This window comes from Asterias rubens, chromosome 12, assembly GCF_902459465.1.
Source record: "Asterias rubens chromosome 12, eAstRub1.3, whole genome shotgun sequence".
Classification (NCBI taxonomy): domain Eukaryota; kingdom Metazoa; phylum Echinodermata; class Asteroidea; order Forcipulatida; family Asteriidae; genus Asterias; species Asterias rubens.
In genome coordinates, this window is record NC_047073.1 from 4,157 (window position 1) to 292,514 (window position 288,358).

A 288,358-nucleotide genomic window follows, 5' to 3' on the forward strand; every position below is an offset into this window, starting at 1 on the left:
ATCAGGTACATTAGATACTACATTATTTTATTGCGAATGAAAAAGTGGTGGCGCCATACGGAAACTTTTCAGGTAGTGCTTTATTAAAAACTAATGACAAAAAAGGAAAGCAGCAGAGATGGCCTATTTAAGGTTCCCATTGTTTTAGCTCATTCAACTGGAGAAAAAATTATAACACTCTTTAAGCTTTAAATTAAAGTGTTATCGTTTTGTTTGAAGCTACATGTAAGAAGCAATATTTGATTGAAGTTTCATGAGAACATCTTTGCAATAAGGAGGGCCCTTTCGGTAAACAGTGTTGTCCAAGGCCCACACTTTGTGTACCACAACTTCTATATCAAATAACAAACCTGTGAAAATTTAGGCTCAATCGGTCATCGGAGTCGGGAGAAAACAACGGAAAAACCCACCCTTGTTTCCGCGCGTTTCGCCGTGTCATGACATGTGGTCAGCAACGCACATTCCAACTACTCACCGCCAACTCGCCGTCAACTCGCTTGGGGCCTTGGTGCTGTCAACTCGCCGCAACTCCTCCAAAATACATTTAAAATCCATATACTATAAAGTATTAGCGTATAGAGAATTTTAAATAGTTTGTATTAAATTGCGGTTCAAATTTAAAGTTTTTTCTTGTGAACAAACTATCTCTAGTAAAACTACAAAGCCGTCAGCCGCCATCTTGCATTTTCAACAGGGCTTTTGTCTTTAAGTTTACCGCAAGGATAAAGACAGGTCACTGCTACTCAGATCCAGTGATTCCATTGGATAAAATTTATCATTGGGTAAGTGCAGTGACTGAAAGTTACCGTAGATGGGTTTGTTTGGATTGGTCTGAGATCACCTCGGTTGACCAATCAAAACACAGATACGGAAAGCTAACTTTTGGTCGTCTGCAGCTGCATGTACATTATGTGTCCATGTGGTATTATGTATACAGTACATGTACATGCAGGGGCATAATGTAAACAGTACATGCAGGGGCATAATGTAAACAGTACATGCAGGTGGATTGAACTTGTAGGTAATGTTGGTGTAGAATTTGTGCGTCCAGTTTATTTCCACAGTATCAAAATCACAACAATATCAAATCAAAGGCAATGTAAGTTGGAAATTAAGAAATAAATAGTGAAATGAATGTAGGTCAAAGGCGAATACACACGCCGGTTTGGGGGCAAGTATGTGGGGAGTTGACGGCTCAAGCGAGTAGACGACGATTTGACGTAGTAGGACAGTACACTATGCGTTGATCACACGCATCGCGGCCACATTTACATATAGCGCAAATCAAGCCTTGTCAAACCATTTTATGAACTTTAAAACATGGATTTTACCAGCGTATCCTTCATAAGTTTATTGCGACAAGGAACCATTTTTTAAAACTCTTAAACCAATTAGTGTTGTGCTAAATGGACACACTAGTATCACAAAACTTAGAGCAAGGAACATTTTATTGATACAATGCATAGTGAATACAAATATAATAGCTCTAAACTGGATTGTAAGTCAAGAGTGCATAAAGATTTCACCAACAAGCTTTCAGGACCAGATGTCCCAAATTTTATGCAATTGCTTTTGTATCTCTAAACATCTTGTTGAATGATAGAACTGAAGGCATATTGTGGCTCTGGTGAAAATGGTATAATAAAATTAAGTAAACTTACATGTTTGTCTTGCCTTGGATCACTGGTAAAAAGTCACATTAGGTATCCTTAATGCTCCAAGGTTTCTCTTAATATTCCATGGTTAGTTTAGGATTGACAAATCCACTTGGTCTGCCTTGCAGTGAAAACCAATGGGTCCATAGCAACTCATGAAGGCAAGAAGTGGTCAAGATGCATCCACTCTCCTTCAACTTCACTTCACATCCACACAAAAGGCCACACCTCATTCCAGACATTCTTACTCTTTGTGTTAAATAATGTATTCACAAATTGTGCTGATGCAGATTTCATGATGCAACAAACTAATCAATATGCAAACTCCTACATGAATATTCACACAAACCAAAACTTGTGAGGATACTTTCTATGTACCTACTTGAATATTCATATATTATATCCTTTTCTCTTATGTAACTCTACATGACATGGTTTGGACTTTTATACAAGATTGGTATAGCTCCTTTTAAATTCTCTACTTTGGTATTGGATATAAAGGAATGGGGACTGTTAGGGAAAATGTTTTTTCAATCTCTCCATTTAATTAAATCTTTATACAATAAACCATTTACTTGACAGTGATCCTATTTATATTGCTTTTATTTGTCAAATAAGTTTATTGAATATAATATGAGTTTAATATTGATAGGTATTTTTAACTGTGTTTTCTGTTTTTGTTTTTCAGAGGTGTGGATGGACCAAGAGGTAAAAGCAGAACACAACTGTCATTTGTTCCAAGAGCACTGAATCGGAAATCTTCAAAATAGGAAAAAGAAAATTTGTTAATTTGTTAACAAAATGTACTAAAATAACCATCTTTTGTATGGTTCCATAGTAGTATCTGTTTTTTAAAGCCATTATACACTTTCGGTACAGAACAAAAATTAAAAGCTCACAGATTTACTAATAATTTACAGGGTTTACAGAAGGTAATTGTGAAATCTTGAATACTATTCCATGAAATGCTTTACTTTTTGAAAAAACATTTAAACAATATCAATTCTCGATAGCGAGAATTACGGATTTATTTTAAACACATGTCATGACATGGCGAAACAGGGGGAAACAAGGGTGGGTTTTCCCGTTATTTTCTCCCGACTCCGATGACCGATTGAGCCTAAATTTTCACAGGTTTGTTATTTTATATATAACTTGAGGTACACGAAGTGTGGGCCTTGGACAATACTGTTTACCGAAAGTGCCCAATGGCTTTAATGCTTACTGTGTTTATTACCTACAACTTGTGGAAACTAGTACTTAACAAACCAAAGCACAGGAACCTGCCACATTTTGTTATGGTAACTTCATTTTCATTGCCCAACTTCATAGAGCTGCTTAAGCCAAAGAAAATTTTGCTTATGCTAAGCAGCAGTAAACAGCAGTAAGCAGGATACCAGTCACAGATCTTACATAAAATAGTATTTTAGTTGGTAACCCTTTTTCTTGTTAGCATAATTTGATTGTGCTTAAGCATCTCTATGATAGATCCCAGATGAGTTTAAGATTCGACAAACCAATAATGATAACTTCATTGCACAACTTCATAGAGCTGCTTAAGCTTAAGACAATATTGCTTCAAACATTTATGCTAAGCAGCAGTTAACCGCAGTAAGCAGGATACAAGTATTTTAGTTTGTTATAAATTGCATATGGTTGGAAAGATGTTTTAAAAGTAGAATACAATGATCCACACAAATTTGCCTCGAAATTGCGTGGTTTTCATTTTACTTTGCGAAGTAACACGGTCAGCTATTTATTTTTTTATTATGGGAGTCAAAATTTGACTCCCACAAATGGCCGACCTTGTTCGTCGACGAGGTAAAGGGAAACCGTGCAATTTCGAGGTGTGTTTGTGTGGATCATTGTATTCTACTTTTAAAACATCTTTCCAACCATATGCATTTTATAACAGTTACAAACGCTTTTCAAAGACCAACTCGACCGATCCAAGGCAACGTGTTCCTTTAAGATTTTTGTTTGACAGAATAAATAACCGTCTGTCCCTTTAATTGTTTTGCATATGTGAAGATTACTATTCAATGAATTGCAAACTTGTGCTAAGCAGTACTACTTTGTCTGCAAAACAATTGCCAAACTTGATTGACTACATTACATCAGAGATCATGTTGTAGCAGAATAAGCACAGTTTCTGAGATATTTTATTACAAAGTTTATTTTCCCTTAAAAGAGTTGCAAGATGGCACTTTGTGAAATGTTTCCCTTTCAAACATACTTTCAGGAGATAAAATGTAATTGAAGATTAATTACAACACCTGGTATAATTTACAAGTTTATTTTGTTATTCTAAAATAATTGCATCATTGTGCATTTCAATACACCCTATCATTGTTACATGACATATACTTTGTGGTTTATATGACGGCTAACTTGATGGATGCCACAGATAAAAGTTTGAAATAAATCATTAAACAACTGAGAGACAGGGTAATACTTGTTTGAAATAGTGTTTCAATTGACTTATCACACTAGAAGTGTGTTCCAATATCTTTATGTATAATTTTGAACTGTAATGGACAGTTGCAACATTGAGATGGCATACTTTTGAGATACGATCTTCATGGATGTACATGTTAAACAAAAAGTTGTACTTTAATCCTCAGATAGCCTAGACTTCATGGATTGATTAACATCAAAACTTTCAATACACTGAGAACAAAACTTGTTTATTGTTAAAAGTGTTGTAACAATTTTCATTCTTAGTTTGCGTGTCAGTATTGAGTGACTTGCATGTGTATACCTCGGTTTGTGTGTACATCGTTGCATTTTCTGGAACACCTCATAACAAAATGATGTTTGTTACTGAAATGGTTGCAAGACAGCACTTTGTATACAAAGATCTTGACTCTTTTTGATACAACTTTTCCTAGTGTATTTTAATCAAAACCTCATTGCCAAGAGACATAGTGTGGTTTTATGTTTAGCCGAGTATTTATTTACCAGTATAACTTTTTACCATGCAATTACCATGCAAAGTGTTGAAATTAAACGCAGTGCAAAACATTGCAACTTATTATTTCAACCCTGTTTAGATGTGAACATTTACTGGTGTATTGTTTCAACCCTGCAATTTATGATTAAAGTTGACCAAGTCTTCCACAAATCAATTTACAATGTACTTTAAGGTTTTGCCAACTAATTCAATTTGTCAAAGTCCTCCATGATGACAATTGTGAAACATATATTGTACCCAGTAGAGTACTGATTCCAAACTAGAGTTTACCAAGTCCTTCATTGGTGTAAATACACACTTTATCCATCCGACATTTGACTGGGTTCTCCTTGGTAGTCATTATAGGTACAACAATGAGTCAAGTCTATAATGGTTTATAACCGAACTGAATCCATGTTGGCTGCACCATGTGCTTGTATATTATTCAATATGCTCATGTGTGTGTGAATGTTGTCTAACTTTGTACACCACCCCGCTGAAAAAGATGTAGAGCACAGTCAAGAACACTAGCGTGAGTAATATTCCAGTAGGTCCAAAGCCAATAAATAACCAAAGAATCAGCGAGAGCAGTACCAGCTTAGCTAGAGTGTAGTAATTAGCTAGAAAACGAAGACTCAATCTTGGATTGCATGTTTGTTGTTGAGGGGAGGCACGGTATGGGGGCGTTGGAATGGCCGTCTGTCTATGGGTTGGGATTGATGTACGTGCAGTGAAGATCTGCTTAGCTAAAGCTCCACTGAAATCTGCTCGATGATACACCTCAAAGACTTTATCACCAAACTAAATACATGAGAAAACACACAAGCACATGGGTTTAGTTTGGTTCTCAAATTGAAGTAGACTGTACAATGAAGAAAGTTTGTTCCATAGCAGTTTGAACAACTAACCAAACGGTACAATCTGATTAGATAGATTCATTCCCTCTTTACTTTTCACTTTAAAGACAGTGGACACTTTTGGTAATTGTCAAAGACTAGTCTTCACAGTTGGTGTATCTCAACATAAGCATAAAATAACAAACCTGTGAAAATTTGAGCTCAATCGGTCGTCGAATTTGTGAGATAATAATGAAAGAAAAAAATACCATTGTCACACGAAGTTGTGTGCTTTCTGATGCTTGATTTCGGGACCTCAAATTCTAAACTTGAGGTCTCGAAATCAAATTCGTGGAAAATTACTTCTTTCTCGAAAACTACGTCACTTCAGAGGGAGCTGTTTCTCACAATATTTTATACCATCAACCTCTCCCCATTACTCATAATCAAGAAAGGTTTTATGATGATAATCATTTTGAGTAATTACCAATAGTGTCCACTGCCTTTAAATCTCTCCGTCACACCCTCCAGAACATTTAAATGAGGATAATAGTTACTGGCACAACATGGCCAATAGGCCTAACCCTAGAACAATAGGTTGGGTGTTGGTTCTAAATCCCCTAGAAAAATAGGTTGGGTGTTGGTTCTAAATCCCCTAGAACAATAGGTTGGGTGTTGGTTCTAAATCCCCTAGAACAATAGGTTGGGTGTTGGTTCTAAATCCCCTAGAACAATAGGTTGGGTGTTGGTTCTAAATCCCCTAGAACAATAGGTTGGGTGTTGGTTCTAAATCCCCTAGAACAATAGGTTGGGTGTTGGTTCTAAATCCCCTAGAACAATAGGTTGGGTGTTGGTTCTAAATCCCCTAGAACAATAGGTTGGGTGTTGGTTCTAAATCACCTAGAACAATAGGTTGGGTGTTGGTTCTAAATTCCAATATATGACCCTTGACTTTAATTGATCCCAGACACCAAGTTAAATGGGTTTCTGCGCGGTCAGGCAGGGTTCTTATATTTAAATTAAGTTTAATTGAACAACATACTTTGACAGTACACATTGCTAGCTCATTAGTAGCTCCCGAGATAGTTTAAGGAATGAAATAGATGACCTGATGACTCTGGTATGTCAACGCACCATGCATTGATGGTCAAATTTGCCAACGCTATCCTGTGTAACTGTCTGTTATTATTATTTCGACATTGTTATTTGTTGGTTTCAGTGAATAATAATTTAAATTACAAGTTTTGAAAATCGACCTGTCAGATCAGTCAAATAATCATCAAATCAATCTTACCGTAGTGTTGAAGTTTGACGAGAGTGCATACAGCTTGCGAACAATCAAAGCTTCTGATTGGCTGAAGTTCTGGGTCACCTCGGTATGCGATCTCAAACTTTCGTAGTTTATTCATCATCTATGGATATTAAACAAGTAGGATTTGAAACTTTGCATGGTGGATATAAGATATAGAAGAGTTTGCGGTAACACCATGTAATAACAATTTCTAAATGAATTGGGGTGGTTCTGAAAAGAACCGTGGATTAACTTGACGTTTCGATCAGTATGCTCTGATCGTCTTCTGGACAATGGATCTTCTATATCCACGGTCACCCCCTAGGCCTCCAACCATTAGACTGCTTTGGGTCATCTATACCCTCAGTCACCTAGGCCCCACACCCTCACTATCCCTTGTGCTTGTTCCTACTGACACGGTTCAGTGAGCACACACCCCCACATACCACCCAAGGCTCCACAGCAGGTTTCACCAAGCATCATCGAGTTCACTTCCCGCCTCTATTTCCCGCCTTCATGCATCACCGCTGATCCGCCGCCCAGTACTAAAGCAGCATGCAGCATCAGAGTCCAGCATTCTCCAGTAGACGATCAGAGCATACTGATCGAAACGTCAAGTTAATCCACGGTTCTTTTCAGAACCACCCCAACTCATTTAGAGATTGTTATTACATGGTGTTACCGGAACTCTTCTATAAGATATTAAACAAATTACATTCGATGTAAGACTTCACCGAAGTTCAAACCAGAGAAAAAATTGGTCTTAAATACTGTCAAAGTTCAATATGGCATTGAAAGGCTGTTGTGTCCTTGGTTAAATACAAGTACGCCCTCTATTGTTAAGGTTGTTTGGGGTTACGCTATCTTGGATGGTGGAGATGTTTACACGACATGAGGTGAACATTTACCTGCAAAACCACAAATCATTGATTCTCATTACACTGCTTGAAAACTGCACTTTAGTAATGTGTTTAAAAGTTACGGCAAGGAGGCCTTATACTCTGTGTTGTATGAGATTAAAGACACAAATATTTTATTGTTTTTTGTTATGCAATTCGCCAGACACACAAGGCCTGAAGGCCACTTCAAGGTGTGGGCTACAATTATTTGTTCTTCCAGCAGGTGTTGCCACCTATTCTTAGGGCTGAAACAGGGTTACCCCCTTTACAGTCCATACGGATGTTACATAGGCTTAGGTATCCTCAATCAGAAGCCTGGCTGGTAGAGCAAAAAGCACTCCCTCCCCAACTTTATGTACATGTAGCAAGTGTCTTGACCGAGATTCGAACCCACACTCTGCTGATCAATCACCAGAGCCCGAATCCGGCGCTCCCAACCGCCAGGCCATAACACGCCACAATGTTAAAGTTACCTGTTTGCAACAAAGCTTCTGTAATTCAGTTTGACATGATGGAACGGCATACAGTATCTAAAACAATTGAATACATTTAATTACCTGAAACACTTTGGAGAGATAATCCTTTGTATATTCCAAGTATCTGCACAACTTGTTGGCGTCTACTGGACCAATATCATCCTGCAGCTGAAGATGACCCTGTGACCTTTGACCTCTAGATGTTGGGTCACTGAAGGTACTTTGTGAAAACCAAGACAAGAAGCCCTCTCCATCATTGGTGACTGGTGTGCAACTTAAGTTGGATACTATGATCTGAGCTTGGTGAACATTCTGTACCAATCTTTCAATCTAGCAAAGTTTTAGAAAAATATTCAATTGAATTGTTGGCATGATTATTTGTGCAAGGTAAACAGGAGAAAACTTAATTGTGAAGGTGTCCTTATTTGAACAAATTAAGAACATATGATTCCACAGCAAGTATGATAACAAGCTTGGTTTTCATCAAGGAATAACCCTGAAAGATACAACGATGTGTGTTTATTGGGTCTCATTGTCGTTTTGGTAGATACAGTACAGCCCTTAAATTTCAAATCGAGGCTCGCAGGGGGAAACGAGGGCTGTAACGAGCATGTTATTACCCCCCATCGAGTGCACACGCCTCGTTGCGAGCAAGTGAAAAGGGCTCGAAAGGATTGTCTTTTTGAGACGGGTGTCTTCGTGTTGACTGGTGCAGATCACTGACCTTCGTTACACAAGAAACAACGATTAAGCCATGCAAGGCACCCAGGGACAAACCATGTTAAGATCAACTTTTTGTAAAACTTTTGGTGAACATGAGCATACATGGTTTCTTAATTGAACAAAGAAAGAGCCTGAATACTTTCCTGAAAAGAAAACCCTTGTTTTGGTTCAACAAATCTGAATAAAAGAAACACAGCATTTCTATATTCAGCCTATTATACATGATGAGCCACAAGGAAAACTGACTAGGTAAAAATGTAGTTATAAATCAATTTTTGTTTGAGTATAAGAAACATGAACTCAATGAACCCTAAAACTTACCAGAGCTTTGACATCATTGCTGAACAGTAGTGTATACATGAATCCAGGGGTCTCAAGCTCAGCTACTTGGGAGCCCAAGTCAGGTACAGATGGATTAGGCTTAGGGGTCAGGAAACTACTTCCATATGAAGCAGAGTGGCCATGATGTGGTGAACCATAATTCTTATAAAGACTTCTCTCGGCTAGTAAGAGGAATATAATAGGATATGAAATATATGAATGAGATGGCCAGGATGATGATAATACATATCAATAAACAAATTGCACTGGAATCACGAGGGCTTGATTAACAGTTAAAGGCACTGGATATTTATGGTAATTTGCTCAAAATAATTGTTAGCTAACTTACTTGTTAGCGCTCAATGGAAGGATGTTGATAGTTTAAAACATTGTTGGAAACGGCTACCTCTGAAGTAACGACGTTTTGAGAAAGAAGTTATTTCTCACACACAAATTGAATTTGATTTTGTACACCTCAGCTAAGGTCTCGAAATTAAGAATCTGAAAGCACAAAGTTTGTGCGACAAGGGTGTTTTTTCCTTATCCTTAGCACTATGTATTGGTTTTAATGGTGCTACGGCGCATTCAGCAGCCACAGCCAGGAACACTAGGGCAAACCCCTTCTCTTTTCAATAAGTGCACTGGGTTCTTTTTCAACTGTATCACTAACTATGTAGGTCTCTCACAAAGTACTTCAATGTCCAATCAATGCCTTAGTCTCTTACCATCTTTCTTCTTGTATTGGTTTGTCCTTCTGAGTTTCTCTCATGTTACCTCTTGGAGATCTTTCTGTTTCTACAGATTGATCTACATAGCGCCATGGCTGGATATAACTCAACTGTAAATGTTGAACATTTGCTCGTCTGCTCCAATGGTGTTTTAAGCCAAAACTTAATCAAGTGAATAAGCTATAATTCTGAAATATTTCACACCATAATTATGATGTTCCCAGACTGCTCTACCTCTACATGTACATACCTGACTAAAGGTTGAATCTAGAGGCCAGTTGTCAAATCCATGTCGTAGAAATATGTACAATTTTTTCTTGATGAACTGTGGAATCGCATATCTATCAGATGAAATCAAAAAGCTTAGGCATTGTAACAAAAATAAAAAGTAATTTTATAAATAATTGTATTTTAGATATTGACAAAAAAATAGGGAGACTGTCAACGTAGGGCTAGATAGCTCAGTTGGTAGAGCGCCGGTACGTTAATCTAGAGGTCGTTGGTTTGAATCTCATTCTAGGCAATTTTAGTTATTCAACCCCAAATCGATCAACAAATATTTCAGTACCTCATTAAAAAAAAAAATATGGTTTGTTTTATTTATAACATGTTTTCTTATTTTTACAAACCTGTGTTAAACATAATGGCAGGAAAGATTTCTTATTTGAATTTTATAGACTGATTTCTGCATTTCTTTGAGAAAATCACTGACATGACATGAACCTGTGACAAACATGAACCTGTGACAAATTAATTTCAATCCGCTTCAGGACCCGCAATGTGATTGCAAAAATCATCCACTGGTGTATAGCTCACTTAATAAGTAGTTGGGTTTCAAAACACTACAAAATCATTTACATTTTTGAATCTTGTTAAAACTTGACGTTTATCTAAGGCAAAACATAATTTGCAAGTGGACAGTAACTAATTAACAATGTTGGTTTTACACAAAAGTATAATTTGATTCACTTTATGACCAGTTTGATATCTTTATCATACCACAGCAGTCTCCACTCACAAACAGGGCCATTCCAATAAGGAGTTCAAATCAATCTAACAGTAACTATGTTTCTATCAGAACTTCCTATTTGTACATGTATGTTTTCTTTTTGAAGAGATCAGTCCTTGTACAAGCTTAGGCTTCTTGTCTGCGACCTCCCACTATATGATTAACTTCTGTTAAGTAGTTTTTCATTATATTGCACTACCTAATGGTATACCTGAACCACCATAACTAAAGTGTGCCACAAACTAGAAAAAGAAGAGTGGACTCAAAAGCTATTAAACTCCCACCAGTAAACAAACACTAAATTAAAAGCAAATCAAAAACATGACAATAAGTGTCATACATTAGTCTTTTACCTTTACTAAATTGTAAATGGACTTCAATTTTCATCCTATTGGCTAATTGAAGGAGGTTTACAGTCAGCAAGTACTGTGGTTCTATTCTATTTGATTTTATTCTATTCTACTATCCTATATTTAACAATTCTTTTTGGGAGATTTCTTCAACATAGTTAATTGATGGGCTATCTTTGCCTGAGTCTAAAGATGGAGTTTGACCGTAAAGAAGCAGCACGCACCTCCGCACAAGGCAGAAGTGCCACACACCTCCGCATCAATGCAGAAGTGGCACGCACCTTTGCATGATGAGTGCAATCTCACAATGTCACCATTATAGGAGCTGATCACCCATGATGAGAGACAGACCGTACTGGGATACAATGCAAGACATCATACTGGGGTGACGAGCCTTCTAAACGCTGTCGCCTCCATCTTTTGAGTTTAATTAGGTTTAAAAACTTCAAATCTAGACTAACCCCCCTCCCAACTGCACAATCCCACTCCCCCCATCCCCACCCCCCTCCCCCCAAAAAGATAAAAATAAAAAATAAAAGTATGTTCCCGAGGCTTTGCACTCATGAAATGTTAGCTTGGTAGCAGAATAATTCCATTCCAATATTGTGCATGTGGCGTGATTGTGTCCAGGAAAGGTTTTTCATACTCACAGTCCTCACTTGTTACAATGTAGTCACATAGGAAGTTGGGTCCAAAGTGTCCTCTTGTCCAATTAGTACAAATTATTAAAATGATTATTGATGATACTTGCTCCTTCAGTGATGTCAAACATTTCACATAGACAAATCCTAAGAAACAGGAAAAAAAGACACATGCAATTAAAATGTTTATAAGACTATTTATGAACAATGACACACAGCATTACAAAATCTGAACTTGTAGGTGACATTAACATAAAGAGACCCAGTTAAGAAAAGGACATAAAAACCAAATGAATCACAGTTGTGGGTACTCTTTGTTCATGAGGCTTGGTGCACAATTTCAATAATCATGAAAACAGATTACTTTGTTTTCAATACTTCATGTTCATGGATTCACAGTCTGGTGTTGCTATTAATTCACACGTTTTTCCCTTCATCTCAAACTAGGGTTTCTTTTTAGCTCTTTATGCATTCGATTTTGTTTTGTGCGCACATGATTGCGTTTTTCTCGTTCAGTCATTCAATTTTGCTTCGCTTTAGGCATTCTATTTCATTTATAGGTAATCAAGACTTCACTTTGACCATTCTTAAGTTGAATTTCTATATACGACATTACACAGCTTATCACAAAGAAGTTTGCTTGCTTCCATCAATGGCTTTCTTAAAAAAAAAAAAAAAGAGTTGAAGGCTCTTTGTCTGGAATACAGATTCCCTAAATGAATCAGAGAGGCAATGAAAAAGTCAACAGTGATCACCTTCATACTTGGTGGTATGGATAGCAAAGGGTGGGAGGGGGGGGGGGTAGGGTTAAGCTCTTTGTCTGTAATATGGATTCCTAAATGACTCAGAGAGGCCATGAAGCAGCACACAGTGATCACCTTCATACTTGGTGGTGTGGATAGCAAAGGGTGTTGGGGGGGGGGGGGGGTTAGGGTTAGGCTCTTTGTCTGGAATATGGATTCCCTAAATGAATTAGAGAGGCAATAACGAAGTTTACAGTGATCAACTTATACTTGTGGTGTGAATTGCAAAGGGTGGAGGGGGTGGGGGAGGTAGGGTTAGGCTCTTTGTCTGGGTGGATTCCATAAATGAGTCAACAAGGCAATAAAGAAGTCCACAGTTTGTCCAATATTGGTAAACCAGGGTGTTTCAACCATAAGGATCGTAGCTAGACTCTTTCATTAATTTGTTTATTGAATTGTTGTTGATGCAGAAAGGGGTAAAAGGGTTCTCAATAAAATGTCCAAACACTAGAGGGAAACAATACAAGAAGATCCAGTTATCTGAAAGATTGTGATGTTTTTACTCATCACCCATACTGTGGTTTGGATTGGATGTTTATACATTGAAAGATTTATTTAATCACAGAATATATATACACAATTTTGAAGGCAAAATATAGTTATTTCAGAGCTGTTTGCTGAAATCTGTAAATGATCTACAAACTTTGAGCAAAAACAAATAATGTTTTAATGGATAATTAGCAGGGATTCTGGCATGTGTGTGTGTACTCCAGCTTACCACAACTAGGCATTCTTCACTATACACAGCTAGTGAAGAAATTAAAGGCTGGTGTTCATAAGCGCAGAATAATTTTGCGGTAAGCAGAGCCAATATTTTGAGCCATAGAGTGATGTTTTCAGTCTTAAGTTCATCCACTTCTTTGATCAGCCTCTTCACGATCAGCTTACAATTGTTCCTTTCTGCATCCTCAATATCTTCGTTTGTGCCAATTATTTATAAGAGATTTAAAATGAAGACAATTATTTGTCTCCTTTTTCTTTTGGTTTCTAAAAACAGCTACAGGACAACTTACTGGCATCTGGCCAATGAAAATGAAACCCAAAAATGAAACCAGCTCCCTCAAGAGTTTGGCATGCACGATCCAACTCCTTTTTGAATTTGTCATCCATAGGTGTTTATGCGCATGTGCACGTCTCATTTGCATATTTCATGGGAAGGGCCTATTCGTCATCAAAGTTGAAAAACCAAATAACGATAAAAAAAACACCCTTGTTGCAAAACTTTTTTCGAAAACTACCTTTAAACCTATGTTACTTCAGAAGGAGATGTTTCTCACAATTTGCTTATACTATCAACAGCTCTCCACTGCTCGTGACCAAAAATATAAAGTTTTTGGGCTAACAATTATTTGGTGTAATTACTACTAGTGTTCAGTGCCTCTATAAAGACACATTTTAGAATACATGTATGTACTTACCACAGAACAACAGCAAGATGATTTACAAATCATTGTCAGAAACATTTGTATCACAGTTTCTGTCAAAGCATGGTCTAAAAGAGAACAAAATATACACATAATCAGTTAAAACAAGTGGTCATGATCAAACACACTTGAACCACATCAGGGCCTAAATTAGAATAAATAAATAGTACTAACAATACTTGGTTCTTATACAGCGCTTTATCACACCCCTAGGGGTGTATTAAAGTATGAGATGTATTCCTTTATAGCATCATGTAATGGTTTCAATGTGCTGTGGTGCAATATGCTGCTGATCAGACCAGGAACATATGGGCAAAACCATTCGCTATATATGATAAGTGTGCTGATTTTCATACATTACACAACACACATGAACTACAGCTTTACGTCCCATCTGAAGGATGGAGCAATAATGGTTAGGACACTTAACCATCGCTTTGACTTTCTGATTGAACGCAAAGCTGTTGGTCCCGTGTGTTGTGAACAGCATGTAAAAAATAGTGCAGTTTACATCGAAAAGCGAACAGGTTACTGCGCCCCAGTATTCCTGGTTTAATTGGCTGCATAATGCGCCATAGCACCTTGTAAAACAATTTTAAAAAATAGGTCTCATAAATGTTAGCTCCACTGTACCTGGCAGGTAAAATAATGTGCACTTTGATATGCCCCTTAGGGGTGTGATAAAGCGCACTATAAATGTACATGTAACAACCAAGTATTATTAAAAATGCTTAATCACACAAAATGTCAACACTGGGAGTCGAACCCACACTCTGCTGATCAGAAACACCAGAGCTTGAATTTGGTGTTCTCATCAGCTTGGCCATGACTGCCGCATCAAATGGCTGCATCAAAATATTGCATTAACAGCCCACCAAGGTGGGCTACCTTAGAAAGATATAAAGATTAATTAAACTGTATAAAATGTAAGGTGTCTTTCTTCTTCATCCGTTTTTTCCCCCTCAAAATGTATGTTTATGAGTGTATGTCGAATGCTGAACTTGCATTTCTAGCCACAGATGTGAAGGGATTAATGAATATGAAAGAATGTATAAAATATAAATCACTTAAGTAACCCCAGTGCCATTTTTCAGAAAGTCAATGTTGACCCTGATAAGATGTTTCTTGAAGAATTGATCTGTGTTTTGAGGCCCAACGTAAGGAAATCCCAGTTGCAAGAAGTGCAGGGCAAAATGTTTGTCACTCTAAGGCTTGAGATTTAAAGAGACGGTAGCTAGCAACAAGAACCTACTTTGGTAGTCATGGTAGGAAGCAACCGAGACCCTGTCAGTCTATAAACTGCCATTCATAAATAAGACAGTTTTGCTATTACTATTGGCGGCGAGTGGTCACTTGGGGGTGTTTAATGTTGATAATGACCAGCTGGAACTCTGTTTATAACCAGTTATTATTTTTGGTTACTATACACTAGTCTTGATGCAAGACAGTTCTTGTTGCAGGCAATGCAGGCACTGTTGGTGAGTTGGCCGTGCTGTGTGTTGTGTTAACGAGGAACGTCTTGCACCAAGAATGCATCCAAAAACTGTCCGAGTCATAGAAATGAAACACACATACGGAGCTCAAGGTCGTCGGAAAACGGCATTTATGAATGGGAATAAAAGAGCATTGACTCGTTCTTAAATTTCTGTTTAAAACTAAGCAGGGTCGTGGCCATGATTAAAGGCCCTCGCCTTCCGCTTGAGCCTTTATCAAATGGCCAAGACCCTTCCGGTTTTACACGGCTGTTCATGACTACCATTTTGTTCCATTCATTAGACCCATGTCTATTGGCTTCAAAAAAATTAAACTTACCTTTATAGCTACATATGTCCAGATTGAGTAATGCCGGGAGTGCGTTAAGTTACTTCATTGTATGGTGAAGATCCTATTGAATCTAAAACAGATCAATGGTCAAAGAATAGAAATTAAGGATAAATTATAAATTATTATGTCAATTGCATCAAATAATCTTCAAGCAACTACCAACTTTGGGGCAATAAATCCAGCTTTTCTACCTTCTGCCCTAGTAGTAGTTCAAAAGTCTTCCAGATTCTGAAAACCTACATGTACTCCAAGGATAGTAGAATCTTGGAGGAAGGAAACAACAATGTCTAAGAAGAAGGGATAAAGAATACATGTCACACAAGGGGATCACACATTCACCAGATGCCAAAGAGCAAAGAGCAAATTGATAGAGTTTTCTTGGACTTCTCAAAGACCGTTGAAAGAGTCCCACATGAGCGTCTTCTCCTGAATCAACACCTTACTGGCGTGAGTGGTCACCTCTTGTCCTGGATACAGGATTTTCTGACAGGTCGCACCCAACAAGTCATTCTTGAAGAAGAGCAGCAACCTATCCAATGAAGCTTCAGGAGTTTTGCAGGGTACTATGCTTGATCCCCTCTTACTTCTGGTGTTTATAAACGACCTGACGGACTATGTTTCAATTGGAATTCGCCTTTTCGCAGATGAATATTTTTTATACCGTCCCATCAGATTTAAGGACGATGTCACTACCCTCCAGCAGTCCCTCACCAACCTCCAGAAATTGTTATTATTAATATTATTATTATTATTATTATGTTGGACAATCTGTCGTTTTGTGTGCACACAGTCTAGGTGGGTCATTCCGTGTCAAATCAACCAGTTTTCAGAAAAGTTCCCAGGTGACCCCCTCAGATTTTGATGAAACTTCATCAGAATGATTGAATGTGGCTCAAATGAACACATACAAAAAAGCTAAGTCATACTCCATGTCGTTTGCGAGATATGACCCATTGAAATTTGGTCGAGGCGGCCATTTTGTGCTCGCGCGGGACGCGAAAAGTGATTTTTTTGATAATTTCCGACTTTGAAAGCTCATAATTTAATTATTGTACCAGGTAGAGAGCTCAAATTTGGTATTCCATCTTACTTCTTGCCAAATTTCATGAATCTGCACTCAATTTAGATGTATCTCCTTTAATTTTCTAGTTATGGTCACCTAAAACAGGCACTTTAATCAGCCAAAAATGTTTTTTGTGATTTTTGGGGTCACCCTGTGCCCACATGAGGGGTCAAATAAATCCTATATTCCCTAGGTATTATCTATGGGTGCATGTTTATACCCATAAGCAATTATAAGCTCACCAATGCAATAATTTAGAAATAGCATGGGCCCAAAGTTGGTTCCAGCCAGAAAAAGGTCAAAAAGACCCCGCCCGTCTTGACCCCGGTTGACCCCGCGATCAATTGAAATGTTTTTTGAAATTGATACCAGTTAAACATATATATTATATCTACTTATACACCAATTTTCAGCTTTGGCACTCAACTCCTTCATGGTGTGGTGGCAATTTGAATGTTATATGTTTTTGGCACATTTTAATGTAATATCATACAGTGTACATGTACATGTACATTCATGTACACATACAATACATGGTAATATATGTTTGAAGCTTGTGTAACTTATTTTTTCTGGCTAGCAAAAAGTAACATCAACGCATTGGCATCTGTGGTGTCTGCGTGATACACAAGTACATATTTGTTTGAGAAATGAGTGTTTGCATGTGATACACATTAGAGAAGTATTGTTCTAAAAAGTAGTGTATGGAAAGTAATACCAGCGTTTAATATGCAAATGAGGTGACCATGTGATTGGAAAGTTTAACCAGCATAAACATAGCATGGAGGAAACAAAGGGGACTGGGGTTGGGTTAAAACCAGAGAAGAATATGACAGATAGTTAGTGTTAAGTACTGGCAGATTTAATTTGTATTGTGTGGTTTGATCCATGTTTCAAGTGAAACTACACACGGTACACTGGGGTATGGTTCCATACTGGGGTATGGTTCCAATATTTTGTGTGTGTTATGGGAGAATTTTGCAGCACTTTGTGGTACCTGCCTTAAATTATTTATTGCAGTTAAAAACATGCATCATCAACCCATTTCTAAAAACAATAACACAAATAAACTTACTTTTTTGCTAGCCAGAAAAAAATAAGTTACACAAGCTTCAAACATATTTTACCATGTATTGTACATGTGTACATGAATGTACATGTACATACTGTATGATATTACATTAAAATGTGCCAAAAACATATAATATTCAAATTGCCACCACACCATGAAGGAGTTGAGTGCCAAAGCTGAAAATTGGTGTATAAGTAGATATAATATATATGTTTAACTGGTATCAATTTCAAAAAACATTTCAATTGATCGCGGGGTCAACCGGGGTCAAGACGGGCGGGGTCATTTTGACCTTTTTCTAGCTGGAACCAACTTTGGGCCCATGCTATTTCTAAATTAATGCATTGGTGAGCTTATAATTGCTTATGGGTATAAACATGCACCCATAGATTATACCTAGGGAATATAGGATTTATTTGACCCCTCATGTGGGCACAGGGTGACCCCAAAAATCACAAAAAACATTTTCGGCTGAATAAAGTGCCTACTTTGGGTGACCATAACTAGAAAATTAAAGGAAATACATTTAAATTGAGTGCAGATTCATGAAATTTGGCAAAAAGTAAGATGGAATACTGAATTTGAGCTCTCTACCTGGTACAAAAACTAAATTATGAGCTTTCAAAGTCGGAAATTATCAAAAAAATCACTTTTCGCGTCTCGCGCGAGCACAAAATGGCCGCCTCGGCCAAATTTCAAACGGTCATATCTCGAAAACGACATGGAATATGACTTAACTTTTTTGTATGTGTTCATTTTTGCAACATCCAATCATTCTGATGAAGTTTCATCAAAATCTGAGAGGGTCACCTGGGGACCACTGGTTGATTTGACACGGAATGACCCAGGTAACTTCCGGGAGGAAGGTTTACGATATCGCAACTCACCATTCACACTAGTTTGTTTGCTCAAAGATGATCTTTCCATCAAGGAAACTCGGCAAACTCCCACAAGGGGATATAAACACCAAGCTGGCAACAACCAATCTCTCTCATAGTACAAACATTGGGGTAACATCTATGATTATCAATTACAATCAAGAAATTGTGATTCAGTAACTAGACGACAATATTTATTCTAGTCATTGTGAAATCAGCGGTTAGCTGGGGGATTCGAACCCACAATCTTGTGATTGTAAGTCCTGCAGTCTAACCACCTGACCACAGTGATACTACATTAATATATTATGTACTTTAACTATACTAGCTAGTCTGGATTTATACCGGTAGCCCTATTAAAAGGAATTGTACACGTTTGGTTATTACTCAAAATAAATATTAACTTAAAAACTGACTTGGTAACGATCATTGGACTTGGAGAGCTGATGGAAGGTTAAAACAATGTAGGAAACGACTCCCTCTATGGTTTTTATGGGATACACAAAGTGAGAAGACTGGTCGTTGACAATTACCAAACGTGAACAATGCCTTTCAATACACTACGTACATACACATGTACATTAGCTGACACAGTGACAGTCGATAACATTACAAACTAGATGCGTAGACCAGCTAACCGAAGAAAACGATTTAAAAGTAGCTTCTCTCGAGCGGACGGCGGAATGAACCAGATAAATGTAATCTAACAGCCCTTAGCTTGACTTGTGTGCTTTAGTTGCCTCATAAATAATACTTTACACAGCTATTAACAGTCAAAATTGTCCACTTACTCATACTTCCCGCGATGATGTTCACCATCTTGAATTGATCACGGAATGCAACACTAAACATAACTAGTCTACAGAGGGCGCTAGGGTTGTTCTTAGATGAAATTAATTTTCTTTGGCCCTGTTATAACAAAATATACTACCAGACTAAGGTTACCAGCATAATACCATGTCATGTGTACAGTTTTTGTGAGTGGTATCCAGCTCATTTCTGCTAAGCATACAATTCTTTGAAATAATGGGCCCTGGATGCCATGTCACCTAGGCCCTGGGGGGGGGGGGGGGGGGGGGGGGGGGGGGATGGGGGATGATTGGGGGGGGGGGATGGGGGATGATGGGGGGGGGGGGTGGGGGATGATGGGAGGGGCAAACCCGGGATTGCTCCAGGTCCTGGGGAGAATGGTGGAAATTGCACTCTGTGTCCTACTATACTAATTTTGACCATTTAAAATATTGCCTTGACAGGAACAGCCCTTGACTAATAATATTATAGTTGGCAATATCTTAAAAGAAGTATTAAAAGTGTACAGAGGTAACACTTCTCAGACTGTGTATTACTATGGGGACTCTCTTCTCTTAGGAATTTTTGCAATAATATCTCAAAAAAGAAGTATAAGAAGCATTACCACGATAACACTTCTCCGACTGTGTTTTATCTAGGGATAATTATTCTTATAGTTTTGGCAATAAAGTAGTGCAGCCAAGCTTGAGTGCAGCAGCTTTGGGTTACAGTACAATGTGTTTTAAGACATTTTTCACTAGTGGCAAAACAATGCAATTTCTTTTACAGGGGTATTTTATTATTTTAAAATGTTAATTATATATCACAATATTGTTTCTTGTTTCACATGACCAAGGTATTTATTTCACACTAAAGCCATAAACATAAATATGGCAAAATAAAATGAACATTTTGAACTTACTATACACATAACGGGCAAAAAAACACTTCAAAGTTAAAGACAGTGGACACTATTGGTAACTGTTAAAGACTAGTCTTCACAGTTGGTGTATCTCAACATATGCATAAAATAAAAAAACCTGTAAACATTCGAGCTCAATCGGTCGTCGAAGTAGAGAGATAATAATGAAAGAAAAAACACACTTGTCATACGAAGTTGTGTGCTTTCAGATGCTTAATTTGAGACTTCAAATTCTAAATCTGATGTTTCGAAATCAAATTTGTGGAAAATGACTTCTTTCTCAAAAACTATGGCACTTCAGAAGGAGCATTTCTCACAATGTTTTATACAATCAACTTCTCCCAATTACTCGTTACCAAGTAAGGTTTTATGCTAATAATTATTCTGAGTAATTACCAGTAGTGTCCACTGCCTTTAAGTGATTGATAGTTATGGTAATAGGCATTAATAGGGCCTACTAAAAATAATTAGGCTAGAAGACAACACCAGTATGAAAACAAGGAGTTGCTACATAGATTGGTTTTGACCTCATCGCAAATACTTGGTACGCATGCATAGCGATCAAGTTTGACTGCGAGCTGGATCAGCATGCACCTCGTTCAACAGTAAGCACTTTGCAAAAGAATTTGCGAAAAGGTCTTTGATGACATTAGTTAACAACAGGGTGGACCACGTGAAGGTTGTCATCTTCCACCCCACAACAGTTAAAGGGATCATAATACATCCAAGTTTGTAACCATTACAACAATTGCTTCTTTGAAATGTTACCCCCCTTTGATACCTAGCCTACGGAGTGAAAAACCAGAGATAACAAATACTCTGGAAAACCCCACTTAAACTTATCTATAATAACTATGACTTAAGAAATGCTTTCAATTGTTCAATTAAAGTTGTTGACCATGATTATGCGGTTAAAGAAAATTTTATATACAGTACCGTTTTCTTGCAGTAAAACCAATTAATTACTTTCCTTTGTTTAAGATAAGATACATTATATAATTTCAATCAATATCCTATATCGGAAGTCATTACTATAGTGGCTAGCTCCCTTTGTCTGCAGAGTGAAGAAACACTCTTGTGAGAAAGTACTCTTGAAAACCCTGATATTAGCATCAAATAGCTATCTACATAGGCGAATATCAAACTTGTCAACAATTTTGTAATTAAAAAAAACCATGTTAACAAGTACTCTCAACTATAAAACTGTTGTGAATGGTATATCACAATATACCAATCTTAGTGTGGCATTTTTGGCACAAAATTAACACCAGATAATAAAACTAATGTCATGTCCTTTGTATAAAATTTATAAAAAACATAATTAACGAGCAATCTCAACTATTGCAAGGTATAAAGAATATCAATACCGAGTGTGACATTAATGCAACACAATTAACAGTAGATAATATAAATGTTGTGACCTTTGTTATAACCATTGTAATTAATTAATATAACAACTAGTACTCGGTGCCCGGCGAACAGCGCCCTCTATTGAGCAAAAACTCAACATCGTGCACAAATTAATGCCTACCTAGCTCGTAACAATGAACATTGTAATTAATTAGCATAACAATGAGGACTCAAACACCCTCAAGTAACACAGTACAATGTCATGACCATTGTAATTTAAAACCTCAATAACAGTTATTGAACCCAATGTGAGTCACAATATTTACATGTCCTTTAATAATAACTAATACAAAAAAAACATGGTGGCCACCATGTGGGGGTACCCCCAGAACACTTATAATATTGTTTGGATGAATAACGGAACGACACAATAAAAGGTACCATTCATTTTTAATACAATATTCAAATTCAGTAAAAGTAAAACTAAATTTTATTAGTTTGTAATGTTAAACCACTCATATACACTTCTTGACAAGCTTGTTGTCTTTATATTTGTAATGAGTTTGCCCTATTGTTTCATAATTGTAATGAGCAATTGCATTACAAATTTACATAACTTGTTTCATGCTTGTAATGCAGTACTTCATTACGCACTTGAAACTTTGACATACTTGCAATGAGGTATTTCATTGCAAGAATGTTTTGCATGAGTGTAATGAAATACCTCATTACAAACATGCAACATTAAAAATGTGAATACATTAACTTGTAAGGAATTATCTCATTACAAGTTATTACGTATTCTGTCTACAAAATAAGTTGAACAAGGCAGCTTGAAGCAGGAACTTCATCACATCAAGACATCACTACAACTCAACGACTAAAAGACCTTCAATTCCTGCAGCCAGCCCAAGCCATTCCTCATCACACAAGTAGACAAAAGTCCGCAGTTCAAGGCTACCATCACCCTTCCATACATCGGCCATGCATCTCACAAGCTCCAACAAATCATCAGCCAAGCTCAACCCAGAAACGTACAAGATTCAAACATCACTTCACACAGAAGACCAGCATTCCCTCCGAATGCGATGACACATAGAGGAGACCTGCTGCATTCATATCCATGAGAATCAAGAAACATCAAGCACACGGCAGTCTGGGACACCATGACAAATCAGCCTTGATCAAACACTCACACAGAGTTTTTTCAGAGCCAACACTCATACAAAAGAGTGTACCCACAAGTTAAATACACATATTTATAGTTTCTTCCTATTTCTCTTCACCATGCAAAGCTTCAAACAATACTAATATTCAAGTCATTGTTCCACAATAAGAAAAATTTGTTGTGTACGTGAGTTCAATCTGCAGATGAATCCGGATGATCATGCTGTCATATCAAGATCCATTTGAAGATTTGTTCAATGTTGTTCATGCTCTTGGAACGACTACTCAATGGTCGAAGTACATCCTTAGTAACAGTCGAAGCTGGTACCACCAATTTGGATACAACCTTAGATGAGGGCAGTCATCATGAAGAAACAGTCCTCCTTTACAAAGACTGTGTTGAAGCAACAGTTTTATTGGTGCTGCATAATGTGGCTCAGCATCTTGACGTAATCAACTCTTAGTTGTTCCACTCTGTTCATCCTGTAATATGATATAAAACAAAATTGAAACAAAAAGATTTGTAAGATCAATTTTTGTGTTTAAGCAAAGTTTATTTTCCGCACGCTAATGGATTTCTCAGATTTATTAGCTAAAAGAGATCTTACCTTCAAGGATCCTGGTAAGTAGTTGTAGATAATACTTGATGTATATCTCCTCAAGCCATGACGTATCTATCTTTGTGATGTCACATCTTCATGGTCCATGTTGACAGGATGGGAGAAAAGTAGTCATCACAATAACCTGTATGTAAGTAGTAGTTGAGCGACAGGTTGTCTTTAACTGACGCCATCTTGGGAACCTCTGATGGCCGCCTTCAACGCCCCGTCCAGCATCAGCATCTTAAGCTCAGTTGTTTCTGGTTGTGTGCTGTGTCCTTCAGCCAATCTTAGAATGTTACATCAATGGCCATTGGTAGCATTCTTGTATAGACGCCATCTAGCGGATGACCTCTAAGGGAGCGCCATCTGAAAGAAAGTTGTTATCACATCAGTACAAACCATATAGAGACTAATATAATGTAATCATCTGATGATCATTACGGAACTACTGCTTCAAAATCAAATCACAAAATTAGCTCAAAAATTGAGTTCAAACACTACTTTTCATGAAAAAGTTTGAAGTTTCTGTCATCTCAAAGACGCAGACTGTTAAAAAGATTGATGCAACAAACTCTCTGCACAATTCTTTCGAGTTATGTTATTCCATGTGTAAAAACTGTTTTAGTTTCTTGTGAAACAAGTATGGTTACCATTATTACATCTGTTGTTGATCCATTGGACTGCAATGCATTCTCTCATCCACACAGGAACACTCCTCTATGAAGCCAGGCAACCAGCGGTTGTCTTCTTGGTCATCGGCGGATGGACATCACCAGCACGAACGCAGACGCCATTGATGTGCAGTTTTCATTGGACTCCGTACTTCACAGGCAGTTGGTTTCGCATTTCACCATTGCAGTAAATAAAAGACAAAAAATAGATACATTCAGAAAATGCACTTCCAAATAGAATTATTCCATTTAGTTTGGGAATAATTTAGGTCAACATAAATGTGGGTTTGAGTTTTTCTATCATGTTATTCGTTAGGGTTTATTTCTTTGAATTTTTAGAGAGTCAAATATTTGTCATCAACTCGTTTGTCTGCATTAAGCAAATCGTAAAGAAAATTGTAAATTTGTAGTTAAACTTTGTTGAACACTTATGAACACATCAGAGGAAAGAAAGGAATGTTTAGGTTCTGTTAAGGGTTAAACTGCATGGTTTATTGAGCTAGTTTTGTTTGGGCATTCAAAATAAGCCACATTAAGTTTTCAAAAGCACTTTTTTACGACTTAATACTTATGGACAGTAATAACTTATACTGTTTTTTACTTTCTTAAGTCGTCTTACCTGGAAACTTGCATCCTCAGACCATAAGACACCCTCGTCCTCCTTCCATGATCCTTGGTAGCCATTATCCTTGTGACATCACCTGTATATGGAGAATCATTCAACAACTACATCACTAATAAGTTAGTTCAAAAATTGAGTTCAGTCGCTGCTTTTCAGCAACAAGTTTGAACTATTTATGTCATCTCAAAGTCATCGATTGTTGTAAAAAGATTGACGCAACAAACTTTCTGCGCAATCCTTTAAAGTTATGTTATTACATGTGTAAAGTCTGTTTTAGTTTCATGTCAAAACAAATAGTTGCCATTATTACATCTGTTGTTGATCCATCAGACTGCAATGCATTCTATCATCAACCAGGGAGACAGGAACACTCCTCTATGAAGCAGGCAACCAGCGGTTGTCTTCTTGGTCATCGGCAGATGGACGTCACCAGCACGAACGCAGACACCATTGATGTGCAGTTTTCATTGGACTCCGTACTTCACAGGCAGTTGGTTTCGCATTTCACCATTGCAGTAAATAAAAGACAAAAAATAGATACATTCAGAAAATGCACTTCCAAAGAGAATTATTCCATTTAGTTTGGGAATAATTTAGGTCAACATAAATGTGGGTTTGAGTTTTTCAATCATATTATTCGTTAGGGTTTATTTCTTTGAATTTTTGGAGTCAAATATTTCTCATCAACTCGTTTGTCTGCATTTAGCAAATCGTAAAATAAACTGTAAATTTTTCGTTAAACTTTGATGAACACTGATGAACACATCAGAGGAAAGAAAGGAATGTTTAGGTTTTGTTAAGGGTTAAACTGCATGGTTTTATTGAGCTAGTTTTGTTTGGGCATTCAAAATAAGCCACATTAAGTTTTCAAAAGCACTTTTTTACGACTTAATACTTATGGACAGTAATAACTTATACTGTATTTACTTTCTTAAGTCGTCTTACCTGGAAACTTGCATCCTCAGACCATAAGACACCCTCGTCCTCCTTCCATGATCCTTGGTAGCCATTATCCTTGTGACATCACCTGTATATGGAGAATCATTCAACAACTGCATCACTAATAAGTTAGTTCAAAAATTGAGTTCAGTCGCTGCTTTTCAGCAACAAGTTTGAACTATTTATGTCATCTCAAAGACATCGATTGTTGTAAAAAGATTGACGCAACAAACTTTCTGCGCAATCCTTTAAAGTTATGTTATTACATGTGTAAAATCTGTTTTAGTTTCATGTCAAAACAAATATAGTTGCCATTATTACATCTGTTGTTGATCCATCAGACTGCAATGCATTCTATCATCAACCAGGGAGACAGGAACACTCCTCTATGAAGCAGGCAACCAGCGGTTGTCTTCTTGGTCATCGGCAGATGGACGTCACCAGCACGAACGCAGACACCATTGATGTGCAGTTTTCATTGGACTCCGTACTTCACAGGCAGTTGGTTTCGCATTTCACCATTGCAGTAAATAAAAGACAAAAAATAGATACATTCAGAAAATGCACTTCCAAATAGAATTATTCCATTTAGTTTGGGAATAATTTAGGTCAACATAAATGTGGGTTTGAGTTTTTCAATCATATTATTCGTTAGGGTTTATTTATTTGAATTTTTTGAGTCAAATATTTCTCATCAACTCGTTTGTCTGCATTTAGCAAATCGTAAAATAAACTGTAAATTTTTCGTTAAACTTTGATGAACACTGATGAACACATCAGAGGAAAGAAAGGAATGTTTAGGTTTTGTTAAGGGTTAAACTGCATGGTTTTATTGAGCTAGTTTTGTTTTGGCATTCAAAATAAGCCACATTTAGTTTTCAAAAGCACTTTTTTCCGACTTAATACTTATGGACAGTAATAACTTATACTGTATTTTACTTTCTTAAGTCATCTTACCTGGAAACTTGCATCCTCAGACCATAAGACACCCTCGTCCTCCTTCCATGATCCTTGGTAGCCATTATCCTTGTGACATCACCTGTATATGGAGAATCATTCAACAACTACATCACTAAGTTAGTTCAAAAGTTGAGTTCAGTCGCTGCTTTTCAACAACAAGTTTGAACTATTTATGTCATCTCAAAGACATCGATTGATGTAAAAAGATTGACGCAACAAACTTTCTGCGCAATCCTTTAAAGGCAGTGGACACTATTGGTAATTACTCAAAATAATTATTAACATAAAACCTTTCTTGGTGACAAGTAATGGGGAGAGGTTGGTGGTATAAAACATTGTTAGAAACAGCTCCCTCTGAAGTGCCATAGTTTTGGAGAAAGAAGTAATTTTCTACGAATTTGATTTCGAGACCTCAAGTTTAGAACTTTAGGTCTCAAAATCAACCATCTAAACGCACACAACTTCGTGTGACAAGGGTGTTTTCTTCTTTCATTACTATCTCGCAACTTTGATGACCGATTGAGCTCTAATTTTCACAGGTTTGTTATTTTATGCGTATGTTGAGATACACCAACTGTGAAGGCTAGTCTTTGACAATTACCAATAGTGTCCACTGCCTTTAAAGTTATGTTATTACATGTGCAAAATCTGTTTTAGTTTCCTGTCAAAACAAATATAGTTGCCATTATTACATCTGTTGTTGATCCATCAGACTGCAATGCATTCTCTCATCCACCAGGGAGAGGAACACTCTATGAAGCCAGGCAACCAGCGGTTGTCTTCTTGGTCATCGGCGGATGGACGTCACCAGCGCGAACGCAGACGCCATTGATGTGCAGTTTTCATTGGACTCCGTACTTCACAGGCAGTTGGTTTCGCATTTCACCATTGCAGTAAATAAAAGACAAAAAATAGATACATTCAGAAAATGCACTTCCAAATAGAATTATTCCATTTAGTTTGGGAATAATTTAGGTCAACATAAATGTGGGTTTGAGTTATTCAATCATATTATTCGTTAGGGTTTATTTATTTGAATTTTTGGAGTCAAATATTTCTCATCAACTTGTTTGTCTGCATTTAGCAAATCGTAAAATAAATTGTAAATTTTTCGTTAAACTTTGATGACCACTTATGAACACATCAGAGGAAAGAAAAGAATGTTTAGGTTCTGTTAAGGGTTAAACTGCATGGTTTTATTGAGCTAGTTTTGTTTGGCCATTCAAAATAAGCCACATTAAGTTTTCAAAAGCACTTTTTTTACGACTTAATAATAATAATAAAGGAAACTTGTAATGCGCCATGTCTGTCACAGGCGACACTCCTGGCGCAGGAACCCTAACAAAGCTAACAACTGAAGGAACTAATTAATACTTATGGACAGTAATAACTTATACTGTATTTTACTTTCTTAAGTCGTCTTACCTTGAAACTTGCATCCTCAGACCATAAGACACCCTCGTCCTCCTTCCATGATCCTTGGTAGCCATTATCCTTGTGACATCACCTGTATATGGAGAATCATTCAACAACTGCATCACTAAGTTAGTTCAAAAGTTGAGTTCAGTCGCTGCTTTTCAGCAACAAGTTTGAACTATTTATGTCATCTCAAAGACATCGATTGTTGTAAAAAGATTGTCGCAACAAACTTTCTGCGCAATCCTTTAAAGTTATGTTATTACATGTGTAAAGTCTGTTTTAGTTTCATGTCAAAACAAATATAGTTGCCATTATTACATCTGTTGTTGATCCATCAGACTGCAATGCATTCTCTCATCCACCAGGGAGACAGAAACACTCCTCTATGAAGCCAGGCAACCAGCGGTTGTCTTCTTGGTCATCGGCGGATGGACGTCACCAGCACGAACGCAGACGCCATTGATGTGCAGTTTTCATTAGACTCTGTACTTCACAGGCAGTTGGTTTCGCATTTCACCATTGCAGTAAATAAAAGACAAAAAATAGATACATTCAGACAGTAATAACTTATACTGTATTTTACTTTCTTAAGTCATCTTACCTGGAAACTTGCATCCTCAGACCATAAGACACCCTCGTCCTCCTTCCATGATCCTTGGTAGCCATTATCTTTGTGACATCACCTGTATATGGAGAATCATTCAATAACTGCATTCAATTAAAACCACAAAATTAGCTCAATCACTGAGTTAATGTAACATGACATCATCGGACATTAAAAAAATGTGTCTGTACATTCCCAAGAGGAATTTCTGTGTCAGTCAAATTAACTCAGATGTAATGCCCTTTGGACTGAATGATCAGAGTTTCAAAATGAAATGAACAATTTATGTACAACAATTTATCGACCATGTATTTCAATGATATCCACTATTGTTTTATTTCTATACAAAAAATTGTTGGGCATCAGACATAATGGCATTTTACACCATTACAATATGAAGTCAGAGACCCTTCCCCCAAATAAACAATTTTATTGAAAAATAGTGAATCGCAAAGCTCAATTTGACCTTTGCAGGAGCCCCTCTTTAACATAAATTAACAAATTATCATCATTTCAGGAAAATTCTTTACAAATTATGGTCCTGAATGAAATTCCAAACTATTAACATCATGAAAACAAACTTACCCTCAGGTTGTATTCCTGAACTTTTAAATGAGTGTCGTTTCCTCACAGCATACCTCCGCTCACCACAGCTGAAGAACATGAAACATAAAAGATGTTGAAGGGCTTCAAACAAAATGGCATTTTACACAATTATAATATGAAGTCAGAGACCCTCCCCCCAAAAAACAAAACAAAAAGAACTCAACAATTTTCATATAAATTCGAAAAGTAGTGAAGCGCAAAACTCAATTTGACATTTTTCTTTGCAGGAGGCTCTCTTTTAAGCAATAGCACATCATCGATAAAACAGTATTTTCCAAAGACCCACACTTCGTGTATCACAACTTGTACACAAACCTGTGAAAATTTAGGCTCAATCAGTCATTAGAGTCGGGAAAAAATAACAGGAAAATAATGTGTTTATAATAAATCAGTTGTTCTCGATATTGAGAATTGATAATTGTATTAATGTCTTCTCAAAAAGTAAAGCATTTCATGGAATAATATTTCACAGGGAAGTCTTTAACCATTACCTTCTGTAAACCCTGTGAGTTATTTATTAATCTGTGCACTTTAATTTGTTGTTCTGTTCAGAAAGTGTTCATTGGCTATAACAAAAATTAACAAAATATCATCATTTCAGGATTTTTTTTTACAATTTTGGTCCTGCATGAACTTCCAAACTATAAACATCCTGAACATAAACTTACCTTCAGGTTCTATCCCTGAACTTTAAAATGTGTAAGTGTTGTTTTCCTCACAGCAACCTCCGCTCACCACAGCTCCAATGAAGTCTTCATGGCCCTGGAATGACTGGTGCAGTTTCCATTGGACTCCATATTGCGTATTCCAATGGCAGTTGGTTCCGCATTTCACCATTGCAGTAAATAAAGAACAGAAAACACATACATTCAGAAAATGCACCTCCTAACAGAATTATTCCATTTAGTTTGGGAATATTTCAGGTGCATATAAATGGTGTGAGTGGTTGTTACATGACAAGTGACTGATAACGGATGGTGTGGAGTTATAGATGGAGTACGTTCTCGCTGTCGTTGAACGAACCCCTGATTGTTAAGATGTAACATGCAAGCATGGAAATGAGCTTAGTAGATTTTAAAGTGATGGTGTAGATGGGAGTGAGCTTGTTATTCATGCAGTTTGGTGCAGGTTTGATGTTAGAGTGAATAAATGGTGATAATAATATACCTTTAGGGTGGACGTAATCCCTCTGTGCCGTAATACCACGGGATTACAGTGGTTGCAAGGTCTGTCATGAGAGAGCATGTAGATGAGAAGGACTCCATCCAAGGTTCTCAATCTCAGTCACTGCATGTTGGGAAACAAAGATAACATTCTATAAGTTGTGAAACATGTTTGACAACATCAGAGTAAAAGATGGTAGCTCCAGTGGTTAGAGAGTAGTTTTAGAACGAGGGGCAAGGTGCTAAATAAAGTACCTGAATGAGACTGAATGCATTGGAATACCATCTACATGTAAACTTGCTTATAATGCGTGTGACATGTAATTGTATTTTTGGTGCATTTACATTTCTTGTTTTCCTGCCGTTATCATTCACAAAAACTACTAAGCATGTAGAGCGAATTTCTCAAGAACTACAGCACCTCAGATAGTAATATTTTTAGGAAAGCTTTACACAATCATTATCTTTGGTGTAAGTTAAATGTAAATCAATATAAACCACAAGGGAAACTGACTGGGTAAATTTGTAAATGATTTTTGGGGTTGAACAAAGAATTGACTAGAGTGGGATTCGAACCAACGACCTCCGGATTAACGTGCCGGCGCTCTACCAACTGAGCTATCTAGCCCTATATTGGCGATGTCCCTATTTTGTCAATATCTTTGTTCGGGGGTGCCAGTCAGAAGCCATACAACCGTTAACTGCCATGTAGCCAGGGATCACACCCAAATTACCATACAACCTGGGAAGCGGCAGCTAGGGGATCACCTTAAGGGGATGCGACTTTTTGTTTCAGATATCAATATAAACCACAAGGGAAACTGACTGGGTAAATTTGTAAATGATTTTTGGGGTTGAACAAAGAATTGACTTTGTTCAACCCCAAAAATCACTAAGTGACCACTAACTGTTTAACTTTCTTTTATTAACCAGTCTTAAAAAGATCGGGTTTCAAAGAAGTTTGACAAAGATCGGTTTCCCGTAAGCAGCCCATTCCACATGCAGGATTGTAAATGAACGATCGCTGGGGAGTATTTGGTTTTGGCAAAGTTGTTGCTGTAAATTAAAAGATATCACACGAGACAATATCCACTGTGAAACCATCCGAAATCTCATTGAACGCAGGAATTGCCTGAAATTTAATTGTTTCTCTTTTGTGAACCATCCAATTCACGTTGGGGCATTTTTTCTTCACCTGGGCTGTGTGACTTTCACTTTAGTTTCAAGGAATGCTCCCCATCCAAGCCCAGACCTTTTAAATTGTTGACTAATTCTCTGAAATGTAATTTCACACTTCCCCAATTCCATGGCCTCATTTGCTTATGCTATGTCTTGCTCTACTCCAAATGTAAACAAGCACAGTATGTTGGACACCGCTGGACCATAGAGCTAGGACCCTAGCTCTATGGCTGGACACAGTTCTGCTGATCTTAAACAAGGCGAAGGCTTACCAATAAACCACTTATCACTCAGGTTGACTTCCCCTCATTAAACAGTAATCTATCTGGCTGTGTTCATGATAGCCTTAGGAGGATTTGGCAGCACAGCACAGCGAAAACAATTTAAAACTAAGGTTATGGCTAGTTAGCAGAGAACTCCATGAAAACAAGGTCAAAAGGGATTGTAAAAGACAATTTCAAGGAGAATGATGAACTAGAAGAAGATTTCATAGTGAGAGCATGTAAACCGCAGAGTTTCTGTACAGTGTTTTTACTTATTACATGGAGGTATGCATTAGCCCACAAAGATAACCTGGAGTTGTGGAAGAGTAGTGGCCGAGCAGTACTGTTAAGAGCACCAAATTCACACTCTGGTGTTTCTGATCAGCAGAGTGAGGGTTCGAATCCCCAGCCGTGCCACTTGTGTCCTAAAAAGCAAGACACTTAACCATTGCTTTGTCCTTCGGATGGGACGTTAAAGGCAGTGGACACTATTGGTAATTACTCAAAATAATTATTAGCATAAAACCTTTCATGGTGACGAGTAACAGGGAGAGGTTAATGGTATAAAACATTGTGAGAAACGGCTCCCTCTAAAGTGCCATAGTTTACAAGAAAGAAGTAATTTTCCACGAATTTGATCACGAGACCTAAGATTTAGAACTTGAGGTCTCGAAATCAACCATAAAACGAACATAACTTCATGTGACAAGGGTGGGTTTTTTTCTTTCATTATTATCTCGCAAGTTCGATGACCGTTTGAGCTCAAATTTTCACAAGTTTGTTATTTTATGCATTTGTTGAGATACACCAACTGTGAAGGGTAGTCTTTGACAATTACCAATAGCGTCCACTGCCTTAAAGAATCTTATTATATTTACTATAGACAAGAGACACAATTTTATAATCCAATGTTATGCTCAAAAGTAAAGTGGATGACATTTATGTATCAATGTTTGGACTATTATCAGGCAGGCTACATTAGAACTTGTAAACTTCAAATAATTAGATGTTAAATTGAAGGAAAAAAACGGAGATGAGGCAGACACTATAAGAAACTTAGTCTAAAACCTGAAACAATTCAACGAGGGGGAGGCATATATGTTAACTAACGAGGGTGAAAATTGGGTGAGCATGTTTGCTACTTCTTTTTTTGCAGGGATAATTTTCTGGACCAAAGCGGCTGAGCTCACTGTGAGAACAAACAACATAGAGACATGGTTGCAAATAGACTAATTGCCAGATGCAGTTTTAAATAAGAATTCCAGGAGTGTGAAGGGCAAAACGTTTCCTAGCCCACCTTGTTGAGCTGTAAATGGCTTGTATTTGTATTTATTTTTTCGTTATTTTGTTTCCTTAATATATATAGTAAAACATATAAATAAATAGTGTTAATTGAATCACCTAGCAAATGATATAATTTTTAATATTAATGAGGGTTAAAACAACATTCTCAAAAGAAAATGATATAGGGCACATGGCTTATTTAAGTCTCTGTATTTATTTCACAGAATGCTCAGCAGAATATTCAGTCACAAGATCTGATCCTCGTAAAATGTAAGTTAAAAAGTGTTTGAGAAAACTTTTCCAGAGGGCAATTTTTCTTTATGGCCCAACATTGTGACCAATTTTTGTACCTTGTAAAAAGTTGTAGAAACGCCTAAAGCACTAAATTTGCATTTGCAAGTGCAACTAACGAGTGGAGCCTTACATGGTTCTAAGTTTTGGTCAAGGGATAGGAGACTCTTTGCTTGGCAAGTCAAACCATGGTCAAACCACAAACAATTTATTTAGAGACTGTTTTTACATCAAGCACGAGAGGTAACAGATTTGCCGCGATTCTAGGGACACCTTGAAAACAGGACGTCCTACGATACGAGAAGAAGCATTTACATGTAGACGGCGAACACAGCATTTACTAACGTAGCACAGCATAGCACATGGTGCACAGGAAAACAAGGCAAAATACTCCCATAAATATAAAATAATATCTAACTAACTTCAGTCATCTAGCTTACTTTAAAAAGTTACCATCCGCATCCTGCCACAACCACCCTTACCGTAGCTTAGCGTTGAGTCAACTGGTCAACCACGCTGCCAGAGTTTTAACAAAAGTGAAAGAAATCTGAACGGAAATTTCCACTGAACCAAGTGCTAACAGAAAAGAAAAAGAGCTTACGTAATACTTTTACAACTGGGTAAATCATCAAAACAAAGGCTCATAGTCGAGGGGTAGAAAACTCCACATGATAACAACAAACAAAAGCTGGGCCCGGAGACTAGAAATGCATGCTGTATTTATGAATGATTTCAATAGATGGATATAGCTTGCATTTCATGGGCTTTTACTTTCCGTGTTCTGATTGGTCTGCTCTGTGACGTAGTATGTCACGTACACATCCAGGGGTCAATTTCATGAATACTGCTCAGCAGGTTTGTCTGCTTCTGATTGGATGGCCATGGATCCTCATTTTGTCACAAATTCTTAATGGGATTTCGTGTGTTAAATGCCCTCCATTAAGAACTGCGCTGGTAAAAATACCAAGATCTGATTGGTCAACCGCTCTCGAGCTTGGATCCTCATTTTGTCACAAAACTCTTAATGGGATTACGTGTAGTAAATGCTCTTCATTAAGAACTGTGCAGGTAAAAATACCAAGATCTGATTGGTCGACAGCTCTCGAGCTTGGATCCTTGTTTTGTCACAAAATTCTTAATGGGATTTCGTGTGTTAAATGCCCTCCATTAAGAACTGTGCAGGTAAAAATACCAAGATCTGATTGGTCAACCGCTCTCGAGCTTGGATCCTTATTTTTGTCACAAAACTCTTAATGGGATTACGTGTAGTAAATGCTCTTCGTTAAGAACTGTGCAGGTAAAAATACCAAGATCTGATTGGTCGACAGCTCTCGAGCTTGGATCCTTGTTTTGTCACAAAATTCTTAATGGGATTTCGTGTGTTAAATGCCCTCCACTAAGAACTGTGCAGGTAAAAATACCAAGATCTGATTGATCGACAGCTCTCGAGGTGGTTTCCTTGTTTTGTCACGAAATTGCCAATGGGATTTCATGCGTGAAGTAAGGGGTGCGTGTGTGTTGGGGGGGGGGGGGGTCAGAGAGTTGACCTTTGTCTAAAGATATAGCAAGACGACCAAGTGGGGTTAGAATAGTAAACGAGATATAATACTTCTTAATTTTGTATTAAAATTATTGTTTTATGTGGGTTAGGTTTTAACACTGTTACTAGTTACTGTTACTAGTTATAGTTGTGGGTAACAAATAAATCAATTGGTGCAAGAATGCTGGCCTAACTCTAGAGATATTTCGAAAATTAATAGTATTTTTTCAAAAAAAATTATCGAATTAATAAATTAAAAGTGAAAAAAATAAATAATCAACAAAATGCTACAACTTGAACTCTCGTCGATCTTTGACCTTTTTGTCAGTTAACATTTGCTTGTTTCTGTTGTCTTTGGTACATTTATTTATTTATTTGTCTATATTATTTATTTATTTTCATACAACATCCACAGCGCAAGCGGCAAAAATGGATGGAAAAGAAAACATCATAAGATTACAATACTCTATTTTATAAAACCTTTATACAACAAATGCGACATATCTCAGCAAAGTAGCTGTTTTATGAGGAGGGGGGGGGAGTGGGGGCAGTGGTATTTAAAGCGTTGTAAATCTTCGCACTAAACATGCTAAGAATAAGCAGGTAACTGGGCTGGGGTGCTGTTTTCTTTTTTATTTTGATATCTGTGTGGTCGCAGTTAATAAATACTTGCTGAATAGCCGCTGCAAAACTTTTGAAAAAATCCCAATTAAGAGCGGCCCTGTTCAGTGTTACTGGGTCTATTCTGTTTTTTTCTTTTTCGGGTTTTGCTGAAATGACATTAATTACACTAAAGTTTTGCATAAATGACTCATTAGATTTGTGAGGTTGCAAATGGTATGGTGCCAACAGGTGTATTGTGGTGAACCCTGCGACATGTTTATGTTAATAAGCATTAGTCATGAAATGGCAAATACCAACGTACAATTGTTTTTGCTTGCAAGCCTTATAATTTGTCTTATTTTAAAGCAAATACACCTCCTAAAACCTAAGGTGTCATCATGTTTGTACCATTCTATTTTGATTAAAAAAGAAATGTCTAAATTGCCAATCCATTAACAAATGGCATGCAGCATTCAATTCAGTGTAATGATTGGTAAATTAATTGTAATTATCTTTGATTGGCTGATTTTAGACCATCTGATTGGCTGACAAGGTAAAATCCAAGGCTGCTCCAACTTTCCCTATCCTTAGGGAAATACACAACTTCCCTAAAAACTGAACAAGCAAACCAACATACTCTGTGCACTGATGCCCAAGCACACAATATTTTCATGCAGTTTGATTGGCTACAAGTTTGATCTTCATTTGCATAGGGACTGTTCCAAAAATGGAACACAGGTGTCACCTGTATTACAGTGTAACCCCTCTTTGTATCATGAACAGCAACAAATAAATGTTGCTAGATTTAGAAGGCACAATTAATGGACTAAAAGAACAACTATTAATTATCATTGGCAAAGAAGGTCTGCGCTCCTCCTCTGATAAATCCCTTCTCTGTATGTATAGGCCTTCTCGATCTGCCGGCTCCAAGTCTTTTTCTAGGCTGGGCCGAAGGAATGGAATAAATTACCTAAACTGATCAGGGAATCATCTGCCATTTAAAAAAAAAACAGTCAGCCTCGTCATTAATCCTTTGCTGTTTTGTTCATCTTTCTGTCTTTGCTTGTTCTTGTTTTATTCATTGTTCAGCGCTTTGATCTGTGTTAAAGGCGCTATATAAATACATATATTGTTATTATTATTATTCGGCAAACTGATTGATTTTTAGTCTGGATGTTCTTCACTTCTAGTTTTTCAATAAGCTTTTTGTGAATCTGCATTTGAGTACAAGTTGAATTCTTCAGACGGCAGAGAGTTGCTATGTCACATGGCTCAGGGCAAGGTTTTGTGGAGGTTTATAACATACAGGAAATGCTGACAATACACAATCCTGGCACACTGGTACCAGGCTTTACAATACAATTCTGTGCATGTCTGATGATGTCATCGCTAGATTGTCACTGATTGGCTAAAAGTCACAAGCACATGCTTCCTCATTTGCATACCACACAATGTATGCAGTCTAGTGACTCACAAACAAGTTAAGTCCAGGGACTTAGTACTGTATTACACTGTTAGAAAAAAGACAATCCTGACACAATGGTACAAGGCTATGACAATTTGGAGGTTGCCTTTTGTCTATAAAGCTCCCTATTTGTAACAGGGCAACACCGTCTTCGTGTCAATCCAATGTGAATGTTCACTTATGAAAGACCATCAAGTTGTTGTCTTAGATATTATTCAACCCCCTAACTTACACATGGATTAGTGCCAACTTAGGCTGAAAATGCCAACTAAGGCACGTTGTAGCCACCCCCACCCCCCCCCCCCCCCCCATCATACAAAAACCTTAATATATAGTTAATCATAAATTACCCAAAGTATACTTCCACAATGTTTTATACTATACTATTAACAGCTCTCCATTGCTCTTTACCAAGTAAGTTTTTATGCTAACAATTATTTTAGGTAGCTACCAATAGTGTTCAGTGCCTTTAAAGGCAGTGGACACTAATTGGTAATTACTCAAAATAATTATTATCATAAAACCTTTTTTGGTTACGAGTAATGGGGAGAGGTTGATAGTATAAAACATTGTGAGAAACAGCTTCCTCTGAAGTGACGTAGGTTTCGAGAAAGAAGTAATTTTCCACGATTTTGATTTGGAAATCAAGCATCTGAAAGCACACAACTTTGTGTAACATGAGAGTTTTTTTCTTTCATAGTTATCTTGCAACTCCGACGACCAATCAAGCTAACATTTTCACAGGTTTGTTTTCTTATGCATATGTTGAGATACACCAAGTAAGAAGACTGGTCTTTGACAATTACCAGTAGTGTCCATTGTCTTTAATAACACAGAATATAAATGTAAAATAAAATACACTGATTAAATGTCATAAATAAGAATTACCATATCAGGACTGCCTGCTATTTCCAATTTAACTTTTTCATGTTCAAAGGCAGTGGACACTATCGGTAATTACTCAAAATAATTCTACGCATAAAACCTTACTTGGTGACAGGCAATAGAGAACTGTTAATAGCATAAAACATTGTGAGAAACGGCTCCCTCTGAAGTAATGAAGTTTTCAAGAAAGAAGTAATTTTCAACGAACTTGATTTTGAAACCTTGGAATTAGATTTTGAGGTCTCAAGCATCTGAAAGCACACAACTTTGTGTGACAAGGGTGATTTTTCTTTCCTTATTATCTCGCAACTTCGAAGACCAATTGAGCTCAAATTTGTTATTTTATGCATAGTTGAGATGCACCAAGTGAATAGACTGGTCTTTGACAATAACCAATAGTGTCCAGTATCTTTAAGATGATAATGTCTCAGCTACACAGGGCATACTTGGTGTAACTTCTGTGCCTCTTTGCAGTTATCCTCTTCAGTAAGAGTCTCTGAAATGTTAACATCACATCTTTTACTTGAATCTCTCTTATTATACCTCTCATTCTGTACAAAAGATGTAGCATACTTTTCATAGACTGGTCTGTTTTCTAGATTGGCTTCTGTAGTTACCTGATCAAGCATGGACTGTCTGGTTGTAAACTTAGAGTTACGTTTCCAAAGAGACCCAGTTGAGTTTGATGTATTTGTGAGCTGATCACACTCTGATAATGAATGTGGTACTTGATTACCTTTGATAGCTTCCATCTCAATATCACTGTCTGAAAAAGTATCATCAACAGTTGTCTTCTTCTTTGGTATCCGTGGTGATTTATTCTTAGGAGGGGGTTTGCAAGGTTTCTTGGATTGATCTAAGATAAAGATATCATCCAAGAAGGAGAGATTTTCTTCTTGATGCAGAATACGTGAGGGATTCTTGCTTGACGATGTACATTGATCAACCTCTAACGAGTCATCAGTATCTTCAATGTATTCCCCAGATGGCTTTGGTCTTGCTTTACTTGTCTCTTCATGTACAGTTGAGGGTCCTGGTGTCTTGACATGATTCTCCACAGTTACTTTAGTTTTAGTTCCTTTGGTCCGATGCACCACTTTCTCAAGTTTTTTGGTTTGCTTACACTGCTTCCTTTCCTCCTCTTCACTCAAACTCTTAGACTCGCATCCTTCGTTGTCCTCGAAACTTGATGTTACCTTTTTCTTTCTGAGAATCTTTGCAGGTTTTGGTGACGCTTTACAGCCTGTTGGTTTCCTTAGATTGGAAGGAGGTTGGACCTGATTGTCTGATGCTGATTCAGGCGGATCATAAAGCTTATTTAGGTCCAGGCATGGATGCTTTGTGCTGTAATAGTCCTTCAACAATATTGAATATTGTTCTGATGATAAAGACAAGACGAAGTTGGCAAAGTCGCTACTAGACGAGTAGTTCAGTGTCTTAGCCATTGCTTCAAAATGACATCTGTATACAGAAAATAAAATGGAATCATCTTTAAGAAGGATATAACAATGAATGATGATATAGGCAATAAGGCACACTTTCACTAATGGAATTACATAACCTACATACTTGAATATTATAGACATAATATACACAGTGTTTAGAATGTGAACTACATTTGGCTGAAAACAAAAACAAGACAGTCAGTATTGTAACGAAATGGTTATTTTCCACGTCTATGAGCTATGCATACATCATGACATTTTGTATATTTCCCACTAGCAAAAATAAGTAGATTGCCCTCATCACTAGTTTAACTCCAATGGCCAATTAAGGTAATTGTAATGTCAACATTATTTGGTGAACCTATTTCCCCAAGACAGTGATCCATTGCCCCAGGCTATTTGGGGTTTCCAGCATATCAATTTCTCAAACTGGAGTTGCCCCACCACCACACAGCCCCCCCCCCCCCCCCCCCGCCCCCCCCCCCCCCCCCCCCCCCCCCCCATTGGTGGTTTTATGGTGTATCTTTATATTGTGTGTACAGGGTTCAGTGATGTTGGAGGGTCATGGATATTTAGTTTGTACGAGTTGTGTATTGTTTATGCTTTAAGTCACTGTACTTCTAATGTATGTTGTGTAACACATTTTCTTTACACATTGTTTTAGCCCAATAGGGGAGTTTTGTTAATGTAGCAGTGATCATGGGAGGGGCTTAGTAAAGCATAAAAAGGGCATGTTTTACCCAAATCTGAGAGTTGGACTAGGGAGGGACACCGAAGAACAAGGACCAGGAACAAAATCTCACCAGGAGGAACAGTGGACAACTGGAGGAGGTAGGACTGGATTGGATCATTGGATCCTTAAGGACTATTTAAGGAAATTGTTGTAAGGCCGGAACTTGGGATCTCTGTTTGGGTTAAGAACCCAATACACAGAGACCGATATCCCAAGGGCTTGCTCCACTAGTAGGAATCCCCTAAACACTGCGCTATCCATTAAGGCCGGAACTTGGGATCTCTGTTTGGGTTAAGAACCAACCCAATACACAGAGACCGATATCCCAAGGGCTTGCTCCACTAGTAGGAATCCCCTAAACACTGCGCTATCCATTAAGGCCGGAACTTGGGATCTCTGTTTGGGTTAAGAACCAACCCAATACACAGAGACCGATATCCCAAGGGCTTGCTCCACTAGTAGGAATCCCCTAAACACTGCGCTATCCATTAAGGCCGGAACTTGGGATCTCTGTTTGGGTTAAGAACCAACCCAATATACAGAGACCGATATCCCAAGGGCTTGCTCCACTAGTAGGAATCCCCTAAACACTGCGCCATCCATTAAGGCCGGAACTTGGGATCTCTGTTTGGGTTAAGAACCAACCCAATACACAGAGACCGATATCCCAAGGGCTTGCTCCACTAGTAGGAATCCCCTAAACACTGCGCTATCCATTATCCTTGCTTCGACAGCCGTTAACTGTGAACCCTGGTGTGTCATCACCACACTTAGTCACACCTAGTATAATTTCACTAAATAAAACACAATATTGATAATTTGCCCCCTTGATAATGTATACCCTGATGGAAGTTGAATAAACATAATATCTTTGTTTCATGTAAAGAGAAGCTGTCCAAACATATAAATCTGCCTGCTGTTTCACATTTCTTAAGGAAATCCACCATTTATTAAAGTATTAATTGCTCTAAAAAAGTAAATTCTGGTGGTATATTTCGTCAAACGGATCCACATACTGTTCTGCCAGCAGCCGCTCACTGACAGGGATTTTATGGTGTCAGAAGTTAACGAACAGTAAAGGTTCGAGTAAAAATCACCAGTTGTGTATTCTTATCCCTCCTTTTTGCTCGCCGGCGGGAGGGGGGTCATGATAAAAAGTGTTCCAGTGTCACTACTTAACTTCAAAGCCACACACTAGTTAAAGACAGTGCACACTATTGGTAATTACTCAAAATAATTAATAGCACAAAAACATACTTGGCAACAAGCAATGGAGAGCTGTTGATATTATAAAACATTGTGAGAAACGGCTCCCTCTGAAGTAATATAGTTTTTGAGAAAGAAGTAATTTCTCACTAAAATATTTGAATTGAATTTGAGCATCTGAAAGCAAACAAATTGTGCGACAAGAGTGTTTTTTCTTTCGTTATTCTCTCGCAACTTGGACGACCAATTGAGTAAAAATGTTCACAGGTCTGTAATTTTGTGCATTTGTTGAAATACACCAAGTGAGAAGACTGGTCTTTGACAATTACCAATAGTGTCCAGTGTCCAGTACCTTTAAGATTTAAGGCTTAACCTTTAAGGTTTAATATCATACCTCCTGATTCCTCTGGGTGTCTGACCAAACAGAACTGCTCTTCCATTCATTTTATAAGAGGCTTGCTGTGATTGGCCAAGCAAGTATTCTTGGAGTGCTCTATTTGATTGGCTGGAACGGTTACTCTCTTGAGAAGAAGTCTGTGGTGCTGACTGTCAAAGAAAACAAAATATCAAACAGAAATTAAGAAAAAGGAATTTACTTGGTTTATTAAGGCGTATCCCCCCCCCCCCCCCCCCCCCCCGAGTTCACAAACCAACCCTTAATTAGCTCGCCTGGTATTCACTAATAATAATGATATTAATACAAACTTGTAATGTGCACATATCCACCCTGCTGGGTGTTCAAGGCGCAGTAAAAACCAATTCCTACCTTCATCTCCCCCGAGTTATTTTCACAATCAATGATTTTTCTTCCTGTGGCCCCATACCAAGAGTGGCTTTTAGACTTGTTTGGGGCCAACTTGCATACAAAAATTAAAAAGTTATATTTGTAATTTGCATTGGATATAACCTTTTTTTTCAGCTAAAGACCACTTGCATTACACCACCATGGCTGAGGTAAAATAACGAAAACGAGCATGCGTGTGCGCACCGTGCACAACTCTCAGCCAGTGATTGGTCTTCTTTTGACCCCAGAGAGGGCTATCATTGAGTTTGTGATGTCGTAGGGTATCATAGGCAAGCGGATAAGAGCACCTAACTCAAGCTCTTGTGATTCTGTTCAGCAGAGTGTGGGTTCGAGATTCATGACACTTGTGTCCCTGAGCAAGACACTTAACAACATGCTTCTCACTACCCAGAGGTAAATGGGTCCCTGTGAGGGCAGAGATGGTTCTTGTGATTGATTTAGTTGAGTAGTGTGAATTTGTTGCACATGCTGTATACTCCCCAGGGAGCTCAGATGGTTTAAGGAATGAATTAAAGCCCAGTGTCATGGAAGCGCTTGGGACGCCCTTCGGGTGTGAAAAGCGCTATATAAAAACGTAATTACCATTACGTTATTATCATTATTTCTATTGTGCAGAAAGATTTGTCCAACTCTAGTGCAATCAATAATAAAGAATCGAAACACACTAACAGTTATTTTAATGATTGTGAAACTTAATTTGCTAAATATTTGCCAGTTATTTACCATCTAAAACTTCTTACCTCTTGTAATGTTGGTACATTGTAATTAGCCGGTTGTTGTGAGTTTTGAAATAACTCATACACATCCCTGACAGCAATTTTTGATACATGATCCTCTACTCGACTACCCCCAACTATCTTGAGGTTAGAATGAATGAAATCAACTCCACATTCCTCTGTAATGATCCAATTAATGAAATACACAAAATAATTAAAGGCAGTGGACACTATTGGTAATTACTCAAAATAATTATTAGCACAAAACCTTCCTTGGTAATGAGTAATGGGGAGAGGTTGGTGGTATAAAACATTGTGAGAAACGGCTCCCTCTGAAGTGCCATAGTTTTCGAGAAAGAAGTAATTTTCCACAAATTTGATTTCAAGACTTCAAGTTTAGAACTTGAGGTCTCGAAATCAACCATCTAAACGCACACAACTTCGGGTGTTTTTTCTTTCATTATTATCTCGCAAGTTCGACGACCAATTGAGCTCAAATTTTCACAGGTTTGTTATTTTATGCATATGTTGAGATACACTAACTGTGAAGGCTAGTCTTTGACAATTGCCAATAGTGTCCATTGCCTTTAATAATCAATCAAGCTCTAAATAAACACAATCAATTATAAAGTCATTGTTACAATGGTAAACTGAACAGTCATGACACCTGTGTTCTTTAAGGGTCCGGGGGTCGATTTCACAAGAGTTAGGACCCCTAACTTAGGATTAGTCCTAGGAGATATTAAAAACCCACGGCTAGTAACTCGTCCTAACTTGAGATATGACTAGTGTTAAATCTTGGGCAAATCTAATCCAGGATGCTTTTAGTAGAACACAAAAGACAATGTCCACAGATTTACATTAAACTTACTCGGTTTGAAGATAATTATGGTAGAAAGCTTCCCTTAAAATATTACTTACTGAGGTGCAGTACTTATTGAGATACAAGTGAAACAAGTCACAAAAACCATTTTTGTCCCTTTGAGGCGAATTTTTTTTAAGCAAGTTAAACGTAGTTTTGTGCCATTGTTTTTCTCATTTTTCAAAAACAACAGCACCTCAGCAAGCAATATTTTAATAAGAGAAGCCTTCTAATACCATTATCTTCAAACTGTGTAAATTTAATGTAAATCTGTGGACATTATGTTTTGTGCTGCAAAAAGTACCCCAATCCTATAACGAGACACTTAACCATGATGCTTCTGCCCTTCAAATGGGACGTAGAGCTGTTGGTCCTGTGTGTTGTGTAAAAACACACCTAAAAGAATCCAGTGCACTTATGGAAAGAGAAGGGGATCGCCCAGTGTTCCTGGTTTGATTGGTTGCATATTGCACGTAGGTCTCATAAATGTACTCCCATGCACCATGCAGGAAAACATGGAATGTTGAAGTGCCTTGAGCGTCACCGAGTGACGGATATGAGCGCTATTTAAAGAAGCCACTATTTTTATTACTATTAATATAAACAAATATAGACTTAAATAACCTAATACATGTGCATCATATTTTTATGCACTGTATTTGAACAGGTTTTAGGAAATACAAGTACAAAAAAAACCAGTTACTATATTAAGTAAGCATTGTTGAACATACTCTTGACTAGCAACAACAACCAAAATACTCACTGAAAATATCATTAACTGCATCTTCATTTCTCAGTTTATCTGACGTGGGTGGTCTGTCAATGAATATTCATATCACACATTGACTAGCAACAACAACCAAAATACTCACTGAAAATATCATTAACTGCATCTTCATTTCTCAGTTTATCTGACGTGGGTGGTCTGTCAATGAATATTCATATCACACATTGACTAGCAACAACAACCAAAATACTCACTGAAAATATCATTAACTGCATCTTCATTTCTCAGTTTATCTGACGTGGGTGGTCTGTCATGTGACCTGGTGCCCTTTGACCTTCTGTCATGCTTCATAGCTAAGATCCTTGGCTTTGATTTCTTGATATTGTTCATTTGACCTTTGACACAATGTTTGTTGACATCATGGTTGGGTTGACCTTTAGCACGTCGTTCAACAGTCCAATCTTTATGAAGGATGGCTTTGCCTCTTATTCTCTTCTCTCTGATTACATCTTCTTCTTCTGAACTAGATTCAGACGTAATCCATTCTTGGTTTGGTTTCTCTTGAGATGTAGGTTTTCTAGCTTTACCCTCTCCATAGTGGCGTGACTCAGTGGCTAGGGTTCTCATTGAGTAAGCTGTAATAGCCCATTTCTTGACTGGTAATGATTGACGTCTATTTCTCGTATCATCATCGTCGTTATCGATACTAGAGTCACTGTCGCTCGTAATCTGAGATGCTACACCGTGATCATCATGAATATTCATATCACATGTTGTTAGGTCTTGGTTGCTATGGTTACTTTGTGCATCATCACTGTCTGATTTGTCATCCTTTCTGAAGTTTTGTGACTGCTAAAAACAGCAAAGAAAACAAATTTTAGTGGAAGAAATTAATATTAATAATAACAAAGGAACTTAGATTGTGAACATCGTATAACTCCATATATTGTATCAAATCAGTAAAAACACACTCAAATCAAACAATAATAAGGCTGGAGACAAGTTTTGACTGGTATGATTAAACAAAAATTATAGAATTTTAAATGCTACATGACAGACTGCCTCTCTACAGTTGACATTATAAGGTTTCTACACACTAAAAAGTCAAATTTAAGACTTTTTATGAACCTTTTAAGGCTACCCTGAACACAATTAAAGACAACAAATAAATGAAAAAAGCAAATCTGCTCTCTTTGAACAGATTCATCACATTACATGTACATACCATTGAAGTAGGATATTCTGTATGTGTAGGGGGAATGTACTTGACCATGGTTAGTCCCAACTCAGTCTTAGCATGGCGCTGTCAAGAAAACAAAATTGCACATTTGAAAAGTTAACATGGTTATTTTATCCCAAGTTTTGTAATTTTGCTGATCATCCGTGAATAAACACCTTCAAAAAGTTACATGGATGAATTAAAATGTCATATTTTGCAGCATAGGCTGTATACGTCTGGAGCTGAGACGATTTAAGAAATAAAAAGGCCAGTGATCAGGGTAATAATGTTGGAAGTGCTTTGAGACATGGTGTATAAAGCGCTAAATAAAAAACGATTATTTTTTTATTATTGAGTAAATTACAATGGCATCCAATCACGCAAATAATTAGCTACAAGTACATCATTCTTATGTTTAAAGCATGTGGACACTTTTGGTAAACAGTATTGTCCAAGGCCCATACTTTGTGTACCACAACTTCTATATTAAAACTTTAAAGCAAAATGGAATTGAGCTCCCTCTTACATCACAAACATGCTCCAGTAATTTCTCAACAGACACGACTTCGATCATCAACCTCCTTTTCACAACACATTGTTCCAGTAATTTCTCAACAGACACGACTTCGATCATCAACCTCCTTTTCACAACACATTGTTCCAGTAATTTCTCAACAGACACGACTTCGATCATCAACCTCCTTTTCACAACACATTGTTCCAGTAATTTCTCAACAGACACGACTTCGATCATCAACCTCCTTTTCACAACACATTGTTCCAGTAATTTCTCAACAGACACGACTTCGATCATCAACCTCCTTTTCACAACACATTGTTCCAGTAATTTCTCAATAGACACGACTTCAATCATCAACTTCCTTTTCACAACACATTGTTCCAGTAATTTCTCAACAGACACGACTTCGATCATCAACCTCCTTTTCACAACACATTGTTTCAGTAATTTCTCAACAGACACGACTTCGATCATCAACCTCCTTTTCACAACACATTGTTCTAGTAATTTCTCAACAGACACGACTTTGATCATCAACCTCCTTTTCACAACACATTGTTCCAGTAATTTCTCAACAGACACGACTTCGATCATCAACCTCCTTTTCACAACACATTGTTCCAGTAATTTCTCAACAGAGACGACTTCGATCATCAACCTCCTTTTCACAACACATTGTTCCAGTAATTTCTCAACAGACACGACTTCGATCATCAACCTCCTTTTCACAACACATTGTTCCAGTAATTTCTCAACAGACACGACTTCGATCATCAACCTCCTTTTCACAACACATTGTTCCAGTAATTTCTCAACAGAGACGACTTCGATCATCAACCTCCTTTTCACAACACATTGTTCCAGTAATTTCTCAACAGACACGACTTCGATCATCAACCTCCTTTTCACAACACATTGTTCCAGTAATTTCTCAACAGAGACGACTTCGATCATCAACCTCCTTTTCACAACACATTGTTCCAGTAATTTCTCAACAGACACGACTTCGATCATCAACCTCCTTTTCACAACACATTGTTCCAGTAATTTCTCAACAGACACGACTTCAGTCATCAACCTCCTTTTCACAACACATTGTTCCAGTAATTTCTCAACAGAGACGACTTCGATCATCAACCTCCTTTTCACAACACATTGTTCCAGTAATTTCTCAACAGACTCGACTTCGATCATCAACCTCCTTTTCACAACACATTGTTCCAGTAATTTCTCAACAGAGACGACTTCGATCATCAACCTCCTTTTCACAACACATTGTTCCAGTAATTTCTCAACAGACACGACTTCGATCATCAACCGCCTTTTCACAACACATTGTCCCAGTAATTTCTCAACAGACACGACTTCGATCATCAACCTCCTTTTCACAACACATTGTTCCAGTAATTTCTCAACACAGACGACTTCGATCATCAACCTCCTTTTCACAACACATTGTTCCAGTAATTTCTCAACAGACACGACTTCGATCATCAACCTCCTTTTCACAACACATTATTCCAGTAATTTCTAAACAGACACGACTTCTATCATCAACCTCCTTTTCACAACACATTGTTCCAGTAATTTCTCAACAGACACGACTTCGATCATCAACCTCCTTTTCACAACACATTGTTCGAGTAATTTCTCAACAGACACGACTTCGATCATCAACCTCCTTTTCACAACACATTGTTGAGCCTAGAACCCATCATGCCTCTTTTGCGATAGACAGATCACTGAAATTATTTGAGCGTGTAAAAACATATTTTCGTGACATTGTTTTACTCATTTCGCAAAAACTACAGCACCTCAGCAAGTAATATTTTAAGGTGAGCTTTCCACTATCATTATGTTCAAGCGGTGTGAAGTTCAGTGTCAATCGGTGGACATTGTGTTTTCTGTTACAAAAAGTACCCAAATAATACAGTAATGGTTTTTCTCTTACCTGTATTAGATCTTTTGTTAAGCAGGATGTATCTGCCCTGAATGCAAACATATTTTGCAGACCAAAGAGTTCTCCTTGCTGCTTCTTATCACCAGCTACAGCAGTAAAATACCTCATAGGGTTTTCTGATGTCACTGCAGCACTGGCCAATTGCTGAAAAAGAAGAAGGAAAAAAATACTTTCATTTTATTTTTATTTCAGTAATCTAAAGAAGTAACATATATCACTTTGCTTTCTTTGTGTTTTATTAATAGTATTTTGCTATAATGTTTAAAATATAATATTTCCCTGTCGATGGCTACCAAGGCTTCAGTCTGGGATTAGAACCAGGGGCTACCAAGGCTCCAGTCAGGGATTAGAACCAGGGGCTACCAAGGCTCCAGTCTGGGATTAGAACCAGGGGCTCGCAAGGCTTCAGTCAGGGATTTGAACCAGGGGCTAGCAAGGCTCCAGTCAGGGATTAGAACCAGGGGCTACCAAGGCTCCAGTCAGGGATTAGAACCAGGGGCTCGCAAGGCTCCAGTCAGGGATTTGAACCAGGGGCTACCAAGGCTCCAGTCTGGGATTAGAACCAGGGGCTCGCAAGGCTCCAGTCTGGGATTTAACCAGGGGCTACCAAGGCTCCAGTCAGGGATTTGAACCAGGGGCTACCAAGGCTCCAGTCAGGGATTAGAACCAGGGGCTAGCAAGGCTCCAGTCTGGGATTAGAACCAGGGGCTCGCAAGGCTCCAGTCAGGGATTAGAACCAGGGGCTACCAAGGCTTCAGTCTGGGATTAGAACCAGGGGCTAGCAAGGCTCCAGTCTGGGATTAGAACCAGGGGCTAGCAAGGCTCCAGTCAGGGATTAGAACCAGGGGCTACCTAGGCTCCAGTCAGGGATTAGAACCAGGGGCTATCAAGGCTCCAGTCTGGGATTAGAACCAGGGGCTACCAAGGCTCCAGTCAGGGATTAGAACCAGGGGCTACCAAGGCTCCAGTCAGGGATTAGAACCAGGGGCTACCAAGGCTTCAGTCTGGGATTAGAACCAGGGGCTACCAAGGCTTCAGTCAGGGATTAGAACCAGGGGCTACCAAGGCTCCAGTCAGGGATTAGAACCAGGGGCTACCAAGGCTTCAGTCTGGGATTTGAACCAGGGGCTACCAAGGCTCCAGTCAGGGATTAGAACCAGGGGCTACCAAGGCTCCAGTCAGGGATTAGAACCAGGGGCTACCAAGGCTTCAGTCTGGGATTTGAACCAGGGGCTAGCAAGGCTTCAGTCTGGGATTAGAACCAGGGGCTACCAAGGCTCCAGTCAGGGATTAGAACCAGGGGCTAGCAAGGCTCCAGTCAGGGATTAGAACCAGGGGCTACCAAGGCTTCAGTCAGGGATTTGAACCAGGGGCTCGCAAGGCTCCAGTCAGGGATTTGAACCAGGGGCTACCAAGGCTTCAGTCTGGGATTTGAACCAGGGGCTAGCAAGGCTTCAGTCAGGGATTTGAACCAGGGGCTACCAAGGCTCCTGTCAGGGATTAGAACCAGGGGCTACCAAGGCTCCAGTCAGGGATTTGAACCAGGGGCTACCAAGGCTCCTGTCAGGGATTTGAACCAGGGGCTAGCAAGGCTTCAGTCAGGGATTTGAACCAGGGGCTACCAAGGCTCCAGTCTGGGATTAGAACCAGGGGCTACCAAGGCTCCAGTCTGGGATTAGAACCAGGGGCTACCAAGGCTCCAGTCAGGGATTTGAACCAGGGGCTACCAAGGCTCCAGTCAGGGATTAGAACCAGGGGCTACCAAGGCTTCAGTCTGGGATTTGAACCAGGGGCTAGCAAGGCTTCAGTCTGGGATTAGAACCAGGGGCTACCAAGGCTCCAGTCAGGGATTAGAACCAGGGGCTAGCAAGGCTCCAGTCAGGGATTAGAACCAGGGGCTACCAAGGCTTCAGTCAGGGATTTGAACCAGGGGCTCGCAAGGCTCCAGTCAGGGATTTGAACCAGGGGCTACCAAGGCTTCAGTCTGGGATTTGAACCAGGGGCTAGCAAGGCTTCAGTCAGGGATTTGAACCAGGGGCTACCAAGGCTCCTGTCAGGGATTAGAACCAGGGGCTACCAAGGCTCCAGTCTGGGATTAGAACCAGGGGCTAGCAAGGCTCCAGTCAGGGATTAGAACCAGGGGCTACCAAGGCTTCAGTCAGGGATTTGAACCAGGGGCTACCAAGGCTCCTGTCAGGGATTAGAACCAGGGGCTACCAAGGCTCCTGTCAGGGATTTGAACCAGGGGCTACCAAGGCTCCAGTCAGGGATTAGAACCAGGGGCTACCAAGGCTCCAGTCAGGGATTAGAACCAGGGGCTACCAAGGCTCCAGTCAGGGATTTGAACCAGGGGCTACCAAGGCTCCTGTCAGGGATTTGAACCAGGGGCTAGCAAGGCTTCAGTCAGGGATTTGAACCAGGGGCTACCAAGGCTCCAGTCTGGGATTAGAACCAGGGGCTCGCAAGGCTCCAGTCAGGGATTAGAACCAGGGGCTACCAAGGCTTCAGTCTGGGATTTGAACCAGGGGCTACCAAGGCTTCAGTCTGGGATTTGAACCAGGGGCTACCAAGGCTCCAGTCTGGGATTTGAACCAGGGGCTACCAAGGCTCCTGTCAGGGATTAGAACCAGGGGCTACCAAGGCTCCTGTCAGGGATTTGAACCAGGGGCTACCAAGGCTCCAGTCAGGGATTAGAACCAGGGGCTACCAAGGCTCCAGTCAGGGATTAGAACCAGGGGCTACCAAGGCTCCAGTCTGGGATTTGAACCAGGGGCTACCAAGGCTTCAGTCAGGGATTTGAACCAGGGGCTACCAAGGCTCCAGTCAGGGATTAGAACCAGGGGCTACCAAGGCTCCAGTCAGGGATTTGAACCAGGGGCTACCAAGGCTTCAGTCTGGGATTTGAACCAGGGGCTACCAAGGCTCCAGTCAGGGATTTGAACCAGGGGCTACCAAGGCTCCTGTCAGGGATTTGAACCAGGGGCTACCAAGGCTCCAGTCAGGGATTAGAACCAGGGGCTATCAAGGCTTCAGTCAGGGATTAGAACCAGGGGCTACCAAGGCTCCAGTCAGGGATTAGAACCAGGGGCTACCAAGGCTCCAGTCAGGGATTAGAACCAAGGGGCTACCAAGGCTCCTGTCAGGGATTTGAACCAGGGGCTACCAAGGTTCCTGTATTTTGATAGATGTAGCAACTACTGACCTGTTTATAAATCTGTCGGAGATACATATTTTCCTCAATTGATCCTGTAGATATAAGTCTATACACTCTGACATCACGATGCTGACCAATACGATATGCTCTATCCTGAGCCTGGAGGTCATAGGTCGGATTCCAGTTTGGATCAAAGATGACGACTACATTTGCACCCGTGAGATTAAGACCAAGACCACCAGCTCTGCAATAACAAATGTCATTAGTTATTTCACATCCTAAAGTTACACTTCCCCAAAATCCACTTATTTGTCATATGTTCGTTGTCCATTTGTCTGTCTGTCTGTTTGTTTTGTTTCTTTGTCTGTCTGGCTGTTGTTTTTCCACAAGCTTCACAACTGCCCCATACTCTATTTATTACATTTATGTCTATTGTTACTTAATGACATTTTTGCTTTACTCTGTACTATATGTAATTGTCTATATTTTCTTCTGGAAACAGACATTAGTTACGACCGTGAAAACTCAGCCCCTGGTTAAAGCCATACAATTGGTTTTTAAAACCTAAAACAACAATTAATCTGGTTGCAAACTTACTTGGTTGAGATGAGGAACAGGAATATATTAGCGTCTGCATTAAACTCATGGACATATCTCTGTCTGTCATACATCGCTGTTTTGCCATCGAGTCTTCTGTATTCATAATCAGTTGTCTTCAAGTACATCTCAATGATGTTGAGTAGTTGTGTATAATAAGAGAAGAGTAGAACCTTGCTTCCTTCTCGCTTGAACACTCCAAGAAGCTTCTCTAAGATCTGTCAACAAATAAACACAAACAAAATCATTTAGTTCTTACATGGCCAGGTGTAACTGACATTCTAACATAGTAAATATCACCGTCAGGTCCCTCATTTTGTTTGCTAACAAAATTAACAAATGTATTATCGATAGTTACCTGTTGGAATTTGTTTATTTTGTTTTATTTTATTATATAATTTGTTAAGCCAATCATTACATTGTATCGAGTTTCACTCTATTGTATTGTCCTGTCTTTGTCTATTTGTTGTTGGTTTGTAGTATTGTCCGGTTTTCTAGGGAAAGGTACAAAAGCTAGCTTCACATTGTTTCCTCCATATTGACATACAAAGGGTTTTTGTTTACAGTCCATTCATTATAAGCTTACCTACTATAAATTGTTTGGTTCTGTTGCAAACTAATGTTTAAAATTGTCCTTACACAAATTGTACCACGGTCATTGAGGATGTCAATATGAGATAAATGTCTTACTGAATTGAATTGATAATAATATGAATCAGTGTATTTATAAAGCGATAAATTGCCAGAGGATACAAGGTGCTGAAGAAAGAAAAAAAATTAAAACAGTACGAAAACGCTGTTGACCAGCTACAGACTAGGGGGAAAAGGTGGGTCTTGAGGGTCAGTTTAAAGGCTGGGACACTGTTGAAGTTCCTTGTTAAGATGGGAAAGACTATTCCATAATCAGGGAGAAGCAATGGAAAAGGCCCTATCTTCCTTAATCCTTACCTAGCTTACCCCATCATCTACAAGCACGAACTTGCTAAGAATATTTACTAGAGTCCAAGTCACTCAAGTCAAGTATTTTGAAACCGGTCCATTTATGTGAACTCCCTTAGAAGCTCAGCGTCATAAAAATGTAATTTCCAGTCTGTCTCTATACAAACCAGCACGTACTTGCTTACGTTCATCAATGGATAAAACCTGACTTACTCAACACAAAGTTTTCCAGCGCCCTCTACAATCTGCTGCTGTAAAGTGATTTTCATTTGTGGCTCCCCAATAATCTGGACACATCTGCGCTCAGCAACATCGCTTCAGATGTTCAAGAAAGGCCTCAAATCCCAACTTTGTACTCAATAATACCTCTTGTGCCATGTTCATTTGTTTTCCCTTTCCTTAATTCCTTAATTTTTCTTGACTCATGTGCTTCATTAACTGCTGTGATCTAAATGAAATAGCAGTAAATGCCTTTTTGTACAGTATTGTATCTGTAACTTCATATTTAAACAGAGCAGAGATAGTAGACTTACCTGCATCTTACCGCAGTATGAGGGATCAGATAAAGTGCAGAACCTCGCTTCTCTACTCAATGTAACAAATTGAGGGTGGCGTGCGAATGCAATGTCACAATACTTCTTAGCTCGCTGCCGTTGTTTGTTAGACATGCTAACATCTGGTGTGAGTAAAGCGATGTGATTGGCAACCTTGATGAGTAGACTCATGAATGTCAAAGTTAAGGACTTGACTTTTTCTCCATCGGGATTATACTGCTTTGAAAAAGTAGTGATGAGAGCTTAAATGATTTAGAATTCAGATAACAAACACTGGCTGACAGGTTGTCAAGTGAGGAGCTGAGGAGGAGAGTCTGAGTGGAGGGGATCAGCACCATATTGAGGAGGCACAGGCTGAGGTGGTTTGGTCATGTGGAGAGAAAGGAGGATGCCAACTGGTTCAAGAGGTGTACCAACGTAATTGTGGGTGGACCCACACCCGTTGGCCATCTGCGCAAGACGTGGCAGAGCTCTGTGATAAATGACATGCAACTACCATGCAAGGGACCCTCTGGACAGGGCCAAGTGGAGGAGAGCCATAGGGAGAAAGCAGGCCAACCCAGAGCAGACTGGACAACAGCCTTAAAATCAACATAATTGATACATATTATGTGTCACAAAGTACTCATAGCAACACTTTTTGCTTGTAGTAGAACCAAAAGCAATCCAAAGCAAAGCAATCCAAATGGGACACCACGAGAGTGATAATAAGATGATGCTATTAAATATTCTCTTGAAGGCCTTATTAATATCAGCCGGCAGCATTTGTAAATCAACTCAATGCATTTCAATAAACATTTATTTTGGTATTGTCCTCACATGGTAAAATACATAAATGGTGTTTCATAATACTAACAGTGACAGTTACAAACAGTAGCTAACATTATTCACAAATCAGACAAATCTTAGAACTGGGTCAAGCCTTGGTTTTTTGACCTAACCTATTGACAGACTAACACTGCATATAAGACACACAAAGACAAAGACAAGGAAGAACAAGGACAGACGAACCTGAGTGTAGGTGTACAAACAATATACCCAATGAATTGACCATTAAAGTATACTAATAGTTGATCATTATCATCTTACCCTGTAGCAGCATTTGACCCGTATTAAGCGACTGCCACAATCACATATATCCTTCTGTTTGAGTATTAACTGCATATCATCAGATTCCAACAGCGCCTTGTACACACTCAACTGAAGCTCAGATAACTTGCAGAATACTACTTTCTCCTCTATCAATACACAAAAATAACAAAAGTTCAATCATCAAATAATAAAAACAGTAATTGATTTTTATATAGCACTTTATCACAGCTCGAAGAGTGTCTCAAAACTTTTCCATCATTATTGGTCATTGAGCCTTAAATCATTCCTTAAACATCACCTCCCTGGGGAGTATACAGCCGGTGCTGTAAGTTACTGCGCTCCAAGCTAATCAGTCACATAAACCACCTGATTAACCACCAGAGCTTGAGTCTGATGCTCTTATCCACTTGGCCACGACACCCCAAAATGTTCAACAGATTTATTCAATAAATGACATGGAACATTAAAGGCGTCCAGTGCTCTTAGTGTTATTTTTTCTTCTCCGTAGAACATGCTATTGTCATTATTTTTTCATGATAGTATGGAAATGCAAATCTTTTTAAAAGCAGAAATTGGATTACCTTTTTGTGGTAGTTGGTGACTGATCAAGTCTTTAGTGCGACGTATCATCATTAGATCCCTCAGCTCAGCAAACTGCTCAGATACTAGAAAGAAGCCAACATCAGAAACAAATGCGTAAGATTTGAAACTTTGCATTGTGTACAGGTGCTGTATATCGCTCGGGGAAACAAGTGTCATGACTTCCGAACCCACACTCTGCCAAACAGAATCACAAGGGCTTGAGTTTGGAGCTCTTATCCGACACCCTTTGTAGGAACTGAACAGGTTTATGGGTCAAAACTGCTCAAATACTAAAAAGCCAATGTCCTAAATAAATAAGCGCTAGTTCATGATATCAAATAAAATATCTCTTAAAACAGACATCATACGCCTCTCTTAATATTTATGCATGAGGTACGTCACAATGCTAACTCAAAACAAAGCGATGGGCGCAGCCACTGCAAGTGATGGGGAACGTGCGCCCATAGCCTCATTTTGGGTAAGAATTATGACGTCATGCATAAGTATTAAGAGAGGCGTTATACTGATTCATTTACATCTCTGCACCAAACAATCAACCACAAACATGGTATTCATTTACATCTCTGCACCAAACAATCAACCACAAACATGGTATTCATTTACATCTCTGCACCAAACAATCAACCACAAACATGGTATTCATTTACATCTCTGCACCAAACAATCAACCACAAACATGGTATTCATTTACATCTCTGCACCAAACAATCAACCACAAACATGGTATTCATTTACATCTCTGCACCAAACAATCAACCACAAACATGGTATTCATTTACATCTCTGCACCAAACAATCAACCACAAACATGGTATTCATTTACATCTCTGCACCAAACAATCAACCACAAACATGGTATTCATTTACATCTCTGCACCAAACAATCAACCACAAACATGGTATTCATTTACATCTCTGCACCAAACAATCAACCACAAACATGGTATTCATTTACATCTCTGCACCAAACAATCAACCACAAACATGGTATTCATTTACATCTCTGCACCAAACAATCAACCACAAACATGGTATTCATTTACATCTCTGCACCAAACAATCAACCACAAACATGGTATTCATTTTCAGTTGCACATGTTTATTAGGAGAGATCTGATAAAGTCTGTACCAACCTTTTCTACTCTCAGCTAACTCCCGTTTGCTGGCATCAAACTTTTGGCCCTTGGATATAGGAACTTCAAACTTATCTTTGAAGTTCGCCCATGAACCCAAACTGTTTGGGATGGCCCTGAAATTAATAAAATGGTAATAATAATATTCATAATAGTAGGGTATAATAGTTTGGGAAGCTAATGATCCTTACTCAAAGCTGAGAAGGTGAAATGTGAAGGATGTGGCTACAAGGTGTTTCAAAAGATACCACAATACAATAATAAGAAGCAATCAACAATCTGAAATTTCAATCATTATAAAGTGAATACCAGTATCAGTCCTCAATCAAAGAGTTTTTGAAGTATCTAAAGACTTCCAAAAGTTCTTTTGTACATTTCATTTGGTGAAATTAAAATAAGAAGCAAGTATACAATTATGGGTAGGATTTGTAACTTTGCATGGTGAAAATATGACAAAGTAAAAGGTTTGCGCAACACCATGTAATGATAATCCCTAAATGAGTTGGGGTGAATCTAAAAAGAACCGTTGGTTTTGACATTTTGATCAGTATGCTCTGATCATCTTCTGAAGAAAGCTGGACTCTGATGCTGCATGCTGCGTAAAACGATTACGCACAAAGTCCTGAACAAATATTTCAAAGGCTGGTTGTGCGGTGTATTAGTTTAAAAACTAGAGGATGGAAATTAATTTACTCAAAATAAAAGTGATTTTAATGGTTAATGTGACGCAAACTAATGATACACTTACCAATCGAGAACACACCATAGCTCAGATACTTTATTCTGCAGAGCTGTTCCTGTCAAACCATAGCGACACATTGTATTGATGTCCTTCAAAGCTTTAGTGATCTGGGACCCTGGCTCCTACAGTAGAGTAATAAACACATCTTATTATAAATAACAAACTGGGACCCTGGCTCCTACAGTAGAGTAATAAACACATTGTATTACAAATAACAGACCTTGCTATACAGTGATCAAGTACATTGTAAATTGTTCATACATGTACTGGTTTGTACATGTTAAAACAAAAACAAATATCACAGTGTTAATAATAATAAAGACTTGTAAATATCACAGTGTTAATAATAATAAAGACTTGTAAATATCACAGTGTTAATAATAATAAAGACTTGTAAATATCACAGTGTTAATAATAATAAAGACTTGTAAATATCACAGTGTTAATAATAATAAAGACTTGTAAATATCACAGTGTTAATAATAATAAAGACTTGTAAATATCACAGTGTTAATAATAATAAAGACTTGTAAATATCACAGTGTTAATAATAATAAAGACTTGTAATGCGCACTTGCTAAGTGTTCAAGGCCCAGTAGAAACAAAAACGAAGCGAAAGAAAAACAGACAAAACAAAATTAGTCCTTGAAAACCTGTGCAGAAGATAAGTTTTGAGAAGAGATTTGAATGTTGTGGTACAAAGACAAGATCTAAGATTAAGTGGTAGAGAATTCCAGATGCGTGGCTCAGCTGAAGAAAAAGACGTGTCACTCCAGGAGTGTTGAGACTTGGGTTCTATCAAAGCCCGAGAAGAATGTCTGTAACAATATCGAGTTTGTTTGTTTGTTTGTTTGCTTGTTTGTTTTATTTACAATCATACAACAATTAATTGTTGACCCAATGCACTTGACCAATAAATCTTGGCTGCACCATTTTGAGAGTGAGTTTAAATTTGACTCCAAAACGGCAGCTTAGGGACAGACAGTATTTACAGACAAAATATACCTTGATTTTATGGACTTCATCCACAATGACTCCAGCCCACTTCAACTTCAGCAATGAGTCCTGTCAAATTCAATGTTCAATCAATATTTATTATTACAAAAGCATCTTTTTATATTTTAAATTAACATAATTTCATGAGGAAAAACTGTACATTGGGAGTTCCCTAATTATTTACTTAATATTTGCTTTAACATTATATTCATGTAAGGATCAGCCAAGTGCGCCCCCATTGTTGAACTTCTAAAAATTTTACTGTGAGTATTGTTTTACGTTTTAATCCTCTTTGTATACCTGAATTACTGTGAATTTTAGGGTCATGTTTGGATCGCATTATTTATAGATCGTGTGTAGTGTGTCCGTCCGTGTGTGTAGCATGGAAGCCACATGTTTGACCTTTCTGTGAACTTTTACTGTGCACTGTGTATTGACATGCTGTAATGTACATACTGTAGTGTTGTAACTTTTTGTGTTGGGTTACCATTAAACCTACACATGAGAAGTTTATTTGATATATTTTAGCTGTCATTGACTGGCATTTATTTATGATTGACTGTATTTTGGCGATTTCTCGTCCTTTATTCATTAGAGGACCGGCTCTCCATTCCCGTGTCTCTACATTAACAATATATTAATTTTCTAAACTTAAATGCACTTTTGACTACCTTTGTTACCTTTCTATGTACTGATCAATTCTCATATTGTACTATTTTCCAAAAAGAGTATGAAATAAACGTCTTATTTATAACCATTTTAGAACAAAGGCCTTTCTGATTATTACAAACAGATACTGAGTGGACAATATTACATTAAAATGATAGTTTGGTATTTATAAACAAAGTACTACGATTTAATATTACCATATAGATCCTGTATGTTTCATAACTTGTGATTACTGCGTCTAGTTTACCCTTCATGGCTTTCCACAATGTTTCCTGTCTCTCACGTCCATGATACTTACTGCAATTCAAATAACAATAAGGTAAGAAGAATCTATTAACACTAAATAGTAAACATGCGGGTACAACTATGTATAATATCTCTTTTGATGTAGTGTTGGCTCTGAAAAGTGCCAATGTGGTCTCAACGTTTCCAACAGTCTACTCTGCTTGTCTTCAGGAGAAAGAGCAGAGTATACTATTTGAAATGTCGCGACTGCACCGGCCAACACTCCCTCAAAAGAGATATTATACATGGACGTACCTGCAAGTTTACTATTTAGTATTAACAGTTTCTTCTAATTCTTCACACCATGCAAAGCTCCAAAAATCACTTTACAATAATGTAGTTGTCAAGATCACCTTAAAGACAGTGGACACTTTTGGTAATTACTCTCCTCATAATAATTATAAGTATAAAACCTTACTTTGTGACAAGTAATGGGAAGAGGTTGATAGTATAAAACATGGTGAGAAGCGGCTCCCTCTGAAGTAACATACTTTTTGAGAAAGAAGTAATTTTCCACGAATTTAATTTCGAGACCTCACATTTGGAATTTGAGGTCTGGAAATCAAGCATCTGAGAGTACACAATTTTGTGTGACAAGATTGTTTTTCTTTTATTATCTCACAACTTCGACGACCATTGAGCTCAAACTTTCACAGTTTTTTTATTATATGCATACGTTGAGATACACCAAGTGAGAACACTGGCCTTTGACAATTACTAATAGTTTCAACTGCCTTAAAGCTTATTTGAGCATTATTGTTTGGAGCTCGCCTCAATCCATTATAATCAAGTTTTCATACCTGACAATCTCTAGTTCATGTCGTTCAACTCAAGCTAACAGATTTCAACGTTTGTTGAGATTACCATGAGTAAGACTTGTAAACCCTGGTTCATACTTGCTGTAAAGGCGAATGCAAAGTGAGTGTGACGTCACACATTCTCACCGAATAATTCGCAGCAGTTTATCTGTACAAAAAAACCCAGAGTTGTGACGTCAAATTTCCGTCAAATTACTTTCGTATTCGCATACGCAGGAAGTATGAACCGGATTTTAGTGAACTGTAACTTCATAAAAAAAGAAGCCCGCCTTCAGTGATCTCCAACTTTAAAGTGAGTGACAATATCATTGAATTAACATAAAAAATGGGTTGGCTTTCTATATTGAGCTGGCCAGTGTGGAATAACAACATATTATCTAAACAGTGTTTCGCAGCACAGGTGAGGAGTTTGAAAAAGACATTGTCGGGCGATGTTCTGGAATGAGTTCTTAAAGCTACTGGGTGAAATATTTAAGTTAGACTCACCCAACTGTACAGTAAGTCCATGTTTCAAATTCTTCCAACCAGTTGTAAAGTACTGAGTTGGGGCAAATAATGAGAAACACCTGAGTGGACTGATGGCTAGTTGAATTCTTTAGTTTCTGAATAAAGACAATGAAATTTAACATGATCAGTTCAATACACACAATAACCATTTAATCTGAGTGATTAACATTACAGTACCCCCCTCTACAGTTTATCCAAGAGGGGTCATTATTCATCAAAACAACTCAACTGAAAACATTGCCCTCACAACTCAGCACCACAAACGCAGTTTGGGACTTTGGCTCACATAGCATGCATAGTGTGAAAAACATTCAACAACGTACCACCAACAAATATGTTCTGTCAATAAATAAACATAAAAAACAAGACATGCATAGCACAACAACCCAAAACTTGTCAACTGTTTCAAATGACAGCCTTTCCTAATTTTTACTGTGGCGGACACTCCGTATTTTGAATCACTAGCATTGTTAAAAACTTACTAAGTTTAAAGGCACTGGATACCGTTAATAATTGTCAAAGACCAGTCTTCTCGCTTGGTGTGTCTCAACACATGCATAAAATAATAAATCTATACAATTTTGAATTGAATTGAATACGAGACCTCAGCTGAGGTCTCAAATTCAGGGCATCTGAGAGCACACAACTTGTGCGACAGGGGTGGGTTTTTTTTTCTTATATTCCCTCGCAACTTCAATGACCAATTGAGCCAAAATTTTCAAAGGTTTGTTATTTTATGAATATGTTAAGATACACCAAATAAAAATACTGGTCTTTGACAATTACCAATAGTGTCCAGTGCCTTTAAAGACCACTTAGGCTTACCGAGTATTCACAAACTTTTATTTTGTCTGAGTTTATATTATTTTCCCTAGTATTTCAAATATCAGCTTCTATTGTAATCAACATGGAAATAATAAATTGTTCAGATTCATTTGAACACAGTACCTTCTTTAAAAACTCTGGCAAGCGTCTTTGGCAGTCTTCCCTTGTTCCTGTCTTTCCAAGCACAGCACAAAGAAAGGCAAGGACCTGGGCATACAGATAAGAAATAGGATGATAGCCTAACAATACAAAACATAACAAGATAAGTTTAAATAAATATAAATATTAAAACAAATTACAGCAGTACTGGGAACCTACCAACTAAAATACATAATACAAGAGGCAACGTTAAAGGAACATTACAGAATTGGTTTTACTTGCAAAAATGTTGCTGGCAGTGTGTAAGCACTTTATGTAATCCACCATACATTTAAACTGACAAACCAGTTGAGGTTTGAGATCGATCGGCCATCTGGGTCACGAGAGAAAAACCGATTAGCGATAAACTCCAAACTCGAAATTAGACTATTGTTTCTCATCAATGTTTCAAGGGATGTTTTCTACTATCATCATCATTAGACAGTGTACGTTTCATGTAATTCTGTGATCTTCACGATTTTTGTTTCTCACCAATTCTGTAACGTTCCTTTAAGAGAAGACAACAAGTAAGAAGTCGTACCTGGACTGTTTTTCCCAATCCCATGTCATCTCCCAATATAGCGCCCTCGCCCTTCTTATAATGCTGGTACAAGAACTTCACTCCCTCCCTCTGGTAATCTCTCAAATAACGGTTGATAGTTGCAGGAACCTACAAGGTGATCACCAAGAAAACAAAGATATGATCAATAATAATAATAATATACAAAATTTATAAAACGCTTCATACAATGTGTTTCTCTAAGCACTTTACACAAAATAATAGGGAATAAACAACAACAACAACAACAAAACAAACAAAACCATTCATGAGGTCAAGCTCTTGTGGATTCTGTTCAGCAGAGTGTGGGTTCAGGAGTCTTGACACTTGTGTCCCTGAGCAAGACACTTTACTATAATTGCTTCTCTCCACCCAGGGGTCAATGGGTACCAGTGAGGGCAGAGATGGTTCTTGTGGTTGATTTAGCCGAGTAGCGCATATTTGTTGCACAGACTGTATACTCCTCCGGTTTAAGGTCACGTTTAAGGTCACGTAACCAGGGGTAATAATGTGGATACGCTTTGAGATGCCCCTCAGTCATGAAAGTGCTATATAAAAACTGGTTGTTACTATTATTATTATTGTTATTATTATTATTATTTAGTGAATAACTATACAGCTGGATTACCTGAATGACTGTATCTGCATCAGCTGATGATAATACTAGAGGTATTTTAGCACTACAACTAGATACACCAGGGAAAAATGGCTTCTCCAAATCTTCAGAGCTAAAACCTGCAAAAAGATCAAACAAAACTATCTCTTTCCAATAGTCTCTAGATGATCAAAATAGCATACCTCCTCAATGGAAATACTTGGTTTATTTGGTTACACATGGACTTTTTTTTTTTTTTTTCAACAAGTAATTATGTGCCCGGAAGAATGGATAAGGCTTTCTCTGTGCCCTCCTTCCAGTAAACAAAGCTCTTTTGTCAAAATAATAAGAAGATCACCAATTTTCTATTCTGTAACATTTATTTCAATGCTGCTATTCATTACAATAATGCACATAATATGTTGAAATTACCAAAGTAATACAGTAGCATAAGATTTGAAATAGGGATTCAATAGTAAATCAGCAGATACATGTAAATGACAACATTTAGGTGTACGGTGAAGCAGAAAGCTTTGTACCTTAACCTATGGGCAAACAAACACACAACCAATGAACCGCAATAGGACAAAGGTCACAAGAAGCAGACTCAAGTTAAAACTTGACTGCTCCCTTTGGAATGGCTAATACTGATTTTCAAACATACAAACAAAAGATAACATATGTTTGGTATTTTTTTTTGGGGGGGGGAACTTGGCAAACTCCCACAAACATTGGTTTAACGTCTATGACTATGAATTACACAAATCAAGAAATTGTGATTCAGTAACTACACGACACTACTTATTCTAGTCATTGTGAAATCAGTGGTAAGCTGGAGGGTTCAAACCCACAACCTTGTGATTAGCAAGAGCACCTATTTAACTTTACCTTCATCAAAAGAGCCAAAGGAGTCCTTTTCACCAAGCTCACTCGTTTGAATCACCGGTACCCGTGTAGTTTCAGTACACAATGATGCAGGTGACCTAGAGTAGAACAATACACATGAAATTAAAGCCTAAAGACAAGATTAGCCCAATATCTCCAAATGGGTTGATATTGTGAAGAACTGAAATATGGGGTAAGTTTTCAAGTTCACCTCCAAATAATGTGATCCATAAGGTCAAAGTAATGTTCCATGGTAAACAAAAAAACAACATGTTCCTACATGACCAATTATGGCAGATTTGGATTGCTTATGCGAACCACATTTAATTTCAACCAATATGTTACCGATTTATGGTTGTTTGAATATTGGCGGTGGCACTGATCTAACCTCAATCGCTGAGAAAGGACGTGCCATAGCAAGAAAACCGTATATCGGATGGAGCTCAAATTTAAAAATTCAGCTTGTTGAGCCAAAGTCACCCCTTCCTCCAAACTTGAGTAAATTTGAAGATGGTGGGGGTTTAAAATCCCATTTTTGTTTGGGGATGTTGGGGAGGGGGGTGATTTTACGTGGAATTACCTAAATACCTTTTAGATGGTTCAACACCTTCCTTGACTCTGCCGCCTACTGCTACTGGAGTTTTCCTTTTCTTGGTGCTCCTTGAGACATTACTTGCTGATGAGGATAGAACGAAGGGAGGCGGGGAGAAGGATGGTTCTCTTGGTTTACTCCTCTTGGTGAAAGGTGAATCATCTAAGTCACTGGCAAACAAGTCTGCATATTTAGCCCTAAAATATAAAATAGATGATAAAGAAAAGAATAACTCAAAAATTAAGTATTGTAATACTAGCAGGCATTTCTACCACAGCGCTTTACATGAAACTATAATAAAGCAAATAAATAATGGCACTACTAATAATGGGAAAACAGTTTTTCTTAAGCATATTTAGCCCTAAAATGTAAAATAGATACATGTAGTAAGGAAAAAAATAACTCATAAACTAAGTATTGCAATAATAGCAGGCATTTCTACCACAGCGCTTTACACAAAACTATAATAAAGCAAATAATCAATGGCACTAGTAATGGGGAAACGTTTTTTCGTAAGCAATCAATCGTTGAACAGAAAAGTTTTGAAATGTTTCGAGGGACTCCCTCGAACAAATTTGATGAGGGAGACAATTCCAAGGGCGTTGTAGCAAAAAGACATTTCATGCTGGGCCAAATCTCATAGAGCTGCTTGTAATAAGCACAAAATTAGCTTTCTAGAAGCAAAACAAAATTATGCTTACCAGAATAATATGGTTACCTGCAGCCCAAAAGCTGTTCTGATGTACAATTTGTGATTGGTATCCTGCCATTTTTTGCTACGCAGGAACATTTAAAGCACTGTTTTCTGCTCAAGCAGCCCTATGAAATTGGCCCTGATCATTAATAATAATACACAGCTTTTACAGAGGTTAAAAATATTAAGCAAGTTAAGAAAATATACAGACCAATTGAACAAAAACAGATCAAAAATGCTTTAAAAAATTACAAACGCCCAAAGACAATTATTAAAAATTTAAGCACGTAAGAATGCTGGCGAATTTAAGATAAACAGATTAAAAATGCTAAAGCAAATTATAAATGACCACAACAGTGAAAAAAAATATATAAATGGACAGTCTCAAATTGATATGAAACAGGCAGGCAGATCGAGAAACTTTAAAAAGAGCAATGGATTAAAGGTTAGTTTAGTTTAAATGGACAGTCTCAAATTGATATGAAACAGGCAGGCAGATCGAGAAACTTTAAAAAGAGCAATGGATTAAAGGTTACTTTCACCTTCAACAGATCACATCTTTTTGCTGCTGCATCAACCTGCAACTGCCTCACAAAACCTAATTATTTTTAAGTAAAGAAGGAAAAGCCCTTATTAATTAACCGAGTCTCAAGATAAAGTGATTTACCTTAATCGATCGTCTTCATTTACATATTGTAATGGACTCTTGTCTTGTACTGATGAAGATGTTCCAGTCCCTGTGAGTTGAAAATAAAGTAATAAAAGAAACAATCAATAACCCTGATAAACACAGATACTGACTATTCTCAAAACAGTTTTCAACTCTAAACAAAATATGTGCGTCAGAACATCCAACTTAATGACTGACAACATTGTAACTGAATGTAAAAACATAAACCCTGGTTTTTAGCCATACAACGATGTTAGCACTGTATACTCAGTACTTTCACAAGAACTGTGAAAAAAATACCACAGGTATTGTGGGTGAGATACGAACCCATGGCCCTTGCAATTCTAGAGCAGTGTCTTACCAACTAGACTATAACTGAGATTGCCCGACAGCTAGAGGTAGTTTGAATCCTGTTTCGGCAGCGGGTCCAACAGCGATATACCAAAACTAATGTAAAAAAAAAAAATGTATTTACCGTTGCCATCTCTCTTAAGTCGAGCTGGACGCTTCTTCAAACATCTCACATTTACTTGTTCATTCTCATCCTCTGCAAAGCCGCTGAATTGAACAGTTGCTAAGATATTGCCGCGCTGGTTAGTGTGGATCGACTGAATGGATGCTCTGTAGTACATAGAGTCTTCTGAATAAGGTGCCATACATTTATCTCCTACACGCCATTGCTCTGGAAATTATATCAAATTGTCAGAGACAAAAAATGAAAGATTTAAGCATTCATACAACAAAGTATACTTCAGTGAGCTTGCTTGGTGGTTAAATGCAACAATAGGTCCATTGTCATAGGCATTTAAAACAAATTGGTTGCGCCAATTCAGGAATCAAATTTCCTGTGTGTTTACTGTGCAGTGCACATACAACAAGTACAAGAAACGATGCATCAATGAGACCTGTTGAGCACCACACACGTATTTGAATGCTACATTGGCAGTTCATCCAGTAGCCATATTTGACCTCAGCGCAAGAGCCAAGAGGTCTTTCATACATGAAGGTTCATTAGCAGGTGCAAGAATTGCAGTAACAACTAGACCCAGAGGCACTGGTCCTTTGGGGCGCTGTGCTCCTTTTTCAAATGTTGTCATTATCTGTCGTACTACATTACTTAGCCGATTATGACAAATTTTGAAAAAGGAGTAGGCCTACATGTACCCAGCAGTAACTGGGTCTAAGTATTACAACATACCTGGTGTGCTATCCATGGTTTAGTAGATTCCACACAAACAGTGCCTTCACTTCCTTTTTTAGCTCTTGAGTCACACTCACATTGATGAGATTGAGGGGTCCAGTTTAGATGTCAAGTTTATGCTGCAGCAATAATCATGATAATAGTCTGACTCTGCCTGAGATAATAGTATAATACTCATGTCACATTAGTCATTATACATTTCAAACAGACACAACAAAATAGCAACAATTACTAGAGGATAGGGGTCCCTCCGCTCCTGCGTATGTGATGTGAGGCTATCCCTAAAAAACACATGCCTCCTTAGAGGCAGTGGACACTATGGTAATTACTCAAAATAATTATAGCATAAAATCCAACTTGGTAACGAGTAATGGAGAGCTGTTGGTGGCTAAAAAAACACTGTGAGAAACACCTCCCTCTGAAGTAACGTAGGTTTCGAGAAAGAAGTATTTTTTCACGAATTTGATTTTGAGACCTCAAATTTTATCAAGCATCTGAGAAAGCACACAACTGACAACTTCGTGTGACAAGGTTGTTTTTTTCTTTTTAATTATATTATCTCGCAACTTCAACGACCAATTGAGCTCAAATTTTCCCAGGTTTGTTACTTTGTATGCATATGTTGAGATACACAAAATGAGAAGACTGGTCTTTGACAATTACCAATACTAGTGTCCAGTGTCTTTGTAAACACAAGCACTGCCAGTGCACTGTGTGTACTGTGTAGGCACTGTATCATGTATGTCACTGACCACACCACTGACACTGACACAGTGACAGTGACACTAGATCGAGTGGGCATGTGGATACATGGTTTTTACTAAAGGAAAACATGCAAACATAACTATGCATCAGGAGCTATTCTTACCGTCTCTTTTCCCCCACAAACCTCAATGTATCCATGGAGTAACTTGCAGCTATTTTGGGGTCACCGTCTCCGATCCTTGAATCCCCTGATTGCTTCTACTAGGCCGTGTTTCCCTTTTCACGGACTGTCTCCTTGTCGTGTGTGGGGGGGGGTGTATTTAATCAACAGAGGGCGCTGTTCGATATTAATGGACTCAGTTGTTGGTGGTAGCCCAGTGTTACACACTTTCTTTCTTTTTTTTAGCCAGGAGTTTCTTCAAGTTTGATTTTGCCATTATTTTAAGTTATTTATATGGTCACGAAAGTACAACAAAATCAATGCCTAAGAAATCAGTGGATCGACAAATTTAGATATCTGACTTGTAACAATGTTTGCAATAATGAGAGCGAGAAATAATTATTTCTCAAAGTTGATAAACTTTGGATTCTGCAGAAGAGAGCCATGTACTTGCATTACAAGATCAAGACATTGACACCTTTGGTAAATGTCAAATATTAGTCCTCACAGTGTGGTGCATCTCAACATATGCGTCGTCAAATTAATAAAAAAAAACTGTGAAAATCAACCAACCCTTGTCGCATAAGTTGTGTGTTTTCAGATGCTTGAATTCTAGATGGGGTCTCTTATTCAATTCAAACAATAGTATTTTTAGTGAGAAAGTACTTCTTTCTCAAAATCTACCTTACTTCAGCCGGGGAGCAGTTTCTCACGGTGTTTTATACTATCAACCTCTCCCCATTGCTCTTTACCAAGCACGTTTTTATGCTAATAATTATGTTGAGTAATTACCAATGGCGTCAACCAGTTGTCCAGGTTAATTCGAAAGCGAAAAGCATCCTAACTTCTTCTTCTTCTTCTTCTTTCTTTTAACCGCACTGTTGCCGACGTGCGTTGCGCGCAGCACGCGTCCGGGGCCTATAGGCCTACGTTTTTGTTTTCTTGCGCCGTGCCCTCTAGCAATGGGGGAAATTATAAGCGCATCTTCCCTTGACTCTACAGAATCATCAAAAGAATGGGATAGAAACAACACCTCATGGAGCCTTGCTCAACCCATGGAGGTAGGATGCTCAAACATACGCAAAATTTAGTCTACTGTCTTATTGGATTTGTACAGGGGGAGCCTTTGGGTTATTTTGTCCCCAATCATTTCACAAGGTTGGGAGAGAGGGTAGACGGAATAATCGCACTAGCACGGTTGTTAACCGTAAGGGCACTGGACACAAAGGCCTAAGTGTAAACAAAAACCAGTATTCTCACATGGTGTATCCAAACATAATTATGCATAACAAACCAGTGGAAATTTTGACTGAATTGGTCATCAATAATGGAAGAAAAAACACTTATTGCACACATTTGTGTGCTTTCAGCTCAAACGCCTAATAACAAGCTTCAGGCACGAAGTCTTTTATTATTTGAGTGAGAAATTACCTCTTTCTCAGAAAACATTTCACTTCAGAGGGAGCCGTTTCTCACAAAGCTCCATTGCTTGTTACCAAGTAAGTTTCGATGCGAACAGTTGTTTTGAGTTACCGATAGTGTCCAGTGCCTTTAAGGAACCAGTGCATGCTCTCAGGGTCTTGGCCTAGTATTGAATCCTGTTGCGTCTAAGACATTTTGGGTTATCACAAAATGAACTGGGCAGGTTGAATATCTGCAACATTAACCTTTACTGGTAACTTGGTTAACCTGTTCGAAACGCAGTATAGTTGAAGGATAAAGTACTTATACCGCCGGTTGGAAACTAACGCAATAATGGTGTAGGTGATGGGAGATCGAAGACAGATCGAGTACAATAATGGTGTAGGTGATGGGAGATCGAAGACAGATCGAGTACAATATTGGTTTTACTGCAGATGATCACGGAGATCCAAGAGAGCTACTTTTATCTAAATAACGAGATAACTTAAGCACCATGACGACCATGACGTAACCATGACGCAACTCATCATCACGGGCTTCTGAATAAGATGGTGACTTAGGCGTAACATAATTAGTGTAAAGTCGTCCTGGCCGGGAGACAAATTATCACGTTAAAGACACTGGACACTATTGGTATTTGTCAAAGACTAACCCTCACAGCTGGTGTATTTCAACATATGCATACAATAACAAACCTGTGAAAATTTGAGCTCAATCGGTCGTCGAAGTTGTGAGATAATTAATAATGAAAGAAAACAAACTTGTCACACGAAGTTGTGTGCTTTTAGATGCTTGATTTCGAGACCTCAAATTCTAAATCTGAGGTCTCAGAAACAAATTGGGGAAAAATTACTTTCTCGAAAACTACATTACTTCAGAGGGAGCCGTTTCTCACAATGTTTTATACCATCAACCTCTACCCATTACTCCTTTCCAAGAAAGGTTTTATGGTAATCAATACTTTGAGCAATTACCAATAGTGTCCACTGCATTTAAGTCAACATCTTAGGTTCAGTAAGTTAATATCTTATATTCAGTAAGACAACATCTTAGGTTCATTTAGTCAACATTATTATGTTCAGTAAGCCAACATTTAAGGTTCATTGAGTCAACATCTTATGTTTAGTAAGACAACATCTTAGGCTCATTAAGTCAACATCTTAGGTTCATTGAGTCAAGATCTTAGGTTTATTGGGTCAACATCTTATGTTTAGTAACACAACATCTTAGGCTCATTGAGTCAACATATTATGTTTAGTAAGTCAACATCTTATGTTCAGTAAGTCAACATCTTATCTTCAGTAAGTCAACAACTTGGGAGTGAACATATTATGTTCTGAAAGTCAACACCTTTTTGATCAGTCGTCTTGAGGTACTGTTCTCGTTATTTGCCTGGGTAGACTTGCACTCTTTCAGCTCCGTACGATCGAACTCCTACCTCCATTGCTGTAGGCCTATTAGATCCGTCCCTCAGTCTATCCACACAATTGCGTTAGTTTCCAACCTGCGGTATAACTACATTATCCTTCAACTATACTGTAGTCTTAAACACAACTTGATCCATTGCTAAACCATCTCGGCCTCATCATGGTACTACTCCGTGTACGGTTACCGGATGGCGAGTACGGCATCTAGTGTTTAGGAACAGAAAGCACTTGATCTCTTTGTTGACGATGGTCATGCAGTTTCTTAAAGGTGATGAACCAAAACATATTTCTTACAAAATAAATAAAGTACATTTTAAAAACATTGACAACAAATTTATTGTTCACCCCTATAGATTTTCTTTAGAAAAAGAACCTTGCAAATGTTTATTGTTTTCTGAGATATGCTTTTGATGTAACTATGAAGTCACAGAGATAGGATTAGCTGTTGCAAACTGCTTTAAACAAACCAAAAGGACATGGTACAAGTCAAGCAAGCATAGTAATGGCCTGCAGAAGCTTCCACCCTATATAGCAGAGAATACACCTCTATCATGGTGCGGCCTTCTTGATGTTCTCCCCCTTCAAACCAATGTAACCAGACCGAGGCTTGGAGGAGAAATGGTCTGGTTCCTTTCTGTACAATGAATATTAGAATCAATTACTGTTATTTGATACAAGGAACATGACCAAGATGGATGCAGCGCGTTAGAGGTCTATAAAGAAGCTGCCCGATACTACAGAGAAGGGACTGTTTTTAAAAACAGTGTATAAAATGGTCTAAATTTTGGGGGGAATGGGGGAGGGGACATTTTTGCATTATTAGCAACAAATGACTGCTGTCAAAAATAAGATTCCCTTCAACACCTTTTTTATCAAATTTGTTCAGCTTTAAAGTGTACTGTCCTAGCTAGAAGCAATAACAGCTCATTATATTCAGCGCGAGTGCCAAAACATATTCTATTTCCATGCAGCACGGTCTAGAAAAGCAAGAGGCTTCGATTGGTCGTCTTATCAGTCAGTAGTCACGAAACCTCATCGAAAAAAGATCAAGTAGAGTGCCGTTATTAATATTGGATCTCATAGAACGTTTTTTGTATGTATACAATCTGTGTATGCAAGTTAACCCCAAACAAGGCTATAAAAGCCACTCTTGGTATATAGGGGCTACAAGAAGAACAATATTTTTGAAAGTGAAAGAAATTCAGGGAAACTGAAGGTAGGAATTCATATTCTTCAGTCGAGATTGTAGGAAGGAGGGAAACATGCACCAGGCAAGGAGTTCCAAAGAGATGCAGTACGATGAAAACAACCGTTGGGGTGGCTCCTGGACATCTCAGTAACTGTAGGTTGCTGATAGAAACTAACGATTTCACTCATTTTTATTAAATTATTGTTCGTAATTATTCCTTAGTCACACCTCGATTAAGCATTTTATTGAAAACTCTCAATACTCACAAACTCATAATAATTCTACTTTTCCAGTCTTTTATTGCGTGTGTGTGGGAGGGGGGGGGGGGCGCTTGCCAGACTCCGATGGAAAAAATAATTAGAGATTTTAAAAAATTACTAAATGGCCTACAAACATTGTCCTTGCATTTCTTGTTATTGCTCGTTATGAATTCGTATACGAGGTCGAGTATGTTTTCATTGCTATTAATATTCAGCCCCATAGCCGTCCTCGTTGGGATTATGAATGAGGAAAGTACCCTCTTATATGCCACTTTTCTAGAGCTCTTTATAGGGATGTTATTTACATATAATTGCCGCCGTCTGTTAAAGACACTGGACATCTTTGGTAATTCTTCTTACTTTGTGTATCTCAACATATGCATATAACAGACCTGTGAAAATTTGGACTCAGTTGGTCGTCGAAGTTTCGAGAGAATAATGGAAGAAAAAAAACACCCTTGTTGCACAGGTTGTGTGCTTACAGATACCTTGAATTCGAGACCTCAGCTGAGGTCTCTTCTCTTAACTGTTTTAGTGAGAAATTACTTCTTTCTCGAAAAGAGGGAGCCGTTTCTCACAATGTTCTATACTATCAATAGCTCTCAATTACTCGTTACCGAGTACGTTTTTGTTTTTTGGGTTTTTTTTGCTCACAATTATTTTGAGTAATTACCAATAGTGCCCAGTACCTTTAATGGTGTTTAATGAGGGCTTATCTCCGATCTAAATTTGCATACTTTCTAACCTGCTCTCGATCAAAAGAACATTTCTAATAACAAGTGTGTACAAACTAAACAAATCTAGTTCAGCAATATTTTGGGTGGACCAATGGATCTAAAATAAACCCAACTAATTGAATTTATTTGTGCCCTTTAGTTAACGCCACTGGTGCAGAGACTAATATTGCTCGATCCAGGCCTACATCACATTGCCCTTTTAGTTGCCCTTCTCTAACGTACACATCCATGCCGTAGCTACGGGTAAGTCTCCGGTCACGTTGCCTGCTTGGCTCGGACCATTCCCAGCGGTCCCCGGTGTTTCTTGCATCAGTCTTATTTGATCTTGCTTCACATCAGGTAATTCATGCACCTCTTTTAATGCTGCTATGGTGTCCAGAAGCTCTGTAGAAACCCTCAGTAATGCTCGATCTTGTTTGTCCAAATCTTCCTATAAAACCGCAAGAGAGAAGGCACAGAAATCAATAACATGAAACTCAAGTTAATTAGGAAACGGAATGGGCAGAAGTTCATGTTAGCTTGGGAAAATTAAAAGGATCTAATTTTATCTCCTCTTCCTGCGCAGTTGAAGCTTGGCATTCCATCCACTCTTTATTAAAATCCCATGAAACATCGATAATCTGCGAGCAAATGCCATATATAGAAAGTACGCTTAAAATAAATAATGTTTTGAGACGCCTGAAACTATGGGCGACGAGTCTTTATAACGAATTCATCATAAATGTAGCAGGGTTTACCTTTATGAACTGTGGAATAATTCAAATGCTAAGTTGTTTGTGCAACAATATTACACGTCTGTAAACATGCTTTTCACATTTTCCATCAGGTTTTGTGCAATTTCCTTTTGGCTTTTAAATTACGAGCATTGTCAGCACTTCGGGAAATAAATAATATGGGAGTTGCATTTCTATATGGTTTTAGCCGAATTTGAAATTCTGGCAAAATTATAGAGTAAAGTTTTCATTGTTTTCTTTGTTTTTATCAACTGCAACCGCTGAAAATGCAAACGTAGAAGCTATGAAAATGATATGTCCCATTTCGATTGAGAGACACAAATATTTGCTTACAATGTTATCAACAAGAACATTATAATATTATAGCTTAAAGTATTGAACAGTTGTACAATAATTATTGTTTAGTGTTGCACAAACTATTCGGTAGCTGATATTGGCAAACAATGGGGTCTAGACTGTCTTGACCAGATCATGTAAAGGCACAGGATCACGACACCTTTGGTAATTGTCAAAGACCAGTATTTTCACTTGATGTGTCTCAACATTAAATTCAAGTATTTTAGTGAGAAATAACTTCTTTCCCAAAAACCACATTACTTTAGAGGGAGCCATTTTCACTGTTTTATACTACGAACAGGTCGCCATTGCTCGTTGCTAAGTAAGTTTGAATGCGCATGATTATTTTGAGTAATTACCAACAGTGTCCATGCCTTTAAATGTACAAGACTCCTCAGCTCGGCATTTTGCTCTAATGGCAAAGGGAGGGGTGGGTGAATGGTTGTGACAATACGATACAGTCAATGAGATGCAAAGAGTCACTAACTCCAAATGCTATCAATAACCAAACGACTGTCTACAACATAATGGTTCGTAATAAACCTTGTCCAGGGAAAATACCCAGGAATAAACAAATAGTCATTTTGCATTAGAAAGCCAAATACAAATTCCTTCAAATTGATGGCTTATAATGGCTTCAAAAAAATTGTACCAGCGTTTCACCCCTTCACCCTTTCTTTTATTGCCTTTTTACCTAAACTTCGTTTATTGTCTCCTGTCTCTTCCGGTTTTACTTCCGTCTTGCGGAGTCACGGAAGGAGACTTTCTCCAACCCGTTCCCTTGTCTGTATTCTTAAATGTTACATTTCAGGTTTTTTTTTATAAACTTCTGTTTAAATCTGAATGGAATAAATAAAATATGGTTGGGATGTCTAAACTAGAGGTTCGAATGGAGTGACGTCTACGACTTCCAAAAGGAGGAAATATCAATTACTATCCAGCTATGGAAACAATTAGAGCGTTATTTTAAGATTTCCATTGTAGTATTGTTGGTAAATATTTCATAGATTTTATTTATTTATTATCTGCGGAGAAGGAACTATTTATAACAGGTTATCCTCGTCAGTGTTCTGTCCTTCTGAACTCAATTGGTAGTTGAAGTTGCGAGAGAACAATGGAAGAAAAAACAACCTTGTCGCACAAGTTTTGTGCTTTCAGATGATTGACTTATTCCTTCAAATATTTTAGTGAGAAATAACTTCTTTCTCAAAAACTACGAGGTGAGCCGTTTCTCACAATGTTTTGTACCATCGATATTATTTTGAGTAATTACGAAAAGTGTTCAGAGCCTTTAAGTTTGTACCTGGCATTATTGGCATGAGAACAGAGAGACGAGTTGTATTTCAACTAGGACGACCCAGAACATCTGATCAAGATACGAGGAGTAAGTGTTTCTATTGACCTTTCCTTCTGCTGTCTTGAATAAGCCTAAATTGCACAACATTAAAGGAACTGAACACTACTAAATTATCTTCAATAATTTCTTACAATTTTGTGTTTCTGCTTATATTTTTAATAAATCAATTACTTTTGTAAAAAAAAATACTCCAGTAATGTTGATTGATCAAAGTATTAAGCAGTTTACACATTTCGAGTTATGGTTTCATAAAAATATTATTCCACAATTTGTACAAAATAACAACAGAACAAATAGTGCAAGTTTTCGTAATTTTTTCTCCAACAATGTAAACAATGTTTTTAGAACAAAATAGAGACGTTTAATGGATGTTCCCTCGATGTAATAAAAGACAGCATAATACTCACAATGATTTGTCTGAGCTCTCGTCTCACGGTTGACTTCTGTTGACCGTAATGAAAGCCTTCGCTTCGTGTTGCTGGATCCATCGAGTAAATAAATTTCAGTCAAAACAACCTTGCAATTACAGTCAAGCAGCTTACAGTTAGCTCTCCTCTCTGCTCATTCTTCCTTCCACTGTTTCCTTTCTGTCTCTCGCTGCAAGAAGAAGACTCCCCAAGAAAATAGCTGAAGATACCGATCGGCAGTACTCCCAATTCATGCACATCTCACCACATCTCACACTTCACTATATGTTAACCACGTGCCGCGGGCTACAAATTTAGCCGTCAAGAAAACGTAACATGCGCACGGTTCGGTTATTGATGGGTGCTCTGGAGTGTTAGATCTGGCAGCTTGTCAACATCAACTAATCTAAAATGCCTCATTCTGCTGCACCATGGTGATGGAATCCAAAGCAAAAAATATTTCACTCTATTAATTCAGCTATGATGACATCAAAAAGAGCAAGACACAGGCACTCGCACATGGGTAGACTGTTAGTATTACTTTAAATGATCTCTAAATTGATTAACTCATATGAAGGTTTGGTTATGCGCAAGCTGAGTGCAGCGTTATACCGGTACCGTCAAAACACGTCTCCAATAACGAACATGTCATAGCCTCAAGGATAGTCAAACCCATGGGGGTAGAATCTGCATTAAAACAACACTACCTGTCCACGCAAATTATTCCTGATGATATCGAATACAGTCCTTTGGTTAAAAAGGTCATAACAACGGTTTGGACGGCCACTATCATAAATATAAGCTCCATTTGCTTTCACAAATACTAATGCAAGCTAGTCACGCGTATACCTTCACTCGGTAACGTTGGCAACAGAGTGAATAAGAAACCCTCAAGGTAAAATTATATAAAAAATGGCCGCAAATTACATAGGATAAACACACGGCTAAAAACACAGTACATAAACCGACCCATCATAGCTAACTTTCATGGTGGTTGCCAGAGCTAACTCATTTCCTTTGTCTGTTTTATAGTATTTCCTTCCGTGTTTCATTTACAGTGTGAGGACACAGTCCGAGTAATTTACCATTTAGCAGATCTTGATAGCCCACATCAAACATGCATGGTGCTTTCACTTCATAGATGCTTTCCAATGAATTTCACAATTTCCTTTCATTTTAATGTATTTGAGATTATCATTTCAGCTCGAGCCAATGGTTGGCGCACTCCTACATTGCACGCAGTTATGCGTGCATGGCAGCTGCCAGTATACAGCCAGTTCATACAGCGCATAATTCTTTTGTTCAATAACAATAGACATTTTTTGCTAAGATATTAAGTGAGTCTATCTAGAAGGTCTATTATTGGCGAGTCTCAACAAATCTCAAGTAGCAATTTATTTCACAGCCAAGTTTTCGACTAGGTTGCAAACCGTTGTTATTTTTTTAAGAATAACACATCACAGTACATCAATCCAAAAGAGATATATTTCCATTTTTTCAACGTCGAGAAAACAGCAAATAAAAACCTAAAGATCCCCAGAACGCCTCAGAACTGCCCCAAGGCTGAATAAAGGTGGAATTAAACAAAAACAAATGGGTCCATCCGTTCTGAAATCATTTCCTCGCTTGGTTTGAAGTTTAATTCCATCTTCATATAAATCTTCTTCGTAATTGCATATTGTATAGAGATTTGTTTTCATTGCCCAAATAAGAAAACGAAGTTGCGGAGAATATTAAAAATAAATATTTAAAGACGTGCAACTCTGTAAATTAAATGAGAGGAAATGCCCAAAGCACACAAAGCATTGTGTATTCTACTCTCTGTGGCCTTTCGGTAGGGACATATATATAATATGCCCTTATTTCTATAATATTGTAATGTTAGTTTGGATTTGTGTTTTTTTATTCGCAAATACAACAACTTTACACAAAAGAAAAAACACACTTGAGTTTGTTAATTCTTTCAAAAGTGGACGGATTTATTGTTTTAAATTATAAAATGTGAAACCTTTCGACAAACGACCTTGACGATTATTCATCCGTTTGATACACTTCACAAAAAGCAAATATTTATATTGAACACGACATATTTCTTCGTTTCAAAACACAAAATCACACAATATAAATAACCACAATAATCTACAGCACATTTTAAGATATAAAAGAACACTGAATAAAATGGTCCCAAGGTTGGAGTTAAATGCTGTACAATGAAAGACTATGTGTTTTTGGCGACAGTCTACTTAGCCCCAATAAACTGATGACCTTATAATTGTAATTAAATGAACCACTAGAGTTAATATCCATTGTCATCTAATTTAATGTTAGTTGGAGAATGGTTTAGAGTGTAAGGTTCCTAATATCATATTCATCTCAAGTTGGTAAATATTTTTGGTAAATGATAATCTCTGAATGAGTCGGGTTGTTCTGAAAAGAACCGTTGGTTTCAACTGGACGTTTGGATAAGTATGCTCCGATGTCTTGTATAGAAAGCTATACTGATGATGCATACTGCTTCAAGTAATACTCATTTCAATCTTGTACTGCCTATGTCTTCTATAGAAAGCTATACTGATGATGCATACTGCTTCAAGTAATACTCATTTCAATCTTGTACTGCCTATGTCTTCTATAGAAAGCTATACTGATGATGCATACTGCTTCAAGTAATACTCATTTCAATCTTGTACTGCCTATGTCTTCTATAGAAAGCTATACTGATGATGCATACTGCTTCAAGTAATACTCATTTCAATCTTGTACTGCCTATGTCTTCTATAGAAAGCTATACTGATGATGCATACTGCTTCAAGTAATACTCATTTCAATCTTGTACTGCCTATGTCTTCTATAGAAAGCTATACTGATGATGCATACTGCTTCAAGTAATACTCATTTCAATCTTGTACTGCCTATGTCTTCTATAGAAAGCTATACTGATGATGCATACTGCTTCAAGTAATACTCATTTCAATCTTGTACTGCCTATGTCTTCTATAGAAAGCTATACTGATGATGCATACTGCTTCAAGTAATACTCATTTCAATCTTGTACTGCCTATGTCTTCTATAGAAAGCTATACTGATGATGCATACTGCTTCAAGTAATACTCATTTCAATCTTGTACTGCCTATGTCTTCTATAGAAAGCTATACTGATGATGCATACTGCTTCAAGTAATACTCATTTCAATCTTGTACTGCCTATGTCTTCAATAGAAAGCTATACTGATGATGCATACTGCTTCAAGTAATACTCATTTCAATCTTGTACTGCCTATGTCTTCTATAGAAAGCTATACTGATGATGCATACTGCTTCAAGTAATACTCATTTCAATCTTGTACTGCCTATGTCTTCTATAGAAAGCTATACTGATGATGCATACTGCTTCAAGTAATGCTCATTTCAATCTCTTACTGCCTATACACTTAATAAAACCCATCCAATTTTAGATTTGCAAATTGACCTCGCCATTTCTGAATGTTGCTCCAGCAATTAAATCAACTTTCAATTTGCTAATAATCACTACTTATTGTAGTCAATGGTGCTGTGACACAAATATAATGATATGAACAACTCAGCCATTCAAGCTGTAACACAACCATGATCAATGACATCTAAAATTAAAATAATTATAAGCATAAAACCTTACTTGGTTACGAGTAATGGGGAGAGGTTGATAGTATAAAACATTGTAAGAAATGGCTCCCTCTGAAGTAACGTAGTTTTTGAGAAAGAATTAAATTCTCAATTAAATATTTGAATTGAATAAGGAACCTCAGCTGAGATCTCGAATTCAAGGCATTTCAAAGCACACAACTTATGAGACAAGGGTGTTTTTTCTTCCATTATGCCTTGCAACTTCAAAACCAATTGAGACCAAGTTTTAACAGGTTTGTTTTTGTGTGCATATGTTGAGATACACCAAGTGACAAGACTGGTCTTTGACAATTACCAAAGTTGTCCAGTGCCTTTAAAGTTGCACAGTATTTTAAGAAATGTTTAATCAATATTAAGTTTATTTCAAGATGCTCCAGTAGGCTTTTTTTTTCTGGCTCAGTTTGTCTTTTGTGTTTACAAATAGATATATACAAACCATTACAGAAATAATTTAAATTCGATAAAAATCAAACAGTATATAAACTTATATCAATATTTCAATAATAGTAGATTTTTTTCGCAGCTATTTAAGACACAATTCACGCACACCCATTTACTTATTCGCACTCGTAATCACACATTTAAATCATCTTTGTAATATCATTCCTTGGTTCAATTTGTTGACATTTTCCTCAAATCGACTTTATTTGACTGTACCTTATGATGGGTGTTTGAAAGGCTTCAAATAAAGGAACACAACAAAAAACAATACAAAATAAATAAATAATAAACTTGCTAAGTAAAAGACTTACTTGGTAACAAGCAATGGAGCAAATACATGAAAATGAAATGAAATGGAGAGCTGTTGATAGTACAAAACATTGTGAGAAACAGCTCCCCCTGAAGTAATGTAGTATTTTAGAAAGAAGTAATCGCTTCTTAAAACATTTGAATTTCATACCTTACCTGAGGTCTCTAATTAAAGGCATCTGAAAGCACACTACTTGTAAGACAAGGGTGTTTTTTTCTTCCACTATTCTCGCAACTTCGTCAACAAATTGAGTTTAAATTTTCACAGTTTTTTGATTTTATGCATGTTGAGAACCAAGTGAAAAGATCGGTATTTGACAATTACCAAATACGTCCAGTGCCTTTAAATTACTTGATAAATATTGCAATAATGGAAAAGGCCACAAATCCTAAATTACTTATAAGGACTCTGTATTTGAAAAAAAAAGTTCTGTTTGTTCTTTGTATTACTTACCGAGTTTCATTTACAGTGTGTAATTTACCATTTAGCAGATCTTGATAGCCCACATCAAACATGCATGGTGCTTTCACTTCATAGATGCTTTCCAATGAATTCACAATTTCCTTTCATTTTAATGTATTTGAGATTATCATTTCAGCTCTACCCAATGGTTGGCGCACTCCTACATTGCACGCAGTTATGCGTGCATGGCAGCTGCCAGTATACAGCCAGTTCATACAGCGCATAATTCTTTTGTTCAATAACAATAGACATTTTTTGCTAAGATATTAAGTGAGTCTATCTAGTGGGTCTATTATTGGCGAGTCTCAACAAATCTCAAGTAACAATTTATTTCATAAGTCTCTTTCTCAAGTATGAGATCCTTGTACTAGTAGCCACAAGTAAAAAGTTTCCACAACTTGAATTTGTTTACAAGAACATTAGCCCAGGACCAGTGGTTTTTCTACCAGACATGAGCAAAAGTGAGACTGTTTATGTGGAATAGTTGGTGTAAGTAATTGTTTTAAGTGACAAGTGAAGTCTGGTTGTTTTTACCTAAGTGGTTTTCATTAAATGTCTTGTTGATAAACAAATAGATTTCGAGTGGCTGTTCATCATCCTTTTTCAGGACTCTCTAGCGGTAGCCTCCTTCACCTGGGCCCAGGGTCTACATTTGGCGACCTTGCCAGGACGGGTGCGTCTGCAGCTAAAACCCGACGACGTGGGCCTGTCCTGTGACTACAAACCAGGAATGAGAGAGACCTGATGTGAAGAGACCATATTCCCCTGTTATAACCAGTTGTCCTTCCAGTGTTCAAGATGACTGCCCTTGAAACCCACAGCGTAGTACATGCCTTACTGCAATCTGCAAAGAGAGAGGACTTGCTCAAGGTATGTGCTGTAGCAGAAATTGAGGGTGAGGGCAAGACAACCCATGCCCTCCTCCACCCAAGTCTGAAGGTATCTTTGTAGTAAGAAAGTAGAGGGGAGCGACGATGAAGGCCTTGCAGTTTTGCAACAGATGGTGCAAGTTCTCAAATCTACCTCCAGCCCTGACCCTAGTATGAGGCTATACAACAGTGAGCAGAGTGACCAATCAAATCCAACCGATGTGACAACTTGAGCGATCTTACAGTGGGAATACAAGATCTTCGGGCAAATCAGAGATCTGGGGCAAAAGAACATAATCATCTGGCAACCAGCTGAATGGATGAGTTGATGTGGCCACTTTCAAGACAAAATGCAATCGATTTAAAGTAAAGACAAGGAATGCGTTTGAAGGAGAGATGGCAATGTCCAAAACGACCCCCATCTTGTCCCTTTGAAGCTCTTAGGTACACCCTGGAGGAAGAAAACAGAAGGAGTCACATCACCCAGCCTCTTCTCATAACCAATTAGCACTTGGAAGTGGCCCATTAGAAATACGTTATGGCCACCCTTGTGCTTCCAAGTTTTACGTCGGCAATAAACTCCTTGCGTACAATATCTTTTGCTGTTCAGCCTGCTCCCAGCCAGCATACATAATTGGAGGGAAGAAATCTGTAAACAAACGAATGAAAACAGAACACATGCGCACTACTATTTAGCAAGCGTCTTACAGTGCTTTTTACGATGGAAAATGAAGACTCAAAATAACAGCAAGGCAACATGTTATACTTTAACTGTGTCATTTGGAGATTATTATTGCAACTCTTGTCAAGGAAAAAGTTCCAACTTTGGCTAACAAGTTCCAACTTTGGCTATCAAGTTCCAACTTTGCCTATCAAGTTCCAACTTTGGCTAACAAGTTCCAACTTTGGCTGATTATGAAGAGGAGGCAAAAAAGAGCGGTCTTTTAACATAGAGCAATGAAGATCAGGTGAATGTCATGAAAATATATCGGTCCGAGGAAATCTTGATTTGCTTAACAGTTTTCATGAATTTTAAATGGAAGGTAGTGGTATGTGGTGTTCCTGTGGATCCCACAAGTGCAGTGTTTAATAAATTCAGCTCCATCGTAAACATCAAAAATACCCAAGTGTTTTGTCAACTACTATCAACTTGTGATGTTTGTCAAGGAAATTCAGATTTCAGCGACTTGGTCAACATGAAGAAAGGTCCGGAGTGTCAAATCCCTGTGAGAATCACCCCCAAATGATAAGTAGATTGTTTTAAATTCTTCTGGCACAATCCATCATGCAAAATGCAACCTCATCATGCCAAGGGACTGTAGCAGGTAACTCCTAGATTACCCAAAAGGTAAAATGCACAAAACCACTGGGGACCAGTCATTTACTCAAGCTGCACCGACACTTTAGGAATGGTTTACCATCAGACATTCAATTAATACAGTCTCTTTCGGTTTCTAAGGCTATACTTTTAATTTTAAACAAGCTTTTGGCTGATTTGTTATTGTATGTGTATCATTGTTGTTTTTCACTCTCTGCTGTGTTTCTCGTTTGTGCTGATTTGTTTAGTATATGTAGATATTTGTAATTCGCTTTTGAACATTTAATGGTGAAATGCGTACAATAAATGTGGTCCTACACGTAATATTGTTATTATTAAACACTGTCCACACTGCACTGTGCATCAAAGCAACTTAGCATCACATCTAATGATATACTGTACCATCTTCATTGTGCCATCAGTGCCTTCCCCTTGTTAGCAAGTATGTTCAATTTTATTTTGCTAACTATTTTCTAACCCAACGTTCTTTCACACAGGTCCAATGAAGAAGCCAATGTTTGTGACTTGCTGCAAGTTTCTCCTTGCGTGCCAAGAATGCCTAGTTCACTGGTATTCATCCAGCAGCCACTGTCCCAAGTGCAGAGCAGAGACAGTGTCCAGGCTTCTGGATTGGACGAGGCAGTAGAAGCTATCACCAACATTATAGCCACAGAGAAGTATAGTGGACACTACATGAGCGACACAACGTCCAGCAGCCACTGCCCCAAGTGCAGATCAGAAACAGGGGAGCGTGACAGCTTCCAGCGGTCTGGATTGGACAAGGCAGTAGAAGCTATCACCAACATCATAGCCACAGAGAAGTATAGTGGACACTACATGAGCGACACAACGTCCAGCAGCCACTGCCCCAAGTGCAGATCAGAAACAGGGGAGCAAGACAGCTTCCAGCGGTCTGGATTGGACAAGGCAGTAGAAGCTATCACCAACATCATAGCCACAGAGAAGTATAGTGGAAACTACATCAGCGACACAACGTCCAGCAGCCACTGCCCCAAGTGCAGATCAGAAACAGGGGAACGAGACAGCTTCCAGGGGTCTGGATTGGACAAGGCAGTAGAAGCTATCACCAACATCATAGCCCCAGAGAAGTATAGTGGACACTACATGAGCGACACAACAGCCAGCAGCCACTGCCCGAAGTGCAGATCAGAAACAGGGGAACGAGACAGTGTCCAGGCTTCTGGATTGGACAAGGCAGTAGAAGCTATCACCAACATCATAGCCACAGAGAAGTATAGTGGACACTACATGAGCGACACAACATCCAACAGCCACTGCCCCAAGTGCAGATCAGAAACAGGGGAACGAGACAGTGTCCAGGGGTCTGGATTGGACAAGGCAGTAGAAGCTATCACCAACATCATAGTAGTATAGTGGAGAGCGACACAACATTTTTACATTTTTACAAGAAACTTAACTGTTTGAGGCAATCTTTAAAGGCACTGGACACCTTTTGTAAGTGACCAGTTTTCTCACTTTGGGTAACTCAACATATGCATAACAATAACAAACCTTTGCGAGACGTTGCAAGAGAAATATTAAGGCAAGACCTGAGTTGCGCTATGGATGAGCAAAATGATATGATGGACATCCTTTTGGAGAAATCCAAGACAATTGAAGAGAGCATAAACAACATTGCAAAGGCCACCTCCAAGGATCTTCTAGTGAAATTCACAAGAAGGGAGGAAAGGGCACTGAGGAACTCTTTTTCTTGCGTCATATGTAAAGGTTGGTAAGCGCACTCAAAGTGGTTATGTCTTTTTGACATTTTAACAAGAGTTATAATACTTAAGGTCATGTTAGAGGTAATATTTAAAGGCACTGGACACCTTTTGTAATGGAAAAAGACCAGTATTCTCACTTGGTGTATCTCAACATACATGCATGACAATAACAAACCTGTGAAAATTTGACTCAATTGGTCGTCGAAGTTGCAAAAGAGAAACTTTAAATAGAAGAAAAAACACCCTTGTCACAAAAGTTCTGTGCTTTCAGATATGATTCGAGACCTCAGCTCAAGGTCTCATATTCAATTCAAATATTTTAGTGAGAAGTTACTTCTTTCTCGAAAACTACGTTACTACAGAGGGAGCCGTTTCTCAAAATGTTTTATACTATCACCAGCTCTTTATTGCTCGTTACCAAGTAAGATTTTATGCTATCAATTGTTTTGAGTGTCCACTGCCTTTAAAGGCACTGGACACCTTTGGTATAGACCAGTCTTTTCACTTGGTGTATCTCAACATATGCATATAATAACAAACCTGTGAAAATTTGAACTCAATTGGTCATCGAAGTTGCGAGAGAATAATGGAAGAAAAAGCACCCTTGTCGCACAAGTTGTGTGCTTTCAGATGCTTGAATTCTGAGGTCTCAAATTTAATTCAAATATTTTATTGAGAAATTACTTCTCAAAACTATTTTACTTCAGATGGAGCCGTTTCTCACAATGTTTCATACTATCAATAGCTCTCTATTGCTTGTTACCAAGTAAGTTTTTCTGCTAACATTTATTTTCAGTAATTACCAATAGTGTCCAGTGCCTTTAAGCAGCTATATGAAGCTAGGCTGATCATCAAACACTGTTGGATAGTTGTTATACATGTAGTAGCAAACAAAAAAGGAATTATTTTGGGTTAAGAGGTGTTTGCACCAGCTTTAGAATCTCTAACACACCAAAACACACATACACTATGGCTCATTACGAAAACATTACACTGTAATATGAATTAAAAATACTTTCACAACATCATTCTTTTCAAACATTGGTCCAAACAAACAGTGTGGGAAAAAAACTTGATCAAGCAAATGAGCACCCGAGCAAACAAGCATACAAATATACAGGTATGTATACAAGCTGGCCAGCAAACAAATAAACTAAATTATTCTGGCTTCAACTTTAAAAACTCAATACTATTAACAATTTGGGTAAGTTAATTAATGTAATAACTTAAATGTATCTCAATATATGGAAGGATGGAATTTATCAATATAGTGGAATGTTAAAGAATATACAAAGCAGGAACAATGTGTCACCACCTTTAGTGGTGACCAATGGAAAAATAAAAAAAGCACTTCGCTGAAAGACATCAGTTCTAATGCAACTCCTTATATCCTTGTGTCACACTGTGATGATCTGCATATTATTGATCATCAATAATAATAATAATACTTGGTTCTTATAAAGCATTTTCTTGTACATCCCTAAGGGTTGTATCAGAGCGCACAGTATTTTGTCCTGTAAGGTATGTGGAGCTAAGATTTGAAATAAAAGACCTGTTCCCTCTAAAGCACCATGTAGTGGTTTACAAGAAGCTTGGAGCAACATGCAACCAATCAAACCAGGAACACCGGAGCAAACCCCTTCTCTTTACGATAAGTGCACTGGGTTCTTTTACGTGTGTTACACAACACACAGGACCAATGGCTTTACGTCCCATCTAAAGGATGAAGCATCATAGTTAAGTGTCTTGCTTAAGCAGTAAATGATTTCCCTTGTAGCAAAATGCTACGCAATATGTACAAGTTGCCACTTAAAAATCACCATTGCTACTCAATACTAGCATTCAGTATGCACAAATACTGTGCAGTTTAAATATATTGCAGCAAAAGTGCTTGATGAAATTGTTCCTTGTTAAGAACACAGGTGTCTTGACTTGGACTCGAACCCAAACGCTGCTGATCACAAACGCCACTCTGCTGATCATGACTGCTGTGTCAGCCATGACACTTCCACTTCATCAAATGATAATTACTCTTACCTTGACAGACACGATGAATGGGAAGACAGTTAAAAATTGCTTGTAATTCTACCTTGTCATGAGTCACTCCAATCTGTACTCAATCAGGTAAAGAGGAAGTGCTTGGTAGGGGTCAAAGATCACATATTCTTGATAACCACAGGTCATAAGGTCACCTCCACTCAAATTAGAAAGTCTGCCTGGTGTCTGCAGTCAAAGAAATCAATCATAAGAAGAAATTGTTAGTTAGACTAAACTATAAATAACAAAGGTTTTCGGTAACACCATGTAATGATAATCTCTAAACGTGTTGGGGTGGTTCTGAAAAGAACCACTGGTTTCAAATTAGAGTTGAAACCACCCCAACTTATTTAGAGATTATCATTACATGGTGTTACCACAAACCTTTACTATCTCAAAATCCACCATGCAAAGTTTCAAATCCTACTAATAAATAATAGTACACTTGCGGGTACAACTGTGTAACATCTCTTTTAAGGGAGTGTTTGCTCTGAAACTTGTCAGTCCCTCCAACAATTAAACAGGGCAGCCTGGTTGGCTAAGTGGTTTCTGTAGGGAGTGTTGGCTCTGAAACTTGTCAGTCCCTCTAGCAGTTAAACAGGGCAGCCAGGTTGGCTAAGTGGTTTCTGTTTATGCCTTTCTGCTTGAGCTTGGACCGGTGCCTTGCAGGTAGATTGTGTTTTTCAGTCCCTGCCTGACTGCTTGGGTTTCCTCCCACATTTAAAACTGGAATTTCTTCATTGTCTTCTCTACAAAAAGTTGGTGTGGTGTTTCCAATGGGATGCTTTGCCGACTATATAATTCAGATTCAGAAGTGGTGTTTGAAGCTTTGGATGTTGTGGAAAGATAAAAACAAAATTCCTCAGGGCTTTTATGTTACCTAATCTTAATCTGTATTCCATGCAATGAAGACATTACAAATTATCTCAAACCAAATATTGTAGAAGTATAGATTTAAAATCCATGCAAGCCAAAAAAGAATCTAACATTGTCATTCGAGACAACAAAAGATTCTCAATAATATAATAATAATAATGTTAATTATAAAACTAATCATTCCACTTCACACACAAACAAAAAACAGCAATGGCAATTATAAGACACTAGAATAAATGGGTTTTGAGTTTGCGTTTGAAAGCATCAACTGTTGGTGAGAAGATCTTATGGTAATTGGTTCCAGAGAGTTGGCCAGAACACACTGAACGATCCATCGCCTTTCTGTTTATTACTCTTTGGGATAGTAAGAAGAGTAACCTCCCGGTTCGGTCGTAGGCTTCCCTAGATGGTATATGGGTGGCAATGCAATCTTTCAGATAGACTGGCGACAGATCATTCAGAGCTTTTTAGATGTAGAGTAGTGTTTTAAACTTGATTCATTAATTTGTCAGTTAGCCAGTGTAGAAAGTTTAACAGAGGAGATGTGGAATGACGAGATGTAGAATATAAGTATAATTTCTTACCACAATGGAATCAAATCCTTCTGGAGGAGCAGTTCTTGTGTTATCTTTCTTGATGACAGACTCGGTCTTACCCAGACCAACGTCATTAAGAAGTAATTTACCAAGCTGTAAAGATGAAGAAAATAAATACATAATATAATAATAACAAATTCTTTTATTGCGCATTTTCCACTAACCGTATCAATGCACTTTACATTAGTGCCCTGGTCATTGGGCCAATAACATTCATTTAACCTTTCTCAGCTCCCTGGGGAGTATACAACCTCGACCTGCCGTGGCGCTCCGAAGGCTTTTTCATACACAATATCAATCTCTACCCTCGCAGAGATATCAACCTCTACCCGCATTCATTTCATTTCATTTCATTCAGTCGATGCGGAGCATCGGATGATGGCCCTCCAAACACGTTGGTCCTCCATTGCTGTACGCAGCTCTTCCCGACGCAGTCCAGAGTCCCGGCACAAGGTGTCCACAAAGGTGGTTTGTGGTCTGCCACGGGAACAGCAAACCCTGAGTAGGGGCCCAAACCTCTACCCGCGCAGGTACCCAGTTATACCCCATGGTACATTCTAATCAACTCATGCTTAGTAATCCTTGGTAGGGATTGAATCATTGGCTGGTAACTACTTTTGCTAAGTAATTTTATATGAGAACAAAACTGGTCAATTAATTCAAGTGATGATTTCATGTTATAAATCTCTCTAAGTCTGATAGTTCCTGGACATGTGTAGAAACTTATATATAATTTGAGGCATTGCATGGTGAGGTACCAACAACTATTTGGTTTGCGGTAACAGCGTGTGTGTATTTACTTGCCACGTCTCTACTTGTTCTTATGAGAACTATTGAAAACTTAGTTATATTAACTCATACTGACAAAGATAGGTTAACTAAATTGAAGTGTGATAACAAAGAGACTTACAGCAGAGAAGTGAGCAGCTTTTGATGCATGTTGACTGAAATAAAGACCCACTCCAAACTCTCCATGACTGAAGTCTGTAACAGAATCAAAAGACACTGATAACCATTCATATCAGGAGAAACTTACAGTCAATTTAAAAAGAGAAAGCATCTCGAGACGTAAAGATACTTATTAACATCTCAAGATGTTAAGATCTACTTTTGAGTCCATCATCTACTCTTCAAATGTTTGGCCAGGATTAGGCTCATCTCACAGCCTTCTCGTTTGCTGCCATCAGATCTTCAAGGGAAGTATTGCTCCTAAAGGGCTGGGTATCGTAGAAGGTGTGGCATAGATTGGGGTGTTGTGCCACAATGGTATACGGTGTCCCACCTCCGTGCATAGTCTATTAAGGGACTTAGGTGTCCCTCCTCCGTGCATAGTCTATTAAGGGACTTAGGTGTCCAACCTCCGTGCATAGTCTATTAAGGGACTTAGGTGTCCCACCTCCGTGCATAGCCTATTAAGGGACTTAGGTGTCCCACCTCCGTGCATAGTCTATTAAGGGACTTAGGTGTCCCTCCTCCGTGCATAGTCTATTAAGGGACTTAGGTGTCCCACCTCCGTGCATAGTCTATTAAGGGACTTAGGTGTCCCACCTCCGTGCATAGTCTATTAAGGGACTTAGGTGTCCACCTCCGTGCATAGTCTATTAAGGGACTTAGGTGTCCCACCTCCGTGCATAGTCTATTAAGGGACTTAGGTGTCCCACCTCCGTGCATAGTCTATTAAGGGACTTAGGTGTCCCACCTCCGTGCATAGTCTATTAAGGGACTTAGGTGTCCCTCCTCCGTGCATAGTCTATTAAGGGACTTAGGTGTCCCACCTCCGTGCATAGTCTATTAAGGGACTTAGGTGTCCCACCTCCGTGCATAGTCTATTAAGGGACTTAGGTGTACCTCCTCCGTGCATAGTCTATTAAGGGACTTAGGTGTCCCACCTCCGTGCATAGTCTATTAAGGGACTTAGGTGTCCCTCCTCCGTGCATAGTCTATTAAGGGACTTAGGTGTCCCTCCTCCGTGCATAGTCTATTAAGGGACTTAGGTGTCCCACCTCCGTGCATAGTCTATTAAGGGACTTAGGTGTCCCACCTCCGTGCATAGTCTATTAATGGACTTAGGTGTCCCACCTCCGTGCATAGTCTATTAAGGGACTTAGGTGTCCCACCTCCGTGCATAGTCTATTAAGGGACTTAGATGTCCCACCTCCGTGCATAGTCTATTAAGGGACTTAGGTGTCCCTCCTCCGTGCATAGTCTATTAAGGGACTTAGGTGTCCCACCTCCGTGCATAGTCTATTAAGGGACTTAGGTGTCCCACCTCCGTGCATAGTCTATTAAGGGACTTAGGTGTCCCTCCTCCGTGCATAGTCTATTAAGGGACTTAGGTGTCCCACCTCCGTGCATAGTCTATTAAGGGACTTAGGTGTCCCTCCTCCGTGCATAGTCTATTAAGGGACTTCCACGTTGTAAGATAGTAACACATGTCAAGTCAAATGTGTTCGGCTTGAAAAGTCTGTGTTCAGTTGAAAGACTAATCTAACAAATGATCTATATTTAATTGAAACATTTTTCTAACCTCGTTCTGTGAATCCATCCGAGAGTATACGTTGGATCCTTTCTGGATGTTCCAAAGTTCCACAAAGATACATCTTAGTGTGTATTGATGAATCTAATAGATGACTGCATCTTGTCTTATACATCTCAACTACTGAGCTACTTACATGGGCCTGTCATGTTAAACAAACAATAAAAGTAATGCACGTAAGACATCAAGAATTTTTTTTATTATAGTTTCTTAGATTTATATTTCACATCCAACAACCCAAGCACCAAGAACATGATAATAACAAACTGTTCAATTGTCAATGATGGAGAAAAACTGCAAGTGGACAAATAACCATTCAATCTGCTAGAGATTAACAACAAAATCTGCGTAAATGGGTCTGATTCAATACGGGATTCAAACTACATCTACAGAGCTCAAAGGCCGTTTCTCACAATGTTTTTATCATAACAACAGCTCTCCACTGCTTGATACCAACTAAGTTTTTATACTGACAATTATTTTAACTAAATAACCAACAGTGTGCAGTTCCTTTAACCTTAGTGTCTCTGGCATTGTTAGCAGCAGATTGCACCGCATCACTTTGTGTATCCTTACACTATAATATGAATGCTTCTTATCATAACTAAAACACTACTTGCGTTAAGTATACCTTGGTTGTTTGGGAGACAACACACATGCCTGCCATGACAGAGTCATCCATACTTAATTTAAACTCCTCAGCAACCTGCCAATGGATCTTACTCTCTGCTCTGGAAGAATCTGTTACAAAAAAATCAGGCAATTTATCACATAATATCCTATAAAGGCACAAGGCAAGCAATTCATAAAAGTTATAGATAAAACTGTTAATCAGGTTCCACAGCTAAAAAAAATCTCAAATTCACAGTTCGAATTCTGCGCTTACAATCAACATTCTCCGCTTAGTGTACGAGCGCCGAATTTCTGCACTAGCTGTGCAAGCGTAGAATGCCTAGTAACATTGAGTAAGCATGCGCACAAGCCAAAATTCCCGCTCACCCGTGAAATACGCTTGGCGTAAGCACATTCCCTGCTTCCATAAGTGCCGATTCGTTGCTTACGGTAAGCAGAGCCATGAATTTGGGCCCAGATCAGGTATGGAGCATACATGTACTTGAGTATTTCTGTTTATGAGTCATTTGGCAAGAATAACGTAATTTTATACTATTTCTTTGTACATACCAGTCATGCCTAAAGATGACACTTTACTTTCAAGCACTCGTAGTAACATATCAGTATCAACTTCATCATCATCATCGTCATCATCTAGGATCAAATCATATCGTTAAAGAATAAATATTCAGTATGCCATTGGTGCCTCATAAGTTGTAGCAAGCTCAATCAATCAATCAATCAACCGCAGAAACAGCAAGGGTCCATCACACCGATCTCCCGAGTCCTTGTCCTACAGCCTTACGCCACATAAGGTCAATTTTGCTAGGCCAGCCCAGTTGTTGACCCCAGGATGATCTTGGACGACCTCTGGGTCTCTTTGAGCCAGGAGCTGGTGCTAGGCCTCCCCTGGAGTTGATGGCAATGGAAGAGCATTATAGTATTAGAGCATAGTTGTGGTGTTGTCAGCGGAAGAAAGCTCCATCAATATATATTAAGATGTAATAGTGTTTTACAAAATGTATTGTTTTATACGAGCGATTACAGCCTATAATTCTTACCTTGATTGATAAGGGTGTCATTTCCATTCTCTGCTTTCATCTCAATACCAAGCTTTAAATCATTCAACTGCTTCTTAAGATACGCTTTCTCTAAAAGACAAATAAGTCTTGGTTAATAGCAACTTAAGTCTCTCAAGATACTGTAATCAGACAATTTGGGTGTTGAGTTATCACCGAGTCTTACCGTAAGAGTGAGTCAGAATCATTATAACACTCACAAGTGTCGGTAAACATTAGACCCTTTATGTAGCCATAGGCCCTTTGGCGAATCCACGTCTTCGGTTTGGATTTGGCTTTAGGCACCGTTCTCTCATCTCAAGCCCTGGGTGCCTACGCAAAGCACGCGCACACGCAACTGCAGGGCCCAACTAGCCTAAGCCCAATCTGGAGCCAAAGTCGTGGTTTCAAAAAGGGCCATAGTAAATTCATAATAATTCAAAATAAACAATAATATAAAAAAACCAGCATCTGAGGTTACTCACCTACTTGGAATCTTTCAGTACGCAGTGTTTGAAACTCTTGTGTGAGTGATGTAATGAGATCCTGCTGTGAGCTAACTAGAGCTCTAAGAGATATAACTTCATGTTTTAGTTTCATAGCACAAGCCATCTGAGCCTGGTAGGCGTCTCGACTCTTCTCTGAACATTTATGAAGCTCTAGTTCCATCACCTTAAGATCTAGTTCAGGATCCGTTTCCATCAATATGGTCTGACCTACATCAAAACAACAATTACAAAACATACAGTAATTATAATGATTTGTTCCGACAAAAAGGTAGCAGTCCCGACTGGAAACAAAAGTTAATTTATATGATGTGTTTTGGGAAGAATGAATTGATTGTAATCCACTAGTTTTCAATAAACTCATCCGGCAACCTGTCAACATTAATAAGTTATGTTGTGGTTTTTCAGGAATGTTGTGCATATTCATTCAAAGCTTATTCTGATTAAAAAAAATAAAATAAAGCAACATTGATTTGGAAAGTCCGGTATTCTATCTAGAAATACTTCTCAAGTGCATGACTGTTGCCTATCAAATAGTCTACTTAACCTGTCCATGAATACTGGTGCTTGCTTGGTGAAGAGGTCTTGTTTAATACCTAGCGACGAGGTCTTGAATAGCTGTTTAAAACCGGCAGGGTCATGGCTGTGCAATAAAGGACCTCACCTTTGGCTCTGAATTGACTGTCCTGGGTATCTGCATAGTGATTGTTTAACAATTATAGTGTGTACGTCGCCTGAAATGATTAGGCCATGTCATCAGAATGCCAGCCTACAGGCTACCCAACCTGGTCAACTGCAATGACTTCATCACACCACGCCACTATCATTACACCCACTATTGCACTGGAAGGCTCAAGTCCAGGAAGATGTTCAAATTCCACTTCATGTGGCAGAGCATTTAGCTACAAATAGACTTGAATTATTCTTGTTGAGATATGGTGGGAACAATGCTACCATACTATAATGTTTGGGTAAATTTGTCTGTATACACCCAAACCAAACAGTACACTCCTATCACGTCCGCCATACCTAAGATATGGTGGGAACAATGCTACCATACTATAATGTTTGGGTAAATTTGTCTGTATACACCCAAACCAAACAGTACACTCCTATCACGTACGCCATACCTAAGATATGGTGGGAACAATGCTACCATACTATAATGTTTGGGTCAATTTGTCTGTATACACCCAAACCAAACAGTACACTCCTATAACGTCCGCCATACCTCAAAAAGGTTTAAGGGGACGGTTATCCAAGGAGGTCAAGGGACACCTTGTCCTAAGCAGCTAAGTAAGATTGATTACCTGAGAATGGAGGAAGATAACACATGAGGGTACAGTTTGTCCAGTTATCAGCTAGATCAGAGAACTTGCTATTGAGTACGATATCATCATTGAATCCATAATGACCAAAGAAATCCACAGCAGAATGATCAGCATAGACGACAAATGCATCGTACAATCCAACTAGTGAAGGGTCCTTCAGGTTCTACAGTTAGAAACGAATATCACAGAAGATACTGTAAATGCAACAGAATGTTTAACAGAATGATCAGCGTAGACGACAAACGTATCAAACAATCCAACTAGTGAAGGGTCCTATACAGTTGAAAACATAGTCAAGTTAGGATGAATATCACAGAAGATACTGTAAATGCAACAGAATATTCAACAGAATGATCAGCGTAGACGACAAACGTATCAAACAATCCAACTAGTGAAGGGTCCTATACAGTTGAAAACATAGTCAAGTTAGGATGAATATCACAGAAGATACTGTAAATGCAACAGAATGTTTAACAGAATGATCAGCGTAGACGACAAACGTATCAAACAATCCAACCAGTGAAGGGTCCTATACAGTTAAAAACATAGTCAAGTTAGGATGATTATCACAGAAGATACTGATCAACTTTAAGCTTATCTCATAAACTTTAATATGAGCTAACTCACTAACAGTCATCCAGTATATAACAATATCTGGCAGATAACCACATCAACTCACTATGAGCAAGCTCGAGTGCGGGCAGTTAGTCGGCTACTGACCAGCAACATACATGTGCAGTGACACACTCACTTGAACGACTGGTTTGGAAGTCTAGTCAACCATCGGTACCACAGTATTCGTTCAACACTCCATTGCCTTCCACATTTTCGTCAACCAATGGTCGCATAGCCTGGGTTCGAGTCAAAATGGTCAACCTTTAGTTAACCATTGTGCAATTGAGGGAAGGAGGGTTAAGGGCAGTTCCACGGGGTCGGACGTACATTTCGGACACTTTAACAGAGTGTATTATTACAGTGGTATAAATAAAAGAAATTTTTATTCTGGATAGAGGTATAAGGCAGTCACTAAAGTTATTTTATCAAAAAATTATTCATCCATGTCTTTGGATATAGATGCCATTCGCCCAAAACACCATGGTGTCGGACGTACTCAGAGAAACGCCTTTTTATGGAAACCAATATTTGTAGTTCAAACTCTGTGATGTGTTTGAACTTAAAGGCAATTTTTTCTTATTTATGGATTCATCAGACCTCTGTCATTACACTTTACCATAAGACATTTGGTTTTTAAATTTGAATTTTAAGGAACGGCATTTAATATATTGGTGTCGGACGTACATTTCACAGTGTCGGACGTACTTGTCCGAAATTGCATTCAAAAATAGGTAACAATCAGTTCAACTTTTCACTTTTGTTATAAAATAATGATTTAATCTACCAATTTGGTGTTGTAATATCAGATTAAATCATTATTTGTTGAAAAAAGTGGTTTAATTGTCAAATTATACAACGTTTTGAGATCAATAGAAACAATGTGCATGTGTAATGCAACTTGTACATGATGTACATGCGTATCCTTATGCATTGCTGTGGCAACCAAAACTGGCAAAACACCCAAGTTTCAAAATGTTGCCTAACAATGAAAGATATGAGTCTGCAAAATAACATTTGGTCCAAATATATTGTAGATTGGACTTGTGTTTAAAAAAAATTTAAGTTTAAAGTTCTTGGTGGGTAACTGTTGCCAAGGTCAAAGGTCACCAAGAATTTTGGTGTTAAATGTTTTGATATATTTTCTCTCAAGAACCAACTTTAGAGCATTGTCAACAGTTTACTAAATGAATAAGCGCTCTATCCTTGCTTGGGGGTAACCACATGTACCTAAATTTAACAAATATACTGCAAAAACCAAGCTTTTCTTATATTAATTATAAGTACCAGTGGGTTTTGGAAATGGAAATTAAAATTTTCTGCGGATTAAAATTATTGTGTTTTTAGCAGCCAGTAGAAAAAAGGGGAAATGAAATACACTTGTTTTGAGGCAAGATTTGAGTGATTTGGGTGAGAGTTACCCTAGGTACCAATTTATAGCTTTGTATGATATTTTAAAGGTATTCAAAAAGGCTTTCACATAATTATTTTGGAGGTGTCGGACGTACTGGTGTCGGACGTACGAACAAAATGCACGCCCGACACCAGGATTTTGTACGATTAAGAAGATTTTTTTAAAGAAATAATTCCATGTTTAGATAGAGGGCATCAATTGTGCTTTGTAGTGTTAATTTGAAAATTTTCTGCCCACGGTTGAAAAAGGGAGATTAAAATATTCACTATTTTGGTGTCGGACGTACATCGGAAAAGTAAGTTTCCTAAAATATTGAATATCATAAAATGTTGAAAGATTTTTTTATTTTTTTTTCCATCATTGTGTTGTTACCATAGCAAACTTTAAACAGGTGCAAAACCAAAACAAACACTATTTAACCACAGTAAAAATTTTGATTAATTTGGCAAAACATTATTTTTGAGCAAATTTCACTATTTTTAAAGTATTTTTTCAGTCGAAAATAGCACTTGAGCCGTTGAATATTTTCAGTAACAAATTATATTTTATTAAAATTCATACAATTAGCTACAAAATGATGCCTCATTTGCCACATTAGTGCCATTTTGAAATTTTGGCACTGAGGTTTACATTTCTATGGAACTGCCCTTAAGCGTACAGGCTCTCAAAATTTCAGGGGATGGAAGTTCTCTTCTCTAAAGCACGCCCCAATTTCATAGAGCTCAACATTCTAGCTCAGCACAATAACGTTATGCTTACCAGATTAAGGTTACCAGTCAATCTACCATGTCACCTGTACAATTTGTGACTGGTATCTCGCTCATTACTGCTAAGCAGAATTTTTTTAAGCAATATCATCTGATGAAGAAGTGCTATGATATTGGGCCCTTGACTCTACATATTATCTGTTGCAACCTAAACCAGCCTTGTTGTACATACCTGAAGTAGATATTTGCCGATACCTAATTTCCTGAAGCGTTTCCTGACGGCCAGAAGATCCAGCTGAAGAATCCTCTCACCAGGACGACTGAGAGAATAAATAAATTGAATTGAGATATTGATACAATCATGAGTAGAAGGTAGGTCCAAAGAGTTATATATAAGAAGTAGAGGGCCCACTGGTGATGCTGCGAGCACAAACGCGACAAGACCGCAAGGAGACACGCGCCCCATTTTGTAAGATGAATGTTTTTTCGCTCGTTGAATATGAAATAGGCCTACACGTCGGTGTGTGGAAGATAAATACAAGCTATGCGATGTTGTTTTTCCGGGCTGTGTATAGGCTGTTGCTTTTTACAGAACTTACAGACACTCGACATCAACTTAAATGTAAACTAAAGATACAATATTAGGGCTAAGTCGTTCTTTCCTTGACAGTCAGTATCTAACCTTTTAAAAAGGCAAATAAAAATTCATGAACAAGTTGGTAAGTTGGGCAGCCAACTGTTAATTCTAAAAATAATAATATTAATGAACCATTTTTATGTAGTGCATAACACATAGTAATTAAACATGCCCCTATGCGCTGTAGAGAAAAACACAACAGAGTAATTAAACATGCCCCTATGCGCTGTAGAGAAAAACACAACAGAGTAATTAAACATGCCCCTATGCGCTGTAGAGAAAAACACAACAGAGTAATTAAACATGCCCCTATGCGCTGTAGAGAAAAACACAACAGAGTAATTAAACATGCCCCTATGCGCTGTAGAGAAAAACACAACAGAATACAAGATGTACTAGGTATCAAACAAAAATGCATGAATTAAATGTTAAATATGTGCGTCTTCAAAGTAATCTAACACTTCACAATGGAATCAATGTTTTTTGAAGTGTGCCGGGAGGTTGTCCATTAAGTTGAGGCAGTGTGAGCAAAGTTGCTGCCATCTTGGTCAAAACTGGTGTGAACAATGAACAATTTTTTCTTATTAGAAGGAAGATTTCTTAAAGGTGTGTACAATGGTAACAGCTCTATCAAATAAGGAGGCGCAAAATTCTCAAAACATTTGTATGCCAAGAGCAACATTTTGAATGAGATTCTAATACTCACATTGTAGATTTTTCCCATGTTGTACAAGCAATCAATCTTGATTCAATACCGATTGCTAATGATGGATCATCACCCTGAGATAAAGCTACTTTCCTCCTCTCTCGACGTTGCCTGACAATCTTTAAGAATTCCTCTTGTCCTTCAGTGTAATCATCTTCATCCTCATCACTGAAAATAAATAAGGGAAATAAACTTTTAGTAATAAAATTAAAGTCTGTAATCTTCCAACATTTTCACTGTCTGTATCACTCAGCACATGGAATAGCCTTAACTGTCTATGCACCCAAGTAGGGAGGTGCCACACCAACATGGTCAAATGGGGATTGTGAACCGACTCAGACACCTGCAAATGTGGGGAGAAGCAGACTATGAACCATCTCCTGTGTTGTCGACAGCTCAATTCACCCGTCACAGCCAATGACCATTCCGCTGCAAACGACGCTGCCATCCTGTGTGTGCGGACCACTGGAGGGACACCATAGAACAGGAAGGAAACGATGAAGAATCACTTTATTCTGATTGGTCGATCCATAGCAACTAGGAGTATGATATAAACTTATATCGCGCGGTCCATGTCACACCCTGCGTTGTGTGTGTTCTATACTGCATAGTGCGTTTTTATAAGCTATACACAAAACGTACAGCTTCTAAGATGTTAATGTTAATTAACACAAGAGGCGCAACTGGCACGCTTGCGACAACTAATGATCCCCACATGCGTTGCTTGAAGGTAAATTGTGAAATACGGAAAACTTGGCGCGTCTGCGTCTCATATCCAACTCAGCCTTCGACCTCGTTGGATATGGGATGCTATATTTTTCCGTATTCCATTCGCGCTTCTATGACAACTTAACATACCAACCTTTCTGATTCATTTTCACTGTCTGTATCACTGAATACATCTGCAAAGATTCCCTTTTTCTCCCCTTCATCTTTGGCTGCCAATGCATCATTGGTAACTCCTTGCACTTCATCTTCGGCTGCTGAAGTCTCCTTTGCTACCCACTCATCAATGTGTTTCTCTCCTGAAGTGTTTTGTCTATCTACATCACTTTCTTCCTTTGCAGTTTTCTCTTTGGTAGAGTCCAAGTTAATTGCACTTTTCTGACAGTTTGATGGAATGTGTGTTTGACCTTTACCCTCTACTTCATTGTCAACTTGATCAAGGTCAGGGGTCACTGTATTCTCTGTGAGGACATCTGTTCCTTCGGATCCATTGCTCTTGTTTGCATTCTGGTCTATCTTCTTTCTGGAATGCACAAGTTCTTCTGCAACATCTACAAACAGTTCAAATTATAATTTTTGTGTTTAGCTATTTTAGTACGACTTTCAATGTTTGATGCATCTTGGTGGAATGGCCTCAAACTGGTTCAAGTCAGAACTCCAGAATGATATTCCATTTTATTCATAGTGACTTGGGCACCATCGCCCATGCTGTTAGGGAAAAACACCAATATAAAGACCATCAAAGTAAAAGAAGTTAGCATTAGGAGGTAAGAACTTCTGAGCCTCATAAAGACAACAAATCACATGAAAGCACTTTTCGTGATGCCTGAAATTCAAACTGGCATTTGTGGAGATGTCAGGTCCAAGAAGGTGAAAGTCGGATACCTTAGGTAAAGTTGACAGAATGGATCAAAATGCATCACCTCTGGAGCAAGACAGAGACAGCAACATTAGTGAAGCTGAATGTAAATTACCTGTTGCATCCCTGATGAGTAGCAGAGTCTTTGCCCATTTACCACACACAGTAAAATACAAGACTTCAGGTGTTATATCTGGTAAGCATACATCATACAGTGCAATGATGCCGTGGAGTAACTCCTGATTAGGTATCTGAAACAACAAAATCAATCAAGACTATAAACGTTCATTGTTTTGACATTGTACCACCACTGACTATGAATATAGTTGACGAAAGAAACTTGAACATTTGTAAACATGCCTCCAGATCATGAATATGGAGGTCTTCAATGTTCAAGCATCATCAAGAGTTGGTCCTATTTCTACCTCCATGGTCCTATTAACAATAATGGCCGTGGATCGGAAGCCTTGTGCAGTTGTGTACGTACTTAAGTAGGTTTTAAGCCTTAAATAAAAGTGCATATAAGTAGTTTCTTGCTAGGTAGAAGTAACTTCGACTTAAAGGCAGTGGACACTATTGGTAATTGTCAAAGAATAGCCTTCATAGTTGGTGTATCTCAACATATACATAAAATAACCAACCTGTGAAATTTTGAGCTCAATCGGTCATGAAACTTGCGAGATATGAATGAAAGAAAAAAATCACTATTGTCATACGAAGGTACGTGTGTGCGTTTAGATGGTTGATTTCGAGACATCAAGTTCTAAATCTGAGGTCTCGAAATCACATTTGTGGAAAATTACTTCTTTCTTGAAAACTATGGCACTTCAGAGGGAGCCGTTTCTCACAATGTTTTATACCATCAACCTTTGTTTGTTTAGATGATCTTCCCATCAAGGGAACTCGGCAAACTCCCACAAGGGGATATAAACACCAAGCTGGCAACAACCAATCTCTCTCACAAACATTGGTTTAACGTCTATGATTATGAGTTGCACAAATCAAGAAATTGTGATTCAGACGACAATAATTATTCTTGCCATTGTGAAATCAGCGGTTAGCTGGGGGATTCGAACCCACAACCTTGTGATTGCAAGTCCTACAGTCTAACCACTTAACCACTTGACCTCTCCCTATTAGTTACTTGTCACCAAGAAAGGTTTTATGCTAATAATTATTTTGAGTAATTACCAATAGTGTCCACTGCCTTTAAGAAAAGTTGTAGAACGTAATTTTTTAAAAATTGTATCATAATTAATGCTGGCAAGTTTTTTGGACCAGAGGAAGTGTGCACCCCCGTCTCCTCTATAGACTAAAGTCTAATGTCTCCTTCTTCCTCCATCATGTCTATATGGTCCTACCTTAAGTAAAGCAGAAAAGGAACATGAAATTTCCGAAATTTCTGAGCCAGACTTGAAAAAAACAGTGAAGCTAGCTGTGCCAAACCATTGCCAAAAAAGTGACCATGGCACACACACTGTGATCGTCTATGGTGGTAGGTCAGAGGTGGAGCTATCCCTATGGCCCCATAAATTGGTCCAAAAATACGGATAATCTTCCGCACGTCGCCACCAATTTATCCGCCGTTAATTAACTCCAAAACCACAGAATTGTTTTCTTACCTGAAAAGAAGGGTTACCGCATATATACATCCAGACAAAATTATTCATCTTACCTAGCCCAATCGATGGAAAAGTTTCTGTATGGCGCCACCACTTTTTCATTCGAAATAAAATAATATAGTATCTAATTTACCTGATTGATATATCCCTTTTTGTAAAAATGAGTGAAAAAGTGGTGGCGCCATACGGAAAGTTATCCGGGTTGTGTATGATCATATGGTATGGTGGATCATGGAGTCACACTTCACCAAACTTATTCACACGTAAAAATGCCATACCCCTGGAATAACGTTGACCGACTTGAATTTCGTGCTCTTGAACAGCCGCCGAAACTCGAGTATCACAGGAACACATTTGACTGTCAGCTGCCCTACATGATCCTCGTGGATACCTCCTAAATCAGCTTCAACCAGTTTCGAAGTAGACTTCTTTTTGACGAAACCAACAGGCGGGAGCCGAGTGCAAATGTTTTCAACAGACGACATGACAGTGACATTAGAAGAAGAGGCCATGTTGTTTTTTCGGTGTGCAGGTGGGTGGGGGCGGGGCCGGGGGGTGCGCCGAAAGCTCGCGCTCTCACTTACTTCAGTCTTGAGTCAAGCTGTCACGGGAATAGAAGGGCCCGCTAACTACAGTGTGATTTACAACGAGCACAGCAAATTGTCTATCTACTTTCAAACACAGACGTCTTGTGACAAGACTACTAAGAATACTTACTTTAGTGACTTTTGAACATTGAGGGCGGGCGTCAAAAATAACGGTGACTTTTCTAAACAAGATTTTTCATCATCGTTATTTTAGACGCCCGCCCTCAATGTTCACAAGGCACAACAGTAAAGCTGCCGTGTGTCGTCAGTGTACGTACATACTCATGTATGTAACTCCAAGATCCGTATTCATTGTGTGCATAATCACTCGCTGACGTACTGCATACAGTAGCTGCAGCTGATGATGTCATGGCTGGTGGTGCAGTAGTGGTAATTACAGGTGAGTTTTGTTGGTTAAATGTCGCCCGATTCCTGTTCAGAGGTAACCTGATCCAACTACGATCTTGTCCACCCAGATGGGGTATCGTACCACGAGTAATCATACCGATTCTAAACAAGTTGGTTAACTTAGTTTGACTTGAATCCAAGTTAAACAACGTCAACGATACTCGATCATGTCGATAGATTTGACAGTACGCAGTTGGCTTACCGCTAAAACTAGTGTTACTTCTTCTATCGTTTACTGCACGGGAGACACGTTTGTTAGTAACTTAATGGCGGTTTGACGACTCATCATCATGCCTAGTGTGACATGTCATTGTAGCTGGTAGTAGGACTTTTAATATGAGTTGTGGTGTAGTGACTGTTTTGCTGCTGGATTGTTGAGATCATTATTCAATATTATGAATTTCAGACTTGTATTTCCCCTTCTGGCTGTTCTGACTTCATTGTAATGTTAATTATTATTTAGGCAATAACACTAGTCTTCACTATGTGGTAATGACTGGGTTGGTGGCTGGTTAATGGACCGAGCCAAGCCCAAGCCCCCAAGGTCCATTAACACTATTATAAAGTATAGCAGGGTCCAGCCAACAAGGTCATAACAATAGTCATATAAGCAGTGACGATAGGCTCCTCAAGCTGATTAATTACCAATCTAATAAATACCTTTGGCTGGAAACAAGACAAAAAACGTAAAAATCATACCATGCATAAGAATAGATTGTTCATGCATTTTTTCTTTCAGTTTCATGTTCAAGGTTCATTCTTTAGGAAGAATGTCAACTTTTGTATGAGAGGAATCTCTGACAGCAAATGGTGGTACCTCCATCACCATGGATAATGGTACCTCCATCACCATTGAGAATGGTACCTCCATCACCATGGAGAATGGTACCTCCATCACCATGGAGAATGGTACCTCCATCACCATGGAGATCGTCATCACCATGGAGGTACCTCCATCACCATGGAGATATCTTCACCGTTGAGGGGAGAGGTACCCCCATCACCAAAGAGATACGTCTACCATAGAGAGAGGTACCTCCATGGTGATAGACATTTCTCCATGATGATGGAGGTACCTTCATGGTGATTGCATATCTACATGGTGATGTAGGTGTCTCCATGGTGATGTAGGTGTCTCCATGGTGATGTAGGTGTCTCCATGGTGATGGAGGTACAGCCATGGTGATTGACGTACCTCCATGGTGATGGAGGTGTCTCCATGGTGATGTAGGTATCTCCATGGTGATGGAGGTACAGCCATGGTGTTGGAGGTATCTCCATGGTGATGGAGGTACAGCCATGGTGTTTGAGGTATCTCCATGGTGATGGAGGTACAGCCATGGTGATGGAGGTACCTCCATGGTGATGTAGGTGTCTCCATGGTGATGGAGGTACAGCCATGGTGATGGAGGTGTCTCCATGGTGATGGAGGTGTCTCCATGGTGATTGAGGTACCTCCATGGTGATGGAGGTACAGCCATGGTGATGTAGGTGTCTCCATGGTGATGTAGGTGTCTCCATGGTGATGGAGGTACAGCCATGGTGATGGAGGTGTCTCCATGGTGATGGAGGTGTCTCCATGGTGATTGAGGTACCTCCATGGTGAAGGAGGTACAGCCATGGTGATGTAGGTGTCTCCATGGTGATGTAGGTGTCTCCATGGTGACGGAGACACAACCACCGAGATGCTTCTCATGCAAGTCGCTAGGCAGGTGTGTCTCCTTGCTCGACAGGCTTATCTCAAACTAATGTATTTGAAGGACTGTGATAAGAATTAATGACTTTTTGCACCCTGTTCTGTTAAAGCAAAATATCCAGTGCATAATTCAGTGGTATAAGTGGCGCATTAAAATACAGACTGGTATTCACTAATCACTGTTAAATGGCTAAAGTATTATTTATTGCACCAAAAGGTGACTGAAAATAGTTACAATGATACTTGAAAGTCATTGAAATCACCCTAATTACTCCAAACCCATCAAAATCCAACAGCCTGTTTGATTTTATTCTGTTACTGAGGACTGTACCAGTGTACATGGTATACCAGCGCTCATGTGTCATTTAAGTTATTGAAGGGAGTGGAGTTTATTCTTCTTATTTGTCATTGACAGAGTGCGTGCAAAAGGAAGCTATCCATGTATCTATATTCTTAACTGTCATGGTTCCAAGTACTATGACAAATTACATGTCCTCGTTGCTTTTTCACTAGAAATTGTTAAAATAATGTAAAAAGTAAGACACAAACCTGAGATTTAGATAATTTGCTGAAAAATGACATTAGAATTAAAGTTTTGTCATTTACTGATTTTTGATAAACTATATCCCATCGCCACTAGTTTTAAATCATGATGTATGTATTGGTATTGTTATTAGGGATATTAATTGTTGTGTTACTCATACATGTACACTGAATTGTGCATCATTAAATGGTGTAAATGTTGTGTATGCTGTGCATGTACACAAGCATACAATGCTGAAGCAATTTTTTGTGCTTACAGGCTTTATGAAATTGGGCCAGTAGTTAACAAGAAATCAGGCTACAAATTGTCAATTTTGAACTTATTCAAAAAGTGTTTTTCAGCAATAGGGTCATTCCGTGTCAAATCAACCAGTTTTCAGAAAAGTTCCCAGGTGACCCTCTCAGATTTTGATGAAACTTCATCAGAATGATTGGATGTGGCTCAAATGAACACATACAAAAAAGCTAAGTCATACTCCATGTCGTTTTTGAGATATGACCCATTGAAATTTGGTCGAGGCGGCCATTTTGTGCTCGTGCGAGATGCGAAAAGTGATTTTTGTGATAATTTCCGACTTTGAAAGCTCATAATTTAGTTATTGTACCAGGTAGAGAGCTCAAATTTGGTATTCCATTTTACTTCTTGCCAAATTATCTCCTTTAATTTTCTAGTTATGGTCACCTAAAGTAGGCACTTTAATCAGCCGAAAGTGTTTTTTGTGATAATTGGGGTCACCCTGTGCCCACATGAGGGGTCAAATGAAACCTATATTCCCTAGTTATTATCTATGGGTGCATGTCTTTACCCATAAGCAATTATAAGCTCACCAATGCATTCATTCAGAAATAGCATGGACCCAAAGTTGGTTCCAGCCAGAAAAAGGTCAAAAAGACCCCGCCCGTCTTGACCCCGGTTGACCCCTGCGATCAATTGAAACATTTTTTGAAATTGATACCAGTCAAACATATATATTATATCTACATGTATACCAATTTTCAGCTTTGGCACTCAACACCTTCATGGTGTGGTGGCAATTTGAATATTATATGTTTTTGGCACATTTTAATGTAATATCATACAGTATACATGTACATGTACATTCATGTACACATACAATACATGGTAATAAATGTTTGAAGCTTGTGTAACTTATTTTTTCTGGCTAGCAAAAAGTAACACCAATGCATTGGCATTTGTGGTGTCTGTGTGATACACAAGTACATATTTTGTGAGAAAGTAGTGTTTGTATGTGATACTCATTAGAGAAGTATTGTTCTAAAAAAGTAGTGTATGGAAAGTAATACCAGCATTTATGCAAATGAGGTGACCATGTGATTGGAAAGTTTAACCAGCATAAACATGTATATAGCATAGAGGAAACAAAGGGGACTGGGGTTGGGTAAAAACCAGAGAAGAATATGACAGACAGTGAGTGTTAAGTACTGGCAGATTTAATTTGTATTGTGTGGTTTGATCCATGTTTCAAGTGAAACTACACACGTCATACTGGGGTATGGTTCCATACTGGGGTATGGTTCCAATATTTTGTGTGTGTTATGGGAGATTTTTGCAGCACTTTGAGGTACCTGCCTTAAATTATTTATTACTTTTTTGCTAGCCAGAAAAAAAACATTGATTTGACATGGAATGACCCAGTAATACTGTCAACATACATACTGGTGGGTTTTTGTGTGTGTTTTTTGTCCAATATAATTTTTACTTATATGTTATTACACACACTATGGAGGTGGTCTATTTAAAGCCCCTTGATTGTTTTAAAAGCAATTATGCACACTTCATTTGTCCTTGATAATCAAGGACAAATAAATGATCTGCAAGTTTTTATATTCAAGTGGTAGAAGATCTACCACTATAGATGCATAATACCAATACGATAGAGTGCATTGTACCATGTATCTTGAATTTAAGGAACCAAATGTTAGCCAATAAACAGATATGCAACTCACTAATACAAACATTTGATAGCTAGCAGGAAGGACAAGAAGTGTGTAATATCCTGCAAGGCTCTACACTTGATGTAGGTTTGCTTTTAGTGTGACTTCAACTTGTGTTTGGCCTTGAAGCATTGCCTTGAAGGTTGTTCTTCTTGAACCTCGTTGATGGGGGGGGGGGGGTTGTATCAAGACTGGCATAAGCCCCTATCTCATTGGAGCCATTTAGCAAGGGTGCCTTGGACACTATTGGTCCTTGCCCAAAATAATTTTTAGCATAAAAACTTACTTGGTAACAAGCAATGGAGAGCTGTTGATAGTATAACACATTGTGAGAAATGGCTCCCTCTGAAGTATGGTAGTTTTCAAGAAAGAAGTAATTTCCCCGAATTTGATTTCAGGACCTCAGAATTAGATTTTGAGGTCCCGAAATCAAGCATCTGAAAGCACACAATACGTGTGACAAGGGTGTTTGGGCTACCTTGCACTGCACCAACAACCCAACAAGCGGCTAACTTTCAGCCCTCCACGTTATCTGACCTCAAAAGGCCTTCTCACCCTAGCCTAACATTTCCTAACCATAGCTGTAAATACAGAACTAACGGAATGTTAGTGAATAGAAAGACATTGTTAATAACTCGGCCATGCTGCATTGAAACATGATGAATGAAACAAAAAAAATGAACAAGTTGGTTAAAAAGAACCCTTATATGGGAAATAAAACAGATGTTCTGTCTGCACAAGTCACTGACCTTACAGGAAATGAAGCTGAACCTTGGACCAAACCATTTTGTGTAAAAGGGGTAAAATACATTTTTTTATTAGCACATCCAAACATTGAACTTCCAATTCAATGTTCGATGAGTTTCACACAATGTATCATGATTGTTACATAGTATAAGTGGATGTTTGTTTAAAGAATGCAACTGACATTCTAAAAGTGCACTTGCCCAGTTTCCACGGTTAAATCACAAAGGCAGAAATAAATAGACGTCAAAAATGTAGTTTAATACAACACAACAGATTGGTACATGTACTTGCCTTGTATGACCAGTTTTCATTGTTTATTATAGATGGATACCTGTATAGAAAATTGATCATATAAAACACCATTATTTGTATAAAATGGTGTCAATTTCCAATAAATTTTAAATGCAGTTATTGGAGATCGTTTTGTTTACACTGTGTGTAGTTAGACAGAATGGAAACTGATTAATTCAAATGGGTTGTCCATGGTAATATGAAGTGAGATAATTATTATAAAAAGTAAAAAAACAAATCTTCTTCTTTTTTTCTTTTCATTTTGGTGTAGTAGGTTATTTTCAAAGCTTAATAATATAAGTTATCACACAAGTGCGAGTGGAATAAAAAAAAATATAGCGCGTCTGCGTCCCATATCCAACGAGGCCGAAGACGCACTTTATTTTTTTTCATATTTCACGAAAACGAGTTTATCTTCCAGTCTCACTTGCAACGCGCAAAATTTGAAATTTCAGATTGTTTTTTTCACGCGCACAAAGTTTAGAATGTAATTTTTCGCACTGTCCGTATATGGAGCGTGACGAAATGACATTTCACAATTAGTACTGTGTAATAAAAACAGAGGTCGTAGCATATATAGTTCGAGCTTCTGATTGGTGGATTAGCGCGTACTGGAAGATAATGTATTTTATGATGGTATTCATGATCATGGCCTAATTCTTCTCAAACCAACATTCCTCTAACTTGTTACATTTATCCTTATTTTTACTCTCACGTATAGGTTGTTAGCGCATGAAGACATTATTCAATCTTCAAGACACCGAGTAAGATGGATTCGTTCTTAGCTTCAGCATCAGATTTAGACAGCATTCTTGATCAGTTTGAACGTAATGAAGGTTAGTGTTTTAACAATAATCTAGGTACGTAGCTTTTTTGTTATTTTCCCGTCAAGCTTAAACAATGTGGAGGCTCACCCTTAACACTAGCCTGGCGTACATTGTGTTGTCAAAACTACTACAGGCTAGTAAACACCACCTCTCAACTTGCCCTGTGGGCTACTAAAATCTGTGCAACCTACTTGTTTAAAAAACTAGCCTGGCGTACATTGTGTTGTCAAAACTACTACAGGCTAGTAAACACCACCTCTCAACTTGCCCTGTGGGCTACTCAAATCTGTGCAACCTACTTGTTTAAAAATCTCATATTTCCTCCATTTAGATGTGAATAATAATATTTTTTTAATGTGTTAATTTACTTTGAGTGTTTGAGTGTAACTTTATTCGCCTTTTATACTGGTTGTGATTGCTTCCATTATTGCATCAGAAAGGTACATTTATAGGACCATCGATGTTATCAGGGCTACTAAAACTTCCTAGGGGCAAGTTAAACCCAGAGTTTATTAGCCATGTTGGCTACTTAACAAAGCATATATATATGCTTATTTACATTCAGGCCTTGCTCCAACATTCATGTTAAAAAGCACATCATTATTCATGTAGTCAGAAGGCCTTTGTGAACGTTGCTGCCCTCTAGATGCTCTTTTATTATATTAATCTTTAGCCCTTTGTGCATATTTTTGTATAATTGTGTGTCGCACTGTACTTTGAAACCAGCTGTTCTGTTATGTGAAGTACAATGTCCAATACTGTACACATTATACATGCTTGATGTACATACACACTATAGGGCTACAAAGATAATATCCAGAATAATTCTACTCAAATCTGGTTATTACTATTGACGATGTCACCCTTAAAATTGAACAAGACATATACAAATTGAGTACACTTATTGGAAATGTTTGTTCATTTGTATGTAGTTTTTAATGTTTATATATTAATAAGCATTGTCTTGTTAGTAAATTGTGGTGTCTGTTGTAATCAAAGATTTGTTAAAATTGTATGTTTGTTGTTTGTGTGAAACACAGGATGTGGATAGGATCATTATATAACAAAACAATGTGTGTACAGTATGCTATATGCAGTACATGTGTACAGTACATGAATGTGTGCACAGGACATGTACGAGTGTACAAGTAAAATGTACAGACAGTCATGCTATTCACATGACAGCAATTTAACTGGGGTCCCTTGCTTAAATTTAGCATGGTTGTAAAATGTAGCAATTGTTTGAAAATTTTACAAGAGACCTTGGGCAGCAGAACAATAATAGGTGTCCTTTCAAACAAGATTCTGTCAAATGTACAATTTAGCAAGGGACCCTTGCTAAATTGCTCTCGTGTGAAAGGGGCTCTAGATGGGAGGGGACTTGGTTGTGAATTGTGATTGATGAATTTAACCATCGCTGTCAAATAAACAACTGTGTGATATTGACTCATAATTACTGTACATCCCACCAGTGGTAATAACATCATAACAAGCTGTGTATAGTGAAGTCACACTGTGCTAACCTAGCCTACATATTTAGGTAATACTAAGCAACACAATATGTAACGCAGGTTGAGCAGACCTGTCATGCATGCAAGTACACATGTGAAGTATGAACAGTGTTTGGTATGCAGTAATTGACTAAACAGACTGCAGTCAGTTTGTACTTGTGTTATTATGGATCAACCAGTAAACAAAGATACATGGTATGTAAAGTTTATTACTTAGATTTAGAATGAGTAGTATGAACATGGAGTTCCTTCCTCCATGGTATGAACAAGTATATCCCTGTTGCATGTGTGCTGTATGGACTTGTATTAAAACCTACGTATACATAGAAGTGAGTTCAGCAGAGTTGAACTGCTGCGATTCTTTCATTGCGAAGTTGTGACATCAGCATTCGCTTCCATTCGCATGAGGTATGGGATATATTCAGAACATTGAATGTCAAAACATTTTGGAAGTTTTTAGGGTAAATATTCTTGACTAACTTGTTGTTGATTAATTTCTGCTACAGATTCAAGCACTTTGTTACAACCGGAGCCTTTAACTGCCAATAAAGCTGTACAACATCAGTACGTCACTCCACAATTGCCACAGATAGTGAACGGTACCAGTTTGTATCATACAGAGACAAGTCAAGAATCCAAGATACCAGAGACCAGTCAAGATGGTCACAAGCCAACAGAGTTTCTTATTGATCTTTCCGAGGCCGATTTTGCTCCAGCAGTGTCGTCAGCATTAACAGTGAATACAAGAATGGATAATAAACAAAGTAGCAGCAAGTCAAATGAACACAGTGAATCATCAAACAGTATGAGTGAAGTGAGTAGGCTGGATAGATTATCTAACAGCGTGGATGATGGTAATCATGAGAAGAAGACTGGTCATACTAAGAATGCTAATTTAACATCAACCGTTCCATTCAGTAGTTTGCAATCTGGAGGTGTCACTGATGTACACAAACCCTTTGTGTCTGATCAACACACTATAGCAACAAGCGTGGAGAATGTTCAATCGTGTAATACTCCCGCAAATGGTTTGTCGTTACCTGTTAATGATGGAAATACCGAGAATGCGCAAACAACTACAGCATCGCAATCTCTGCATGATGGTGTTGAACAACACAGTTTGCCTGTCATGCCTGTGGACGTAAACAAGAGTGAGGACAGAGTGTTGGAGAGAGGAGAAGTTGACAAACAAACAGAATCAGGTAGAGATGACAAGACAAATGTAACAAGAAATTCCACTCAAGAGACGTTGCAAGAAAAAGGTGGCGTCGTTGACACCTCCACAATGTCTCTGAGTAAAGCTATGACACCGGCTCCTCTAAGACCAGAACTCATGCATGAGTACGTCAAACAAGGTGCCAGACCCAAGATTATTACAAAGATTAAAACACAAGAGAGTCCAGTCAAAGCGGTTTCAGACGCCTCAGCTCTCTCCAAACCTAGCAAAGGTGGGAGTCAGCCCAAAACAGCTGTGGGCTTTGGGAATGTTACTAGCGTTAAAGTCACTGATGCTGATCTGGAAGCGTTGGAGCAAGAGGTGGGTATCATGTCTGCCCAAGACAAAAATAAACCACTCTCTCAACCAGTATTCCCTTCAGTTGAGAACCACACACAGCTCAAACCCAAACATTTGAATGTTCAAGAACTGCAGAATCCATCGGATAGAGTGAGTCCAGTCTCTAAATTACTACATGAACAGTTTGTCAAATCACAGCACCGTACACACCAGAATGCGTCTCCAGGTAATGAGCTCCTTGGATTGGATCCCTTCTACAGCCAGGATAGTGCGGTTACAACCCCTACCCCTACAAATACAGCGCCAGATTTATCTCATGCGCCTGCACTAAGTGTTCATTCTAACATGTCACTGTCTAATAACACACAGACACAGGTTCCCCAGAGAAAAGTAGAAACCAAAGACAATGTTCTTCCTAATGATGTGCGAAGTAAAAACGCCAAAAATTTATTACGGAACAACCAATCATTGCCTGGCAGACCCCATGTCAATAAGGGACCAACGGAGGATCTCTCGGCCCAAATAAATAACAGCAACTCACAATTGAAAATGCCTAATGTGGTTAGGGGAGACATCTCTGATACTACAGCCCTTCAAGTAGAGTCGCCGGGTACGTCTACATCAACTGGACCTCACAATGTACAGCCTGGACTACAACCTGACCATCCAAAGTATGGTAAGAACTTCAACCAGCACAGTGGCTTTCCATCTCCATCTAATCTAAACAACACCATGGACCAAACGCCTGCCCCTCCCTTCATGCCAGCAGACCCTCCTAGTTATCAAGACGTTAGAATGAGTGTGGAAACGGAAAACAAAACAGACAATATGAGACAGGGATTGTCCCTGAATTTCGATCAGTCTGGTTCACGTAAGGTCGCCCAGGCATTACCTCCAAGTCCAATCGTTGAGAATGCCGTAGGTAGAGAGGATGCCTTTAGAGTGGTAGACCAAACACCACCTTCTGGACAATCTACTTTAGTCGATGTGTTACCACCACCTACATTCCATACAGAGCCTCATATAAGACCTTCTCAAGCTGAGGTCAGTACAGCACCTCCAGTTCCAACACCGAACACTGTGAGCCAAAATAACCAGTTACAAGCAGAAACTGATTCTATAACACCATCTAATGAGACAGATTCTGAAGAGGGTGAATTTAGTCATCGTGTCATGGACTATTCAGAAGGGTTCATGCAGCTTGGGGCTGTGGCTCCGGTATGGGTTCCTGACTCAGAAGCACTCAACTGTATGAACTGTCAACAGAAGTTCACGTTCCGAAAGAGAAGGCACCACTGTAGAGCGTGTGGCAAGGTAGGTTTATAACCTTAGATTCGAAGTTTGATTTACATAAGTCAGCGGTGAAGTACGCGATAAAGTTTCTGTAATATATACAAGTAAATATTTTTAAAAAATCAACAATTCAACATAAAAAATGTGTGGGCTTTAAAATTGCTTGGCAACAGCCAATCTCTCTCATTGGTTTAACTTCTTTAATTATGAGTTGGACAAATCAAGAAATTGTGATTCAGTAACTAGACACCAATACTTATTCTAGTCATTGTTAAATCAGCGGTTAGCTTTGGTAGGATTCAAACCTGCAACCTTGTGATTGCAAGTCCTGCAGTATAAACACTTGACCATGGTGACCAGTATTAAACATTGATGAGTTTTCCATTGAGCTATGAACGATTGCATTATGACTGAATATAAACTAATCAATCAATCAATCAATCAATCAATAAAACATTTATTTCCACATTCACATCACATGGAGGCATCATCCTAAAAGCCGAGGCTTGTGGCGGATGTGCCCGTTACAAAATTACAGAACAAAACAGGAAAACAGCACTAAATACTAATGTTATTTGTTATTAGGTGTTTTGTGCCAAATGTTGCTCAATGAGGTTGAAGTTAAAATACATGGAGAGTAAAGAAGCCAGAGTGTGCATCAGTTGCCTCAATGTTATACTCAGAGGTAAGTGTGCACCAATTGCATAATTGTTGCCTCAATGTTATACTCGGAGGTAAGTGTGCACCAATTGCATAATTGTTGCCTCAATGTTATACTCGGAGGTAAGTGTGCACCAATTGCATAATTGTTGCCTCAATGTTATACTCAGAGGTAAGTGTGCACCAATTGCATAATTGTTGCCTCAATGTTATACTCGGAGGTAAGTGTGCACCAATTGCATAATTGTTGCCTCAATGTTATACTCAGAGGTAAGTGTGCACCAATTGCATAATTGTTGCCTCAATGTTATACTCAGAGGTAAGTGTGCACCAATTGCATAATTGTTGCCTCAATGTTATACTCGGAGGTAAGTGTGCACCAATTGCATTATTGTTGCCTCAATGTTATACTCGGAGGTAAGTGTGCACCAATTGCATAATTGTTGCCTCAATGTTATACTCAGAGGTAAGTGTGCACCAATTGCATAATTGTTGCCTCAATGTTATACTCAGAGGTAAGTGTGCACCAATTGCATAATTGTTATTATCAAGATTCACAATTTAAGGACCTTTCACACAAGAGCAATTTAGCAAGGCTGCCTTGCTAAATTGCAGCATGGTCGTAAACTTTTAACAAAATTAACCTCGTGTGAAAGGACAACAATTTGTTCTACTGTCCCAGTTCTCTTGCAAAGTCTTGTCAAACATTGCTACATTTTCCAACCATGCTAAAATTAAAACAAGGACCCCAGATAAATTGCTGTCATGTGAATAGCACTATAGACAGCTCAGCTACAATACTCCATCACTACCATTTAACAAACATCTTGCAGCCCTAATATTGGTTGACTCAAGACTTTACTAAGTGGGTATCTTAGCACTAGAGTAAGTTTGGTTGTAACAAAGTTGTTTTATTTGACTATAGCACAAGCTCTCAAAAGATCACAAGGAGAAAATCAACAAGATCCCCAGCAGCAACAACAACAACAACAACAACAACAACTGCAACAGCAACAACAACAACAACAACAACAACAACAACAACAGCAACAGCAGCAGCAGCAGCAGCAGCCAGAGCAGAATAATCAAGGGAACGTACAGGAAGCTGCAGGCTCTGGTTCTAATAATAGATCATCACTTCGTAGACCTAGCGCTGATGGTAAATTTAATCTGTGATCCCACTTTTGAACCTTTTTAACCCGAATGAAATTCCCCTATTTAGTTATTAATTAAAAGGTACTCAAATGTACACTGCTAATTTGCCATTCTCGAACTATGATCAATCTGTTTTTTATAGAGGTAGAATGATGACAAGAGCAAGGTATTTGAAACGTTGAGACCAATTTACAAACTCTCTGTGTGGTAGTGCAGTTATTTGAAACATTGAGACCAATTTACAAACTCTCTGTGTGGTAGTGCAGTTATTTGAAACATTGAGATCAATTTACAAACTCTCTGTGTGGTAGTGCAGTTATTTGAAACATTGAGATCAATTTACAAACTCTCTGTGCGGTAGTGCAGTTATTTGAAACATTGAGATCAATTTACAAACTCTCTGTGTGGTAGTGCAGTTATTTGAAACGTTGAGACCAATTTACAAACTCTCTGTGCGGTAGTGCAGTTATTTGAAACGTTGAGACCAATTTACAAACTCTCTGTGCGGTAGTGCAGTTATTTGAAACGTTGAGACCAATTTACAAACTCTCTGTGTGGTAGTGCAGTTATTTGAAACGTTGAGATCAATTTACAAACTCTCTGTGCGGTAGTGCAGTTATTTGAAACATTGAGATCAATTTACAAACTCTCTGTGCGGTAGTGCAGTTATTTGAAACGTTGAGACCAATTTACAAACTCTCTGTGCGGTAGTGCAGTTAATAACGATCCTATATAAGCTAAAGTAGTAGTCCTAGCCAATTTTCTATACCTTCCACCCAGGTACAAGTCTCCCGAAAAGTCTGATGACAAAATATACTCTGAGATAGTAGAATACATAGTGATATGATATTGATTAACCTTTCTTTGTATTTTACCCCCAAAACATTGTACAATGTTTTGAAGGTTCTCGCTCTAGGGAAACTCGTAAGGTTCGTTTCTCTGATGGTTTGAATCCAGGGGTTGATACTGGACGTCATGCAATGCCAGCTTCTCAGAGTACGGATAGGGAACCTAGTGGGATGGAGGTTATAACTGGACCCTTCTCAGGTTTAGACGGCAGACCACAAGAAGTAGTACACAGGAGTTTAATTCCTATTAATGCGGATAGTTTGCCGCCGGTTATCGTAGCAACGGAGGTCAAAGGAGGTTAGTTTGTGTTCTTGTTTACTAAGTTACTTTTTGTGTATTTATTTGGTGTTGGTGTTTTAATTAGCATTGGTTTTGGGAATATATTGTGCATGGCTGTGTCATGATTGTCTTTTCATCTACACTAAATTATGGTTACTCGACGTCAAAACTACTGGACTCTGATTAGAGTGGTATGCCTGATCCCATGTAAAGAATCATTAGTTTATTAGTACAGTGCTCAGTCCAAGACGTACCATACAATGACTCAAAACCCAAACTACTGGACTCTGATTAGAGTGGTATGCCTGATCCCATGTAAAGAATAATCAGTTTAGTAGTACAGTGCTCAGTCCAAGACGTATCATACAATGACTCAAAACCCAAACTACTGGACTCTGATTAGAGTGGTATGCCTGATCCCATGTAAAGAATAATCAGTTTAGTAGTACAGTGCTCAGTCCAAGACGTATCATACAATGACTCAAAACCCAAACTACTGGACTCTGATTAGAGTGGTATGCCTGATCCCATGTAAAGAATAATCAGTTTAGTAGTACAGTGCTCAGTCCAAGACGTACCATACAATGACTCCAAACCCAAACTACTGGACTCTGATTAGAGTGGTATGCCTGATCCCATGTAAAGAATAATCAGTTTAGTAGTACAGTGCTCAGTCCAAGACGTACCATACAATGACTCAAAACCCAAACTACTGGACTCTGATTAGAGTGGTATGCCTGATCCCATGTAAAGAATAATCAGTTTAGTAGTTCAGTCTTCATTTAACAAACCATGCTGTTAGTTTGTGATGGATTAATGTGGCGAGGGAAAAATTAATTGGATTTAATGCTATGAACGTGTTTGCTATTAATACATGTGTGAGGCACACATTTTTGTATAGGAAGTTCATAGCGTTCAGTTTAAACTTCTTGATATTAACAGTAACATATTTTGAGATAACTAATGATTTGTTTCTTCAACAGAATACAAAGTCCATGTGAATCCAGTAGCTGATGAGCTCATACAAGAAATGAGAAGTAAGTTCACTTAACATATGGGGCTATATAAGAAGCCACTATTCTTCTTCTTATTATTATTGACTATTATTAAATTTTCAAGATCCATCTGGATCATGATGCTGCTTATGGGCAAACAAAGTTCCCTGAGTGTTAAGAGTACATCAAACCAAACTAAAACTCAATAATAGTCAAGTTCTTTGATAAGATTTGATGTAGAATGGATGTGACATCACAGGTACAGTACAAATAGCCTAAGGCGCTATCGTAACAATTCCGTTTATACAGCTTGAACCGTATGCAATTGAACCGTATGCAAATTTAGTTAAAGGCACTGGAGAATATTGGTAAATACTCAAAAGAATTGTTTGCATACAAAATTACTTGGTACATGTAACTAGCAATGGAGAGCTGTTGATAGTATAAAAGATTGTGAGAAACTGCTCCCTTTGAAGTAACATAGTTTTTTGAGAAAGAAGTAATTTCTCACTAAAATATTTGAATTGAATTTGAGACCTCAGCTGAGGTCTCTTGAGGTGTCAAATTCAAGGCATCTGAAAGCACACAACTTGTGATAAGGGTGTTTTTTCTGTCATTATTCTCTCTCAACTCCGATGGCCAATTGAGTCCAAATTTTCACAGGCTTGTTAATTATGCATATGTTGAGATACATCAAGTGAGAAGACTGGTTTTGACAATTACCAAAGGTGTCCAGTGCTTTTAACTAGGAATAATTTGTGAGGGTTTTTAGTATTTTTTATTATTGATCCAATAGCTAACAAAACACATCTTGCTTTATTTGTTATAACTGTTATTAAAACCAGCAATATCAAAGCTCTGTGGATTTGGAATAATTGATGCTTTTACTTTGTGACTTTCTTTGCAGATCCAACGGCTCCTGCAGTGGTTTTTGCTGTCAACAAAAACCTTCTTGTCAGAACAAAGATTCTGGATTGTAAGTTACAAATCAAGTTTGTATATAATGGGGGGAAAAAATAAGAAATATAATGTGTGAATATATTATTTAGTGTTCCATTTTGATGGTACAGGATTGGGCTAGCAAAGTACATATACTCAATACTCAACTGACAAAATAACCTGTGCTCAAACTCTTGTACTTGATTCATTTGGTATCTTGACAGTGAACTGCTGTGTAAACCGAACCTGTTGGTGTTTCTCAACTAAAGGAATGGCTACCGTTGGTCAAGATGAGATTGTTATTGTCTTAGAATGTCTTCCTGATGAGAAGACTATACCTAAAGACATCTTCTTTCATCTTCAGTCTCTCTATGAGCAAGCTTCTACTGGTAAGATATTAAGAAAGTCATTCCTTAAAGAAACATTACAAAATAGGTGAGAAGAAAAGAAATCGTCTAACATCACAGATTTACATAAAAACTACATGGTCTAATGATGATAAAAGTAGAAAACATTCCTTGAAACATTTTTGTCTGAAATGTCATATTGATGAGAAATAAATCAAACTTATCTCCCGTTTAGAGTTTATCACTCAGTGAGCGTTTTATTCTTTTTTTTAAATCGATGTCATGCAAAAATGTGTTTTAGTTTTTTTCACCATTTTCTCGTGACCCAGATGGCCGATCGCTCTCAAACTTCTACAGGTTTGTCAGTTTTTATATTTAGTGCATTACACAAAGTGCTTACACTGCCAGCAACTGTTTTGTTAGGAAAAAAAAAACCAATTCTGTTAAATGCCTTTAACTCACTAAGAACTAATACACTATCAGTTTTACAAGATGAATGATCAAAATGATATAAGGCATTCAGACCTTGGTGCAGCTTAAAAATTTTTACTGACGCTTACACAATTTCTACAGAGTCAGCTGCCGCAAACTGCTTACCAACCAAAAAGGACCTATGGTATAAATGCAAACAATTAGTGCCCTGATGTTTTGAGCCTATCAGAGTCGATACGGGTTCTATAATCAAGAAATGTTTGTCAATAAAGGTTGTCCTGATTACCCTTAATGAAGCTCAAATAAAGTTATACATGTAAAGTCAAATGTAGTAGCAAAGAACTATTGCATTAAAAAAAACTATCCTCGAGCAGTGAACTCACAAAACAAGATGGCGTTGCCAATGACAAACTAAACCACATGTCAACAGTCAACTGCTGTTGCATGTCGTATACAAATGTACAAAATCAACTGCTGTTGCATGACTTGCATTTTACATATTTGTCATTAACTCGGGTATAACTGTATCTCACATGGGGCATAGTATATTCAGTCAAAGCTTCTTAGGTGACTGCTGTTGCATGTCGTATACAAATGTACAAAATCAACTGCTGTTGGATGACTTGCATTTTACATATTTGTCATTAATACAGGTGTGACTGTATCTCACATGGGGCATAGTATATTCAGTCAAAGCTTCTTAGGTGGACGTGAGCATGGTGGATTTCTCTACCTTCGGCCATCGTTCCAATGTCTGGCGAAACTCTTACTACCAGAGCCTCCTTATCTATTTGCTGTCCTCCTACAAAAATGGGAGACACCATGGGCTAAAGTCTTCCCTCTGCGACTATTGCTAAGACTGGGAGCTGAATTCAGATGTAAGTATTAAATAGATGGAAGTAGGTTTGACTATCTTACAACCCTCATTAGGGTCCCTCTAAAATGGTAGACACCATGGGCTAAAGTCTTCCCTCTGCGACTATTGCTAAGACTGGGAGCTGAATTCAGATGTAAGTATAATAGATGGAAGTAGGTTTGACTATCTTACAACCCTCATTAGGGTCCCTCTAAAATGGTAGACACCATGGGCTAAAGTCTTCCCTCTGCGACTATTGCTAAGACTGGGAGCTGAATTCAGATGTAAGTATTAAATAGATGGAAGTAGGTTTGACTATCTTACAACCCTCATTAGGGTCCCTCTAAAATGGTAGACACCATGGGCTAAAGTCTTCCCTTTGCGACTGTTGCTAAGACTTGGAGCTGAATTCAGATGTAAGTATTAAATAGATGGAAGTAGGTTTGACTATCTTACAACCCTCATCCATTAGAGTCCCTCTAAAATGGTAGACACCATGGGCTAAAGTCTTCCCGCTGCGACTATTGCTAAGACTGGGAGCTGAATTCAGATGTAAGTATTAAATAGATGGAAGTAGGTTTGACTATCTTACAACCCTCATTAGGGTCCCTCTAAAATGGTAGACACCATGGGCTAAAGTCTTCCCGCTGCGACTATTGCTAAGACTGGGAGCTGAATTCAGATGTAAGTATTAAATAGATGGAAGTAGGTTTGACTATCTTACAACCCTCATTAGGGTCCCTCTAAAATGGTAGACACCATGGGCTAAAGTCTTCCCTCTGCGACTATTGCTAAGACTGGGAGCTGAATTCAGATGTAAGTATAATAGATGGAAGTAGGTTTGACTATCTTACAACCCTCATTAGGGTCCCTCTAAAATGGTAGACACCATGGGCTAAAGTCTTCCCTCTGCGACTATTGCTAAGACTGGGAGCTGAATTCAGATGTAAGTATTAAATAGATGGAAGTAGGTTTGACTATCTTACAACCCTCATTAGGGTCCCTCTAAAATGGTAGACACCATGGGCTAAAGTCTTCCCTCTGCGACTATTGCTAAGACTGGGAGCTGAATTCAGATGTAAGTATAATAGATGGAAGTAGGTTTGACTATCTTACAACCCTCATTAGGGTCCCTCTAAAATGGTAGACACCATGGGCTAAAGTCTTCCCTTTGCGACTATTGCTAAGACTGGGAGCTGAATTCAGATGTAAGTATTAAATAGATGGAAGTAGGTTTGACTATCTTACAACCCTCATCCATTAGAGTCCCTCTAAAACACCCTGCCAAATACAACAGAATGCAACACAGTTTAAAATGAGATGCAACAAAATGCTAAAAGGTATTTTGTTGCATTAAGTGGACATGTTGTTTGTGTTAGGACTGAGCAAGGGTGTTTTGCCCTGCTATATGGAGTATGCACATAAGTGTAGCCATGACTTGGCTTCTATGTGGGACCATGAACTCTGTAAATGCAACAAAGGTTGACTGCCAAATACAACAAAATGCAACACCAATTTGAAGTCACTTGACTGCTGCAACAAATTCAGCTAAAGAATGTCAAAGGAGTTGACTGGCAAATGCAACACAATACAACAATTATTTCCATTTGGTGTGTAGTGTTGCATTTATAATGGTTATGGTTTTAATAGTGATAGTATTACAGAAGGAGTTTGAATCTCCTGGGCATTTAGACATTGAGATTTCCCATAATAATGGAGTACATACTTCACATCCAAAAAATACGTCTTCGTCTACGCAATTGAGTATACATAAAGCTCGCAATCAGGAGTATTTTAATGACAGCTATTCATCATTGATTTGCTTGTAAAAACGGAACCAATGGTAAGGAAATTTCCTAATCCAACTTGCAACATCAATTGATTTAAAAATAGTGTTATACCTTCTGTTTGGTTAAAGCATTGTTTTAATGTAGTCTTTAAGTTCTGACCACTCTTTAATTATTTGATCTTTTCCAGACTACCCATGCCCCTTGATGAGTGTACGTTTCCGTAAGCCAGTGTTTGGTGAGATTGGTCATACTATCATGAATCTCCTTGCTGTAAGTCAACCTTAACAAAACTACATTACTCTTATTTAGTAGATGTAAAACTTTCATCAGGGATAAAGAATATTCATTTTGGTTTTTACTCATATACACCGATGTGTGTTAGCAATGTATAAACAGTACATTATTGTTTACAACAAGAGCATTCGCATGACCAAAGTTGATATTTCATGTATACGTGTAATAATAATAAATCATTCTTGTAAAGCGTATTCCATCCATTGCAAAACCCCAATGCCCTGTAAGGCATGAAACTAATTGAAAGAAAGCGCATTCCATCCATTGCAAAACCCCAATGCCCTGTACGGCATGAAACTAATTATTGTTTATAACAAGAGCATTCGCATGACCAAATTTGATATTTCATGTATAATAATAATTTATCATTCTTGTAAAGCGCATTCCATCCATTGCAAAACCCCAATGCCCTGTAAGGCATGAAACTAATTGAAAGAAATTCAATTTCTCTTGGGGTATTCTAGGACCATGGCCGTTGGATAGTACAAAAGATATGCCTCAAATAGACTGTTACTAATTTTAGTATCATTGTTCCTTATAGGATTTTAAGAACTATCAGTATAAGTTGCCAGTGATACCAGGAATCGTGATTCATATGCAAGACAGAGAAACACTGATTAAGATTCCAAGGAATAGATATGATGAGGTAAGCATAATAAGCCTTACTGCAATCGCTATGATGAGGTAAGCATAATAAGCCTTACTGCAATCGCTATGATGAGGTAAGCATAATAAGCCTTACTGCAATCGCTATGATGAGGTAAGCATAATAAGCCTTACTGCAATCGCTATGATGAGGTAAGCATAATAAGCCTTACTGCAATCGCTATGATGAGGTAAGCATAATAAGCTTTCCATCTAAAAGCTCACTGATTCTAAAGTTCATACCAGTACCAATCCTCCAGAGAAATATTTCCATCTGAAAACTCACTGATTCTAAAGTTCATACCAGTACCAATATTCCAGAGAAATATTTCCATCTGAAAACTCACTGATTCTAAAGTTCATACCAGGATCAATCCTCCAGAGAAATATTGCCATCTGAAAGCTCACTGATTCTAAAGTTCATACCAGTACCAATCCTCCAGAGAAATATTTCCATCTGAAAGCTCACTGATTCTAAAGTTCATACCAGTACCAATATTCCAGAGAAATATTTCCATCTGAAAGCTCACTGATTCTAAAGTTCATACCAGGATCAATCCTCCAGAGAAATATTGCCATCTGAAAGCTCACTGATTCTAAAGTTCATACCAGTACCAATCCTCCAGAGAAATATTTCCATCTGAAAGCTCACTGATTCTAAAGTTCATACCAGTACCAATATTCCAGAGAAATATTTCCATCTGAAAGCTCACTGATTCTAAAGTTCATACCAGTACCAATATTCCCGAGAAATATTTCCATCTGAAAACTCACTGATTCTAAAGTTCATACCAGTACCAATCCTCAATAGCAATATTTCCATCTGAAAGCTCACTTCATACCAGTACCAATGCTACAGAGATACATGTTTCATTTAAGGATTGCCTTTGAAGATGTCCTTACTGTAGCTTATTTCTGTTTAGGTCATGAAGGTTGTGAATAACTCCAATGAACATGTTATGGCAATAGCAGCTAACTTCAGCACTGAATCTGACTCACATCTAGTATGTATCCAGAATGATGAAGGCACTTATCATACACAAGCAATCAGTATACAGAACAAACCAAGGAAAGGTAACGGACTAATCATTCATCATTATTCATAAACTACAATCATGTATATTAAGTATGATACCTTGACTCTGATCTTAGAGATTATGTTTGGAGTTGAGAACTGAGAAGTATCCCCAAAAGTCTACTTTGTGGTAGTAGAATATATAGCAAGACAGTTCTGTAAACTCTACCTGGCAAGTACATGTAGATACACACATGGTGTTACCACAAACCTATTATATATAAGAACCATTTAGGAAAACATTATAAAAGACTGGTGAAGTATTTGCTTTTATCAGCAAAGACAATAGATGATATTGAATGAAAAAGCTTAGTTGTTATACATTACAACTAATACCCAGATTCCATTGAAGTTGTATTCAACTATGTATTCAATCAGAACTTGAGTGCCAAGCGCTTTGACCACTCATCAGCCATGACATGCTGAATAATTAATAATTACATTATCTCATTGACCATTTTGACCATTGCTTTGTTTTCAGTCACTGGAGCTAGCTTTGTGGTCTTTAATGGTGCATTGAAAACCACAACCGGACTGACGGCTAAATCCAGCATTGTAGAAGATGGTCTAATGATTCAAATACTTCCCGAGACTATGGCAGCTTTAAGACAAGCTTTAAGAGAGATGTTAGATTTACCGATACCATGTGGGAGTACACAAGCTGAGCAACCAGATGAGACTGTAACTATTACATGGATTGATGATGATAAAGCAGTCAATATGGGGTAAGTAAAGCTACACTCAGGAGATTCAAGTCTAAACTCTAGTCTTCACTTGTTTTTAAAAGCACTGGACACCTTTGGAAGTTGTCAAAGACCAGTATTCTCTTGTTTTATCCCAACATATGCATAAAATAACAAACCTGTGAAAATTTTGACTAAAACAAACACCCGCTGTGTGCTTTCAGATGCCTTGAACTGCCTTGCTGTGGTCTCTTATTCAATTTAAATATTTTAGTGCGAAGTTACTTTTTTCTCAAATTATGTTACCTCAGAGGAGCTGTTTCTCCTGTTGGGGTGTTTGTTTGTTTGTCTGTGTCTTTGTTGGGGGTGTTTGGTTGTTGCAGTGTGTGTGTTGGGGTGTGTGTTTGTTTTATTGATCGGGTTTTGTGGTATGTTTGTTTGTTTGTCTGTTTGTACATATTGATGAATGTCCTGTGATTTGATTCTTATTCAGTGTTATCAGCCCAATTGACCATCGATCATTGGAAGGGATTGCAAGTATCCGAATCCATAACGGCACAGATTACAGAGGTCGTTCAAGATCACTACGATGGACAGAGGTATTCTTCCTGGAGAATAACGAATCTCCGGTGGATTTGAGTCGTTTAGCAGAGATGTTATCAGCAGCATTCTGTGTAGCATTGACTGGGCAGTTGGATGAACTGAGAGAAGCTGCTATGACTAAACTAGCACTCAGAGTTACAGTAGACTCAGATAAGGTAGATACATGGTTCATTAAAATGATATCGTTGCAGTACCCGCTGCTAAAAACATAGGATTCAAACTGCCTCTACCTACCGGGCAATCTCGGTAGTCTAGTTGGTATGACACTGCTCTAGAATTGCACCGGTCGTGAGTTCAAATCCCACCCAAGTTTTTTTACAGGGCTCGGGAAAGTACTGAGTAAACAGTGCTTATACATATCGGTGTAAGGGTAACCCCAAAATTAATACGACGATGGTTGTTATATTTTCATTGCCTCTGGAACTCTCTGCCTCAACATCACGGTTCCAATATTCTCGCAAAATCTATCTCTTCAGACTAGCCTATAAACAAAACAAGTGAAATTTTCTTCTTGACCAGCGCCTTTGAATGTCACACAGATAAAGTGCGCTTTACAAATGCTGTTTAATTATTAATTATTTTCATGATATTATTATTATATGTTCTCATTTACAGGTTGGTTACGAAGCTGGATCTAAGGGTGAATTGCTGCCACCTGTGTACATGAATGAATTAGACAATGAGTTAATACCAGTCTTGCATAATGCTGTATCACAACATGAAGGGGGACCAGTTGTTATGGAACTGGTATTCTACATCATTGAATAGTATTGGTTTCAAGTTTGGAACCACTGTAAAAGAGCTAATATATGACATAGTTGAATAACCTGGTTAGGAATAATTACAAGTTTATGTCTTTTTTTTGCTTTGACATTATATAAGTTTTCACGCAAGAACGAGTAGAATATGGAAACATAATGTATATTGCTTCTACGTCTCATGTGCAGCAAAGCCAAAGGCTCTACATTTTTCCATATTGTATGAGTGCTTGTGATAATGAATATATCTTCTTATGGTGTGATAATGGCTGTGCAGTGTGGTTTACTATACCTCATACATAAATAGGAAGGCTAAAATCTCACCGGTGCAGTCACCATCACATACCAGGGCCCCTTTTTATAGCGCTGCTTAACGGTAAGCACATTTTTGTGCTTACTGTAGCAGAAAAATCTGGCCCAGATGCTATATGTGCTGTTTACTAAGCACGCACAGGTCTAAAATAGCATCAGTAGTAGACTACCGCACGGGCAACAGTCCAGCACAGTTAATACACATGCGTAGTAAACTGTCACATGTGCTACCCTCAAACATGTTCAAATGTATAAAATATCACACTGTTGTTGCCATGGATCGACCTACCTATTAGAATTGAGGTTTCAAGTTTGGTTGAAGGTAATAAACTGCTCACAAAAAGTAAGGAAACTTTTTTCAACCCAGTATATTTGTTATTATTTAATACTTTCTTTGTATATGGTATATATCAATGCAAAGCTGAACTGTTCCTCTTTAAAATGATACCACAATTGCAATGATTACATGTTGCTGGACTTGACCACGTTAATGAGAATGAGACAAAGTCACAAATCAAATGTGCCAAAATTTGCAATTTTGTGTTACCGTGTGAACAATCAAATTGACACTGTAATTCAAACAAGCAAGACAACTTACTGATCTTGATCCACTTTATTGAGACAAGAAGTTTGGTATAGAGCAAGACAACTTACTGATCTTAATACACTTTATTGATACAAGAAGTTCAGTAACGAGTGGATGATCCGAAGGCGTTGATGACAGCCTGGCACCTTCTTCTCATGCTGTACAAAAGTCTTGTGATGCACTGATGATGAGGGATGGCGTTCAATTCTTCATAAAGGAACCTGGTTAGGTCAGCCACAGTTGATGTGTTGGTGGTTCTGGCGTGGACAGCGCGGCCAAGCTGGTCCTACAGATGTTCCATGAGATTCAGGTCTGGACTGTTAGCGGGCCAATCCTTCCGGTGCACCAACATTGTTCAGGTAGTCAGTCACCAGTCGGGCTCGATGGGGGGCGAGCGTTGTCATCTTGAAAGATGGCATTTGGGTCCAAGAATCTGCAAGTATGGGACTGCAATCGGCTGTAGAACATCGTCTTGCAAATACCCATCAAACAAGGTGTTTTTCAAGAGATGAGGGTTAATTGTTTCTGATGAGCTCACTGGTGCAAATCTTTGTGTAAATCATTAATGGTTCTGAAAAGCTTGATCGGTTTGGTTATTGAGCATTACCTATTGACCATTTAGCACAGACAACGGTAATTTTGGCACATTTGATTTGTGACTTTGCCTCATTGTTATTCGTGTAGCCAAGTTCAGCAACATGTAATCATTGCAAATGTGGTATCATTTTAAAGAGGAACAGTTCAGCTTTGCATTGATATATACCATATACAAAGAGAGTAATAAATAATAACAAATATACTGGATTGAAAAAGTTTCCTTACTTTTTGTGAGCAGTTTAGTTACCACTACTACTACCATGCATATCAGCCTATACAATAAGAAGGTATATTCATTTAGAAATTAAGTTTTGTTATGTTATTGAAATGCATAATGAACGTAGTAATCCTATTGTTGTCTTATAATAACTGGCTGCAAGTATTCCTATATTCATTCTATATCTAACTATGATGCAACAAGTGAATGAAATATTTGATATATCATCAGTCAGTTTATGTTCACAACTACTTTAGAATATTCCCCAAAAATTTACTCATTATCTCAATGTCACAAAAATACTTTGACATGCTAAAATATTATTGTCTTACCGATACATATATTTTTTATGTGAGTTATTTCACTCATTTCTAAAAAAAATACAGCAATAGTAAGTACTATTTAAAGGAAGGCTTTCTGACCATCATTATATTCAAACTGAGTGAGTTTAATGTAACTCTGTGGACATTGTGTTTTGTGTCATACAAAAAGTACCCCGACCCTTTAATGATAAGTAGAACACTAAGATTATATCAAGGGAGCTTTCTCTATTTCAAACTTGATATTAATCCAGTTTTTTTTCCGGCAACATCTCAAACTAATGTATTTCTATATGTAGTTCAGGCCATCGCTCACACATACTAAATATTTTATTTGGAAATTAAATTCTGCATTTGCCTATAACAATTTTTATGTAACACTAATTATGCAATTTTCTTTGTTATTACTGCATTCTTTGTATTGTTTTTAATGACGCTATGCACTTAACTGTAGGGTCATTCCAGAAGTGTCTTGTTTTGGTTTACATTCTTACAATGTACAATAGACCGATCCATTAAGATCCCTTTCCCCCCCCCCCCCCCATTGCGTATTGACTAATCAAAACCCATTGCACAACCAAAAGTCTGACACTATAAAGCCCGACATGCGTGGGGGTGTGTTTAGTGCGCCCGGCAGAGTCGTGCAGAATGGCATTGGAGAGGCTCACGTGTTCTTGCTCACACGTGGGCGGAGCCTAATGGATCGGTGTATTCTTTTCGCAATTTGGTGATGTACAATAAGTTCATCTGACTAGTATCCTATCTTAATGTACACAACCACTGCATCGCACTAAACAATCAATGTTTTTAAATGGAACTCCGTTTTGTGTTTTTGTTTAGATTAAATTCATTAAAAAATGAAGATAAAACCGCCCCAGATAACAGAGTCAGTCTTGTAAAATGAAGATAAACGTTAAAATTGGGCTTCACGGTCGCAAGTTTTATGAGCTGGCATGCTTTCGTGCTTTGCGCTCAGAGTTCACAACAGCCTATCACATCCCTGCTTTATGAACCTACATTGACTACACATCATTGCATCACTACAAGTCAATTTAATTGTTTGTGCACATCTGGGATCATGGTACATGCAGCAAGATCCTAAATTGTTGCAGTTTAAAACGCATTTCGATACAGTATAGTATTTACCTGCCATTAATTGCTGAATTGACCGTTTTTAAGAGGTTGGACAAATCCTGTGAAGAGCTTAATTTTGATCTGATTATGAATCAAGATCATGCTTTCTTTTGATTTTCGGAGCATTGCACTTATTTTATTGGCTATTTAATAACACTGCTAATAATAGTTATGTGTATACCATATAGGCATTCTGAGGTGTATCAAGTTTTATTTATCAAATATTTCTCTTTTGACACATATTGTTTCCTTAATTTTAATATAAAATTTGTTACTTTTTGTAATCGATATGAATTAATGGTAGATTTTAAGTAAATAAATATTAATCAGCCTTTAACAGATTTGAATTAATTGGAAAGCGAGTCTTTGATTAAATTGTCATTATTAGCCATCTCACGTACATCATAACTAACAAATAGCAAATTTATCTCGCAATAATTATGTATAATGGAGATTTTTGTTGTACATTTATTTTTTGAAATGAATTTAAATACAATAATTGAGTTCATATTGACTACCAATCTGCTATAACTCTTCGAACTTTTGTATGAAATAATTAATTTATTGTCATAACTGTTTCAAAACAGGGGATAGAGCCTTGCCTAAAAATACACCACAATATTTGGCCAGTTTTTGCAATTGAAACATCTTGTGTATAAACTGTAGACTAATTACACATAGGCTGTTTGGAAAAGGTCACGGTCACATGGATTTCTTTGTTTGAAAAAACCCGTCATGTTCTCAAGAAACCATTAAGAAACCAACAGTTCTTTTCAGAACCACCCCAACTCGAATTAGAGATTTGCATTTCATGGTGTTACTGCAAACCTTTCCTATATCAAATTTCCACCATGCAAAGTTTCAAATCCTAGTCACTTAAAGGCAGCGGACACTATTGGTAATTGTCAAAGATTAGCCTTCACAGTTGGTGTATCTCAACATATGCATAAAATAATAAACCTGTGAAAATTTGAGCTCGGTCGGTCATCGAACTTGGGAGATAATAGTGAAAGAAAAAACACCCTTGTCAAACAAAGTTGTGTGCGTTTAGACGGTTGATTTCGAGACCTCAAGTTCTAAACTTGAGGTCTTGAAATCAAATTCGTGGAAAATTACTTCTTTCTCGGAAACTATGGCACTTCAGAGGGAGCCGTTTCTCACAATGGTTTATACCATCAACCGCTCCCCATTACTCATCACCAAGAAAGGTTTTATGCTAATAATTATTTTGAGTAATTACCAATAGTGTCCACTGCCTTTAACGACTTAATATTATTTTTGGTTCTAAGATACGTTTCAATGTTTTACAAATTAATTGTGACTTTGTTATTGGTGTAATGACATCACATGACTGTAAATGACTGTCAATTTTTGTATTTACTTACACACCTCACTGCTTATTAACATAATGACAAGCGACAAACTATTGTAATTTTTATATAGTAAATATTTTATGTAGTTAGAAATTAACAGATGTAAGGATTAACTTATGTACACTTTGTACCTGTAAAGTTTCAGATTGCTTAAGGCCAATAACAAATAAAACACCAGTTGATCGTCCAGGTGTTTCAAATGCCAAGCATTTAAATTCAAATTGGCCACCAATTCTTCAGTTTAAAGTCAACACTTACTTTATGTAGTTACAAGTTCTTAAAAGATTAGTAAGTTAATCGTTAATACACAGAAAATTTGTCTTTTAAAAAAGAAAAATAGTTTAAAAACGGATGCAGCCTCAAATGATCAACGGGATTTTTATTTTATTTGGCCTAATGGGTAGTCTCATGGAGGTAAAGGGAGGTTGAAGACAAAAATATGTTAATCAAACATTTACCACTTTGTTATTTCTGGTGGGTTACTGGAAAGTAGTGAAATCACTGGAAGAATAAATCTTTACCAAATCTCAAGAACAAAATTATAAAATTTGTAATTATTAAGAGAATGTAAGTAGTTTTGGATGAAAGAGTTTTGTAATTGGATGTTGTAAGGTGGGTATTTAAACTTACATTAAACTTGCATGGTTTGAAGATAATGAAGGTAAAAAGCTTGCCCGACTCATTTCTCAAAAACTCACAGCACTTCATCAAGTACATTTGTGATATTTTAAGGGAAGCTTTCCACTATCCTTTCTTCAAACTGATAGGTTAAATGTAAATCTGTTAGCATTTTGTTTTGTGTTACAAAAAGTACCAAACCATTAAGTTGTCAAGGCGAGTGCTTAGATTTCAGATCGATCGATCGATCAAGGCCAAAAAGCTTTATTGACCCTGATATGTAACCAAGGATTAAGAGATAGTTGGATTAGCTGACTAATCTGGTGTTGAGTGGATTAGTCAACTGTTTGGTCAAATGTATAGCTTAATACTAAAATGACTTGCTGATTATACACAGATGCTTAAATGGCCCGATAGGTCAGGCGTCGTAGGCCTATAGAGTAGTTGATCAGTTATACTTCTAGCTGATCAACTAGTACTTAATCAGCTATACATACAACCCTTTGGTTGATTAGTTGAATGTCTAGTTTATAAGATATCTAATTAATACTAAATAAACATTGTAATCTAGCTCTGGAAATGTTTTGACTTGCTTTTAGGCTACCTGACGGATACATATACTAAACTGGCTTATTATAATTCTTTAAGTTGTCCCTTTTTACCTCATTATGTATAAGTGAATATTTATGAACCAATTTTGTAAGGTGGTAATTAGTGTACTAATTATTCATGATCTTATGAGCAAGTGCCTTAATAAACCATCTATGTACATCCTTAATACAATACTTATCAGGTTCTTCCGTTGTCAACTTTGTGTTAAGGAGAATAGACAAGAAAGTGTAGGTTCATGGATAGAATGACGAGCCGAAGACCCCCATACACATGGCATCACTGCAAATCAAAAGCCTGGTGAATTCTGTATATTCAAACTTCTCCTAATTACTTTAACAAAGCCATCAATGGACTTGTTCCCCAATACATCACCGATCTTAAACCACATCAGTCATCTTTTCGCAATGGACCTTCTTCTGGTAAATCTCTTCTCTACGGTACAACAAATGGAAACTCCAGTCATACGACCGCCATGCAGTTTCAAAGTGAAGCACCCTACACTATGGAATGATCTCCCTTAGTCACATTCAAACTTCACCAAATGTGAACATTTTCAAAAAGAGAGTGATGACCCATTTGTACTCAAGAGCAAATTCAATGTAATAGATTCTTTATCAAAGTGCCTTTGAACATATTTATGGATACCGGCGCTATATAAATTATTTTGATTGATCGATTGATACACGCATTATTACAGCATACTCTTTTAGCGTCATAGAATAACTAAGCATCAACCATGATGCAGGTTCTTTGTCCTTAATAGACTTTCATTTCTTTGAACATAACTTGACCGTATGAATCGTAAATACTTCAACTGTTGTTAAACCACAGATTCAGCGCGGTTCTAATCGTTAAAGCATATATTTGTCTTCACAGATGAACTGCGGTAATTACTAAAAATAATTATTAGCATAAAACCTTTCTTGATTACGAGTAATGGGGAGAGGTTGATGGTATAAAACATTGTGAGAAACGGCTCCCTCTGAAGTGCCATAGTTTTTGAGAAAGAAGTAATTTTCCACGAATTTGATTTCGAGACCTCAAGAACTTGAGGTCTCGAAATCAACCGTCTAAATGCACACAACTTTGTGTGACAAGGGTGTTTTTTTCTTTCATTGTTATCTCGCAAGTTCAATGACCGATTGAGCTCAAATTTTCACAGGTTTGTTATTTTATGCATATGTTGAGCTACACCAACTGTAAAGACTAGTCTTTGACAATTATCAATAGTGTCCACTGCCTTTAAGGCTTATTTGTTTAACGACATTCAACTCGGGAATAAAACATGGAATTCTCAAACTTCACTCAATCTATAATTCCTTTATTATCTTCAATTTAAAGCTACTGAGATATTGGAAAATAACAGGCCTGATACTCCCTTCATGTAAGAGCCAGGCAGTTCTCTTCAGTAAAAGGCACCTCTATATTGGAATAGTTCAGGGACAAAGCCACCAACATCTGGCAATAGGGAAGATTTTGTATATTAATTAGGGAGATAGTAAGAATTACAATCAGGGAGATTGTTAACTTGTTCATCAGAACAAGGGAAGATTGGTTTTACTTTTCAGTAAACTGTTTGCAGAATCAGGGGAATTGGCAGCTCTGCGGGGAGTATCCAGTAATGGCAATGATGGAGCCCTACATTGCTTCCAAGAAGTATCAGCTCTGGTTGAACCACAAACCAGCCATGCAAAGTTTAAGATTCTTCTTAACGCTACACTAAGTGGGAATACTGGTCTTTGACAATTACCAAAGGTAAATAAGAGATAAGACTTATTGTTGTTTGTGTTATAGGGCGTTTCTTTAAAATGAACAATCTTTGCTTCTAAAGCAAATGACATACAGTCCCTTTTATACCATTCATTTCTGTACAATCGTCATCATAATCCCCGACATGGCTTACATGTTGGGTTTTTTGACAATTTGTTTTTGAGAAATACATGTGGGTCCAGGAAAAAAAATAAGTAATAACAGTTTTATTTTAGAATGTAAGCATGTGAAACATTGGGAAATGTCAATTCAGGACACGACCTTACCTAGTGGAAGTAGATCAAATCGTGGGAAAATTTGGAACCACTGCGGTAATTTTGGTACCAGCCATTTGTCGCCGTCTGCATTTTTCAGCCACTTGTTTAAGAGCATGCAGCCGCCCTCCCCGAAAAAATTCCCCGTTTCACAATGCATCATTTGAAAAACCCCTATAAGTTTTGGTTTAGTCAGGCAGCCGTGCCCATCACTCAACCCTGAATGTTTATGGTGCGTTCGTTTAGCTTCCCCGCGGTGCTCACTCGGTGAGCCCCTGACAAAAGTAAATTGAACGATCACTCACCCTCTCGTGGTGACGTCATGCACCTGGGGCCAGCCCCAAGTGACCCACTCCACAAGCAGGGCACTGGGGGCTGACCAGGGTGAGCCCCTGAAATGACGTCAAAGCTATTAGAACGCACCGGGGGCAGACCGGGGTTGACCCAGGGAAGCTAAACAATCGCACTCAATGTTTGTTCATGGTTTGTATACAATAAGGGGCAAATTAAAACATTAAACTGCAGAGCAATGTAGCCTTCTTCTGTTTTTATGACATGTCTAAGTGAAGCCAATGAATGTTTTTCACAATAGGACCCCAACTGCCAATACTCTGCTGTGTGGAGAGGCTGTTATTTTCATTGACTACTTTCAGCAAAAAATTGCCTCTCCATGGTAAACTGTAAAGGGCGCTGTATGGTGAATTCCTCGTATTCACCTTTAATCACCCTCAGTTTGTAGTGATTTCTACCACTAGGCGAGTCTGGTTGTGCTATATACGGACTAGATGATGATCATCATGATGGTATTCCATGAACTGTAGAGGGCGCTGTATTGTGCTATTTACGGACTAGATGATGATCATCAGGGTGGTATAACTCACTCAGTAATCTGTACACATATGATGGTGCATTACCGCCTCTGTGAATAGAAGATGAAAATCAATTTTTCATGCTACTAATTATACGCTACTAATTATTTTGAGTAATTACCAATTACCAATAGTGTTAGTGCCTTTAAATACAATTTGCTTCAATCAAGCGCCATGAGCGCCTGCATTGGCGGATACCGGCGCTATACAAGACTTTGATTATTATTATTATTATTATTATTATTAGTATACATATCTTGTCAAGCAATGCCATTAATATTAAGTATAACCACTACTCATCAATATTTAAATCATAAAAACATCTATAATCATTTCAATTAAACTTAAGCTTAAGGACTCAAATGAGCACATTTTTAAGACAAATGGTTATTTATTTGTTATTATGATTATCCAAAAAGGAGTTTTTGTGTATTATTCTAAACTCTTTGAAAACAAATATTCATACAAGGTTTTTTTTATATGAGAATGTTATAATGTTTGAAAATATGTCCATGACTTGTAAAACCTAAACTGTACTTAGTAAGGTACAAAAGGAGAGTTTAAGGATTTTGACTTACATGTTGGATAAATAGAGCGTGACTAATTCTGGTGGGACATAATCAAATACTGGATTATGGATTTGCACCTTGGAGAGAACGTCACCTTCAGCAAATCTCATCACGTCTTGAGGAGACTCAAATTTATTGAAACCATCCTATCAAGAAAAAGAAGAAAAAATCATAAATACCTCAGACAGTTTCGCTATTCCTATTGGTGGAGAGCGCATCACGTGGGGGTGTTTAAACGGTTGATAATGACCAGCTGGAGCTCTGTTTATAACCGGTTGTTTTCTGATATTACGCGCTAGTCTTGGTGCAAGACGTTTTTTTTGTTATGGGCGATGCGGGCGCTGTTGGTGAGGAACACGAGGAACGTCTCAAGACTAACTAGGCGCACATTGCATATCCGCAAACTGTCTCAGTCATAAAAATGCAACCCATGTACACAGCTTATCAATTTAAATTTGTGTTTGTTCGTTTTACAGTACAACTGCCAGAGATAGGATACTTTATCTTTGTCTTAAAGGCAGTGGACACTATTGGTAGTTACTCAAAATAATTATTAGCATAAAACCTTTCTTGCTGACGAGTAATGGGGAAAGGTTGATGGTATAAAACATTGTGAGAAACAGCTCCCTCTGAAGTGCCATAGTTTTGGAGAAAGAAGTAATTTTCCACGAACTTGATTTAGAGACCTCAAGTTTAGAACTTGAGGTCTCAAAGTCAACCATCTAAACGCACACAACTTCGTGTGACAAGGGTGTTTTCTTCTTTCATTATTATCTCGCAACTTTGATGACCGATTGAGCTCAAATTTTCACAGGTTTGTTATTTTATGCATATGTTGAGATACACCAACTGTGAAGGCTAGTCTTTGACAATTACCAATAGTGTCCACTACCTTTAACTCTTTGGTGCACAAGGCGGTCGCTAGCGACCACCAAAACACACTCGGATTAACTGTCATAACTTAAAAACCATGACAACCATTCATACTGCCCTCATTCAATGTTTAGAGCCGCTGTTGATCCTTTCATTTGATGTGATGTTTTACTGGGGGTGTTTTTTGTTTCTTTTTTTGTTAAATTTATCTCTGCACCAAAGGTGTAATTAACATAAACTTCATCATGTGACAATTTTGTTTATTACCTGATCAAATGAACACATATGCTGAGGTGATAGTTTATACATTGGAGCACATACAATCAGCTGTAATGAACAAACACAATTTATAAACATGTGTAAGTAATAAAAATTAAAAAAATATCAACCTTGCATTAAATGATTCAATATATTTCAGTGTCAAATCTTGTAAACAGCAAATGAGGTTATGAAACTGGGGTGTTTAATTAATTAATAGCGGATATCTGCTTTAAATCTGAGATTAACATCCATTTATAAAATAAATGAATATTCATGTTGGTGATGTTCATGAATAATTATGTATACTCACAGGCACTGAGTGATGTTTTGCTGCTAGTGCTAGTGCATAACTCCCACTCACTGCTTTTAATCTATAACAATTAAATAAATAATAAAAGTATAAATTTACAAATTTCATAGGGTGCCTTTCACCATGAAAGACTTAAGGCCTAACGAAAGGCTTAAGGCCTAATGAAAGACTTAAGGCCTAATGAAAGACTTAAGGCCTAACGAAAGGCTTAAGGCCTAATGAAAGACTTAAGGCCTAACGAAAGGCTTAAGGCCTAATGAAAGACTTAAGGCCTAATGAAAGGCTTAAGGCCTAATGAAAGACTTAAGGCCTAACGAAAGGCTTAAGGCCTAATGAAAGACTTAAGGCCTAACGAAAGGCTTAAGGCCTAATGAAAGACTTAAGGCCTAATGAAAGGCTTAAGGCCTAATGAAAGGCTTAAGGCCTAATGAAAGGCTTAAGGCCTAATGAAAGGCTTAAGGCCTAATGAAAGGATTAAGGCCTAATGAAAGGCTTAAGGCCTAATGAAAGGCTTAAGGCCTAATGAAAGGCTTAAGGCCTAATGAAAGGCTTGAGGACTGAAGTCTTTTAATATTTGAGTAAGAAATTGCCTCTTTCTCAAAAACTATGTTACTTCAGAGGGAGCCGTTTCTCACAATGTTTTATACTATCAACAGCTCTCCATTGCTTGTCATACAAAGTGACTTTTTATGCTAACAATTACTTTGAGTAATAACCAATAGTGTTCAAACACTAGGATTAATCCTAGTTTGGTGAAAAGTTTGGTGAAATTGGCGGCTGTGCCTTTAAAGTCTTGCTGTATTTGATGCTTACCCTCCGTTAGCCATGACTGTATGTGTTCCTATAATGACTTTATTAACTCTAGACATAACAGCAAATACTGCAGAATCCGTTATGACTGTCGTCTGAATCTTCTCTTCAGCTAGTCTCGCTGCTAGCTCTTGGCCCTTCAGTCAAAAGGAAGAGAGATTGAAAACTTTGATTTAAAATTCAAAGGAAGAATGATTGAAACTTTCATTTTAAAATTCAATCAAATGCATTATTGGTGTTTCATAACATAAACAGTGACAGTTATAAACAGTAGCCAACATTATTTACAAATCAGACAAATCTTTGAACTGGGCGAAGCCTTGGCTTTTGTACCCTAACCTATTGACAGACTGGCATGCCGTGTAAGTTCACGACAGATAAGAAAAACTGTGCAATTTTGAGGCATATTTGTGTGGATCATTATATTCTACTTGTAAAACACCTTTCCAACCATGCATTTCATAACAAATGGTTTCCAATGCTTTTTGAAGACCAATTCGCCAGATCCAAGGCAACAAGTCCCTTTAATGGATAGATTAAGGAATGCTTCAACGCTTTAAGATTGTGGAGTGTCTTCACTTACCTGATAAGCAGGGGCTGCCTCTGCAACTATTACATGAAATTTACGCTTTCTGGCAGCGTTCTGAAACAAAACCAAATCAAACAATATCAACCCTAATCATACAACAATCCCCACATTGCAAAATATAACCGTACTGTAACATTTTACTAAGGGGCACCTATGCAATGAACAGTGGCATGGAGCCCTTCATGGCAAATCATGTTCCCTGGGAGATGTGGGTTTGGATCACTCCAAAGGGCCATGGAGTCCTTCATGGCCCTTTTGAAGACCAATTCGCCAGATCCAAGGCAACAAGTCCCTTTAATGGATAGATTAAGGAATGCTTTTGATCACTCCAAAGGGCCATGGAGTCCTTCATGGCAAATCATGTTCCCTGGGAGATGTGGGTCTGGATCACTCCAAAGGGCACCAGCTATCTAAAGCTGTCCAGCAGTCCGTCTTTCAACACCTCCTGAGCAACACCCATCGAACTTGAAAGTTTCTGCACTCTATAAAAGTATTTATTATTATTACTGGAACATTTTACTAAGGGGCATCAAGGCAATGACCAGGGACATGAAACCCTGCATTTAAAAATGTGTGTACTGAAACATTTCATGGGGCACCAAGGCAATGGTTATCAATTCCATAACTTTTAAACAATAGAAAGCTTATCTTACACATATAAACATTTTTAAATGGTTTGATCGGTTACTTACCAGTAAGAATGCTTGTACTGTGCGTGATTTACCCATAGTCATTATAACTTCATTAGAATGGATGTGTTCTAATGCTTGCATTGCAATGTTATCAGCACTACTCTCCAGCTCAGTAAACAACTCATTGATGCTTTCAATAACTCGAACCTGTCAAGAAAAACATCAATCTTATAATGAATAATTATTATATGTTGAGACCTATTAAGAACTGACTCCCTGGTAGTGCAGTTAATATGGATCCTATAAGCTAAAGTAGTAGTCCCAGCTGATGTTCTATAAGTTCAGCCAGGTAGTTAAAAAGCAGGACAGTTCTTTCAGGTAGTTAAAAAGCAGGACAGTTCTTTTCAGAACTGAGAAGTCTCAAGAAAAATTTACTCCGCGGTAGTAGAATATAGAGCAGACAGTTCTCTAAAGAACAAACTCTACCTGGTAAGTAGATACACACATGGTGTTACTGCAAACTAAATAGATAATATTAATTAAAATCATAACATCAACTTTCTTCATACTGTCACCACTCTGTTCAATATTTTCAATGTCATACCTTGAGATGTGGGCTTGGCATACTGAAATCATCAGCCTGACCTTCAGCTACTAGCATTTTCTGAAGAAAGAAAAAAACAGAAATTGATTTGCTCTGTTTTAAAATTGATATGTGATGGCCCTTAATCAGAATATCAAACTTCATTTTGCTGATGTATCCACCATACACAACTCAACCATTGAGAGATCTTCCTTTGACCACATTGAGGGTACTGTTTGAGGCTTACTAATTTATGTCTCATGCTACAAATCCAAGCAATGTTACCAGTATTGTAGCCACGGTGGGCGGTGCCGAGCGGGCCTGCCCAGAACTAGCAAAACTTTGCCCAGAACTCACTCTGAGAAAAAGAGCCCAGCACATATTTGCCCCAGATTACACTTCAGCATTGATCGCCCCATATCTAAACATGAATCATTTTGTTGAACCGCTCACCCTTGATGGACTAAATTGGATTTAGAGCCCACCACTAAAATTGGTCTAGCTACAACCTTTAATGTTACAGTTCAAATTTGAGGCCAAGAACAAGAAACAAAGACGGTGTTTGACTTACATGAAGTGATTGCTGCTGGTCTCCCGAGTCTACACTTTGGCCTTTAATGATTCTGAAATAATATTACAAATAATACACAAATCAACATTTTAGACAATAACAAATGAGGTAATAGGCTTTCCCCATTAACGAGTATAAACAACAATTATTTCCATCAAAATCATCTCTGCTCGTATCCACAAGACAAAATGTTACCTCAAAATGTTGCTACATTTGGACAACATATCAAATCCACAATCATTTTCCAAATCGCTTTTTACAAATCAGGAGCTATTTTGCTATTTTTTTGCCCGGGTGAACATGACCAGCGCAGTTCCAAAGTTTGCTACCTGGTCATTATGACAATAATTTATATTGGTCATTTCTTCTCAGAGGTACATGTAATATACAAATACAATCAATCAAACGTTATTGTCCCTGCATGGGAAATTCCTTTTTCCTTAAAAGTGTTTATTTTCACTGATGTGAATTTAACAAAAAATTATAGAGTGCTACTGCCAACCACAAATATTTATATAATTCAGACCTAGATAACTAAAGCAACAAATAGTCCTGTAATGTTGACCCCCTTGCACGCACGTCACATGCGAAGACTGTGCCACGCTCACCATTGTGGTGGTCAATAGGTTAAAAATGCGCATTTCACTGATTAAAGCACAGTGACATTGCCAACCAAAATGGCACATCCAAGATTATTTTGATGATGACATCAAGTGAAATGGGTCAATAATAAATATAATGTACCATCATCAAGTAGGGTTTGTAGTAACACAATCAAATGAGAGACTTACGCAGCAAATTCTTCCCTGATGATCTTAATAACTCTCCTGACCATGTTTCCGACTGCAGACTCTGATGGCTGGGCATCCATCATACGTAATCCTTCTTGTTTAATACGATTCATTAATTCACCGGCGCTAGCCCAACGTGTCTGAGCGATCACTCGTCGTAATAACGATAGAGTCTGATGAGCAACATCATACGACCCCTTCACTTTCCTAAAAAGCAAAAACATTTTTAAAGACACTGGACACCTTTGGTAATTGTCAAAGACCAGGCTTCTCACTTGGTGTATCTCAACATATGCACAAAATAATTAAATGGCGCATTTTGTTGCATTCAACAAAGTTAATGTTAGACACATTGTTAAAAAAAAAAAACTTACCCCTTCTTAAGATCGGAGATAAAGACATTAACTCTCTCTGTCAGATCGGTCATTGTGTCACACTAAATCTTGAAGAAGATACTCAAAAATCCTATTATCAAAAAGTAAGAAGGATTTCGTCTTAGTAATTATAATAATGTAGGCTTGAGGGAAGTTGAGCTATTGTATTACCTAAGTTCCAAATAATGTAACCTTCCTCAAGACCTACTGTAAGGGGAGGATGGAAGGTGAACTCTTTGTAGATCCCAGACGTGTGTTTTGTACACAAAGCGCGGATTGGGTATTTTTTCTTTCCAGGACGAAAGTGTGCAGATAATTCTCCACGTTTGATGTTGTACTGGGAAAAAAATATGCGCACGTTCGGGGACAATCAGCATTTTAAGTGTAATGGTAAAACGGAGTAGTTGGGGACTGGATACGGTAAGAGTTAATTATAAGACTAAGATTAAGAATTTATCATTCTTAACAATTTTTTAGATTGCGGATTGGATTTTCTGTCTTCCCTTCGGACATTGAGTATCAAAGGACACATAGAGCCTAATTTTGGCGAGATTAAACTAAATTAAAAAAAAGAGCGATTTGCGATTACAAAATTCATTGATCCATGAATTGATTAAACCATCATCGTTATTGTCGTGAGAGATGAAGGAAAAGTTTCCGTATGGCGCCACCACTTTTTCATTCGATATGAAATAATTAGTATCTAATTTACCTCAATGAGATATACCTTTTTGTAAAAAAGAGTGAAAAAGTGGTGGCGCCATACGGAAAGTTATCCGAGATGTACTCCTATGAGGTTACGCTAGACGATAGTGGACGAAACCGAAATAGTTCCAGGACTACGAGTAGGAAAAAGCCACCATTTCACCCATTCCATTGAAATTGTGTTACTAAAAAAAGTCAATAGGGCCTAATAATAATACTAATAGCATGGAGCTATAAGCTAATAGTAATTAATATTAATAAAAATAAAGAAAATATAATTTATAAAGCAAAATGAAACCAAAAAAAGTAAACTCCGCTTTTGCGTTAATTTAAATAATAGGCCATGCAATGCCTCAAATCTTAATAGGCCTAATTAAAATAAAGCAGTAACTTCTTTGGGGAATTTTCTCCAAAATGCAAGAGACTGAAAGTCGGTGTATTTAATTAATTAATTAATTGTTACTTTAATAATGTACAATATTGACGAAAGCTTTGGTGTCTGTACTCACCTAAATGTCATCTCAACCACTGCTGACTGCACAATCAATCGTTTATGAAGCGAGCCCTCATGTGTTGGCTTTTATGTAGCGTGTGCATGGGGCGCCCTCTATTGCTTTTTAAAGTGAATGCTTGATCGCAAATTTGATATAGTTACGCTTTGAGATAAAGCCCATCAGCGTCAAGAAAAGAGGGACGTACAAGCGCTTTCAAGTGTGTGCGACATTTTTGTGTAGTCTCGGTTCAAGATGAATCTTCAACCGATTGATTTGGTGTGCAATTGCTCTATGGTCAAACCAAAATAAACTTTTTGTAAATAACACACAATGCATGCAATGACGCAATTTTATTTTGTTCATATGAAAAACCGACGCAGTCAGAGGTGTAGAGAATGAAAAACCGAATCCACAAGTCTCCGGCCGGTGACGGGAATCGAAGGTTGGGGGGAGGGGGCATGCAAAGTTGTCTTTGTCCTTTCTCGGGAGGTCACCTCAGCTCCCCCGTCCGGACAATCGATCGCGAACAATAGTGTTTTGTTATCGTCCCACTCTCTCACACAGTACAAAACGACGTGAGGGCGGAAACAAGTTTAAGTTTTTTTTTTCAAGCATTCGTTTACGTCACATACATGCCAACAGAAATTGCTGATTCATCATCAAGGCAAACCACAACACCATACCGCACTAAGGTGCTTACTATTGTCTCCTCTCATTGATCCAATGTCTGGAGTTCTCTGATATCGGACCAATCAGATTGAGTCTTATTTACACTGTTTTATATTAGCGCCAGATCCATGTATTTTGTAGGAGGTCGAGTTTGTCGTGTATTTGATTGTACAGCTAGCTATGCTATTCATTGTGCAGCCAAGGTGATACTCTACTAAACTGTGTTGAAATTGAGGAAATCAAGGTATTACGTTCGCCAAATGTCAAGCAGTTATTTCTCAAGACCTTTCTCTTCTTTGGTAAAATCGTTGGAATGTCCATTCTCAAGATCAGACAGAGTTAAAAAGCTCATCGTAATTGTCTTAAAACTTTCAGAAAATATCCGGTAAGTAACTAATTCGTCCGCTTCGAATTGTTTATTTACAAATAAGCATAAATAATCAATTCAATGTTCTGATATTGATAAAACTGTTTTACTTTTAGTGTTATAGTATTTAAAATAATACACAATTGTTTAGTAGGATGGTATGATAATGTCAACTAAGAACTATATTGAGTGTTGTTGTCCCCTTGTACTATTCTAATCTAACTAAAAAAACTAGGCGTAGGAGGGAGGTACATTTTATCATTGATGATTCATTTACTTTCCCATCTCATTTCTTGATCCTTCTTCTATTCAATCTTCTAATCTAACCATCCATGGAGCATTTTTAACCTGTCATGAAGAAATAAAAACAAGATGTACATGTATGTACCTACACTCTAGAGTCTAATGTACACATCAATCATTAGTACACTACTGACCTGTAAACTAATCAACAACAAGACAGTGTGGAACTGTAGGGCTGTAGCCTTTAAAAAAGTTAAGGCCCCATGAACCTGGAATGACACTGACAGTGACTGTCATATTTTACGCATGAGGGGATTTTATCGTGACAAGTCAAGTGTTACTAACTTAGTTACTAACACAGTAGTAACACTTTAAAGCCTATGCAATGGGATTCTGCTTTTTTTTTTTTTCAGTCTTCCCAAATCCCAGGCAGTATTTTTGTTATTAAATTTAAATAAATAATGGATTGAGAATGTTGTCTGAATAATACCTAGAAGGGTATGCAGGTTCGTTCCGCTATCGTCTCTAGAGAGGAAAGCGTAACAAACAATAATACCTAGAAGGGTATGCAGGTTCGTTCCGCTATCGTCTCTAGAGAGGAGGAAAACGTAACAAACCTCATACATAGTTCTAGTAGTAGGTGTATACCATCCTTTCATTCATTCATATAATCAGTCAAAAACTGGCTGCATTAATGTATCATTGGTTCTCCAAGCAAAGTAACTTCCTGAACTCAGTGAAGCCCATTGGTGGCGCTCTTTTGACCTCCTGTTATATTATGGCTAAACGACTGTCGTTGTCTGAAACACATTAAATGCCCAGTGACACAGTTATATGTGGGTTTAATATACACTACACGTATGTAGTAAAATCCATACAGTGAGTAATGCGGTGCCCAGATGCTTCAAGAAAAAAAAGAAACAGAGAACCCCAAATTAAAATTTCTGTCCAAATAAATCTCGGTATGATGATATTCTAGGTTTTGTTTTTGTTTGATCATCCCAGGGGAAGAACTTTGAGCCATGCCAAAATTATAAAACTCTTCTATTTTTGATATGCACCCAGCCCCTTATCAATAAACCTCACCCCACCCTCCATAAACCTTTCTCGGCATCCACTCCAGATATTACAAAGTTCTGTTTTTTTTTATGATTATGAAGTTGACAGTTGAAAGAATTATAATGCGCATTTGGTGAAGCGAAGAGATGTTCGCCACAGTGGTCTAGCCCCATCTGTCATGATAAATATTGCTTTCTTCTTGAAAACACTGTTAAACCTGACTTGGTTTAAAGCCACTCCCGTGTCCTTTTTAATTCTTGTTAGCAAAGCTGAATAACCCCTGACATTTATCCAATAATGCAGTCAATACATACAGTACATCTCTCTGGAGAGACACTGTAATTAGGAATTATGTTCCTAAGCCTACAACTTTCCCTTTAAATCCTTGAGGCTTATGATAACCTGTGCCTAATTAATGAATAGAGATTTTGTGTTGGTGTGATGTGTTGGTCTAACTTTACGAAGGGCTAAGCACCAGGAACCCTCCAACTTAGTAATACCCCCCTTCCTTGACGTTAATCTTTTCTGGACTGAATAGGGGAGCGAGGGAGGGGGTTTTGTCAGGATAGCCATGACTCAGAGTGAGGCTGCATAATATTGGCTGTTCATCCCGATCCGTGGCTGTTACAGGGGTTTTGTGTTGTGGGACTTAAGAGGCAGCCAACTATTTATAGCAGTTAGAGTGATACCGCTCTGAGATGAACATTTATTGTACACCAATGTACATCCCTTATGTTCTTGTGCACCATGTATCCTTCCAACATGCCTGTACTATCAAGAGTCCATGTCAAATGTTTTTTCTATTTACAGGGAGTGATAATATTCTTCCTTCATTCAGATTTCCATTCCAATTTGTTGTGCCTTTGGCTGGGGCTTTATTGCACGGCCCAGCTCTGCCTGTTTTAAACAGCCGATTATGAACTTGTCACTACCATTTTTTTCCCCCTTATTATTGATAGTGGGTGTGGATGTACGTGCACAGTAACACATTTATCATCAGACTGGACTCGTGTTTACCCAGCCAGGGTTGGGAAAATTGGTCTTTTCATTGTAAGGTTGAATGGAAGGTCAACGAAGTGGACTTATCTTCCATTTGTACAATTTTCAAGTTAACTTTGAACTTTGTATTCCCAGAATGCGAATTGTATGCCGCTATTGTGTTGAACACTTACTAACGCCTTTAGTGTGGGTGGTTTGAACTGGTTGGACTGTCAATATGAGTCTAGAGCAGTTGAACAGAAATGGATTCATGGGAAGGCTGCTATATATCAGTTATCTTGAAACCCTCTTTTCAAAATCATTTTTATCTATATGGAACAATGGTCACTCATCACTTTTGCAATACATCAGAGGCAGTAAGAAATGCATTACTAATATGGTGTCTGCATAGACCATCTAGACTGTGTTGAGAATGGCTGTTAATAATTATCTCATTGATATGGGTTGGGTTTAGAAATAGAAGTGGTGCTACTGTGCAGTCTAACTGAACTCTGGAGCACCCCTGCTGGCCTCTCATTTACACAGTTATACAGTACAAGGTACACATTTGTGTAATTTTACTATATTACGGTTCATTATGAATTATATTAAATTTTACAAAGACATTTGTAATCGGTTTTGTGTACACATGTTTGGCCTGCATCCCTTGTGAAAGAATCAGTGACAAACAATATTTCACAAAATTGGTGACCAACATGGAATATGATCATGGGATTAAATTTTAAATAAGGGAATAAAGGGGTAGCGACGAGTTCTTCAACGACCGTTTAAAGCCGGCAGGGTCGGCGGACGTGTGATAAAGGCTCGCCTTTATCGCACGGCAATGACCCTGCAAGGCTTTAAACGGACGTTTAAGAACGAGTCACTACTCTTTTATTTCCATTCATAAATGCCCTTTTGTTAAAAAACGTTAAAAAATACAATTATAGACAATTGAAAATTCGAGGTTTGAAAGATTGTTTTCAAAAACTTTGTGAAGAATCTGTTTGATGCGCGTGGGTTGTGTGTACGCGTGCGCTTAGATTATGCGCTGTTACTATAGCTATGAATTGCCTTCCGCGTGATAATATTGTGCGCCCGACACGCGGAAGCCAGCTTGTTATAAACAGCTCCAGCTGGTCATTATTGAAGGTTTAAACACCCCCACGTGACGCGCTCTCCACCAATAGGAGTAGAGAAACTGTCTGGGGTATTTATGAATAAACAGTATAAAAGACATTTATGAAAAAGAAAAGGGGAAGTTACAAAGATAGTGACTGCTTTCAAATGGTAATTTATTACTTTAGCATATATTGTGAGCCTACACAAAATATGCAGAAGGAAATGCTTTGGGGGTTTTATGCTATTTGAATCATACATTGTGAATATATACAGAACACTGATAATGGTTTTGTCAACCATTGAATGATGTGTGTGCTCAGTCAACCCACACTTTTCACGCGGACTGCCTTCCACAATCTATTTATCCCAAGGGCTCATGGAAACAACTCTCTTTGACAAGTTTTTTTCTCAAAACAAGAATAGACGCGCTCTCATATTAAGAGTCGTGAAGCAATATGGATCAAGTTGCTACTACCGTACTACACTTTTTATAAAGCATTCCAGCAATGATTACTGATACTATTCCTTCAAATAATATTTTTGTTTACACTCAATGATTGAATTAGAGCTGTCTCTGGAGCCAACCTCATCACCTTTGCAGAGAAAATTTCTGCTGACGTTTGATATAGACTTAATTTGAAGCAGGAAATGGGCTTATTTCATTCATTAGCGCCAGAGGGATTTATTTTGGGATAGGAAATTAAAGGGGAAAGTTTCATTCAACAGGCCAGCGGAGCGGGAATAAATCTACACCACTTAACTCTTATGAAAAGTTAGATAGTAAGAATTCTGCTTAAACGTAGACGAGCCAAGTTCTATTTCAGTTACTCTCCTAGCTGTTTACTCTCCTATAGGCATACCCTAGGGACTTCTTTCTGTTCCTCAACCACACTAGGCTCAGCTTTTACTGCAGACTGTACATATTTCACCAACATCGATTGCAATTATCAATAGTTTTATTATCATCAGTAGACATCAGGTCTAAAGTAGTTAATGCGGGAGTGAAGGGTTCCAGTATGTTAAACGTTGCATTTGGTTAATTATTTAGTGAACTTGGCAACAAGTACTTGTATCTGACATGTTATTGTAGACGCAGCTCTAACCCTAAACTTAAATGTTGATAACATGATCTGTTTTGTTAAATACTGATAAAAAATGTCTCGACTGAAATAAAAAGAAATACCACAAACAACTAAAAAAGAGCACAATTGACACTGCAAAAGTGCCACACCTCTGCATGAATAACTACTTGACAATCAATTGTTTGAGTATTATAAAGAGTTTTATTTGAGAGGAATTTTTTCTATTGGAGTATCAAGTCACTGAGGGAAAAACTGGAGGCGTTTTAAAATAAATCACAACAAATAATGGTATGATTGTGCGTGAGGCAGTTTGAAGTGCACAGTACTGTCAGGGTGATAAACTATATCCACTGATGCTGAACTATGTCCAGGTCACGCATAGAAACATGTACCAACATAAAGCAAGAAAGTTCATTGAGCCTACAGTGTATTAATAACTAAATATGAAAGTAAAATCTAACGTCAAATTCTGTACAGTAAAACACCCACTGTGAGTGAAAGGGATCGGCAAAGAAAAAAATACTATAAAAATAAACACTAACAAATTGGCAAATATAGAAAACTAAATCTTGGCTTCATTGAAGAAAATCAACCCGGAACGCATTCTTTATGAATTTGAGAATTGTTGATGTTGACACTGTCAACCTACGGATACATAGTAATTTATTTGTTGAGCCTACAGCGTTAATTTTAAGTTAGTGGTCTGGATTTTAGAATAGGCTATTTATTACACGATAGAACCGTCTTGATCTTAAGCAGAGACTGGCCCTTAGCTGTGAGCGCCACACCTTAATAGGTAATGTTTGTGTAGGCTTCTCAACAACTTTTTTTGATACGCCCTCTTGGAGTATGTTTAATTATTGACACTGGGGTTCTTAATGGTGTTGGCTGTAACCCAGGTACGGTTACAATGTCAACATTTGGAGAGCTTAGTAAACACACAATAAATAAGTTAGTTTTAGCAAGCACGTCAAACTCAACGTGCAATTTAGATCTTGTTTTGTTATCTAGAAGATGTACGGGAATTTCATTGGTGCAAAGTCTGCTCAGTGTTTTGCAGTGTAAGCACCATATTTTATTTGAGGGTGACAGCCGTTTTATGGCAGGCTCACTGATTGATCGCACATGCAGCGCGCATGACCTCACATCAAGCCCCGTTCTTGCAGTGTAATGATGACAGGGAAACAAGCGAATCAGGAACGGAAGCCCGATTGCTACGTTCACAAGGTGCAGTGATTTCCTGAGCTTATTAGTCGCCAATTAGGGGCATGTCAACAACCGGGCAGTGAATGAGGGACATGGTCTGCACACTCATGCCCCTGTCTAGTGAGATTGCACTTACTATACTACAAACGGGTTGTCACAGCGCTAATTTACCATGCTGAACTCACTTGTTGGAGATCATAGCGTGTTTCCGCGATACACTCTCCCAACTTCTTAATAGGCTTCCAAGGCCTCCACTGTTAAAACCTCACCAGTCTTATAAGTTGAGACTTGGGAGTCCATCAGGTTAGTTCAAAGCAAACGTCAGTGAGTCGCCAACTGTACATCTGATGTGAGTGACCAGCCAGTAAGGAGGTGGTCTAGAATGGTCTGGAGGGGGGTCTGGTGCTCCTCAAAGACACGTTTGCTGTCCTGCTAATATTAACCAGAGCAATTGGATTATGATTGATTCTAAGCCAGCAGCTTTCCGGGATCTGTTTAGCTAATCTTCTATACATCCTCCTCTTCTCACCCTAAGTGTGAAACATCACATTTTTATGTGAGAATGGAAGGTTGTTTGGCCCATTATAGTCTTAACTCATATCCTGTGATAAATGTAAGTGTATTATCTCATTTTCTCTTCATTTGTTCTCTATTTTAACGCATGTGGATTCTTTAATTGCAGATGGAGGGGTGTATGCATCTAATAAGAATACACAGTATTCGTGTAAACTTGTCTCTTAATTTTGATGAAAAGAACTTCATTCAAATTGCTCTTTTTCAGACACATTGTACACTGTCTTTGTATCTTGGACTGAAGTTTTGAAGATGTCATAAAAACATTTTCAAAAACATGATTACATTGGAAATATGTTTTAATATGGATGGCTGCATTTTTGCATCCATGTGAATGGAAGCAATTTTTTATGAGCAATTTCATTTTGTAAGCTCAATGTGTAGGCGCCAACTTTGTACTTTCTTTTCACATTTTTGTACTACATATTTGTTATGGGTCATGGTTTGCACTTCTCCCACCAGTGGAGCTGAAAATCTCATCCAGTGATTGGTGTAAAAAAGAACAGAGCCATTGTGATTGGTTATCGCAGTGAATTTGGTTAATGGAAGCTTATTACACGTTGTGGGACATGCATGGCTAGGAATCAGTGATCAATTGAATGGTTTGGCAGTTAATAGTGACTCAGCTGAAATGATGGATTATTGTTAGGGTTTACGCTACTCATATGAAAGCTGTAGTGTAGAGTGCACGGTCACTTTGTCTGCTTGCTACGCAGTGGTTGTACAATGTAGCCAGGCTAGTGACATTGTAAATCACTACCATGACAACCCATTCATAATGCATAGTAAACTACTTTATCTCAGCCTGGTATTTCTACACGAGGCTTTGAAGTTGTAGTTTTTATCAGTGTATTCTGCATTGATGTCTGGTGTCCGGTGCTAGTAGTAGCATCATTTCGCTTCACACTGGCCAATTTTATTGTTTTAATGATGCTCAACAATGGCAAGTATTGTATTTGATAATTTGACAGATTGCTGTGCATTCCACAGCATGGTGTTCACATTACAGAAGCAATGAGCAGCGTGTTGTGGGCATGATAACCCCCTTGCAATAGGTGTGCAGTATTGACTAATGTCAGCTTATATCAGTTGGAGGTGCTGATATTCTTCTTCATTTGTATAAGAAGACAAAATCAATTTAAACTTTTGACTAGAGAGAGAGCAAAAGTAATTTGGGGGCAATAATTTTTAAATTTGACAACTATTGCTTGGTTTTGATATTGTGATGTACATGTATGCAGGATGATTGTTACTTTGAACAGCTTGTTTTAATTTCCGTATATGTTTTGTATTTCTACAGGTGATTTACCAGCAAGGAATTTGACAGCCCAGTATTCTCTGCGATGGGACTACACCCCCGTTTTATTCAAGATTCACTCAGGTGATGGAGTCACATTCATTAGACGTGCAACAAAGGATTATTATAGTTAGTATGAAATGGCATCCTCCATTATGCCCAGTTTAGAGACCAATGAAGGAGGGAAGATATCCCATAGAAGGACTAGTGGTGGCGGTATGACCTTCACGAGTGATCGACATCCACGCAACGCATTCTCTGTACTCAATGAGCTACGACAAAAGAAGGATCTATGTGACGTCCTGCTGGTTGTGGAAACAGTCAAATTCCATGCGCATAAGGTTGTACTGGCATCTTGTAGCCCCTACTTCAAGGCCATGTTCACAGGCGGCTATAAAGAATGCAGGAAAGGAATGATAGAGCTGAAAGATATTCATCCGTGTGTATTTTCATTAATTATAGAATTCATGTACACATCTGAGATTACAATTAATGAGCATAATGTTCTGACTGTGTTACCCAAAGCTGTTATGTATCAAATCACTGACGTGATTGAATGCTGTTGTACATTCTTAAAGGAAGAACTTGACCCGAGTAATTGTATAGGTATATCGGCCTATGCACAGCAACATGGATTGACATCGTTACATGCAGCGGCACGGGAATTCATCTGTCGAAAATTTTGTGAAGTTTCCAAGACGGAGGAGTTTATGAATCTAACTCTAGTCCAGTTAGTCGCTCTCATTAAACACGATAAGCTAAATGTATGGTGTGAATCTCAGGTTTATAACGCATGTTTACGATGGATACTACACAGTGAAGGAGAACGGAGGCCTTGCTTTGAGAAACTGCTCGGATGCGGAGGCATCCGATGTGAACATCTTACACCAGCATTTCTTAAGAAACAACTTGAGAGATGCGATTTCCTCAAAGGTGAACCCCGATGTAAAGACTTCCTGTCCAAGATCTTCCAGGAGCTGCGATTACATAAGATATGTAAGACGCCCAAAAGAAACCCTATCTCTGCATGTGTGATCTATACAGCAGGAGGATACCTACGCCAATCATTAGTCAATATGGAGTGTTATAACCCAGAAGATGACGTCTGGCATAAACTGGCTGATCTAATTGAACCACGTAGTGGTCTTAGTGCTGCTACCGTAGCAGGGATATTCTACGCCGTTGGAGGTAGGAATAACACTACTGAAGCCAACACAGACTCTAATAGGCTTGATGCCTACAATCCTTTAAAGAATCAATGGAAGACATTGGCACCAATGAATAAGCCAAGGAACAGAGTGGGTACAGCCGTGCTAGATGGTTTGTTGTATGCAATCGGTGGATCGGAAGGATGCAATAAACACAACTCAGCTGAAAGGTAGGGGTCTTAATAGGCACTGAATAATACAATTTTAGTGTCCACTTTCTGATAAAAAGACAGCATGTAAATACTATGCATTACCAGATTTCTGCGCCTTGAACACCCATCAGGGTGTATATGTGCGCATTACAAGTCTTATTATGATGATTTTATTATTATTACTGTATTAAGAAAATACATTATACAAAGCCACAAAAAGCAGTGTTCAACATCACATGCAATGTATCATCACAAAGGTTTCAGAACTACATGTGTTGGCACTTTGTAGAATTTGTTGTGAAAGAGCTTGCTGTACTCTTCCATAAACAATTGTCGTAGATATAAAGGACACTTGAACAAACAAACTCAAGGTTTTCATTTAATGGCGGCCATTTAGACAATTAAAATTCACTTCAAGTGGTCCGGCTGGCTAAGTTGGTGACAAAAAGCTCCCAAATCCCCCAACTAAGATTAGTGGATGATAGGTCAGGTGAATTGGGTCAATAGAATATCTGTACATGATGAGAATGACATTGTCGTCCTTCTAAGGATTACAGGCCTTGAAATTTGTTCTTGAAGGGGCGCAGCAATTTTTCCTCTAGTAATGGGCACTTCCATGAGAAACATTTTTAATTTGTATTGCACAGGGCACAATGACCGTGGGAGCCGTGTCTTTAATTTGTATTGCACAGGGCACAATGACCGTGGGAGCCGTGTCTTTAATTTGTATTGCACAGGGCACAATGACCGTGGGAGCCGTGTCTTTAATTTGTATTGCACAGGGCACAATGACCGTGGGAGCCGTGTCTTTAATTTGTATTGCACAGGGCACAATGACCGTGGGAGCCGTGTCTTTAATTTGTATTGCACAGGGCACAATGACCGTGGGAGCCGTGTCTTTAATTTGTATTGCACAGGGCACAATGACTGTGGGAGCCGTGTCTTTAATTTGTATTGCACAGGGCACAATGACCGTGGGAGCCGTGTCTTTAATTTGTATTGCACAGGGCACAATGACCGTGGGAGCCGTGTCTTTAATTTGTATTGCACAGGGCACAATGACTGTGGGAGCCGTGTCTTTAATTTGTATTGCACAGGGCACAATGACCGTGGGAGCCGTGTCTTTAATTCGAGGCCTGTTCGTATTCTCTACCACTGTATACAATGCTATTTACTGATATATAATATTCTCTACCACTATATACAATGCTATTTACTGATATATAATATTCTCTACCACTGTATACAATGCTATTTACTGATATATAATATTCTCTTCTACTACAGATACAACGCTGATGAAGATAAATGGACTATGATAGCTCCAATGCATACTAAACGTATCGGTGTTGGTTGTGCAGTAGTGAATAGACTCTTGTATGCTGTAGGGGGTTATGATGGTAATAACAGGCTGGATGGTGTAGAATGTTTCCACCCGGAGAATGACGAATGGACTGTAGTAGCGCCAATGAGTGCACGACGAAGTGGAGCAGGTTAGTACAACGCTATTTCTCTTTCCTTCAACCAGAAACCCCTCTCCCACGGGTGTGTCTTGGCCGAGCAGTTAAGAGCAGCAAATTCAAACTCTGGTGTTTCGTCCTTCAGATGGGGCGTAAAGTTGTTTGTTCTGTGTGTTGTGTAAGACACATAAAAGAACCCAGTGCACTTATCAGAGAAGGTGTTCGCCCCAGTGTTCCTGGTTTGATTGGCAGAATGTTGTCCCACAGAACCTTGTAAACCATTACTTAGTGCTATGTACAGGGAGTAGGTCTCATATTAAAAATGTAGTCCCATCCTTGCAGTGGAAAAATGCATGTTAAAGTACCTTGAGCATCACTGAGTGACCGATATGCACGCTGTATAAGAAGCCACTATTCATAATAATTATTACTACCAAAAAGAAAAAAAAAAAGAAACTATTACTAAACGCCTTGTTCAAAGTTAATGCCAGTGTGAAAGCAGAAAAACTTTGGACCTCATAATTCTGTACTCACAATGAAGGTTTTGCACATTTCAACTTGAGCTACACATTTTGTGGGAAGTGTTTTGTTGCAATAAACATTAACTCAGAAAACATTTATTTCATAAATGAAAACATGGGGTATTAGAATGAATAAAGTGTTGGATACTGTAGCCCACAGTATCATGTTTGGATTAAACAGGGTGTCTTTGAATGCCTGTTTGAACTTCTCACAGCTTTTTTTGTGCTAGATAATGATTAGTGTACAACAACTGCCGTTAATAAAGGAAACATGTTAAACCACTACACCTGCCTTAAAAGATTACTTCAACTTCAATCCTTATATAATCAGACAGTGAATCACAATGATATGAAAGATTGAGTACGTCTGTCAAGTCATTGGTTGCTCCATTGACACCACTAATTGGCCGTATCATCATGGCCAAGTGTACCATGTTGAAAAACTTCCTCCCTAGTCTATAGGGTTGAGACAAGACAGTGTTAACCTTGTACTTTGCTGAATCATGCATCATGGCTTGCAAATACTCCCCAACCCCCCTGGGGCATTGTCTGTTCGTAACAAAGGGCTTGGTGGTGTGTGGTGGAGATCTTATTTGCATATGCTGGGCTTGTAGACACACCCCTCCCCCTCCCACTAAGTTAAACATCAAGTATTATGATAGTAAATTTGACTTTTCACCATGTACCCGGTAGGCCTACTGCTTGAGAGTACTTTGAAATTAAATGACATGTAGACTTATATGGCCACACCTGGTCAGTGCATTGACGAAGACAGTGTATGTACCAGAAATAGTCCGCTTTGTGTGAAGGTTAGGGAGGTACATGGATGGGTATTTCCCGTTGTGTACACATTGTGTATTCGTGGCTTATTTACTCATACACACTTAACCTGTTATACTTTTATTTGACTTTTATTCTAGAGCTTTTTCTTGGTACATACATGTAGTAAAAGGCACTGGACACTATTGGTAATTACTCAAAATAATTGTTGGCATAAAAACTTAATTGGTAACGAGCAATAGCGAGTTGTTGATGGTATAAAACCTTGTAAGAAATGGCTCCCTCTGAAGGTGTCCAGTGCCTTTAATGATTGTTTCAAGAGTTAAAGGGCTCTGTGCATGTCTGTTGTACCATAGAGTAAGGAAAGCACATTATGTGAACAATAGTATGCACTGCAAAGTAACAATGTAATAAGAGGAAGGGCTGTACATGTATGTTTGATACAGCTTTCCTTACCTCAACTCCCCAATGGGCAGTTTGAGTTTTCTCATAAGACCGAGTCCATTCTTTACTAGTCAATTGAGTTGGTTACATGTCAGGATAAATGACATGAGTGGAAATTACTACTGACAGCTTAAGTAGTAGCCATTGTATGTACACAAACGCTTGTCTTATATGCTCAGTTTAATAATATCACTATGTAGTACTTCCTCCAATGATTTGTTTTTGCCCTGGCACTGATGTGTGTGGAATACGCATGTGTCCTCGGTGCTTTCTGAACGCTGCACCCATATATAAATAGAGACAGGCCTGTATGCTTCCATTTTTGAAAGTTCAAGGGCACCAAGGCATTTATTTCCTTCTGAAAGGGCACCCTATGAGGAAATTGTAAAGTTTCTACTGGAGCATTTCAAGGGCACCAAGGCAATGACCAGGAGGCATGAAGGCAATAGCCTTTGTTGCCTCCATAAAGTGTCAGGCCAGTAGAGACATCATATACATCCAAGCAGCATGGTTGTCAAATTGCAGGCTACACAATGACCAAAATATCTTCTAAACTTGTCTCCGAATGTCTTGTTTAATGTCTTAATTAATAAATTGTGTTTTTTTTGTATGATGTTACTTACAGGTGTGTGCAGCATCGGTAACTACCTGTATGCAGTGGGTGGATACGATGGAGTCAGTCAACTGAATAGTGTTGAACGCTATGATGTAGAGAGAGATACATGGGAATATGTTGCCTCTATGAACTCTAGACGTAGTGCTCTGAGTGTTGATGTCGTAGGAGGCAAGCTTTATGCGTTGGGTAGGTACCATTGCTAGATTCAAACCCATAGAGTTTTATACTGTAAGAACTAGAGAGCGCACTGGTGATTGTGCGTGCACAAATGCGACAGGACCGCACGGAGACTCGCGCGCCATTTTGTAAGAATGTTGTACGCGCGTTGATAACAAAGTATGGTGTGTGTTATGATAACGTTATTCAATGATGTTTTGTCAACTTACAAAATGGCCGGACACAGGGCTGCACACCGGGTTGCATATTTAGACCAGTGCGCCCTCTAGTTCGTATATAACTAAATGATTCAAATCTGATTGAACTGATGCTGAAGTTCCTCCGGCTTATCAGAGCCAATTGACGCAATAGGGATTGTTCTATAAAGTACAGTAGAATGTATTGAACATTTCATGCATTATACTCATACCATCAACTGGTCCTAGCCTCTGTAATTGTGTACACACATTGTTCTTGCCACGCATAGTTTCCAATGACGTGTGCCACTTGTTCCTGCTTTGATGGTTGCTTCATGTCTTAGTTGCACGAAACTTCAAGATCCTTTACTTTAAAGCAATGATTCAACCCCGAAAGATTTGTATCTGACAAAATGTGGTTAGTTCAAAGACATTTCTTCATAATGAGAAGGAAGAATCAAGTAATTGATGAAAACATTCTTGAAACCATAGGCATTGAAACAACCCACGGTGCCCTGAGCAGTTGCTGTGGTGCCCTTTGCAAAGTTCCAATACAAAGATACACTTTCCTCAAATAAGTGCCTCTTACCACAGGGGAAAATGCTGTGGCCTTTAAGAGCAAAGTTTAAGGCCTAACACCAGATATTACTTCTAATGGTTCCATTTTTTCTTGTTTGATTCAGGCGGTTATGATGGACAAGACTTCTTAGCGTCAGTCGAATGTTTTGATCCTGAAACCAATAAATGGACAATAACTACAAACATGAGTAGTGGACGAAGTGGAGCTGGGGTAGCTGTAGGTATGGAACCATGCAGAACATGTGGGAACAATAATCCATGTAGAGCATTAACACCTTCAAACTGATGGAACCCATCTATAGTGACTACAGTCCAAGAGCATGGTGCAAGGCATTCACAAAGTAACAGGGGGCTGCAGAATAAAGGACTCATCTGGAGTGACTACAGACCTAGATCATGTACAAAGCATTCACACAGTAACTGTGGGCTGCAGAACACATAGGACTCATCTGGAGTGACTACAGACCTAGATCATGTACAAAGCATTCACACAGTAACTGTGGGCTGCAGAACACATAGGACTCATATGTAGTGACTACAGACCTAGATCATTTCGGAGCATTCACACAGTTACTGGGGCTGCAGAATATAGGACCCATCTGGAGTGACTACAGACCAAGAGCATGGTGCAAAGCATCACACAGTAACTTAGGGACAATCTGTAGCAACTACAGACCAAGATCGTGTACACAGTAAGCTAGCGGCTACAGATCATGCAAGTGTAATCTCCTCAGTACCCCAAGCGGCTGCAGACCACACAGTGGCTACAGACCTTCCTCATTAAGCTGCAGACCATGTTGTGGCTACATACCTTGTACATGAAGAGTCTCTTCTCAGAGAAGATATGGACTAATTTAGATACATACGTTAAATGTGTAAAGCATCATTCTTGATAAAGATCCAAAGTTGCTTGAACATTCTTAGTCAACTTCACAAGAACTGTCCGCTGGTATCAATACTGAATAGCTTGACAGGAAATCAACGGTTGGAAACAAGGGCATCAACATCTCAAAGATGGTCCATGGATGACAGAGTTCTGTATTTAATGTATTCAGTATTATAGCTCATGTTTCATGTTGGTTGCAAGAGAGGTCTTTGGACAAGTCTTGCTATTTTAACTTGTTCATTTTCAAGTTCAAATGCAAATGACTAACTACCTTTAAGAAGATTTTAAAGTCAATGGCAAACATATTGCATCGTATATTGTTTTGTGTGAAGTACATGTATGGTGTATACAGATCTGCAACAAATTTAGTATCATTTCATAAACTTTAAGGCACTGGACACCTTTGGTAAGTGTCAAAGACCAGTCTTCTCACTTGGTGTATCTTAACATGCATAAAATAAGAAACATGTGAAAATTTGAACTCAATTGGTTGACAAAGTTTTGAGAGAATGTTGGAAGAAAAAACACAGTTGTCGCACAAGTTGTGTACTTTCAGATGCTTGAATTCGAGACCTCAGCTGAGGTCTCAAATTAAATTCAAATATTTTAGTAAGAAGTTACTTCTTTTTCAAAAACAATTGCATTTTTATGCTAACAACTATTTTGAGTAATAACCAATATTGTCCAGTGCCTTTAAAATTCCTGCTATTGTTTTCTGTTGAGTAAGTCAGAGACATGTATGGGTCCCTGGGTATAAAATGTGGCTGATTTTTTTCACAAGAATTCAGATTTATCAACTGTTATAGATAGGGATTCACTGCAGGTTTTATTTATCTGGATTTTTTTCGCAAAACAATCGAGGTGCAATATTTGAAAATAAGTTTATTGTTCTGTAAAATTATATGTTGGTTATTCTTGTGCTTTTTGGTGAGACCTTTGTTTCTCTTAGTTCTATTATCTTGAAACTGATTTGTATTAATGGCTGAAGGTTTTGAATCTTTGACTTTCCTAAGTGATGGAATATTTGCTAGGATCAGTGACCACTGCAAATTGGTAACTCGGCGCAAACTTGCTTTGAATTTGGACAAACAATGGTCAAAAAATGTATGCATCCCAGATTCTCATTTGAGAATTATTTGATGTTTCATCTTGCTATGCAAATGAGTACACTCTTTGAGACAACATGCATTACCTTTTCGTGAATGATGTTTAATTTTTATTTCAAATCAAGAGCAGATGTCCATTTCTAACAATTTTGCAACACATTGTCAATGATAATACAATCTTGTCTTGTATTTCTTTTTTCAAAAGTAGATTGAGACAAGTCAAATTGTATCAGTTGAGATGTAATTTAAGAATCAATTCATCGTTTCTGACCTGCAGAGAAGTTGTTTTTGTAGTCCAATATCTTGTGATATGTTTTGCTTGAGGGTGCTAAGTTTTTGTTACAAGGGTGAGTGTAAATAATTATGAGAGACAAAAGGCACACACTTTAATGGTTTTAGTACATTTGAATTCCTTAAACATATAATACATACAGTATGTATTAATATCTAATTCATTGAATAGCTAGAATGATGCAAAACTGACAAAGAATCCCAACTTGAAGTTGATATGTGCTTTGGATACTTTGTTGAAGATAGTTAGCTTTACACATTGTAGGGGTTTGAGCAGAATAGTTAAAGGTTGACAGCTGGTCTTTATACATTGTAACAAAATTAAAGCCCAGTTCATACTTCCTACGAAGGTGGATGCTATACAAATTTTGACGTCACATCTGACGCCAGAAATTCGCAACTTCTGTTAAACACAGGGAACATCAATATATCCCAGGGGCTATAACAAAGAGAAGGCTACAGTTAGGAAACTGTCAACTGCTAGAGAGAGGACATGAATACTTAAAGAAGCAAATGAAGCAACTTTCTACTGTACTATGATTGGTGAATCAATGGCAACAAGGTTGTAATAATAACCTATGGTCCCCTACCAGACCCTGTGTAATGCACTGTTCTAACTTGGTTTATAGCAGTACCTTCAGCTGTATGTAAATTTTGCCGGGGAAAAATAAATTATCACGCGTTTGTGGATTACTTAAAAACTGTGTTTCATATTAAAACTGTCCTTGAGAATCATTTGATTGTGTGCATAGAAGTGCTACATTTATCCACTGTTGATTATTGTCTCTGTTGCATTATCTGAATCAGATCTTTGGTATCGTGTATAATCATGTAACAGGCAGATCAAAGAATGCAATTATCAATTCATTGTATCGATTTCAACACTTAAATTGATCATCTAAAACTATAACTCTTAAGTTGTAACAAATACAATAACCATTACAGTTTAAACAAAAATAATCTCATCCCGCAGTTAAAGAAAAAGAAAATACATCACGATAGGACAAGAAGGGAGCACAAGAAGTATCAAGACCTTATTAGAAAGTACACACTGAGAAGTCAGGTTTTAATAAGTCTAACGATGCAGCTGTTAATTAATAGAAAACATGTTGATATTTTGTGAATGCTCTAGAAAATTGCAAGCATTTAGGTTTTGTTTTCAATTTTTACTTATTATGTTTTGATTTTGTTGTTGTGTTTTGTCTTGCATCGTAAAAAGAAAAGATAAAAACTAGAGAATTTATTATACCTCATTGGATGACCAATCCATGTATACTTGCTGTAAGATAGTTTTATAATTATACAAAGTTTATTTGTGAATATACAAATATGCCTTGTAAGAATGCTTGCCCACTGTTAACCCTGATGCTACTAGTGTCATTGTAAATATATACAAACATTGCTAAAGAATGGTTTTGATATGTTCTTGCTATTTAACTGTAAAGCTTATTAGTGTGTGAGGGAGGGAGGGTAAATTGATGTTTTGTTTTTTACTCAAGTGAATAGATTGGCATTTTCTTGAGTAATTTTATTTTGATTGAGATCTATAGGTGTTGGGATCAAAGGAAAGGTACACTAAAATAATCTAAGGGATATTTATTCTTCAGATTTCAAATACTTGAATTAACTTACAAGCTGTATTGTTGGAATCAATGACAACATGTTAAATTGTATATTAGTTGTATATTTTTGTGTGAAAACAAGCCCATAGGACTAGGTTTTTTACATTGGATATGGGTTGTCAACTTAATTAAAACCAAGTGTTATTTTGGTCTAATAAATCAGTATTTTATGGAAACTGCTTGTATTGGCAAGTATCCTTTGCCTTGAGTAGACTTTGGAATCGGTGTAAATAGTGTCAATAGTAATATGTGTATATTGATGAAATGTTTAGTAAGAGACCAGCCGCTGTCTACGTTTATATCTACATATATACTGTCATCCCGCCTGTTCAAATTCACAGTGAAGAGCAAATAACCTAATCAATTCTTATCTAAATTCTGACTAACGTGGGATTAACATCATATGAAATCCCTTCTGCAAATGAATATACAGACAAAGGCTCAATCAGTGAAGTCATGTGACCTAAAGACATGTGATCTGAATCACTAAATCATGCATAAATTTTCAAACTCAACATTAAAATAAGTTTGAGTGGCTAATGAACTACTCTGTAATGGGAACCACCATGCGCTCATAGTAGCATTGCGGTGGACTCTTTCAAATAATACTTGAAGAAAAATACCATCATATATAACATTTAGCATTAATAATATTTTACCTTCGTCATCCTAACACCATTCAAGTCTTGTTCCCTTTTCGAAACAGTGATATTGAATGGTGATTCTAATATTATTTAACGGGACCAGAATATTTTTTCTCCAAGTCTGTTTTGGTTCACAAGCCATGTCTGAATTGACAGTTTCGGCAGTGGTCTAAAATGTACACACAGTGAGTGACTCCAAAAATGTGGAAATTGTAGACATTTTGCTGATGTGCATTCTGTGGCTACAATGAGTCAACTGGCATTATCAACTGACATAGTTAAACTATGGGTAATAATCTTAGATAGATTTCGCATAAGGTGTTTATTTTGTTAACTTTTGTGAAAAGTAATCTATCCGTAACATGGTTTTGTGAACAATTTCATGGGGGGGGGGGGGGGGTAGGCAAGCAGGTGTTTATTGTTTTGCACATTTTTTTTTTGGGAGGGGGTGAGGGTTGTGCCACTGTTGGTCAATTATGTTACATCAGCTTATAGAGGCTAGACTTGTTAAAGTCTGTCTGTAATTAATTATTGCCAATGATTATGTTGGTTGTGTGGTGCTTTTAATTAGCCACCACGTATCATAATAATAAACAAAAACCCAGAATTTATGATTTTTTGTTTAGATTTGTGTTTGTTTGTTTCAGAAAGTTCCAAGTAGGGCAGTCAATCCAGCCATAGTTGACAACTTCCCATTAGTTTTCTCTGTAGGGACATTTGTGTGATATGCTTTCTTAATTAATTAGTCCATTTTTTTTTAAGGAATTCATTTTTGTTTTAAAAAGTCATCTGTTTTGTGATTCTAAATCTAGGTTTTTGTGATAAAGTAACAAAAACCAATAGTTTCAGGTTACACTTTTCTTGCCAAAGATCTATGTCAAGTCAATCTATCAATTGCAACTTCATAAGGATAGGGCCCAATTTCATGTAAAATGATTCAATACAAAAAAAACAAGAATCGCAGCTAAAAGCTAAATTACTCATGGTTTACAATAATTAACACAACAACTAAGAAGAAAAAGCAAATATTAACTAAAAAACAAAGATTTACGAAGAGCATTTTTTTACGAGAGCTGCATTAGCAGAAAATATTGCTTAACAAATTTTTGCTAAGCAACTTAAAATAAGCAGGATACCCTGTAACCAGTCACTTGTTGTTTGAAATAAGTAATCTTGTTGGTAACCTCAACATGGTAAGCATAATTTGGTTGCGCTTAGCAGGTTTTTGTGACTAAGATGAGAGATTGTATTTATTTATTTTATTTTGATCCTTCAAGCAATTTTATACCAAGAAGAGGCCGTTCAGTTAAGGAGCAAAAAAATAATTATATTCAAAGCCAGAACCATATAATAACCGATAAGCATAAAATGTAGTCGAGAAGAAAACAAAAGTGGTAATTTACCTTCACTGCCAAGGACTCTTTAAATCACACTTCCAGCTCCATCTGCAAATAAATAATATTATATTTTTTATTAGTATTGATACGTTTTTTTAAAAGAAAATTAAAGCTTCACAGCCTAAAAAAAGGGTGAATTGAGTCTTACATTTACATCATTAAAAAAAGTAAAATTAAATTATATTGAATTAAATATAAAAGGTACAAAAATAAGAGAATTTAAAATTGTTTTGAAACCAAAATACGTGGATATTAGTGTTATAACACAATGCCACAAAGGGTTGAAAGGTATAACAAAGATTATGTGACATATAAAATTAGTTGGTAAAAATAATGTGGACTTAAACATGTTGAAGAAGAGTTATTGAATGTTCAAGATTTTGAATAAAGTTTTAAGTTTACTGTCCATTGTTCAATATCTAAAAGTGAATTAATCTTTGAAGTTTAGTGTGACGTCCAAAACTATTCAATAAAGTTGAATAACTTTTGAAGTTTGGCAAAAAAGTATGTTTTAATAACCTGTAAACTAAAACATGCTTATATTTGTTATCCCTTTACCCAAACCTATCGGGGCTCCAGTGACAATAACATAATCTCGGACAATTGCTATTATTATTATTTCATTTATGGACCACGTTTACTTTTATATAAATATTGACTAAGTTTCAGGTTCGATTTTATGCGGGGTGGGTGGGGGGGGGGCAAGGGGAAGGCAATGAAACAATATCGTTTCACTCTACCCTTGAAATTTTGTCAATAACAATTTTGGTGAAAAATTATATCGTTATTAAAAAACAATAAATGTCGGCGTCTAAAAAGTGAAATGTCTAGGTTCAGGTTATAAGACAAATCCCCAGGACAGAAGAAGTTCCCCCGTCGACACATTGGATAAAATAACAAAAAAGAATGAATAATATATAAAATAAAGGCTTCAATGTTACATTATTATTATCTAAATATTTATTAATCCTAATGAATCCAATAAGACCCGTAGGCCTACCCCCTATTAATATTTTTTGTTGCAAAAATGTTCGGCAAAATTTGTACAAAGTTTGACTTTTTCCTCTAAAACGGCGAAAGTCTTCTGCCATTGTTATAAGTTTTGAAATATAATAACTTTACGCCATAATTTAGTAATAAAGAAATTTCTTGTAACTCGAGAAACGTAGTATAGTTTGGAAAATTTAGTGTTTTTAAACAAATAAATTTATGATAGGCCTACAGTAGGCCTACTCCGATATTGAATAGTATCAGCAATGCATCCTTTGTCCTTGGGAGAGTATGATGAAATGCTGCCCGTAAAGGTCCACGTGATTAGTCAAATTCAGGCTTGATTTTAGACTCATTGGTTTTGCCCTAAAGGACAAATCTTAATCTGAATTAGATAAGAATGATCTTTAAATAATAGTAAATTTGCGGGTACAACAATTCTCGGTCCAATTCTCATTTAAGGGATTCACTCTGAAAAGAGCCGATTTTGTCTAATTGACGTTTGGAACAGTTTACTAGTCTTCAGAAATACAGTCGGCAAAAAATCCTTTTGGGAACATCACTAACTTAAAAAGATTAAGAAGATAATGAAGAAATGCAAGATTTGTATATCCGAGGTAAAACCCCTATAGAGAAAACCCACGCAATCAGGTAGGGACTGAACAAACACAACCCACATGCAAGGCTCCGGTTCGCCGGGAATCGAACCGGGGCCCACCGCGTTGAAAGACGGGGCCAAAACCATGGAGCAAACACGACTGAGATTAAGTAACATACAAAAAAATTCCCCGGGCAGTATTAAACAAAATTGTGTGTTCTTTATTGGTAAATATTTATTGTAAATAAAAAGAAAATTCATGTCACTTACCGAAGGTATAAGGACGTAGTGGAAACACGTTGTCCAGCCATGCGTTGTCCTGACATGGTCAGTCGGTACACCGTCAACAAGACCGCGCCCCATTTTAAAGTAGTTCAGGCGCCCTATTATTCGCAACATTCTTACGCCGCACAATACAAGTAGTTATAAGACTCTACAATGATGAAGCGGACCAAATAGTGTTGGATTTTTGTTGGTAAAAAACAAAAACAAAACTCCATTTATAAACTATAAAACGCCATTGTCTCAAAAGAGGTAGTACTTCTCTGGTCAGCCTAATTACAAACAAATCAAATCAAAAATTTGGGTCAAAAAAATCACTTATTTGGGATATAATAATTTTGGTTAATTGTTTTAATTTGTTGTAAGTCAATATTTAGTTCTAAAACTCCATTGTCTTAAAAAAGGTAGTGCACCCCTCTTGTCATTTAAAAATATATAAAAATAAAAAATAATCAAATACAAAATGTTGATCAAATTGTCAAAAGGGCCTACAAATCACTTAGTTTGGTTGTTAGCAAAATGGCTTGTGCATTAAGGAATTTATATTGTTTTTTTTTTTTTTGTTTTTTTTTAACTTTAATTTGGTCCTAGAAGTCTTCAGGGCCTCCGATATTTTGGGACCAAGTTAATAGAGCTGCCTAGGAACACTACTGAGTACAAATACCTGGTGCCAGTTTCATGGAGCTGCATAAGCAAAACCTTTGCTTAAGCAAGAAAATAGCTTGCTTATTTTACACATGTTACTGGCGAAATGTCAATCCATATACATTGCTTTTGACTGGTATTTAGCTGTCGTTTACTTAGCATAACAAATGAGTGGAGTATTGGCTGGTAATCTGAATTTAGCTAAGCAATGTTTTATTTGCTTAAGCACATTTTGTGCTTAAGCAGCTCCATGAAATTGTGACCTGGATACACCTAGATCAAACAATGACATACAATGGAAACCAATGTCTGTGTTACCTAGGTTATAGTATTCTCAACATTAGCAATCAGTCAATCAATCAATCAACATTAATTTCCATACAAACATAATATACATAATAAAAACAATTTGATTTTACAAATCTGAAACTGTATCAATGGGTCCTGATGTACATTATGAAGCTACAGGTAAGCACTGGTTTCCAGCTATATATATTAATGGTTTCCAAGGGGGATCATTCCAACTGTTTCTTCAAGAAACATCCAACAATTGTGTTAAAATGGTTAAACCTTTCATCACAAACAGCTCACAAATGCCCAAATTACTTAGTTTGATGTATAATATGAATGAATAATTTTGAAAGAAATTAAAGCATAAAAGTAATGCAAGACCTGTTTCAAGTAGTTTTTCTCAATTGAAACACTCCTCGCCATTTGACCAACACAGTGGTATGATATCACTAGACAGTTTGTATATTTGAATAAAGGTGCATATCTAAACATTGCATTAAACTCTGTTCAAAGGTCACCCTTAAACAAATCTTAACCAATCTTGGCTCGTCTCATCAAATCTGCTAAACAAAAAAGTAGGGCCTAATTATTTTCTTCATATTTTTTTTCAGGGCCCAATTTCATAAAGCCTGTAAGCACAGAAACTTACTAAGCACAAAAAAGTACTGCTAAGCAGAAACAGGTTAACAGCCAAAATTACGTTAAGTTTGCATTGATGAGGCTGGTGCCCTACTCAAATTTTTCTTAGCAAAAACATTTGTCCATCAGTATTTTCTGCTTGACAGCTTTGTGAAATTGGGCCCAGACAACTTCTGACATCAAGTGGGCCTCTTCCCAACAAAGTGTTTTACAACTCTAGTAAAATCATGAATAAAAAAGTATTAAAAAAAACATACTTCAGAAGCATTTAGATACTTTATTGGTAAGGAACATCGGTAACATTTTAAGCTAAGTTTCAACCCAAAGGAGCAATGGTTCATAGAGCCAATTAAATCAACACTGATGTTTGTTTCTTTGCCCTTTTTGTATAGACAGAAATAGCAGTGGTTCACAATTGTAGACTCTCCAGATTTGTTTTGGTGAAGCTATTGTAGTGTGGCATCACAGTTTCCCCAACGCTATGTACACACAAGGTGACTAGGCAGAAAGTTGGTTTTTATTGAGGTGTTTCAGATAATAGCCCCCGGGTATCAGGGATTCAGTCGAGTGTTAGTATTTAACAATGCTGAATCACTCTGCTTGGCATATTGACCCTATTATTACAACCCTAGTATCAAAACTTGAGGTAATTTGGCTGTCTTTATATAAATGACCATAGTGTGTGTGCTTAATGGCAAATGATTCTGACATATTAATTCCAATTTCATCCAGCGAGTCTGAAATCAGTACTAGGGTCAGACTTGAAGGTTACGACATCCCTCTATAAAAAATGGACTTGTCACTTGAGCCCGGCCATCAAGATCAAAGGGAAATCCATGGGTGTGGTCTGAGTCTACCCTGAGCCCTTTTTTCTATTGTCTAATAATTGATGACAATGCAAGACTTCAGGTGAATGCCTTCTTGCTCAAGTGGAAATATGGAGCACAATGCTGTGTTGTTACCAAAATAACTCAGTGGGAAAATATGCTTACTCATCTGACAAGACTGATCAATAAACAATATACGTTTATAATAGAAATATCATGCTATACTAAATATCAAATACTGGGCTATCAAAGTCTGATGAACTCAATTTGCAGAGTCAAGCCTTTTTGGAATGAGTAAAAGGTCTGCATTAAAGGCAATGGACCAGGAACTTTGATAATTACATAAAATAGATAATAGCATGAAAGCTTACTCAGTAATGAGCAATGTAGAGCTGCTGATAGTATAAAACACTGTGAGAAACAGGTCCCTCTAAAATAACGCTGTTCTTGATAAAGAGGTTATTTCTCACTAAAATATATTAATCTGAGAAAGACTTCAGGCTTGAATCCTTCCTCAGATATCTCAAGCACACAAATTTGTGCAACTAAATGTTTTTTTCTTAAACCACAATGACCAATTGAGCCCACGGTTTCACAGACTGTTTATGTTATGAATATGTTGGGAAACACTTGGGGGGGGGGGGATACTGGTCTTTGACAATACAATCATGTCAAATGCCTTTATATGACAGTTATTAACATAGATGAAAACACATCTCACATTTGTTTCTGTGAAAACTATTCATAACATACAATTTAAATAAATATATAAAAACCTCATGCACCAACATTATACATGACTACTGTCTGCCACACTCACAAATTATGACAAGTGTGTCAACACCTTGTCACCTAAAATTTGCAACGGACATTGACTATCAAAACGGTGCAACCAAGATTACTGTGATGCCGACGACGTCAGATGAATTAGGTCAATACATATCCCATGTAATTATATCTTGAAAGCTTATTATGATTAAGCTTGTCAAGTTATAGTCAGTTTTGATCCTCCTCCATCCTGGCTCCAAGATGTTTTTTTTGTCATAGCTCCATTGCCTCCATAAAATGGTAGTCAACAAATAAAAGTAGCCAGATTCCCTTTTGAGACATAAGGATTACGGAGACTTAGACGGAGGAAAGTTTAGGGAAAACAGCTGACAATGACCCACTCTCAAAACATTCATCATTTTTGGTAACAAATTGTATGAAACTGGTCATATCACATGGTGACTGTAGTACATGGCAAACCTCTAGCAAATACTAGGTCAGTAGAATGTGCTCAAGTTCCTTCTAACCATTAAATCAACATAGGAGCCAGGGGTCGATTTCACAAACAACTTAGGATTAGTCCTAACTAAGGACCAGTCCTAACTTAGTACTAGTCCTAACTAAGGACTAGTCCTAACTTAGTACTAGTCCTAACTAAGGACTAGTCCTAACTTAGTACTAGTCCTAACTAAGGACTAGTCCAACGAGACATTACAAACTTCAGGCTAGTCCTAAGTAAGAAGAACGAGTGACTTGTCCTAACTCAAGATAAGATAAGATTAGACCTAACTCTTTGTGAAATCCACCCAAGGAAGCACATAGGATCTTTGATAATCTTTGATTACTTTTTCCCTCCAAGACAAACCCTTACAGACCTAGGCAGTTTGGGCTCAATCCTTCCATATACTCTTCTCCTACTCTTCTCCTTTGTCACTCCACACCAAATTGTTTGGTCTTGAATGAGGTTAAGAAGCAAGAACCAGCCCATACTGAAGACATACATAAGAGTAATTGCTGCAAAAAGTTTGCATGAGAACAGATGATCAGTTGATCCTCTGACATTATTTCCCCACAAGCCACATCCCGACACTAATGAATTGTAACAGGTTGATTTCTACAGGTACAATTTGGGTGGATGGGTAAATTGACCTGGTTAAACCTTTAACCAAGTGGCTGAGTGTATGTGGATTTATCAGATTAAACCCCTGCTAATCTGTTGCGTATAGCTGTTCAATTATTGATTCTTTGTCAACAACCAACTCATCACAAGGGCTCTTATTCTTGCCATGTCATATTAAAGGCACTGAACATTTTTGGTAATAAGCCGTTTGCGTGTTAGATTTTCATGTTGTTTGAAACAAAGACGTGCTTGATCACAAGTCAGCACTTAAATTTGAATTCCTACACGCATGCTCATACCCTAAAGAGACAGTTGCACAGTATTTTCACCAGTATCCCTGTTCTCATAAGTGTCTTTGTTTAGCTCAAGCAGCTCTATGAAATTAGGCGTTGGGCCAATTATAATAGGTCTTTGTGTAATATAACACAATTTCTGAAATAAACTTCCGTCTTTAAATGTACAATGCTCTCAATGGTGACAAAAAAAGGGGTATTTAACATTGCGATTGACCCTATAACAATTCAGGTGAAAAACTCATTTGTTGGTATTTTTTGTGCTATCCTTCTGACCTACATATATCACTACCTTTGTTTACTAAATGATATCAAAACAAATTTGATATCTTAAAAAAAACCAACAATCATAATTAAAAAACCTAAAACTGAAGGTATTAATAGAGTTAATAGATGTAAACATGTAAATAGAGTTGTAGTGTAAAGCGTAAGGTTGTTGGAGGTACAATGTCAAACTAAGTTACAAGCCATGACATTCATAACATTAAAAATAATCCAGAATTCACGGATTTAGCTGCAAGTTACAGTTTGCATGGACGGATCCAGAGAGTTTGTTATCGAGGGAGTAAGAGCTGTTGGCATGGCAACCATAGGGTTACTCCAATGTAATTTATATTTTTAAAGGGCAGGGGAGGGGCTAAAGGGCAGGGGAGGGGCTAAAGGGCAGGGGAGGGGCTAAAGGGCAGGGGAGGGGCTAAAGGGCAGGGGAGGGGCTAAAGGGCAGGGGAGGGGCTAAAGGGCAGGGGAGGGGCTAAAGGGCAGGGGAGGGGCTAACTCCCCTTTAACACCCCTGGATTTATTTTGTTTCTACAAGAAACAACCTAACAAATAATAGGTATTTGTGTGACTAATGCTCCACGCCACAGTTTGCTAGTATGTATAAAAACCCACGATAAGTTTGCAAGATTTTTGCCCTCCACTCAGTCATGGCTAACAGGCCTTATGGAATAGTGGTCTGTGTGGATTTATACTGAACTACTGACTTAAGCCACTATCGACCAATCAGGAAAGAATATTTAAATCAGATTGGAAGTTATGGAATGTCATCACACAGAAAATGATTTCAATATAAAGATTATTTTGCATTTGTGCAATGGAAATATGTTTTCAATGAGTTGGAAGATGTGATGTTCAGCCAGGAGAAGCTGAGTAAATCTTTCCTGAGCAAATCTGAATGCTTAGATTTTCCCACAAAACTAATACTCTCTAATTTTTATTTGGTAAAAAATGCCTTTAAAATTAGGCAATAATTTCCTGTTATCATTGGCTGTCACTGCCTCAAACTAAGAAACAGTACAGAGAAATGAGATTGAATGGATGTCATCATTCTGAAAAATAGCTTGTCAGTCTAGGAGTTTTTTTGCTGAAATCAGAAACAATCCTGAGAGATCACTCGCCTGCACTGGTAAAGCCATGCCCTAAGGTTATGGTAGATTATATCTACCGAACCATTGTTGAACAGACAGGGTTTGGGTGCACAAGTCCAACTCTAGATAACTAAAGGTTACAGATTGAACTTGATCAAGTAATGACAAGGCAGAATTGATGTAATACATCAGTTTGTTGTCTAAGCTTGTCTTCTAGTTTTTATACCGAACTTTTTACACCAGCAGGGCTTCTCAAAGCGCTTCCAACATCCATTACCCCTGGTCACTGGCCCCTTAAATTCATAACTTAAATCATCTCAGCTCCCAGCCTGCACAACCAATATGCGCTTCTAAGCTAAATCATTCACAAGAATCATCTCTGCCCTTAAAGGTTCCCATTTACCCCTGGGTGGAGAGAAGCAATTATAGTCAAGTGTCTTGCTCAGGGACACATATCAAACCCATATTCTGCTACACAGAAACACCAGAGCTTGCGTTTGGTGCTCGCTCGCTCGCTCGGCCACAACACCCCATGCGTTCCCATTACAATTACAATTATTACACATCTGAATAATGCAGCACAAAAATGACCTGAGACTAGGTACCAAACATTACCAAAAAAAACACACTCACTGCATAACCTGACAAAAATCAAATGCTACATTTTTGCACATTTTGTTAAAATTTCATAAAACGTAGATATCAAAAGAAACATTTTGTTAAAGTCTTCATGATGACTAAGTATGAATGATTTCAAGATATTTCAGCACACATTTTATACAAGTAAATATTTAAAGAAAATCTCCATCAAACTCAATTGAGCTTATAGACGGAGTGCTTGCCAAATCTACAAGGTCCAATGTGGGGTCGTGATCAATCAGGGCTGAGGTCATCTCAGAGAATGCATCACTGTTCTCATCATCTGCAAAGAGTTTCAGAATAAAAGAACTAAGAGTTATTACGAAAATTGTGGTAACTGGGTACAAAATTGAAATAGCATTTTTTCAATAGAATATATCCTGCAAAAGACCTGGAAATAACCCACATCACCCACAGCAATTGCCTTGGTGCCCTGTGAGTTTGTTGTTATGCCCTTTGCAAAGTTCCAATACAAACTTACATTTTCCTCATACTGTTGTAGAAGTCTCCCTTATGAGAAGAAAATTGCTTCAAGAGTGAAAATAAAGGCCCGCTACAATAGGCCTATTCTTTCAAGGTTTGCCTTTGATAAGCGATGGAATTAAACCAATAAGGTTTTTAATCCTTCCGAACGTTACATACTCCAAAACAAGTAGCCAAGCAACCCACTTGAAAACCCACAGAAGTGAAGGAAACTTATACCAACTGTTTTTTTAGTTTGTTTAATTGGTTTTTTCTATGCAAGTTGGCCCCAAACAAGGCTAAAACCCACTCTTGGTACGAGGCTACAAGAAGAACAATTATTGAATGTGAAAAGAACTCAGGGGAGCTGAAGGTAGGAATTGATATTCATCTTAAAACAGTCTAGATTGTAGGATGGAGGGAAACATACACCGGGAAAGGAGTTCCAAAGAGATGCAGTACGTGGCATAAAGCTGTTGGAATGGCTCCTTGTTCTACATCTCAATAAATCAAGAGTGAATAGATGAGAAGAAGAAGAAAGTCTGGTTTCATGCTCAAACAGTCTAATGGGAGGAACTAGGTCGGACACAATGGTGGCACATTTACCATGCAAATATGTTCCCCGTTCCAAGGTATGTTGTCTGTGTTATTTAAGTGAAAATATCAGCAACATCGCTTAGAGGTTAGGAGTTACCTTACCCTTAGGATATGTTGAATACATGTTTCTTTGCACATTTTTAGCTCGGTGTGGAGGAAGGTCGAGTGAGAAATCTTCACTTGACGAACTAGCGAGACTCAAACTCACATCAAATTCATCACTATCGGATACCTGGCGGATATGAGCTGCAGGCAGCTTGTGTGGTCGACTTGATCTTAGTTTCCTCTCTGGACTTCGTTTGCTACTGGTGTCTGTCAGAAAAATAAGACTGATTGATTGATATTGAACATTACAAGTCATGATCTTGGGGCGGAGACTTTAACAGTCCAGGGGGAGCAGAGGCGGCCTGAGGAGGATGGTGGTGGTTTAGAGGACGGCATTGATGGATCAATAAAAGGCAATGAAGGTGGGTCCATGAGGAGGATAGCGGTGGGTACAGGGGAGGATGGTGGTGGGTAAAGGTGGGTACAGGGGAGGATGGTGGTGGGTAAAGGTGGGTACAGGGGAGGATGGTGGTGGGTACAGGTGGGTACAGGGGAGGATGGTGGTGGGTAACGTGGGTACAGGGGAGGATGGTGGTGGGTAAAGGTGGGTACAGGGGAGGATGGTGGTGGGTAAAAGTGGGTACAGGGGAGGATGGTGGTGGGTACAGGTGGGTACAGGGGAGGATGGTGGTGGGTACAGGTGGGTACAGGGGAGGATGGTAGTGGGTAAAGGTGGGTACAGAGGAGGATGGTGGTGGGTAAAGGTGGGTACAGGGGAGGATGGTGGTGGGTAAAGGTGGGTACAGAGGAGGATGGTGGTGGGTAAAGGTGGGTACAGGGGAGGATGGTGGTGGGTAAAGGTGGGTACAGAGGAGGATGGTGGTGGGTACAGGTGGGTACAGAGGAGGATGGTGGTGGGTCCAGGTGGGTACAGAGGAGGATGGTGGTGGGTAAAGGTGGGTACAGGGGAGGATGGTGGTGGGTAAAGGTGGGTACAGGGGAGGATGGTGGTGGGTAAAGGTGGGTACAGGGGAGGATGGTGGTGGATACAGGTAGGTACAGGGGAGGATGGTGGTGGGTACAGGGGAGGATGGTGGTGGGTAAAGGTGGGTACAGAGGAGGATGGTGGTGGGTAAAGGTGGGTACAGGGGAGGATGGTAGTGGATACAGGTAGGTACAGGGGAATGGTAGTGGATACAGGTAGGTACAGGAGAGGATGGTGGTGGGTAAAGGTGGGTACAGGGGAGGATGGTGGTGGGTAAAGGTGGGTACAGAGGAGGATTGTGGTGGGTACAGGTGGGTACAGGGGGGATGGTGGTGGATACAGGTAGGTACAGGGGAATGGTAGTGGATACAGGTAGGTACAGGAGAGGATGGTGGTGGGTAAAGGTGGGTACAGGGGAGGATGGTGGTGGGTAAAGGTGGGTACAGAGGAGGATGGTAGTGGATACAGGTAGGTACAGGGGGGATGGTGGTGGATACAGGTAGGTACAGGGGAGGATGGTGGTGGGTAAAGGTGGGTGGGTACAGGGGAGGATGGTGGTGGGTAAAGGTGGGTACAGGGGATGATGGTGGTGGGTACAGGTGGGTACAGGAGGGATAATGGTGGGTACAGGGGAGGATGGTGGTGGTACAGGTCGGTTTCATGGGAGGATGGTGGTGGGTACAGGTGGGTTACAGGGGAGGTTGGTGGTGGGTGCAGGTGGGTACAGAGGAGGTTGTGGGTACAGGTGGGTACAGGGGAGGATGTGGGTACAGGTGGGTACAGGGGAGGATGTGGGTACAGGTGGGTACAGGGGATGATAGTGGGTCAGGGGAGGATGGTGGTGTGTCAACGAGGAAGATGGTAGTGGGTACACAGGAGGGCCGAGATGGGTCCTGGTAGTGGTGGATCAATGAGTGGAAGTGGAAGTTGTTACACCAAAAAAGGCAGTAGTGGATCCAGATTGGGGGGGGTAGTGAATGCAGGAGAGATCAGTAGTGGAAACAGAAAGGGCAGTATTTGGTCCGGGGGGGGGGCAGTAGTGAATCCCTTAAGGATAGTGGTGAGTCGAGTGAGATCATGTGAGATCTGTGGCTTCAGAGGAAGGCAATAGTGAATTATTGGTCAGAATCCTTCCCTGGTGCTGAAGCCAATCTCATTAGAAAATGACATCTTCAGTAAACATTGGCCAGTGAGACAAAATGGTATCTGAAAGTAAGTTCATTTAGCTCTTCGTCGAACATCATGAGTTAATTTTTTTTAAGGGTAACAACAAATAAACCTGTAGTGTGAGATAACAGTCAGAATGGAAGACAAACATGTACTGTAGCAATCCCCAGAATAATATTACAAAATAACCATTTTAAGAAAAGAACAAAGTGCAGGGGCATAAAATTAATGAGCTGTATGTTTTTACAAGTAGTACTTGGCATTAGCAGCTCAATGCAGAGTGTGACAAAACATGACAAACAAAATAAAAAGGAAAACAGTAGTGGAAAAACATGAAATAAATCATGATATTCAGATTTAGTTTTTAAGGTCACTGTCTGTAAAAGTGGCTTCCTATTGTAAGCTTAAATTGCAGTACTATAACATGGAGACAGTTATAGAAGGTCTCTGTACAGACATTTCAAAGACAACGTCATGTATGATTAAATTTAAGCTTCAACAACAAACTGGATTGAATTTGTAAATACACAGTTGTGCATTCAATTCTGCATTGTCATTTCTCTTGCAAGCAGCTATGCATCAATCACAACATATGTGCATTCATCCATTATTACTGCCTTTATCAACATGCTATTAAAAAAACTGCAACGCAATTTATCAACACCAACTGTGCCAAACTGTGAACAGCAAATTCTTACAAGTCATGTAGGATTCCCAAACTCCATCTTTCTGAGTTAATTAACCTCAGGGGAAACACAACTAGACCCCAGGGGTTTTTAGGAGAACTCTACACCGTGACAACCTCTTCCAAATTGAGCAGGATTTCCTCCACTATAACTGACTATGTGAATGTTACATGATTCAATTGCTACAAACTTCCCTGTCTAGTTTTGTTTGTTTCATGCAAGCGCGACTAATCATAGCCAACCTCTATCCCAAGATACTCAATCTCCTAGGTATCTCCCTCTGGGCTTATGGTCAACAGCTGTTATAGGAATACAGTGGAAGAAGGTTGCATTCATTCCAATCCTCAAGTTTGCCAGAAAATATCCTGCTTAAGTTGTATCAAAATAGGTGCTTTGATTTGTGGAGAAATACAAAAAACCAAAACCAAAATACCAAACCATTAAATTTATCATATAACTGTCTCAATGTCTTTAAACTAGTGCCGTTGTCACTGGGTCAACTCATCTCCCTGGGGAGTATACAGCCCTTGTCTGCTGTGTGTCGCTCTGAAGGCTTTTTAAAACCCTCGCAGGTACCCATGATTCGAACCAACACTTCGATGACTTAACCACCAGAACTTCAATTCAATTCATGACCTCAAACAAACAGAGATGAAAATCCACTGCTTGGATGGAGCCTTCAACTTGAGGGGCAGTAGTTTAAGCAAAGGTCTGAAAATAATCAGCTTTTTGACAACATGTGTGCCACTGTCAGCAGAAAAATTGTGTACAGATAATTATTGCTGTATGAATGCAATAACAAATTACGCTGCATAAATCATCTAACCAACTAGGGACTAGTAGTGAGAATAAAAGTAATCTCTGGGGAGGGGGTAGTCAAAGGATGCCCCCCCACCTTCCAAACCTGTTTCCATTCCTAGGATGACAAGAAGCCAGAAGTCAAGGTTTTAAACTGGACAGGATAAATTAAGAGGTCCCACTCAAGCTGCTGAAGTCTCAAGGTATCCTGTCACAAGAAGTGCGTGATCAAAGTGGAAATGTGTTCAAGTGGTTTGCCACAAAGGGAAATCAGCCTTCTTTGGTGAGAACATTTCAAGATGTTAACTGCAGATCCAATTAATGACTTGGCTAACGAGTCGGAAACCTTGTCAACTGGACTATTTTTATGTCAACCCTTTTTTAGTCACGTTTTAAGGTTATGATATTTTCAAACAGTGAATTGCTATTTTTCATGGTCAAATGAAATTAGTTATTATTCCGAAGAGGTTTCGCCTCTAGCGGTTTCTTAGACTGACTTTCTTCTCAAGGGAAATGTTGATGACCTTGTAGATAGCAATTAAACTGCAACTTTTGAAATGCGGTATTCTCTGATTAATATGCCTGGCCTCTCCAATGTAAGTGTTTATCATGAATTAAAATCAGTACCATCAATTCAATTCAATTCAATTCAATTCAATTCAATTCAATTCAATTCAATTCAATTCAACTAATCTTTATTTTTCATCTCTCTTCTTCCTTGTGTTGTAGTTGAATTTCAATTCCAAACATATGTAGTGCATGTATGTCTTATATTTACCAGAAAACCGTGCGACGTGATGTGCTATACATGCAGCAAACAATGTACTAAACCCAAACAATCAATATGTGTACGTGGTGTTGTAAAACAAATACTGACTGCTTTTACTTGTGCTATGGTTAAAACTCTGACCCCTCGGTGACCTCCAGATGGATCTATTTTCCCAAGACTTAACCTCAGGATAATAAAGCCCACCAAGTATCACCTTGGGGGCCGTAGTTTTAACCAAATCACCCGAAGCAGTCAATATGTGTCTACTATGCACACATCTAGTTGACAATAGCTTGGCATACATAATCTCCAGATTTCAAATCCTGAACTCAAAGAAATGACTATTTACTGCTAATGTGTTTTCTTCATTAACCTTCAACTGTGAATGTGGAGCAGAGAACAAACAACGTATTAAATCCAGAACCAATACCAGGTCAGATAAGGCTATCCGTCATGCAAGGTTAGATGAAGTTACATGAAGACACCAAACAACGGTTAAAACAAACAGCCATAAATATATATACATCCCTTCAATGTAGGCTAACATCATAAGGTCAAACCATGTATACATCCCTTCAATGTAGGCTAACATCATAAGGTCAAACCATGTATACATCCCTTCAATGTAGGCTAACATCATAAGGTCAAACCATGTATACATCCCTTCAATGTAGGCTAACATCATAAGGTCAAACCATGTATACACCACATGCAACTTTAAGCCAATGACTGGCATCCTATGATAGGCCTACCGTCAATTTCACCAAACTCTTCCTAACTTAGGATTTATCTTAGGACTTAAAACAAGTTAAGTTCCGTATCCATAGATGTTAGGAGGCATTGAACCCATCCTAAGGTTAATTCGAGATAGGATTAATCTTAGCGTTACGTGAAATCGGCTGCTGGAATTTAATCTTTGTGAGGGCAAGGCTATTTTTATTTTGTAAAGGGCACTTCTATTGGAAGATATCAAAGTCTACAGGAAACGTGTGAAGGGGCACCAAGGTCAAGACCAGAGCAACATAGGCCCTGGCCTCCAGTGCCTCTGGTTATTCCAGAGGGCGCTATTTGAGTTTGAATCTTCATACGCTAGGGGTCTAATGTCTACCTGATACACCGGAGAAGGACCAATCATTACAAAAAGCAATCGGGGATGTTAAAGATAACAGTCAAAACAGACCATGAACTCAAATAAAGCACCAACTTTGATCATATGAAATGACTTGCAGAAATGTGTACATCACTACATTTTAGTATCAAAGTACAACAAAAAAAGAACTGACAAACCAAACTAAACAAGAAATGTAGAAAAGCTGGACTTGTCTGAACCAGATGTCTGAAAGAGACTTGTGTCAGTCACACGGGGAAACAATCAGGATAAGGGAAAGGCTTGCCATGTTGGGACTGAGTACATAATCTAATTATGGCCAATAATTCAATCTTTTCATCGAGTCAATTAATACTATAATGACTTCAATGTTCTTGGTCTTGTTTTATAACCAGCTGGCCACCAGTCTGAGCCCATGATTTCATACAAGTAAGCAAATTCATGTACAGCAAGTTAGGTAAACAAGACTCTTATAACAAAGAAGACATCGCTAAAAACACAATGTCAGAGAAAGAAACAATTCTTTGATAGGAACACGTTGCCTTGGATCGGTTGAGTTGATCCATGAAAAGCATTTGAAACCGTTTGTTATGAAATCGATATGGTTAGAAAGATGTTTTAAAAAAGAATATAATGATCCACACAAACATAGCATGGTTTTCCTTTAACTGTGAAAACTAACACACATGACTCCACAAAATGGCATACCGTCTTAGTTCTTGAAGTAAAAGGAAAACCACGCAATTTTGAGGCATGTTTGTGTGGATCATTATATGGTCAGCAATGGATATTTCTCAGTAGCTACACCAAATGTAGTATTGTACATCAGGCCTGTATGCTTAACTTTTGAAAGGGCACAGGCACCAAGGCATTTTCTCCTTGATAAGGGCACCCTATAAAGAAATTGTAAATATCTACTGGAGCGTTTCAAGGGCACCAAGGCAATGACCAGTAGGCATGGAGGCAATCGTTGCCTTCTTAAAGTATCAGGTCTGGTACATGGTTATGTAGTGTGGGCTATGACTCTGTGCGTAAGCAATCTTACTCTCAGACACACACGCTTAGCGTGTTCCCTTATCAATCAACCTTACACCACCATGTACAGCGTGGACAAATCAATGACAATTTGAACCGGCGGCAGTGGTGAGCCACTGTTCACCATTCCAACTAGATTCTCCCCTCCTCTCTAACTGGGGGTAAAGTGGTTAGAGACTAGCGGCCGTAGCTCGTTCTATTGTATCCTTATTAATAGCCATTAGAGTTGTGGACCATGCAACTGGTATACATCAAATGGTGACAGGTTGACACATATAATTACTGGTGAGATTTGTCACACTGGGCGTTGCTAGCCTACAACACCGCTAGTATATCCTGAGCCAATCCTTCATAGGATATTCAAGCACATGGCAGGTCCAACCTTCATAGGATATTCAAGCACATGGCAGGTGCAACCTTCATAGGATATTCAAGCACATGGCAGGTCCAACCTTCAAAGGATATTCAAGCACATGGCAGGTCCAACCTTCATAGGATATTCAAGCACATGGCAGGTCCGAACCTAGATGGAAAATGCTCACTTTCTTGACAAGCTTTTGTTCAGACATTGAACTAGACCTCATATGATCTCTGCAGCTGATTAATCCTATCTCGAGTTTTATAGGGCGAGTGACTCGTCCTAACTTCATGAACTTAGGGATGGGTTCAATGCGTCCCACTGTCTATGGATACGGAACTTAACTCGTCCTTAGTCCTAAGATTAATCCTAAGTTAGGAAGAATTTGGTAAAATCCACAACTGCTCCTCAAAATGAGAGCAAATTCAACAAACATTCATAGCAGATGCAATTTGTATCCCAACTGTTGAAGAAAGACTTTTCCTAAGTTCATTAAGAAATGCTGCGTCTCCATTTCAACCAACAAGCCTGAAAGATTGAAGAACACTGGTTAAAATCAGTAAAAACTACTGCACCCGCCAGCAACTTCAGACAGTTATTTCAATTCTCATTTCTCAAGAAAGAAAACGACAAACACTCTTCGCCATCCCAAGTCCCGTGCACTAAAGCACTTGGCCATGACATGCCACAAACAGCGAGTACAAAAGTGGACTGAATGATAATTGTAATTTATATCAGTTGATTGCTAATGGCTGGTTTTAAATTAAAGCAAGTTTGAGTGCGCTTAGTAGTTAACTAAAGGTTGACTATTTTGACTAAAACTCACACTGTTCCACCATTGGTCGACTACTGTGGTCGACCATTTGGAACCAGCCTCATGACCATGGTTTCTTCCATGGTCCTAATGGCTTATTCCATGTTAACATGTGTAAAGTGCAGAGGGGAACCAGGGACACTATAGCGAAATTGACTGGGCTTCCAAGCGAGTCCGTCAAGTGAGTGCGTCACTGCGCATGTAAGTTGCTGGTCAGTAGTTACTATATGTGTACTCTAACTTGCTCAAAGATGATCATACCTTTACTTGATGATAACTTGTTAAACGAGTTACCAGCACTTGACGAGTTGTTACCGAGTGATGAGTTTTTTCCTACTGAGTTCGGCTGTTCATGAGTCAGTCTCTGTGAGCCAATCAGGGGCCTTTGATTCTCGAGTCTATCGACCGTACACATCAGCCGACTCATCTCCGATCTACAAAAATAAACAAGCATGAATATGAGGTCAGAAAAGCGAAAAAGTTATAGAACTGGGCCTAATTTCAGAAAGCCTGTAAGCACAAAAACTAGCTTAGCACAAAAACCTTTGCTTAGCACAAAAACTTTTCAATAGTGCAGCGTTCAACATTGTAAAGCATTTTGAGAAACATTTCACTTCAAAGTGAAGTGGTTGTATGTAAAAAGATATCAGTTTTAAAAATTACAATCTTAGAAGGTGTAACAATCAGTAAAGATTCTCAGATTGTATAAAGGGATTATCTTGTTTCTGGCAAGATCTCAAAAACGTGTCCACCTTTTAAAACGAAACTTCCACCTTGTTTATTGTATACATTTGTATAGGGTTAAAACAATTAAATGTGTCCAAAACCAAAAGTAGACTTTGCCTTTAACAACAATAAAGGCACAGGAAACTTTGCCTTTAACAACAATGAAGGCACTGGAAACTTTGCCTTTAACAACAATGAAGGCACTGGAAACTTTGCCTTTAACAACAATGAAGGGAAGGCACTGGAAACTTTGCCTTTAACAACAATGAAGGCACTGGAAACTTTGCCTTTAACAACAATGAAGGCACTGGAAACTTTGACTTTAACAACAATGAAGGCACTGGAAACTTTGCCTTTAACAACAATGAAGGCACTGGAAACTTTGACTTTAACAACAATGAAGGCACTGGAAACTTTGCCTTTAATAACAATGAAGGCACTGGAAACTTTGCCTTTAACAACAATGAAGGCACTGGAAACTTTGCCTTTAACAACAATGAAGGCACTGGAAACTTTGCCTTTAACAACAATGAAGGCACTGGAAACTTTGACTTTAACAACAATGAAGGCACTGGAAACTTTTGGTAACTGTCTAAGACCAGGGCCCAATTTCATGGCTCTGCTTACCGTAAGCACAGAATCGGCGCTTACGGAAGCAGGAAATTCCGTGCTTACAGCAAGCGTATTTCACGGGTTAGCGGCGAATTTTGGTGTCTGCGCGTGGGTACTGCGCATTACTAGGGATTCTACGCTACCAAGGCTAGCTAGCGGGGAATCGCGATCGCAAGCACAGAAATCCGCGGTAAGCAGAGCCATGAAATTGGGCCCTGTCTTCTAACTTGGTGTATCTCAACATATGCATGAGATAACAAACCTGTGAACCCAATTGAAAGTTGCGAGAGAATACATGTAATGGAAGAACAAACACCTGTGTTGCACAAGTTGTGTGCTTTCCATTGTTGGATTTCAAGTTCTCGATTTACTTTCTCAAAAACTACATTTCTTTAAAAGGAGCCGTTTCTCACAATGTGTTACACTATCAACAGCTCTCTATTGACCATTGCTTGTTACCAGGTTAGTTTTTACGCTACCAATTAATTTGTATGCTAGGTTTTTATGCTAAATTACCAATAGTGTCCAATGCCTTTAAGAAAACTAGATTGATAAAAAAGAAACTGTTGCAGACACAACATTGATAACCGCAGTCAAACACTCTTGACATCTGTTTCTAATGAAACATGTTCCTCCGAGTGTCATCCATTTACATTTTAGTCTCAGAGTATAAACCGTTGTAGATTGCACCCAAATCTGTACATTCATCACCGGCATGACAGCCCAACGCTACTCACTGGAAAAAAACCATACTCTTAATCCATAACATTTGATCGTAGGGATTTGGCGCTGCAGGATTGTAAGAACTACAGGCCTCTAGGCAGTGATGGATCTAAGCTTAGGAACAATGGGTCTAAGAGGTGAGGGATATCTTTATGGTCAACTTACACACATGGTGATCCTGTCGGATAAGCGTGACAGAATTCCATCATAAATCATACCCAATTCACTCAGACAAGCTTTAGCAATTATTAGCAACTCACAGGAAATGCTCTGAGCTTGTTTTCTTTTGAGACCATAAAGCTCTGAGATTACCTTCCACAGGTGTTTCTCAAAGACTCAAGATCATGTTCAACATATCCATTTTTTTCTTTTTTGAATTTACGTTAAGTGACACCAGGTGATACCAAATGGCAATGAGGTTGGTGTGGTACCACCTTGACCCATCACACCTCACACCATTAAGTGACACCAGGTGATACCAAATGGCAATGAGGTTGGTGTGGTACCACCTTGACCCATCACATCTCAAACCATTAAGTGACACCAGGTGATACCAAATGGCAATGAGGTTGGTGTGGTACCACCCTGACCCATCACATCTCACATTATTAAGTGACACCAGGTGATACCAAATGGCAATGAGGTTGGTATGGTACCACCTTGACCCATCACATTTCACACCATTAAGTGACACCAGGTGATACCAAATGGCCATTAGGTTGGTGTGGTACCACCTTGACCCATCACATCTCACACCATTAAGTGACACCAGGTGATACCAAATGGCAATGAGGTTGGTATGGTACCACCTTGACCCATCACATCTCACACCATTAAGTGACACCAGGTGATACCAAATGGCAATGAGGTTGGTGTGGTACCACCTTGACCCATCACATTTCACACCATTAAGTGACACCAGGTGATACCAAATGGCCATTAGGTTGGTGTGGTACCACCTTGACCCATCACATCTCACACCATTAAGTGACACCAGGTGATACCAAATGGCAATGAGGTTGGTGTGGTACCACCCTGACCCATCACATCTCACACCATTAAGTGACACCAGGTGATACCAAATGGCAATGAGGTTGGTGTTGTACCACCTTGACCCATCACATCTCACACCATTTATTTAGTATAGGCCTGATACTTCACGGAAGCAACGCTCGATTGCCTCCAAGGCCCCTGGTCATTGCCTTGGTGCCCTTGAAATTTAAAATTTCCTCATAGGTTGACATTTACCACAAAGAAAACGCCTCGATGCCCTTGCCCTTTCAAAAACGAAGCATATAGGCCTGTAATTGCAAAGAAGCCATTACTCATGTGAAGACCAATTGTGGAGCTGGGAAGTATCAAAAAATCTACATGTGCAAGCAACATGCGATACAAGTAGATAACAGGATAGATAAAGTAAATACCGACTTCCCTAAGCCTTCCCTAACCCAAATCACTCAAAGTTCAAGCCCGATGCTTCATTCTAGAAAGGGGGGGGGGGGGCAAAGGAGATTATTACATTGATACCTCTGCGTCAAGGCAATGAGCAAGGGGCATGGAGGCAATTGTCTCTGTGCAGAATCAGGGCCCATATTCAAAAGCAGAAAATACTGCTTGACTAATTTCTTTGCTAAGCAAAAATTGAGTTTGACATCAGCTAGCAACAATGCAAACTTAATGTAATTTGGGCTGGTAACTTGATTCTGCTAAGCAATACTATTCTCTGTTTAGCGAGTTTTTGTGCTTACAGGCTTTATGAAATTGGGCCTAGTATTGGAGTATGAAGATTCAATACTGGAAACAATAAGGACCAAGTGAGTACAAATCCACAATATTTCTAGTGTTGATACTTTCAAGATATAGTTTGAAAACTGCCTTGTCTGATGTCGCTTATATGTAATTGTTCTATGTCAAATTTTGTTTTGCTGTGTGTGGTTTTCCCTCTCGTGCGCCTTGAGCAACTTAATTTGATGGATTTTGGCGCCTTATAAATATTCTTTATTATTATTATTATTACAAGTGAATCTCTAGATTCAAATTCATTTAGATTAGTCATCTAGAAAGGCACTTCAAACCCAGATTGAATATTATACGTCATAAACATAAAGTGACTGAGCAGTGTAAGTTGAAATGTGTCAAACTTTTATGAATCATTTGCTGAAGTCTAAGAATTTGACATCATAATTGGATTTGCAATTGCCTCCATAGGGACCTGCCGAGAGGGAGTGTGTATTGAACAGGTGCTTGCATTATCTAAATGATCTGGAGTTAACGGTGTTCACTCTGTATGAAACAAGCTGTCATGAAACAGCTGGAAGTGTCGTGGCCTAGCAGTTAAGTGCACCGAATTAAAACTTTGGTGTTTTTTAAGGATGAAACTATAAATAAGTAGTAAACTTGCTGGTGCAACCATGTGTAAATCTCTTTTGTGTGAGTGTTGGCTCTGAAAAGAGCCGGGTGTGGTCTCGACGTTCCGAACAGTATACTCTGCTCGTCTTCGAGAAAAACTGGTGTTACTGATCAGCAGAGTGTAGGTTTGAGTCCCAGTCGTGACAATTGTGTCCTTCAGCAAGACACTTGGTTCTTTTACATGCGTTACACAACACAAGTGACCAACTGCTTAACGTCCCCATCCAAAGGACGAAGCAATGACATAAGGACACAAGGGTCACGACTACCGAACCAACATTCCCTGGCACAGATCATAGCTTTAGTTCAATGGTGGTGCTCTTAACTGCTTGACCACTGGTGGATAGTGGAATGTTTTATATCTCGTTATCTAAAAGTGGGTCTAGATGAAACATAAAGTTTAAGCTAAACAAGACCAACAAGAATTAACAATAAGTATGAAATTTGTTGGTTAAGGAATCAATTGTCAGGACTCTGGAACCCACTCTGCTGAACAGAAACACCAGAGTTTTAAATCAGTGCTCTTAACTGTTAAGCCATGACACGCCATATCAGTATGAAACAAGCTATCATGAAACAGCTTCTTGGAGATTGAACTACTCACCTTAGATGTAATACTTCTTGGTCATTGGTTTGTCTAAACTACTCACCTTAGATGTAATACTTCTTGGTCATTGGTTTGTCCGAACTACTCACCTTAGATGTAATACTTCTTGGTCATTGGTTTGTCTGAACTACTCACCTTAGATGTAATACTTCTTGGTCATTGGTTTGTCTGAACTACTCACCTTAGATGTAATACTTCTTGGTCATTGGTTTGTCTGCCATGAAGCGAGTGGTTGAATTCTCTGGAATGACTTCGCTGGGAATCACATACACTGGTCAATGTCTAAAGAAATACATTCATAGAATAGAACTTTATAGACAACTCCAAATTATCTTTGTTTATTAAAGGATTTGGGTGCTTTATGTAACATAAAACACAATGTCCACAGATTTACATTAAACTGCGTTTGAAGATAATGATTGTAGAAAGCTAACCTTTAAACATTACTTGCGAAAGTGCTGTAGTTTTTGAGAAATGAATAAAACAATGTGACTTGATTCTCCTTACAACATATTACCCCTGTTCATTGGGCCCTAAACATTCCTGAAACCACCTCAACTCCTTAGGAGTATGCAGCACCGGTAACCAAAATTGGCACACAGGTGGCTAATCATTCACATCAACAATCTCTACCCTCAAAGGGACCCATTCACTACTGGGTAATGACAAGCAAGTGTCTTATTCAAGAACACAAGAGTCATGACCGGGATTCGAAGCCACCTTCTGATGACTAAGCCATCGGAGCTTGAGTCTATGGCACTAGACCACTCTGCCAAAAACCACACTATGTCAGGCTTAATTTAAAGATGGCCTACAACGTCAAATACAGTTTTGTGATCCACTCATCTTGCAAAAGATTTTTCCAAAAGAGAGAGTCCTTGTAAATGGGGGAAAAACTTACAAGACTCTAACCACAGGTAAAAAATGGTGTAAAATGACAGTGTTCGATAAATTTCAAGTGCAATTTTTGTCAAATCAAATCATGTTTGATGACGTCACATTTCAATGGTCTGTACATTTTTGCACACAGAAGTTCAATTAATTCCTGAATTTGAATGGTATTCAATCAAAGCATCATTGAAATTGATTGGCGCCAAAATTCTTATTAAGAATGCACTGTTTATGACATTGGGCCAAGATCATTCTCTCAATACAAATACCTCTTAGTTGTGTAAAGAGATGATGAACACCCATTAACAATTCTGAATGGATGTGTATGGCACAAAGGTACTAGGGTTTGCTCATCTGGAGGTTGCTATGCAAAGGCTTGCCCCGAACCATTTGACATAGCAACTGTCTCTTTAGTCTGAGGAATTCAAATGTAAGCGGTATATTGTGACTAAGCAAGTCATTGTACATCAAGGTTGTAGCTAGGGCAAATTGGATGCCGGCTAATTTTGTCAAGTGTGTGTGTGTATCGGGAGCAGCTTAGCGCCTCACAACCGCGGTCCGCTTAAGGAAAGGGCCCTGGTGGGGTCAAGGGGCAGCGCCCTTGGAAGCTGAAGGGTCTTAGCTTTGATGGGCTCCCCAGGCTCTCTTCTGCCAATATTTGTCCCTTTGACATAGTGATCATCATTATTCAAATCCCAACTCACATATGGCTTTTAAACCAACATGTTGTTGACAAACTAAACCATCATCAATGAGTAGAAATAAGACATCTCAATCCGGGCCTGAGATGTAAACCATCTTGAATCTTACCCTGTCTAGATGATCTATCCTGCGACTGTAATCTTTACCATCTGCTTGTTGGTTGGCGATATTTATCTCATGCCTCATTAGTCTTGAGTTAAGGCTTTCTAGTTCTCTTCTACACCCAGATAGATCTTCTTGCATCTGACGCTTACTGTGGAGTCAAGTCAGTCGCATGGATTTATTTTAGCACAAATATAAACCTTTATATATTACAGAGTATTGGAGTAGTTTTGCTCAGAAAAAAAACACCAGACGTTAAAAGCACTGGACACCTTTGGTAATTGATTCTCACTTGGTGTATCTTAACATGTGTATAAAAGAACACACCTCTGAAAATTTGAACTCATTTGGTCAATGGTTGTGAGAGAATAATAGAAGAAAAAAACCTTGTCGCACAAGTTGTGTGCTTTCAGATGCTTGAATTCGAGACCTCAGCTGAGGTCTCGAATTCAAGTCAAATATTTTAGTGAGAAATTACTTCTTTCTCAAAAACTACATTACTTCAGAGGGAGCCGTCTCTCACAATGTTTTTTAACACTATCAACAGCTCTCCATTGCACGTTACCAAGTAACCTTTTATGCAAACAATTATTTTGAGTAATTATCAATAGTATCCAGTGCCGTTAAGATTTAGTCAAAAATGTTGACTACAAATCTGAATTGCTCCCTACTTCATAATTCAAATACACAGTACTCACAAGTCATGAACCTCCCTTGTCAACGAGTTCAGTACATCATCACTATAACCACCCTCAGTAGCATTCCTGTGTTGACCTATGACCTGACTTTGAAGGTCACCAAGCTGTAAAGTGACCTCTCTCTTCCAACCTTCTACTTTCCTCTCCGTCTCGAGATGAACTCCGCCTTCTTGAAGACGATTACTCAGGGAAGAGAGTTCTTGGTCAACACGTCTTAGATGGGTCTGGGTACGATCTTTCTCCCGTTCCATTGTTTCTACTTGACGGCTTAGAGCATGTATAGTCTGTTCAGAGGAAGTGACAATTTACTTTTTATTAATAAAGGTTTTTTCTTGTAATCATTTTATTTTGTTAATTATGACCATCTGCTGATCGCTACTTAATGATAAGTTGAATAGGCTGGTCTGGAGAGAGTGCAATATAAATTCAATAAATAATTTGTATAAATAAATTATTTTAATGAAATTTGATTTCTTATAAGTTAGCAAAAATATTTTAATGCTGACCAGTATAAGGCTACCAGCAAAAGTACCATGTCATATGTAAAATTTATGACTGGTATCCTGTTCCTTTTTGCTTAGCAAAAAATTGTTAAGCAATACTTCCTGCTTAAGCAGCCCTCTAAGAAACTGGGTCGAGGTCGTAATGTTTAAAGTAAAGTTCATAAGAGAGTGCAATGGATGGCATTGGCCCAGACGATGACCTACTGATGAATTACATTAACACTCATCAGACATAATGAATGGAGAATCTTATGATATACTAGAAACAGATGCCTACAACTTGAAGGAGAACGGTAACCATTAAACGATCTCAAGGTGGTTTAAATTACAAGTGTGCAGACTGTAGACAGTGTTACATGTAAGTATTTAACTTGGTTTTTGTTTCTTATCAATTACAATTCTTAAATTTATTTTAAATGTAATTTTATTGTAAGCCAAATTCCCTTAGTCTTTGACTTTTTATTTGGTGATGAAATTTCATAAAATAAACCATAATTGAATTGAATTGAACAAATATTTCAAAAACGATTTGTCCTTTTGACAATCGATAAGTGACCTACTTTATCCTGATTCTCAATCTTTTCAGTCAGCATGGCAACCATCGCCGGTGACTCTGTGGATGTACTAGGAATGGAGTCTCCTTCTGATGTCTGGGAGGTATACAGACTCTGGTACTTTTGATGTGGCTGAGAACGCCAATTACTATAACTAGACAATCCATTTGTAGCAAATGTTGGCGATGTGACATAGTTCCTGGGCAATGTTGATGGTTTGGCTGAAAAAACATAACAAGAACATCACAATTCAATTCAATTCAATTCAATTCAATTCAATTCAATTCAATTGAATTCAATTCAATAAATTATTTTCTTTGGTATTGCCTTCGAATGATAGTTGTTGTTTCATAATATTAACCGTGACAGTTATAAACAGTAGCCAACATTATCAACATCTGTTGCAGCCACATATTCTATAAATTCCACAAATTAGCAGAAATGAGCAGGATACCAGTCACAAATTGTACATATGACAGGCTGTTTAGCTGGTAGGCTTGTTCTGGTTAGCACAATTTGTTAATATGCTACTTTTGTGCTTAAGCAGCCTTATGAAATTCAGACCAAGTCATACAGACAGTGATGTCTCCATACACCAAAACGAACTAACGCATTGTGCATTCAAGTCTCTGTTATTAATTTGTGTCTAATTGTGTCAAATTAGGGAAAAAATGACATAACCTTTTGCCACTCTCTGTTGTTTGGGCAAATTTGAAGTGCAACCGTCACAAATGACCCAATCATAACTCTCAACATTTGTTATTTGATGAACAACGATCACAACAAATGACCCAATAAGAATCCCTCATTATGTTTGAATTTGCCTGATTCTGTCAACAATGGGTTAAACAAACAACCTTTAAACTGTTTATCTTGTGATTAAATAAAGCAGATAAGCTGAGCATAATGACTATTTGAGTAATCTGGGTGTGTAGGGTTTACAGGTCACACTTTGATTTCAAGGGGAGTCTGTTTAGATCTCAAGTAGAACCACAATGCTTTACAGTTTGAAGCACTAAGCTAAATGTGGACTGACAAAATAAACATACCGGTACACTGTCAGAGCAGATTTTGGACATTTGTTTTTAGGCCAAACATTGATCGAGGCATATAATGTGAATCTTCAATATTTCTGAAGCACTTATAAGGTGATAATCATCAATATTTTAAGATTGCATTTTGCTCATATAGCTTGAACTTTGGCTTGTCCACCTGCATACCTCACTAGTCAATGTTGATCGCACAGGAATTGGCTCTAAGCCCTGTAAGCTGAGAATGGTGACTGTAAACAGAGACACTAAATGGTGGTACAACATTGTGCACACGTTTGCATACAGCTTATAAGGCCTGCAATTCCACACAGGCTAATGCATGGAGACTATGGTGTCTGTAGCCCATGGTCGTCGCCTTAATGCCCTTTTAAAATTGTCCAATGTGCTCTTCGCCAAATGTAACATAAAATTTCACGCTTGCTCTATGCAGGAGACATTTATAACAGTTACACACAAAAATCCAATGAATATCTTAATAACTCTTTACAACTCATTAGTCCTCCCATATTTAAATTACTCAATTCTCACTTGGGGTGGCTCTTCATCCTGTGATAAACTTCTTATTTTACAAAAACGAGCTGTTCGAATAATTTTCAACGCTCATTATCGGGACCATACCTCTCCTTTGTTTGCCGAACTGAAACTACTACACTTTAATGATCTCTATAACCTCAACCTTGGAAAATTCATGTACAGGTATATAAATAATTTGTTACCTTCCTGTTTTAGTTCATGTTTTACTCTCACTTCAGATGTGCATTCTTATAACACTAGAAGCAGCTCGAACAAGAACATTTATGTTAGTTTTAACAGAACGTCAATGTTTAAAAATGGCCTCGTTCAACGAGGTACACATTTTTGGAATAGTCTACCCACCCCTCTTAAAACATCATTAAGTTTATCTACATTCACCAAACAACTAAAAACACAACTGCTCCAATCATATTCTTAATCTGTAATGGAAAAATTGTCATTTAGCAATAGCTCAATTATGCTCCTATATGTCTGTCATTGTCCTTTTTTCGTTTGTCATTTGCCAGTCTGTGTTTGTCTGTCAAGGGTACGGGTACAAAAGCTTTGCTTCACCCTTTGCCCAATGTTGTTATGTGAATAATGTTTAAACTAAGCTTCGTTAAGTTAATATTGTTATAAATGATTATTTCGTCTTTTAAAATATGTTGTTATAATAGTGTTAACTTAATGGTGTATGTATTATGTATTATCATAACAATGTTGAAATAAATGTTCTATGATTGATTGATTGATTGATTGAAAATCAAACTGAACTCACATGAAAATGAAGTGTGTGTATGATTGTTAGTTGCCACTCTAGATTGGTATCTTGGCACATCTAATCTTTGCTGAAATAAAGAGAAAAAAGGAAAGACACAGATCCAGTTTAGTTCCTCTGTATATCTGAATGACATCACAATCAGACAAAAACAACAGCATTCTTTTGCTATAACAATTAAAGAGATTAAAACACTAGTAATAAATCTAATTATTTGTACAACTTGAATATTAACTTGAATATGATAATTTCAGTACCTTATATTATCAAACAACATTGAGTATGTACAAAAACAATTCCCCATTTTGTTGCTTGTCCCCCTTTTCATCAGGACCCAGAAATTACAGCGTTGTTTTATCCGGTGTCAGGACACTTTTCACCCTGGACACTTTTCACCCTGAACACTTCGTACCGGAAAAGTTTCCGTATGGCGCCACCACTTTTTCATTCGAAATAAAATAATATAGTATCTAATTTACCTGATTGATATATCCCTTTTTGTAAAAATGAGTGAAAAAGTGGTGGCGCCATACGGAAAGATATCCCTTCGTACCTATTGCAAGGTATGAAGTGACTTTGGACACTTCGCACCTTGGGACACTTTGTACCTTCTCATTCGTCATGCCTCTTACTAATTGTATTTGACTGTTATACTTGTGAATACTAGAGAAATAAATGAACTAAACTGAACTCTCAACCAGTGATGCCTTAGGCAGAGCTTCAATCAGCCGTTGAACGAGAGGACGGGGATTTTTGTGAGTGTTTATCATTTTTTACTGGCATTTTATTATTTATTATTTTTAACTTATTATTAAAAATAATTACATAAATAAGGCCTAATGTCATCAGATATTATTTTCAAGATATACAATCCCTAGATTATACCTTATTTATCTATAATGTCTAATGAATACAAAACAGAACATGATTGTTCACCGATTTTCTAATTTTGATGCATCAGTGACAGGCCTACTTTTGAAGTTAAAAATGACTACGAAAAGATGGAAGACGTACTCAGTCAGAAGTGTCGGTCAGTCTCACTGGGTCCTACTAAAAGCCGACAACTCGCCGACAACGCCGACAACAAGTCCAGAGCGCCGACAACTCGCCGCCAACAAGTTTTAATTACCTCGAAAATTGCCAATATACCATAGATGTATTAGAACTATATGTGTTCTGTAATATAAACATAAATTTAATGGAAAAAAATTCACGAAAAGTGTGAATTTTTAACCAGAAAAAAAACTGAACGTTCACGGAAAACGGTCGGACGCCATCTTGGCTTAAAATCGTGTTCGGACCAGTCCATTATGATGCGGGTGAGTCAGACTTAGCAATAGAGGGCGGGCGTCATGCACTGTGCACACTGCAGTGAAGGTCTTCACATGAAGCCCGCCCTCTGTTGTTGACAAGTGCTAAATCTACCCGTATCATAATGGTCTGGTCCAAATACGGTTTTTAAGCCAAGATGGCGTCCGACCGCTTTTCGTGCAAGTGAAGTTTTTTTCTGGTTAAAAATTCACACTTTTTGTGAAGTTTTTCCATTAACTTTATCATTATGTTTATATTACAGAACACATATAGTTCTTATACATCTATGGTTTATTGGCCATTTTTGAGGTAATTAAAACTTGTTGGCGGCGAGTTGTTGGCGCTCTGGACTTGTTGTCGGCGTTGTCGGCGAGTTGTCGGCTTTTAGTAGGACCGGTCTCACTCAGTCACGACACGAGTCAGTCGTCGATGTTTTACACATAAATAACGTGAAATTTACTTACCCGAACTTTGGCAAGATTTGACTCAGTTTCCTTTACGATGCTGCTAAAGTTGTGTTCCCAATCTCTTGACATTTTGAGCCGATCGTAGTGTTTTCTGGAAGAAAAACCCTGGAACAACTTACTAAAATTAAAACAGAACGTCCGCCATTTGTAAACAACTGGATGTAATTCAACAATGGAGGGCGCTGTTCTGAATAAGAGGCCCTTTTCGAAGCCACGCTTCTAACTCTACTCTGGCTTTTACTACGAGCTTACCAAATATAATTATAGCAAACGGGTAACTAGTAGCCGATGCCTTGATCTACCGTGATTTCGAAAACGGCTATAGAAATAACTTAAAGTCAAACCATAGAGCAAGGAACAGATAGATCACAGAATAAAACGTCTTAACTGTTTTACTTCCTTCAACTGCTCCAGATATTGATTTTTCCAGACAGAAGGGTTTTAGTGGGGCTTGTTAAGGGAGTGTCAAGTGGTGGGGCTGCATTGAGGGGAAGGGTGGGCAGGGCTTATGAAGGGATGGGCGTCAAGTGGTGGGCGGGGCTTCATTGAGGGGATAGGGTGGGTGTAAATTGATCTCACTGATACAAATTGTCCAAGGTCTGATGACTTTTGGATTTCCCAAAGGTTCACTTCATCTCGGGGAGGGTAAAGAAGAATAATCAATGAAAAATAGGCAGAAAATAGTAACTTTACACATAAAAGATTTTATAAATAAAAACATGTTTATTCGACCATCTGTCAGACCTTGTCTATTTACATGAAACAGCTTTAAATATAGAATATGCATTCCCATTTTATGTAAAATACTAAAAAGATTTTAATTTTCATTACAGGAAAATAGTCAAAGTGAGGGCAAAACATAATTTGCATAAAAAACTCACATTTACATCATGTCATATTCTGATTCTAATAATTAAGATCTTTGGCATACACTGAAAATGATGCTAGTCTTATCCAATACGTGTTGTTATGTAGGTCTGTCTACATCATCAACATTCATGTTACATTTCATCCTATTGGATTTAAAAACTTAAACCATTGGGGAGAAAATTAATAAATAAAAACCTGAAGAATAGATGATGATAGTATGAAATTAGCATTAGTTGATTAAAGAATACTGCATAAATGTTGAGTAAATGCATTGATTTTCTCAGTGAAAAACGTGCTTGCAAGTGAAATTATAGTTACATCATCCCAGTATCAAAGCTGGGTGCAAAGATGCAGAAACAATTTGCCAAGACCTTCCTTTCAAAACCAACCCTGGAATTCTTTGCATAAGGCCCACAGCATTCTGCGCTTCATGGCGGTACTAAATTCCAAGGTACTGAAAAATGCAAGGTCAGCTTTTAAAGCCATTCCCCTGTAGTGTTAATAAAGCATCCTGCAGTCATTTAGTAATCAGTGCAATACAGATGTGCAGGATTATGTTCAGTGAGCCCCAAAAATAATCTTTTTCTAAATGTTTTCTTTACATTAAAGGGATAATTCCCTTTCCAAAACCCCACTATAAATGCTGTCTTTCTTCCCATTGAAACTATAGTGACCCCCAAATTGTAAAGTCAAAATTGGACACTATTTCCACTATGTAGTTACACAATGAACAGACAACAAATATACACCAACTTTCATCTGTCAACAAACACACATTGAAAAAGGTAAGCACTATGTCTTTACACAGGCTTGATGTTCGGTCCGAGGAAAACAGTAGGAACATGTTTATCAAGTACATGTACAAGGGCTGACTTACATGTAAACATGCAATAGGGTTTAATGGACTTTTTAATCACAATTTTGTCCTGATTTGTCCAAGTGCCCATTCCCCATAAATAAAATAAAAACCTTGAAAAAAAGACTGAAGTAGGAAGAATGTTATACCTGTTTATACACAGAGCTGGTCACACATTTACCAACTGTGATATATCGCCACCGAATAAAAGTAATTAAAAAGTGTTTGTTACAAATGATCAAATTATTTTGTGCTTTTGAAGGCGATAGAAGTTTGATTTTTCCAATAATGGTATTTTCCAATAAGTATCTGTGAGCTTCAAGTCTGCGTTCAATTAACACACAACTCAAATAATACCTTAAAGACAAGACACTTTTGGTAATTGTCAAAGACCATTCTTAACAAATCTGTGAAAAGTTGAGCTCAATTGGTCATCAAAGTTGCAAGATAATAATGAAAGAAAAAACACCCTTGTCATACGGAGTTGTGTGCTTCCAGATGCTTGATCTCGAGACCTCAATTTAGTTCTGAGGTCTCGAAATCAAATTCGTGGAAAATTACTTCTTTCTCAAAAACTATGTTACTTCAGAGGGAGCCGTTTCTCACAATGTTTCATACTACCAACAGCTCTCCATTGCTTGTTACAAAGATAAGTGTTTATGCTAAATATTATTTTGAGTAATTACCAATAGTGTCCACTGCCTTTAAGGAAACTTGTCACACTATCTTGGCATTGATTAAGATTTAGTTAACATGAACAGAAGTGCAAGTGTGAAACAATTATCTTCAAACAAGGCTGTGCCGATACTTAAAGTATACTGACTTCAAATACCTTAATACTTAGACACACAGCATGGGAAGTTGCATTTATGTTGCCCCTCTTCCTATAACCATTGCATTACAAGAATTGGCAAATTTACTACAAAATGGAAGCTTGTGTATAACAACACCTATTATTAAATTAACTGTGTAGTTTCAATTGACACAAAAACATACAGGTAATATACAAATGTACACCAACATTCATAAAACATTACTGATCAAGTTCAAATCACTACGTGTAGAAATATATAATAAAGTGTTAGCACCATTTGTAAAATATATATAAATGCATATAGCTCAGTCTCTATATCAATTACAATGATAATCCAGGAATTATACTCGCAAGATATCAAGTCTACTCAATTTACACTTATGATAAACATTGTGAATACAATGGGTGCATTTAATTAGCTTCCCTGGGTCGACCCCGTTGTGCTCACTAGGGTGAGCTCCTGACAAGAGCTAATCCAACGATCACTCACCCTCACTCACCCTCTCATGGTGATGTCATAAACATTGTGATTACAATGGGTGCATTTAATTAGCTTCCCTGGGTCGACCCCGTTGTGCTCACTAGGGTGAGCTCCTGACAAGAGCTAATCCAACGATCACTCACCCTCACTCACCCTCTCATGGTGATGTCATAAACATTGTGATTACAATGGGTGCATTTAATTAGCTTCCCTGGGTCGACCCCGTTGTGCTCACTAGGGTGAGCTCCTGACAAGAGCTAATCCAACGATCACTCACCCTCACTCACCCTCTCATGGTGATGTCATAAACATTGTGATTACAATGGGTGCATTTAATTAGCTTCCCTGGGTCGACCCCGTTGTGCTCACTAGGGTGAGCTCCTGACAAGAGCTAATCCAACGATCACTCACCCTCACTCACCCTCTCATGGTGATGTCATGCACCTGGCAATTACTGTGCAATTACTGTACAAAACCACTTGGAAATTGAAAGATCAGTCAACTCACCACAGGATAACAAATTGCAGGCTGGCATTATTTAAAACCACAGTGGGTGATATTAAATGGTGGGAGGGTTGTGTACTGTGTAGATGCATTCACCAAATGATACTATAATGCATGCTGGCATAGTCTTCTATCATTCAATCAAAGTGTGTGATATTGAATATTCTGTGGTGTATGCATTCACCAAATGATACTATAATGCATGCTGGCATAGTCTTCTATCATTCAATCAAAGTGTGTGATATTGAATATTCTGTGGTGTATCCCTATGATATTGCATGCTGGCATAGTCTTCTATCATTCAATCAAAGTGTGTGATATTGGATATTCTGTGGTGTATGCATTCACCACATGATATGATATTGCATGCTGGCATAGTCTTCTATCATTCAATCAAAGTGTGTGATATTGAATATTCTGTGGTGTATCCCTATGATATTGCATGCTGGCATAGTCTTCTATCATTCAATCAAAGTGTGTGATATTGGATATTCTGTGGTGTATGCATTCACCACATGATATGATATTGCATGCTGGCATAGTCTTCTATCATTCAATCAAAGTGTGTGATATTGAATATTCTGTGGTGTATCCCTATGATATTGCATGCTGGCATAGTCTTCTATCATTCAATCAAAGTGTGTGATATTGAATATTCTGTGGTGTATGCATTCACCACATGATATGATATTGCATGCATGGCTTACTTCTGTCCAACTCATTTGTTTATTTAAATCATGAATGTCTCAGGCCTGGAATTTGTATCTTTGAAAGGGCAAGGCCATTTTCATTTTGTAAGGGGCACTTCCATTAGGAAATCTTTAAGTCTATGGGAAACTTCTGATGGGGCACAAAAGCCAAGACAAGGGCAATAGAACCTTTTCAAATCCACATATTCAAGACACACACAAAAAAATTGTTTATATCTTCAATTATTTGCCAGATGCTTTAAATGTTTCATAAATGCACACTTAGATCTTACTTCTCACTACTGTTCAGATTCTAGGCCATGATTTTATTTAATGCAAAGGGCAATACTTTTTTGAAAATTTAAATACAAGTTTGGTCCAAATTGATACCATTAGAGAAGGGGGGCTTTGAATGTTTAGCCAGGCCCCCTCCATCATGAAACACTACATCCTTGCTCCTCCCCATCCTTGCCTTTCTCATCTTCAAAGACGTCTTCCTCGGAGAGTTCATGCTCAGAGATGACTCCACTACCATGTGACCCCAATCTCTTGATCTCCTGATGGCCCACAGATTGATCTGAAGTCGACGACGTCCTAGAGTGGGGAGTCTGTGGAGGAGTAATGGCAGTCTCTACCACCTCGGCAAGGACTTGGGCCTGAGGTCTAATGGCAACAAATAGCGGCTTATAACCAGGGCTGTAGGATGAATAAAACCAATCAGAGTTCAGGTAGATTTAAAACCTCTCTACCTACAGTTTTATCATGTAACAACAGACATAGGCCAAGTTCAAGCAAGGACCAGTGGTTTACAAGTAGCTGTTTAATGATGTACAAAGTGCATGCAGAAGTACAAAGTGCACAGAAGTTGTAGCGCAACTGACTGTAGTCATGTCATGTTGCAACCGGTAACTTAACACAAAACACAATGTCTATAGATTGACATTAAACTTACACGGTTTAAAGATAAGGATGGTAGAAAGCTTCCTTTAAAGTATTACTTGCCGAAGTGCTGTAATTTTTGAGAAATGAGTAAAGCAATGGCCTGAAAAATACATTTTCAGGCTAAAATAACTTTCGTCTCCCGAGCCAAAAATTACTTTCGTGTATTGGTTCACTCATTTCTCAAAAACTACAGCACCTCAGTAAGTATTTTTTTAAGGGAAGCCTTCTTATATCATTATCTTCAAACTGTGTGAGTTTAATGTCAATCTGTGAACATTGTGTTTTGTGTTACAAAAAGTAGCCAGACCCTTTAAGAATAACTTACCATTCTGAGTCTGCCCACATCTCCAGGAATGATAATCCTTCTCTCATACGAGCTACTACCTCCAGAGCCACATCAGATGATGACGCCACATTCACTACTTTAGAGATGAGTGTCAGATCTCGCAGTAAGATAGCAATGAGTAACGTCCACTCTAAACATAATGCAGCTAAGAAGATGTCATACAAATACCTTCAAAGAAACAAGCATCATATCATCATTATATATTGGGTTTGTGGTAACACCATGTGTGTATCTACTTGCCTGGTAGAGTTTGTTCTTAAAGAACTGTCTTGCTATATTCTGCTACCGCGGAGTAGATTTATCAGATGTTCCGGAGATTTCTCAGTTCTGAAAAAAACAGTCCTGCTTTTTAACTACTACCCGGGCGGAAGGTATAGAAAATAGGCTGGGACTACTACTTTAGTTTATAAGATCGTAATTAACTGCACTGCCGCGGAGGCAGTTCTTGAATTGGTCTCAACATTTCGATTAGCTTGCTCAAGTCATCGTCAGTATCATTTTGATTCTAAGCTTCAGGTGTAGGGGAGTCAATTATCACAGTCCTTGGGGCGTATCAAAGCAAGGTATCTGGAGCTACGTATTGAAGTATGAGACGTATTCCTTTATAGCATCATGTAATGGTTTCAACTGGAGCTACGTATTGAAGTATGAGACGTATTCCTTTATAGCATCATGTAATGGTTTGAACTGGAGCTATGTATTGAAGTATGAGACGTATTCCTTTATAGCATTATGTAATGGTTTCAATGTGCTGTGGTGCAATATGCTGCCGATTAAACCAGGAGCGCTGGGGCCACACTTCTCTTTATGATAAGTGCACTGGGTTCTGCTACGTGCCTTACACAACACACAGTGCAATATGCTGACGATTAAACCAGGAGCGCTGGGGCCACACTTCTCTTTAGGATAAGTGCACTGGGTTCTGCTTTGTGCCTTACACAACACACAGTGCAATATGCTGCCGATTAAACCAGGAGCGCCGGGGCCACACTTCTCTTTATGATAAGTGCACTGGGTTCTGCTTTGTGCCTTACACAACACACAGTGCAATATGCTGACGATTAAACCAGGAGCGCTGGGGCCACACTTCTCTTTAGGATAAGTGCACTGGGTTCTGCTTTGTGCCTTACACAACACACAGTGCAATATGCTGCCGATTAAACCAGGAGCGCCGGGGCCACACTTCTCTTTATGATAAGTGCACTGGGTTCTGCTACGTGCCTTACACAACACACAGTGCAATATGCTGACGATTAAACCAGGAGCGCTGGGGCCACACTTCTCTTTATGATAAGTGCACTGGGTTCTGCTACGTGCCTTACACAACACACGGGACCAACGACTTTTAGTACCATCCAAATGACCAAGCAACAAATGTTAAGTGACTTGCTTAAGGACACTAGTGTCATGACTGGGACTCGAACCCATACTCTGCTGATCAAAAACACCTGACCTTGAGTTCGGTGCTCTTATCCACTTGGCCAAGACATTCCAGAGAAGTCATTTACTATTTTCGACTCTTGGTACATACCTGAGTTCTTTGTCAGATTGTCGTGGGCCACTATGGCTCAATTGCAAATAAAACTGTTCCAACTCCTCCAGGTTAGCGTTACTGCTCCATATACTGTCTTCTAAGACGTTATCACCGTCTCCAAATAAAGAGCTTCCTTCAGATGGCTCTGTGGTACAAATGCTGTTATCGTCTGAGCCTACCAGCCAAAGAAACAATTATGATAATTTAAGCACAAAATCTTGGGTGGGATTGCAAAGGTCATGGGTTCAAATCCCCCCCGAGTGATGCCTGTGATTTTGTTTAACGGAGTTTGGGAATGTGGTAAATACACATCGGTGTAAGAGTAAAACTTTGGAATCAAGTTAGCATGACATAATACTTATATCAAAGTCTAATATAGCGCACGTGCTCTGGCGCATTCAGCAGCCACAGCAAGTAACACAGGGGTGAACCCCTTCTCTGTTCCTTGTGCACTGGTTTTTTGTAAGTGCATTACACAACACGGCTTAACGTCCCATTGGAGGATGAAGCAATGGTTAGGTGTCTTGCTTAAGGACACAAGTGGCCCGACTGGGGGATTGGAACCCACACTCTGCTGATCAGAAATACCAGAGTTTGAATTGGGTGCTCCTAACTGCTCGGCCTCGACACTTCCAAGAAGCATCCTTACCTCTAGCTGATGGGTATCTAAGAATAGCTTCCTCTGTTCTGACCTCACTGTGTGTACTATCAGATGCTAGGCTATTAGGCCTGATTAATACACGTAGATCTCGGTTCAATGGTAGAGGAGCAACAGGGAAAGTCACTCTCTCAGATTCACTGTCTCCTCCAGACATCTTAAGACCATTCATCTGAGCTTGGATTGATGAAGATGATGGAGGGGAAGACTTGACTAATAAACCTACAAGATTTAAAGAGAAAAATGACAAACTGATGAAGGATTCAAACCAACATCATCAATGCGTACAATTTAACAAGCTTTTGTATGTATATTATGATTGCGGTATTAACACCATTATGTATATCTACTTGGTGGGTAGGTTATGTTCTCTTGCCAACTTGTCTTTCTGTATATTTTACTAAGTAGGTTATGTTCTCTTGCCAACTTGTCTTTCTGTATATTTTACTAATGTTCTCTTGCCAACTTGTCTTTCTGTATATTTTACTAAGTAGTAAAATATACAGAAAGACAAGTTCGCAAGAGAACATAACCTACTCCGCAAATCTACTCCGCAATACTGCGGAGTAGATTTTTTAGAATTCGGGAGACTTCTCTACTAACTTCTTTTAACTCTACCTTGGTGGAAGATAGGAAATTGGCCAAACAAGTAAAATACCGAATACAGTGTACACTTGGTTAAAACAATAAACAACACTGCGAATAATAAAGCACCCAAATACGAGACAATGAAGAATAAACTAATGACAAAACAGATGTGAATTCATAGCTACCTCAAGTTTCTTAATTAAGAGAACACAAAGAACAATGTAAACTTATGGAAACTTCTGTTCCTAGCTGAATATAAAAGCAGGATTTTAAACTTTACATGGTTGGAGTATAATCAGGTGAGGTTAGTGGTAGCACTATGTGTAAATCTCTTTTGAGTAGTGTTGGTTCTGGAAAGAACCGGTGGTTAACGACTCAACGTTTCGATCAGTATGCTCTGATTGTCTTCAGAAGAATGAGTAAAAGCAGTGAGATTGAAGCTATGTACTTACTAGGTGATTTATTTGCATTGATCCCAATACTTGCAGCACCGGTAGTGAGTGTAGGTAAAGGCCACTGAAAGTCATGATGAAGCTTCTTTAAAGCTGCTTCAAAGTCATCCACTTTGGCAACACGATTCCTATTAAGGGTCAAAATAAAAAAAAAATTGTGTTTATTTGCATGAAAGAGAGGTTTGTAGGGTTTTAAACTTTGCATGGTGGATATATGTAGAAAGGTTTGGTGTAACACAGTGTAATGATGGTTTCTAATGGTGGATATATGTAGAAAGGTTTGGTGTAACACAGTGTAATGATGGTTTCTAATGGTGGATATACGTAGAAAGGTTTGGTGTAACACAGTGTAATGATGGTTTCTAATGGTGGATATACGTAGAAAGGTTTGGTGTAACACAGTGTAATGATGGTTTCTAATGGTGGATATACGTAGAAAGGTTTGGTGTAACACAGTGTAATGATGGTTTCTAATGGTGGATATATGTAGAAAGGTTTGGTGTAACACAGTGTAATGATGGTTTCTAATGGTGGATATATGTAGAAAGGTTTGGTGTAACACAGTGTAATGATGGTTTCTAATGGTGGATATACGTAGAAAGGTTTGGTGTAACACAGTGTAATGATGGTTTCTAATGGTGGATATATGTAGAAAGGTTTGGTGTAACACAGTGTAATGATGGTTTCTAATGGTGGATATACGTAGAAAGGTTTGGTGTAACACAGTGTAATGATGGTTTCTAATGGTGGATATATGTAGAAAGGTTTGGTGTAACACAGTGTAATGATGGTTTCTAATGGTGGATATATGTAGAAAGGTTTGGTGTAACACAGTGTAATGATGGTTTCTAATGGTGGATATATGTAGAAAGGTTTGGTGTAACACAGTGTAATGATGGTTTCTAATGGTGGATATACGTAGAAAGGTTTGGTGTAACACAGTGTAATGATGGTTTCTAATGGTGGATATATGTAGAAAGGTTTGGTGTAACACAGTGTAATGATGGTTTCTAATGGTGGATATACGTAGAAAGGTTTGGTGTAACACAGTGTAATGATGGTTTCTAATGGTGGATATACGTAGAAAGGTTTGGTGTAACACAGTGTAATGATGGTTTCTAATGGTGGATATATGTAGAAAGGTTTGGTGTAACACAGTGTAATGATGGTTTCTAATGGTGGATATATGTAGAAAGGTTTGGTGTAACACAGTGTAATGATGGTTTCTAATGGTGGATATACGTAGAAAGGTTTGGTGTAACACAGTGTAATGATGGTTTCTAATGGTGGATATACGTAGAAAGGTTTGGTGTAACACAGTGTAATGATGGTTTCTAATGGTGGATATACGTAGAAAGGTTTGGTGTAACACAGTGTAATGATGGTTTCTAATGGTGGATATATGTAGAAAGGTTTGGTGTAACACAGTGTAATGATGGTTTCTAATGGTGGATATATGTAGAAAGGTTTGGTGTAACACAGTGTAATGATGGTTTCTAATGGTGGATATACGTAGAAAGGTTTGGTGTAACACAGTGTAATGATGGTTTCTAATGGTGGATATATGTAGAAAGGTTTGGTGTAACACAGTGTAATGATGGTTTCTAATGGTGGATATATGTAGAAAGGTTTGGTGTAACACAGTGTAATGATGGTTTCTAATGGTGGATATATGTAGAAAGGTTTGGTGTAACACAGTGTAATGATGGTTTCTAATGGTGGATATACGTAGAAAGGTTTGGTGTAACACAGTGTAATGATGGTTTCTAATGGTGGATATACGTAGAAAGGTTTGGTGTAACACAGTGTAATGATGGTTTCTAATGGTGGATATATGTAGAAAGGTTTGGTGTAACACAGTGTAATGATGGTTTCTAATGGTGGATATATGTAGAAAGGTTTGGTGTAACACAGTGTAATGATGGTTTCTAATGGTGGATATATGTAGAAAGGTTTGGTGTAACACAGTGTAATGATGGTTTCTAATGGTGGATATACGTAGAAAGGTTTGGTGTAACACAGTGTAATGATGGTTTCTAATGGTGGATATATGTAGAAAGGTTTGGTGTAACACAGTGTAATGATGGTTTCTAATGGTGGATATACGTAGAAAGGTTTGGTGTAACACAGTGTAATGATGGTTTCTAATGGTGGATATACGTAGAAAGGTTTGGTGTAACACAGTGTAATGATGGTTTCTAATGGTGGATATATGTAGAAAGGTTTGGTGTAACACAGTGTAATGATGGTTTCTAATGGTGGATATACGTAGAAAGGTTTGGTGTAACACAGTGTAATGATGGTTTCTAATGGTGGATATACGTAGAAAGGTTTGGTGTAACACAGTGTAATGATGGTTTCTAATGGTGGATATACGTAGAAAGGTTTGGTGTAACACAGTGTAATGATGGTTTCTAATGGTGGATATATGTAGAAAGGTTTGGTGTAACACAGTGTAATGATGGTTTCTAATGGTGGATATATGTAGAAAGGTTTGGTGTAACACAGTGTAATGATGGTTTCTAATGGTGGATATACGTAGAAAGGTTTGGTGTAACACAGTGTAATGATGGTTTCTAATGGTGGATATATGTAGAAAGGTTTGGTGTAACACAGTGTAATGATGGTTTCTAATGGTGGATATACGTAGAAAGGTTTGGTGTAACACAGTGTAATGATGGTTTCTAATGGTGGATATACGTAGAAAGGTTTGGTGTAACACAGTGTAATGATGGTTTCTAATGGTGGATATATGTAGAAAGGTTTGGTGTAACACAGTGTAATGATGGTTTCTAATGGTGGATATACGTAGAAAGGTTTGGTGTAACACAGTGTAATGATGGTTTCTAATGGTGGATATACATAGAAAGGTTTGGTGTAACACAGTGTAATGATGGTTTCTAAACTCTGAAAGAAACTGGTGGTTAATGCCTCCTAATGAAATCTTCTGACTGTAGAACCTTTATCTAAGGTCGCGTTTTAACTGGCGGCCAGTGCCTTTAAACCAAGTTTATTATTTTATTTATTGACTACCCACCTTTCTTTGGTAAGCCAGGGCTGTAATTTAAAGTCTAAGTCCGCAGCGTAGAGCCCAAGATCTCTTAATCTCATGGATGCAAGAAGCTTCCGAGCATGACGATTGAGAATAGAATCTACAAAGTACTCTTCGGCCGTTGTTATCTGCTCAATTGTCTTGGATAAAGAGCTGGAACGGCTACAGAGAAAAGAACAAAACATAAGTCTAATCTCTGATAAATATTCTTTAAAAAAACTCTGAGGGTGTCGTGGCCGAGCGGATAAGAGCATCAGACTCAAGTTCTGGTAATTAAGTCATCGGAGTGTGGGTTCGAATCCCAGTCGTGACACTTGTGTCCTTGACCAAGACACTGAGCCATTGCTTCTCTCCACCCAGGAGTAAGATGGGTATCTGTGAGGGCAGAGATGGTTCATGTGAATGATTAGCTTGGAGCGCAGTAACTTACAGCACCGGCTGTATACTCCCCAAGCAGCTGAGATGATTTAAGGAATAATCTAAGACCCAGTGACCAGGGGTAATAATGTCAAAAGCGCTTTGATACACCCTTTGGGCTGTGATAAAGCGTTATATAAAAATCAATTATTATTATTAAAGAAATAGTAGTTGTGGTTTTTAGTCTTACACCGATGTGTGTTAGCACTGTATACTTAGTACTTTCCCCTTACACCGATGTGTTTTAGCACTGTATACTTAGTACTTTCCCCTTACACCGATGTGTGTTAGCACTGTATACTCAGTACTTTCCCCTTACACCGATGTGTGGTAGCACTGTATACTCAGTACTTTCCCCTTACACCGATGTGTGGTAGCACTGTATACTTAGTACTTTCCCCTTACACCGATGTGTGGTAGCACTGTATACTTAGTACTTTCCCCTTACACCGATGTGTTTTAGCACTGTATACTTAGTACTTTCCCCTTACACCGATGTGTGTTAGCACTGTATACTTAGTACTTTCCCCTTACACCGATGTGTGTTAGCACTGTATACTCAGTACTTTCCCCTTACACCGATGTGTGGTAGCACTGTATACTTAGTACTTTCCCCTTACACCGATGTGTTTTAGCACTGTATACTTAGTACTTTCCCCTAACACCGATGTGTGTTAGCACTGTATACTCAGTACTTTCCCCTTACACTGATGTGTGTTAGCACTGTATACTCAGTACTTTCCCCTTACACTGATGTGTGTTAGCACTGTATACTCAGTACTTTCCCCTTACACTGATGTGTGGTAGCACTGTATACTTAGTACTTTCCCCTTACACCGATGTGTTTTAGCACTGTATACTTAGTACTTTCCCCTTACACTGATGTGTGTTAGCACTGTATACTTAGTACTTTCCCCTTACACTGATGTGTGTTAGCACTGTATACTTAGTACTTTCCCCTTACACCGATGTGTTTTAGCACTGTATATTTAGTACTTTCCCCTTACACCGATGTGTGTTAGCACTGTACACTCAGTACTTTCCCCTTACACTGATGTGTGTTAGCACTGTATACTCAGTACTTTCCCCTTACACTGATGTGTGTTAGCACTGTATACTCAGTACTTTCCCCTTACACTGATGTGTGGTAGCACTGTATACTTAGTACTTTCCCCTTACACCGATGTGTTTTAGCACTGTATACTTAGTACTTTCCCCTTACACTGATGTGTGGTAGCACTGTATACTTAGTACTTTCCCCTTACACCGATGAGTTTTAGCACTGTATACTTAATACTTTCCCCTTACACCGATGTGTGTTAGCACTGTACACTCGGTACTTTCCCCTTACACCGATGTGTGTTAGCACTGTATACTCAGTACTTTCCCCTTACACTGATGTGTGTTAGCACTGTATACTCAGTACTTTCCCCCCCCCCCCCCCGAGTCCTTTGAAAAAAATATCACGACATATTACTCGGGTGGGATTCAAACCCACGACCTTTGCAATTCTAGTTGATACATACCTCTTCTCTGGCCCCACTTCCTGTTTATCGTTGACCACAGAGGGCGCCCTTCCACCTTTACTCGAATGTCTCCCTCTCTTGTGATTGGTCTGCCCCTCCTTGGCAGGTAGAGGGGCGGGGCTACCAAGGGGGAACGCCATGGAATTATTCAGACTCGGAGGAGGAGTTCTAGAGACTTCAAAGTCACTTGCACTGATTGAACGTAGGAATCGCAGCAGATCTCGGCAAAGTTTCCATTCGTAATGTTCAAGAGCTGCATCTAAGAGATGAGTTGCGTGCTGAAAAATAATTTTTGTTAATTAGATAAGGTTAGATTAGATTTATTTTTTCATCTTAGATTATATTAGATTAGATAGGATCAGATTTATTAATTCATCATTTAAACGTAAAAAATAACCAAACAAACACACAAACAGCCACAAAAATACAGATAATATAAAAAACAATCATAAAAATACAATCAAGAGTAGGTTATTAAAACAGCCAACATTCAAATCAAATCGTAAATAAAACAGGCAACACAATCAAGGATCAAGAAAATCAAGTCAAAAATTATTCCTAGAACAAAATGTATGATATATACAAAGATATGTTCATGTTTCTTCTTGAGTTAATTATGAACCTTAAAATGATCTTCACTGGTACTCACATGTCTACTGACTTTAGGGGGTTCAAGGTTCTGTAGGATGAGCAGATATGAAGCAGCAGTCTGCAGGGCACCAGTTTTTATACATTGCTGAAAAATAAACAGACAAATTTCAGGTGAATTTTAACCTTAAAGTAAAAATGGGTTCCCTTTTTGTGTGGTGCCATCGTTGAGTGGTTTAGAGCAACAAATCCACATTCTGGTGGTTAGTCATCGGAGTGATTTGTCACTATATGATTCTGTTTTGTATGAGAAATTGAGAGTGAAGACACTAGACGCCATGCACTGATATTTCTCTTGTATACCATCATTCAGAAACAGCTGGGGCCTTCTTGAAGAGGGTTGGAGGGGGGGGGAGGGGAGTTGCTGACGTGTCTTACCTCAAACAGTTCCTCAGGGCTTCCTATGGTTCTGAAGAGGTACGGCCATAGAGCAATCTCTGTCTTCCTTGCACAATGAACTATTGTCTGTAAGAACTGGGGGAATTCCTCTATAAAGGCCACCACTCGAGGGAGTAAGGCATCTGAGAAGAAAACACAACACAACAGAATAAACCTGGATTTTATTCTTTCTGACATCACAATAAAAACATTGGACAAACAGAATCTAGATGAGAGAAACATTAACAGGCTGCTTCTTGCCTGTACTTTAATACATTGGACAAACAGAATCTAGATGAGAGAAACATTAACAGGCTGCTTCTTGCCTGTACTTTAATGTTTTCTCTTCCAACAAGTATATCCAAATTAATTTCATCCAACTGTCTTGAACGCCTTTGATTTTAGTGCTATATAAATGCCCTTTGATTGATTGATTTATTTCATGTAACTAAACTCACCTGTACTACATGAGGGAAGTTTAAGTCTCTACTAACCATTACTAACCTGGTTTATATTAGTTATCACTCATTAATCCCTTACTAACCTGGTATAGGTTCTGATGCTGTAGCTTCTTCTTCTAGCACACTATGCAGCATTAATTCCAATACATGAGGGAAGTAGGGTAGAGATATACAACTTCTTGCAATCTGTAATGCGTGAATTCCAAGACTGCAATACAAGAATAGTTAATTTCAATTAACCATAAAAGCTCAATCAATAAACAGAAGGATAAATCTACCATGATGCAAATAATTATTTGTAATTTTAAATGGACTCATTCCTCAAAGATTTCTTTACAAAGTACAGTGTTGATGTTTTTCAAAACAAACAAAATAAATAACACTCAAAAGTTCAGTAAAGCATATATTTAGCAAGCACTCTCTCCTGCGCTTTTCAATATAAAAGAATGGGAGAAATTGATCATTCCGTAGAGTTATGTCTATTTTAATAGAGGTAGTCATTTTGCATACTGTCCACGGAATACATGTACTTGATAAGGATGAATGACTTTGTTATAACCTTTGCTACTTACTCAGATGTTTAGATTCAATCAAGCATTAACATTCCATAGACAGCTACAATCATGAGTGCTTTCAATAAAACAGGCATAACTTCTCTAAGAATTATCAATGTTTCCTTCTTTTTTTTCTCCAGAAAAGCAGGAAAGAATGCGTTTTTATAGGTGCATCACAGGGGTTTTGAGTGTCAGTCGCTGTTTTGTGTTTAAATCATAAATCTCGGTCATGTTCTTGTTGACTCACCCTGTTTAGTATATTTAGTATTTTTTGACTTGGTATTGAGACAAGAAACAAAGACTGATTACAAACAGTGGATCAGCTAACTTACTTTCTTCTGAGTAACTGCCTGAGTATATGATGCAGATAAATCTGGGTCTGAAATCAAACAGTTGGATAATACAGTCTTAAAGTACTTACTTTAATACAACCTTGTTTGTGTAACAGTTAACTAATAGAGTTTTATACAATCAATAACAAGAAAACTGCGCCAAAATATGGTACTTTAATATGTTTCAGTTTTAGATGTAGGAGGAAAACCCCAGAGAATTATTCCAGGGGAAAACCCACACAGTCAGACAGGGACTGAAAACCCTGAATATTCAAATGTGAATGAATTCTCCTCTTGGAGATTGCCTGGAACTGGTTGAATGTAAGTTGCCTCATGTGGCAATGTGAATGAATTCTCCTCTTGGAGATTGCCTGGAACTGGTTGAATGTAAATTGCCTCATGTGGCAATGTGAATGAATTCGCCTCTTGGAGACTGCCTGGAACTGGTTGAATGTAAGTTGCCTCATGTGGCAATGTGAATGAATTCTCCTCTTGGAGATTGCCTGGAACTGGTGGAATGTAAATTGCCCCATGTGGCATAACCCTTGAGACAGTAATGCAATAGGGTTTGGGGATGACTTACAGTTCGTTCTAATGTTGAGAATGGAAGGATAGTTGGCTTATTATCAGCAGCACTTGGTGTCTGAGGTTCATAACTCAAGGTGTCTGTGGCTGCTCCAAGAACAACAGCATCTTCAAATAATACGGCTACAAGTATACAAAGATATATCTAAGGTCAATAACATTTCTGGTTATTTTATTCACTGCACTGGCAGCCAAGCAGGTCGGACAGTACATTAAGTGAGGGATATTTATGGAAATAGGAGAGAGACTTACCAAGTGGATATATTCTAAGCTGGAAAGGAAGCATAATTCTCTTGGATAAGAAGCTGTGATGATGCTTAGAGTTCTTCTGTGGAAATAGTGGAAGCCACACCTGAAATAGACATCAAGCCAAATAATAATAATAATAATAATAATAATAATAATAATAATAATAATAATAATAATAATAATAATAATAGTACCACTGGTCACTGGGCCTTTAATCATTCCTTAAACCATCTCAGCTCCCTGGGGAGTATACAAGATCAGTTGAATGGCTTCTGACTGACGTCCTGAACAAAGATGTTGACAAATAGGGAGATGTCAACATAGGGTTAGATAGCTCAGTTGGTAAAGCGCCATCATTATAATCCGGTCGTTAAAATCCCGCTCAAGTCAATTTTGCTTTGTTCAGCCCCAAATCATTTAAAAAGTACCCAGTCAGTTTCCCTTGTGGTTTATTATTTGATCAATATAGACCAGGATGCATTGTGGCAGTGTTCATGAGTTTCACAATTGGAGAACACAATAACAAAGTTGATCACAAGAATTATCAGAAAAACTACCAATTTAGGATTCGAACTGACTCTAGCTACTGGGCAATCTGGGTGGTTTAGTTGGTAAGACATCTGCTCTAGATTGGCAAAGGTCCCAAGTATATACCCTACCCGAAATAATATGCCTGTGATTTTTTTGATTTTTTTGTTCTTTTTTTTTCACAGAACTTGTGTAAAAGTACTGTGTATACAGTGCTTACACACACCGGTATATGGGTAAAAAACAAATAATTTTCTTTATTCATTAACATAAAAACTACCAATAATGTTTCCAATGGCGTAGGGTTTTACCTTCATGCCTGCTGCTCCGCATCCCAACCATAATGCTTCCATGAGGTGAGGCTTATCTCTATTACTACGTGATGTTGTCCACATGTTCTCAACAGAAGATGCAAGCACAACAGGAGCAATGAATGGCATCTTAGGAAAGACAGAACAGGATTGATATCAATTTATCATCAAATAATCAACAGCTAGTCAAGAATGGGACCTTTCTGTTCTGAACATTCACATACTTTGTTTGATACAAACTGTACACAAATTTACATAAAAGAAGTTAACCTTGGAGCCCCTCTTTAAAGGAACACGTTGCCTTGGATCAGTCGAGTTGGTCTTTGAAAAGCATTTGTAACCTTTTGTTATCAAATGCATATGGTAGAAAGATGTTTTAGAAGTAAAATACAATGATCCACACAAACATGCCTCGAAAATGATCAGTTTGCCTTTTACCTCGTCGACTAACACGGTTGGCCATTTATGGGATTCAAACTTAAATACCGTGTTAGTTCGCACAGTAAAAGGAAAACCAGACAATTTCGCGGCAAACTTGTGTGGATCATTGTATTCTACTTTAACATCTTTCTACCCATATGCATTTTATAACAAACGATTACAAACGCTTGTTATAGACCAACTCGTACGATCCAAGACAACGTGTTCCTTTGAGGTGCTCATTCACTCCTATGAACGTTTGATGAGGGTTTTCAACATTCCTTATTTGGCTGATTAAAAGCCTCACTGTGTCTCTTATTGTAACACATTGTCGTACCCATGCACAATAAATTGTCCAAGAAGGACCTTGTCAGAGTAAGAAGAATTAAATATCAGCCAAGATAGAAACCAAAGAGCCTCACCTCATTATGTTTCCGTTTATCCAGAGGTGCGTTGGTCACTGATGGAGGTTTCAGTCGATCTCGTTGTAGCATCAGTAATCTACCAGCTACATTAGTTATGAGGCTCTCTGCCTCTTTGGTATGGTTGGCTATTTCTGGGGAAACTGGCAAGATTGAAAACTTTCACGTTAATGAAAACAAGTTTGTCGGTTCCATAGTTGAGGTAATTGTTAGATTCATAATGAATTTCTGGGATGTCGTGGCGGTGCAGATAAGAGCACCAAACTCAAGCTCTGGTGTTTCAGTTCAGCAGAGTGTGGGTTTGGGAGTCCTGACACTTGTGTCCCTGAGCAAGACACTTAACTATAATTGCTTCTCTCCACCCAGGGGTAAATGGGTACCTGTTAGAACAGAGATGGTACTTGTGATTGAAGTCGAGTAGCGCATATTTGTAGCACAGTCTGTATACTCCCCAGGGAGCTGAGATGGTTTAAGGAATGAATTAAATGGCCCAGTGACCAGGGGTAATAATGTTGGAAGCTCTTTGAGACGCCCTTTGGGTATGTAAAGTGCTACATTTTTAGACGGATTCTGCCCTATATAACATCTTTTCACTTGAATTATTTTTATCATTGGGTGCGTTTCGATTAGCTTCCCTGGGTCGACCCCTGTCTGCCCCCGGTGCGTTCGAATAGCTTTGATGTCATTCCAGGGGCTCACCCGGGTTAGCCCCAAGTGCCCTTCTTGTGGAATGGGTCACTTGGGGCTGGTCCGAGGTGCATGACGTCACCATGAGAGGGCAAAGTGTGATCGTTCGATTAGCTATTGTCAGGGGCTCACCCGAATGAGCTAATTGAAGCTAATTGAACGCACACAATATTTAAACTGACCTGTTTCTGATCGGAGTGATGTAAGCGTCAATGAGACCAGTGAGGTAGGATGAGGCACAAAGTTGGCAAGAGATAAATCTTGTATTCTGCTGATGGTAGCAATGGGATCTGTAAAGGTTCAACATGTAATCAATATAATCCAATCTGTATGAATTCAAACCAAGATAGTCTGGGCTCAATTTTAAAGCACCACTTACCGTAGAATTCTGTACTTACACCCTGCAACATCCCACAGTACACAATTTACCAGTTGCAGTAAGCACATAATTCTATATGCAGCGCCATTAACAGGGCCTAATTTCATTCGTGTGCTTTCAGATCCATACTAAAAGGCTTCAGGCTTGAAGTCTTTTAATATTGAGTGAGAAATTACCTTCTTTCTCAAAAACTGCCGTTTCTCACAATTTGTTATATTATCAACAGGTCCCCATTGCTCATTACGAGGTAAATTTTTATGCTAACAATTGATTTGAGTAGTTACCAATAGGGTCCAGAGCCTTTAAGATGCACAAATTATAAGGCCATCTGAACGGGAATAAACTTTCAAGAAACTAATGGCACTTACTCGCTGAGTTGTCTCGTCTCTCAATGCTATACAATGAGATGTGATAATCAACACAGAAGACAACCAGTAGATCCTTAAAGACGTTGAGTACAAGCACTTGATAAGGCACCTTGGTTATACAGGCAAAACTGTTGTCTAGATTACTTATCCTTGGGTATAACCTCAGCTGTAAACAAACAAAATCATAAATACATCATTAATGGGTTTATAGAATTTAGAATCACATATTAATTTTGGTTTTACCCTTACACCGATGATGGGTGTATACAATAGAAAATCACTTATAGTCGGAGAGGAGGGGATTGGCAGCATCTTGAAGAGGCACAGGCTGAGGTGGTTTGGCCATGTGGAGAGAAAGGAGGATGCCAACTCGGTCAAGAGGTGTACCAACAGAATTGTGGGTGGGCCCACACCCGTTGGCCGTCTGTGCAAGACGTGGCAGAGCTCTGTGATGAATGACATGCAACTACCATGCAAGGGACCCTTCTGGACAGGGCCAAGTGGAGGAGAGTCATAGGGAGAAAGCAGGCCAACCCAGAACAGACTGGACAACGGCCTTACAACCGACAAGACATTAATTTTGGTTTTATCCTTATACCAATACCCAGTACTGTATACTCAGTGACTCTTACCTCATGTCTATTCTCATAGTGATTATAACATGACATGACAATGAAGTCTTTCCACCATGTAATGCCTCCACTCACTGACATATCCTTCTCCTGTGTGACGTTACCAAACAGCTTCCAACGCTTAGCAAAGATTGTACAATGAGCTAAGCCGTATCGTCCTGCTATAGCTACACAATGTCCAGAACGATCCACAGCGGCATACTGTAACAATACAACCAAATATTCAACGTCATTTCATGATCAATCTAAATAGAATGACTAGTGACACAGACATCGTTCATTCATAAATTCATCACCTTCTCCTTGGAATGTACTACCACATCAAATCAAAACTGCAAAAACTCACACTGGTTTTAAATCGCTTCTTAAAGACACTGGACTCTATTGGTAGTTGTCAAAGACCAGTCTTCTCATTTGGTGTATCTCACTCTATGCATCAAATAACAAACCTGTGAAAATTTGAACTCAAATGGTCGTTGAGGTTGAGAGAAAAATGATGAAAGAAAAAACACCCTTGTTGGACGAATTTGTGTGCTTTCAGATAGGAATAAAAGACTTCTAGCTAGAAGTCTTTTAATATTTTAGTGAGAAATGACCTCTTTCTCAAAAACTACTTTACTTCAGAGGGAGTCGTTTCCCACAATGTTACATACTATCAACATATTTCCAATGCATGTTACCAAGACAGTTTTTAAGTTAAAGTTTGTTTTGAGTAATTACCAAACGTGTACCTTCCCTTTAACAGTTATGTTTGTTTAATTGCCTGTATGCTCATTGAATTCATTTATTGTTGTGATGCGCTACATAAGTACTGTGTTGTTATTAGTATTAGTATTTTTTCCACCAATCAAATGACAACTATGTGCATCATCAGACGGGAATAAAGAATTATGAACTGAACTGAACTATCTGTGTGTGTTGTGTATAATTTCAAATGAGACAAACAGTTGCTTTTAAATGACTTGTATTGAAGAAGACTTACTCTGAGTGGCCAGTTGCTTGCCATGTAGTTGTACGGTAGAGACATAACCTGCCATTGCTTGTTACCAATCAGTACACTAGACACTATGGAGTCATCTGCAACTAACATCACAACATCAAATATATGAATAAGAATTATGCCAACCTACTGAACACTGTAGGGTGCTATGGTTGAAAAGGATATTTACAAACACTGGCAGGAAAAAACAGATGAAGGCTACAAAACATTTCACTGCTGTTTGGCAAGTTTTCAATTTATCGAGAATGCTTAATCGGAGTGAAATTGGACTCGACCATACCAGGGCTCAATTTCATGGCTCTGCTAACCGCCGAATTCTCGCTTACCAACACCATCCACCACTTGTACGGCAAGCGCCAAGTTTCTGGGCTAGCCAGTGTAAAAAGGCAAGTGACATTGGATAAGCACGCGCACAAGCAAAAATTCCCTGCTACCCCTTGAAATACGCTTGAAATAAGTGCAGAATTCACTGCCATAAATGAGCGATTGCACTGGGCCTTGATGTACTGCCCTGTCGCTGAAACTACAGTTCTTAGGCAGAAAAGGAAAAGGGAGGGGGAGGAGGGGGGGGTCGGAGTGAAGTTGGACTGCACCATACCTGATGTATTACCCTGTGATGTAACTGAGACTACAGTGCTTGGGTGGAGGGGGGAGGGGGGAGGGGACGGGCAGGAGGGGATGGGGTGGTTTAGAGTGAATTTGGACTGCATCATACCTGATGTATTACCCTGTGATGTAACTGAGACTACAGTGCTGAGGTGGAGGGGGGGGAGGGGACGGGCAGGAGGGGGTGGGGTGGTTTAGAGTGAATTTGGACTGCATCATACCTGATGTATTACCCTGTGACGTAACTGAGACTACAGTGCTACTATCCAGCATCACATCAGGTTGAGCCGTCTTGAGTATGGTATCTCCTGTGTTGAGGTATAACCTATCTTCACCTTGTAGAAATAAATGCTCATGGTTTGTCTGTGAGAAACAAAATAAAATAAAAAATAATTGTTTAGCAACATTGTCTGCCTAAGCAGCTTATTGAATATGGGGTTTGAGGCATTGCATGGTGAGGTATCAATGTATATATGGTCTGCGGTAACACCATGTATGTATGGGTGGGATTCGAACCCACGACCTTTGCAATTCTAGGGCAATGTCTTACCAACGAGACCAACAAGATTGCCTGGTAGCTCGGGAGAGTATACAGTGCTCACACACATCAGTGTATATGGGTAAAACCAATGTTAATATTCTTCATCCCCGATGCAAATTTCCCTCAATTGAATCCAAGCTCCTTAATAAAGGCACTTGACACTATTGGTAATTACTCAAAATAATTATTAGCACAAAACTTTACTTAGTAATGTGTAATGGGGAGAGGTTGATAGTATAAAGCATTGTGAGAAACGGCTCACTCTGAAGTAACCTAGTTTTTGAGAAAAAAGTAATTTCTCACAAATTTTTTGTTAATAAGCATCTGAAAGAAACACAACTTGTGCAACAAGAGTGTTTTTTCTTCCATTATTCTTTCACAGCTTCAACGACCAATTGAGTCAAAATTTTCACAGGTTTGTTATTTTATGCAAATCTTGAGATGCACCAAGTGAGAAGACTGGTCTTTGACAATTACCAAAGGTGTCCAGTTCCTTTAAACCCTACCAAAACTTACCATGCATGGGTTTGTAGTCAGTGCACTCTTGACGAATGAGACTAAGACCAGTTCACCTGTAGACTGATCGGCAGACTGAAGGACACGAGGGAAGGGTATACCAGAGTCCGATATCCGCTTCTTATCTTTACTGGATTTAGGAGATGTGGTAATCCATAAATTATAGCCTTCGGGATCCCAGTCCTACAATGACATCAATCACAAAAAACACCAGATTTAAATACTATAAATAACATACATTAATACATATTCTTACAAAGTAGTCCAGGTATTAAAATGCCTTATACTATAAGAGACTTTTGGATGGTCCATTTTTATCTAAATGCTTTAGGTTCATACTCACCATAGAATGTACATGCAGGGGATACGGTCTGCTTGTTTCTGGGCACAAACTATAAATATAAGTCAAGACAAAAACAGCGATCTTTTAATCTTTCAAAATCATAACATCAAATCAAACTTCTATAAGTAGAAGAAATTAAAATTAAAGGGGGGTAACCCTGTTTTAGCCCCAGAAGTAGATAGCAACGGCCCCTGGAAAAATAGTTGATTGTAGACCAAACTTTGAAGTGGCCTTCAGGCCTTGTGTGTCTAGCGACTTGCATAAACAAAACAAAAATTAAAACAAATGTCTTTAGAGTATGGAAAGGTTTGTGGTAATACCATGTAATGACTATATCTAAAGGAGTTGGGGTGGTTCAGAAAAGAACCGTTGGTTTCAACTCGATGTTTCAATCAGTATGCTTTAATCGTCTTCTAGAGAAAGCTACCAGAAGAAGATCAGAGCATACTGATCGAAACGTCGAGTTGAAACCAACAGTTCTTTTCAACTCATTAGAGATAGTCATTACATGGTGTTACCGCAAACCTTTCCGTTCTTATATCCATCATGCAAAGTTTCAAATCCTACTTGTCTTTAGAGTGGTTGGTTCCCTGACTCCTTACCCATAATCTCCACTGAAGGTACACATAAGTAGAGCACCAAACACACTCCATAAAGCTAGTCCACCCTGTTTCCATGCACAGGCTAAAGCACAACCATCAGGTGTCCAGGTGACTGTAGAAATAGGACCTGCTGCCTGACATCCATCTAGAAACAAACCACACGCAGCAACAATAATATTAGTGGCTGCTTACATAGTTTGCTTGTATACGTCACTCAGTGATGCCCAAGGCGTTTTCAATACAGTATTTCTGCAAGGTATGTGGCACTACGTTTGAATTATGAGACTTTCTTTGCTGTTGCACAATATGCAGCCAATCACACCAGGAACATGGGGGAGAACCCCTTCTCTTTTCTATAAGCGCACTTGGTTCTTTTATGTGCGTTACACAACATATTGGACCAACGGCTTTCAACCCATCCAAAAGACCAAGCATCATGGTCAAGTGTCTTTCTTAAAGACACAGGTGTCATGACTGTGACTCGAACCCACACTTTACTGATCAGAAACACCAGAGCTCGAGTCCAGTGCTCTTAACTGCTCAGCCACGCTACTACAAAAACACCTTGCAAGTTTAATTTTCTCCAAAATTGAGGGAAATTGGTCAGAAATTGACTGACCTCGATCCCAAATTAGTTGCATATCTGCAGAAATCAAGCAATTAGGTTTAACCACATGCAGGGACTTCCCCCACCAGTGCAATTACCTGGAAAATCTGAACTTGAGAGCGTCAACCAGTGTGATAACTGCAGAGCACCGGTTACTTCATCCAGGGTGTACACTACTCCTTGCCCACTGGGGAGGAAAACAAATAAATCCGCTACAAATCTGGTTCGTCTTAAAGGCACTAGACATTTTTGGTTGTAGTCAAAGACCAGCAGGCCTGTATGCTTCCTTTATGAAAGGGCAAGAGCACCAATGCATCTAAAGGGCACCCTATGAGGCAATTGTAAATTTCTACTGTAGCATTTCAAGGGCACCAAGGCAAAATCTTTGATCATTTGGACTCATTGGGTCATCAAAGTTGCAAGAGAATAATGAAAGAAAAAACACATACTTGTTGCACCAACTTGTATGCTTTCAGATACCTAATAATATTTGAGTGGGAAATTACCTCTTTCTCAAAAATTCTGTTACTTCAGAGGGAGCCGTTTCTCAAAATGTTTTATACTATCAACAGCTCACCATTGCTTGTTACCAAGTAAGTTTGTTATGCTAACAATTATTTGTTGAGTAATTACCAAGTAATTATCCAGTACAAGAACATCCAAACTTTGAAGAACCATTTGCTAAAACTTACTTAGCGAGTCCAAAGACTATGAGTCTGTACTTGTGATTAATTGCAACACAGCAAGCAGTCTTGACATCTGGAGCCCATACAGCATGTACAGCCTGGAGGTCAAAGCAAACAATCCCTTAATGGAACACAATGCCTTGGATGGGCAAGTTGGTCTATGAAAAGCGTTTGGAACTGTTGGTTATAAAATGCATATGATTAGAAAGACGATATAAAAGTAAAATATAAAGATCCACACAAACATGCCTCAAAGTTGCATGGTTTTCCTTACTCGTCGTGAACTGTTTGTGTGTGGATTATTATATTTTATTTTTACAACATCTTTCTAACCATATGTATTTCATAACAAATGGTTACAAACGCTTTTCAAAGACCAACTCGACCGATCCAAGGCAATGTGTCCCTTTAAATACACCATATAAATTTGTTTATTATTTAACCCTTAACATTCCTACCGTTCTCACTTTCCTTCCATTTAGTGTTAGGGTGCACCACAATAAATAAACTCCCACAGTAACCAATGCTAATTGCTAAATATTGGAAGTGGGTTGAGAGGTTTTGACCCATGGAAGGAATGAAATGGCCCAGTGATCAGAGTAATAATGTATTATTATTATTTGATAAGACGCTTACCCTGGGTTCAAATTTACTGTTATCTGCAGTCAGGAATGCAGCTCTACCGTCTGATAGGACCACAGCCAATCCGGATAGTATCATACTGTACTGTGTCTGCTTGAAGGACAGTGAAGTGTCACCAAGTAAAGATTCTGTAAAACACAAACACAGTTGGGTTATTTATAGGTGAGGTTTGCGGAAATCTCTTTTGGGTAATGATGACCACCCAGCAGGGTGGATATGTGCGCATTACAAGTCTTATTATTATTATTATTATTATTATGTCTCTGTGTGTAATGGTATAATTGTTTAGAAGAACTATGGTAGAATCTAAAATATAATTCTGAGGTCACGAAAACTACGTCACTTTAGAGGGAGCCGTTTCTCACACTGTTTTATACCATCAGTCTCTCCATTGCTTGTGACCAAGTATGTTTTTATGCTAACAATTTTGAGTAATAACCAATAGGGTCCCGTGTCTTTAAGACTCTTCATGGATTATCACAGTTACTGGATACCTTAACACTATATTATGCAGGAGATGTGATTGACATAAAACCCATTAGGGGCATTCCAGACAAAATGTACTTCGCACTTAGACCTATTTACACAAGTAGTTTACCATGGCAACCTGTGTCCTACATGTAAAGAAAGGTGTATGATCAAGAATGTACACTATGGCTGTACACTATGGCTGTACACTATGGCTGTACACTATGGCTGTACACTATGGCTGTACACTATGGCTGTACACTATGGCTGTACACTATGGCTGTACACTATGGCTGTACACTATGGCTGTACACTATGGCTGTACACTGTGGCTGTACACTGTGGCTGTACACTGTGGCTGTACACTGTGGCTGTACACTGTGGCTGTACACTGTGGCTGTACACTGTGGCTGTACACTGTGGCTGTACACTGTGGCTGTACACTATGGCTGTACACTATGCTGTACACTATGGCTGTACACTATGGCTGTACACTGTGGCTGTACACTGTGGCTGTACACTATGGCTGTACACTATGCTGTACACTATGGCTGTACACTCTGCTGTACACTATGGCTGTACACTATGGCTGTACACTATGGCTGTACACTATGCTGTACACTATGGCTGTACACTCTGCTGTACACTATGGCGGTACACTATGGCTGTACACTATGGCTGTACACTATGGCTGTACACTATGGCTGTACACTATGGCTGTACACTCTGCTGTACACTATGGCTGTACACTATGGCTGTACACTATGCTGTACACTATGGCTGTACACTATGGCTGTACACTATGGCTGTACACTATGGCTGTACACAAACCTTTGAATAACTTACTCTGACTGAAAGTGTTTATACATTATGAGAAATGTGAATTATGAAATGAGCTGATAACCCCAATGCACTAAAACCCTTGGTCTGCCAATTTGGGTGTCAAATTGCATGTTACGACATGGTGTACGTTTTATTCTGTGTGTTGCTTATTTTACACCTGTTACTGGCCAAAATTCCATGCCACATACATTGCTTGTGACTCATACTTAGCTGTTGTTTACTTAGCGTTACAACTGAGTGGAATCTTGGCCGGTAATCTAATTTTACTGAGCAAGGATTTGTTAAGCTTACGCAAATTTTGTGCTTAAGCAGCTCTATGAAATTGGGCCCTGACCTATACCCCTGAAGAGCAAGTTCATAACTGCTTAAGCGGAAAATATTGCTTAACAAGTTTCTGGTTAGCAAAAACTGAGCAGGAGACCAGTCACAAATTGTACATGCGATATAGTAGTTTGGCTGATACCCTTATTTAGGTAAGCACTATTTTGTTGTGGAGCTCCATGAATTTGAACCCTGGCCTACAACCCTGAGTTTCATCTGACTTGAGAGATAGTGCAGTGTTATCTGCTATTATCAATTGATGGTCTACACCATGTGTACATGTATAAAGAGCTCCTTAGTGCCAGGGACGTGGCCTAATTATGTACACCCTTCATGAGCTCCTTATGACCCATGCCTACACCCATGAAGAGCTCTTGAGAGCCCTGGCCTACACACCTGAAGAGCTACACACCCCTGAGTTTCATGTGACTTGAGAGATGGTGCAATGCAATCTGCTATTATCAATTGATATAGATGAACTAACCTCGTGACTGCTGAAGATCTATGGAGAATGGAATCGCTCTGATTGATATATCCATCATGTGACGTGTGCTGCCGTCCCATCCTACTCGCATCAATAAACCGTTGCTAGTAGCAACCAATAAGTCGTCCTTAAGACAACATAGACTGTGGAAGACATTAGAAAAAAATTACATCTCTTGACTGCTTCGGGACTTCAGATTAGAGGAGACTAGCTCCTTCAAGTCATGACAGCTTGGAATTTCCAACTTCAAATAATCAGCCACCCAATATGCATATACTGTTAAAGGGACAAGTTGCCTTGGATCGGGCAAGTTGGTCCATCAAAAGAATCCCAAATTAATTGTCCCCTGGAATCGCATTTTAGTAAAAACAAAATAACACATAATACAAAGTTCTATTTATAACACTCATAAATGATTTAATTTTGCCTGGTTTTACCTTCAGTATATTCATTTGATTGTAAACACCTGTTTTAGATAATAATTGATGACCAACCTGTTAATTCCAGCAGTGATTTGCATTGTGTGAGCATAATCTATCTTCAACATTGGCACTGTGTTGTTGTCTGCTTCAGTAGTATCACATCTATAATGCGCTGAGCTATTATCAGAGTTTTACAAAATTAATAGTAACAAGGGAATTAAAGGAGCATAACAGAATTGGTAAGAAAACAAATTGTCTATATCACAGATTTACATCAAACTTACGCAGTCTTATGATGATGATAGTTGAAAACATCCCTTGAAATTTTTTGTCTGAAATGTCTTATTTGATGAGAAATAAATAATCTAATTTTGCATCTGAAGTTTATAGCTCAGTGAGCATTTTATTCAGTTTTGTTTTAACATTGATGACAGTTTGTGAATGACTAGTTTCTGACCTACCTAGACTGCTTAGTTGTAAAGAGGTGATGGGTTCCCTCCTGCTGCACCTCGAATAACAACAAATGACCTCCTGATGTCTGTAAAGGAAACCAGCAAACAATACAATTGTTATATTACTACCAACATGGACTTGATGTTCCAGGAAGATTGAATTCACATGGTTGTGTGCTTTGAGATGTCTTGAATCCGAGACCTCAGCTGAGATCTCAAATTCAATTCAAATATTTAGTGAGAAATTACTTCTCTCCAAAAACAACGCTACTTCAGAGGGAAGTGCTTTTCAATGTTTTGTACTATCAACAACTTGTTAGCAAGTAAGTTTTTATGCTAACATATGTTTTGAGCAATTACCAATAATGACAAGTGCCTTTAATAATGCAAACCAATTTCTTTTTTACATTTTGTATTTATAAACATATTGCATCTATAGGTGGATGTTCCGCTTCTGTTTTTTAATTTACAAAATTATATTGCAGAGTATTTTGAATAACAGAAACTGCTGTACTTTTATTATGTTAATTGGATTGAAGTGTGGTCTGCATTGAACTCTATACATACAACATCTTGGTAGTTATTAAAAAATGAAATTAATCATATATTTATTTGAGCATACAGCTGTCTGTGCTTGTTAACCAGTGTAAGATTATGTACCAGTATTTTTCAGTCCTTTGTTCATATGCACATAAACACTTGTTTTTATCAAAGCTGTACTCAACACAGACAACACACATCATTTTTTAAACTGACTACCCTGTTTTTGCTAAGCAAGATTCTTTGGTGCTAAGCAGCATTATAAAATTGAGCCCAGAACAAATAAAGCTAGTGTCAAACCACCCCAACTGCACAGACAACACACACCATTTTTTAACTGATACCCTGTTTTTGCTAAGCAAGATTCTTCGGTGCTAAGCAGCATTATGAAATTAAGTCAAGAACAAATGAAGCAAAGTGTCAACTCACCCCAACTGCGAGTACAGTACAGTCTGGTTTCCATTCTGCACATAGATTGGTTCCATGTACTATGACTGAATCATCAGATCGTCTGAAAGTCACTATCAACACACACGGCTGTTAAAGAAAAAATAATTTACAAAATGTTAAATTTGCATCAGGGATAAAGAACATTTAATTTGATAATACCCATAGACATGTACATTGATGTAAGATATTATACCATACATCGTTGGTGTAAAAGGTTTTGTTCAGAGGATTCACCAGAAAGGTTTTGAATTTTCTCTTAGCACATCTTTATATTATTCAAATGGCTCAGAGTTTAAACTTACTTTTAAGAAATAAGTATTTTAGCGCGCATCTTATTTTTGTTGTATTAACTTTTGTATTTTTTAAACAAATGATTCCTTGGAACAGGATACTTACAAAGTATTTGTATGTACCAAAATTCCAGGCTTGGTATGTGCACATTTAATTTCACAATTTGTATGCAGCTTCAAAGAATAACTGCCTGAACATTATAAATACATGTATGGTCCAATTATTTTTCCAATTTGTGAGCATTCTTCCACCTCTAAACCAATGAATGAGCATTCTTCCACCTCTAAACCAATGAATGAGCATTCTTCCACCTCTAAACCAATGAATGAGCATTCTTCCACCTCTAAACCAATGAATGAGCATTCTTCCACCTCTAAACCAATGAATGCTTCATTTACCACATGATTGACTACTCCCTGCCCCGCCCCTTTATCGAATGGACAGGACACGTATGGACCACACCCACTTTGTATCAGTATGCCATGATCTATATGACCTCTGACACTGTCCTACTTTCCACACATACTCTGCTATGGTCTACTAAACCACAGGGAGTTGTAAATAAAGGGATCTTGATGCCCGACTACAGCACTCTGAGTCTGATCAGGTTGGTCCTTGCTCTGTACAAAGAGAAAGGCTCTGTAGATAAGGCTAGGCCTTTTCAAAGTGTCAAAAATCTCAGGGTCGGAGCAGGTTCTGAACCGGAGATTTTGTTCACCCTGCTTCACACTGTAAAAATTTCAACCCGCCTCCGATCAGGGTAGCATGCTCTAGCCAGATTGAAATCAACCCTGAAAGGGACCAGGGTTGAAAATCTCAATCCCGATCAAAATTGTATTTTTCGGCATGATCCGTTATATGGTTTATCATTAATCTACACTTTTGTACAATACTATGTATATATGTATACTTATGTAGCTGGTCATTGAGTACATGTACTTCAATATTGCGTCCTATTGATTTGTGTAATGAAACATAACAGGTGGATGTACATTACTATTCCTGGATAAAACCATCGTGCATAGAATGCCACCAAAACACAATCATGAGAAAGTGTTAACTCAATAGATATTCTAATGTAGTAGACAACCTGTGTAAACACTAGTTGAATCTAACTAGGGAGGTATGTATCTTACTACAAATATAAAGCCTCCTGGAACTTCACTTGAATTATCTGTAGCGACAGTTTATAAATTTGTTTTAGTGCAGTCTTCTTCAGTCTACAAATACACCCAGTAACCCCCCCCCCCCCCAAAGAAGAAAAACACTGGAATAATGTTACAACAAGATTGCAGTGGAAAAACTGAACTTTACCAAGGACAAAGATTGGCCTTGGGTGTATTTCCAACCCAAATTCCTTGGCTTAAAGTCAACCCAATCTTTGAGCAATACACAGTGCATTTTATGGGCCAACAAACAATGTAATTTTTGTGTTTATTTTACACTGTCTGTCCTTCCTGCAACGTTACTTGCCTGGAATTTCATCTTTGAGAGGGAAAGGTCATTTTTATTTTGCAAAGGGCGCCTTCCGATGGGAAAATCTTAAAAGTCTGCAGGAAACACTGGCTGGAAACTTTTGGAGAGCACCATCACCATGACCAGGGGCAACAGAGGCCAGGGGCAGCAGAGGCCAGGGGCAACAGAGGCCAGGGGCAACAGAGGCCAGGGGCAGCAGAGGCCAGGGGCAAAAGAGGCATTGGCCTCGTTGTAAGATGGCCCAGCGAGATTTAGCCAGGATTGTCAGCTAATAATAAAGGAGCGTTGACTTTTGATGTTTCTACTGTCCTCCCCAGCGGAAGGCATATGGTCCCAGACCCACTTAGGTGATTTAGGGTAGCCTCAGACAACATGTCTGTATCCTGTAGACAGAAGATCAATGTTTGTACAATACAATACGAATCCCATCGTGCTCTAATTTCCTTTCTGTCTGTTACCCAAACATACATAATGGCTTCTCATTATGCATCACTATGTCCTACCATACATTACCAGCATCATGGCTCCTCACCATGTACATGTATCACTATACAGAAAAGAGAGTGGACACTATTGGTAATTATCGAAGACCAGTCTTCTCAGTTGGTGTATCTCAACATGCCCAAAATAACAAACCTTTGAAAATTTGAACTCAATTGGTCATCAAAGTTTCGAGATATTTTAATGGAAAAAAAAAAACACCCTTGTCACACGAAGTTGTGTGCTTTCAGATGAAATCTAATTCGGAGGTCTCAATATCAAATTCATATACTTTAGTGGAAAATTACTTCTATCTCGAAAAACTAAGTTACTTCAGAGGGAGCTGTTTCTCACAATGTTTTATACTATCAACAGCTCTCCATTACTCGTGACCGAGTAAGTTTTCATGCTAACAATTATTTTGAGTAAACCAATAGTGTCCAGTGCCTTTAAAAGTCTGTCTGCTAAACTGGAGACGGGTAGCTTGATTTCAAAATTCTAACCAGATGCCTTTCCTGCTACAGTGCTAGCTGTCTGGCTATGGTGACACATTCATTTCACATAATTTCCCCTCTTTTAATTAACAATTTTACTGATTTCCACTTTTAGATTCCAAGAACTTGAACCCATATTTAAAAGATAGAAAAACAAAAGAAAGCTTAGGCCTACTACATGTAGTTTGAATTTCTCCTTTTTGTGCGGAGGTTGACTATCGAAACAAGGTTGACCAATAACAGTTTGAGATTCAAGAATCCTCATCGTTTAATGAATGCATTCTTGTTCGCAGATAGTTGTTTGCAAATCTTCACAATTGTTATACTACCATTAATTTAACATGTGAAAACAAAAAGATTAAAGCTTGAAATTAGAGCATTAAAAAACATCGATCCCATTGACAACTGAAAGATCACTAGGGGTCATTGACCTCAGTCTATGGTCAGATTTCTTCCTCCAGGTGCAACAAGAATATGCAAGTACTGGTTTATAATTCGATAAGATGGATTACAAACAACAGTCAGCACTCAGCAGTTCATCAAGAAATGTTAAAGGAGATGTGTACCACTAATATATTGGGCTCAAAGAAACCTCAACTTTTACGGTTTCAAATTTCAATACTGTGAAGTGATACTTTATCCCCGGGTAGAAGATGAAAATTTAACATCTTTTCAATATTGTGTGTAAAAAGTACCTGCTAAAAAAATCTGTACCTACCCACACAATGAAGGGCCTACACATAGGTTTTCTGAGATGCAATAAGATTATTTAGTATAAACCAAAAATAATATCAAATCCTTTTGAGTCAATTGAATGTTTGTACCCAAATTTATAACATTAAAACGCATTGGTGTTAAAAACACACAAGAACGACATTAAACAAAACAACATCCCTAACAAACATACATTTTTATTGTATTTTTTCACAAAAAACAGGATCACCTTATTTATGAAAATGTTAACAAGTTGGTTGTGTATACCGAGTAGTTTTGAGGAGAGTAGAAGGAGGAAGGCTTATACATAGCCTGGGGTTAAAAATTTAATGATGTGAGACTGAAGGTGTGAGGTAGAGCTCACGTTGCCAATTAAATACACATGCTGGCTAGATAGTGGAAGAGAGAATAAATCCATTCAACTGAAATCTCAGTGTGAGCTGTGTGAGCTGTAGGTGACAGCTCTGTAGCACAACGACATGCAGGCCTACTTGCATTATGTCGGCATACAGTATAGAAAATGGAAGTGTACAATTTGACATGTCCGGTTTTAGAATTTCTTGCACGGTTTATGAAGACAATTTTACCTGCCACTTTCAACTTTGCAAAATGCCAAATCCTAAGAACACTACTAATAATTTAAGACAGTTGGACAAAACAAAAAATCAGGTTTTATTTATTTATTTTTTATTTTCAAGTGTGTACAAGTGTTGGGTCAATTTTTGTTTAATCTTTCAGACATTTTTAAAGAAAGCACTCAAAGTACACTTGGATAAAGAAGAAACTCAAAGGGCAGGATGAACATAATGGTTTGTAGAAAGTATTTTATTGTGGGGTATAATGTTCCAAATATTATTATGTTAGTTTAGGACAGATACACTGTATCCCAACTACATCCGTTCAATGAATTAAGGCCAAAAGGAAAACATACTGCAGGTGGGTAACACTTTTGCTATTGAATAAGATTAATATTGTGATTGATTTGTGGCAGAACCTACAACTGGGTGGGTGTCAAACAATTGTCATTGCTCATCATTTTACATGCACACAATGAACATACAACTGGGTGGGTGTTGGTGTTACCATTGCTACACTTGTTGTAGGTACAGTTTGGACTGTATATTTTGGGCTTTTGTTTTGGCAAAAGGTCAAAGAAGTGGGGTCAGTCTCTCAATAAATAACCCTGAACCCAATTTAGTCAATCTATGCTCCTGCCAGCCACAGGTCTTGTACTGGCATTGCCTAGAGGCCACGGAGGTAATGGGCTAGTCATGGCCTCTGTTGCCCTGGTCTTGGACTTGGTGCCCCTTCAAAAGTTTCCCATATACTTTAACATTTTCAGATGGAAGTGCCCTTTGCCCACAAATTGGCCTTGTGGCCTGTCAAAGATGAAATTCCATGCCTACAGTCTATTACTCATGCCTGTCATACTCAAGAAACATACAATCCAGAGTGGAATAATAGATGGTTCAAGGTTCATTTTAAAAAGAGAATTACACAATTGTACTTTTATTTTGAGTTGATTTTAAACAAACATCAGGAATATAAGTTTACAAAACAGTTCTGACACTTTGGAAACACATTCCTGAATCTGAATCCTTTCATAATTATTATGATCGAACAGGTATTATTAATGACATTCTTCAAATTATCTACCAACAACTGCTTTTAATTCTAGCAACGAAGTGTAATACTAAATATTATTTTATCATGAAGTCAGTTTTTACTCAACTTGAACAATTGGATTTACCCGAGAAGAAAGTTCCCTTTCAATGATAGGAAATCTGATTGTACACCAGTTTGGTTTAGTATACTTTTTTGTTTTCATTTTTTCTGTATTCTTTCTAGGTTTTAGGGAGTTGCTCCTTGTGAACATGACATCCCAGGGGATGTAAGAGCCATAGACAGCTGTATCAATCTTAATACAGCGCTACAGTCATGATGCATTCAAAGGTCACTGGCTAACAGCAGGCTACGACCAACTTAGGCTCTCATGCACAATTCATGCACGATCACTCGCATGTAATTTTAGAATAAAATAAGGGAAAAGGAAGGATAGGCCCTCAAAAATCTAACAGATTTAATGTAATGAAATTAGATTTCCTATTTGTGACTAATAAAAACTGTTATGAAATGTTGAAAATTCCACGCTAGTACAAGTTAACTGTGGATGTTGACGCAAGTCACAAAGCATCCATTGCTCAGAAAAGTGGGCGTGACCTCAAAAGGAAATAAACACTGAACTTTGACAGATAATTGCTACTGCTCTGTAATAAAAAAAAATGGTGATGTCACAATTTAAATCACTACTGGCGTATTGACATTTGACAATGCATCTTATAAGATGAATCCTAGCATTTCATGACCCCAAAAGATGACACAAGCTGATGGTAAGAGATTTAAGTTACATCAACTTTGTTTGTGTGGACCAATGTGGACGCAAGAACCTTGCATTTAATTAAATTATTATTTGTTCGGTTCCCAGTGCCCCATCATCAATCACTGCATTCCATGCCACTTCTTCATCAACATTCTGGTCCATTACAAAATGAAGTTTATAATTCAGTGCGCATTGCAATTGTAGTTTCTGCCACGTATCTGTAACTTAGTCGTGAGGAGCGATACGATTATCACAACTTAACTTTACCTTACTTTTTCAGGAAATTTTAAAACAAAAATACTGCTTCATTTAGCCAATTATTTGGAAAAGTTTCTGTATGGCGCCACCACTTTTTCAGGAAAAGTTTCCGTATGGCGCCACCACTTTTTCATTCGATATGAAATAATATAGTATCTAATTTACCTCAATGAGATATCCCTTTTTGTAAAAAAGGGTGAACAAGTGGTGGCGCCATACGGAAAGTTATCCCTTTTTCATTCGAATGCAATAATATAGTATCTTATTTACCTCAACGAGATATCCCTTTTTATAAAAATTAGTTTAAAAAGTGGTGGCGCCATACGTTAAGTTATCCAATTATTTTATTTACCCAGCCAGGTGTGATTATTTTAATGGCATAAATCATAAAATAATGTGGCAATCAGATTCATCAATTCATAAAAAAAAACATAAACTGTTGTTGTCAAATTTCTTTTTTCTTTCTTTTTGAATAATTGATAAAAAGTTTAAACTAAAATACCCAAAGTGAAAAAAAGTTTAAATTAAATAAATGTTTAGTGTCACATTTCAGAGTGAAAATCATGAACATGATGAAAGGAAATGAAAAAGGTTTATAAAAATATAAAGATGGCAAAAAACTTACTTTACTCTGCCAGATATGAATCGACTGCGAAGTAGTTACGACAAAAATAGACCGGTTTGGTGACGCTAAAACTTCCTGGATTGCCTCTGATTTGGCAGAAGGTACATCAAGATATTTCGGCCATCCCACAGGAAAATACATGATTAAAACTCTCTGAATTCACGTCAATATCAGTGCCATTTCAGACGACATAACCAAACACAGCTTCTCTCATGGAAGTCGCCATTTTCTCCAAGTTGTCATAAAATGAACTCTCTATACACCGTTCATAAGGTCTCCTCTGATTGGATGAGTGGAACTGTATTCTGACGATACACTCCATACATCCAATCAAAAGGTGTTTCATTTAATCACTGATTGTTTGTGCGCAGGCAGATTTTAAAGAACATGACAGCATTATGACAGCAAAATATTGTATTCTTTTACATTCTAATATTAAAGTCTACAGCAAAAATAACTCTGTCCCAACTAATATTAGCCTTGAAATTGTTTTTCTTTTGATACAACGCAAAATTAAACAAACAAATAAACAAACACTGCACTTAAAAAGTGGGCGTAAACAAATATTACCATATAATGAATATGCTAATGACCTCAATCAATCACTGACACCTGTCGTTTAATGGTAATTGCCTTGTGTACGGTTCCTATGATACCGTCCAGCACGGTGGCGTTACAGTTGGCCGGTAAATTCGTGTGACAATACACATTGTTTGGTGAAAGAATGCTGTATAATTATTGATCCAAGCCAGAAGAAATACCAACAGGGAATCCCTGGCAGTTCGATGAGCGATGGGATTTCCTCGCAGTTGAAAGATTCTGTGAATTGAGGGAGAAATCGGCAACGATTTTGTACAAGGAAGTGACTAGTTTTGTAATCAGGTAGGTGGCCGGATACACACTAAAATACACGTGTGATTTTACCATGGTCCATTTTTCCAATGTGGTGTGTTGGTCTTCCTCCATAGATGCATGTAAACTCTCCCTCAATGTTTTTTTCTCTGTAGAGAACTTCCTATCACCAACATTCAACTGGGACTAGGTTCCTCTACTTCACGTTTGTGAGACATTATGATGTATCTCTTTCTGATCACTTTCTGATCAACGTGATTCCTATAAAACTATTTAGAATTTTATGATTGAAACCTTTGCTATATGATTGAAGTTATTATGGGAGTATTATATGCACATATTCTACTTTAGGCATGAAGCATGGTTCATTACTTCCTGGGAATGCCAAGCCAATGTTGACATCACATGCCATGGCTGTTTTCACAGCAAATGTTTCGCAGGAGTTAGGAGTTGAACACAGTTTTGTGCCGTCAAAATTCATATCGCATTCGCATTTGCAGGAAGTATGAACCAGGCTTAGGTTATGTTCTTGAGATCCTACATAGAATAGTCTTGTCTTGTCCTACAATGGTTTCCTATTCGACCATGAAATCAATCTAAAAACTCTTTGACTATGTTATTTGGCCATTTTAAACAAACCTTTATACCTTTTTAAGCTGTCCAAAGCCATAATTAACGAATGCATTGCTTTGAGGCCTGGTTGGTGCGAAAGCAAATGCAAAGCATCTTCTATAATGTCAACAAAACCACCAGTTGCGATGATCTTAACCTTCCAGCCTCCCAACGTCGCAACTTATCGCAACTAGAAAACCACGAGTGATGTGAAATTTTCTAACAGTCCTAATTGTTTTACATGTTATAAAACTCTAAAACAAACACTGCTTAGGTGAAACATTTCACCACTTAAGTTTTTAATATTTGAAGCTGATGTTTTGACTTTCTTACATTTTTACAGCACAATCAGCATTTGTTCCAAGGTTCACTAAATACATCATTCATCATGTCTGAGCGTCAAACATCGGACATGGCTCGTAGTAAAGCAGCCAAATTATTAAAGAGACATGGCAGTGCGTCGTCGCTCATGAGTGGCAGTGAATATGGAGGAAGATATAAACACAATGGGTAAGTTTGATCCTACTCTGCTCATGACTAACAACATCAGCTTTTTTATCTCCAGGTAGGACTTTGATGTATCAGGATGTGTTTGTATAGATTTCAGGAGGAGGAGAGGGGCACATCATTATGTAATATTCAGAGTTTGTTTTAATAACATTTATTTTTTTATTTGGGGTTGAATGAAGAAATTGAGTAGAGTGGGATTTGAACCAACTATCTCCGGATTAACTTTGCCAGCGCTCTACCGACTGAGCTATCTAGCCCTACATTGCCCAATCTGGAGGTCCGTGGTTCAAGTCTCAGTCTCATCTAAATGTTATCTTGGTGCAAACTTTTAAGACAGTTTCTGCTTGTTGACTGCCAACGTATTCGGGTACAAACTAAGTTGAGAATCTTGCATTTTGTTAACCTGCACCTTTGCCCTTTAGTACCTTCCCATAGGTGCGCACAGGTGTGTCAATGTAAACAAATTAGTTTACAGTTATGTTTACTCAAAGATATCTTAATTCACTTACTGCAGTTCTTGAACCAGGATGTTGGCTACAAACGGCTATATTCAGAGCACAGACATAAACAAAGGCTCAAAGAACAAATAAATATAGTTTAAGTACCAGTCTACCAATACAGTTATGTCTACACCAACCTGAAATACTAGTATTTACCGGATGATATAATGTTACTACTAAGTATTCTAGATTTGTTTCTTCCGGCATCATGTGAGAAGTGATTGGACTTTCCTTGCTGTATCAAGTTCCTCTATGCATAAAGCAGCAAGGGTCTTCAAGTTGCAAATTTTTTTGTCAATTGGTTCATTATCACTGACCAATGTTGGAGTCAGGACCTCAAAGTCTTAGATCGACACTGAGACCTAATCTTATGAGGACCAAGACCCTACAGTCCAAGACTGAGACCTTACTGTTTGAGACCGAGACGGAGACCTTATCTTCTGAGGACCAAGACCGGGTCCAAGACCCTACAGTCGAAGACTGAGACTAAGACCTAACTGTTCGAGACCAAGACTGAGACCTAGTCTTCTGATGGCCAAGACCGGGTCCTATACCCTATAGTCTAAGACTCAGACCAAGACCTTATTATTTGAGATCAAGACTGAGACCTTATCTTCTGAGGACCAAGACCTGGTCCTAGACCTACAGTCTAAGATGAGACCAATACCTTACTGTTCGAGATCAAGACTGAGACCTAGTCTTCTGAGGGCCAAGACCCTACAGTCCAAGACTGAGACCAAGACACTGTTCGTGATCAAAACTGAGACCTAGTCTTCTGAGGGCCAAGACCCTACAGTCCAAGACTGAGACCAAGATACTGTTCATGATCAAGACTGAGACCTAGTCTTCTGAGGGCCAAGACCCTACAGTCCAAGACTGAGACCAAGACACTGTTCGTGATCAAGACTGAGACCTAGTCTTCTGAGGGCCAAGACCCTACAGTCCAAGACTGAGACCAAGACACTGTTCGTGATCAAGACTGAGACCTAGTCTTCTGAGGGCCAAGACCCTACAGTCCAAGACTGAGACCAAGACACTGTTCGTGATCAAGACTGAGACCTAGTCTTCTGAGGGCCAAGACCCTACAGTCCAAGACTGAGACCAAGACACTGTTCGTGATCAAGACTGAGACCTAGTCTTCTGAGGGCCAAGACCCTACAGTCCAAGACTGAGACCAAGACACTGTTCGTGATCAAGACTGAGACCTAGTCTTCTGAGGGCCAAGACCCTACAGTCCAAGACTGAGACCAAGACACTGTTCATGATCAAGACAGAGACCTAGTCTTCTGAGGGCCAAGACCCTACAGTCCAAGACTGAGACCAAGACACTGTTCGTGATCAAGACTGAGACCTAGTCTTCTGAGGGCCAAGACCCTACAGTCCAAGACTGAGACCAAGACACTGTTCGTGATCAAGACTGAGACCTAGTCTTCTGAGGGCCAAGACCTAGACAAAGACCTTGCAGTCCAAGATTGAGACTGAGACCATTTATAATAACTGTTTTTATATAGCGCTTTATACATATGAAGGGCGTCTCAAAGAGCTTCCAATAATTATTATTACCCCTGATCAGTGGGCCTTTTCATTCCTTAAACCATCTCAGCTCCCTGGGGAGTATATAGCCTGGTCCAATAAATATGCACTACTCGGCTAAATCAATCACAATAACTATCTCTGCCCTCACAGGTACCCATTTACCCCTGGGTGGAGAAAAGCAATTATATTTGAGTGTCTTGCTCAGGGACACAAGTGTCACAACCAGGACTCGAACCCATGCACACTCTGCTGAACAGAAACACCAGAGCTTGAGTTCGATGCTCTTATTAGCTCGACCAAATAATGCCTTGTTTTTTAAGAACATAACGCAAGGAACAGAGAATTACAGAATAGGCTATACAAATCCTGGACCTGGCGTACTTGTATGCAAATGATTCAGTACAATGCAAACTTTGTGCAGCGTACAGTTCTGCATTATTCAGTACATACTCAACACAATACCATGTGTGTGGTAACCTTACATTCATACTTAATGACCTACAACCCTTACCACTATCATTGCAATCAACATGCATTATCAACTTTTCAAAAGCCCTTTAAACTTTTGCCTGATAACAGTTTTGTGCTTAGTACCCAAATAATATAGTCCTTTTTACAATTAACAAATTAAAATCACCTTTTGATAGAAATTTAAGTTTGAATTATTTCTTTTAATAGTTCATCCTAGGAATTTTTTAATGAATTGGATCTTTTGAAAATGTGAGATTTTTTGTTAATACTGCTAAAATATATACTCAATTTATACTGGTAATAAGTGGAGATAATTAAAGCAATTAGTTGTAATTACTTACTTTATTAACAATCAATTCATTGCACTGCTAGAGCCACTTTTAATTTTAGTCTCATTCCAATATTTATGGAGCATTGTTTGTCTATATTTGTTTGTCCTCTGTCTGTTACAGAAGAGTTTCTCTGCTTTTAATTATTGATAGAATTTGTAGGTATTTTAAGGACCCGTAGTTGGCAATTTATAATTTATAAACTGTCCTGTTATAGAAACATAGTAAAGAGTTGCCCCTTGCATATGTAAATTCACATTTGAAAGAGGTTTGAATAATTCATTTATCTTCTTAAAATATTTATTAAAATAAACTCAAGGGTATTTTAACTCATCAGCATAGAAATGATCGATCCGAAGGAACTTCAAACGGAGCAGGAGCAGGAAACAGAAAGAGAAACTGCTACTATGATTTATAATTAATGTGGTTTGAAAAGAAAGTCTCATTTGCATGCTGCATAAAGTAGTAGTTTTTTCCATTCATAATTAATTATGTTAGTTTAGAAGGTGGTCTGCGGTGCTTGAGGAAATTAAAAAGGTATCGTTGTTGCGTCATTGACGCGGGAACAAGACCTTCTTGGTTCCTTCTGGTGTTGTATGAGTCTTTAGTTGTCAAGATGTCACAGGCGGGTACTGTTGTTACATTTGCCCCCTCCTCACAGACTTTTCCTAGACATCGGATAGGTGGTAGGAGGCGCAGTGTACATGGCAACAACAAATTGACTGTTCAAAATGGCAAGGGACGGGCTGAAAGTAGAGTCAGGTATGGGTAGATTAAGGATTAATATATAAGTGCCTTTAAAGGCACTGGACACTATTGGTAACTACTTAAAATAATTGTTAGAATAAAAACTTACTTGGTGACAAACAATGGAGAGCTGTTGATAGTACAAATTATTGTGAGAAACGGCTCCCACTGAAGTAGCGTAGTTTTCAAGAAAGAAGTAATTTTCCACTAAAATCTTTTTGAATTTGATTTCGAGACCTTAGAATTAGATTTTTATTTTCAATAATAGTTTCTTATACTTGTTCAATTACTTTTTTTTAAAGGTACTCGGTTGTAAACAGTTACTTCCAAATACATTATGCCCTTTATTGATATATGTAAACAAGTTTATTTAATATCAAGATATTTATGCCATTTAATAATCTAATAAAGTAAACAAATGAGTGGAGTTGTTGTCACCCTTGGTCCCAGCCTATAACAAACGTATAATTGATATAGAGATGATTTTTATAACAATAGTCTTGTACTTTGGATCAGCATTTTAAAACCCAATAGGTTTGTAATCAGGGTAATTATAGGCGTCATCGACCAACAGTTGTCAACATATCCAGTAGATTATCTTTCATGTCTCTGATGTCAGTAGGGACACAACTATACCTAGGAATTTCTAATCTGGAATCGCGCATACTAAATATCCATTCAACATATCTTGCTCGCTTTGCCAATCTGCTGAGATTTTTACATTAGCGCTGAAGTGGCAGACAATTTCACCCACACTCCAACCTGCAGTCATAAATCTACAATTTCTCAAGGAGTTTGTTGTTTCCAGTGGTTGTCATATTTGTGTAGTTAGGTGTCACCATGACGTTCCAACTTCAGCGTAGTCGAGGCATGACTCTACCTAATCGTATCGACATGAGCGTAAGGCGTCGTAGTCGAACTTTGTCCTTTGTGAGGAAACTCAGAAGCAGGTATCTATGGTATCTGTCTTAGTATGATAGTATTAAACATTGTACAAAACAACTCCCTCTCAAGTAAAACTCAGAAGCAGGTATCTATGGTATCTGTCTTAGTATGATAGTATTAAACATTGTACAAAACAACTCCCTCTCAAGTATAACTCAGAAGCAGGTATCTATGGTATCTGTCTTAGTATGATAGTATTAAACATTGTACAAAACAACTCCCTCTCAAGTAAAACTCAGAAGCAGGTATCTATGGTATCTGTCTTAGTATGATAGTATTAAACATTGTACAAAACAACTCCCTCTGAAGTAAAACTCAGAAGCAGGTATCTATGGTATCTGTCTTAGTATGATAGTATTAAACATTGTACAAAACAACTCCCTCTCAAGTAATGTAGTTTTTGAGAGAGAGGTAATTTCCCATTAGAATATTTGAATCTCAGAAAGGCTTCAGGTGGGCCTGAAGCGTAAGTTGATCACTTTGTTTGCCTTTTTGCCTTCCCTTTATGTGAACAAATAAAATACAATGACAATTTATTTTCAGGACCTGGTAAAATCTGGGAGACAATTTGATGCCCCTCCCCTCCCTTGCCCAGTCAATAGGGTGCTGCGGAGGGTTATGCCCCCCCCCCCCCATGGTACCTCTGGATTTTCACCAGCTTTTGTTTATTCCCATATTCTAGGAACAGAACCTGTCGCTTGGTGGTTACCCAAGCAGCAGAACCAAAACATTCAGCCATTTGTGTAAGATCTAGGTCTTGAAGTGGTGTACATACACACAATTCTCTTGTCGCTAACTTTGGTGAACATTCTAAAAGCTAGAGGTCAACAGTTCTACGCAAAATCCTGGCTCCAAGTCTAACATTCTAAAAGCTAGAGGTCAACAGTTGTACGCAAAATCCTGGCTCCAAGTCTATTGAGTTTGAAGATGATGTGATTTAACAATGAATATGAAGCTAGGGTTGTTCCATTATATGTTTTTTTTTAATATGTTGAATCCACTCAGGACAATTTGCTTTACATTGACTCTTGGTTACATCCTGGTTTATATCAATTATTAATATCAAAGGAAAGATTTGTAGCTCAACTTCACTGAATCTGTGAAATGGCTGCTCGTTTCAAACTTGTTTCCTTTGACATTGTGAATAATGAACGCCCTAAAAGGTAAGAAGGTATTGCCTGCAACATCGGAAAAGTATACGCTGGCCAAGAATAATCAAATAGTCAAGCCAGAAAAGCAAATAATTTCTCAAACTGTTTTTGGTTGTTTTATTTGGGTTTTTGCATTCTCTTAGGCCTCTTAAAACTTAGATTTTATGACTCGAGTGTTTGTGTTTCTGAGATTTGTGACAGATATTCCTTATTTATGACGGATCTTCCTTTTTTTTTTTTTAGCTCGGTCAGCACCGTGTCATTTATGGACGAGCCTCAGGATCCCAACAAGCAAGGATCTAGTGTCAAATTGGAAGCCACATATCAAATGGATCCCAAGAAACGGTTCCCTGTCAACACGGTCAAAGACATCCTTGGTGAAGTGCTGCAACATTACCTGGCCGAGGAGAAATATGAAGCGGAGCTTTGTAAACAAATGACTAAGACGATATCAGACGTGAGTTTATCAACCCTTAAAATACAATCCAGTGAAAGCAATCCTGTGTTTATTTATTTACTCATTTTCAGTATGGGAGACTTCTATTGTTTGTTTATTTATTTGTTCACATCCTTAATTCTAGAAATCCGCTTTCTATTTTTTCAGGATTATATACCTGTTTTACAAGCAGTTCTTAGAAGAACAGTTTTTATCTTTCAACTAATTTTTATTATCCAGTATAATGAAACAAACGGCACTTAGACCCCCCCCCCAATTTTCCTTAAAGAATTTGGGTACTTTTTGTAACACAAACAATGTCCACGGATTTAATTTAACTTACACCCTTTGAAGATAATGACATTACCTGCTGAGGTGCTGTAGTTTTCAAGAAGTTAATAAAACAATGTAAATTCTTAAATAATCTCACTGAGATGAATTTTTTTACTCATTTCTTAAAAACTACATCACCTCAGCAGGTAAATTTCTACCATCATTATCTTCAAACTGTGTGAGCTTATGTAAACTTGTGGACATTGTGTTTTGTGTCCTGCAAAAAGTCTGCAGACCTCGGGGAACATGGTATTGTGAAGTTGATCAAATCTCCTCCATTGGATGCTATCAGCTTCAGATCATAGTAATCTCTTATATAAATTCAGCCTTTCTTAAGATGGGCAATAAATCCTAGTCCCAGTTATCCCTTTATTTACATTAAGTCTACTCGGTATGCACTTTGTCTGTAGAATGTGTTTGCTTTTCTATACCATTTCTTTCTAAAGTGCATAACTACATGCCTGGTGTGTACAGTGCTACATGTATGTCAAGGCCTGTGTACGCAGTCTGTTTGCATCTGTTTTATTGACAAAGCTAAATCATGCAAAACTCACGCTTCAAATGTGTGAAATATTTCCTGAGGCTGAGTGCTGAGCAGCTGAAACCCTTCATCCATGTGAATTGTTTCAATTCATCCATGTGAATTGTTTCACTTCATCCATGTGAATTGTTTCACTTCATCCATGTGAATTGTTTCAAAGGGAAATCTAATGTTTCTGTAATATCTAACCTGGAATCGATTAATCAATCGTATAGTAAAAGAAAGTATTCAACTAATCAATTTTTTACATTGTGTGTGTGATGTGAAGTTGACTAAGCTACCTGACAACACAACAGAATCAATATAGAAATGCCTCCCTGATGTGGGAGGCTTTGGGGTGTGGCTTATTCAGGATATGGTTTGGCTTAATGCTGCAGTGAGCTCATGAATATTAACGCTGCAACGGGGTGAGCTCATGATTATTAATCAGTTAGCTCAGCATTCACCATTGTGCAGTTTGTGTTCATGGGATGGGGGCAGGACAAAATGTGCCTGCATATTTAAATAATAAACACTCTTGGCATACGGACAATGAATTATGCAACAGTATGATTTACTGAATATTCATTCCTCTGTGGCATATCTGATGGAGCCTTATATTACTGCCAGCCGTATGTTTTTTAGGTGTTTATTTTATTTTGAACAATTCCTTATTTCAGGTTGTTAAGGCAAGAGTAAAGGATCTACAACTTGGACGCTATAAAATCATCGCCATTGTACACATTGGTGAGCTGAAAGACCAGGGTTTGAAGATAAGTAGTCGTTGTTTGTGGGATGCGGCCAATGATAGCTCGTCATCGTATGAATATCGTAATAACTCTTTATTCGCAACAGCAATGGTGTATGGTATCTACCATGAATAGTCCAATCTTGACTTAACTTCTTGAGTTTCTTAAAGTGTTGTTCTCTTTCTTGGTCCAATTTCATAGAGCTGCTTAAGCAGAAAATATTGCTTAGCACATTTCTGCTGAGCAGAAATGAGCAGGATCCCAGTTACTATTTAGACATGCGACATAGTAGTTTGGCTGAACCCTAAACATAGGAATCAAATTGCCTCTACAGCTGCCGGGAACCTCGGTGGTCTAGTTGGTACGACACTGCTCTAGAATTGCAAGGGTCGTGGGTTCGAATCCCATCCAAGTAATATTCCTGTGATTTTTTCACAGAACTCGGGAAAGTACCGAGTATACAGTACTAACACACATCGGTGTATATGGGTAAAACCAAAATCGAATAACCTTTTTCTGATAAGCATAACTGTTTTGTGCTGAGTTGTTTTGAATGCTTATAAGCAGCTTTATGAAATTGGGCCCTGAAGACATCAAGCCCTTCCCATCGCAATAACTGCCTCCCCTGAAGACATCAAGCCCTTCCCATCGCAATAACTGCCTCCCCTGAAGACATCAAGCCCTTCCCATCGCAATAACTGCCTCCCCTGAAGACATCAAGCCCTTCCCATCGCAATAACTGCCTCCCCTGAAGACATCAAGCCCTTCCCATCGCAATAACTGCCTCCCCTGAAGACATCAAGCCCTTCCCATCGCAATAACTGCCTCCAATCACAAAACTCAATTGTAAAACCTGATCAATCATGTGAACATGCTTACCGCAAGATTCTGTGATTACTGCCCATAGAATTGTGTTCAGAATTCTGCAGTAAAAAGAGCCATGAAATTGGACCTAGCTCAATGATGTGGGAACAATTTTAGGTGCTTTAAAAAAGTAATGTGATTTCTAAATTTGTTATTCACAATACCAAAATTTGGGTTTTATATAGGAGCTTAGTGGGATTTTTTTAAAGAATGAAATAATGAATTAGGATTTCTCATGTTGGTCAAAGCATAGAGTAACTGTCCTTACTCTATGGTCAAAGCAATGTTTAGTACCACAAGCATGTGCAAGTTGTGTAATGAATGTTTTGTTTTGTTTAAAGGAACATTACAGAATTGGTTTTCGTTAACAAAACAGTTGCTGGCAGTGTAAGCACTTTATGTAATCCACCATATACATAAACTGACAAACCTGTAGAAGTTTGGGAATGATTGGCCATCTGGGTCATGAGAGAATAGTGAAAAAACGATTACAAATTTTGCATTGCATCGATGCCAAAATAAAAATGAATAAAACGCTCGATTATTTATTTCTCATCAAATATGACATTTCAGACAGAAATATTTCAAGGGATGTTTTCAACACTTATCATCATTAATAGACTGTGTAGGTTTTATGTAAATCTGTGCACGATTTTTGTTTCTTACCAATTCTGTAACGTTCCTTCTAAGGGATGTCAGTTTGTGGTAAAGAAAATACTGGAGTGATAGGATAATGAAATTATTCAAAATGGTTTACCATATCCTGCAGCTCTTTCGGTTAAACAAAGATCACAATTAAAACACAATTTTTTTATGACAAGTCCACAACCAATGGAAAAGACACAGTTTTGTTGACTAATAGTTTGTTTTATAGTATACCCAGATAGCAATAATATAGATATCTTTGTTATTTACTTACATAAATGTGTGATTCTGGGTAAATTATGCATGGTCAATTATTTATGTATATAGAATGTGTGTGTGTTCTCTAACAAAGATAGTCCGATTTAGTATTAATAACATTTTTATAAATTTCGTCAGATTTTTGTTGTTCTTCAAAGGGTTGGTACAATGTTGGGAACGTTCTAATTAAAGTTGGTCAATTATTCATAGATATCAGTGACATCTACCCATTGGAAATATATTTCACATTCAGAAAAATGTTATTATTATTTTAGGAAAAACTTCTTCAGCAAAAAAAAATGTGACCACAATACACAATGTAATGAGTGTAAATATTCTCAAAACCAACGTTGTACCTTCCTTTTTAAATTTAGCTGCAAAATATCCAAACCTATTTTTATATATTTAAATCATGTAGATTTAATTGTATTTTATAGAACTCAAAACACTTGGTAGTAAAGTTGAAACTATTACTGGATGATAATCTTTAATGGTATTGATTCACTCTATGGTCATAGGGCAATGTTTGAACTTTGTTCAACAATATAAAAGAACTAGGTAAAATTAGTCCTGCATACTGGACAAGTCCTCAAAATAAATCTGCAAAGGTAAAGACTATAGTTTGGTCTAAGTTCATTGAGTTTTGTCAAATAAAAAATTGTCAACAAAATAAAAAACTCATTTATATAGTGCCTCTGAAAGCGCTTCACAAACAGAATTAGCAGCGTCAAGTTACAGTTAGTAAACACTTACAAACAGAATTAGCAGCGTCAAGTTACAGTTAGTAAACACTTACAATAAGCAGATAAGCAATACACTTTTTACATACAAATAAAAAATAGGAATTTAGTAAAAGTCTATAAAATTACAAGATAAAATCACAATGCTTAGCATTTGACAGTTGACATACATTTACACGTCTGCTATTATTTGAGGATGAGCTACCTCTTGCTCAAAAACTAAATTACTTCAAAGGGAGCAGTTTCTCAAAATGGTTTCATACTATCAACAGCTCTCCATTGCTCGTTACCAAGTACATGTATAAGTTTTGTTTTACTGGCACTCATTTTGAGTAATTACCAAAAGTGTCCAGTGCCTTTAAGTAAGTCTATTTTACGATCTTCGGCTGTCATCATTTTACCAAGGAGGACGGAAAACTGTCCCCAACCTTATTGACCAATGTGGTGATATGTCCATACATTAACAATATTTAAATAATTAATGGTTAGTTGTTTAGGAAATGTGTGTGCTTTTTCAATCAACTATTCAAATAATGTACTAGTATAAAATTAAAGTGTGTAACCAACCCAAACTGAACCCAAACAGAGTTAGTTATGAGCTGTGAATACCATAAGAAACATTATAAAATAAGCCTAGTTTTAAATTATAAAATAAGCCTAGTTTTATATTTTACTCGTTTCCTTTGTTACAAGCATTATGCGCAACATTGATGCGCTGCAGTCGCAATAAAGAATATCATTTTTATTATGCAACTTGTTTATGTGTTTCTTTATTCTGTATTCATAGCAATGGTTTTGTCAATGAATTCTTATTCCCTAATATTGTTCACCGATCTAATGATCGGTGGAATTTCAATCCATTGAAATAAACATTTCGGCAACAGCAGAAGTAGAATAACAAATGCCCAAACTTCCATTTATTGTTAATTCTTAAAATATACAATTGGGTGTATTGTTCAAAAGGGTTGGTTCTACCGGAATGTCCTTTTTTTCAAATCACTGATACAAAGTAGTACCGAAATTAAGTGGAATTTCAATCCATGGAAAGAAACATTTCGGCAACAGCAGAAAAGTACAATAACGGTTTTACTAATATGCCCGAACTTTCATTAATTGTTAGTTGTTTAAATATCAAATTGAAAAGTGAGTTGTATTCAGAAGCATTCAAACTGTCATTTTAAAGGGACTGGCACTTTTCAAAATAAATGGTCTCAAAATAATTGTTATCATCAAAACTTACTTGGTAACAAGCAATGGGAAGCTGTTTATAGTATAACACATTGTGAAAAACGGCTCCCTCTGAAGTAACGTAGTTTTTTAGAAAGAAATAATTTCCCACTAAAATATTTGAATTGAATTCGAGAACTCAGCTGAGGTCTCTATTTCTAGACATCTGAAAGCGCACGACTTGTTTGTCCGTTATTCTCTCTCAACTTCGACAACCAACTGAGTTCAAATTTTCACAGGTTTGATATTGTTGAGATACACCGAGTGAGAAGACTGGTCTTTGACAATATTGCCAAAGGTTGTTTGGTTTTCCACCATCTTCTGAATAATGTCATTTACAAGCCAATGTACAACAACTGGCCACCATAAATACTTAAACATATGCATATTTATCTGAGTATTAATTGAGCGATTAAAATATAGCGACCTATAATTTCTTAAACCGTAAAATGACAACAAGAGAAAATATAAAGCACAAACTTAAAATGTTATTAAAACCATAAGTGGCCAAAATGTAGATTAAAAATTGCATCAGGCTACCAATATATAGGAACGATTTCCGTGTCCTGCCACCACCTTTTTACAATTTTTTTTTTACCAAAAGGAATATCTCATTTGAGTAAGTTATATACTAATTTATTTCTTAATGAATGAACACATGGTGGCAGAATACGGAAATTTAAACACTGGGTCTATAAGTAATTTGTAACTTATTAATATTGCATTGTCAGCTGCGCTGTATTTAAAAACAAAGCAAATAAAAACGGCTTTATTCATCAGTAAATTATCAAGAATTGCAGAATAGGAATAACGCAATAGGTGTCAATGTTGTGTTGAGTTCTGCTCTGAAAATGTTATATCAATATGTTTAACCTTATAGGATCTTCTACATAAGTTCTGCATTTCAAAGTTCCCTCGACAAACTTGGATAATCTTTATGGGGTTGGAAAAAATGCAAACTCACAAAACGTAATTCGGAATCTTTTAAAATAAGTTTCACGAACCTTATTTGGGGAAAAGTTTCCGTATGGCGCCACCACTTTTTCATTCGATATGAAATAATATAGTATCTAATTTACCTCAATGAGATATCCCTTTTTGTAAAAATGAGTGAAAAAGTGGTGGCGCCATACGGAAAGTTATCCGCTGGTAACCTTATTCGGGTAAGCATAAGTCGTTGTGCATAGCTGTTTTTGTGCTTCAAAGCATAGAGCTCCCTGCTCTCTGTTCAAAGCAACTCTATGTAATTAGGCCCTGGGTTTTAAACCAGCAAAGCTTTCAATATGACAAAATTACGTAACTTTGAGCGCATAACATTCTTTTTTTTAGGAAAGCAGTGTAAGTTATAGAAGCTTTTCATGAATAGATAGAATGCCTCACATATTATTCCACTAAACATCAAATGACAAGTATGTCCTAATATTCTCCGGGCATTCCTTGACTTCAAGCATGAGTGAACTGCCGCTACCCTTGATGGCCAACACAACATCCCGGTGCGTTTTGCCTTCCATCGTCTCGCCATTTACGCTAACAATGTTATCACCAACCTGAACACAACAGAAGTTTACACTTTCAATTTAGAAAGAGGGTTATCAAGTAATTGGGATTTAATATTTGTATTTTATCATCAAGGGTTTCAAAATAATAAGGTTTCTTAATCTTTGAAACTCCACATAATTCAGATCCGTAGTGCCAATTGGATTATTAATAATAATAAAAAAGTGAAATGCAACAAAACAAGGTTAGGGTTATCTTACCTTGATGACACCTGTGCTCTCTATCAGACCACCCGGATCGATATCAGTGATCAGTACCGGAAGTAATCCAATAGGGCTCTTGACCCCTCCAGCTATCGATATCCCTAAACCTGAAGGACCCGGATGTACAACCACCTAATATATAGAATAAGTATCGAACACAGATCGTTATGAAGAGATAAGTATGATCTCGGAACCATCTCGGAACAAACCAGCAGCATTCCAAGTAGTTAAAAACAAAAATGTCAATTGTTAAAGGCAGTGGACACTACTGGTAATTACTCAAAATAATCATTAGCGTAAAACTTTACTTGGTAACGAGCAATGGAGAGCTGTTGATAGTATAAAACATTGAGATAACGGCTCCCTCTGAAGTGACGTTGTTTTCGAGATATATTGATTTCGAGACCTCAGATTTAGAATTTGAGGTCTCGAAATCAACCATTAAAAGCAAACAACTTCGTGATGACAAGTGTGTTTTTTATTTAATTATTATCTCGCACCGATTGAGTTCAAATTTGTACAGGCTTGTTCTTTTATGCATAAGTTGAGATACAGCAAGTGAGAAGACATTTACCAATAGTGTCCACTGTCTTTAAAAATAAGAACTTCATTTTGAAAAGCGCGCGACCTCATTGCTTTTTTTAGAAGAAAAATAAATGCTCTGACAAGAAACTTTTGCATTATTATCGGTCCTCAGCATAATATTGGGATTGGTGAACACTGATTTATTTCATTTAATTCAATGGCTCACAGTATAACAAATATGAGAAGTTTTACTGATCGCTTACGTTTGCTTGTTGATTTGTTATTGTTTTTCATTATAGGAGAGAATTAATAAATAAAAACATACGATGTTATATAAGTTTGACTGAGATCAGTTTCAATGGAGTTTTATGTTTCTTGAGTATATCGGAGGAGAAGTAAAGTATTGATTGATTAAGAAACAAATATCGTCTTTTATTTATAATAAATTTTACATTGGTTGGTTTATTAAAACATTAAAAAGGAATTTACTGTATGGCAACCACCGATGGGTTGAACTGCACGGATAATATATAAAAGTTTCTTTAAAAAGTAGCTAAAACGTTAAAACACACTATAGGTGAGCAAGATTTATACAAAATAAAAACACCAAACAAACAGCCAGCACTAAACCAAAAAGAATGAGACTTAAAAACGTAATCAAAGGGACACATCGTGCCTAGAAAACCCCATTAAAATCCATTCAGACCAACAACTTGTAATTAAGAATTCCACTTTCCCTGTAAGTTTGTTTGATATTCTATGAGAAAAATCTACATACCTTACGAGTTACAGGTAGGTCAAGTCGTTCGTCATCCTTGTCACCAGAAATAGATGAACGTGCTGAGGCAGATGTTCCCGAACAAGAAGGCACATCCACATCAGATGCATTGTCTTCAGATGAGACAATAGAGTGTGGGTCTTGGTAAACGTCTTCGATAGTTGGAGAAGTACTTCTCCGTGAAGACTTCTTAGAAGCTCTAATTACAGACATGCATACATAGTGATCTGTTTCACTAGATGGAGGATCTTGTTTTCTGGCTGCCGATTTAGCATTCTTTATATCAGCCATGGTCACATAAGCTGGATCTTACGTTTCAAAAAGACAATTGATTAAGGAGGGCTGTTATACAAATCACGGAATAATACTTCTAACGTGTTTATGCGTGACAGAAGCTTAAGTTTTGGCAAGTGCAAAAAATAATTGTTAGCATAAAAACCTACTTGGTAACGAGAGAGCTGTTGATTATACAACATTGTAAGAAACGGCTCCCTCGGAAGTAACGTAGTTTTTGAGAAAGTGTGTGTTGTTGGTGTGTTTTGTTATTTAGCTGTTACATTGCTGCGTTGGCGTTTATTTGCTCCCTACAAAAGAAACATGTTTATGGCTGAATTTGTTTCGTTCATTTCGTATCAAACAATATTGGAGCAAGAAACTACTAAAACTTACCTTCCATAGTGAGTTCGCAACCTAAAAACCTCCTTCATTCAATGATGTATTGGTCCCACAAGGAAATAACGTTAGAAATTTAAAGCCTTCTCCTTCCTCAAAATGTCCCAGATTAGTTTATAGATTCCTGAAAAAGGCTGTCAAAAAGGAACTAACGAAGCGTGCAATCGAACACTGATTTCCTCCATTACTCACATACTTTCACAAGTAGACCTACCCAAACAATCCCATTCAAAGGTTTGTTACGCGCCATTGCGTTGACCCAAACTACAGGCCAACCAGAACAATATACCACAGCCTTGAAAACCTTCCAAAATGACAGAGCAACGTTTTTTTTTCAAAGCAGGTCTTTGCTTTGCTAACATTGCCCAATTCTGGCTAATTTTGTTGATTTCCAACTACAAAAGCTCATTATTTGGTAACAACTTCAGAACTTCGGGTTCCTTTGTCTTTGATGCCTATTGTCCTGTAATATAACTCCGATTTTGAAAGAATTACACTGGTTACCCGTAAGCAGTAGAGTTAAGTATAAACTTCTGCTTTTTGTGTATAAATCACTCACCAACAATGCCCCTGCATATATTGATGATCTACTCAAACCATACAATCCTCCTCGCAAACTCCGGTCTTACAATTCTAGTCTCCTTATTGAGCCCATATCCAATCATTCATGGGGAGACCGATCTTTCTCACATGCTGCCCCACGCCTTTGGAACAAATTGCCAGCACTAGTAAAATCATCTGTTTCTTTAACACAGTTTAAGAAAAACCTTAAGACACATCTTTTCAACCAAGTATTTGAGAAAATGGTTTGATTTCTACCCTTCGATGTTTTCTTTGATATTGCATTTGTACTGTATTTCTCTTCAACATGTTCTGGATTTCTTCTTAGCTTAGACTTACGTTTCAATTTTGGTTATTGTACATGTAAATATTATTCTTTGTATTTAGCGCCATGAGCACTTTGATGGATTTGTGCGCTTTATAAGTTCTCATTATTATTATTGTGTTCTGTTATTGTCCAGTGTTGGATTTTAAAGAACTCTGTGAAGATTGTCTTTGCTAACACTGCCCGATCCTGGTCTAATTTTGTTGATTTTCAATTACAAAAGGTCATTATTTAGTAACAACTTCAGAACTTCATGTTCCCTTGTATTTTATGCCTATTGTATTTAATTTGCTGTTATTGTCTGTTGTTGTATTTTAAAAAAAATCTGTGAAGATTTTCTAATAAAACAAAATATAAAAACCCGAATTTGGTTCGATGGATATTTATTATTAACTGTACATTTTCCATCATCAGATGTCTCTTGATGAACTAGTCCCTTTGTTGGTCAATACTTGATACGCAATTTTATTTTTAATTTTTAAATCGGGATATCATAATGCCATATGAATCATCACATGGCATTTACAGAAGACATGGATGATTGAATCCGATATCACTCTTTTTTTCTTTTTTTTAGGTCAAATATGTTTCTTAATTCATGAGTGCTTGTCCTGTGTCCAGAAAATGCGCAAAATTGTTATTTGATGTCAAGCTAGAAAACGGCCAAAGCAGAAAAAACAAAAAACCTAACAATGAACTGTTAAACCAAAAATGACAACTGTCCTTTCATTTCCAGAAAACGTGTCAGAATAAATAATACAAGGAAACAAATTCAAGTCAAAAATGATAATTTATTTTAAATCTGATAACGGCCTACACTGTTATAATTACCTATCCATATATTATACTTATCATAATATTGTTATATAATGCTACTTGACAACCCAATATTTACTGAGTAAACATAGAATGCTTTACATGTGTTTATATTAAGGCATTTGTTGTTTAGAATTCATATGTGAAAAATGTCACTTGCAGCGAGAATGATAAAATACAAGCATTTTCAATTAAAATACTTTACAAACTTTTAACCCAATTCAAGGGGAAAAAAGATCATAGTAATCGGGATTAGTAAGGATGTAAAAACAAAAGAAAATATGATAAATAAAACTTTGATTTCAAGTTCAGTTTTTTAAGTGATCAAGTTATGAGCTATTTGGGAAAGGTGTAATAAGGTTATAATTCAATGTAAGAAAATGTGCTATCTTGAACTTGTGAAACAAGGAAATTGTCTCCTTTATAAAACAATGCATTCTTTCATGCAATTGTTCTTGTGCATACATTCTCAATAAAACATGCTTTTTTGCAATACTAGACAGTCATGACTGTATGATGGTTGTCAATCTATAAACAACTTTATATCTTGACAATAAACCATTAATATAGAATCCATATCAGACACAAATGTAGACATGTAGGGTCTTGTCACATGAGGCAGCTTTTACAGACAACTTGGAGGCCACTGTTAACTGCAGTGTATGCTACCAGACTTCTTTTACAGACAACTTGGAGGCCACTGTTAACTGCAGTGTATGCTACCAGACTTCTTTTACAGACAACTTGGAGGCCACTGTTAACTGCAGTGTATGCTACCAGACTTCTTTGGCAGCACACAAGTAATTTTTCAAACAATTTCTGAAGATCCCCAAGAAAAACATGTGAACATTCAAATATGACTGCCTTTTCTTCTTGGAGATTGCATGGAATTGGCTGCCTGCAAATTGCCCCATGTGACATGGGTCATAGGCAATTTACAGGCAACCTGCTCCAGGCAATCGCCAAGAAGAGAATCCATTCACATTTGAATGTTCACATACTATTCTTGGGAATCGTAAGACATTGTTTGAAAAAATACTCAAGTGCTACTTGTGTGGTCTAGTAGCATACACAGTTTGTTTGTTTGTTTGTTTGTTTACTTGTTTGTTTGTTTGTTTGTTTGTTTATTTGAATGATCTTTGCATCAAGGGAACTCGGCAAACTCCAACAAAGGGATAGATACACCAAGCTGGCAACAGCCAATCTCTCTCATACAAACATTGGTTTCGGATTGTGAATTACAAAAATCAAAAAATTGTGATTCAGTTACTAGCAGAATATTTATTCTAGTCATTGTGAAATCAGCTGTTAGCTGCGGGATTCGAACCCACAACCTTGTGATTGCTAGATCTGCAGTCTAACCACTTGACCACAGTGACTGTTGTTAGTTGCATCCAAGTTGTCTCGGAAACTTGTCTCATCTGACAAGGTCCTTAAAAGTGACTAGCTTCAAATGATCATCCCTATATCTCTAGATGAATGATGTTGTGTACTGGACTATACACACTATGTACATTTATAGCTAGTTAGTGGTGAAATCAACAATATACTACATTGCAAAATAAACGTACATGAATGTTTACCATACTATTGACACAAGTATTTCTATTGAGTTAACCAGTCTGAAATGACAAACTATACAATTAATGATCAAACTCAACTCAACATTGCAGGAAGGGCAACTTCACCTTCATGTTGAGTCAAGTCAGATTAGAAACTTTACAAGACAGATACATAAAAGGTTCTACATAAATCTTTCTTTGAGTTGTGGTGACTCAGAAAAGAACAGGTATGTAACAACTTGTTCCAACCAGTCTGGACCCATTTTCATAAAGCTGTGAGGCATAAAAGCAAACTTAGCTTAGCAAACTTAATTGCTGAGTAAAAGCTGAGTGCGGCACCAGTTAGAACAATGACAACTTTATGGATTATTGGATAGTAACCTGCTTCTGCTAAGCAAGATTTGTTTGTGCTTAGTAGACAGTTTTTTGTGCTTGCAGACATTATGAAAATGGGGTCTGACTGGTCTACAAAAGTAACTACAAATTGAAGAGTGAATTCAAAGAAATTCAAATACTATGAGTTACACAATCCATAAAATAATAGTAACATAAAATAAATTGCCATAAAAGTGTGCAATAAAATTCTGGTGATTAGAAACAACAGTAGTGAATATTATGAGTTCATTACAATAAATAACCTGTTTAAATCAAATGTCACAGTTCATCATATATCCATACAACATTGACACACTCCAATGTTTGAGTTTCCAAATTGCTATAAAATCCAAAACAAATGAATTAAATTGTGACCACATTTTTAATTAATGAAGTTAGATGCGAGTACATGTAATCTGCAAAAACTAAATGCATCAGTTGAATCGACTGACCACTTTTTTGTTCGAGGCAGAACTTTTATCTGAAAATTTGCAAATTTTAATTTCTAAACATTGCACATTATTTCTATGGAGCTCAATCCCCGTAAGAGAAGAAAGAAACTGTTTTATATATTGTAGTATGCATAGTACATATTCTAAAAAGTCTACAGTATTCTACTCACAAACTTATCTTTTAATCTTGCAATAGAAAAACGCCTTTCCAACCATTATGCATTTTATAACAAACGGTTTTCAAAACAGTTTCCAACACCATTCAGTAATACAGCACCCAAACTGCTGGACTCTAATCATGGTGGTATGCCTGATCCTATGTGAAGCAGTTTACGAGTTCAATCATCCGTCCAACAACATCAATCAAACCATGCTGTTGGATGTTGATGAGTCCTTGTGGTTAGGGCAAGGAAACAACATCAATCAAACCATGCTGTTGGATATTGATGAGTCCTTGTGGTTAGGGCAAGGAATATACATCAATCAAACCATGCTGTTGGATGTTGATGAGTCCTTGTGGTTAGGGCAAGGAATATACATCAATCAAACCATGCTGTTGGATGTTGATGAGTCCTTGTGGTTAGGGCAAGGAAACAACATCAATCAAACCATGCTGTTGAATGTTGATGAGTCCTTGTGGTTAGGGCAAGTAAACAACATCAATCAAACCATGCTGTTGGATGTTGAGTCCTTGTGGTTAGGGCAAGGAAACAACATCAATCAAACCATGCTGTTGGATGTTGATGAGTCCTTGTGGTTAGGGCAAGGAATATACATCAATCAAACCATGCTGTTGGATGTTGATGAGTCCTTGTGGTTAGGGCAAGGAAACAACATCAATCAAACCATGCTGTTGGATGTTGATGAGTCCTTGTGGTACGGGCAAGTAAACAACATCAATCAAACCATGCTGTTGGATGTTGAGTCCTTGTGGTTAGGGCAAGGAAACAACATCAATCAAACCATGCTGTTGGATGTTGATGAGTCCTTGTGGTTAGGGCAAGGAAACAACATCAATCAAACCATGCTGTTGGATGTTGATGAGTCCTTGTGGTTAGGGCAAGGAAACAACATCAATCAAACCATGCTGTTGGATGTTGATGAGTCCTTGTGGTTAGGGCAAGGAAACAACATCAATCAAACCATGCTGTTGGATGTTGATGAGTCCTTGTGGTTAGGGCAAGGAATATACATGTACCATGAGGAGACCAGAGTGCTGTTCACATGACAGCAATTTAACAGGGGTCCCTTGCTCAATTCTAGCATGGTTTTAAAATGAAGCTATTGATTGACAAGATTTGACAAGAGACCTTAAACAGTACAACATTTGTTGTCCTTTCACACGAGGTACATTTTGTAAAATTTTACAACCATGCTACAATTTAGCAAGGGACCATTGCTAAATTGCTCTTGTGTGAAAGGGGCTTAATAAGTTAACAGATACTATTGCTAGTTGCTACTGTATCCAATACACTCTTAGCCACAGCGTAGACGTCTGCATGAAGCTGTCGATTGGTTACCATGTCACTCAGTAGCTCAACACCGCCCTCTTGGACCAGCATTGGGCAATAGCGAGAAGCTAGGGGTCAAAGGTCAACATAGAAGACATTACAATCATTGTTTAAATAAGTAATTTAAGATGCAAGATACTCAATGTGCAAGTCACAAGAAGCAGGTTACTTGGTTCTAGGCAATCTTCAAGAAGAAAATAACTGTCGCAGAAGAAATTAACTGTGAAGCTTGCCAGCGCAAAGCCAAAAACGCTTGCAAGCGCTAACGCTTGCAGATGGGAAGCCTGCTTACAAACATGTATCTTTGGTATGGAAAGCCCTACTCTGTAATGTGGGGTGTTTCATATTGTTTATCTTCATTTTCTTTTGAATTTGATCGTATGTAGCGGATTGTGGTAACAAAAATACGGAATTCCAGTTACAAAACCTGGAATTTGATTCCAACAAGACAATGACTCACCATTCTTTGTGCATACATGCTGCATAGCCCACACAGACCATAGTTGTACTTCTGTTATATCACACCTGAGTAATGGAAAGAATGGACTGAACGACCGATATGCAACCATCTCACCAGCTGGGTTCTTCCACGCAAGAATATTCTTATGCTGTAAAAGAGCAGATATCAAGAATAAACACACGTGTAGGATTTGAAACTTTGCATGGTTGAAATATAACTAACTTCTGAAAAATAGTAATTTCTGAAATACTGGCAAAGTAAAGAAAATAACATTTCAAGACCAGCAAAACCACCATAGCTTATTTCTATTGCAGCCATCGAAACAAGCATACAGTGGACAGGAACAAAATCCCTGTCATCATACACCAATTGTTTCATTTTCACTAAAAAGAACTTGAAAGAAATTTCAGTAATTGTATTTAAAAAATAAAGCTAGGAATGAATTGACTCCTTCAAAAACCAAACCTGTATTTCCCTTAAAGGCAGTGGACACTATTGGTAATTATTAAAAATAATTATCAGCATAAAACCTCACTTGGTAACGAGTAATGGAGAGTTGTTGATAGTATAAAACATTGTGAGAAACGGCTCCCTCTGCATGCAACTTTGTGTGACAAGGGTGTTTTTTCTTTCATTATTATCTCGCAACTTCGAACAACCAATTGAGCTCAAATTTTCACAGGTTTATTTTATGCGTATGTTGAGATACAGCAAGTGAGAAGACTGGTCTTTGACAATTACCGATAGTGTCCAGTGTCTTAAAATCTAAATATTTGAAATGGCTAGATATGTAGATACTTACCAATGAGTCTTGTAGCTCAGTCCTTAGTAGCATTGACAGTTTCCACGTCTGTGGCCCTTCATTAAGAAGATGAGCAATAATTCCAGCAGCAAAGTAACTGACTTCAATCTGTTTACTGTCTAACAGAGTCCTGAAACAATTACAGTGTAAACAAGCTTGAAAGTCACTCTGCTTTATTTTTTTTTTTTTTCTTAGACCCTTCAGCAAAGTACTGTTTTTCAGAGGTAATATTAGTACTTAGTTCTTATATAGCACATTTTACAATAACCATATCAATGTGCTTTACATTAGTGCCCTGGTCATTGGGCCAAGAACATCCTTTTAATCTTTCTCAGCTCCCTGGGGAGTAAAAACCTGGGCAACCATAGCGCTCCAAAGCTTTTTCAAATACAATATCAACCTCTACCCTCGCAGGTACCCATTTATACCCCTGCGTGAAGAGAAGCAATTATAGTAAAGTATCTTGCTCAAGGACACAAGTGTCACAAGTCATACTCCGATGACTTAACCACCAGAACTTGAATTTGATGCTCTTAACCACTCATCCATGACAGCCTACGTTACCTAGCAGCTACAAACAAACACAGCTAGTAATTAATAAACCACAGCTGATTAGGGAAATTTGTAACTCCTTATACAATCTGTAAACTCCTTTTGAAGTACTCCAATATTAGAAGATGCAAACCAAGATATCATTGTACCAAAATAGTGGCTTTCAATAGAGTTTAAGATAGATGTTAACCATGGTGTTGTAATATAGACATACAATCAAATAGTCTGGTGCTCATACCTGCAATGTCCAATGAAGTCAGATCTCAGTAATGTTCCCCTTAGCTCTCTTACTTCAGCAATGTTGTTCTAAAACAATCAGAATTTCATCAGAATAATATCAAACTGTAATTTCACTGCTTATGAACAAAATAAAGGCTTGCATAGTTGCTTAAAGACAGTGGACACTAATGGTAATTGTCAAAGACTAGCCTTCACAGTGGTGTACCTCAACATATGCATAAAATAACAAACCTGTGAAAATTTGAGCTCGATCGGTCATCGAACTTGCGAGATAATAATGAAAGAAGAAAAAAAATCTTATCTCATGAAGTTGTGTGTGTCTAGATGGTTGATATCGAGACATCAAGTTCTAAATCTGAGGTCTTGAAATCAAATTCGTGGAAAATTACTTCTTTCTCGAAAACTATGGCACTTCAGAGGGAGCTATTTCTCACAATGTTTTATACCATCAACCTCTCCCCATTACTCGTCAACAAGAAAGGTTTTATGCTAAAAATTATTTTGAGTAATTACCAATAGTGTCCACTGCCTTTAAATGTAAGTTGATCTCATCTACTAAAACAATTTTTTTTCCAGAGATAAACAACAAAGTTGTAAAACATCAAGACCACAACAACAGGTCCCAATTTCATGGCTCTGCTGCACTTAGGATCGTGCATGAGCCAAATTTCTAAGCGGCGTAGAATGCCTAGTAACGTAGAGTACGCAAGCAAAGCCAAAACTCCCCGCTAACCCATGACATACACTTATTGTAAGTGCAGAATTCCTTGCTTCCGTAAGCGCCGATTCTTTGCTTACTAAGCAGAGCCATGACATTGGTCCCTGCTTTGATCATGACAACATAGCCCTTTTAATATTCCAGTCATCAATTAATACTTACAATGAGTCCAAGCACCTTTGTCTGTAATGTTGCTTGCTCTGGAAATATCTGTCATGAGATAATAATGATAATAATAGTGCCTTCTTATATAGCACGCATATCCATCACTCAGTGACGCACGCTCAAGGCGCTGTAACATACAGTATTTCCTTCAAGGTATGTGGGACTACATTTGAATTATGAGATCTAATCAACAAGAAATGGTTTACAAGTTGCTGTTGTGCAACCAGCAACACCAGGGCGAACCCCTTCTCTTTTTGAAAAGTGCACTGGGTTCTTTTACATGTGTTCACAACACACAGGACCAAAGCATCATGGTTAAATGTCTTGCTTAAGGACACAGGTGTCACGACTAGGGCTCGACCTACAAACACCAGAGTTTGAATCCAGTGCTCTTAACTGCTAGGCAATGATAACAAAATAAACATGAAGTATTCCTAGGGACTCAAACTTCCTACTCTGCCAATACTCATACGAATAGAGCAGTGTTTCTTTAGCAGAGTGCATTTATTTCAAACTTCTAGTTTTCTTTAAGATGAACGTTCATGATTTAGAGACTCTTTAAATGGTTTAAACTAAATTGTATCTCCACCATGCAAAATTTCATATATTACACATCTATCAATATTACTTTATAACGTGTTTGAAAACTAAAAACACGGCTTCATCGTGATCAGAATTTACATCATGTAGATGATGTCATTTTCTTTTACCTGTAGTATATCAATAAAGAGATCCAATCCGCCTTCATTCAGGAATATAGCGCATGTAGATGGCGACTCATCAGTCAGATTCCATAATGCACTTAATGTGAACTTGAGGGTGATATCAACTGATAAGGAGTCCGCTTTCATCTTCACGATCTGAAGAAGTTTCTACAGAACAGGAAAGATGCAAAAAAGTTTGACCTGACGTTTCGACCCTAGCAGAGTCTTTCTCGAAGGGTAGATGACAACACAACAAACATGAACAGGTAACTAAGTGTAACATAAGCAGTGAAGTAGAACAGGAAAGATAACGGTTTAAACAGGAGCAAGTTCGAGTGCATACTTAGTCGACCCATGATTGACTACTGAGTATCAATGACTAAAATTTATTTTTCAGCCAATGTTAAATATTTAAAAACCAAAGTGTTGGAAATTGTAGTGCACCTCGAGCTCTCTAGAAATGACAACGTTCATCCGCAGTGACTTTCTCACTTGAACAACTCGTTTGGAAGCCTAGTCAACTGTCGGTAGCTGAGCCTTCACAATTCATCTCTTAGCTTTCAGTTAGGGCGATTAAGGCCCTGTCACACAGGCCCCGATAACGAGAACGAAAACGAAACGATAAAAAATGCACGCCCTCGATTGGTTGAATGAGCGAGGGCGTATTATGCGTGGAGCATTTCAACCAATAGAATGTGTTCTCTTTATGTCGTGATCGTTATCGTTATCTTGGCCTTTAGCCTCCCAAATTATTGATTGATTTATATATTTCCACTTACCTGCATGTTTCGTTTAGTACCCAGTAATGTGGTTTGCTCAGTAGATATCTTAGCAGCCAGAATAGAACATATGGCAACTGACATTCTGGTCATCGGTGCATCGTCAAACATAAATAAGCAATCCATCACCATCTTAGAGGCACGGTAACGGTCAAAACTCTACAAAAACAAATATTATACAAAGATAAACACATACATTTTTGATAGATGTAAACTTTGTGTCGGGGATAAAATATCTTATCAAACAAGTGCGAGTGGAATGTGAAGTTGGATATGGAATGCAGACGCGCTATATTTTTTGTATTGCGCAAGCACGCGTGTTGGATAACGTATTTATCTTCAAGCAATCTTGGCGCACAGTTAGAATACACAAGACACAGGGTGTGATATGGGCAGTGCAATATGGGTTTACAGCACACTCGTGCTGCTATGGATCGACCAATCAGAATCGAGGATTCATGCCAACTACACCCAACACACCGATGTGTGTTAGCACTGTATTCTCAGTACTTTTACCAAATTCTGTGAACAAGATTATTATTATTATAACTTGTCATCAACAATAAGAGTGAATCAATTCTTACCGCATCTTGTAGTATCCTATCACTGCACAGCGTCAGTAATGCATTCTTCTGAAGCTGTTGATGTCAGAAGAAATAAACACAAACACAAAACAATAAGAAAACTGTAACATACAATAGTGTTAAAGTATCCCTTAATCACAGCTGGTTTGTTGGCTTTGCATTAACAATGTAAGAAATAGCTCACACTGCTGCTTTGCTGCTGGTTTGTTGGCTTTGCATTAACAATGTAAGAAATAGCTCACACTGCTGCTTTGCTGCTGGTTTGTTGGCTTTGCATTAACAATGTAAGAAATAGCTCACACTGCTGCTTTGCTGCTGGTTTGTTGGCTTTGCATTAACAATGTAAGAAATAGCTCACACTGCTGCTTTGCTGCTGGTTTGTTGGCTTTGCATTAACAATGTAAGAAATAGCTCACACTGCTGCTTTGCTGCTGGTTTGTTGGCTTTGCATTAACAATGTAAGAAATAGCTCACACTGCTGCTTTGCTGCTGGTTTGTTGGCTTTGCATTAACAATGTAAGAAATAGCTCACACTGCTGCTTTGCTGCTGGTTTGTTGGCTTTGCATTAACAATGTAAGAAATAGCTCACACTGCTGCTTTGCTGCTCGTTTGTTGGCTTTGTTGTTACATTACATAATGGTTTGGCTATATTTGCAACATGTTTACTGGTTGTATCTTTGTGATAAATGGTACGATCATAGATATTTGCTGTTTAGCTCTAGGAACCAATTGGTTTGGTTATATTAATCTACTGTTTATCTCTAGTTACCAACTGTCTATTGTTAGTTACCTGTTGTTGGCATGGGAACATCTCCATGGTATTCAACGTTAGATGCCATCTCACTCAGATCAGATACATGGATTCATAGTTTGGTTATATTTATCTATTGTTTATCTCTAGTTACCAACTGTCTAGTGTAAAGCCCCTTTCACATGAGAGCACTTTAGCAAGGGTCCTATGCTAAAATGTAGCATGGTTGTCAAAATGTAACAAAAATGTTCCTCGTGAGAAAGGACATCAATTGTTTTTATTGTCCATGATTTTTTGCAAGATCTTGTCAAACATTGCTACAGTTTACAACCATGCTAAAATGAAGCAAGGGACCCAAGTTAAATTTCTGTCATGTGAACAGCACTTAAGTTACCTGTTGTTGGCTTGGGAACATCTCCATAGCATTCAACGTTAGATGAACCATCTCACTCAGATCAGATACGTGAACACTCTCAGCTAAGTGATGCTTTGTTAGGTTGTACAAACAGGCACTGGTTAATAAAACATGTACAATAAATAAATATTAGGTTTCTTATATTACAAGTTATCACACAAGCGCCAGTGAAATATGGAAAAATATAGCGCTTCTGCGTCCCATATCCAACGGCGCCGAGTCAATGAGGTTAGGTTATGTTTGTGTTTTTGCATGCGCAAAGTTTAGAATGTAATTTTTGCACTGACTGTATATGGAGCGTGACGCATTGACACTCACAATACGCAATATAGAAACTGGGAGTAGGTTATCGTCTGATATCAAAATCAGGTTCGAGCATCTGATTGGAGGCTTATGACGAACTGGAAAGTAATGCGCCCTTGGGTTATTTTATGTGCCCTACACAACACACTGCTGCAGCTTTCAGCCCATCCATAATGATTAAGTGTTTTGCTTAAGGACATAGGTGTCACGGCCACAACTCAAAACCACACTCTGCTGATCAGAATCACCAGAGCTCGAGTTTAGTGTTCTTAACCGCTGGGCCACGACACTCCACAACAACTCTAAACTGTGATGACTGACTTAGTTGATGTCTAATAGTGCAACATGGATGATGTCATTTGCACTGTGCTTGGGTCATGTAGATGACCCTGGTTTGAATGTCACGAACAAAAACCAAACATGATAAATTGCTCATGGTTTGATCCCTGTATGGTAAGCATACTGTAAGAGTGTTTGATCCCTGTATGGTAAGCATACTGTAAGAGTGTTTGATCCCTGTATGGTAAGCATACTGTAAGAGTGTTTGATCCCTGTATGGTAAGCATACTGTAAGAGTGTTTGATCCCTGTATGGTAAGCATACTGTAAGAGTGTTTGATCCCTGTATGGTAAGCATACTGTAAGAGTGTTTGATCCCTGTATGGTAAGCATACTGTAAGAGTGTTTGATCCCTGTATGGTAAGCATACTGTAAGAGTGTTTGATCCCTGTATGGTAAGCATACTGTAAGAGTGTCCACAAGTACAATACCAGTTGCATGAATTAACATATTACACAAATTGACAATAATGTATAAATAATCTGCTGTCATCTTATTAAAATCCTGATATTCATTCTGTGATTCATCTATTATAAGAAATTGGTCAAGTTTGTACTTTATCAAATTGTACAACAAAACTGTCAACAATTTGACTATATTAAATTCTCACATGGCCATATAAGTTAAATAGACAGTATTGAATAAACCCTCTCTTGCTATGAAAGTTGCCATCTTGTAGGGCAAACAGTATGCGCGTCTAAAGGTGTACACCTATAAAGCACATAGCGTTCCCGGTTTGATTACTATGGCACACGTAAACACACGCACACGCTGACAGACGCCATGTTGTAGAGGTCATATTCAATACGGCCTATAGGTTGCACATTGACAGAGTATCTACATGTACACTGCTTCAGGAATTGCTTGGTTGTCAATCAAATCTCAACCGTCCATCCTCTATGAGGTACGTACCTGGCAGCCATCTGAACACCAAGATGGTGAGGATGTGCTTTCATTTCAGGCAGGATAATCTGTTGAGGAAAGTAACAAACATTCAACTACTTCAAGAAATACGCAGCAACACAATGTCAAATATATCCAATCTTTGACTGCATATATATGCATGTATCCAATTACATGTGTATAGGCCTAACAAGTTATTTCCCTTTAAAGGGTTTGGGTATTTTTTGTAGGACACAAAACAAAAATGTAAATAGATTTACATTAAACTTACACAGCTTAAAGATGTTAGAAAGCATCCCTTAAAAACATTACTTGCTGAGGTGCTGTAGTTTTTTACGAAATGAGTAAAACGGTTTCACAAAAGTAATTTCATCTCAGTGAGACGACAATGATTGTAGCATGTATAATGGATTTACGCGACTCTCCTAAAAATTATTGCTCTGTGAGTTTCACTTTGTTCTCAAAAACTTGACGACTAATGAAGCTAAAACTTCTACAGGAAATAACATTACATACATCTTCATTCACAGTGAGTAGGGATTCATGTCATAGCCAAAAATTTGATCTACAAAAGGTTTCAAAACCCTTTAATGTCAGGCAAACATGGTCATGTGACCACCTTTCAACCAATTGAACCGCCTAAACTCGGTGTTTATGAATACCTTGATAATTTCTGGCCAGACTTTTTCCAGATACAACGTCATGTTAAACAGACTGCACAGTAGTTTATGAACATAGTTTGGTCTGTTGCCATAGCGACGGAGGGCTTCAACCACTTGCTTCTCAGACGCGTGACCTGAAATCTGCAAATCAAAAGATACTTTGTGTTAAAAACTCATTTATTAGGCCTATATCTGGTTAACAACAGTTTTTTTAAGATCATCTCAACATACATTGCTTTCAAATACAAGAGCTTCTTCCATTTTTTATGCCCACAGATCTTTTCTTACACCGCACTGTTTCTTTGGAATAGTCTTCCTGTGCATATCCGTTTGGCTAGTTCTTTACAATGTTTTAAGTCTCTCTTAAAAACTCATTTGTTTGAAGCTGCTTTTTTAATCTGCTAATTTATAACTGTATCTTTCACTCATTGTATATTTTATTGTTTAATCTCTCCTTCTTTGCTGTATCATAAGTTTATATTTTGTTATTGTTATAACCCTTCCCCAAGGTATGGGTTTGGTTTCGTTTTTTAGGGGGAATAAAAGTCAATACATTACAATTAAGCCCACAAATTATATTGTTACCTTGAGTTCTAGTCGATAGTCTGGATGACCCTCATTGGTCAGATAGTCTTCTCCACACATCTCCTTAGTGATCCGCAAAGTTTTTGACATTCCTTGAGTCAGGGTTAATCCCAGGAACGTCATGTTACTCCTCCTTTGGATGAAACTGTGTAACACCTCCTCTTTGACATTATCCCTGCCGGAGATATCCAGAGACGTTAGATGCGGTAAGGCCAGACGAGATTCAAGGAGCGTGTTGACGCTCGGACACTGATGGTTGTCCATCATGGGGTGAACGTCCTGCGAGATATCAAGGTGACGTAGCTCTTCTAGAGCTAACACCGAGGGGATCAAGTCCTTCTCCGGCACCCTGGTGTGGAACATACACAGTGACTTCAAGGTTCGTTTGAGTTTCAGTAGAGTCTGAATGCTGTAGACGTGGGTTCCTGAGATGTCTAGGCTTTCCAGATGCGACAAACCCTCAGCGACCCACTCTAAGCCAAGGTTGTTACCAAACTCGGTGTAGCTAACATTCAAATGTCTCAGATTGCGCAGCTGGGGTAGTGAGATCACAATGCAGAATTTAGAATTATTTAGAAACGTGCAGTTGCTGACGTTGAGTGAGCGTATATTCTTACGTGTCCACTCCCCCAAGGCCCCTATGATGTCATTCACATTAACGTTATGAACACTCGACGCGTCCAGTTCTATGAGTTGATGACAAGAGAGCGCCCTTAACCCACGTGATGTCAGCGTGGCATTTTTTATGCAGGCCCTCCGTAGGCACATTATGTTCTGATTTGCAAAGAGTGTTAATACAGTATCAGTTAATCGGCCATTTTCACTTAATTTGAATAGCAACCTCTCCGCGAGGTCACTGTGTATGATGGACTCGGGGTTCTTGAAGATGAGTCTACTCTCTGCATAGTCTCCTTCTCCAGTCACTAATACTTCACTACAAAGTTTAGACAGATGGCAGCTGATGTAATGCAGACAAACAGACTGAAGTGAGTCTGGTGATGTGGTACCCATCTTGGCTCTGAAGGTTTTACCTGCAAATACAACAAAACGTTTTACAACTTTAGTCAAATTAATCAACCACTTTCAATTATAATTGAAATGGCTCTGAAGGTTTTACCTGCAAATACGACAAAACGTTTTTTCAACTTTAGTCAAATTAATCAACCACTTTCAATTATAATTGAAATGGCTCTGAAGGTTTTACCTGCAAATACGACAAAACGTTTTACAACTTTAGTCAAATTAATCAACCACTTTCAATTATAATTGAAATGGCTCTGAAGGTTTTACCTGCAAATACGACAAAACGTTTTTGCAACTTTAGTCAAATTAATCAACCACTTTCAATTATAATTGAAATGGCTCTGAAGGTTTTACCTGCAAATACAACAAAACGTTTTTTCAACTTTAGTCAAATTAATCAACCACTTTCAATTATAATTGAAATGGCTCTGAGGTTTTACCTGCAAATACGACAAAACGTTTTTGCAACTTTAGTCAAATTAATCAACCACTTTCAATTATAATTGAAATGGCTCTGAAGGTTTTACCTGCAAATACGACAAAACGTTTTTGCAACTTTAGTTCAAATTAATCAACCACTTTCACTTATATTGAAATGGCTCTGAAGGTTTTACCTGCAAATACAACAAACGTTTTTTTCAACTTTAGTCAAATTAATCAACCACTTTCAATTATAATTGAAATGGCTCTGAAGGTTTTACCTGCAAATACAACAAAACGTTTTACAACTTTAGTCAAATTAATCAACCACTTTCAATTATAATTGAAATGGCTCTGAAGGTTTTACCTGCAAATACAACAAAACGTTTTTCAACCACTTTCAATTATAATTGAAATGGCTCTGAAGGTTTTACCTGCAAATACGACAAAACGTTTTTTCAACTTTAGTCAAATTAATCAACCACTTTCAATTATAATTGAAATGGCTCTGAAGGTTTTACCTGCAAATACGACAAAACGTTTTTTCAACTTTAGTCAAATTAATCAACCACTTTCAATTATAATTGAAATGGCTCTGAAGGTTTTACCTGCAAATACGACAAAACGTTTTTTCAACTTTAGTCAACTTTATCAACCACTTTCAATTATAATTGAAATGGCTCTGAAGGTTTTACCTGCAAATACAACAAAACGTTTTTTCAACTTTAGTCAAATTAATCAACCACTTTCAATTATAATTGAAATGGCTCTGAAGGTTTTACCTGCAAATACGACAAAACGTTTTACAACTTTAGTCAACTTTATCAACCACTTTCATTTATCATTGCAATGGTTTGGTTTTGAATGAATAATCTACTATTAACATTAGATTGTACTCGATGACGTTGTTTGTATGAACAATTCAAATAGTGTGGTATGTATCAATGTGTTGATTACTTTAACTCTTAATTTTTGTGTGAATAGTTACTCTGGGTGCGTTCAATTAGCTTCCCCTTGTTGACCCCACGGTACTCATTCGGGTGAGCCCCTGACCAGAGCTAATCAAACAATCACACTCGCCCTTACGTGGTGACATCATGCACCTCAGGCCAGTCCCAAGTGACCCATTCCACAAGCAGGGCACTGGGGGCTGACCCAGGTAAGCCCCTGGAATGACGCCAAAGCTAGCAGAACGTACCGGGGGCAAATCAGGGTCGACCCGAGGAAGCTTAATGAGCGAACCTTGTATAATGCTTTATTTGCCCCACAAAATAAGTGACAAAGGATAATGGAAATCATGCTTCAGCTCCACATCTTCCTTTTTCCAGAGATTATTGTGTAACCTACAATTCCAGACCTTGGTCTTTTGTTGGTTGATTGAAAATAACCAGAGATCGGCAGGCTGCCAACTATTGTTTACCAATGTGGAAAGTGAGGCCCTTAAATTGTTAAAAAATAAACAGAGCGCAACCTGCAGATTGTGTCAACTCCTAAATGAAGCTCACAATACAACGAATCCCCATAACATAATCCAAAGAAGTGTTTTTCTGATCATCATTTTGACCTCGATGAGAGAAATCCAATCCTTACCAAGAACTCTTAATAAAGTCAGATAAATGACATCTGTTGTGCTGATCCCCATGATAACCATTACATGTTATTCTATCATTAAGGATCAAAGAAGCTGTTCAACAAAGCCAACTGACAGAGGTTTGTGATAACACCATGTGAGTAGCTTCAACTGACAGAGGTTTGTGGTAACACCATGTGAGTAGCTTCAACTGACAGAGGTTTGTGGTAACACCATGTGAGTAGCTTCAACTGACAGAGGTTTGTGGTAACACCATGTGAGTAGCTTCAACTGACAGAGGTTTGTGGTAACACCATGTGAGTAGCTTCAACTGACAGAGGTTTGTGGTAACACCATGTGAGTAGCTTCAACTGACAGAGGTTTGTGGTAACACCATGTGAGTAGCTTCAACTGACAGAGGTTTGTGGTAACACCATGTGAGTAGCTTCTTTGAGTAGTGTTGGTTCTGAAAAGAACTGGTGGTAAACGACTCAACGTTTCGATCAGTATGCTCCGACCGTCTTCAGGAGAATGCTGAACTCTGTCGTTGGATAAACTGGGTTCTCTTCACTTGAGAAGATTGCTTGATTGAGATGTCAGACAAATCCAACTTCTTCATGCGTATGTCGAGAAAAAAAACTTTTTTGATTTCCAGATTTCTGTGAAGCAGCCTGTAGTGGCCTTCAGATGATTTCACAAATCCCGAGGATTAATCCTATCTCGAGTTAGGATGAGTAACTCGTCCTAACTTAGGATGGCTCAAATGCGTCCAAATGTCTATGGGTACGGAACTTAACTCGTCCTAAGTCCTAATATTAATCCTAACTTAGGATTGAGTTTGGTGAAATCGACGGCTGATCCACTTTAATCAGCCCAGGGATGGCATTCTGGTGGTTTGAACAGAGGGCAGGTTGTGATGATGTGATCTGCTGTTTGCTCCTCTGCACCACACACTCACAAGCTGGACTTTGAGCAAAGCCCCCATCTAAACATGTTGGCCTTCTAATGTCCCGCACCACTTCCAAGACGCAGAGTTGACCCACAAACAATTAGTTGAAAGCTGAGCACAATTTACTTTTGGTTACAGTGGAACTTTACTGACAAACTGATGAATGATAATCATTCATACTGAAAAACCTTAAAAACCTTCGCTTCCTCAAAGAGTGATGACAACAGGATACATATTGCTATCTGTGCATTTTGAAGGCTTTGCTGAAAAGCACTAGAGATCAGACCACAAGTTCACATCCTGTTTAGTGTTATTATGACTTTTTAGTCTTCCTCCTACACTGTAGGTTAATACACCTGGGTGGAACTATTCCGTCCCAACTTGAAAATCGTCCCAACTTGAAAATCGTCCCAACTTGAAAATCGTCCCAACTTGAAAATCGTCCCAACTTGAAAATCGTCCCAACTTGAGTGTTCAGGGACAAGGGTAAGAACAATATAATGCTCCCCAAGGATTTTTGATTTTGAGAATATAATGTGCTCTGTGTACAATGGTGTATCGGCCTACTGCAATCCCAACTGGTGTATCGGCCTACTGCAACTTGAACACTATAGCTGGGGCAATTGTCAAAGGGGCGGAACAGAGCTGAGCCAGTGAGTGGTCACTGGTGTATCGGCCTACTGCAATCCCAATTATAGTTGGGATGCCCCAACTTGAACACTATAGTTGGGGCGATTGTCAAAGGGGCAGAACAGAGCTGAGCCAGTGAGTTGTCACTGGTGTATCGGCCTACTGCAATCCCAACTATAGTTGGGACACCCCAACTTGAACACTATAGTTGGGGCAATTGTCAAAGGGGCGGAACAGAGCTGAGCCAGTGAGTGGTCACTGGTGTATCGGCCTACTGCAATCCCAACTATAGTTGGGACACCCCAACTTGAACACTGTAGTTGGGGCGATTGTCAAAGGGGCGGAACAGAGCTGAGCCAGTGAGTGGTCACTGGTGTATCGGCCTACTGCAATCCCAACTGGAGTTGGGACGCCCCAAATTGAACACTATAGTTGGGGCAATTGTCAAAGGGGTGGAACAGAGCTGAGCCAGTGAGTGGTCACTGGTGTAACGGCCTACTGCAATCCCAACTATAGTTGGGACACCCCAACTTGAACACTGTAGTTGGGGCGATTGTCAAAGGGGCGGAACAGAGCTGAGCCAGTGAGTGGTCACTGGTGTATCGGCCTACTGCAATCCCAACTATAGTTGGGACGCCCCAACGTGAACACTGTAGTTGGGGCGATTGTCAAAGGGGCGGAACAGAGCTGAGCCAGTGAGTGGTCACTGGTGTATCGGCCTACTGCAATCCCAACTGGAGTTGGGACGCCCCAACTTGAACACTATAGTTGGGGCAATTGTCAAAGGGGCGGAACAGAGCTGAGCCAGTGAGTGGTCACTGGTGTATCGGCCTACTGCAATCCCAACTATAGTTGGGACACCCCAACTTGAACACTATAGTTGGGGCGATTGTCAAAGGGGCGGAACAGAGCTGAGCCAGTGAGTGGTCACTGGTGTGTAGGAATATTCTACCCTCATCACTGGCTTCTATGTATTCATTGGAACATCCTTGGGTGAGCATCCTGCTGACCCGTTTCCTATCAGGAAGTATTATATGTAGATGAAGCTTAAGATCACTCGGATTAAGTGTCAATAAGTTGTGTTCATCCAAACAAATTGGCCTCAATCCAACAATGAGGTAACATACATAGTCGGCTCTCGTTAGTTAACAGAAGTACAGTTTATAAAGAGTGCATTCTGTCCCAAATCTCATTTCTGCTTTGATGTTTCTTTGTTTTGCTCATCCTCTTAGAACAATATTCCTGAGGTAACTTGGCCAGTCCAAGCGACCTTGTCATAACACTAATCTAATCATAGAGTAAGGACAGACTCTATGCTCTAAATACAAAATATGCAGAAGCTGATTTCACAAAAAACGCTAGGATTAATCCTATCTCCGACGAGTAAACCGTCCTAACTTAGGATGGGTTCAATGCATTCTAACGTCTTCGGATGCAGAACTTAATTCTTCCTAAAGTCTTTTAAGATTAATCCTAAGTTTTAAAAAGAAGAGTTTGGTGAAATCGACCACAGGCCCGCAGCCGATTTCGCAAAATGCTAGGATTAACCCTATCTCGAGTTAGGACGATGCGTTCCAACCAACGTCTTCGGATACGGAGCTTAACTCGTCCCAAGTCTTAAGATAAAATTAATCCCAAGTAGGAATAGTTTGGTGAAACCGACAGCTGTGTCTTTATTTTACTTTGTAAATGACAGCTGATCAATCAACCTACGAAGTAAAGAATGTTTTCTGACAATAAACCAAATAATTTTATGTTATATCACATATATTTAATTTATCTTACAATAATCATATTTAATAAATATAAACATTTCTTAATTTTAATAAAATCATGGAGGTAGGAATCCTACCTCCATGATTATGATATAGTTAAGTCATTTTGACCCCAACAACGACACAGTGTAGAGCGCAGTGCCATTTTTTACCAATCTGTCGATTTGGGGTGGTAATTTTCATTGGCCCGGAAACCCGCCGTTTTACTTCTTTTCAGAAGCATGAATTACGTTAACACTTACCTCCTTCTAGAAATGGGAAGTCATTGTTCAATTCTGTGTTTTAATGATGAACATCCCATGAGTACTTTGGTATTAAATCTTGGTTTAATCGGTGAGGAAGAGGCGATCAGGTGACGAGATGTCAACTTGTTTCGACCTTTACGTACACGGCTGCTAGTTAGCTAGCTGCACAAATCCAATGCAATATGAACGTGTACATTAAAATGGGTCAGCGGACTTTAATTTTGATGAACAGCGCCCTCAGCGAAAGTTATGACCTTGGAATAATTCAATGACGGCTTTAAAATTCTAAGAAAATGTCAATAAAGGATTTCTATGTTCCTTTTGTAACTATTCCAGTTTCTTTATTCTGTGTTTATGATTGTATCAGGAAATTGGTGACATCAGCGAGATTTGAGTATATCTCCAGAAAGGCTTTTTTCGGGTGAAATTGATGATTAATATTCACTTTTGGGAAACCCCAATATTACTAGTTGTTCATGTATTCTGTAAGTTGAGGGTAGCTAGAAATTTCCAATAACTTTAAATAGTTTTACATTTTTAAAATGATGCATAAAGAAATTTTTACATTTTGGAAGTATTCAACAGAACTCAAAATTTCATTTTTACAGAAAACTGGTAAAACATAAGTACAAATAAATGATGGAATAAATGAGAAGCAAAACAAGAAATTGACAAGGTAAAAACATAAAGTTAACTTTTATTCACGTTTTAAATAAGAGTTAAAGTTGCACTTAGATCATCATTTGTTTTTATTTACACATGTAAACATAAATATTGACATACATTGGGTGTTTTTACCTTTAAATGAAGCAAAACTTTTTTTGTGATGTTTCCAATACTTGTTTTCTCAATATTAAAATAATTTTATATCAATAACCTAGAACAAGTGTTGGCTAGTAATAAGTAAATACTCCAAAACAAGAGCTGCCTTTTCTTTCTTTCTGGCATTGAAACCAAAATGATATTCTTTATCCCTGGTGCAATCAGTTCAACTTTGAGTTAAGTGTTTTGTCCCGGGAAAGTGTTCTTGCTAAATGCAATGATATAGAATAGTACTATTCAAAGTTCAAAGAATGCATAACATTGTTTGTTGTTCATTTGTTTATTGACCGATAGATACATAACAAAATAATATTACCAGACTTATTATCCTGCGTATATCTTTATAAAATCAAATTCAACATAAGTGTTGGGTTCTTGATTAAAGTAAACACAATGGGGCAGGACACAGTTTGTTACAGTGCAAAAAAGTCAAAATTGTTATTTAGGAAATTGACATGCTTAGCAAACATTCATATGCTTACTCATTATCTCAGGCATCTTTAAGGGTGTAAGTTTTATTGGGGGTAACATCAAAGACATCATTGGAGGACATTCTTCACCAATACAAGACTTTTGAGTTGCTGGCGACAGAAGACATAACGGCCCCTTTTTGCGGCTCTGAGCGTAGGAATTAATTCTAAATAAACTTGCAGTACAACCATGTATAAAATATCTTTATGAGGAGTGTTGGCTTTGAGAAGAACCAATGTGGTCTCGACGTTACAAACAGTTTACTCTGCTCGCCTTCAGGAAAAAAAGTAATGAATGTCACTGATATTCTTTACCATTAGTGATATTGAGACATGTAAGGCAAGCCTCGAAATACCCCACGGCACCCACAGCAAATGCCCTGGTGGCCTGTGCAATTGCTGTGATGCCGTTTGCAAATGCCCTGGTGCCCTGTGCTTTTGCTGTGGGGCCCTTTGTAAGTTCCAATACAAGCCGACATTTTCCTCCTAGGAGAGCCCCTTACCAAATTGCTGTGCCCCTTCAAGAATGAACTTTAATGCCCGGTATTAAGGCATCAGTGTGGCTGAGGTACGTGACCATCCACATAGAAATTCCTTGTAGCTTGTGGTAGCTTGACTTCCATACCGTCAAGATCTTTGGTGAGGATGATCTGACAACCTTAAAATGATAGATAAAGAAAATAATTTCAATTCATACAGTAATTTGCTAAATACAAAGACTTTCACCAATATCTCAATTAAAAAAAATTCAATTTTTTCAAAAGGACATGTTGCCTTGGATCAGGCGAGTTGGTCTATATAAAAGCGTTTGTAATCGTTTGTTATGAAATGGATATGGTTAGGGATGTTTTAAAATTTGAATGATCCATCAAAAATATGTCTTGTGCGTTGTGAACTAACAAGGCACTTCCATTTGTGGAGTCAAACGTTTGACTCCACAAAACGGCTGACCGTGTTAGTTCGCAAAGTAAAAAAAACACCACACAATTAGGAGGCATATTTGTGTGGATCATTATATAAAAACACCCCTCTAACAACATCCATTTCATAACAAACGGTTACAATCACTTTTCATAGACCAACTTGCCCGATCCAAGGCAACGTGTCTTGTCCCTTTAGGTATTTGAACTCACTTAGTCTTGATGTAGCAGTTAGAAATGGTGCCAGGTCCAGCATGTCTTCCTCTCTAGTAAAGAACAAGCAACAATGAAACATAAAATCAATGGGTATAGAAACATCCACTGCTAACTGGTCTTCAAAATGAGTCACAGTAAAATCAAAGATAAGTCACAATAAATAATAATAATGCCGAAATCTTATATAGCACACGTATCTTATATAGCACACGTATCTTATATAGCACACGTATCTTATATAGCACAAGTATCTTATATAGCACACGTATCTTATATAGCACACGTATCTTATATAGCACACGTATCTTATATAGCACACGTATCTTATATAGCACACGTATCTTATATAGCACACGTATCTTATATAGCACACATATCTTATATAGCACAAGTATCTTATATAGCACACGTATCTTATATAGCACACGTATCTTATATAGCACACGTATCTTATATAGCACACGTATCTTATATAGCACACGTATCTTATATAGCACACGTATCTTATATAGCACACGTATCTTATATAGCACACGTATCTTATATAGCACACGTATCTTATATAGCACACGTATCTTATATAGCACACGTATCTTATATAGCACACGTATCTTATATAGCACACGTATCTTATATAGCACACGTATCTTATATAGCACACGTATCTACCATCAAGGAACTCAGGTGCTTCACTTTTTCAGAAAAGATAGGTTATGGAAGTAATGAATTTATAGACCTAATTATGTAGCACCTTATAAGGGCGCATTCGGTAGCCACAGCCAGGAACACCAGGGCAACCCCTTCTCTTTTCGATAAGCACACTGGGTTTTTTTCGGCAGCCACAGCCAGGAACACCAGGGCAACCCCTTCTCTTTTCGATAAGCACACTGGGTTCTTTTCGGCAGCCACAGCCAGGAACACCAGGGCAACCCCTTCTCTTTTCGATAAGCACACTGGGTTCTTTTCGGCAGCCACAGCCAGGAACACCAGGGCAACCCCTTCTCTTTTCGATAAGCACACTGGGTTCTTTTCGGCAGCCACAGCCAGGAACACCAGGGCAACCCCTTCTCTTTTCGATAAGCACACTGGGTTCTTTTCGGCAGCCACAGCCAGGAACACCAGGGCAACCCCTTCTCTTTTCGATAAGCACACTGGGTTCTTTTCGGCAGCCACAGCCAGGAACACCAGGGCAACCCCTTCTCTTTTCGATAAGCACACTGGGTTCTTTTCGGCAGCCACAGCCAGGAACACCAGGGCAACCCCTTCTCTTTTCGATAAGCACACTGGGTTCTTTTCGGCAGCCACAGCCAGGAACACCAGGGCAACCCCTTCTCTTTTCGATAAGCACACTGGGTTCTTTTCGGCAGCCACAGCCAGGAACACCAGGGCAACCCCTTCTCTTTTCAATAAGCACACTGGGTTCTTTTCGGCAGCCACAGCCAGGAACACCAGGGCAACCCCTTCTCTTTTCGATAAGCACACTGGGTTCTTTTCGGCAGCCACAGCCAGGAACACCAGGGCAACCCCTTCTCTTTTCGATAAGCACACTGGATTCTTTTACATGCGTTACACAACACATTGGTCCCATGTGACCAACACCTTTACATCACACACGATGGCGGAACAATGGTTAAGTGTCTCGCTCAAGGACACAAGTGTCACACCTGGGGAATCTAACCCACACTCTGTTGATCAGAAACACCAGAGCCACTTTTGTTTTAATTTGAGTAACTCAATTGCTAATAAAACAGCTACCATTTGGATTTTCAATTTAGTCTTAAACAGAAAGAAAATGTTAACAGAATTCCTGTATGTAACTAATTAGAATGTCTAAACATACTCACTCTTCTTCGATCTCCGGTAATTTGTTATAATATTCTTCTGGTAACACTACATGACAAGTACAGCATGCTAATGATGCTTCACATGCACCTGCAACAAAATAAAAACAATGATATAGGCGAGAGTAAGTCACTTTGTGAGTCATAAGTTACAAGGATCTTCCTCTGGGTCCAGGCTGTGTTCAAATCAAGTGACTTTCATTGTGGCTATGACTGTTGAGTAATCTTCCTTCAAGAAAGATGCACATTTATCCCAACACAAACACAGAATTGGTAACAAGTTCAATTGTTAATACTTGCTCCTAAACAGATACATGTTGCTTTTAGGCTTTAATCTGCTAGGTTGGAAATATTGGGCTATTACAATCTTTGCATTTGCAACAGCTACTTCTTGCTTACAAGAAGTGAATTTTTTATATGCTGTTTCAAGGTAATATTTTTGGTTGATTTTCTAGATATTAAAAAAACACCATGTGTTTATCATATGATACATGTAACCTTGAAATATCATAATTCACAAGAAATTTACCTTCAACTTCTATGTCATGTCTGTGAGCCAAATACATAACATTATCTCCTATTTTTCCTTGCACTGGAATAATCTCTCCACTTCTGTCCAAGTACGTGATATTTACACTGTTAAGGAAATGAAAACAACATGCATGTATTAGTGAATCATGTCACATAAACACAGTTGATATAACTCACAGCCTACGGCCAAGTAAAAAAAACACTAGTTGGCCACCAATATTTCAGTTTAAAGTCACCACTTACTTTATGTAGTTACAAGTTCTTAAAAGATTAGTGAGTTAAATGAGAAATACACAGAAAATTTGTCTGTTTGAAAACAAAATGTAAAATAAAAAAATAGTAAAAAAAAGGATGGGGTCTGGGACGGTCAACTGGTTTGTTGTTTATTTGGCCTTACATCAAGTTTTTAAACAAGCACATTTTTGTGCTCATTATGGCAAAAACATGTGAACAAGCTTTCATGGTGCATGCATGACGTCTTACACACGACATCACAAGACCCAACAGTGTCCTTACTGAGGTCAAAGAAAGACCTGAGAGTACCAGTTGTACATTTTCATTGTTTCTTTCTTGATCTGAGCGATGGCCGACTATGCAGGGGGTTTATTTGCAATGTCACATCAATGATCCAGGCCTGTATGCTTCGTTTTTGAAAGGGCAAGGGCACCAAGGCATTTCCCCACGGTAAAGGACACCCTTTGAAATTGTAAATTTCTTCTGAAGCATTTCAAGGGAACCAGCAAGCATAATAACAAATTCAATAACAAATTTTTATATAGCGCATTTCACAACAACCGTATCAATGCGCTTTACATTAGTGCCCTGGTCATAGGGCCAATAACATCCCCTTTTTAAATGTTTCTCAGCTCCCTGGGGAGTGCACAGCCCTGAGCTGCCTGTAATAAGGCGCTTGTGGCTTTTTCATACACAATATCAACCTCTACCCTCTACCCATTCATACCCCTGGGCGAGGAGAAGCAATTATAGTATAGTATCTTGCTCAAGGATACAAGTGTCACGACCGGGATTCGAACCCACACTCCGGTGACTGAACAAGAACTTAAATTCGATGCTCTTAACTACTCGGCCACAACACTCTACAATGGCCTGATGATCTGCTTCGAGAGCTGCTTGTGAGTTAGCATGCATCTTGCTTTGCTTACAAGTTACACTAAGCAGATGTGGTGAGATATAAAGTTTACTAGTGAGTCTCTGAAGCAAGAACCATGTTTTATGGTATTAGCTATTTTTTTCTGACTTACATTTCATCTGGTGATTTGGGATCTTGGTATTCATAGTCACCATGCCTCAAAGGTCCTGTAAAAAACGACACAAATTCAAGACAAGTTATGCCTCAAAAGTCGAGAACCAAACAACAGAAATTTAGGACAAGTTGCCCCAAAAGTCCTGTCCAAATTGACACAAATATTGGCGTAAATAATAAATAACATAGCGCTGCGGAGTGCGGGTTGGCAGATATTAGAAAAATGACCAATCAACAGCATTCTTGAAGTGGATGCTGACTATCTAGAATAATAGGCTCCCATGCTGTGATTGGAGGAAAGCTATCATTTAGTAATAACAGCTTTATGAATGATGCCCTGACATGCTAGGGTTCTGCCCCTGGTGGTCAGTGTCAGAAAGCCCACAGGCCACACGCCACTCATAATTTCCCACCCACCACTGGTCAACTCTCTTTTTCCAACCAGCACACATTTTCCAACCTTTCTATACTTCCAATTTCCTAGAAAAATAGAAGTTCCAGTTCCACATATTTTAAAAAGATGTCAATATTTGCATTTAATTAACAATAAAAGTTGTACCCAAAACCATAAATTTCGAGTACTTATTTGGTTTGAAACTTTGACTCACAAGTTTGTTTTTAATGGATAAAATAATATAATAATCCGACGTCAACGAATAATAAATGAGCTTTTAAATTACTTACTTCGTACTTGAATGATTGAATGATGCGATAGGTCTAGGACATTTATTTAATCACGTCACACACACTACCTAGCTATATTCATCATGATATTTAATAATCAGCTTTACATTGACACATAGTTTACAATAGAATGATACTGAAATGAAATCGTACAATTTACTGTCCCGCAACCACCCCCCCGATCGCTAGAGGGCGGCATTCACGTGCGCTTAAAAAATTAAGTTCGTAAAAAAAAATAGAATGCAAGGTCATTTTACCACTTTGTGAATGAAAATCTCTCGTTGTCTTCCGTAATTTTGATGATAGATATGGTGAGCTGCTTCCAACACTACCGGACAATCTAGCGGTAAAACTATGGGAGATAATTGACGCTGTCAAGTTGAGAAACTGTCGATGAAAAAGTTGGCGAGCACCACATTGGGTAAGTTTCATGAACAGCGCCATCTTGAAAATCATACGGAATTGTGGGATAAGAACTATTGACCTTTGACATTGAAACGCAAAACTAATCATGCATGCAAAAATGCTGTTCACACACACACACAGTACAGCGGGCACCTTCGGTTTTGAAGATGAGGTCGGTCGTCGTTTTATGGTTTGAGTTTTGCACTTTTTAGCAACAATGTCTCAATAAATGGATACAGAAAGTACGAGAGACACATATTAATGATGACAGTAAGGTAAAAAGCCGTAAATATATTCACCATTGTGAGCAGAATAGCCGCCGTGATTCGAGGCTGGTCGGGACGGGGTTTGTATTCGGCATCAAAATGGCGTCAACGTCTTGTGAGTTTTTCATTGTACTGCTGTGTGGTTCTGTCATGTTCATTAAGGCAGTTTCCCCGTCTCTTGGTTCTGCTGAGACCATCCAAAGTGAAGCCAGCGAACCAAACACTGGAACCAACAAGCAGAGAGGCAGTGACAAGAACCTCCAAAAGTCACAAATTAACTTCAACAACCCTGATTTATTGCGTGAATTGGCGTCATCTTTGCACCAGCCTGGCGGAGCGGCGAGCAAGGTCCAGAGCAGGGCTAATGATGCAGACACCAATCTTGATGCAACTTTGCTCCGTCAAGTTAAGGTGTTAAATAGGAGATTCAGATTCATTGTGGACTCAGAACTTGGATTAACTTCATTACAGGTGAGTTACTTTTGTTATTATTTGTATTTATTTTGTTTGGGATTGCATTCATATGTTAATCAACAAATTACACTAATGACTAAATAAAATAAAAACAAAACTTTGTTTATATATTACGTTTTGTTGAGTGAGTCATCTTGAAAAATCATAATACATGTTTTTTTATACAAATTATAGTCTATAGATACCCACTTTTGATTGTTGTTGTCAAAGTAACAATACATTTTGTACAAAAAGAGACTCTTACATCAAATAAATTACCTGATTTGCTTTATTTTTAGTCATAGTGTGTAGTTTTTAAGTCAATGAATGTAGCTTTATAAAAATTAATATTATTTTGTCTGACTGTTGAATTCAGAGTTGATATGTTCTTGGGTTAAAATGAGCAATAATCCCATATTTTTATAATCCGGAAAAGTTTCCGTAATATGGCGCCACCACTCGATAAGAAATAATAATGTATCTAATTTACCTGATTAAAATATCGCTTTTTGTATTTAGTGAAAAAGTGGTGAATAACTATTAATTCAGTGCGATTGTGCACAGTGCAGTGCAAGGTCTTGCAGATTGCACGATGACGGGCTTGAAATTCAGGTCAAGTTCTGAATTGTGCAGACCTGACCATATGGCTTGTAGCTCAACATTTTTACTAGATTAGAATCTATATGAGAGACGAGAGAGCACATTTAACAAAGTATAATAAACATTTGAACAATCGCTAAGGTAAGAGAAGATTTACATCTCGGGCCTGATTCTTCACAGAGGGCACGGAGGCAACGAAGGCGATTGACTCCGTGCCCCCTGGTCATTGCCTTGGTGCCATTTAATAGGCTCACAGTAGAAATTCACAATTTCCTGATAGAGTGCTCTTTACCAAAGATAAAAAGGCCTTGGTGCCCTTGCATTTTCAAAAACGAAGCACACAGGCCTGAATCTTTCTAAAGTGTTGTTAAACTATATTAATTTTGGTTTTTACCCATACACCGATGTGTATTAGCACTGTATACTCAGTACTTTCCCGAGTCCTGTGAAAAAATATCACAGGCATGTTACTCAGGTGGGATTCGAACCCACGACCCTTGCAATTCTAGAGCAGTGTCTTACCAACTAGACTACCGAGGTTGCCCGGCAGCTGGAGGCAGTTCGAATCCTATGTTTTGGCAGCGGGTACCGCAACGATATATTTTATGTTGTTAAACTTTGATACTCAACAGAATATTTAAGTCAAGAGTGGATGTCAATTTGTTTTAAGTTTATTACATAGTTTAGTAAGCTGTCACACTAAACTAAAACAATTATGTTTTATCCTTACTAATCAAATCCCTCATAATAAGTTTAATCTAACTCAGAGTTTAGAACAGTTTTGTTCTCTTTCTTTCAAGTAAATGTAATTGTTAAATTTATATTGGGGAAGACTTCATAAGCTGTAAATAAAAACAACAAAGGCGATTGCCTCCATGCCCCCAGGTCATTGCCTTGGTGCCCTTGAAATGCTCGACAGTGAGTAGAAATTTACAATTTCCTCATAGGGTGCCCTTTACCACGGAGAAATTGCCTTGGTGCCATTTTCTCTTTCAAAAATGAAGCATGCAGGCCTGAACAATATAAGAAATGAAATGGAAACCTGTTAATTGACATATTGTTGCCCCTAGCAATATGAATCTTTAACATCACCATGGCATTTAATGTATTTACTTCCAGTGATTGCGTTGATGTCCAGTTCATTGACCCAAACCCCTGAGGCATGCTAGCTAAGAATAATCACAAGTAGTGAATCAATCAATGTAAAACAAAAAACTAAAGGGATGCACTTCAATTTTTAACTTAGTGTCTGGATTGTGGATTTCTAGAATATTTTATTGCGATATGTTTAACTACAGATAGAGCCCAAACAATGCATTAGGGCCTACCTTTAGGGTTCTCCCAGTGCATGAAGTCGCTGTTGGTTATTTGGCAGGTACAATTGAATATGAACGGCAGGCTACAGATAGAGCCCAAACAATGCATTAGGGCCTACCTTTAGGGTTCTCCCAGTACATGAAGTCGCTGTTGGTTATTTGGCAGGTACAATTGAATATGAACGGCAGGCTACAGATAGAGCCCAAACAATGCATTAGGGCCTACCTTTAGGGTTCTCCCAGTGCATGAAGTCGCTGTTGGTTATTTGGCAGGTACAATTGAATATGAACAGCAGGCTTATATGCGTGAGTTACAACCGATACCCCCCAAAAAAAAGTAAATAAAAAAAGAAATAAACAAATTGTATTTAAAAAAACTTGTATTTTTGTACTTCAGATCAAATTCACAAAAATCATGAAGATAAATGTGTTACACAGTCCAGTGTGCTAGGAAGGCCAAACTTTAAAAATGTTGGGTCCATTTTGCATGCCCCAAAGTTTTGAAACATTTTTTGGGAAAGTCTGACATGCGATTTTGTTTTGACAGGTTGTGAAATAATGGTAAATAGATGTAAATGCTCACTGATTCCATCTTTAATTATGAAAGTCAAATGTTTTATTCTGTAATCAATACACCATGCTTGTACAATGCATACCTAAATGGTTAAATTGCATCCTAAATTCTTCCATACCATAGTTTATTAAAATATCATTTAGATCCTTTTAATAAACGGTGCACAGCGAGTCGTCTTAAAACAGCTCAATGTCATTCAAATGAATTTAAATTAACAAAGGCAATGTCAGCATGCAATTGATGGAATATCAAACGACGGGCAAATAAAGGATAATAAGAGAGCATAATGACAGTAATTACACACTTTAATTGCAAGCCTGTTTACTCAACTGTTCAAAATCAAAAGTTATTTGATTTTAAATGGTCTGAAACTCACATCTGGAGATGAATGTGCACATTTGTGTACTTTTCATATGACATGTTTTAAATACTGAATTTTGAATGGTTGTATTTCCATCAACAATTGCACTTCAAAATACAGAAATCTTCATATTGTGTATGAATTCAAAGCCCTATTTTATTCTTCAAATTTGTACATTTCCACTACATTACCGTTGCACTCTACCAAAGACTAAAGTATTGATGTATAAACTCCAGGTGTTAAAGAACTGTCAAGGCCTGCTGTTTCCGTGTAAGACCTTCAACTGTCAACGGTCGTGTAGAGAAATAAAAGTCAGTTCGTCATCCGTTATGAAAAGCGTGAATAATCCCCCTCTAGGAATAATACCTGTTCGTATGAGTAGAGTGAATTGCTCAGTCTACCGATTCAATCAGCTCTGCTTGCATTAATTTAGAAAAAAACTGTTGTTTTCTTTGTACCGCTGATGAAAAAATAAATAAATGCTATGGAAAATATGGCGATATTTTTTTTTACGGTAGAGTGCGGAACATGTTCATGTACAGATAATTGGAGATCAACTTTTATACGGAACTTTGGGGTTTGTAGAGCCTATTGCTCTTTATGCTTTTGAATTAATGGTTTAGTTTTGTTTTTAATTAGAAATTACGCTGCTGGAAAAGAGATTTCTACAATATGTACACATTTTAGTTTTGTAGATATGCAGAACTCTTAGTATTTATGTATACACCTTAGTTAAAACAATTGATGTTTTTACTGTGAACAAAATATTCACATGATTTCCCTAATACTCAAAATTGTACTTTGTACAAATAGGTCAAAATAAAATGGTTTAATTGTTCCAACCAGTCATTGTTTTAAAAGCAGTGCAAATAAATCATTGGAAGCAAATTTCCAGTTGGATTGCCAAATCCGTCCGCTCTTTAAAATGATGTTTTTCAATTGTTTTCTTTGTTGTGAAAAATATTTAATAAACAGTGTTTAAATAAAGAAGTTTGATTACTTGCCAATACTGGATCATTTCAATCCACTTTCAATTAATTTATTGCATTAAAAGACAAAAGAGTTAGGTCCTATTGCTCATTTCTCATTGTTCAGTTTCCTGAATGGTCAGTGTTTTTTTAAGTATTTTCTTTCTGCAAGCAGGTACTACATTTCTACTTGTCTGCATGCATTTATTATCAGCTCTACTAAACCTTTTGTAGCTAGCGAGCTAGCTATACCCAGTGAAACCATGGAGAGACATTTTTATGTGCACTGCATGTTACCTAGAGTATCCTGTCCACAGCTAATGTAAATTTCTCTACTCCTTGGCACCAAATCCTGTTTTGCATACAAATTGACGATCTATTGTGGCCTTTCACCTTAATGGCCACAGGGCAAACCAGGTACATGCAGTGGGGATGGCCACATGAAAACTACATTTAGTCTCTCTTGCTTTTTGGGCCTAAGAAACAACATTTTCGTGTGCAATTTTTAAGGTGAAATTAATTTGGATTTGCTTTATACTATAAATGGATGTTTGGGATGTCTAATAACTTACTCTTCTGTTTTACAAAAATGCTCAGGCTTGCTCCTTCAAATTAATGATTTGTGGTCACAAATCCACAAAACCTATTAAAACTTAAATGGAGAATATTTACGTGTACATTTTATGCCATAATTGGAGAAAGAAGCTATTTTTGTGAACTGTTTTAGACACTCTAAAACAAACCTTTAGTCCATAGTTAACATTTATGTATATCAAGGAGGTTATATCAAATGTGTGGAACTTAAAGAGGAACAATCCTTACTCCTGGTTCTAGAATTGTGCATTAAGCCTGGTTCATACTTCATAAGATGCGATGCGGAAGTTGACGTCACATATATTCGCAAAGAATAACTTGCAGCAATTGAGTTGTGCTCAACTCTCTTGCGAATATCAGTGCGAAAACAGAGTTGTGAAGTCAAATTCATGTTTAATTCGCATCGCATTTGCAGGAAGTATGAACCGGGCTTGATTGGTTAAGCTTTTCATAAACTGGTATTCTTTACTGTGTCAGCACATGCTCATATGCACTACACTGGTACACTGGTACCAATACCCTTTTCCACATAGACCAATACACAAAGAGGGCTAGGTTTAATGGTCCTTCGGATTAAAAACTACCCTGTGAGCACAGTACACATGTAAATCCCCCATTGTATACAACAAAAGAGGAGGTTCTGATGCTTTGAACCAGTCAGGGCTTACATTGACCACATAGAAAAGCCAGAGCCTGGTGCTTTGACAGCGTTTTCCAACAAACTCAATCACTGTTTGTAGTTTCATTGTACAGAATGGAGCTCTAAATAAAGCTAGGTTTTGCTACATGTTTGGTACAGGAAAAGGGTACAGGAAAAGGGTACCAATGGTGGTTGACCACAGGTTTTTTTCCCCTTACAGTAGTGAGTATTCGTAGATACAGAATGTAGAGGCTATGCACTTGAGCTGTACATAGGGGTTTATAAAATATGCGCAAGAGATAAGAATAAGAATGCAGTAGTTGGACATGCAGGGAATGATGTTACCATCATACTCCTTATTTATTGTGACAAGTAATTATTTGTTGACTTGCCCTGCAGACTAGTGACGAAGAGATACATGTAATGACCCGCCTGCCGCTGTTTAAGCTCGCAGTTGGCGACTGGGCGACCGCTAGTTATAACATCCAAATAATGAACATGGTGACAACAAAGGATCAATGGGCTCGATAACACATTTTAGCTTCTAAACCTGTACCGTTCTTATTCTGCCAAAATCAAATGGAGGATTTTTGAGATTTGAGTCCGGAGGGATCCTACATTTACACTAACCAATTGATCAATGGTGAAGGATTGAGGAAGGTTCCTCAGTGAACACATGGTTGATAGGGTTGTGTGCAGTACCATTGATGTTAATCTAAACAGAATAAAGAAAATAGAAGAAATATACACACAAATACAATATCATCTTACTTTTGGGTCCTATTTAAAACAGGCCTGTGTGCTTTGTCTTTGAAAGGGCAAGGGCACCAAGGCTTGTTCTCCTTGGTATAAAGGGCACCCTATGAGGAAATTGTAAATTTCTACTGGATCATTTCAAGGGCACCACTTGGAGGCCTTCGTTGCCTCCGTGAAGTATCAGGCCTGACCAAAAAAATAAAGCTATTTATGGTCAAACATTTAACAAATTATAATAATAACATTTAACAAATGCTGCCTTTTTCTGTCTGGAAAAAAAAGTAACAGTGTTTCACTTAAAAGGAATCCATATAACATATGAACGAATGGTGATTAGAATCTTGAGCGCTTTCTCATTGAACTTGTTATTCTACCCTCCAGCCCAGCACCACCACACACTGGGCATTGTAGGTTGGCCAAACACCTTGTATTGAGGACCACACAATGTTAGTTATCGGGTAGTCATAGGTTTTCAATCAGTCTGTGAGAGTGTTAGAGGCGGTGGGCATACATGGCGCAGTATGGGTCTGGCTCGCTCAACTCTATACCACACATTGCTCTTTTGCTAATATAGTGTAGTTGATGTTTCCATTGTTTATTGTTAAAAAAACTTTCATAAATTGCGTAAGAAAACTACAATATAACATTGAGTTTTTGATGTTTTTATTGTTTAATTTATTGTAAAAAGTCGTTCATAAATTGTGAAAGAACACACAATATAGCTTCTTTTTTTTCGTTGTTGATTGTAAAAAATTCTTTTATTAATTGTGCAAGAAAACTACGATAAAACATTGAGTTTTTGATGTTTTCCCTGTATATTGTTAACAAATATTTCAGAAATTGTGTTAGAACACAACTAGAAAACACTGAGTTCTGGATGTTTTCATTGATTATTGTAAAAAATCTTCCATAAATTGTGTTAGAAAATTATGATAAAACATTGAGTTTTTGATGTTGTCATTGTTTATTTAAAAAAAACTTTCATAAACTGTGTTGAAGATTTCTACAATAAAACATTGAGTTGTTGATGTTTTCATTTTTTTTCCCCATTATATTGTGATGTTGATGTTTTCATTGCGTTTTTTGGTCAATTTTCAAAGGAATTTATCTTAAAGGGGCAGTTTATAGTACATTATTTTTTACAAACATAAGATAACTTTGTAATGTGTGGGTTTTAAAATCTTGTTATAATTTTAAGCGTGTTTAGTTTAAGCTGATGCTCACACTTACTTGAAACGGAAACCTCTTTACCCTTTGTCTTTGCCATGGCACCCCCTCCTTGAAATGTTTTAAAGAAGAAATATAAATTTCCCCTATAGAGTGGCCCTATGGAGGAAATATTGCCGTGCCTATGAGCCAAGCATGTGGCCTCTCACAGCCCAGTCCTTGCAAACATTGTATAGGTCTACATCAGACAGCCCACTGCAACTAAATTTGCCTAGAGTCGACAAATGACAAATTAATGGGACCAAAGCTCAGGTACAAAGATCAACTAGCTACCTGAACTGAATCCACTCAACGGATTTCATTCCACATGTTATTTATTCTTCAGAATTCAGTAATTATTTACCTAGCAAGTTTACTGAGTACACATTGTGTTATTATGCACTGTTCAGTAAACGCTGCTAATAAGTAATATGTGGATGGTACTGTGCATAATTTATTGTATGCATTGATGTTAGTCTGTTTGTTCTATTGAGGTGTACTACTACCAGGCTTTCTTTTACATTTGAATTATAAACATTTGAAGGGGATCTCGGTGAACGATTTCCCTTGTATAGCATAGCAAAATGCTACACAAAATGTGTCCGTTGCTACTCAAAAATCATCATTTGCTAGTCAATATTACCATTCAGTGTGCACAAAACATGATCAGTCAAAATATTTTGCTATGCAAAACTGCTGGATGAAATCATTCCCTGAGTGTATTTCCCAGACCAGAGCAAATGATGTACAAGTCTTGTGCTTCAATAAGAATCCCCCCCCCCTCCCCAGACCTGAATGTGAATAAATAGAACACACCCATACACTAGGTCAGAGATTGAAATAGCCACTGGACTGCAGGTATGGCAGGAGTTTCTGTCCCCCCCCCCTCCCCAGACCTGAATGTGAATAAATACAACACACCCATACACTAGGTCAGAGATTGAAATATCCACTGGACTGCAGGTATGGCAGGAGTTTCTGTGTCCCCCCCCCCTCCCCAGACCTGAATGTGAATAAATAGAACACACCCATACACTAGGTCAGAGATTGAAATAGCCACTGGACTGCAGGTATGGCAGGAGTTTCTGTGTGTCCCCCCCCCCTCCCCAGACCTGAATGTGAATAAATACAACACACCCATACACTAGGTCAGAGATTGAAATATCCACTGGACTGCAGGTATGGCAGGAGTTTCTGTGTCCCCCCCCCCTCCCCAGACCTGAATGTGAATAAATAGAACACACCCATACACTAGGTCAGAGATTGAAATAGCCACTGGACTGCAGGTGTGGCAGGAGATTCTGGTCCCCCCCCCCCCAAGGGGGTTCTTTTCCCCCCATATGGCTAACTGTGTACAAACTTCTTCTGATAGCGCTCTCTTCTGAATCCTCCTCCTCAGCCTATGTTAATTTCCCATTGGGGGACCCAATTCCCAGGGACACGGGCCCATGTCCAGTAGCAGGCCTCAAATTAACCCATGGCACCCACAGCAATTGCGTGGTTCCCTGTTTTCGCTTTGGTGCCCTTTTCAAGGTTTCAATACAAATTAATATTTTCCTCATCTAACTCTGTCTGTTTGTTTTTAGTTGATTTCTAAATGATAAATAGTAGATAATGTTAATGTTTTTTCTTTATTGTTGTGTGTTTATAGGAAGCTTACGATTCACTGACGTATGAAGATAAACAGCCTAATGCACAACATCAACTCGATCAGGTAAGGACAAGCTATTCAAAGAAATGAGCAACTTTATGAAAACTCAATTACTAAGATTGAAAGTGTTAGTTCTGAGTTGACATTTCAAACAGTGTATTCTACTCGCCTTGTACCAGGACCCAATTTCTTAAAGCTTGTAAGCACAAGAAACCTGCTAATGACAGGAAAACCTTGCTAAGCAAAAACAGGTTACCAGTCAACATTACATAAAGTTTACATGTTTGCCTCTCGTGTTTTGCTCAGCAAAGAAATTAACTAAGAAGTATTTTCTGCTGAACATCTTTATGAAAATGGGCCTAGAGCTCTTGAAACTTTGTGATTCTGCTTAATATCGTGTTATATACTTCTTCCGTGTAACAGTTAACAGCGAACGTCAAATCCAAGCTGAAGAAGTTTGTGCAGTTGCTGAATTTTGACCGAGCAGTTGTTGAGAACCTTTATCGTATACATCGCTCAGATCCCATTACAGCTAGTCAGAGTTGCTGCAAACTACGCCATGACTTATTCAAGTAAGTTACACAAACAATAGGGAGGTTTAGCTGCACGTTAACCGAGCAAAAACGTGAATGTGAACGTCTGAAATGTGTCGTTTCTAGGTGACAACATCACTTTGGGCCTATTGCATGTTCACATGTGATGTCTGCACATACGTACCTGATATGAGAAATGGTAACTTCACAGATGCTAAAAACATGAGATTTTAACAACAACATTTTCTGACGTTTACGCTCACGTTTTTGATCGCGTAACGTAAACCTCCCTAATACTTAGTGCTGATTTTAGGATATGTAGGGGGAAAACTGACAAATAGTCTATCAGATGTACAGGGCATTTTCCTAACCTAGACTCTGGCTACACATCATGAGCACAGAGCCTTAAACCCGGTTTATACTTCATATGAATGCAATAAAAACTTTGACATCACAAATTGGCAACTAACAATTCTGAGGAGTCGAGCTGTGCTGAACTCCAGTGAAAGAACCTATGAGCGAAAACATAGCTGTGACGTCTTATTCTCTAGCCTTCAATCTTACCTGCCTCTTCCTGCAACACTTTCAAAAGGCTTTCTGATTTAGTAATTCGAGAGACTTCTTAATTCCTTTCTCTGTTTTGATTTGTAGGTATGATTCTGTCTTCCAAGCTAACATCACCAAGGAAACGGCTTGTGAGAGGGTTTCTCCTGTCACTTCTAGCAACACATTCAACCCAGTCAAAAACATCTCCCAAGGTAGGAACGATGCAACCTTTCTTCCATACTGGGAGGTTAGGTCTGAAGTTACACCCATATTATGGAAGCCATGGCCTCAGACGCCCTGGTCAGGGCCTTGGTGCCCCTTCAATAGTTTCTCATAGACCACCAACATGGGTGGTACCACAGCAGTATCCATGGAACCATCAATCATTTAATTATAGATAATGGTTTGGCGTAAGGTGCATCCATGCCCACGGTCACTGCCTTGGTGCCCTTCAAATGCTCCTTTAGAAATGTGCAATTTCCTCATAGGGTGAGTGCCCTTTACCAAGGAGAAAATGCCTTTCCCCAGCATTCTTAATTACTAAGCTGTTTTTTCCTGTGATTGTTGTAGTTTTTAAGAGACATCAGATGGCGAACCCAACCCTGAAATGGCAGTATTTCAACTCTGAGGATGGAGTTCACATTATATTCCCTGCTACATCCTACACAGGAACTCATGCACACGCTAGACGATGCAATAAAGATATGGATATGAGGAACGAGTAAGTTCTGTCATGAGTTTTGAATGTACATAACCTTTAACATAATTTACATATTCATGAGTGGATTAGCAATAAAGACGTGCCTATGAGGAATGAGTAAGTTCTGTGATATCTTGAGTTCTGAATTTACATATTCATTTATATAATTTACATAGTTTACATATTCAGGAGTTGATTAGCAATAAAGACATGGATGTTTAGAATGATTAAATACATTTGATATTGGAATAGTGTGGTGCTCAGAATACATATTCAGTAGCTGAATTCACACATTCATATCAGTAGCAGATGTGACTTCTAACTTGGATAGTACAGCACCCCTCCCAAAAAATGACAGAAAATAAATAAAAGAATTAAGTAAAACAAAAGAAAACACAATCACCAAAGTTTTCTAACATTGCAGGGGCTATCTGCAAACCACCTAACATTTGTATTTACTTTATTATTCAGTCACTTATAATCCTTTGTCTTGAATGTTTTAAATTAATAATTAGGTACAGTATTATTCTGAATAACATCCAAGATGTTTCAATACCAGTTTTAACCACTTAAGATAAGTTTTAAATATATAAAATTCTGTGCTGAGCATTGACCGTATCTTTTGAGGGAAAGGTCATTAATACAGCTCATGTGAGTTGGTTTTATGACTCATAAGGGGTTACTTCACTCAGCAGAATTCCTATCATCTTAGACTCCAAACCTTCTATGATTACTGGTAATAAAACGCTACTCTTAAAATAACTTGCAATCATGAAATCAATTCCCTAAATGGAAGTACTTTAAAGAGGGAAACAATTTGAGCACCAATCTGAGTTGGATTACTTCATTAGATTCAAGTACCCCCTACGGATAACAATCATGTTAAATGTAGAGAGGATGACTCAAGGCGTTGTGGTTATCTCAGCGATGGTGGATTGATAACAGTTATCTTGATCTGATTTCAGGCCCATCTATTCCTCGACGGTTAGACCTCAGGCTAAGCACATTGTTATTTTGATTGACCGAGGTTCGTCAGTCAGTGAGGCATCTCTGCAGATTGCTAAGGATGCAGCGGAGGTTGCCTTAGCATCTCTTTCTGAGAAAGATCAGGTAAGTCAAGCCATTTAGGCCCAATTTCAAAGTAGCTAAGCACAACAAAAATGTGCTAACCAGATTAAGGTTACCAGTCAAAACACCTGGTATCCTGCTCATTGCTGCTTAGCAGAACATTTTTAAGCATCTCTCTCTGAGAAAGATAAGGTAGGTACATGTAGTGAGACAAAGTTCCCGAAGTCACCAGGGCCAAATTTCGTAGAGCTGGGCCCAGATCTGACAATCGCAGAATTTCTTTGTTGTTTCTTTTTTCAAAACCATTCAAATTTATTCAAAGAAACACCAATTACTTGGGTTTCTTCTTAAGTATTTTGACCCTGAAGTGCCCAATTATTTGTTTACGTTAAGCAGGGGGCATGGAGGCAACCGTTTCCTGGGACGGCTATTGTTGCAAAGTGTAAATACAAATACTACCTTTGCACTTCAAGAGTTTACTTAGCAGAAATGTATAACTCTGATAAGAAAATTATTAAGACAATAAGCCAGCTGTCAGTTGAGCATCTTCTTAAACTGTCTTATCTTAATGATGATTAATTAACACTCGACTTTAATTAATTAACTAATTATTTTACTAATTAAAATGATTTTTATCTTATTAGGTTGGAATTTTAAGTGTAGGCTCTACTGTGCAGACCTGCCTACAGGATGGTTGCTATGACAACCACCTAGCAACTGCTACCTTGGATACTAAGAAACAGCTCATCCAGTATATCAAAACTATCAGGAGAGATACAGGTAGGTCGTGTCAAAGGTCACATGGAATCTCTGTGTTTGTTAATGTTTTTAGTGCATGCCAAGTTTTTCTTCAACTTTAGCACAAACTGTGAAAAAGTTTGTTTAATTTCTCTGCCATAAACGGTGTAGGATGTCATGGTTGAGTGGTTTAGAGCATTGAGTTCGGGCAGTTAAGTCATCGGAGTGTGGGTTCGAATCCTATTCATGGCAGTTGTGTCATTGAGCAAGATGCTTTACTATAATTGCTTCCCTTCACCCAGGGGTATAAATGGGTACCTGCGAGGGTAGAGGTTGATATTGTGTTTGAAAATGCCATTGGGGCGCTACAGTTGCCCGGGGTTGTATACTCCCCAGGGAGCTGAGAAAGAGTAAAGGGATGTTATTGGCCCAATGACCAGGGAAAGCGCATTGATATGGTTATTGAAAAATGTGCTGTAAGAACTAGTTATTACTATTAATAATATTATTACTATTATAAATAACAGAGAAGAAGTCAAAATGGTTGATTGATGGAGATAATAACTTTCATTATTTCAGGTGTTACAAATCACACACTGGGTCTTCAAAAAGCCTTTGATCTGCTTCAGAAATCCACCGTACCTCAAAACATCAACAACAGTATTACTGGTAAGTATATTACGTTCCTAGACCAAAGATCTTTACACTGTTTTAAGTTTCTATTTAAAACCTATTTGTTGAAGCTGCTTATTTATACTCAGGCATGTTACTTGGGTGGGATTGGAACCCATGACCCTTGCAATTCTAGAGCAGTGTCTTACCAACTAGACTATAACTGAGATTGCCCGACAGCTAGAGGTAGTTTGAATCCTGTCACAGGTATTGTGGCTGGGATCAAACCCATGGCCCTTGCAATTCTAGAGCAGTGTCTTACCAACTAGACTATAACTGAGATTGCCCGACAGCTAGAGGTAGTTTGAATCCTGTCACAGGTATTGTGGCTGGGATACGAACCCATGGCCCTTGCAATTCTAGAGCAGTGTCTTACCAACTAGACTATAACTGAGATTGCCCGACAGCTAGAGGTAGTTTGAATCCTGTCACAGGTATTGTGGCTGGGATACGAACCCATGGCCCTTGCAATTCTAGAGCAGTGTCTTACCAACTAGATTATAACTGAGATTGCCCGACAGCTAGAGGTAGTTTGAATCCTGTCACAGGTATTGTGGGTGGGATACGAACCCATGGCCCTTGCAATTCTAGAGCAGTGTCTTACCAACTAGACTATAACTGAGATTGCCCGACAGCTAGAGGTAGTTTGAATCCTGTCACAGGTATTGTG

General features: G+C 38.2%; 14 protein-coding genes and 3 long non-coding RNA genes across 30 annotated transcripts in view; 4 read left to right on the plus strand and 13 right to left on the minus strand.

The window, feature by feature from the left end:
• Nucleotides 1–3,799: 3,799 nt before the first annotated feature.
• On the minus strand, nucleotides 3,800–19,838 carry LOC117297590. Of its 3 annotated transcripts, none has more exons than XR_004519896.1 (9): nucleotides 19,738–19,838; nucleotides 15,922–16,003; nucleotides 14,104–14,177; nucleotides 11,892–12,029; nucleotides 10,133–10,223; nucleotides 9,155–9,336; nucleotides 8,192–8,440; nucleotides 6,739–6,856; nucleotides 3,800–5,409 (listed from the first exon to the last, which is right to left on the minus strand). It is a non-coding gene; the product is annotated as an uncharacterized LOC117297590 (long non-coding RNA). The 3 variants fall into 3 exon arrangements; XR_004519898.1 differs by lacking the exon at nucleotides 19,738–19,838 and adding an exon at nucleotides 18,956–19,057; XR_004519897.1 differs by lacking the exon at nucleotides 19,738–19,838 and adding an exon at nucleotides 16,393–16,483.
• A 1,516-nt stretch (nucleotides 19,839–21,354) lies between these two features.
• Nucleotides 21,355–23,813, minus strand: LOC117297829. The gene is made up of 2 exons (XR_004519915.1): nucleotides 23,783–23,813; nucleotides 21,355–23,657 (listed from the first exon to the last, which is right to left on the minus strand). It is a non-coding gene; the product is annotated as an uncharacterized LOC117297829 (long non-coding RNA).
• A 40-nt stretch (nucleotides 23,814–23,853) lies between these two features.
• LOC117297830 lies at nucleotides 23,854–28,918 on the minus strand. 2 transcript variants are annotated; one of them, XR_004519917.1, is made up of 4 exons: nucleotides 28,706–28,918; nucleotides 28,394–28,475; nucleotides 24,427–24,598; nucleotides 23,854–24,142 (listed from the first exon to the last, which is right to left on the minus strand). It is a non-coding gene; the product is annotated as an uncharacterized LOC117297830 (long non-coding RNA). The 2 variants fall into 2 exon arrangements; XR_004519916.1 differs by lacking the exons at nucleotides 23,854–24,142; nucleotides 24,427–24,598 and adding an exon at nucleotides 27,813–27,825 and having other exon boundaries at nucleotides 28,706–28,887.
• Nucleotides 28,919–30,492: 1,574 nt separating this feature from the next.
• LOC117297420 (DNA excision repair protein ERCC-6-like 2) lies at nucleotides 30,493–67,710 on the minus strand. Of its 6 annotated transcripts, XM_033780457.1 has the most exons (26): nucleotides 67,580–67,710; nucleotides 66,709–66,865; nucleotides 65,986–66,192; nucleotides 65,508–65,577; nucleotides 64,143–64,343; nucleotides 63,558–63,652; nucleotides 62,703–62,809; nucleotides 62,057–62,185; nucleotides 61,501–61,584; nucleotides 60,532–60,647; nucleotides 59,140–59,239; nucleotides 58,283–58,342; nucleotides 57,284–57,399; nucleotides 56,536–56,651; nucleotides 55,381–55,464; nucleotides 54,797–54,945; nucleotides 53,687–53,926; nucleotides 52,215–52,432; nucleotides 51,666–51,861; nucleotides 48,455–48,607; nucleotides 45,990–46,067; nucleotides 45,019–45,616; nucleotides 43,200–43,354; nucleotides 42,049–42,200; nucleotides 39,007–39,731; nucleotides 30,493–30,884 (listed from the first exon to the last, which is right to left on the minus strand). In XM_033780457.1, exons 2-26 carry the CDS (start codon nucleotides 66,722–66,724, stop codon nucleotides 30,829–30,831), a joined length of 4,221 nt encoding a protein of 1,406 aa, XP_033636348.1. In that variant the 5' UTR covers nucleotides 66,725–66,865; nucleotides 67,580–67,710; the 3' UTR covers nucleotides 30,493–30,828. The 6 variants fall into 6 exon arrangements, with proteins under 6 accessions (XP_033636348.1, XP_033636345.1, XP_033636344.1 ...); XM_033780454.1 differs by lacking the exon at nucleotides 30,493–30,884 and having other exon boundaries at nucleotides 38,619–39,731; nucleotides 66,709–66,830; XM_033780453.1 differs by lacking the exon at nucleotides 30,493–30,884 and having other exon boundaries at nucleotides 38,619–39,731; nucleotides 66,709–66,861.
• Nucleotides 67,711–72,706: 4,996 nt separating this feature from the next.
• On the minus strand, nucleotides 72,707–76,395 carry LOC117297421. Its single transcript, XM_033780458.1, has 2 exons — nucleotides 75,446–76,395; nucleotides 72,707–73,041 (listed from the first exon to the last, which is right to left on the minus strand). The coding sequence occupies exons 1-2, from the start codon at nucleotides 75,524–75,526 to the stop codon at nucleotides 72,811–72,813; spliced, it is 312 nt and encodes a 103-aa protein (XP_033636349.1). The 5' UTR covers nucleotides 75,527–76,395; the 3' UTR covers nucleotides 72,707–72,810.
• Nucleotides 76,396–85,968: 9,573 nt separating this feature from the next.
• LOC117297355 lies at nucleotides 85,969–101,591 on the minus strand. Its single transcript, XM_033780337.1, has 14 exons — nucleotides 101,367–101,591; nucleotides 99,582–99,717; nucleotides 98,744–99,158; nucleotides 97,882–98,049; nucleotides 96,771–96,858; nucleotides 93,785–93,968; nucleotides 92,454–92,684; nucleotides 91,972–92,061; nucleotides 91,481–91,564; nucleotides 90,930–91,039; nucleotides 90,290–90,440; nucleotides 88,673–88,746; nucleotides 87,751–87,855; nucleotides 85,969–86,476 (listed from the first exon to the last, which is right to left on the minus strand). The coding sequence occupies exons 1-14, from the start codon at nucleotides 101,571–101,573 to the stop codon at nucleotides 86,354–86,356; spliced, it is 2,166 nt and encodes a 721-aa protein (XP_033636228.1). The 5' UTR covers nucleotides 101,574–101,591; the 3' UTR covers nucleotides 85,969–86,353.
• A 401-nt stretch (nucleotides 101,592–101,992) lies between these two features.
• On the plus strand, nucleotides 101,993–125,507 carry LOC117297579 (zinc finger FYVE domain-containing protein 9-like). Of its 3 annotated transcripts, none has more exons than XM_033780680.1 (16): nucleotides 101,993–102,075; nucleotides 108,038–108,152; nucleotides 110,161–112,484; nucleotides 113,049–113,148; nucleotides 114,049–114,282; nucleotides 115,182–115,424; nucleotides 116,390–116,443; nucleotides 117,309–117,377; nucleotides 117,565–117,729; nucleotides 118,773–118,997; nucleotides 120,953–121,035; nucleotides 121,601–121,705; nucleotides 122,628–122,778; nucleotides 123,261–123,504; nucleotides 123,956–124,220; nucleotides 124,681–125,507. In XM_033780680.1, exons 2-16 carry the CDS (start codon nucleotides 108,086–108,088, stop codon nucleotides 124,831–124,833), a joined length of 4,482 nt encoding a protein of 1,493 aa, XP_033636571.1. In that variant the 5' UTR covers nucleotides 101,993–102,075; nucleotides 108,038–108,085; the 3' UTR covers nucleotides 124,834–125,507. The 3 variants fall into 3 exon arrangements, with proteins under 3 accessions (XP_033636571.1, XP_033636574.1, XP_033636573.1); XM_033780683.1 differs by having other exon boundaries at nucleotides 115,236–115,424; XM_033780682.1 differs by having other exon boundaries at nucleotides 102,029–102,075; nucleotides 108,032–108,152.
• On the minus strand, nucleotides 103,162–103,779 carry LOC117297660 (histidine-rich glycoprotein-like). Its single transcript, XM_033780808.1, has one exon. The coding sequence runs from the start codon at nucleotides 103,777–103,779 to the stop codon at nucleotides 103,162–103,164; it is 618 nt and encodes a 205-aa protein (XP_033636699.1).
• Nucleotides 125,508–133,001: 7,494 nt separating the features above from the next.
• LOC117297401 (translation initiation factor eIF-2B subunit beta-like) lies at nucleotides 133,002–163,647 on the minus strand. Of its 2 annotated transcripts, XM_033780410.1 has the most exons (13): nucleotides 163,561–163,647; nucleotides 161,709–161,750; nucleotides 139,849–139,939; nucleotides 139,475–139,681; nucleotides 138,684–138,735; nucleotides 138,134–138,193; nucleotides 137,590–137,736; nucleotides 136,892–136,951; nucleotides 136,312–136,445; nucleotides 135,499–135,559; nucleotides 135,195–135,254; nucleotides 134,064–134,200; nucleotides 133,002–133,535 (listed from the first exon to the last, which is right to left on the minus strand). In XM_033780410.1, exons 3-13 carry the CDS (start codon nucleotides 139,899–139,901, stop codon nucleotides 133,454–133,456), a joined length of 1,053 nt encoding a protein of 350 aa, XP_033636301.1. In that variant the 5' UTR covers nucleotides 139,902–139,939; nucleotides 161,709–161,750; nucleotides 163,561–163,647; the 3' UTR covers nucleotides 133,002–133,453. The 2 variants fall into 2 exon arrangements, with proteins under 2 accessions (XP_033636301.1, XP_033636300.1); XM_033780409.1 differs by lacking the exons at nucleotides 161,709–161,750; nucleotides 163,561–163,647 and adding an exon at nucleotides 141,063–141,106.
• Nucleotides 141,706–157,098, plus strand: LOC117297400 (kelch-like ECH-associated protein 1B). The gene is made up of 5 exons (XM_033780408.1): nucleotides 141,706–142,101; nucleotides 149,647–151,021; nucleotides 152,291–152,496; nucleotides 154,834–155,010; nucleotides 155,861–157,098. The coding sequence occupies exons 2-5, from the start codon at nucleotides 149,784–149,786 to the stop codon at nucleotides 156,040–156,042; spliced, it is 1,803 nt and encodes a 600-aa protein (XP_033636299.1). The 5' UTR covers nucleotides 141,706–142,101; nucleotides 149,647–149,783; the 3' UTR covers nucleotides 156,043–157,098.
• A 5,228-nt stretch (nucleotides 163,648–168,875) lies between the features above and the next one.
• On the minus strand, nucleotides 168,876–191,769 carry LOC117298096. Its single transcript, XM_033781336.1, has 9 exons — nucleotides 191,631–191,769; nucleotides 189,856–189,925; nucleotides 187,519–187,733; nucleotides 186,456–186,739; nucleotides 185,764–185,908; nucleotides 184,244–184,344; nucleotides 179,247–179,419; nucleotides 171,323–171,532; nucleotides 168,876–170,444 (listed from the first exon to the last, which is right to left on the minus strand). Exons 1-9 carry the CDS (start codon nucleotides 191,700–191,702, stop codon nucleotides 170,314–170,316), a joined length of 1,401 nt encoding a protein of 466 aa, XP_033637227.1. The 5' UTR covers nucleotides 191,703–191,769; the 3' UTR covers nucleotides 168,876–170,313.
• Nucleotides 191,770–195,125: 3,356 nt separating this feature from the next.
• Nucleotides 195,126–228,760, minus strand: LOC117297587 (RAB6A-GEF complex partner protein 1-like). Of its 2 annotated transcripts, none has more exons than XM_033780695.1 (31): nucleotides 228,558–228,760; nucleotides 221,819–221,926; nucleotides 220,859–220,935; nucleotides 220,470–220,574; nucleotides 219,976–220,118; nucleotides 217,854–217,987; nucleotides 217,224–217,315; nucleotides 216,630–216,718; nucleotides 215,925–216,069; nucleotides 215,323–215,371; nucleotides 214,980–215,162; nucleotides 214,144–214,285; nucleotides 213,299–213,393; nucleotides 212,317–212,517; nucleotides 211,685–211,850; nucleotides 211,120–211,227; nucleotides 210,251–210,393; nucleotides 209,409–209,537; nucleotides 208,573–208,672; nucleotides 208,319–208,443; nucleotides 207,736–207,782; nucleotides 206,933–207,057; nucleotides 206,389–206,531; nucleotides 206,012–206,098; nucleotides 205,363–205,640; nucleotides 203,405–203,581; nucleotides 200,368–200,495; nucleotides 199,319–199,549; nucleotides 198,667–198,844; nucleotides 197,115–197,303; nucleotides 195,126–196,543 (listed from the first exon to the last, which is right to left on the minus strand). In XM_033780695.1, the coding sequence occupies exons 1-31, from the start codon at nucleotides 228,696–228,698 to the stop codon at nucleotides 196,282–196,284; spliced, it is 4,320 nt and encodes a 1,439-aa protein (XP_033636586.1). In that variant the 5' UTR covers nucleotides 228,699–228,760; the 3' UTR covers nucleotides 195,126–196,281. The 2 variants fall into 2 exon arrangements, with proteins under 2 accessions (XP_033636586.1, XP_033636584.1); XM_033780693.1 differs by having other exon boundaries at nucleotides 213,299–213,399.
• Nucleotides 228,761–229,230: 470 nt separating this feature from the next.
• On the plus strand, nucleotides 229,231–238,666 carry LOC117297307 (tctex1 domain-containing protein 1-B-like). The gene is made up of 4 exons (XM_033780267.1): nucleotides 229,231–229,439; nucleotides 230,365–230,531; nucleotides 236,454–236,667; nucleotides 238,180–238,666. Exons 2-4 carry the CDS (start codon nucleotides 230,410–230,412, stop codon nucleotides 238,381–238,383), a joined length of 540 nt encoding a protein of 179 aa, XP_033636158.1. The 5' UTR covers nucleotides 229,231–229,439; nucleotides 230,365–230,409; the 3' UTR covers nucleotides 238,384–238,666.
• Nucleotides 238,667–243,067: 4,401 nt separating this feature from the next.
• Nucleotides 243,068–245,851, minus strand: LOC117297885 (multiple PDZ domain protein-like). The gene is made up of 4 exons (XM_033781060.1): nucleotides 245,715–245,851; nucleotides 245,046–245,353; nucleotides 243,740–243,874; nucleotides 243,068–243,529 (listed from the first exon to the last, which is right to left on the minus strand). Exons 1-4 carry the CDS (start codon nucleotides 245,719–245,721, stop codon nucleotides 243,374–243,376), a joined length of 606 nt encoding a protein of 201 aa, XP_033636951.1. The 5' UTR covers nucleotides 245,722–245,851; the 3' UTR covers nucleotides 243,068–243,373.
• Nucleotides 245,852–251,209: 5,358 nt separating this feature from the next.
• Nucleotides 251,210–267,037, minus strand: LOC117297573 (protein zyg-11 homolog B-like). 2 transcript variants are annotated; one of them, XM_033780672.1, is made up of 13 exons: nucleotides 266,891–267,037; nucleotides 260,282–261,312; nucleotides 259,697–259,837; nucleotides 259,044–259,102; nucleotides 257,470–257,587; nucleotides 256,324–256,377; nucleotides 255,740–255,898; nucleotides 254,967–255,128; nucleotides 254,254–254,301; nucleotides 253,372–253,439; nucleotides 252,582–252,711; nucleotides 251,780–251,927; nucleotides 251,210–251,387 (listed from the first exon to the last, which is right to left on the minus strand). In XM_033780672.1, exons 2-13 carry the CDS (start codon nucleotides 261,290–261,292, stop codon nucleotides 251,242–251,244), a joined length of 2,244 nt encoding a protein of 747 aa, XP_033636563.1. In that variant the 5' UTR covers nucleotides 261,293–261,312; nucleotides 266,891–267,037; the 3' UTR covers nucleotides 251,210–251,241. The 2 variants fall into 2 exon arrangements, with proteins under 2 accessions (XP_033636563.1, XP_033636562.1); XM_033780671.1 differs by lacking the exon at nucleotides 266,891–267,037 and adding an exon at nucleotides 263,315–263,416.
• Nucleotides 267,038–267,561: 524 nt separating this feature from the next.
• On the minus strand, nucleotides 267,562–274,090 carry LOC117297523 (adrenodoxin-like protein 1, mitochondrial). The gene is made up of 6 exons (XM_033780610.1): nucleotides 273,899–274,090; nucleotides 272,956–273,010; nucleotides 271,692–271,798; nucleotides 271,166–271,253; nucleotides 269,319–269,371; nucleotides 267,562–268,843 (listed from the first exon to the last, which is right to left on the minus strand). The coding sequence occupies exons 1-6, from the start codon at nucleotides 274,083–274,085 to the stop codon at nucleotides 268,740–268,742; spliced, it is 594 nt and encodes a 197-aa protein (XP_033636501.1). The 5' UTR covers nucleotides 274,086–274,090; the 3' UTR covers nucleotides 267,562–268,739.
• Nucleotides 274,091–274,195: 105 nt separating this feature from the next.
• LOC117297522 (VWFA and cache domain-containing protein 1-like) overlaps nucleotides 274,196–288,358 on the plus strand; it is a 31,925-nt gene continuing 17,762 nt past the window's right edge. The window contains exons 1-8 of the mRNA XM_033780609.1: nucleotides 274,196–274,783; nucleotides 283,432–283,494; nucleotides 283,855–284,003; nucleotides 284,616–284,722; nucleotides 285,081–285,231; nucleotides 286,176–286,320; nucleotides 286,923–287,058; nucleotides 287,596–287,685. Of these exons, the coding sequence (XP_033636500.1) occupies nucleotides 274,412–274,783; nucleotides 283,432–283,494; nucleotides 283,855–284,003; nucleotides 284,616–284,722; nucleotides 285,081–285,231; nucleotides 286,176–286,320; nucleotides 286,923–287,058; nucleotides 287,596–287,685 (1,213 nt within the window). The 5' untranslated portion in view covers nucleotides 274,196–274,411. The remainder of the gene's footprint in view (nucleotides 274,784–283,431; nucleotides 283,495–283,854; nucleotides 284,004–284,615; nucleotides 284,723–285,080; nucleotides 285,232–286,175; nucleotides 286,321–286,922; nucleotides 287,059–287,595; nucleotides 287,686–288,358) is intronic.

Excerpts from the sequence above, each read along its gene's own strand:
- LOC117297523 (XM_033780610.1), bottom strand. The coding sequence starts at position 274,085 with ATGGCGCTGTTCATGAAACTTACCCAATGTGGTGCTCGCCAACTTTTT. Across the intron at positions 273,011-273,898 it reads AGATTTTCATTCACAAAGTG|GACCTTTGAGGCATGGTGAC; the intron begins GTAAAATGACCT and ends CGTTTTTTACAG. Across the intron at positions 271,799-272,955 it reads CCCAAATCACCAGATGAAAT|TGTAAATATCACGTACTTGG; the intron begins GTAAGTCAGAAA and ends TTTCCTTAACAG.
- LOC117297421 (XM_033780458.1), bottom strand. The coding sequence starts at position 75,526 with ATGGATCCAGCAACACGAAGCGAAGGCTTTCATTACGGTCAACAGAAG. Across the intron at positions 73,042-75,445 it reads GAGAGCTCAGACAAATCATT|GAAGATTTGGACAAACAAGA; the intron begins GTGAGTATTATG and ends GCGGTTTTATAG.
- LOC117297579 (XM_033780680.1), top strand. The coding sequence starts at position 108,086 with ATGGATTCGTTCTTAGCTTCAGCATCAGATTTAGACAGCATTCTTGAT. Across the intron at positions 114,283-115,181 it reads TCGTAGACCTAGCGCTGATG|GTTCTCGCTCTAGGGAAACT; the intron begins GTAAATTTAATC and ends AATGTTTTGAAG. Across the intron at positions 118,998-120,952 it reads ACTGGGAGCTGAATTCAGAT|ACTACCCATGCCCCTTGATG; the intron begins GTAAGTATTAAA and ends GATCTTTTCCAG.
- LOC117297355 (XM_033780337.1), bottom strand. The coding sequence starts at position 101,573 with ATGTCGTCTGTTGAAAACATTTGCACTCGGCTCCCGCCTGTTGGTTTC. Across the intron at positions 92,062-92,453 it reads TACTGAAAGATTCCAAGTAG|AGAAAGCGTATCTTAAGAAG; the intron begins GTGAGTAACCTC and ends TTTGTCTTTTAG. Across the intron at positions 87,856-88,672 it reads AAGCTGCTCACTTCTCTGCT|CTTGGTAAATTACTTCTTAA; the intron begins GTAAGTCTCTTT and ends TCATCTTTACAG.
- LOC117297573 (XM_033780671.1), bottom strand. The coding sequence starts at position 263,375 with ATGGTTATCATGGGGATCAGCACAACAGATGTCATTTATCTGACTTTA. Across the intron at positions 255,129-255,739 it reads GTACTAAACGAAACATGCAG|AAACTTCTTCAGATCGTGAA; the intron begins GTAAGTGGAAAT and ends CCTGTTCTGTAG. Across the intron at positions 251,388-251,779 it reads GCATGTATGCACAAAGAATG|CTTCTCGCTATTGCCCAATG; the intron begins GTGAGTCATTGT and ends TTTGACCCCTAG.
- LOC117297420 (XM_033780454.1), bottom strand. Across the intron at positions 60,648-61,500 it reads TGCCAGAGTTTTTAAAGAAG|AAACTAAAGAATTCAACTAG; the intron begins GTACTGTGTTCA and ends GTCTTTATTCAG. Across the intron at positions 46,068-48,454 it reads TAACAAAAGATCTAATACAG|CGCCATGCTAAGACTGAGTT; the intron begins GTAAGAGAAAAA and ends TTTTCTTGACAG.
- LOC117298096 (XM_033781336.1), bottom strand. The coding sequence starts at position 191,702 with ATGTCAAGAGATTGGGAACACAACTTTAGCAGCATCGTAAAGGAAACT. Across the intron at positions 185,909-186,455 it reads ACAAGGGAGGTTCATGACTT|TAAGCGTCAGATGCAAGAAG; the intron begins GTGAGTACTGTG and ends TTGACTCCACAG. Across the intron at positions 171,533-179,246 it reads CAAGTTATCATCAAGTAAAG|ACACCAGTAGCAAACGAAGT; the intron begins GTATGATCATCT and ends TTTTTCTGACAG.
- LOC117297660 (XM_033780808.1), bottom strand. The coding sequence starts at position 103,779 with ATGAGAAGCATCTCGGTGGTTGTGTCTCCGTCACCATGGAGACACCTA.
- LOC117297885 (XM_033781060.1), bottom strand. Across the intron at positions 243,875-245,045 it reads ACCTACCTGTAACTCGTAAG|GTGGTTGTACATCCGGGTCC; the intron begins GTATGTAGATTT and ends TCTATATATTAG. Across the intron at positions 243,530-243,739 it reads AGAGCACAGGTGTCATCAAG|GTTGGTGATAACATTGTTAG; the intron begins GTAAGATAACCC and ends TGTTGTGTTCAG.
- LOC117297400 (XM_033780408.1), top strand. The coding sequence starts at position 149,784 with ATGGCATCCTCCATTATGCCCAGTTTAGAGACCAATGAAGGAGGGAAG. Across the intron at positions 151,022-152,290 it reads AAACACAACTCAGCTGAAAG|ATACAACGCTGATGAAGATA; the intron begins GTAGGGGTCTTA and ends CTTCTACTACAG. Across the intron at positions 155,011-155,860 it reads AGGCAAGCTTTATGCGTTGG|GCGGTTATGATGGACAAGAC; the intron begins GTAGGTACCATT and ends TGTTTGATTCAG.
- LOC117297401 (XM_033780410.1), bottom strand. The coding sequence starts at position 139,901 with ATGACCGATCTGACAGAGAGAGTTAATGTCTTTATCTCCGATCTTAAG. Across the intron at positions 134,201-135,194 it reads ATATGTGTTCATTTGATCAG|GATGGTTTCAATAAATTTGA; the intron begins GTAATAAACAAA and ends TTTTCTTGATAG. Across the intron at positions 133,536-134,063 it reads ACGCTCTATTTATCCAACAT|AGGCGGTAATGCACCATCAT; the intron begins GTAAGTCAAAAT and ends TTCTATTCACAG.
- LOC117297587 (XM_033780693.1), bottom strand. The coding sequence starts at position 228,698 with ATGTATTTTCCTGTGGGATGGCCGAAATATCTTGATGTACCTTCTGCC. Across the intron at positions 220,936-221,818 it reads GTACTGTACTCGCAGTTGGG|ACATCAGGAGGTCATTTGTT; the intron begins GTGAGTTGACAC and ends TTTCCTTTACAG. Across the intron at positions 216,070-216,629 it reads CTCAAGTTCAGATTTTCCAG|ATGGATGTCAGGCAGCAGGT; the intron begins GTAATTGCACTG and ends GTTTGTTTCTAG.
- LOC117297307 (XM_033780267.1), top strand. The coding sequence starts at position 230,410 with ATGTCTGAGCGTCAAACATCGGACATGGCTCGTAGTAAAGCAGCCAAA. Across the intron at positions 230,532-236,453 it reads GGAAGATATAAACACAATGG|CTCGGTCAGCACCGTGTCAT; the intron begins GTAAGTTTGATC and ends TTTTTTTTTTAG. Across the intron at positions 236,668-238,179 it reads TGACTAAGACGATATCAGAC|GTTGTTAAGGCAAGAGTAAA; the intron begins GTGAGTTTATCA and ends TCCTTATTTCAG.